Source organism: Anas acuta, chromosome 1 (assembly GCF_963932015.1).
Source record: "Anas acuta chromosome 1, bAnaAcu1.1, whole genome shotgun sequence".
NCBI classification, from domain to species: Eukaryota; Metazoa; Chordata; class Aves; order Anseriformes; family Anatidae; genus Anas; species Anas acuta.
In genome coordinates this window covers 173091082-173334772 of record NC_088979.1, presented here as the reverse complement: position 1 = coordinate 173334772, position 243691 = coordinate 173091082, and the positions used below count along the sequence as shown (strand labels likewise).

Below are 243691 nucleotides of genomic sequence, written 5' to 3'. Positions count from 1 at the left end.
GATACTGTATATTTCTGTATATGATGAGGAGTTTTAAGGACAGGTCACAAAGCTTGGTCTTCTCATTGCTTGTCCAGAGCTAAATATCTGATAGCTACGAAATCTCTCCTTAGGCGTAGCAATGTATATATGATTTTTTCTTATCTTCAGACTATAATTAGCTCTCTCATGTTTAATGTTGGCTTACTTGATTATTTTCAGTGAAATTATAGTTAGGATTCACTACGTGCTACCATTTAGACGATCACTGAAGTCATTAGCATGTGTAATTCAGTTGTATTGCTGAGGTTTGATGCATTGCTTGGACAAGTCATGCTTTGCACAAGACGCCTGTATCTGTCTGCTTCATCAGGGACAGATTTGCTCCTGAGTTATACTGGTGCAGCGTCAGGTTGCTATAACCTCCGTTGGAACACCCAGACCCAACAGCCAGCGCTTCATTAGTGCTCTCTGCCCTGCTCTGATTCTGTTTTCTCGCTCCAGTCAGGTGTACATGACAGCATGTTTTAATAGAAATGGGATCAAGACATGGGGAATTTATATGAAGGGACAGAGAGACAGGAAAGCCTTCAAACTTTTTTTTTTTTTTTACAGACACAATGAATTGTTATACTGTTTGTATATGAAGTGCAGTTGCTAATTGCATGTTGAAAGCATATCATGAGATGCAGTAGTTGATGTCTTCATAAAATGCTATCAGGTTGGTTAGGCATGACTTCCCCTTGGTGAAGACATGTTGATTGACCGTAATCACCCTCTTATCCTTGATATGCCTAGAGACAACGCCAAGGATAAGTTGTTCCATCACCTTTCCAGGGATGGAGGTGAGGCTGACCGGTCTATAGTTACCCAGGTCCTTCTTGCCCTTTCTGAAGACTGGAGCGGCATTTGGTTTCCTCCAGTCCTCAGGCACTTCTCCCTTTCCCCATGACTTCCCAAAGATGATGGAGAGTGGCCTATCAATGACTTCCACCAGGTCCCTCAGCACCCACAGGTATATCCCATCAGGACCCATGGATTTATGGATGTCCAGATTGCTTAATTGGTCTTTAACCCAGTCTTCATCAACTGAGGCAAACTTCTCCTTTATCCTGACATCCTCTGGGGCCTCAGGAGTACAGGGCTCCTCGGGACAGCTTCTGGCAGTATAGACAGTGACAAAGAAGGCATTCAGTAACTTCACCTTCTCTTTATCTTCTGTCACCAGGGCACCCACCTCATTTGGTAGTGGGCCTACATTGCCTCTAGTGTTAGTTTTATCTGCAATGTATTTGAAGAAGCCCTTTCTGTTGTCCTTGACCCCTCTCGCAAGGTTTAATTCTAAGGAGGCCTTAGCTTTCCCAGTTGCCTTCCTACATCCTCTGACAACAGCCTTATATTCTTCCCAAGTGGCCAGCCCTTCCTTCCATGATCTGTAGACTCTCTTCCACTCAAGTTTGCCCAGCAGTTCCCTGTTTAACCGTGCAGGTCTCCTGGCCCCCTTTCTTGACTTCCTGCCTGTTGGGATGCTCTGATCTTGAGCTTGGAAGAAGCAGTCCTTGAATGCTAACCAACTATCTTGGGCCCCTTTTTCTTCAAGTACCCTGTCCCATGGGATTTCCCCTAGCAATTGCTTTAAAAAGGCCAAAGTTGGCCCTACTGAAGTCCAGGGTTGCAATTCTGCATGGTATTCTGTTCCTGCCACATGAGATCCTGAACTCCACCATCTCATGGTCGCTGCAACCAAGGCTGCTCTCAACCTTCACTGCTTCAAGCAGCCCCTCCTTGTTCGTGAGGCCAAGATCCAGCAGCACTCCTCTCCTACTTGGCACATCCACCATTTGCACCAGGAAGTTATCATCAGTGCACTGGAGGAACCTCCTGGGCTGTGGATGTCTGGCTGAGCAGGCCTTCCAGCAAATGTCAGGGAAGTTGAAATCCACCACGATAACCAGGGCCTGTGTTTGTGAGGCTGCTACCAGCTGCCTGTAGAAGGCCTCATCAGCTTCCTCATCCTGATCTGGTGGCCTGTAATAGACACCCACAACAGTATCCTCCATGCCAGCTTGTCTCTTAATTCTCACCCACAGACTCTCAACTCACTCCTCATCCACCCTTAGACGGTACTCAACACGCTGTAAAGAGCAGTGCCACCACCTCACCTTGCTGTCCCGTCTTTTCTGAGGACATACCCATCCACGACCACATTCCAGCTATGTGTGCTCTCCCACCATGTCTCTGTAATTGATGAGGGCCAACTCTGCGTATTGGGCCCTCTGTTCCTCTCAGAAGGGAATCTCCTACTACATTTACCCTTCTTTCTTTCTTTCTTATCGGAGGCAGTCTTGGGGCATGGTGTTGACTGCCTCGTCCTGTGTGACCTCATTAGTGGGCCTTCCACCACACCCTCACCTACCTCTCCTTCAAGAACCAGGGCCTCAAACTTACAGAGGGGCACCTGGGGACGCGAGGGAGGTAGGCAGGGGGGGTTGCCCATGATGCCAAACTGGGACTTTCTTTGTCTTTTTGGTCCCCTCCCTCTGCCCCACAGCACCAGGGCAGGGGATCCACCACCCTCAGGGGGGCATCCCCTGGTGCCCTTCCCTCTGTCATGCCAGGGAGTTACTCCACCAGGCAATCTCCTGCTCACACGCCCCAATGCTCCTTAGCCTGTCCACCTCCTCCATGAGCTCAGCCACCATGGAGAGCAGCCCTTCCACCTGAGAACAGGCGGTCTCCCCACTGTCCTCCCCTGGCAGCATCAGGCTCAGGCTCTCAGCCAGAGGCCTGAACAGCCACATCTCTCCATCTATGTCACCACAGTCATTTTGGCATGAGCTCTCTGCTGAGTGGACTCCATGGTAGGTTTCTTGTCTCGCAGACTCAGGTGAGCTGGTCTCTTGAGTGAGTCGGTGCAGAGCTCCCGCACCCTGCCACGCAATCACATAAACACTTTGAGGAGTCTTGGTGCAACTGACCTAACCAAACAAATGGGATGTCTCCTGAAGTGACATCACAACAGCTTTTCAAAGAGTGTGTTCTGCCAGCTCTTTTTCTTGGTGGCTGTTCTTGCAGAAGAAGAGGTGCTAGTTAGGCCAAACTTGCTAAATCTGGTGAATACTCTGACTCACGCGGTGGGGGCGGGGGAACAGCCGGCACCACTGTCAAGCCTTTGGTTATTCCGGTTCTTCTCCCTTCCAGTCCTTTCTCTAATTGAGTCCTGAACTTGCCTTTCTCATATTTTTGCCCATGCTTGGCTGTCAGCCTGATGAGTCTGTAATTAAGTAGGTCATCCTATGGTCATCCTTTAAATATTGCTACAACATTAGCTTTCTTCTATTTCTTTGAAAACTCCTTAGCATTTCAGAAGTTGTTAGGAAACAATTTTAATGATTAACATTGCTGCCTATCACTACTTTCATTTATTTTTCTAATAACTCTTTGACTGTAATAACTCTGTCATTAAGAAAAAAAAAAAGGTTTAATTTAAATTGCTGCTCTTTTATATCCTTTTATATTATTGATTTAATAGAAAGTATTTCAATAATATGGAAACACAGCTTATGCTTACCAAATATGCAATAGAAATATTTATTGAATAATTCTACTTTTCTAATCTTTTAGGCAATTCTTTTTCTTTTTCTGTTCTTTTTTTTAATATCTAGTAATAAAGCACTAATAGATTTGAAGTGTCACTGTCTCTAACTTAACATTCTTTCAACGGGATGTATATTTTTGTCTTTTATTCTGAGTTCTTAAACCATTTAACTCCTTAGTTGTAAATTAACTGTTGTTTTATATTTTAATTTCTATTTTAGTCTCGTCTCCTCTCCAGTAAGCAGAAGCTGGGGAGGCAGATAATGCACAGTGGTATAGCTGAGACTGGTTGCCATAACCACATCTGTGAAATTTCAAAGGGTGAAGTCTTTTATTCCAAGCATGTTTTTCTGCAGGTGCACTGGGTCTGGCTGGGATGGAGTTAACTCTCCATCCCAGCGGAGTGTTTTGGGTTTGTGACTAAAACAGTGTTGATATCACACGCGTGTTTTGGCTGCTGCTGAGCAGTGCTCACAGGGTGTCAAGGCTTTCCCACTCTGCCCCCACTCCTACCCCAGCAAGGAGCTTGGGGGTGGGAAAGATGATGGGAGGGGACACAGCCAGGACAGCTGACCCAAACGGACCAAAGGGATGCCCCATACCCTATAACATCATGCTCAGCAATAAAGCCTGTGGTGGGAGGACAGGGGTTCTCTTCTAAGGGGGCTGTTGTGGAGGGGGTGCCTGGGCATCAGGCTACTTGTGGGACGTGGTGAGTGATTGCTTTTGCATCTTCATTTATTGTCTCCTTCACTTACCAAATTGTCTTTATCTTGATCCATGAATTTTCTTGCTTTTGCTCTTCCTATTCTCTCATCTATCCCTTGAGGGAGGAGGTGGGGTGAGCGAGCCAGCAGCTGTGTGGGTGCTGAGCTGCTGGCAGGGGCCAACCCACAACAGCAGGATGGAAGAAAAATACATTAGGAGCACAGTCCCTGACTAATGGGGTTTTGAGATTTGAGGGAATGAAGCACTTTTTCCAAGCAGCAAGTGAGGGAGGAGGCATTTGTGCTGCCACAGATGAAAGGAGTGGGAAGACAGGCTGAGAGAGCTTGGGCTGATTAACCTTGAGAAGGGGAGCCTAAATTGGGGGGCCGGGACACCTTAGTGAAGGGTCTAAAAACCTGGTAGGAGGAGTAAAAAGATGAAGCCAGACTCTTCTCAGTGCTATGCAAAGGCAGTGAACTCAAACAGAAACATGGGATGTTTCATTTAACATATGAAAACAATTTTTTTCCCATGAGGGTGGTCAAACACTGGGGCAGTTTGCCCAGGGAGGTGGTGGAGGCTCCAACCTGGTTAATGCTCAAAACACCGCGGGACACAACCCATGAAAACTTAGTTTGACCCTGCTCTGAACAGAGGGCTGGACTAGTGGATGGATCTCCGGATGTGCTTTCCAACCTCAGCTCTGCTGTGATCCTATGAAATTTTGTGGGTGGTCAGCAACCCCAGTTTTGCTGGTCTGGCAACTAAGCACATTTTCTTTATAGATGACATGGGATACCAGAGAGCTTTCTCAGATGAAACTGTAATATTTTTTCCATCTGTTGAGTTACCCTATAATCCTGGATACACAAGGAGAAACTATAGACTGTTTTATAACAAATTTCGTATTTTTATTTTTATTTTTATTTTATTTTTTTCTCTAACAGAATAATTACACCAATCTTTGTAGTTTGGTTGTGCAGCCTTTTCACTGACAAAGCTATCACTTTTGTTTTTGTGTAAAAAAAAGCAAAGAAACCTGTCTGTTATTACAGTGACGTTATTTTGGAAGGTAGAGCAGCTCAGTGCCCGTTCCTGTGCCAGATGGGGCTGTCTGAGGCAGCAGTCTGAGGAAAGAACTTTGCAGTTGCAGGCTTATGTGCAGAAGGCTGATTCCTCTTATTGGAGGGTAAAAATGACTTTACAAAAATTGAGACTGCAGTAAAATATTTGTATGGTTGTTCAATGGTTGCAGCTCTCTGCTGGAAACGGTGTAAATAGATAGCCTTTGAACAGGGGCTGTTTTATAGTAGGAGAGCTCGTAATGTAGTGTCATTCACAAATATAGAAACCAGCATTTCAGGATGCCTCATTGTCCTCATTCAACCTGCTTTTTAGGTTCAGCTACCTGCTTTTACTGCTGGCCTCCCGGTTACTGACACTTTCTTGGACAGAGCTGGTTTACATTCTTCATCTGTTGACAGTTCCTGGCTGTTAGTCACCGGGCCTGATTAGTCTTGTCTTCTTAGATCATGTTAATTGCTGCTATTTCTGTGACGAGGTGGCCGAGTGGTTAAGGCGATGGACTGCTAATCCATTGTGCTCTGCACGCGTGGGTTCGAATCCCACCCTCGTCGAGAAATGACTTTAGTGTTCAAGGCCAGGCTGGAGGGGGCCTTGGCCAGCCTGATGTAATGGGTGGCATCTCTGCCTATGGCAGGGGGTTGGAGTTAGGTGATCCTTAAGGTCCCTTCCAACCTGAGCCATTCTGTGATTGAGGAACATCTTCCATCAGGTTAATTTTGATGGCTTGATTAAGAAAAATGAAGTAGAAATGGTCCAGCTCTTTTTTTTCTTTTCTTTTTTTCTTCCATTTTTTTTTTTTTTAATTTAAATATATATATAAGTGAAATATTACACTTAAAAATAGAAATTAGCATTCCCTAGGGAAGCAATTGCAACAAGAAGTTTGGGGGAGCTATATGGTGCACTTATGTTTTTGGTTAATTTAGTAGAAAAGGACATGGTTTTCATGGGATTGACTTTTATAATGCCTTCAAAAACTTGCTCACTGATTTACTATCTTCAAAAATATGGATGAATGCTCTATAGTTGTAGCGTGTTTAGCGTTACCATCTGAGCAGCATTTTTTTTTTTTTTAGTGTGTAGGTGCATGAAGAGTGTGATCTCTTTTGTGGTGGGTGCTGCCTCCTTCTCTGTGGATTCCCATTTGTGGAACAGAAGGAGGCTGGTTTCTCCAAGCGTGGCAGCACACGCAGAGCTGCTGCATGAAGAGGCAGTGTTGTGTGCTGTATTTCGGTATTCTCTAGTTGCACATGATGATTTTTTTTTTTGCTTCTGAATATTTTAAATTTCTGTTTACTGTAAAGATAGCATGTTGCTGGTGGGGGTGGTGCTAAATATATTGCAAGTTCCATATTTCTACCTAAAACTGGGGGTGTCACAGGATATTCCACTGAGGCAGATCACAGAATCATAGGGTGGTTTGGGTTGGAAGGGGACTTGAAGATCACCCAGTTCCAACCCCCTGCTATGGGCAGGGATGCCACTCACTAGATCACGTTGCTTGGGGACCCATGAGACCCATCCAGCCTGGTCTTGAACACCTCCAGCTGTTCAAGATGATGTGATTGTGTCAGATACCTTCAATATGGTTATGTTTATTCAGAAAAATATGAAGCTACGCAGCTGTAAGTATGGAAGGGGCTCACAAGACTTCAGCAGGTGCTTGTTCTGGCTGTGCTGGCCTTTCCCAACGTGACCCACCTCAAGGCCCAGCCACATTCCTCAGTGGACCTCATCTGCATTCCTCCGTACCTTGGCCTGAAGCAACCCCATGTATATATATGTGTTAAGTTCAATGTTGTGCTACTGCTACCTGCCGCAAGGGATTTACATGGCTTCCCCCAACCTTAGGGCAATGCCGAGGCAGCAGCCAGCAGCTTGGAGCTGGGTTTACCCCTCAGCAGACTGAGCAGGTAGCACACCAAGCCCAGCGCCAAGAGCACCCTGTGCCATGCTGAGGGCATCCCGCAGCCCTTTCCCCGGGGTGTCAGCAACGCCAGCCGGGGACCGAAACCCTCAGGGACAGCCACCAGCCTGGAGCCCCAGGCCAGCAGCTCCCCGGGGCACGCGTTTGACCCCGGTGCGGTCTCCCCCAGCCTCATCCCTCCTCCCCGGAGCGGGCAGCCCCGGGCGGGGAGCCCCCGGCGGTCCCCGAGCACCGCCCCGCCGCCTCCTCTCCCCTCCTCCGGCCCTTCCCACCCCCGGGCCGGCGTTTTGCGGCGGGGCCGCGGCGGTGGCGGCTGGGCCCCGGCGGGGCTCCCCGAGGCCGCATCCCCCTATCCCCATCCCCATCCCCATCCCCTTGCCGCAGCGGCGCTGCCCACCGAGGCTGCGGCACGGCCGGCCCCGCCGCCCGGCAGAGGAGGGGCAGAGCCGCAGCCGTGCCTCCCTCCCTCCCTCCTTCCCTGCCTCCTTCCCTCCGAGCCTCCTCCTCCTCAGCCTTCCCCCGAGCCTCCCGCGGGCACCCAGCCGCGCCGAGCCGCAGCGCGGTGAGTATCGCATCATTGCCTCCCGGCCTGCCCGGGGGAGCAGGGAGAGCAGAGAGCCCTGCGGCAGCCCCGGCACCCAGCAGCGCAGCCGGAGCCCCCGAAACGGAGCCCCCGAAGCCGTTCCCTGAGCCCCGAAGCGCTCCCGAGGCAGCCGGGGGGCCACCGGAGGTGCCAGGGCACCCCGCGGGCGGTGGCAGGGCACACGCCGCTCTTTATCCCCAGCCCCTCGCAGGTTTGTCAAGGTAAAGCGTTTGGGGCCGCCCGCGGGTTCCCCGAGGTGGGCTCTCCCCCTTTACAGTGGGGTTTTGCTGAGGTGTGGGCCGGCGCCCCTGGCTTCGGGCAGAAAGTTTGCACGGGGCTGGCGCTTCCCTGCGCAGACTTCTTCAACTCTCTGCTGGGGTTTTGGCGTTTTCGAAGGTAATTCACGCGTGACGTGACGTTATTAATGTTGTGCCTTTACCGAATGCCCTGTCTGAACCTGCTGAGAGCTCTCCTTCCTTTGCTTTTAATGGACACAGGATTCCTCAAGGTTTAGAAAAAATAACTCTGATTATAGAGTTCAGGTGTTTGGAAGGGACTACCTACAGAGAGACGTCGTAATTCAAGCTGTTTGTGAGTTTGCAAAGTAATACTCAGTCCATAGTCCAAGAAGGGATGGGTAATGGATTGTTTTATTTAGGTCTTTTACTGGCATTCGGGTTTGGTTTTTTTCTTTCCGCAGGGCAGATGACATTTGCAAAAATCTGTACTGTTCAGTTGAGTACACTGTATCCTTCAAGGATCGCGCTGTGATAAACAAGCAATATTATTAGATACTGTTTTTTTCTTTCTTTTCCTTCCTACACTCCAAGTCCCTTGAATAATTGTGGTGTTCCACAACACAAAGGCCTTATATCTTTATGAAAACAGCATGGTTCAGCAGGATGAAACAACTGATTTGTTGTGAATAAAAGAAAAACCAAATGACAAGCAACGGAAACATTAGCCATACTCCGTTGCATTTTTCTATAGCTTTTCCACGTAAGTAGACAAGTTTCATTATATGGTTTTCATATTTGTACAAAACTGTGCTCAAGGCGCCCTTATTTTCTGGTTTTGAAAATACGTTTAATTATTAGAGCACTCCCTGAAGTCAATGAAGAGATCTCTGCAGACCTGCCTGAGCTGTAAGGATTAATTCTAGGAACTTTTCCATCATGTTATTCCTTCATATAAACACAAGTTTCCAATGTGGTTGAGGGACATGCTTCTAAGTGTCCTGGAGATGAGGCAGCAGAAGACTTCATTGCATTCATGGGCTTGTTCCATCTCCCTCCTATTAAGAGAAAGACACAATCTAGGTATAGCATCAAGGTTTTGAAATCTATGTTGTATTTCTTGAAGAGTGGGTGGAAGGGTACTCGGAGTTTCCTGTAGCCTGTTGTTTTCTTTCATGCTGCATTTTCATTCGCTACAGCAGAGCTGTGCCTTTAAAGAGATGATATAGAAATGCTGAGACTAAAAATATTGTGCCTTAATATACATGTGCTTGTTTGTCTTTTTTCATTTTATTTATTTATTTATTTATTTATTTATTTATTTATTTATTACATTGGAATAGGTAGAAATTTCAGATTTTCTTCACCTGAATCTAACAGTACCTTCTGACGGAAACTTTCATTGCAATTCAATCCCAAGTACTAGAAATGACTGATCACAAGGTTACGGCGATTTGTTTGTTTTAATGTGCAGGTATCTCCTAAGCTTCCAGAATTCTGTGTAAATGTAACAATGCACATTTGTATCTCTACATACAGGCAAAGAACAGCTCTGAACTATCTGAGGATGGATAAAGACTTCCGCTACTACTTTCAGCACCCGTGGTCTCGCTTAGTTGTGGCTTACTTAGTGATCTTCTTTAACTTCTTAATATTCGCTGAGGATCCGGTGTCTCACAGCCAGACAGAAGCCAATGTTATTGTAGTCGGTAACTGCTTCTCCTTTGTAACAAATAAGTACCCCGAAGGAGGAGGCTGGATATGTCTGAAGGTGCTTCTGTGGTTGCTTGCCATTCTCACAGGACTGATTGCTGGGAAATTCCTCTTCCATCAGCGTCTGTTTGGTAAGTTACAAGATGCACCTGTGGACTTTCTGATAATGGCTTTATGACTTTGCCTTTAAACTTCCTATTTATATACTATTTTGTGAGCTTTGCTATTAATCACCTCATTTTTAGAACTGTATAGAACTCAACACATCAAAGCTTACATCATTGTGGAAATTACTCCCATGTCTGCTTGTGTGAGCATAATTCACAACAAATTCAGTCAAAAAAGGCTAAAAGCAGTAAGAGCTGATGTGTTTGAAAGAACTGAGAGGTCAGTGATTTCCAATATTAAAAAAGTACTTTGTTTTCAAAGCAAATTTTAAATCTCATGTAATTTTCTCAGCAATCTGCAGAAAAAGTGTTGTTCCATTAGGCAGTGACACTAAATATCTTGTCAAAAGTCACATAAGTGGGAGGCAGGACTGTTGCTTGTATTAGTAGACATGCAATAAACAAGTCCCACACGAAAACGGGAGCTCTGTAGAAGCAAGATATGCCTGTCTCAGTTCAAGAACAAGTCAATGAAAGGAAAAGGTAGGAAATGGAAAAAATGTGACAGCAAGTGCTGAGTCAAAGGAATGGAATGACCCTGGACTGAAATCTGAGACTGAGAACTTAGGTGTAGACTTATAGAGATATGACGAGAGATATCTATCATTGTCTTAACTGAGTCATGTAGAAGATGTTTCATCTGAGGGCTCAAGGCTGTGTCAGGTTTTAGAGAGAAGTAAAAGTCATAGAAAAGATTACTTCTTCCTTGCCACCTGCAAGGTTTTGAAACCTGTGATTCTAGGTATAGAATCTGGACCTGATGGACCAGTGCTACCCTTTTGTGCTGGTAGGACTTCAGGGTGGATGGATTGTTGCTGGAACACCTCAAAGCACAAGAGTGATTGGCCTTTTCCTTAGGCTGCCTCATTTAAGATAAAAAGAGAGCCAGTATTATTTCAATAAATTGAAAGGAAAGCTGTTATGTCAAGGAACAAATAAGAAAAGCCACTCTAAGAGACTTCTCTTAAAACACTAATTCAGAAAAATAGCTGAGCATTTTGATGCCTGTTGAGTGGACATTTTAACATAAGGTAGTGGTAAATTGAAAATGTCCCTGTAGAGAGGATGTTTTACCTTAGTTCTTTGGTTCTGGAATGAGCTCTGTTGCAATTATGTTTTCAGTTCTGACTTTCACAACTGAGCAAAGACTTTGTTAATTTGGAGAAAGTTAGGAAAAAGTAATTAAACCAATGACAAAAGTGGGAAATAAGCCGTATAATGAGAGGATTTAAGGGATAAAGGAAAGGTTAGAGGGTGACTCGCTCAAATTTGACTTGAAGGACAGAACCTTCAGTCCAGCAAATACACTGCAAGGTCCAATGCTTGGAAGTGGCAAATTGCCAAAGGTGCACTTTTTTTTTTTTTTTCTCCCTGAAAAAGCTAGTTAATCAGTGGAACAAGTGATAGGGTGAAGCATCATCAAGTCCTCAGGACAAGTGAATTTTCTTTTTGGGATTATGTTCTGTTCTGGCTAGGTAGGTTATTATGATAATTCCTCCTGGATTTGTAAGTGTGTATCATAGAGAGGACATAGCTGAATGTGAATTTTAAAGCGGCTTGAATCAGCATTGCTGCCAAAAGAAGGTCTGCCCTACCTTCAATGTCTGCTGCTCGTTCGTGCTCTTGTGCAGCTGCTCAGTTAGGGAACTTAAGCGCGTTTGCAGTATCCACCTGTTATTTCAGTGAGGATCATATCTGATCATACAGATATTTGTGGCAGCAAAACTAAGGGATAAATCTTGGGAGAAAACAAGCAGGCAAGACATATCCTATCTCTGCTCCAGTCCTGGCTTAGGGATATTTCCAGTTCTGGTCTGAGGGAGCAGAATGTAGATAACAATCTGATCTGAGGCTAGTTGCTGCAAGCTCAGTTTCCTGGCAGTTCAAGCCAACATGAATCTATCACAGTCCCACCCATCCGTGCGGTTTTGGTTCCTCCCGGATGAGATGTGCCTGAGCTCAGGCAGCCGATCCCATGGAAAACCAGTTGCTTCTGCTGTCGTGCTCCTTGGACCGATGCGATCCCTTAGGTGCCAGCGCTGATGCGGTGGCCAAGGCCGGTGCAGCCAAGCTCGCCGGGGGCTGTGGCAGCCCTACCTCGTGTTATTGGCTCGAGGGCTGTGGGACTGTGCCCACACAGCATGTTGGTGGCAATGTGCTGAGAGTGGGTGGCAGTCCAGGTGACTGGCGATCTGCTGTCCTGCTGGCTGGTGTAGCCACACAAGCTGTAAACTAGCCAGGGTTGAGGGCAATAGCAGTGATGCCAGGATGATGAGGGCTTCAGAGGAGGCTTGCAGCCTGAGTGTACCTCTGGGTCTCCAGAAGATTTGTACAGCCCTTACTGAAATCTTTCCTGCTGGTTATTTCTCAATACTTCAAAAGCTTTACTGCTAAGAAATATGTATTTTATTGAGCTCCTCATTGAGCATGCCCTCTGGATCTTCTAGCATCAAGCACTTCATGAATTCAGCCTGTTATTAATTTCCCTATTTCAAAAGAGATATAGATAGTTATTTCAAAGTACCTCATTTTAAAAAGTTGTTTTTTTTTTTTCCTTTTTTTTTCTCTTTTTTTTTTTTTTTCATTTTCTTTTCTTTTTTTCCCAATCTAATCCTTTTTTTTTTTTTTCATGTAGAATTGTTTGGAAGCATTTCAGTTTTTCAGTCCTTCTGGTCCTTCTGTATTTGCTTATATTTCTCTGTTATATTCTGTTTGTAGAGGAAATGTGACTGGTCATTCCTTGTGGCCTGTGCATAATTTCCTGCTGTCAGGAAACCAAATAGCACCAGTCAATCTCCCTGTGTCAGATCTTGGCTCACAGCGTATGCTGCAAATTGAAATTGAGAAGGATTAGTCTGCACATCTCACTTTAGATGAAGAGGAGTGAAAAGGATTTTCTTTCCCTATGCCCTTCCTGCTCTTTTGTCCCTTGTCTTCTGTATTTCTTGCTGCTGAGTGTGCATATGAACTGGAAAAATAGTGCCTCTAGACCTGCATCGTAATGTAGTTTACCATCTGTGATGGACACCATCTGATATCCATGACTGTTGTGTACTATAAACGTAATAGAAATAAGTTCAGGCAAGTTATGTTCCTAAAAATAGAAGGAGAAGGGTGCTAGAAACATAATTTAGGCTTCATCTCTCTGAGACTACAGAGAGATAAGAGAGTAGGTAAACGATATTGTTGAAAAGTACAGATCTTGACTAGAGGGCATGGTGAAATGTTTCCAGTTGATAATGCTCATTGCAGCCTCTGATCAGTAACCTCTTCAGGCACCTTCCTCAAGACACTGCTCGTGACTTACAACAAGATGAGAAAAAAAGCCCTACAATTCTTGCTATTCAGTCAAGAAATAACTTACTTCATTTGATACACATCTCCGGTGATAAAGATTTCTGAGGAAAACAGTCTTTATCTAGTAGATTCCTTATATTTTTATGGCATATGGTCAGAACAAATGGAATTTTAGAAGTGCCTTTTGGCTGTTATCCACTACGTTCTTTTGATTCATCACCAAGCATATCTTGCATTTGGTTAGCTTTTGTGTTCTGCCGTGCTTTGTATTTTGCACTGGAAAATGAAAGGCCATAGATGAAGATTGGAAGTTTGGGGAAATAAAGATGTATACCCCAGTGAATTTTTATTCTGTATGAGAGAGTTACTTGAGGAGGGGAAATGTGGTATCTTCTTTGCTCTCACTTTGAGATTTCTTGGTTTATTTTCTGCTTTATTAAAAACAGAAAGAGCTTATAAACTGACCCCATTAGATGACAGCATGCATTCAGAAAATGCATTCAAATCTTACATACTGACTTGAAAGAAATTCATGAATAAGCTCTTGCAAATTTTTTTTTGTATCGCTCTGGGGCACTGTCTGGAAAATAACACAATCTTTAGTGTGTAGAAAGTGTATGTTTTAATCGGCACCTTCTCAGCAAATGTACAATTGCAGCTCTGTACTCAAGCCTCAGGCCCAAATTATGCGTTCAGTGGGGATTTTTTGGCCCTGAGTTCAGGCTGTGCACTTTGCATCAAAGTATATAAATGTATTCTATCACATAAATTTAAAATTATTTTTGATTCATATAGATTTTTAACATTAGAGATAAATGGGCAGTATACTTGGAAAAAAGTCTTATTTTTTTTCAGTACAACATCTTTGGTTTGATGTGTAATAAACCTTAGCTTATGCTGCATATTAAATGCATCAGTTTTTCAAAGCATACTTACTACATGATGTGCAAGTATCTACCTGCTCATTTCTCATTCTAAGTGATAATAAAGATCAAAACTGATTAAAAGCCTACTATTACAGAGGCTGGATTTTATTCAGTTGCTAAAGAGTATGTCCAAATTTATGTTTGTAAGTTCATTTCTAGATGCTGTGGATGGAAAGTAAATACTTAATGTGCTGTAACAAATTCTGCAAAACAAGATAAACAAAACGAAAGCCGTATTTCTTAAAACAGGTGGACCATCGTACTACTGTGAGCAAATCAGAGCAGTTGAATAAATGTTGAATTCGGTGGGTTGCTCCATTACAAATGTTCACAGTATGCAGTTTGTCTAGAATTAAATAATAATCTGAGCTTTGCAGACAGAGGAGTGAATAAATAAAGCAGTCATTACGAGAATTGCATTGGGCTGCAGGCACACACTAACGCTGCAAATTTTTTAATGGACAGTAGTGCCATGCTGGGAGCAATTTCATGACAGGCAGTTTCAAACAAAACACCCACCGAGGACCTGTTGTCTGAAAACATTACTCTTTTTGTCAAACGTTTTATCTGAAAGGCTCTGAAAGATATTGCAAACCTATTATGAACAGACTCTTCACGTCTGCTTATATGCTGAGAGGTAGAAGTATGTAACAAGTGAAGCAGTGAGTGTATGCAGATGGCAAGAGGAAATTAGGTGGAATGGGATTTAGTCAGGATGATAATACCCTGCACATGAGAAACATGAATCCGTTCAGCAGCTAGCAGACATCAGATAAATTTGCACAATACCACATATATGATTATTAAGTATCCTGAAATACCAGGGGTCATGTTGGGGTAAAATCTGGGCTGTGGTGTTGCTGCTAGTGTTGCTGTGGCATATCGCTTAGCAGGGCTTGCCCCTGCCTAATGGACCACAGGAAAAAAGAAGAGATGTGCTGGGATTTTGGCATGGTTGTTTTTCAGCTCAGTTGTTTCCCGTTCTGGTCGGATAGCAGTTATATGAACAGTTGTGCCACTGTCTGTAGGAGCAAACAATGGGTGTATGGCAATACTTGCCTCAAATGGTAACCTGATGGATAGAGCATATTCTTTTCTTTTGTCAGCTCTGTATCTTGCATTACAATAAGAGCTGTCACTTAATACCCAGCAGCTTTGTTCCTGCTCTTTCTTTTCCATTGATGACTTCAGCCTAATAGAATGCTACTGATGTAATACCTGGTTTAAAAAAAAATACTGTCTTCAGGAGCCTGTTCAATATGAATTTTAATAACAATGATGAAGTTTATGCTGTTGAAGACATTCAAAGTCTACTTGATTGCTTCGAAGTCAATTCACCTCTTTTGTATCCAGTAAGTGTTGAGGCAATACAATCAGATTATTTTGGTCCTACAAAATGTATGCCAAAGGGCCAATCTAACAGTTAGCTAATAATAACACACAAATGGCTGTGAGCAAGCATTTTTGAGAGCCAGAATCCTCAACAACAACAGCAAAAAAGCCCAGCATAAAAAGCAAGAAACTCAGAGCCAGACACTGAATGAGTGCGGGCTCATCAGATTCCAGCTCTGCAACGCTGCCAGTAATTAAGATGTCAGTTTAAAATAAATTTTACATCATTCACCAGGGAGACCACAAGTGACCTTTGAAATATAAATAAAAGGCATGCAAGTGACCTCCTAATTTCTTCTTTTACTCTTGTATTTTTAGAAGAGCTGTAACATCTTACTGCTTCCTCTCCTAGGGTTCAATGAGGATGCCGCTGTCTGCTCTTAGCATTAGTTATGGAATCTGTCTGACACCATGTTATCTATGGGTTGCAAACTACGGAGTTTAATTGGAGATATAGCAACAGTAGCTACTAAAAAGATTATTTTTGCAGTGAAGGCTTTGATTCTCCTGCAGGCACATGTTCCTTTCCCCAAGCAGCAGCCTGAGACTGCGGGAAGAGCTACATGTCAGATTATCCGTAATGGGAGGGCTCTAGAGAATATTTAGCATCCAGTGCCTGAAAACTAAAAATATTCTCATTGCTACTTAATATTGATGTGTCAACTCTGTGTTTTCATCTCTTTGATGTGACTTTCAGATTTTTCTTTCCATTCAAGACAGGGAGTGAGTTTGGAATGATGCCTGCCACTTGCAGGAATAATGTCTCAATTCCCTGATTTCTAGAAATAGAAGTGAGCTTATTCCTGGCAGTAGCAGCATGATGGGCATAGTGCAGGTGCAGCCTAGTGCAGGGGCATAGTTCTGCTCTCCTTATTCCATACAGCAAAGAGATGGAGGGGGGGGGTTAGTGTGGAACATCACCTTGCTGTGTGCCTGATGGGGAGCCCCGAGGAGAACATGATCTCAGTGGTCATGCTGTGCCTTTTTGAAGGTCCCCTTAGGCTGTCAGAGTGGCATGAAGGTCCTTCACGTACCAGACAGCATTTCTCTTTCTGTGATCCTGCTGGGACTCCAAATCAGCTAGCATGACTGACATATAAAATTATATGTTTTATATTTTTTTGAAAATTTCCAAAATAATGATAGCAGTAAAAACAATATTCCAGGATTTAAAAAAACAAAAACAACAACAACAAAAAAAACAACACTCGAATACATCCTCAGGATTTGAGAACTATTAAGCAAATTGTAAATGTGATTTATGCATTTTTTTTAATACATCTTCATACATTTTTCTTCTTCTGAGGAGGGATTGGCATTTGTGTTATGTGAGACAGGTAGGGAAGTAACCCACACACATACCTTTTAGGAATGCTTTGACATTTAATCCACAAATAGCCTTCATTTATTACTGCCCAGGCATCAGCAGGTTGTGGTTCCTTGGTGCCATTATGAAGGCCTCATTAGAGCTGACTTTACGTGGTTATGGGGCAGCCCAATCTCTGCAGCACAACATAGGAGCAGATCACTGTGTAAATATTTGAGAGCAGGACCCTTTTGAAATTTTCATGTGAAAATGAAGGTGGTTTAATAATAGTTACGATAGTTATTACCATACATAACAGCAAAGTTATGCATAGTTAGATACTTTAATGATGACAACAGTCACAGAATAGAAGTCAAATAGAAGAACAGTGGAAGTTTTTCTGCTTCATATAAATTATAGACTCAGAGAGTGGTTTGAGATGGAAGGGACCTTAAAGACAACCCAGTTCCAACCCCCTGCCATGGGCAGGAACACCTCCCATCAGACCAGGTTGCCCAAGGCCCCATCCAGCCTGGCCTTGAGCACCTCCAGGGATGAGGCATCCACAGCTTTTCTGGGCCCAAAATATCCAAATAAATATCCCAAAATGTTTAAAAGGTAGAAAGTGGTGTCTTCTCTTAAGCTCAGCAAAGTGGAAACTGAAGATTTCTGAGATTATATATCCAAACAAAAGGCAGAAAAGTCATTTATTAAGACATAAATTGAAAATTACAAACCACAAACATCTTTTCAGCTTTTGCACATTTCCTTGCTTCCCTGTTCTACTTCTACTATAGCAAATTCTGCCTTTTCCTTTGTCTCATGTATCTGTTAATTATTTACCTGGAATGATTAAAAATATATATGTATATTTGCCATAACTTATTATATGGCCAATTTGAATATGCAAAAGCAGATGATTTGGATGTGATTATCAGTTATTTCTTGTTATGAGTTATAAGACTTCAGAACATTACAAATTTATGGGTTAAACCAGTCATGCTGTCAGACAGTGGCCCACCATGGATGCCGAGGAAAGATGGTCCTGGTAACTCCCAGAATAGTTTCCCAGCCTCCAAGAGTTTGTTCAGGATTCAAACAAAAATGTGTCTATTTTTAGGTGCCTTTGACAGTAATTCTGAAGACAAATAATAAAGCTATAGTCAGCAGTAGTCTTTATTCCTGCCTACCTGTTGCTAAGAGGCAAGTCCTTCACAAATTTTCACATAAACCCCCAGATTTATCAAGTTCTTCTTCCTCCTACTTGCGGTAGAATATTGTGAAACTTGTTGGTTTTGGCCATTTGCCTGAAGGCCAGAAAAACTGAAGTTTTTAAAAACAAACTGGCAGTTAGAAAGAGACAGATTCTTCTGCCGAGGTCGTCTTGTCTTAAGTTACCTTGAATTCATCTTTAATCTGCAACCCTGGGATGTGATCTTTCAAAGAGGACAACTGCTTGAGGCTAGCTTATGCCCATGCTAAATAATGTTTTCTGTTTCTGACACACTTTTCTTTAATACGAAAGCAAAGAAGAAACTAAACCTGCGGAAGATTCAGTCAAAGTCAGGTATGCTAAACAAGTAGTGAAAGCGATATGTTATGGCAGAGGGGGCATCAGGAGATCAGGTGGGCTCAAGGAAAATGTTCCTAGAGAGTCACAGCAGCAATATTAAATTATAGTTTATGCAGGGGAAGGAGAGCAAGGCCTAAAATTTGATTAATCCTGGCTTTAATTAGCAATAAAACACAAACATCCTAACTGTCTTGCTAATCAATCTTCGTAGATGCAAGTGACAGAAAACATGGATCTCAATCGGCACTTGGCGGTGTCATGTGTTGGAGTTTTGTGAGGTGTAGAAAATGAAGAAGAAACCAGAAAGGAATATTTTAAGTGGAATTTCTGTGGAGTTCCTGCCCCAGGGAATTCAGCGCTTAGCACAGCATTCAATTTTGTATCACTTTCATATAAAAATTGAAAATGTAAAGGTTTTTCAATAATTTTCTCCATGCCTTCCACTTCGATGGATGTTCTTTCTGATACGTACCAGGGTAGATCACTTCAAAGTGGTTTGGGCTGTGCTTACACCCCAAGCACCCCCTCTCTGTGGCAGCAAAAGGTGAAGCAGATTTATTTAGATTAGGGGTCACTTCTATATGATCTATCTAAATTCAAAAAGTGAAACAGAAGTATTTCTCTCCTGGGGATATCTACAGATTTTGTTTTCTGAGGCTGCAGATGGAGAAAGCAAAAACTTCTAGAGACTGATTGCAGTGCTATTGACACATACCAAAACAAATGCAGGCATGAGTAATCTTTTCAGAGTCAATGGGACCACACTGCAACAGTGCTGTCTGCACAGGGTGGGCCCACAACTTACCTGAAAGAGTCTTACCCTCAGCACCCATGAACACTGGAGCTCTGAGATCCTTTCTGTGTCAGTGTTAAAGTCTCATCTGATATTGTGTTCTGTGGCGATATTTCAAACATTCTTAGTTCTCCTGCTTCCAGTAATGCTGTACAAGTTCCCCCTCATAGCTCAGCTTCTCCAGAGGAGACTTTCCCCCTGGAAAAGTTGTTCCATTTGCTGTGGAGCACAGGTTCTTCATTCACTCTGTATTGTAGGTAGTGCACTGGAAGTCAGACTGATGCCTTGAATTCCTTTAGCAGAACAAAACTCAGTCCAGAACTTCTCATGCTACCTACCCTAAGTTATATTTAATCTCTGTTTTTCATTTTTACAGTTACAAACCTTGTCCTTCCAGAGGTACGCCATAAAGCCATCTTGCATGATTTGGCTCATTGAGGGAAGCAAGTTAAGTGTCTTCTAGTTATTTACTGGCTGTGATTTATAATGGAAAGGTGAAGTCCTTCAAAGACTGTTTCTTCCAAGAAGAATGTGTGTATTCCGCAGCACATCACTGTGAAATGGGTGTTTCTGGCAGTATGAACGGCACTATTTATTTTGGCTGAATAATTCATGTTATATTTAATCCCTTTATAAACAGACCTCTTAAGGAGTCTCAGTGAATATTTTGTGACCATTGTAAATGTCTCAAGACAAAATTTGTGGTTGTTTTTCCTCACTACCGTACAAGATGTATTGAACGTAGTCTAAAAAGATATTCCTAAAATAAATACTACTTCAAAATGAGTGAAGGGATTTGATTCTATCAAAGAGGTTTACATGCCTTAGTCTGTAAGGGAAAGGATCTTCCTCTGAAAGGAAATGGAAACATTTAGCAGCAGGACTGAGAAGGTGCTCTGTAACCTCAAGAAAACAAGTGCCATTTACCATTTCTGTCTATTTCTTATTAAGACACTGGCATTGCAAGATGGAGAGCTCTTTTTTAGCTATTTGAAGGCAAAGATACTGTGCAGTATCATGCTGCACATAAAGCATACTGGATCTGAAAGCTGTATCATTTACATGTTTTATTGTTTCTTTTACATTTAAACTCTCAGATCTCGAACTGTATAAATTAATTTCCATGTGAAAATAGGACGGATACACCTTTAGGGGTGGAGTAATTTTCTGTAATAGTATCACATTTCCCAGGGAATAGGGTTGTGTTCCCTGGGAATGTTTGCCATATTAACATATAGAGGTGGAGGGAACAGGCTTTCTTCCTGAACAGCTTACCAGCATCTTTCTCCTCTAATTATTTCAGTTTTGGTCACTCAGACCTGTCTGGTGAACCAAACCCTATTTGTGTAGCTTCTAAGCTTAGTTTGCCTCTTGCAAGAGCCTCTGCAAAATGCTCCTGTTGAGGAACTCCAGTTGAGGAGCGCTGTGTTTGCTTCCCTTGTGATGCCAAAGCTTATGAAAGCCCAAGTACGTGTCCTCACCAGCAGCAATCTTCTCCCTGGGGCAGACGTTAAAGATGGTTTAAAGATTCACTCCTTGAATTCTATGGACACTTTTTTCCTTTGCCATCTTTCAGTGAAAATGGGCTTTCTAGTGGATATTGTCCAAGGTAAAAAAGCTGATGAAATACAGGCTCTCAAAGTACACCAAAATATTTGAATTCCATAATGGTCACTTGAAGATTTTTTCCAAATTTCACACCTGAAAGAGCCAGAATCTTGCTTTAGCCAGTCGGTACTTCCTTATTTCCCTTTTCTTTCCCTTTTCTCACCAAAGTCTTACCCAACAGCACATAACAGAAAATTTAACTCTTCAAATAGAATGAAGGCTGAAGCTTTTCATTAGAAGAACAGCAATTATTTCAGTTCTTTCTTGTATTTGTGAGGAGCTTGCAGAGACAGTCTGTATGCACTCGGGGTAGTCAGAATGCCTTTCTGGTTATCAGATCCCTAGCAAACTAAATCTTAACTCAGTTGAGGCTCACAGAGTTCTGCCTATGAAATATGACTTATTTCCAGGTACAGTATGGTGTCCTGAAGCTGTTGATGTGGAAGTGGTGCAGATTATATGCTTCTGTTTGTATGGTTGCCCTCTTTTAAAATGTTGGACCCTCCTGCCTTCAGCCACGTGTCTCTCCAGGGATGAATGCGTTCTGTTCTAAGGTACTCCAGGAATGAGTTTTTCCTAACCTCAGAGAAACTGCGGCTCTTCGTGAGGTGCCAGATCTACCACAGTTTCCCCACCTCACCTTCCAGCAAAACTCCCTGGAGTCCTACTCAGCCAGGATACTCACAGGTGAAGCAAATGGGTGACAGCAGATCTGCTGTTCCCATGCTGCGTTAATGGCTATGACACACGAGGTCCTGCTGTTGTAGAACAGGGGCGGTTGTTGCAATTACAGCCTGTGTAAACACCTGACCAGAACCGCAGCTATCAGAGGAAAATTGGCTGTGAGAAGCGATCCAGACAGAAGTAATTATCTTTCAACAGAGGAGCACCTTCTAGTGGTATTGGGTGAATATGACAGTCAGGTAAACAGTTTATTGAAATTAGGAAACTTAAATATGGTAGAAGAATAATAATAATGAGTGTTTCTGTATAATATATTAATGATTAAATTGGAAATCTATTTTAAAACAAACCTGAATAGGGAAAGCATATATTTGGAAAAAACATCACATTTTTCAATAACCACTCCTCTCTGGCCCAAACTGCTGACGTACAAGCTTTCTATGCGCATGCCATAAAATTGTATTTCCATGTGCTCTGCTGTGGAACCTACCCACTCTTTAGCTTTTTTTTGGTAATGAAAATTTGGGTTCATTAGCTCTGATTGAGCTCCAGATGAAATTTGCTACAAAGTTGTTATTTTGTTCAAAATTTCACTGATTGGTAACAGTTTCTCCATTCAATTTATTTCCAGGAAAGATATGTTTACTCAATAAATTTGTCAATACACTATTTGCCATGGTTGCTTAGTTTTGCAAATAACATAGTATCAAATTATTTAAAATTCAATTTTTCCAAAGATGCTGCTAGTTGAAATGTATCTGGTGGTTTCACTGATATTGCAGATTTCTACTCTTTCCGTTTCTATGCTGTTAATATTCCTTTTTGGACAGTATCACAGAGTGTTCCCACATAATACACACAAATGATGTGCTATATCTAGATCGGCAAACTGGAATTAATGAGCAATGCTTACAGTGATGTAATTGCAGAAGTTTTGTTAGGTGCATTAATGGAAGCTATCTGCATGGAGCACTTAAGTCTCTAATATTCATTGGGTTCCTTTGTCAAATACAGGAAGTCCAATTTGCAGGTAGTTAGAAGGTATAGTTACAGTTCCTCTTTTTACTTCTCTAAACATAATCCTGTTTTATTAAAGTAGAGAACTTGACCTTTTTCTGAAAAAAATAAATAAATCAACATCTGGAAACTTCATCCCACAGTTGAAATAGGTCTTGCAAATGCTTTAACCAGTGAAAACATACCCAATTCACTGGTTTTGTGTTTGCAGCACACACTAATATTGGGCTAGGACTTGACTAACTGGTGAAGTCCCTTTTGGTGTTCAGACGTGTGTCTCTCTGGACACGTATGCAGATGCTAGTTGAGAAATGTATAGCTTATGAAATAATAGTTTTCTCTGAATCTGAAAATGCTCAAATCTAAGTGAATTCCTGAGTCTTTCATGGTAAGCTAGACAGCCTTCTTGATTGTCGCTGGAATATACAACCTCTCAGTCCTACAACATCAATTCTCTGCTTGCCTTGTGCATCTGAAATGCAAACACACTGTATAACCTCTGGGGTGTCTGCTTGTGAACTGTGAGATTTATTCCCAGTGTCCAAAACAGACAGCATAATTGCAAATATTTATTGAAGATGAGAAACAAAGCAAAACACATGCTTAATCTGAACATATAGAGATTATATCAGAAAGCTGTCTCTGCTCACGGTTTCTTTTTTTTCTCTTCTGCATACTTTATGCCTCAGAGAGAGAGAACTTTGAGCAGGGAGCTCATCTTTCATGAGTCTGCTGTGGGGGTCTGGCCAAAAAATAATGTACTTTGTTCTCTCCTTGTTGTTGGCCAGGAGAGAGTCTAGCTTCTTTTGTTGTTGTTTTCTTTTTAATTAAAATGAGCATTGTTTCTCAACCTTCAAGACACAATTTCTTTTTATTAGGACGTGCCATCTCCTGTGTCTGACCGAACTTTTTGACTCAAGAAAATGTAAATCTCTTTTCTCTCTTGATATCTGCCACTCCTTGATAGCTGAGCATGCACGTTCATTCTGGACCTTACATTCCTGCCAGTGAGTCCCAGAGACAGCATGGTTTGCCTTAGTCCTGTAGAAAACTAGTGGCAAAGCTCGTTGTCAAACCTCTCTTGAGTTCCAGTTCAGAGTTAGTTGTGGGGTGGTTGCCTTCTGTCAACCTCAGCTTGGTGTGTTTGAAAGAAAGGGATGTTCCTTATTCATATCAGGCTAAATATTTATTGTGCATACTTGTTATTATGTAAACATATTAAGCTATATACATATAAGCATATTAAATTGTAACACCACAGTCAGGTTTGTAATTTGCTTTGACACAATACTGCAATTTGGACAATTTACCACAATGACTCTTTGTAAACCTATGGCTGCTCCTTGATGGGCAAGGACAAAATCTGCTTTGTTTTCTGACTAAGATGCTTTACAAATGTTTCTTTTTGAAAGGACTGCATGGTAGATAGGTTGTAAGCAAATCTATTTTTTGTTGTTTTTGTTAAAAATAAGCTTGTGAATCACTTTCAGTGCAGTGTCAGGAAAAAAGAACAAACAGTTTTTTAAAAAAATGAACAAATTATTTTGACAAGTCATTGCAGTGTCACTAAAGTGGTATTGAGAAACAGAGATTACAGTCCTGCCCTTCAAAGTTCAGCATCAGCATTATATAGGATATAAATACTGTAATGCTTCTGTTACTTATTGTGAAATTTGAGTTCCAGTAAATTCAGAGAAGACTCAGAGAATAACTGTAGTTTCTACTAGGTACTGCAAGTAAGTTGATGGAATTTATTGAAACTCTAGAATGAGAAAAAGGAGGAGGATAATGGAATTACTTTTATAGCTCTGGCAGTTAAAAAAGCAGCTGCTTAAAAATGCTAAAAAATCATAAAGAATAAGGAGTGTAATAACATAATTCATCCTTATATACCCTCTAACCAACTTTTTGTTATGCAGTACAAATATGCAGTATTTAGGACATCTAAATAGAGATTTTTTTCATGATCATTTTATAACCTGGGATACAGTCAAGTAAAGTCAGAAAATCTGCACTTCACAAGTGAAAATGTTAGCATTTTGTTTTGCCATGGCAGGATTTTCAGCTGCTTTCCTACTGAAAATTGTTCTAAAACATGATAGGAAATCAATATCTATTTTTTTTTTAGTTTTTCTTTTAACTGCATCAGCACAATTGTTTAAGGCTGATGTAATGATGACAGGAAGAGTTAAGTCTCTAATTAAAATTACATTTAAAATCTGTGTAATGGAAATTGACGGATGTAGAAAAATGCAGAATTAAGCCTGCCTGCACACTCATCTAGTCCAACCTCCCTGCGAAGCAGGATCACCCAGAGCACATTGCGCAGGATGGCATCCAGGTGGGATATCTCCAGAGGAGGAGACTCTACAACCTCTCTGGGCAACCTGTTCCAGTGCTCTGTCACCCTCACAGTACAGAAGTGTCCCCCCATATTCAGATGGAACTTCCTGGGCTTCAGTTTGTGCCTGTTGCCTCTTGTCCTGTCACTGGGCACAACTGAAAAGAGACTGGCTCTGTCCTCTTGACACCCTCCCCTCAGATATTTATACACATTGATGAGGTCTCCCCTCAGTTTTTCTCTTTTCCAGGCTAAGCAGGCCCAGCTCTCTCAGCCTGTCCTCGTATGACAGATGCTCCAGTTCTCTCATCATCTTTGTAGCCCTCCTCTGGACTCGCTCCAGTAGCCCCATGCCCCTCGTACTGGGGAGCCCAGAACTGGACACAATACTCCAGGTGTGGCCTCACCAGGGCTGAGCAGAGGGGAAGGATCACCTCCCTTGACCTGCTGGCAACGTTGCTCTGAATGCAGCCCAGGGTACTGTTGGCCTTCTTGGCCACAAGGGCACACTGCTGGCTCATGGTCAGCCTAATGTCCACCAGGACTCCCAGGTCCCTCTGTAGAGCTGCTGCTGCTGTCCAGCAGGTCAGCGCCCAGCCTGTAGTGGTGCTTGGGATTGTTCCTCCCTAGGTGCAGGACCCTGCACTTGCCCTTGTTGAATCTCATGAGGTTCCTCTAGGCCCAACCCCCCAGCCTGTGGAGGTCCCTTTGAATGGCAGCATGGCCCTTTGGGGTATCAGCCACCCTTCCCTGCTTTGCGTCATCACCAAAATTACTGACGACATGCTCTCTTTCATCATCCAGGTCGTGATGAGTAAGTTGAACAACACTGGACCCATTACAGAGCCTTGCAGGATGCTGCTAGGTACAGGCCTCCAACCAGACTGCACCACTGAGCACAGCCCTCTGAGCCCTGCCATCCAGCCAGTTATCAGTCCACCTCACTGTCCGCTCATCTAGGTGCCACCTCCTGAAAATGCATTTCACCAGCATCTGCTTCACCTGCAGTTTCTAGTTCACACCATGTCCCTGTGACCACCAAAATTTAAGACAGGCTCCGCCAGAAACCTGATGGAGATGTCTTGGCTAATAGTGCTGGTCTTCTGAGTGGGATTGGCTGGACTGGCAGGAAACCAGAGGTCCTGGGTTCCCATAGTACATGGAGTGCTGTGTGAAGGCATTGCTCTGCTGGCCAGGTCAGTAGCTGAGACCTTGACTGTGTATGTTTTGTGGCATCAGGCTGCTTTTACTTTAGAGTGTGAAAGGTGAGAACTGCAGTCCTCCCTGACTAAGGCTGACCTTCCTCAGCTGGAGAAAGCCCCGTCCACACTGAACCATGTGAAAAAGAAGGGAGAGAGCATATCCGAGCAGTAATTCTCTGCAGGCTGTTGGCACATGCCCTCACAGCTGGGCTTTGACTGCCTGTGTCAGGTGTAGGGGTGGCTGTGGGGGAGGTGGCGTGACCCATGCAGAGGTGTGGGGCACAGGCCCAGCCACAGGCGGGGGGGAAGCACGAGCCCAGTGTGTGGTTTGTGGACAGCATTGGGAGACATGGGAGACTGGGACATTTCCCTAGGACAGCGGAACCACCCCATTTCCCTCTGAGATGGTTGGATGGACTTGGTTGCACTACCTGCCTCTGCCTTGGTTTCTCCAGCAGTTGAATTGGTGTGGAGATATTTTTTTTCTTCTGTCTAAAGAGCATTGACTTCCACGTGTGAAAGCAGTGAACAAAGGTGAAGTATGTTATCGGCCTTGTTGTACTGTTTGCCATGGCCCTTTTCCAAGCACAATGCTTCTGAGGCGTAGAAAAGAAAAACTTTGGTATCAGAGTACATTGGTTTATGTATTCTGAAGTGAAACCCAAAAGCTTAGGAGCATTTTAACACTTTTATTTTAAAAAGGAAAGCTTGTATCTTAATATGTGAAAATTTCAGGTGGTTTGTGTGTGAGATGCAAGTATCGAATGGGCAAGTGCAGAATGGTGAATGCATAAAGATGGATTACCTTACAAAGCACCTTTGGGCCATCTGTAGGTCTATTTACATCTTCAGCTTAGAGCTCTCTGTTTTGACATTGTTTGCTTGCAAAACAATGGTGACTTTTACAGTAATATATAAGGAAGTTGTTTCTCTGACCTCAGTTGATCACATACATAAGTACTCAAACCTCTTGGGCCGTGGGTCATTTTGTATTCATCTAGTACCTTATAAAGATGTCCCTCACTGTAGCATCTCAGAATCTAGAAGTGGTACGTGAAAGCTGCCCATACCTGGCAGTCAGTTTTGTAGGCTAATAAATTATTACCACGTTAACTGGTGTGTTCAAACTCATTAGAACAGCTGGGCATTTAATTAGATACCATGGCATCAGATTTAATCCAAACAGTGGTCTGTGAGGAACCAGTACTGCAACATATTTGTCATCATAGAAGATGTTGACTTTGGCTCTTATCTGTTCAGTTTATTGTTCACTTATTGTAGGAAAATGGAATAATCTTATTTGATTTTATATGTGTATGTCAAACTATCTGCAGAATATTATAATAAAACATTTTAGGAGCTTTTATTTCCAAACAAAAATAAGACCAAGTAAATACGAACAGATGCTTTGTGCCTTTTAATTCTTACTTTGTAGAAAACCTTTGATTTCAGTCAGGAGAACATTAACATTAGTTCAGCCTGGTTGAACAAAAACACTTTTTAAAAGTGTGTTTAATTGATTATAGCATCTCTTATGAGCAGGCAAACAATGTCTAGAAGCCTTGTCAGCTACCAGGGAGTATTCACCGCTAATTATCATAAGGAACTGCTATCTGAACAGCAGAGGGAAAAGAGTGGATGATTTTTTGTAAGGAGTTTGTGTCCTAAAGATGATCTTTAAATACTAGATTGTGCCTATAGACTCAACCCAATACAAGGCATGTTGTAGAAGATGCTTGAGATGGGAGAACAGGCAACAGAGGCACTGTGACACAGATAGCTTATTTATTTATTTATTTATTTGGATGTCTTCATTTTTTTCCTCTTCTGTTCTTCATTATTTGGGGTTGTCTGGGAATAATCTTTTTGGGGTATAAGGTGGTTTGTTTGCTTTTCCTTCCCCACGTTCTCATGTGTCTGTGAGCATCTTGTTATTGATGGCTTTCTTGATAGAAAACTGGTGAGCTTTTATAGGTTTGTGGGCCATTCCATCCAGCTACAGAAACAGACATGGAGAGGAGTATTTATTTTTGTAATACAGTTTATCCCATAATCTTCTGTCTGTGGAATACAAAAAGGAGAAAAGCAGAAAGTGTTTTTTCAAAGCATTTCAGTGTCCAAACAGTGTGTCCCTTGTTCTGCAGATGAACCCAGAACTGTGGGCTGAGGACCTGGGCCACCTGCCTTATACAGTAAACTAGAGGAGTCTCCAGTTTTCTACTGCTTTTACCCAGCGAAGCATATGGAGCAGGGCTACCATCCATGCTGCCTGTATCTCTTGCTGAAATCCTTGGAAGTCAGGGAGGATCAAAAGATATGCAGCAGAAATCCATATCATCTTGATAGACGCTATTTCATGGCAATTTTTATCTTTTGAGTTGGCTGAGATCAGGATTCTTGCCTGGAAAAAGAGCTCCCTGCCTCTTTGCTTCCCCTGTCCTTTCCTGGTCATTGGGCACAGCACTTACAGCACTCCTTAATATTCCCCCAGGACCATGATGGCCATTTCTGGCATCGCTCCATCACGTGTGCCCTGGACCATGCAGTCCTTTGGTAGGGTGATGCTGACAGACAGCAGAAAGCAGCTCATTTTGCCTCCTTTTGCATCTTTTTATCTGTATTCTGCATAGTTCTGTCACACAGAGACTATAAAGGTCATTCTCCTTCAGTTAAACATATCTTATGTTCTGATTACCTGGCCAGAATGAAATTTCTCCTTATCTTACAGAAAACTTTTTGAGTCAGACTGTCACATAGACTTTAAAGCATTTCCTAAAACAAGTTTTTCATTTTTACACACTGAAACACAGGCAGTGAAAAACATGACTTTGCTTGAGAATCTGAGTGATCCATGTTAATGCTGCTTGCAAAAGGCATTGCATGTGAGTTGTGGAAGGGTCATCTGTGATGCTTTTCCATTGTTGAGCTTGCTGCAGGTTTTCAATCCAGTCTTTGATTGAAATTTTTGATTTTATTCTTGCTAACTTTGGGGACTTGTGACCACAGGTTGCAATCAAAGGTGTTATAAAGGCTGCAATTCTAAGAGGAAATATATATCTATATCTATATTTCCAAAATCAAGAAATGCCTTTGATCACGTTTTTCACAATTTCTTCTGAGTTGAATGCTTATTTCTTCTTTAACAACAGAAGACCTTTCTAATGGTAGTAGCTTAATAATGTAATAGTAACATTACCATCTACATAGTGAGCAATGAGAACTGCATTAAGCTTTTATGTTTGACTTTGTGTGCAGAAAAACATATTTTGATTTCACATTGAATTTTACGGACAAATTAACTTGATGAAAAGCAATACTGAAGTGAGAAAGAGACAGCATATCTGTAGCTTTAAAGATAGTTTAGAAGATAAAAATAGCAAGTGTTTGGTTTTGGAAATAGCTCACTGTTTACAAACTTGGTGGTGCAATCCAGTGGGAGCAATAAACTCATTTATTGCAGAGCTTCACACTTATCTCTCCTGTCCTATCCCTTCTCATGCTGAGAGCACCGCTGCCACTAAATGACAGTGACATTGTTTCTGTATCAGTTTGCGATGTGAGCATACACTAGAGCAGATAACTGCCGATGTGTGCCCATTCAGAGCTTAACAAACTCTCTTAAGGAAGCTAGTGCACTGCTAATAACCCTGCCATGTTTACAAAAGACAACTCATGCATAAAACAAAGTATTCTTCCTTTAAAATATGAGAAAATTAAGGATTAAGAAGACATCAAATGAATAAAAGCAGAATTTACAATGAGGTGAGTGTGTAACTCCACTGAACAGAATATAGACAGGCAATTTTGCTATGAGATCCTCATTTATATACATCCAAACCTATCTGAAGTGTTTCAGATTATCAGGACCTGATATCACAGATATTTCAATCACAGTTGAAAAAAATTAGAAAAAAACAATGTTCTAAGTATTTTATATATATATACATGTATACATGAATATATACTCAACACAATTGAAACATTCAACAAGTGAGATTTAATGCCAATGGAGAGTAGAATTATTTTTACATAGCAATGTGAGAACAAAATCATATTAAAACTCGGGGAATAAAAAAAATAGTATACTGGAAAAAGTATATTAAAACGTACTGTGTCATTAATTTCTGAAAATATAGTTAATGAGCTTAGTAATATATAGGCTTTTATAATTAAGGTATTTCTTGGCAAGAAAGCAGGTGGTTGATTACAAAGCATGACTTTGCCCATGTATGTTGGGAGAGCACATATTTAATGACTGCTGAAGACAGATGGATGTTCTTCAATGGCTATAAAGAAAAGTCCACTCTAGACTGATTACCTTAGGCTGCCCTGAAACTGATGCTAAGAGCCTAAATGAGCAAGACAAAAAATACTCTCTATAAGAGGGCAGTGTCTCTTATTCTTCTTGCAGCTCAGCCCCCTTTGTATTTCAGAACTTCTCCTTGGCATGCTTCTCCCTGTTGATGAGTTCAGAGTTCCCTGCCAAACAACCTGGTGTTTGTTTGCTTCAGGATAGACTCACTATGTGACTATCCTTAGGGATGTTACCTTATCATTTTGTTTGTTTGTTTTTGGAAATCTGCTGAATTTATCCAGGTTAATGAGGTTCCACTGGCAGTGCCAGAGGAACTCTAGTGCACTCTACTCTATAAGGACTTATAGAATTAAAATTAGATACTTACAGAAAGCCTCTCTACAAATGCTCAAGAAGTTCAGCTGTTAGCATCATGATTCTTATTAATTGCACAGTCCAACCACAACAGCACTTCTGAACATATGAAAAAATAATTAATAGAAGCTATAAGGAAATTCCCCAACACAATGTGCTTGACATTTTTCTGGCCAAGAACTAAGGTAGCTACTTAGAGCTTTTATTCATTGTTCATTCCATATCACATGTATGTACAGGGAAGAAGTGCTATGTCACAATAAATTAAGGTGTATTTATGACAATGATATTTAAAATGCCAGTTCTGGAAAGCCAGGAGTTGCTAATGTTTCTTTTCTAGTTGATTTGCATGTCAGGTTTTACCCTGCATTGCTGTCTTTTCTTGCTTACTCAGGAGATTGCTGTGCTATACAGGAGATGAAATTTTAAACTGCTCTAATGGTACAAAGCCAAATGGGTAGGAAGAGATGCGTGTCTTTGTAGATTGACATTTAAGTCACCGTTCTTGGGGACAGAATGATGTCCCTTACCTTACGTGTCAGACAACAGCAGCACTGGCGTTTGGGATGACAGTTTATATCTTTCATTCTTTGATAGAATGTCTTATTTGCTACTGTAAAAATGATTGGGTCGAGGCAGCTACTGATGCTGCAGATGATCTCTGTGATCTGATAAACAGCAAACAACATATTTGTGCTTCCACAGGGTGCTTGACAAGTTATTTTGTAAATTAGTGTCACCATCATCATGACATGATAAGGTGTGAAACAAACAGCAAATAAAATCATAGCAGCTGAAATCAATAAAAAAGGCCTAATGATTCTGTTCCTTCTCTGCTGGCGTTTACTGAGTTGTAGCAACGCTTTGAGAGTCAACATATAGCATGTAAAGATGACTGTGACTGGAATTAGGAATCTCAAGACAATCTTGGAGAGTACAAATGGCACGGCAAATTGTAAAGGTCCTCCAGTGCTATCCTCGTTATCTGGGATGTCATGTCTTCCCACTTCAATTGTGTAAAAGATCTCTGGCACCGATGCAGTGACTATGAAGATCCATACAGCAATAGTACAAGACGTGGCCTTTCCTTTGTCCCACCACGTTAATGAACTGATAGGATGGACAGCACCTACGTATCTGTCAAAACTGATGAATGTCAGGAAGCAGACACTTCCGTAGATATTAATACTAAAAAATAGTCTTATGATGTGATAAAACGTTTGACTGGAATAGTTCTCTGGCCTCTGGAGACTATAGTATACTGAAAAAGGTGCCATGAGAATCCAAGTGAAGTCACAAAGTGCCAAATTAAACAGAAATATGCTGTTAGTAGTCCATGTCTTCCTGCAGCACACATAATGTCGCAGGGCAAGTATGTTGCCTAGAAATCCCACCAACAGAATGAAAAAGCAAACCAGAATCAGCAAATAACAGTACCACTCCATCTTGGAATTAGTGTTGCAAATGAAAATGCATGTGCTGTTCATCGTCTTTCCATAGAGTGTGCCTGAAGGGGAAAAAGAGACCAACAGATTTTAAATAAAAATGTGCCAAGAACCTCGCTCCAAACAATGAAAGAGATGTTAATCTGTAAGGTTTGCCCAAGCTGGAGCTTGTTTGACAGTCATAAAAACAGCCATTTATAGCTCAGAATCCACAACAACGTTTGATAGGAAGACAGGTATTCCTTAACACAAAATGACTTCCACAGGTGTGTTCACAGGCATAGGTCAGAATATAACAAGAGCTGCAGTGATGACCTGCTAAATAGAAACTGCATTATTGAGCTTTGCACATTTACCCAACGAACTTACAAAAAGTTAGTTCAGACTGTACTGAATAAAGTGAAGATGAAAAGTGGTTTCTCTAGAAGCTCAGCAACTGACTTTCTGCAAATGACTTTGCAGAAAGATAGAAAGCCGTATGTTCACCTCCCAGTATATTTTACAGGTGGGAAATGTTTGCTCTCTAAATGTATTTTGTTAATTATCGAAACACTGTACTTTAACCTGCGATAACTGAACAGTTTCCCTATATGATTTTCCACAGTGTTTGTGAATATCAAACTTTGTATACATTTTTTTCTTCAACTAAAATTTATGAGATGACTTTGTAAATTCTTTAACATATAGTCACTGTAATAGGTACAATACAGTTAGGTAACATTTGCTTTACAATGTGTTCAGTTAAAAGGAATTTTAATATGTGTAGGGAAATTGTTTTTTCCTAAAATCATCTTGGCTAAGCACCATGTGTGCTTTGAATTACATTGTGAATTACACCTCTCTGCCTTCCTTTTGGATAGCTATGAATGAAGGCAGTGCGCAGTCCATTCCATTTGTGTTGTCAGTATAAATAAGCTCTGAACTGGCTATAAACAAGGACATAGCTGCATGAGGCAGTTGTAATGCCAGGGATTCCTGATCCCATCAGGTTCCTGGACAAGGACTGTAGGTAGGTCTGAATGGAAGGAGGCAGCCAGCTCTGCCACCTGCTCCACTTTGCTCTAAGTAGTCTGGATGAAGCCTGGATGTGTAGCCCTGTGACTGCTCTAAGGCAGTTACAGACTGGAACTAATAAATCCCCTGTCCCCTTTGTTACCTTCAGTTTACTAGACTGCACTCTGGGATGGGTTATATGGAGTTAGTTATGTATCTGGAGGTGCTGGAACTGCACAGCTTGGTAAGATGCATTTGGAGCTCAGAGTCACATTAGAAAATGTGTTTGCATTTGCCTATGTTCATTTCCCATATTCTTTGCATTTCCTGTGAAGCTCTGTAGGCGTTTTCCGTGAATCCAATGAATCTTGGGGTTTATATTTGGATTTTCTAAAAGGTTCTCACTGTCTCTTACTTATTCATCGTATTATAGCAGAGCTGAGAAGCCATAACCGATACTGGATTTTTGAACACCATGCATTGCAATTGGTGTGAATGCCTTACAACCTATCACAGAATCACAGAATCACAGAATTTCTAGGTTGGAAGAGACCTCAAGATCATCGAGTCCAACCTCTAACCTATCAAACGGGTTGGATACAATCAAAGAGGTTCAGAAAGAAATCAAACTTTTTCTGAGGTAACATAAATAGTAGGAGAAGAACAGGACAAGAACTAGTGGTTGTCCATCAGAATTTGAAGGCTTCTCTACAATCAAGACCCAGTTTCAGTGCACCTGAGTGGACACAGTCAGCATACCCTGCCATGTCCTGAGACTACTTGGAGCTACACTGATGTCCAGTAGATCAGCATATATGCTGTAATGATTTCAGCGGTGACTTTTTTTTTTTATCAGACTTTGATGAAAGTAGGATTGGGCTTTCAAAGCTAAAAATGCAGATTTTTGTGGTTAATTTTCCAGCTAAACAGTTTCAGCTGTTGGTGGAGATAGCCAGGAACACTAAATGGGCAGAAAGATCAATCGCATGATGGGTCATCCAAAATGAAAGGAGTATCTTTGATTTGATGAAGGGCTTGATATTAAAATATTAGTCATATGCCCAAGAAAGAGTTGAAGTTTATGAGCTCCAGCACCCCTAATTAAGACAAGGAAGTGTGCTAACGTCATGGGTAGGAATTGTATGTCGCTCCTGTAAGAAGCAATGTAATGAATCCAACAGTCTTATGGGCTATGGATATAAGGTTGCTAGAAAAGTTTTAATTTTAGAACAGTGACCTATAGACTCAGTTTTTCTATCTGTCTATAGGGTTATCTCATTTCCTGGACCTGAAAGAGATATGGCTTAGATCTGTGACTCTCTAACAATAACTATCTACAGGCTCCTCTGTCATTTTCCCTTAGCAGCATCTGCAAGCTGTAACAGAAAATCCAGAGAGTTTCTCTTTCTAGAAGAAGTCATATTTCTTAATGCTTTTGATTATAGAAGATGTAAGACCTGATCTGAATATAAGTTGACTTACTGTGGCTCACTATGCTGTCCGTGACTGATGAGCTGATTTCCTTTCTGGTTTGTTGCCGTGTCCTAAATCATGAAGTCTCTACTTCCCTCTGTTCTCCTTGTACCTGTGATACGGCCTCCAAAGTCTTGAAGTAGATAGATGAACACGTTTGATTAAAAAATAAAGTTTTGATGAAACTCCTTTTGGAGCTATGAAGCATTGTATCACTGAAGAGAATCTGATCTATGTATACAGCTAATTGCAGCTCACAGTTTATCACTATTAATCATTTATATGGCATTTAACTTGTACTTCCAAAGTTCCATTATGTTTAATGAGTTTGTTTATTAAAGTATTTACTTCAATATGAATAAATATATCCTAGGAACCATTCTTCCACATCATATCTGTTTATTTTTTTACTGACGTAAAGATTAAGCTGAATTAACAGCTTATTTTATGTAATTTTGTTCCTTATCCACTTTCTCTTTGTCCCTTGCTCCTTTTTGCTTACTAATCTTTACAGTAAATGTCCTTATTTTACAGGAGCTGTTTTGTTTGGATTATTCTAAGAATTTTATATGGTTCCCCTGTATAGGTTTTCCACACGTCTGCCTATTCACACACCAATCTGCTTCGGTTACGTATTTCTCAAAGTGTACCCTTTTAGCTCATTATATAAAAAGAATACACTGGGGACAATAAGTAATACAGAGCTGTATTTGTATGCAGTGGGATCAGTACATTGTACTGATAGCCAATTCCTTTCTTCCTAATGACTCAATCTATATTGCTATTAAGCTACTATTTCTTTCATTAAAAATGATGTTCATGTACTTACTTGGGGGTTAATGAAATCCTATATGGCAAACATTAACTACAGTAGAGTGTTAGATAATGTTTAAGAATTTTCCTATCAGAGGCAATATTTATGAAAAGATACTTTAAATAATATGAAATTTATGTATGTACATATTAATCAGTGTGCAGTAGCTAAGTAAAATAAATAAATATGTATTTCTGTAGAGAATACAGGTGTGATAAATATGTAATAAATCTTTCTCTTACCTGTTTTAGGACTGCTGTAATTATCTCTTTTACAGAAGTCTAGATTCCAGGCTCTGGCGTTTCTCTCCATTAATCAGGATCTTCTAAAATCACCACTCTGTTTTGCAAGTGCTGTTTTTAATCCAAGGTTTCAGTAGTATTCCATATGCAATGGCAGCTCTTCATGGAGAAAGTATCAAACTGTAAGAGAGAGATCATTTCATCATTATGCCCCTCCTCTCAATCAGTCGAGACAAATTGCTATTACCATAGCAGCCTCCACTTGCTTTTCAGGGAAAGGGGCTTACTGCAAATCCAGTCTGGTTTGGTCTGGGACTTTCATTGTTGCTAACATGACAGAGAAGAGTGGAGGGGCCTGGGTCATGTATGTGTGTATTTGCACCTTCCTTTTCTTGCCCCTCCTTCACTGCCAGAACTGCCGCCCTTCTCCTGAACTGGGCAGTGCACCTGTGCTGCTCTTGCCTGCTGCAGAGCTTGGTTAGATACCTTTATTTTATTTTAGGAAAGGGATGGATGAGACTGAGTGAGGTTTAGAAGAGGAAAGGAGCAGTAAGATCAGACGTAAAGATCTGGAAACTGTGCAAAATGAAATTGTTTGGACAGGTGAAAAGGCTAATGGGTGACAGGACAAAGAGGTGAGAAACTGATGTATTTAGGACAGTAAAGGACAGAGAAAAAAAAAGTAAGAGCACAAGATAGAAAAGGAAAAGTAGCCTAGGAAAAATACGTTCCTGAAGAAAACATGACAAAAGTTTCTCCTATTACCTATGATGAGAGTAAGCAGAGCTTTTTTTCCAAGTGACAAGACATACTAGTGTGCTTTGAAAAATGCATTCTCTGCAGAATGAAGAGAGAGGTATATCACATCACATGATTAAAGCACCTACATCTAACTATTTAAAACAGTACCAGATTCTAGACAGGCTTCGACTTTGCTGTCTTAATGAAATCAGGGAAGCACATAACATATGTCAGGGGACATGCTTTTACTTCAAATATTTCACAGAAGAAAGGCTTTTTTAAGCTGATGAAGAGAAAGATGATGTATGAGTCAGTAACATTTTTAATATTGGAATCGAATTGTAATCGTCTGTAATCTTTCTCAGCTTCTCTTAAATGCTGTTATTAGTAAACTGATGTTGCATTCTGTCTTTTTTCCTTTAGATTTCATATTCAGTGTGTAATTGCAAATAGATCACAGATCACAGAATTTCTAGGTTGAAAGAGACCTCTAGATCATTGAGTCCAACCTCTGACCTAACACAAACAGTCCCCACTAAACCATATCCCTAAGCTCTACATCTAAACATCTTTTAAAGACCTCCAGGGATGGTGACTCCACCACCTCCCTGGGCAGCCCGTTCCAGTGTCTAACAACCCTTTCGGTAAAGAAGTTCTTCCTAACATCCAACCTAAAACTCCTCTGGCGCAACTTTAGCCTGTTCCCCCTCGTCCTGTCACCAGACACGTTTGAGAATAGACCAACCCCCACCTTGCTACAGCCTCCTTTAAGGTACCTGTACAGAGAGCGATAAGGTCACCCCTGAGCCAGGCTGAACAATCCCAGCTCCCTCAGCCGCTCCTCATAAGATTTGTTCTCCAGACCCCTCACCAGCTTGGTTGCCCTTCTCTGGACTTCTCTGCCCTTCTCGCTCGAGCACCTCGATGTCCTTCTTGTAGCGAGGGGCCCAAAACTGAACACAGAACTCGAGGTGCGGCCTCACCAGAGCTGAGTACAGGGGGACGATCACCTCCCTAGCCCTGCTGGTCACAGTGTTTCTGATACAAGCCAGGATGCTGTTGGCCTTCTTGGCCACCTGAGCACACTGCTGGCTCATATTCAGCCAACTATCAACCATCACTCCCAGGTCCTTGTCTGCCAGGCAGAAATAGGATACAGAAAAAAATGTGCATAAGGAACTGAGATTTTTCTGTGTGTGTGAGTGATGGAAAAATGAGAACTCTAGGGTCTTATTTTGCAATATTGCAGTGAGGCATTATAACTGAGCACTTGGTAAATTTTAGTTTAAAAAACTGCTTGGTAGTTGATCGGCCTTTCTTATATTGCCTTATCAGTAACAATGATAGCAACTATATTGCTGCTAAACATGTTAAATAATATCTGTTGGTACAAAGTCCTTTTGAAATCCCTGCTGGGATGTTAGGTGTTGATCTTGCTGGGAGTCAAGCACTGAAAAAGTTGTTCTAGACCTTTCTTTCACTACTCCCTGACTTCTGTTTAGGTCATTAATTACTGAAAATACATAGCCCTTGCTCAGTAGGAACCATTAAAACCAAGTGTAAACTACAAAGACTGAGGAGAGTGTTGTACTGCATTACGATTTCTGTGGTAGGACAAGAAATCAGTCTTGCTCTGACAAATGTGTAACATTGCATTTGTGAAACGACGAAACATTACCATAAGAAACAATCAGCTCAGATACTCTAGGGAACATTTAATTCTCTGTGATGCAGTGACAACATTTGGTGAACATTTCTGGCTAGGAAATGAATAATAATTACATCGTAAGTATAGCTATAAGCTCTATTCTGATTTGCGACACTGTTTTGTTTGCTTGGTGGTTTAGTTGTTTATTTATTTATTTATGTTACCACGTATGGACTTAATCATTTTGCGGTCTTGTGGTATAATGTAGCAAAAGTCAACACCATCAAAAAAGAATATTACTATCTTCCATTTTGTGGATCAAGGACCTGAGTGCAGAGGGTAAATGATTTGTATGCAACATAACAAGATGTCGCTGGTAGAATTCAAATCTGACTCTAAATCTGATGGCATTTGCCTGGTGTATATCACTTGTGAGGTGACCACAGCTGAACACTTCAGCAGAACTGGCGTCTACGCCCCCTGATGTACTTCAAGAAGCTCAGACTTTTTCAGGGTTTCAGATGCTGCCATTAAATGGGTGGCAGATAAGAACACATGGCAGCTTTATAACCTCAGAAAAGCAGAGAGCAATGAGATTGCACAGTATTATCTCAGTTTTGTTGTGAGGAAGGGTGATTATTTACATACTTACTAACCATCTATTCACGTTTACTTTGGGCTGAAGCAAGAATCATCTTTGGTCCTGCAGTCACCTGCTCAGAGAAGCTCATCTCTTTTTCTCATTAGGCCCAATGTCCTGAATCCTCCACTTCTGTTCTATGTTCATGTTTTTCACAATGTAGACCAACACATAAGAGGAGATCTCTATCACCTCATATGATAGTTGATCTGACTCTGTCTATAGTCAGTGGAAAGAGACAGGCAACCATAAAGAGCTAATGACTGTTTTTACTGCTCAAGAGTCTGGCAGCAAATAATGGATTTGTACAGCCTGAGGTACTTCTGAATTTATAGACTTGTTTCTCTGAACACTGTGCAAATGCCACTAAATGTGGCTCTTGCCTCCAGGTCTAATTCTATGAGATTTTCCCTGCTGTGGTATTTGGTTTAGAATTTTTGGATGTAGCAGTTTCTAGAAAATGGGGTGGCTTATTCCCTCCCCGTCCTTCAGGTCCATCACTCCCTCCCAATTCTACACAGATGTGAAGCACTACTGTTCACTGAGTCTCAAAGTCAGCAGGTTGGTGGACCTAATAAATAGGACGAAAAATTGTAATTATTCTTTTTCTAGATGGGTTAGTTCACCACTCTTGTTCACTTGTGCATAGCTGCTCAGCTTGCTGTGCCAGCATTAGAGCACAGTGAGTACAGATGTTAAAAGCTGGAGCAGGGAAACAATAAAGGCTGCTTGATCAACGCGTAGAATTACGTGTGGTGTACGTGAAACCACAGGCACATTTTGCACACGCACCACAGGACCTGACGTGAACTCCTTCAGAGGATCAGTTTAATAATTTTGATTGCAGAATCAGAACCTCAATCAGTTTGTCACCAATTTGTGGGAAGCAACCTTGTAATTTTGTACGGACAATCTCTGTCCATGCTGAACTGCAAAAGACTGGTTTGGTTGCTTGATACCATATCTGTCCTCCCCACACGAAGTGAAATAATTGGACGTACCAAGACATACAGTTTAGGACTTTATTTTGTTTTTGTTATCATGTAAACATATATGCTTACTGACTGACTAAAATATGGTTTCTTGTAATATTCATACGACAGGTCAGTTGCTCCGTCTGAAGATGTTTCGAGAGGACCACGGGTCTTGGATGACAATGTTCTTCAGTACCATCCTCTTCCTCTTCATTTTTTCTCACATTTATAACCTATTCCTCATTATGGAAGGGAATATGAGGTAGGTTGCAGAGTTTTATTCTGTCTCTTTTTTGCTCTAGGATATATTCCATTGGAAACTTGTCATATTATGCTACTTTAGAATGATCAAGAGATTACCAAAATGTAAATATAGTAGTATTCACCATCTTTTTTATTATTTCTGTTTTCTGAATTTAGGTAGAATAATAATTCAGTTGGTTAATGAACCGAAACTTTAATCCTCTTGGCTACAAAAAGAGGGATCCTAGCCAAATGATAGCAACTATTACTTCAGGGTACTAACAAACATTATATCAAATTGTTTTGATTTGAAGTTACAGCTCAGCAAATTTGATTTGAAGTGAAGACTGAGTAGTTTAAAAGTATAAACATTACTATTGTCCATACTAAGGAAATTCAGAGGTAAAGCTAAAAGAAATTGAAACATCCACACCTGAGGAATCAGACACTCAAAACACAAACATTACATTTGCAGTACAGTGCTATTTTGGTTATGCAAAATAATACTTGCTGATCCAGTTTGTAAAAAAGATTCTTAAAAATCTGTATTTATTTAGATTTCTTCCCATAAAATGTTCCAACAGGGAGAAGTTACTGTTGGTTGAGGGATGAACAGCTATCTTCTTATTATGTCTGGACTTATTTTAAATTGAACTTTTAATCTGAAATTTATGGTTTAAGAAAACTTGCTTTCTCTTATTGTGCACAAAACCATTTTCACATGCTGATTTTTGTGAGAAAACCTACATTATTACTCGTCTAACTCATCTAATACAGGCAAAATGAGATCATTGGACAAAAAATACATTTTTTTTTTTTTTTTTTTATGAAAGGCAAGGTAGCATCTGAAGAGTTTTTAGCAAGAAATAAGAAACTCGATATATATTTCAGTTGAAGAAACATATCAAATAATAGAACGACTTGTTTTTAGCAAAATATCAAAGGCATATCAACAGAACCTGATGAAGTGTTATTAAATGGACCTTGGCGTGGCATGTTACAAATCTTTGGCTGTCAACAAAAATACGCAGCGTATAAAGTCATCTTAACAATGTGACATAAAACAAACCCTGAGTAGAGAATAGATTGAGTGTCACTGAATGAAACCAAGTGCAGAGCAGCTGAGCTAATCATATGTCATGAAGACTAAATTGATTCAGGCAAGGTGGGTAAAACAGCAGAATCACCCAATATTTTAGAAGAAATGACCGGGAAATGATCATGGTAATGATGTGGTAAATATGAATAGGTGCCTAATAATAGGCAGAATAATCCTCCCTGCAGTAGGGAGAGTGGGAGCATTGCAGCTTTCTGGCTTCCCTATTTACATAGTCATATGATTTATTGGTATTATGTTAAGATTTATATTTGGTATTTCTAAAGCTTCAGAAGCTATAACTGGCTATTAGGCAAACATTAACTGCTTTGAAAGCTGGCTCATGACTGGCAACCAGAGTTCATTTGTCCTTGTCAACATTCCTGTTGCCCCTATCTGTTACACACTTCCATTAGCAACACTGAGGAGATTGCGTGGCAAACAGTGTCCACGTTCATGGAAATAGATAGGCACAGCATATTTCTAAAATAGCTGGTGTTAGTCAACCTATCCTCTCACTTACTAGTCAGGTTCCTCCTTGCCTGGAACTGATGCTAGCCCTAGGTTTGTTACCATCATTTTGGGAAACTGATCATGGCGTGCTCCAGGAATCACCCTGACTTTCTGAAGTGTGTGGAGGCTTGGTAAGGCTGTTTGTGTGTGCATTGCAGCAAAAAGGCAGCAAGCAGATAACGAATAAAAAGTGTCAGTTTCAAACTGCACAACCTAAAACATCAACCTAACAAACAGAGCTATTGGATCAGCCCTTTCAAAGCCAAGATAGAACAATGTGTAATACTTGTGAAAAGAGGATTTCTACAACAATAGGCAAACATCATTAAAGCCAACTACTTCACATTGTCTTAATACAATGTTTTAAGGAGTAGATTACTTTCTCCCGAGTAAATATAATCTTTGTGAAAGCCATTTGTTTCATGTTTTGTACTTGTGTACAAAACAACACCTCTGTCCACGTATTTTGCCACAGAACCTTACTGAAATGACTGGCATCAGAGGAACTGGCTTCCAGGAGAAAGGTCAGAGTCCACCTGTATGATAGTTACAGTCTTTGTAGAGATAAGTAGACCTCACTCCCATGGGATCTTAGGAAACACAGGCACTCAGAATACATATCTTTCCAATACAAAGCTTGTGGAAGACTTACAGATACCGTCTACTAAGACTGAGTAGAAAAAAGCTATTTATTTTTGCATACGTTTGCTCCTTGTTCTGTCTTTGGTTCACCTTGCCATGTGTGCTGCCAAGAGTGATTCTGAAAAGTTCCCGTATGTCACATATTTGATGTCATCAATGAAAATTCCTCTGTGGCTCACCAATAGGAGAATCATATGTCTTGCATGTGCATGCCAGCCTGGGTGACCGCAGCAGAAGCAATATCCTGTTGAGAGGCTGATAAACTGATGCCAGGAGTGCTTTAAAGTCCTATCATGTTTCTATCTCTAAGAAGGTACATTTTGCCATTGCCAAGATATTTTTTTTTTATGAGTATTTTTGAAGACACTTCACATGTGTCTTAATGTGGCAAAGTTGAAGTCTGAATGTATCCCTTAAAGGATAATGGCACAGACTGTAAGTTGCTGGGAAAAAGTAAAAACAGAATGAGTTGCTGATATTTGAATATACATTATACAGCTGTTTTCTGGGTGAAAGTGCAACTATTTGAACTGAAATTTTTGTGAGGGATTATAATGCATCATTTTTAATTTAAGCCTCTTCTATTTTTCAGCAACATTTTTTTTTCACCATTTATTGCATTGACCCACTGTACTTTGTTATTGCTCTTTTAGTCAGAGCTTGACATCTGGTTGAGGAAACATATTTGAAAAGCTGTCCGACAATGATCTGTAGCTATTATTTCTTATTGCTTCTCATCCCTGAAAATAGTAAGCAGAAGCCTAGACGGGCACAGAACCCAAGAAAAACAAGGTCTTTAACAGAAAATTTCTCTGTCAGGATTGTGTTAAGCCTACTGTGATGCTTTGGAAGACCAGACTGTGGAGACAGAAAGGAGGAAAGGATGCCTGCTTTATGCATGATAATTTAACCCAGGGCTGAAGGAAGGGTTAAGATAACAGGATTTGCAGTCAGGCCTCATTTTACAAGGTCTGTGTCTCTTAGGTGCTATTTCAGGATAGGTAATTGTAGTTAAGGGATTTTTTTGTTAACTGTGTTTTTAATTACTTACCAAACCATTCCTAAATAGTCAAGAGGCATGAAATGCCAACAGCAAGACAAAATTACTGGCAAGTTTGTGTAACCATCCCGAAGGCCCAGCAGGGTTGAGGCACAGGAACAAGGTATTTGGTATTTGGTATTTGGTCTAACTGGTCCTTCTGAGCAAGAAAGATGTAGAAGAGAGAGGCTAAATATGAAAACAATCTGGAGGTAGGAAGGTTCAGCCATTATTCAAATGATTTAGAGATCTGGGGAACATACCAACACAATTCCCACGGAATAGTGTAGCAGGCCTTGTCAAAGCTGCCATAAGACTAAGGCAGAAAAAGTTGTTCTGTGTAAACCAAAGTAACCTTAAGGAGTGCTTTATGCTCAGATAAGGAGAAAAGATTTATTCTGGAATACTTTTAATACTAGAGGCACAGTAAAACCAATTGCAGAGGATCAGAAGAAATATTATCTTACATGATGCCAGAGGCTGCACTGTGCAGAGGGAATGAGGCCATTTCATTTCCTCTGTAAATTGGGATTTTAAGGCTTTGAAGTAGTGAGAAGGGCATTGCCGATTACATCTTCTCAATGGGTGTATGTCTACATTAGCCAGCAATATAGTGCACTGAGAGAGGGATGCTGGTATGCCATGACATGACGCGTGTTGGCCTGAGGATCTGGTCTTCACATTGTAAGTCTTGCAATGGTTTTGTGCAGATGAACAGAAGTGCAAGGTCAGAATACTGTAGTTCATCTGCACAACAGTCCTCTGCACAACATGTCCAGAAGGCATAGCAAACAGGCTATCGGATGTTTAAAGTTGATGTCAATTTGCTTGCTCAGCACTTGTCTTTGCCCTCACATGGCTGAAAATAATCCCTCCTTACTTCCTCCGTACTTTATTCATCTTACAACATCTGTGGGAGCCTGTTTAGAAACCTCAGTTCATACTCTGAATGTTATTTCCATTGACACAGGCCTGCATATACTGAACAGAAGTTGTTGTTGTTGTTGTTGTTTTTTCCCCTTAGTTATAGAAAATAAGGAGATAGGGACTGCTTTCTTATGGAACCCAGCATCTGCTTTGCAGTTTTCCCATCCTAAAAAGTATCTAACAGCTCCTGTCACTTAACCGTAATGTTTTCTTTACCCACTACTCTGAAAATGGGGGGCAGGGGTGAGTTCCAGTTTGCTTGGAAGCTGAACTGGAGCACTGCCAATGCTGCCGGGCAAGGCTGAAGAGTATGATGTGGTGGTAGCACACCGTGACCAGGTGAAGTGCCAATGAGGAGTGGGTATACAACTTTAATGTGGCATCACCATGGCTGCAGCATCAGAGGAAAAAAAAATTCTTAGGATCCAATACCCATTATGAAGAGGGCAGTCACAGCACCTGATCTGTACGGGCTGCTGGCTGAACACCTCGGTCTGCCATGGGGAGACCTCCTCTGTTGTGGAGGTGGCTGTTGTGTGAACACCATCCATGCTCAATTTCTTAGAATTGTCCTAATGATTTATTAAGGCCCATTAGGTGCCTGGCACAGAGCTCGTAGACTGTTGCCATGGGAGTAGGAGTGGAGGCACACTGGTGGCCATGCTGTGAGGAAGTGGCAGTAGAGGAGCCATTACTAACAACCAGCCCCTTGGGGTCCCACCTGGCCCTTCTGTCCCCAGTCCCCATGTGGGGCAGGAGCTGGGCATTTCCTCTACATAACCAGTGCCTCCTGGCCTGCCAGGGATGGTTTAGTGTCACTTTGTTGTGACAGGGTGAGTCGTTGTGACAGAGTTCATCCAACCTTCAGCAGGCCTCGGCACCCAGCCACTCACCTGGGGCAATGAATGCACCCAAGGTGGAGGCTCTGCGGGGCACTGAACTTGCAGTTGCATGGAAGCTGGATGTCTGTCTGTCAGGAGTGGTCACTTCACAGTCCCTCTGGGAACATGGTGTGCCAGCAGGCACATCTGGAGTCCTCCCACCCAGCCCTGAACAGGGTGACCCTGTCCATACAGCCCTCAGCTGGAGATTGATCTCCTAAATACCTTCATGGACTTCTGGGAGGTGATTTAGGTCCTTAAAGTGCTTATAATATCTTGTGCTGATGTTATTAATAACACCCAGCCAACGTTTCTGTTAGAAATAGTAAAACTGGAAAAGCAGGAATGCTGCTGAACATTTGCATCAAAACCAAAACTATTATGTGTAAAAGCAAAGAGCCCATTGTGCTAAAGTAAGACCCTTAGAGGATTAAACAATAAAATCATTTCACAGAGTGACATTCCAGAAAGTTCAGGTCGGCATGACCTAGCTTGAAGACTTTTTAAAAACTTTTTAAGTACATGCATTCACATAATAAATGGTAACAAGGACAATGTGAGAATAACAAGTACTTTAAAAAATGTTTTACTATATCACATACTTTAAAAAAAGGAGAAAAAAAAAAAAAAAGCACACAAAACCCCACCAACTGATAAGAGTCCAGCTCTGCCTGTTACTTGGGGAAACTGGAGCTGTGTTGGGCTATGGATTTCTTAATGCTTTCCCAGTGATTCCCAGCTCACAGCAAGCAGATCCAGTCAGCTGGCAAGCTCCAGAGTATCCTCCCCCAGTTGCCTGTTAAAGGGAGACTGTGCTACTTTGCCAGAGATCTGATTTCTGCACCTTGACTTTGGACTCAGTCAAGAAGCTAAAAGCAGTCAAAAGGAAGTAGCTCTTTTCTTGACCTTTTATTATCCCTTGTGTTGTACAGTGGCCAACCCTTTAGATGTTTACAGAATCCTCTTCTTGCCCACAGCCACTGCAAGAGGACTGATCCCATCACTGTGGTCTGTTCCGTGTTTCAGTACCGTAAGTCCCCAGTACCAGAGGCATATGGTGTGCTACAAGGCGTGCTGTTATGTACTTCCAGCTTGGTTTCACAGGAAGGGAGGCTTTTATCTGTAGAGTGAAGGTTAATATAAATGTGCTTGGTATAAATGTATTATGTGGTGTGTCAGGTGTGGATTCAAGGTGTCACAACAAGTGCCTATGTTGGGTGGCAGACCTCTGAATCCAAGGCCTGGAGTTGTGGCTCTTCTCAACACTTTTCAGTTCAACATCTTGTATTTAATTTTCAATGCTCATGTAATCTGCACAGCAAACTGAAGCCATCTTATAACAGAGCCCTATCTATTTTAATCATAAGAATTAGCCACTTACATGTGTTTCAGGCCGTAGGTACTCTAATTAGTTCTGTTATAACAGCTACCAAGTAACTTTGGCCACTGCTTGAAGTCCCATCTAGGCCCTAACCCTGTGCAGTGAGCTCATGGAACAATGATTAACTTAGTAGTGTCTGAACAGGTAGGATTAATCTGTTTGACGTGCAGGTGGGAAGGTGTGATATCTCTTTTATCAAAGTATCACTGAACGCTTTTTTGAAACATGAGGGTCTTGTGCATTTATTTATCTGTTAACCGGACTTGTAGTCTTTTGCAGTGATTTTAAGCAGCAAAATATCTAAGAGATGAAATAAATATTATTTATTTAGCTCTGTATCTGAAACTATTTTTTTTTTTAATCAAATGGGAAGGTCATCACGAACGTGATGACTTAGTGGAGGGGAGGAAAAAAAGAATATTGCTGGTGTTCTGTAAAACTACATTTTCAGTTTCCGAGTGTATCCCGAAAAGGTCCACGCGGTGGCAGCAAAAGGCATAGTTTAATGTTGGAAAAGTTAAATCCAGTGGAAGTATAAGGGATTCTTTCTGTCAAACTTTTTTTCCAATACTTCTGTGTGCCACAAACAAATTCATGGTCCCTAATTTATAGTGTTCTTCTTTGAAGGAATTATGGGCCTTGAACTGTGTAGGAACTGTTCCATATTTTTGTCTTTCATATGACTTTTGTATGCTTAACATACTAAAATAATTTAAATTGGTACCAAAACGTATTGATTTTTTTTTTCCAGTTGTATTGCTTTAAATGGAGAAAATATTGCCTAAAGGAAATCTGTCTTATTCTACATGAGCCTGTGTCAGTAAATAATGCCCCGAGGTTTAGAATTATAACCCAGTGATGTATTTTTCATGTAACATCCAAAAGTCAGAGTTGCAACTGCTTCTCTCACAAATGTCAGCTGTCTTAGATGAATCAATTTTCAATTGATCAGCAGATGTTGAGATGCATCATTATTCAACATTGTAAAGTGTCATTAAAATTTTAGACACATGCCATTTTCTCTTCTGTTGCTAATTGTGACATTACTATGGCTATAATACAGGTTGTCAGGGTTGTCTTCTTTGAGTGTGGAATGTGTCAGGAGGTGGTTTGGAATGAATTTATTATATGTGTTGTTAGTGTGTTTCAGTTAGTCTTATAAAGCAGTAGGAGAAAGTACATTTTTTGGTGTACTTGCATTTTACAGATTATTTCTTTTACAGAAAAAGTGTGAAATTGCAAAGTATATATTAATAGCAGAAATTACTTAGGAATTAAAATTATTCCTTTAATTAAGTTTAACAAAGGCTTATTTTGAAGAGGACTCTGTTTAAGTGATTAAGTGAATTGTGACCCCATTCCAAATATTCTGCAGTTGACAGTTGCGTATAAAGAGGGTTTGTGTTTTGTTTAACAACCTGAAACAATTAAGCAGCTATATACATTAAAACAAATAAACAAACAAACACACACACACACAATGAGAGCTTTCTATTAAATACTTTACCTTTGTCTGGAATAGATACACAGTTCCATTTTTTTCCCCTTGTTGCAACTACATAAAAATAATTGTGTCCCTGGAAACGTGTATTCACTGAAGTTTTTACACCAGATCTTATACAGGATTCTGTCTTTTAGTTTGCTTACTTGCTTTTCAGCAATTGTAGAGCTAGTCATCATTAGCCTAATTTTTAACAAGCATTAGGAACAAACAGGAATGTGTTTTATTGTTACGGTTTTGTAGAACTGCAAGGTCCACAATGGATCTGTATTAGCCTTCCAGACTGCCTTCATAGATGTATCTACTCAACCGTGTTTCATGATCTTTATGTTGATGTATCCTTTGTATATATCTGTTTTATAAGGCAAAGTGTAAATTGTTTTTTTGTTGGTTTTGTTATGCTCTCTTGTTAAAGCACTCAGCTAGAAAAAAGGTCTTAATATCTGTCCCTGCTCAGTTGGCAAGGATTGGAAATTCAGAAATTTCAAGTTCTTGTGAACTGCCAGAAGGAAAGATTTCAAATCCATAAGTCTTCTATGCCATTCCCAGAGACTAATCCTTTGTGGACATTATGAGTCTTTCCTAAAGAGCATGCAGAAAATGGGGATTCCTTCACAGGACATATGGGCTAACATAGGCTGTGACAGATGTTCACTGTGCAAATATACAGAGAGGACAGGAAGTTTAGTACAGTTTTAAGAATTGTAGATGTAAAATACTACTCCAAGAAAGCAGAAGACAGTAGTCTTGAAGTGGTCTTTGAGTGAGGCTTTTTATTGCAGGTTGTCATCCTATCTGGGATCCTAAGCCATCTAGGGAGATCACATCAGAAAAGAAACCATGTTTTCTAAGTAACTGTGATTGAAGGACCTCATATCCTGAGCCAACATTAGTACTTGAAAATCAAAGTTTAAAAAAAATTAAAATTTTTAATTTAAAAGATGGTGGTTGTGAAATCCCAAACCCTTAAAAAAATATAAAAACAATTCTCCAAACCATGCTCTCTGTGCAGATGGAGGACAAAGTAAGTCTTGCAGATCACAGAACAACCACAACAGAATAATCATAGAACCTAGGGTGGATGGATGTAAACAAGCTCCCAAAGAGCTCCATAATACATCTTAAGATCCTGCTGGTGGTCAGCATGATCACAGCCTGCCAAAAAACAAAAGGCACTGTTGGAGCTGTGCTGTCATGAAGTACCCATAAGTCAGGTTGATCAGTTTGAGAGCTGTGCTAACCATATTGATGGAATGACTGAAATTAGAAGGAGTTTGTAAAGAAAATCATAGTGGAAGGAAAAAAAAAAATCATCCAAGCTAAACCAGTTGAAGGTTATCCCTGATCATAGATTCCAGAGGGAAGAACTACAAGTGCTGAACATAGCCAGGCCTATGAGCTAAGAACTGCAACTACAAAGGATGCTGGCGGCTGCCATGGGAAAAGCATGTGAGAGCCAGTGGCACGTCCAGCACCCGAGGAGTCGCAGTCAAGCCCTGGGTTGGACAGAGGAGCAAGGAGCCTGTGGCAGTGACAGAGCTGTCCTGCGGTGTTGCTATGGTGACACTGATGTGACTTTGGGAATGTCTTAGGGCTGTGTAGACTGATTCCCCTTTCCTCCTTTGCAATAAACACCCTTTCCTGCGCTGGGTATGACCGACTAAATAAATTGACCATGTCACTATGTAGTTATACCTTATGCAAAAGTTTACTGTTTGTGTATTTTATTTTTATGTATTTTTTTACATATTTTATACCACTGTTATGTATTTTATTTTTTATTTTATTTATTTCTAAAGTCTTATGTTTAATGTAAAAAAATCCACAACTTAAAATATTCAAAACATCAGTTAATGTGTTTGTATTAATGTGAAGAGTATATGAACCAAACTTCATGTAAGCTTGTTCATTTCTTGATGATATAGTAAATTTGACCATTTTTGAAGTGTTCTTGTTCACAACACAAATACAATGACAGATTTTTCCTCTGCCCATCCTGTGGGCATTCAGTGACTTTTTTTTTTTGTATGTATTTCTTTTTTCCAATGTATGGGCCAGGGCTATAACATTGCTGTTTTATTTCATACCACTCTGAATTGAACTGACATGTAGACACAGGTAGTGCTTTTCCTTAATCACACACTGTGACTGTGGCATTGTCTGTTAAGATTTGGGGAAATATTCTGCTCTGTCAGACCTCTTGCCCGTTGAGGAACCACAGTGTTGCGTTTGCCCATGTGTCATTTTCTTTGCCAGTGACACACAAGCATCAAGTCTCCTGAAGACTGAAATGTTTGGCTCTAACCCAAAGTGTTGAGTTCCAAAGGAAAAAAATAACCTTGTTTAATGTTAGTGTGTTACATAGCAGCTCATGATGTGGAGCCATATGTCTACGGGTAATCGTAATGTAGGAGCCTGAAGGGCCTAAGACACCTTCTGAGGCCTATTAGGATATAGGCCTTTCAAGATGATCTGTGTGCCTTCTTGTATAGGAAATCAAATCCTCAGGTGATCTCTTCTCACCATAAACTAGGAAGCTTGTAAAGCTGTAATCTGTACTATTAGGAGGTTTTTCCTCTGTCTGGAAAGAAAAACTAGAACTGGGCCATAACTTCTGTGTGGAACTTCTGCCAGTTCCTGCTAACTGAGGAGCTGGTCCATTAATGTCTCTCTTTCCCATTTACTTTAATTCATACAAGATAAAAACAAATACAGTTTTAATAAATAGTAACTTATTAATGAGCACTTCCACTAAAAGCATATTTTTTAAGAAGGAAAATGCTGCTTGGCACTTTTCATCCCTCTTCACTTTGGTTGAACCTCCCCTAAGGCAAGAAGTACCTGGAATGGAAAAACACGTGGCACAGCTGCCACCCTAGCGAGCCATTTGCATGCTCTAGGTACTGCTGCTGTATTCTCTTTTTTTTTATTGTCCTGACAGAACTGGGGAATGGAGAGCAAACTGGTCCCCGTCATCTCTGCCAGTAACTAAGTAGGTGGTAGCAGCAGGTGGGTCGGCAGCCTTGTGGGGCTGCCAGAGTGGAGGGCACAGTTGTGGTTCAGCCTGCTGAACATGAAAGCCAGGACAGGGGAGAGAAAGAAACGGAAAATTCAGGAAGAAAATTTATAGGCGCTTGCTTTCCCCTGGCAGCAGCAGTAGCAGCAGCTGATGTGACTCACATATTTGGCCCATATCCTGCTTCCAGCTCCTACAGGGGAAGGCCTGGGACAACTGCCTCTGCTAGCAGCCTTCCCATGTCCTGTATGCATTTAGTAGCTCGCACTGGAATGAGAATACTTGTGTGAAAGAAACTGAGCACTTAAGGTAGTCCTTGCCAGGTTATAGCTCTAGTGTTATGGTTAAACTGCTTTTGCTAGAGAGGGCAATCCATCTGTTGTCTGCATCTTTCAGTAATGCGAGAGAAAATGGAAGAAAATAAAAGACCAGATTTATTCTCAGAGAAAATACTATTTGAGTTTATTCAAGCATTCGCGATTGCAGTACCCCCAAAAGTACATGCATTTGTAAAACACATTTTGTTGTCATCTTGAAAAGTCAGAGCACAGAATTTTTTACAGAAACACCTGAGTTTACCTAGTGATAGTACACGTCTCCCTGTGACTTTATCTGCTGTTATAACCATCCATCAACCTAAAACTACAATCGTAACAGCAATAATATGTCCTTTAAAAAAGTTATTTACCTGCATTTTCAGCAATTCCATATGTTCTGGGCCTGTTCAAAGAGAATCTATAACTGTGATGTAAATACAGCTGTGCTGTGATAAATCTGGTAAATCTGTAGGATTGCTGCAGTTATCTTAGAGTTTTAAAACATGGCACCCAACTCACAGGTAACACTTGTTCATTAATATATGTATACCTCTACAAATCAACAGATTAAGAGATGTACTCGTATATACATGAATTTCTAAATATTTCCTTTAATTTAATAGTAATTGCTTACTTTCGTCTAAACTAGATATTTTATATTTTTGTTCAAAAATTTCTGATTGTCACCCAAGCTAGAAAGTTTTCACATTTTGGCCGTCAACCAGAAGCTGTGAAAATTTTTAGAAAAATGACATATATTCCAGTAAAAGAAAAATGGTTGAAAATCTACTTTTTTTTTTTTTTTTTTTTTTTTTTTTTTTTTCCCAGTTCCTATTTTGGCTCACTGTGTGAGTCTTCATGCCAAATCTTGAGTTCTTTAGTCAGAATACCCATAAGATGATCCAGGATTTTTGCTTGGTAATAACTGCAAAACTCTGCTTGCTTTTACTGGTAAGCAACAAATAGCATCTTAGAATCTCTTCAGCCTTCTTTACAGACATTTTAAGCTTTCTTCCCAGTGCACTCATCTACAGATTTTGAAGTGAATGTTTTTATTTTCTGTGCCACACTAGTTTGCAAAGTTTAGAGACAGGACTCACTACCCTTTTTTATTTTTTGGTAGTTGTGCCCAAAATGTATATTGTGGAGTTTCAGCACCCAAAGCATCTTCACACTTGAGTAAGTTCCTGGAAGTTTTGTTACATAGTCTTATGGTGGTGGTCCTGTGTTTGCTTATGAGCTTTACTGATGTTTCCACCTGCCTGCTGATAAGAATGTAAATTCTTCTGTAATTCACAAAATTAGTTTTAGATCAGAACAGTGCTGTGCAATTAAAACTTTAAATTAAACTTTAGTGATTAACACATTCTTACTGCTAGGTAGCCAAACATTGGTTTCTGCAAATTGAGACAGTTATTATTTTGGATAAAACATTGACCACATGCTGTAAAAGTTAATAATCAGTCCAAAATTCTTCAGGAATTCAAAGACCGTTTTGAATAACGGGCAAACAACTACTTATGGCTATACCAGATGGCAGAAAAAATTGCTAAATTAATGAAAAGAACTTTTTATAATGCATGTTCCCACAGCTTTCTCTGTGTTAACATTGTTCAATTACATTTAGTGTTAAAGCATTATAATTAACATGACATTTTCAGCATTATTCAGACAAAATGCAGTTGCATTCACTGAGATTTTTATCTCGTCCATTCTGTAGGGATATTCTGTGAGAGGAAGAATGGACAGTGTATATAAGAATGTCATGTTTGTGTGTGTTTAGGAATGGGTGCTCATACATATGTAGAGACAGGAATATTAATGATATATGTATATTTCTAAAAAAAAAAAACAACTGAAATGTTTTTTTTTTTATAATGTAAAGATGCATGCTTTTGTCTTAAGGCATTACTGAGAGTCTCTTATTTCAAGATTTTTTCTCCCTCCCCTTTTAATATAAATATTTTCTTTACATGCAATTCACCTATCTAGGAATGAATGAATATAAAAACAGCTGAACACCAAAATCCGGAATTCCATGATTAAATGGTATTTATATATGCATGCAGTAAGCCTACATTTTCTAATGCAAATTTTTTTTCCATTAAATGATTTCTTACAGAAAATTCTTGAGTGCCATGCAGATAGATTAGAAATATTTTGCCTCTTACCTGTTCTCCCCTAGCAAAGTGTAGGTTAGGAATTTATTTTTAGAGACATTTTTACTGTAAAAGAATCAGCATGACTGTGATGGAGAACTCTGCTGGTTGTAAAAGTTATAATGAAATGTTGAAAATCACACGGTTAGAGCCTATCTAAATGGAATCAACCTGTAAAAAGATTTGTGATAAAATGGTTTTCAGTGACACAGGCTCTGAAAAGAAGGGTAAGGACACACAATAGGGTCTGCTGCTTTCATATGACCCATTGTAATATTTCCATTGTATCTAACACATAATGGTAACTGAGAACATAAGTTTATACTAGTTAACAGCAGTGTTTGACACCTACAATTAGTTCTACATTGATTAATAAATGATAATGGTATCAAAAGAACCTTTTCCTAGCCTTAAAATACGTGTAAAGCTGAGAGAGGGGATATTCCTTTAGCACTCAGCCATCTGAAATATCAGGAGGATCACACCCTGCACTGTGTAAGGCACAATGGGAGAATTTGCACAGGGTTTTTGTTCTTATCTTAGAACAGTGGAGGGCAAGACCTCACAGACTCCCTGATGCCTCCTCACGCAGCAGCTTCGCTCCTTAGCAATGTGTCAGCAGTGACAGAAACTCGCTGTTTTGATTCTGTGACACCAGCTATTAGTGACCTGTGGGTACTGTGCTTCTTGGGCTTGTACCAAGGCTTGCAAGATTGGCTCAGGGACTGAAAAAAATAAACCTCCCATTGTAAACTTCAGAAATATGCCACACACACAAAAAAAAAAAAAAAAAAAAAAAAAAGAAAAGGAAATTTTGAGGGCTAAAATATACCTTTCCTGTGTGCCTATGGTCATAAGTAGCAACATGCAGTACATGGATCCACAAAATAATTGTTTAGTCTGTTTTTCAGAGTTACGTTGCTGATAATTAAAATTTGCTTTCTTGCAAAGTTTATCCACCAGAAGCATTCCGTGCTGAAATGGAATTCATATCTACATGCAAGAAGACAACATAAGTTAGGATATAAAATAGTGCATGCAGCAAAAAAATTCCTACCAGTAAGCTGAAACCAATAAGCTGGAGTGTAACACTACAACCATCCATCTGTGATCAGTGCTTGTGACTCAGAAACATCCACTTTATAGTTATCTTCTGTTGTTTTCTTTTCCAAATAAACATTGCCTGCCTCCTCCAGGAAATGGGGAGTAAATGTTGAATCTCATACTGGTGGAGTTAAGGAGGAAAATCTTGGTTTTGTCTCCTTTTGCTGAAAGGTTCCTGTGTGACCCAGCATCTTTCCACATGGTGGATATTCAGAGCCAGGTTCTCCCTGTTGTGTTCTGCCTTAAGTTGTGGTTGCATAGTTGAAGTTAATCATAAGCAGGTTATAGGAAGAGTGCACGCGGTGTTAGAGTTATGGCTTGAATTTTGCAGTGATGAACATCGCATTGTGTATGATTGCATGCGACCATCTGGTTCCAGCTGCTTTTTCACTTGACAATGAGAAGAGAGTAAAAATGGCTATAAATAAACATATATTTTTTGTCTTGTTTTGTTTACCACAAACTTATGCTTAGGTTTTGCACAATAAAAACCACAGTGAGCTGGGTTAGGAAATTCAAAATGGTTCTAGGGCCTTTGTGATTCTTTCCCTATGTTTTTCTTGCTGACTCAGTATGACCTGTCCTTTCCATAAACGTATCACCAGAGGGCTGGAGTACCTCTCCTATGAGGACAGGCTGAAGGAGTTGGGGTTGTTCAGCCTGGAGAAGAGAATGCTCCAGGGACACCCCACAGCCTCCCAGTACCTAAAGGGGGCCTGCAGGAAAGCTGGGGAGGGACTCCCCAGGGAACCTGTAGAGGGGGACTCTGTAGGTCAGAGAGTGTAGTGACAGGACAAGGGTTAATGGCTTTAAACTAAAAAAGGGTAGGTTTAGATTAGATGTAAGCAAGAAGTTCTTCACTCTGAGGGTGGTGAGGCACTGGAAGAGGTTGCCCAGAGAAGCTGTGGATACCCCATCCCTGGATGTGTTAAATGGGGCTTAGGGCAACCTGGTCTAGTGGGAGGTGTCCTTGCCACAGGAAAGCCTGTGCAGTGAAGAGAGGCTGAAGACACTTGAGTAGTCTTGTCTGGAGAAGAGGCTCAGAGGCGACCTCGTTGCTCTACAACTTCCTGAGGAGGGGAAGCAAACAGGGAGGTGCCAGTCTCTCCTCCCAGATATCTGATAATGGGATGCACAGGAACAGCACAAAGCTGCACCTGGGGAGGTTCAGACAAGATATTAGGCAAATTTTCTTTACCATGGTGGTGGTCAAACTCTGGAACTCTGGCTTCCTAATGAAGTGGTTGATGCCTCATGTCTGTTCAAGAGACATCTGGGTAATGACCTCAGTAATATGCTTTAACTTCTGGTTAGCCATGATGTGCTTAGGCAGTTGGACTCAATGATCTTTGAAGGTCCCGTCCGACTGGACTATTCTATTATATTCTGTTTGGTCCATTGGATTGGACAAATGTTATTTTGGGAGACAACATTGGGTCATCAAGATAAAAAAAAAACAGGTAGATAGATCACCAGTAGTGATGCCTGTAGTCTCCTCGGTGGAGATGCAAATTCATTTTGTGTTGGCATAAAGCTGGTAGTTCAAGCATTTTTTTTCTTTTCTATGTGGAAAACTATATTAAAATTATGAAATTAAAATATAGGCAGCTAGAGGGCACTGTAGCTAAACATTTGTAATGTGCTTTTTAACTAAACCTGATTTACTTGCCAGACATAAGTTATAATTGAGAACTAACAATAGCTTTAAAGCTGCCTCTCATGTCTTTTGTCATTCCTAGAATATATCAAAATAATCTAAAAAAGCATCTGAAAGATACACTCTTTCCATCTTTGATGAGCTTTTGAGTGAAGAGACAAAAATATACAGAAGAAGGTATTATTGAATTCCCACAAAATACTATATTCACTATAAACCATATACATATTTACAGTGCCATCTGTACATTTCAGATGTTGAAGTCTTCTACCAATAATCACAGTTGTCTAACTTATACATAATTGATAAGGCTACCCTTATCAATGTTTTCCTTATGTTTTACCAGGATCTTTATGTATGTAAATAGGTGACAAATGAGGTATTCCTACATCTGTCAAAAATTGCTTTTTTGATCAGAGGTTCAGCGCAGTGTATAAAATATTACTGCATGAGTTTGCTTGGTCTTTACTCTGAATGTTTAGGAAACCGAGTAAAACTGAAAATATTTTCTGTAGGCTGATCCCTCCCTTCATATATACCTAGCAGTATTACATCTGTGAAATGAATGTCATGGAAATCTTACCAAAGAAAGATTCCAGATTTTGTTTTACTGAGAATAGCAGCTTCTGAACATGTAAGATTGGATTTAAAGTCAGGTTTTGTTACACAGATTTCCTCAAGGAACACGTTAGCGCTTGTATGACCTCATTTGCACCAGCAGAACAACCCATTGTGAGTTGGTATACATGTCAGTAAGGTACACCGAATCTGTCCATAAATAAACCGCTATGAGTTAGTATGGCAGGTGCCAGATACTCTCTCTAAATCACGAGGTAATCTTTGCTGGATATGTGATATGTATGTAGATAAAGGAAAAACAGGCTGTACAAAATCTGTCTGTAAATGTATACAGGAAAGTGTATTGATATTCTTACGGGCTCTGGTGCAATTTAAAATAACTGATTCAGAGTGCGAGTGTTTTGTTTCCTGCATAAAAATGGTGAGAATCGGATGAAGTGTTACATTATTTTTCATGATTCCAGAGTCCTTGATATTTCATCAGGACACAACAGGGCTATACATATGGTTCTTTAATGTGAGGTTTACATCTGACAGGTCTGAGTGCTTTTATCTACATAAATCACGTACCAATTAACTACTGTTACCTAATTAAACCATCCATTTGGTGGAATCATGTGTTTATCCCACCTAATTTGGTGTGTGCTGGTTAGCGGTCACAGTTGTGCGGTTCAGCTGGGATTAGCTTCATGCTGCGTGTTGCAGCTGCACCATGACTCAACCGCTCTCTCTTTTGTCTCCCTCTGATTCGGGAAGGTGACAAGGTAGGTAACAGCTGAGGCAGTTATCAGTCTTGGGTTTATTGGTGGATTGAGTGCATGCTCAAGGCAAAGATGAAATGATTCCAGTCCTCAGGAGGTGGGAATTTTCCTTTTCAGGCTGCTGATGATCGAGCCTATTGTTCCTGATTGTTGGCCTTGTTATTTTCCCGTGTCATTGAAAAATATGCCTGCACCTTTGCAGCAGCTCTAAGTATATCCTGGAGAACATCTGAGTTTGCAGTAGCCTCGCCAACAGTAAATACAGATATTGAATTTTTGTCACCCTCCCAATAGCTCTTCTGTTTCTGTGAATATTGCACAAAGTATACTTTTAAAAATGTTAATTAGAGCCAACTGTGTTGATTTAATGAATAGTTGCACTAAGTGTATTAAATTCGTGATTTACAAGATTTGTTACCAGATTAACCTTCAGTATTTTTAATTAAAGGCAACCGATTTTGTCAGTTCAGATGTTCTTTATGTTCACCAAGGGAAAAAACACTATGATAAACCACCAAATAGAGATGAAAGTTTATTGGGGTAGGTATGAGAAGAATCACATTGACCCAACAGAATCCTTAGATTAGAGAGAAGCAGGACAATTGATTCCTCTCATTGAGACTCAAAGTCTCGCTGTGAAAGTAAACTCTTTACATTAATGCTTTGCCAATTCTGAGGTATGTTTGAGGCAACCAAACATACAGCATACTGTTTTTATCTCTTTTCCCTTCCTCTCTCCAGCAGGAGACTTGTCTGAGTCCCTTCTGTCTGGTGGAACAGAGATCAAAGCTATAGGGAATCAGGGATTCAGCAGAGTGCAAGTTTAAAATAGAAGTCCTCCCAGCAGTTCATTCTACAAAACAACTGTTTATAAATGTAATTTTCGGTAATCCCAGAAGTCCACAGAGGATAGGTTTTCCTTCATTATTCAGGTAAATTAATGTAAACCAGTAGAAGCGTTGCTCTGCAGCATTATTTTGTGACTACTTAAACTGTGATTTCATGTGCATGTAATGAAACATGAACACTGCTTTTGTTTTGATCGTTTGATAATCCTTTAAGCCCCATGAGCACTTTTGGTCCCCATAATAATTCTTTGCAGTTGTTGACAATGTATTTTACATTTAGGCATTAAAGGACCAAGCATAGAGAAATATCTTCTCTTGCACCTGTTCTTTGTTTATGCATCAGAGTCAAATAGATGGTTAGAAAGGCAGGATGGATACAAGTCCAGTTTACACTGATAAAAGTATTTCCCAGATAAATGAAGACAGACACAGGCTGATTAAGTGTCAGGCAGCATTTTTACTAATAAATGTTGGAAGAGAATAGTGCACATCCAGTTCCCTGCTTCTTGTGTACCTGGCACTTGAGTGACTACAAGTGTGCAGTCACAGCCTTCTCACTATATTACAGCCTGTGATTCAGGAGAAACCCCTCCTTTAGCCTGCTCTTAGGAAAGAAATTACTTCTCAGTCCTCTCAGTTTCCCAGGCTTTGGCTGGGAAGATGTTATTTACCCCTTATCTATTCTGACTGTCTATGTATTGGGGGCCGCTAAATCTGGCTTTGAATGAACATTAATGAGTTTGACAGTGGTCAGATACCCTATCCCAGAGGCTCCTGTCCTCTGCTGGTAAATGCACCAGGATATATACAGTCTGCACCCTGCCATCTCACGGAGAAAAAACTGTAGATGTAAAATCTTTTTGATCTATGTCACTGGGCAGGGAAGCTGCTGCTGTTCTGAGAACTGTTGTGCTGCTTTTCTGCTATGAGTTTTCAGCTTCTGACTCCTGCTTGTTTTATACCTTTCTGTAATAGATTAAAGAATTTTTCTGTATCCAGTGATTTGTGTTTTTTTTTTTTTTTTCTTTCTTTTTTTTTTTTTTTTTTCCTGTAAAGATACATTTAGTCTGTGACCAGGTCACCTCTCAGTGCTATTTATAATCTGCTCTGCTAAACAGGCAAGTTTCAGAATTCACTGTACATTTTTTCTCCAGCCTTTTTTTTGACATGTTCTTCTTTTTTTTTTTTTTCAACATGCTTTGAACTCCAGAACTGTATGCAGCATTTTGGGATTAGTCTTACCAATGCTGTTTGCAAAAGTAAAATGATTCCTGTTCTGCATACTGCTTCTGCTATTGATGCAAGTTAACTTGACATTTCCCCAAATCTTTTGGCCTGCATCCCCCTCTAGTGAAGTCTGTCATTCACATCCACTCCTCAGTTGACTGACATCGCTGCTGGTAGAAGCAGTATATTAAGCCATTCTGATATAGGCTTAGATCTTCCTCTTGCAACCTGTGAGTATTTGGAAAAGCACTGAAAACGGCCCTGGTAAATACTGCTTTACACAAACTTTTTGAATGAAAACACCAATTGTTAGTCCTGGTCATGTTCCACTGTTGCATCTCTACACTGCTCACCCTACAGAGGCAATTGACCCTATGGCATCTAGCACCCGTTGCAGTTTATTCCTTTGGTCATTTGTGAGTACAGAATTGACCTTGGGAATACACACTAGAATCTGTCTGTTAGGGCATACACATTTCTATGTCTAGAGGGGCTTCTAGTTTAAACATACTCAGGCCTGTATAACAGAGGTGCTTGTGTTTTGAAGGGGAAGGGCTGAATACATCTGTGTGCTGCTACAGTACATGGTATGCCGTGACCTACTCCTGGAGCTTCAGGAACAAAGTGAGGGGAGTAGGGAGAAGGAAGAACCTAGCAGGCTGCATAGGTGAGTGCCACGTAGGCATGATAGAGAAAATACTAAAATTAGTTCACTGCAAGTCAAATGCCCTTGGTGCCCAGCAGCTGACTGTCTTGCTGGAACATCGTGCAGCATGGGCAGGAGATAGCAATGAGATTTGTGGAGGAGGAAAATCTTAGGAAAACTTCAGCCAGTAGCACAAAGCCCCAGAAGGATGTTTGAATCATGTATCCTGGTACTGCCCGTGCCAGTAAGCAACTGTAGAGGTAGCAGTCCCTTTTGGACTATTAAGTAATCCTGAGAGGATGATTTGTTTTACTTACAGTTCTGCTTCCTTCATTACTTGAATTTCTGTCCATCACGATGTTTACTTCAGGCCTTTTGAAGCTGTTTATGGTTATGGAAAATTACCTTGTTCCTTGCTGAGAGCATTTGTTGTTCAATTAAGTTGTTTTTTTTTTCTTTTTTCTTTTTTTTTTTTCATTGCTTATTTTGAACAGTATTTTTTTTCCTGTTTGCTGCATTACTAAATAGAAGTGGCTATTAGTAAACTCACTGAAAATTCTTTATCTATCAGATTCCAGAGAGTCCTAAAACATGTTTATGATCATTGGTTTTAACACCAAGTATTTAATGACATTCCTTCAAGTATCTTCAGAAGATGTGAGGTTGTCTTACTTTCTGGCCTGGAATCTCATAGGACAGTCTTGCCACTGTGAAACAAGGCAGACAGTTCAGAAAGGTGGTATTCAGGCACGAGTTGGTTTGCCATTAATAAGACTATGTTGGTGAGGTACTGACAAATAGATAATGGCTTTAAAAAGGTGTATCATTCATTTCTAGATGGTGTAGTAGAAACAGTGCAAAAGATACACCTTCAAAAGAATCATAATTTTATCTCTAACATCATGCTAGACAGACAGGCAAATTCACAGGTGGAGCACGCTTTGAAAGAACAGTAAATAGCATTAAAATACAGAGTAACGCTTTTCAAAACTTCCAAATGGGTTCTGGGAAATTGAGGCATATAGATCCTGGATTTTTTATGTGTTTTACAAGCATGCTTTGGAGAATACATAACTAACAGTTTCAATATAAGCACACTTTTGGCTGCTTTTGCAGTTACTCCTTAAAATGCACTTGGGGACAGCTGGAAAATCCCAGCTGCAGAAGTCTGGTATCCCTACTGGGCAAAGCGATGGGATCAATGAACTGTAAACAAATAGGCACTATTAAAGAAGGCTCTAAAAGTATCCTTCTGCAGGGGGATGTCATGTCTTACAAAAATGTTTTAGAGTCCTTAAGGCATCACTGAATACATGGACTAATAAATCTGATTGGTATAACTTACTTGAATTTCAAAGTCTTTCAACAAGTTTCTGATCTAAGGCTTTCAAGGTTCTCAGTCAGGATTGGAATGAAGATACATTGAAATTAACAAATTATTAAAAGATGGGAAAAAAAGGGTAGAAATATATGGTCAATTTTAAGAAAGAAGGGAATGTGTTAGTAATGTGTCTAAGGGATCTGTGCTTGTATCTGTACTGCTCGGTATTTGCAGAAGTGTACTGGTGAAGGGTAAGGAATGGAACAGCAAAGTTTTGATGGTACTACATTGTTCAGGGTTGCAAAAATGAAAGCTCACTGTGAAGAATTTCACAACACCATGTTACTAGATGACAGTGTTGCAGACAACAAGGTATTGCTTCTCAGCCAACAGGGCCTGGAGTTAATATAGGTGCCAGTATAGAAATGTCAGTTCAATGGTGAGCAGAGGGCAAAGGAGAGAATGTAAGGAATTATTAAGAAAAGAGCAGAAAAAAAGAACTGAGTTTAGAACAAGGAACAAATCCGTGTGCTGCTGTTCATACCTGAAGCACTTCTGCATCTTTAATAACATACATGAGTCTGTTTCCTCTTCAGAAAATAATATAAAGAACTTGAAAATACACAAGGAAGGGCAACAAAGATGATCAAAAGAACACCTTCAATATCAGAAAATATTAAGTAGACTAGGGCCTATAAAAAGGTCTATAAAATGTCGGGGACACACAAAATGAACTAAGAACAATTTTTTACTGTTTCTCATATAAAATGTAGGGATTATCAAATAATATCAAATGGTAGGATGAAAACAAATGGAGTTTTAAACATGATGATATCGCGTCTAATTGAGAAATCCCTTGGGCCTCAGGTGGCTAGGATCTGGGAGACTATAATGGGGAATTATCACCTATAGGGTTTCCCTATTCTAATCCTTTCTATGGGCATCTGTCAGAGGTAGAGTATTGGGACAGACTGATGTTTGGTCTGGCAAAGTACAACCATAATTATATTCCTATTGTTCTGATTGTGTATGTTTCTTAAGTGTTAGATCATAATAAAGGAGATATTTTAAACACTGTTATATTTGTATTAAGCCATATGAAATGCATACTGAAGTGCACTACAGGTTACATCCCCAACGTGCCCATTCTACTATTCTTTGAACAGAAAATGTATGGTTTTTGAAATTTCCTCTAAGAAATCTCATAAAAGATAAAAATTATCTGCCAGACAGATGAACTGATTATAACGTAATGAGTGACGACCTTAGAAATCTAGAGATGCTTTGGTGCTGAAAGGAAATTTAGCAAGAAAGTGAGGAAAAAGCAAAAAGTGAAAAAAAAAGTGAATTTCTTCTTAAGTGACTAATGTATATAGACTTTCAAAGGGGAAAATTGGTTGAAAGTACTGGCCCGTGTTTATTTATCCATCAGAAATTCTCCCATGTCTAATTCATAGTTTGCAAATCTTTCCAACGCGGGACTCAAAAGAATAATGTTTACTCCGATATACATTATTAAAGAGTTGCAGTAGGTACAGAGCCTTCGTATCAAACTTGTTAACTAAATATTCATTGGTGAATGAATATTTTCTTATTCTTACTATGTTGCTAAACCCATAGGAAAGAATATAATGCAAAATCTACCAATGTTACACAAAAAGGAAGCAAGATTATGAGTTAGTAAAGTGTTATGTGAGAAAGAGAGATGAAAGTTTGCAGAATGCTGCATAAACATACTGGAGTTCTACCAGAAAGTTTATGAGTGTATTTCTGTCTATTTACTAGCCTTTTATTGTAGTCTTGTCCTTCCTTTTAAAAGAGACAGCAAGTGAAAAAACATGAGAAACATGGACATGAGAAAATGAAAATGGAAAGGTATTTTGAAAGCACTTTGTAGTGCCACAGAGATAACACTGTAAATTCCTTGGGGTACACTGCGTGTGGTAGTTCTGTCCAAATTCTTCTATTTGTTAACAAATGTATACTAAAGAAAAACTGCCTCTTTCATTCATCCAGTCACCAGTTCATTCATGCACTTCACACAGCTCCTATCAGGCACCGGACTGAATGTTGTGCATCAAATGTTTGTCCCACAGTCCTAAAATATTAGCTAAATAAGCCATCGGTAACCTGACCCCAAGAGTGACATCTTGTTATAAATATCCAAAGAAGGAAACGTTTGAAAGCTTGACAGGATAAATCAGCTCCCCTCCGTCTCTCTGACACCCCCACATACACACGCGCATGTGTTATACAACATATTAAACATTCAAAACCTTGAATTAGTTTGGTATCTGTCCTCGCATTTCCAATTTACATACTGTTTATCACCACAAGTGTACACATATTATGGCTTCCTTTTTATAAATCTTGTCGATAACACATTTTTGCTGCATGTCACAGTATATGAAGTATCGTTTTGTTTTTGTCAGCAGGCTGCTAAATGACAGGGAAGCGTCTGCAGTGTGCATAAAGCAGCATCTTGTGCTACACCGCAGGTCCCATGTGAGAGCTTACAAGGAATACATTTAAAGTTACAGCAGCAGTATAGCTGGAAAAATTGCCAGCAATCATTTGATTGTGATGTGTATTTGTATTTCTTTCTGATGTGCCTGTGTACATGTCAGTGTCAATATTGCATGAAGATCGCTGACAATACCATGCACTCCAGTTAGTGGCCCAACCTGTAACTTAACTAACCAGTACTCATTCACAGAGAGGATGCTAATAGTTCTGCTTGTTCTGTAAAACATGTAGGAAACCTGATGCTCTTGAAAGGCAGTTTTCCAGTATCACTAGCAATGTGTGCCTCTGTATTCAGAAACACATTTCTGAGTTTCAAGGATTTTCTGCACAGGACTAGGCTACAGGACAATAGATTAAGTTTTAGCTACATGCATATAATAAAAACACAGAGGATTAACTAAAATATTACAGCAATAGAAATGAAATGAGCATGGTGCTGATTTTTGTTTGCTTATACCAAAAAGTCAGGAAGCTCTTTGCATAATACTTTTTTTTCATCATTATTAAATAAAAGTATAATTTAGAATAGAGGCGTATGGTAAACATCTCTCTTTACTGTCATAAATTCTACTGGTTTACGCTGTGTATAATTCATAGACTTTTAAAGTCAGGGCATTTCAAAGGTCAATTATTTTAATAGTTAGACATATGTACTTTGTTTCTACTTTGTGTTATTTAACTTAATCTTTCCACCATTTAATGTTGTTACTTGCTTTTTGGCTAGATTAAAGAGCTCTCTGCTATCAACAGCCTCCCATGTAGGTACTTGCCCAGTGTAATCAAGTCCCCTCTTAATCTTCACTTTGATCAGATGGACAGAGACTCCTAAGTCTCTCATTATGAGGCAGGATTTACTGTCCTCTGATTATCTAGTGGTTCCCATGTTTGTCCTTCTTTCTGGTGTTTTTCATCGGAGCATTCAGAAAATACGTGTAATATCCAAAAATGCTTCCATACCTAGGAGTAACTGTCCTCGCAGTCTGGATAGGTATTCCTCTGTATATTCACAGGGATGTTGTACTGCTGGTACTGCTTCGGGACCTTGGGTTTTCTTGGCTATAATGCTTGCATTATGCTTTCTCACATGGTATCCCTCTTCTGGTTTCACAGATGAGCACTATTTTACTGAATATTAAAATGTTATTTAAATGAAAACACTATAAGAAACAGTCCAGATTACATAATTGTGCCTGGGATTTGCTGTATAGCCTTGTGTCAGCTGCAGTTGTATTAGCAGTCAACTTCTGGTGGTTTCAGATCAGTGAGGGACAACTGGTTTTGTAATCCCAAGACAAATGTTCACATGAATACATTTTATAATCTGGAAGAACTCACTGGGTATTGGTTTAGATCTCAGCTTCAAAGAGTTTGTTTTAGCAAATCAGTGGAGCTGTGTAAAATTTTAGTAGTTGAGGATCTGGCCTACTTTATGTAACAAATTTTGAATTCACTGGGTTGACAATCAGATGTTTTGAAGTCAACCTTTTAAGTCAGAAAAAAAAAAAAGAAGTTGCTCTGGAAATATGTGTCTGTGCTTTATCCTTCTTCCTCCCACTGCCTCCAAAAATACCCTGTTTGCTCTCCGAGAGCAGATGAAGTTTCACAGAACATTTAAAGCAAACAGAGCCATCCTCTCCTAGACACCACGCTGATGGAGATACTCTTTTTCAGATTCTGGCAGTACGATCCCATTCTCTAACCACTCCTCTCCCAGTCTGTTTTTTCAAGCTCAGATACCCTTACTGCAAGGAATATTTTCTGCCCCAAAGAACTGCTAAACTTGTTTTCACACACATATTTTTACATCTTGGAGGCACCTGGCAGCCCAGGGATCAAGCTCTGCATGATGTTGGGTGACGATTACGTGGTGTTACTGCTACTGTGGCCCAGGAAAAACCGTAGTGAGGATTTTGCCTTTATTTCAGTGGAATGCCAGTGGCTGCTGAAGACTGCAGGCATAAAATACTTGTCTTATAGCAGTGTTTTCTTCTCACTACCATCTGTGAAAATGTGAAGCTTTAAACATTTGTCTCATGCATTTATGCGTGGGAGGTGTGATACATTCAGTTTAATAAATGAGTTTTAGCTTGTTTACAGTATATCAGAATTGACTATAATTTGGACACTATGCATCTGTTCTGGAAAATGTCTAGTGTACTTACTTTATAATGGAGTGTGATTATGTTTATACTTGATTTCTCCTGCACAATGAACCATAATTAAAATTTAATTTGTAATCCTTTGGTAATACAGTACGAAGCTGCTGTCAATTAATTGGAAGCAATTAATTCATTAGATAGGAACGAAAGTACCTCAGGAACAATGAGCATAGAGAGCAGGACAGTGAAAACATCTGTGGGAGGCAGACAAGTGCAGTTCAAGTCTCAGGCCATGGATTGTCTTCTCTAGGACTAGTAATCCTTTTGCTACAAAAAGATGTATTTGTAGCTGTGTTTTAAACCTGCTTTTTGCTTTGTGAGCCCCTCCTTGGAATCTAACTCCATTTGTGTATGAGTTGCATTTTGGCTTTAGAAATTTCTGTTTTACAGATTTTGTTTTTAGGCAAAAAACCATTGCCCTACCCTGCAGGGAAGTGGATAATTGAGGGAAGATTCAGAGAAGTAGCAGAGACAGGCAAGCCACTGGGTGTCTCTTGGTAACTTGCTTACTTCAGGAAACATTTTTCTCATTCCTGGATAGAGGTGAGTTTTCCAGCCTGGAAAATGGAAAAAGAGCCTCAGAGAGGGAAAGGAGCAGTCTGACTTCCACCAGCACCCCCTATCAGGTAGGCAGGGAAGCTGAGTGAAGGACTGCAGAGCTGCCTGTCTTAGGGCCAGGCAGTGCACAAAGTCTTCAAATAGATAAATTTACAATTACTCACTTGCAGATCACTCACAATTTGCTTACTGCCTCAAGAGGGAAGGGGATTTAAACTCTTTCTTATGTACTTCAGTAGTACAGGACTTCATATGAGTCACTTCACATGCATTAACTCTAGCTAATTTCTTAAATACAGAAATGATAGGCTTTCTTCTCATGGTCTGAGGTCTTTTCTGGGGCATCCTCTGGGCCACCAGTTAGATGCTCATCTCCTTGCTGTCAATGTTGCACCAAAAAAAAGAATTCACATCAGTTACCATCTATACAACTTCCACACGGATGTCCTAATAAATCGATGTGGTAAGCTTGGTGTGGCCCATGTAGGCTTCAGGGTGTGGCTTTAGTTGACACAGCCAAGTTCCCTGGTTGGTCTTGTTCCTTATGGGAGTACTTATTTCTTAGTCTTAGCCTCTCTTTCTCTCTCTTTCTCTTTCCCCCGTATCTATTTGCATCACCCAGAAGACTGGCTGCTAGGCTGATTCCCTGTTTTGCTGTGCTTATCATTTGCATCCTTTGCTCAAAGTAGCCTGGGTGAGCCCTGCTGCTCCTGAAGACGCTGCTGCTGCAGTGACATCCACTATGACAATTTACCTTTCCGATTTGATATATATTTTGCATGCTTGGATATCTATTTTTTTTTCTATTGAGAGCCTGCAGCTAGTCTAATACAGCTTTGCCCAGTGTATTTTCTGGGTCAAAATTTGCCCTTGCACAAAAAAAAAAAAAAAAAAAAAGAAAGAAAAAAAAAAAGAGGGAAAAGGCATGGAGTGTAATCCCCTTCACAGTTAAATGCAATATAAGAGACAAGAATAGGCTCTATACTATGCTAAAAGTAACTGCTAGCCTTCTCAAAAGGGCAAGATAAACGCAGACTGATCTTTCTTCAGCTGAGCAAGATGAACCCGTGTGGCCTACATCTATATTACCAAGTTGTGTGGCAGAGCAGAAGTAGGTCTCCAAAGCCATGCAGCTGGTGCAGAGGGCCAAGTGCCCTCCCTATATATATTTTGGGGTGTGTGAGGGATTTGCTCAGCTTGGCTTGGGTCTGGTCCTCATGTGGACACCAGTGCCACTGCAGGAGAGCATGACGTGGGAGCTGAGTGGGAAGCTGGCACCCCAGTAGTGTGCAGCCTTCCTCCAGGGTAAATCCATCTGTGTGTTGCTTTCTGTACTCTGCACCACTGGGAGGCAGCTTATGTCCAGGATCCCCAGCAACTCTGGTTCGTAAAGCAGCCCAGAAAATGTTTTGTGCTTTGGGCAAACAGATGCTCTGCAGAAGGACAGAGAGCAGCATTTGATCAGGTGAAATGAAAGCTCCAGTTTTGTTCTGTCTTAGCAAACAGAGAGAAACACATCGCTTCCAGGCCACTCAGTTCATTGTAATTTCTTTCATGTGATTTCTCTGAAGTTCTGGTCACCAATGAAATAGACATCAGGAAAACAGGGACTCTGTGGGTGACAAGCAGCAGAGCAGAAGTGTGGGCTAAACAGAGATAACTGACTTTTAATTCCCATATGCTTATTGTGTGGATTTTTTATCAAAATACCTTTGTTCACTAGATGCCCCAAATTATGATTTCCTAATGGGTAATGTATATCAAAAGCCATTACAGTATGAGAGGGACTGTTTTATACTGCTGAAATTTTGTGGGGAAAAAAAAAGTCTTTTAGAAGGGAGAGTAGATGGTGAAATTTGCTGTTAAAATACACACAGTGGTACAATGAAGCATTACATTTTCATTGGAGCTGCCCACAGACAAACAGTGGTTAGCTGCTCCATGAGGTTTTCTAAAGCCCCCTGGGACTAATTCATGTCACACCAGGAGAAAGGGAATGAATAAATTAGTTTTCAGTTTTCAGGGTTGTTGCCAGAATATAGATGTGTAAGAAAGGCCTTAATGTGGCAGGTTCTAACTCACAGAGGTATCCAGGCGTCCGGTGTCTGAGAAGGGAGCACAGGAGCATAGCAGGATGCTGTGGTGCTTCCACCAGGGCAGTGCTTAGGAGTTTTCTGAGCTAGCTGATGTATCTATACAGTAGTAGCACAGTGAATGTGCTTTTTTCAATGAATTTGTACGATCACTTTTTCACATTGCCTTAACTTTTAGCTGCTGCAGTGCTCCAGGCCTACATTGTACAGTCTGTGGAAAGTACTTGCTTCATTAAAACTGTGCTCATTTCATTGGCTGTTAACTAGGTTTAGCGTTAGGGGACAGAATGATAACACTCTATTTTCACGTTGTTTCTCCTTCTGTATTTGGGTCTTGTGTGTATCTTCTACCACTGTTTACTCTTTTTTCTTCCTCTGAAGTACCCCATTTAGGCTTCCAAAAAAAAAAAAAAAAAAAAAAAAAAAGGCACTATCTGTGGTGGTAGCCAACAGAGAGCAGTGGAAACTTCTTTGTGGAAAAAAAGAAAAAGACATAAGGGGAGGCAAAGGCCATCTTGAATTGATGACATTGTTCATCTGGGGTCATCACTAGGTGAAATTTCAGTTTACAGTGAAAGAAGAGGGGCATGAGAGCATGCAAATGAAATGGAATTTCTTTTCTGAGATGTACAAAAAAAAAATCCTTAAAGGAAAATTCATACAGTTAAGATAGATGAGTTCCCTAAAATATCACAGAAATCTCCTTTTGCCTGCCCTCTGTTATGTCTGCATGCAGGTGACTCCATTAGGATTTCTCATTGCTCCTTCAGTATCAGTGCAGCAGCATAGCTGGTGCCAGATACCTTGCAGAAGAAAGGTAACTTTGTGCTTGCTGCCACCAAAACGTTTTTTTTTTTTTTTTTTTTTTAATAACACCCAGAGAACAGTGAATTGGAGCAAAGAAAATGAATCTTTTTGTATTCAGCCACTGTTTCACCATAACTAAACTGGAATTATTCTATCTGCTGGACAGCAGTGCTGTTCTGGCTCAGGAAGGAATGTGCCTATTGAAAACAGTGCTTCAAAGAATATTTTGTCTGCTTTTTATTTACTGTAGTGCCAATTATAACTCATTATACAAAGCCAACCTTTACTTCAGATTGTTTCTTTATTTTTAAGCACTTTAAAAACCTTTTGTCAAACTGTGTTTGTCAATGGAAAGGATATTACTAAGGCTCTGAAACAAAAAATTGGCCCATTTTTAATGGTTTGCATGGTGGAGATACCTACACTAAAAGCTTTTTCTCCCCTTGCTCAAATCATCCCAGAGTATTCATTTTAAATAGTTTTATCTTGCTGTCCTCATGTAAAATGTTACAAGGCAACAAGGAAGAACCCTTGATGAATAAATGACTTGAGCCACAGTACAGTGCAGTGAAATACAGGGTTAGCTCTGTGCTGCTGTTACTGTTTTGAAACTCAAGTAAACTGAAACATTTCTGAGTGTGATGGAGTGAGTAAAAATACACAAATTATGTTTGGTTGGTGATGAGTTCTGCTGATAGCAGTTGGTGTCTGAGAGCACATCAGATGACCGGGTTTCATAACAAAGCATAAATTTCGCATGGCGTGTCCTCTCCTCAGGAGTTTTGCAGTGTGACTTGAACAGCCTTATTCTGCCAGCTCCGCGGTAATGAAGACTTTGAAAGGGAGAGCCTGATGGAAAATGCTGCCATTTTCACAGGGTGCCTTCCTGCCTGTGGACCACTGAGAAAGAAAAGAAACAGAGCAGTGAAGTTGTGGTAGGAGACAGTATCTGTCTCTGGGCCTTTAAATCCAGCAGAGAGCAGAAGAAGGGAAGGTGCATTTATTTTGATTTGTGAACGTTGTTGAGACTAGTACTAGTGCTTTATTTACACACAATTTTGGCATCAGCAGTTGAAAATCTCAAGTATACAGAGTGTCTTGAGAAGCCAATGCAGATACCGGGAAGTAAGGGAGCAATAGATTAGGAAGGCTGGGAGCAAAGAAAGATGAAATGGAAGTATCACATATAAATATTTCAAAATGGTGTTTCATGACATAGAACTTCCTCATGCTCCCATCTATATACACCTGGAAATCCATGTTAAAAATTCCTCATTTAATTACCCTTTAATTTCTTTCATTTCGATCGCACCATTGCAACAGAAATAAAAGAGTGAGGTTACTTCTGCTAATGGCTTCTTACCAACACTTTAATAATGAGGCTTCGCAGTGTCTTAAAATACTTCTAACCCCTCAATAAATAAACTGCCTTTGTTATAATAACAGTAATGCTCTTTAGCACTTATGTAATTTCTTTAATCTACAAAGAGATTTACATTCATTATGTAGTTATAGCTTCTGTCAGCCACCAAAGCTGGTAGAGAAAAAGGCAGTGAATTCAAATGACAAGTCTGTGTTTACAGAAGTTGGTATTTCCATGGCTGGCTTGAAACTCTTGAACTACTAGTTTTCAGCACTCCTGCAGTATTTCATTAAAAATACTTCCACACTGCCATTCTTTCCTCAGATTTGACCTGCATGTTTCTGATTGCCCTCCAGCACATTTTCCTTGACATCTGCTGTCATGCTAACTGTAGGTAGAAGAAGCTCTGGCTCTTTGGTTCTTCCAGTGTGCTGCTTGACCAAAGACTGGCACTACAGGGAGACCCAGCAGAGGAAAAACAAATAAAGGGCCCTCATAAATTTTTATTGCAACTGGATAAAACTTTTAAGTTTTTTTTTTTCTATTTTTTTTTTGAGATTTCTTTCTTTCTTTCTTTCTTTCTTTCTTTCTTTCTTTCTTTCTTTCTTTCTTTCTTTCTTTCTTTCAACAAGAAACTATTTACTGCACTTCTTTATTTATTTATCTGTTCACTTTTAAGGAAAGGTGGTATAAAAGGTCGGCTTTTAAAACATTTTTTCATTACTTTTTGCATATATCTAAATCATTGTGTTGATATATGGAATTGCAGGAAGCACAGTCTGGGTAACTCACGTCTTCATGTTGCCGGTACTCAACAGCCAGCCTGTACCTCTTATGACGTACTGTGCCTTCTCTGGAAGATGCACAGTCCACAGTGCAGCACAGGTGTTGTATCTGCCAAAAAATACATTTTGGAATTGCAGTTTTCAGAATTCATCTTCCTTCAGAAAGTTTTGCTGTATCAGCTTTCTGCCTCAATTTCAGAGAAAAATGAGTATCTGAAGATTGAAAGTCCTTTTTTCTTTTTTTTTTTGTCAATTAAATGCGCATAAAATTAATTATTTTCCACTAATTTAGTATCTTTTCAGCCACCTATTTGTTCTTAAAAGACAAAAAAAATGTCACTGGGAACCTTGAAACAAAGTACAGAGTATTTTACATATTTGGCCTGTATAGTGTGGACTGGGATTAGTACAGTAATGGGATATAGCAATTGTCTTTAACAATTTTGTTACAAAATGGATGCTTTGTGTGTTAAAAGTTGCAATGCAGTAAGTTTACCATGCACTTATATGGAGTTGAATAAGGAATAATTATACATGAATGAAAAATCTTTAACTCCTTACAGAATGTATTTCAAATTAATTAAGTATATGTATTCATAAATACAGTATGATGCTGTGATTGATACTGAGTCTTTTTAAAGTTTTCTCTTAGGTATTTTGGGTTTAACAGTTATAAACATGGGTGGATCTGCCATTAGGAATTTAGATTTTGTGAAATAATATTGAGGGTCCATACCCTTACATTAACTATTCATTTTGTAAGTATGAGAAATATGACTGTAGCAGTCAGACCTTTGAAATACTGAGTAAAAGCCTTTTGTAGGTGCAAATAACATCTGTTGTGGGAAGATCCAGCAAAGCATACTCATTAAAAGTAGACACAAGCAGGAAAATGAGGTCAGGTTCAGCCCCTTAAGCAATTCAGTGGGAAGACTAGTCTTCATTAAGCTGTAGACCAATTATAAAGTCAGGCTTTTAAAGTGCTGTCAGATCTGCCATGGAGGTGATATATATAATCTATCAGTGATCTCAAGCAGATACTTCTTACCTACTAACCATTAACTACAGTGTAGACCTCCCTACCATGAGACATGTTACAAGTACCTAGGGAGATAACAAATAGAAACTATCTGCTGTACTCAGCAGGAGCAAAGGCTTAATATTCTTAACCAGCTGCAAGCAATGCAAACTGTTCATTAACACAGTTGCTTATATAAGGCTTGTATGTATTTTGTTTTTTATTAAGCTTTTTACTGTCAGCAGCTCTAAAGCCAGACATTTATGCAAGTGAAAGCGTGGGAAAGCTCTCTGAAGTGTTCCCCAAATGCCCAGTTACGTCCGAGTTTTGGTTTAGTTTTGCTCTTTCTCTTTGGATGGAGAAATCCTGAGTGGTCATTTATGGGAACTTTAGAAATGCATTATGTATCTATGTAAGTAAAAATAATTTATTTTCCGTCATCACAGTGAGTTTAGAATTGATAGAAATGTAAGCAACAACCTGAATTGTGCTGAGATAAAAAGAGAATTTGTCACATTCTGATGTAGAAGTTGATTAGAAGTGCACCTTTGTGCTAATCTGCAGGGACCCAACTTCTTTCTTTTATTTTTTTTTTATTTTTTTTTCTGTAGCCTTAGGATTCATTTGAAATGCCATCTGTTAAATTGCTAAACTCTGCTCAGTGCTTTTGTGAGAGGAAATGTCTGTCTACCAGGAGTTAAAGTAAATTATTTCTATTTATGTTTGTAACCTTGAGATGTAAGTGGGAATGTCAGCCCTTCTGATTCTGGCATTCTCTTGAGCAAGGCAAGTGATTCTGGCAGCGTAATTTTATTTGTCTCTTGTCAGCTCCAGATTGTTTCCTTAGTCTATATCCGGGATATTTATTCTTACCAGAATTATTTCCTCCTCAGCCGGGCAGATCTGCAGTGTCAGCGTCTCCTAGTTCACACTCTAGTACTGTAATCGACAATCTGAACAGACAAGATGAATGTAGGCATAAGGAGAAATAATAGAATACCAAAAAACTGAGTTGACAGGACTCAGCAAGTAAGTAAAAAAATACAGGAAAAGATTCATGAATGGAATTGTGAGTAAGGCAGTCAGATAGTTTCCCCTCCACTTAAGTATTAATAGTGTCCAGAAATTTATACACCATGCCAGTTACTGTAAAATGCTATAAAAATGGGGGAAATAAAAATGCAGTAATGCATCTGCTCTTTTGAGTCTGAGTCAAATAATCTCAGAAATATATATGCCTAATTCTGAATTGTGAGGAATTACTGTAAATTATACAAACCTTTCAGTAATTTGCTGTTTCAAGGGAGCAAATTCAAACAAGCAATAGGCATAAATTTGTAGGTAATTCAATCTCCATTTTCCAGCAGTTTTCTTAAATATTGTTTGAGCTTTCTGTTATATGCTAATGCTAGTATTTGGTGAAATCAATCTCTATACAATTTAACAGCAAGGTAATATACACTGTTAATGACCATCATCTATCTCATCTCAAGATTCTTATTCTATTTCCTTTCAGGATAATCACTATCATTAATGTACCTTAATGAAATGAGATAAATGTAAAGGGTAGGGTCAGCTCATCTGTGGATGTAAATCAGTGCAATCCAATTGATTTCTATCAGCTTGCACCTATTTACAGCTCTTCATAACCTTGAGCAGAGCTTCAGAATTACAGTTAAATGCTTAATGTTCTTTTTGCTCTTAATTTTGACTCATACAGCTAATATGTAGCCATAGTTCAATTAATAAATGGAAAGTACATTTCTGCATCAATGAATAATGTGAAGTTTTATTTTGAAACAGGTAATTTCAAATGGAACTACATCCATACCTAACGATTCATTTAATATTTTATTTGACATCTACGTTTTAGTAATGAATCAATCAGGAACCAGGAACTGGTTCATACTGTTCACTTGCATTTACTTACTGGTCTACTTCATGATAACCTGACACTGATATTCTGAATTTTGCAATTTTTTATTTTACTTGTTGCTGAGATTAATATCTGATGGATGTGGTAAAAGCTTTTAGAATTGCATTTGTGAATTTAGATGCCCATGTTCAGACCTAGTTTTTTTTTTTGTTTGAATTGATTTTGCTGGTTAATTTGAGGCTACATGACCCTGAAAATGTAAAAAATCTACTTGAGGGAGGGCCAGCTGAAGTGAGACCATGACTTGTGTTAAACTGTGAATGAAAAGAATTATGCTGCTTTTGGTTGCTGAATATCTGTTCCAATGTTTGTAACTTTTAGTTAAATTTTGTCTTTTCTTCAAACAAGTCTCTACATGGAAATCCTAGCATGAATATGTGATGTTATATTCTGCTTTGTTATAATTAATTGTATCTAATAATAGATTACTTAATCTAATAGTAGATTATTTCAGTTACACTGTTTAGTTATATGTGTAAGGAGTTACTATCCAGTTTCCTGATTGTTTAGTCATCTATCAAAGCAAATACATACTATTTTCTTTAGTCACTTCCTATTCATTCTATAGAAAGTGCTGCATACATGACACAAAATAGTGGAGAACTAGGCCTACAATGCCTATAGTTTTATAACTTCCATTCTATCTTAAAATCTTTCTGATTGCCTCTATATTCCATTTTGATTTTATTCAGTTTTACTATGTGAGTGCTGAAAACACCCTGCAGACTGTACCACCTAAGCCAGTTTAGAAACAACTGCTATGTAATAACCGATAAAAGCTCACTCTTTCCTCCGAATTGTTATGTAGTTTCCCAATAACTTGATTTTTTCAGGATATCCTGCTTCAGCAAATTTAGCAACATGATTAATTTAAGTGCACACTGTCTGGCATCAGTAGCATCAATGTGCATGAAGCTAAGTGTCCTGATGTATGCAGGTTTCTGAAACATAAAGGTTAGAATACAACTAAAAAGATGGTTAGTTGAGAATTTCAAAATGTTATAAAACAGCTGAAATTTGGAGCTCCCTGTCTACAAACTTGAGATATTCTGCTAAGCGATCTGTGATTGTGGGAGACAGTGACACTTAATTCTTAAACTTGCATTTTGCTGGGAAGGGAAATGAATCTTAAGTATTACTGAATCCTGTAACCAGATAGTTCTAAAAAAGCATCTTAAACTTTGAACTTACATGTTTGGTTACATTGATTTGAAGCTGTTAAATTGAGCATCTGGAATTATTGACTATTACCACTTTGAAAGTAAATGATTCCCAATGGGACCTACTTCAGGGCTGGCGTGAATCCAAGATATCAGCCTTCTGACTGTGTGTACACATGAATCCCTAATCTCATCAAGCAGGTTATTTTAGGGAAGCCTTGTAGATTAGTAACATGATGCCTTGCAATTTCATTAATGAAATCCTGTCAGAATAAATTAATGAATAGCCTATTGATATTTCAGGCTTATTTTATGGCACTGTAATACAGTTGTTTAATAACTCATTGTGCTCACCATTTTCAGTGTTGTTGATGTTAAGTAATAACCAGTGCAGTTACTATGTTATTCAATCTTTCATTTTAACAGTAGTATTGATCTGGTGAAAAGCAGACTTAATACAAAACTCTTTCCGGGCAAACTTGGCTGTTGCAGCCCTGAGAGCACAGAAACATTGCAAGTCCTGCACAAGATTAAAACAAACATGTACTTAAATTTGAGGTTTTGAGAAATGTTCATTTTGTTTTATAATAGCCTTTCTGCGAAGAGTATTATGGCAAAATCACGTCTGGGTTATATTAACCAGGAATACATTTAACTGTCTTTGTGCAAAAGTGCATAATTTTCTACCTATATATATATATTTAATTTATTAATGTAATTTAATGTTTAGAATTGTAAAATGAATACAAGTGCAATATAGTCAACATCATTAAAGAAGATTGTTAAAATAAATCAGGAAGGGAGTGGGGGTAAAGGGGACCAATAGTATTAAACATGAGTGATTTACTCTTGTTTTCAGAGAGAGTTGAAATAAAATTAGTCTCAGAGTATCTCACACACTCTGAAGTTTGAACGTAGGTGTGAACAATATTCTGTAAAGATTTAAAAGTATCCTTGTCCAGTTTTTGGCTTAACTTTAACTTTACAAATCCAGCTTTAATGGGGACTTTCTTTAGGTTTTAGATGAGAGTCTTCTTTATATAACTAATGACTCTGAGAAAGTTAACTAAGAGAAAGAGTTAAGACCTTAGGAGATGCGATAATGAACAACAGATCTTAAGTATGTCTGTTTCTAGAACCTGCATACAAAGTAAAAAAAAAAAAAACATGCTCTGAAAACTAGTGATATCTTCTAGTATTTGCATTTGCTGTTTGCACTCTGGTGATTTATGTTACTTTAAATATTCTTTTCAATTCATTTCTTTTCTATCGTGTGAGTGTCTTGTCCAGCCTAAAGAACTGGGTTCTAGGAAGTTTCTCTCCAATCAAAGGTTGAATTCTCATCTGCATTAAGAAGAAGCAGCTGTGCCAAACCAGGGCAAGTTAACTTACACTACATGCGTTCTCAGCAGCATCTTCACTTTGCTACTTCACATGTTTGCTTTTAGGATCTTGGTTTTCAAATATTCTGAGATAGGGGCTGGAACTGTGGCAGATTGGTGATCTACTGGGGGAAAACCATTGTTCCCACCTGCAGAGCCATATTCCTTCTCTTGACTGAAATGGCAGTTTGATCTGAAAAATCAGTAGTCTGTAATGCAAACCTGGTTTGGTTTTAGTCTTTTATCCCAGCACCTTCAAGGAGTTCTGTCACCTTGTTCCCCACTATTACTATTTTCCAAGTTCTCCCCCTGCTCCCTGCATTTAATGTGTAATACTCCCTGACTGTAGTTGGCAGATTTTTTTTCCTGGTAAATCAGAATTGGGCTGAGTCAGGATATGTGGAGTTTCTGGCGGCAGAAAGGAAAGGAACATCTACATTGTGTTTCTCTTTAAAATGCCTCTAAAATAAAATAAAGCAAAAAGAGGATAAAATCTGTGATAACATTTTTTTTATGCATATGCATGTATTGAACTGGTAAATGTGTTAGGAAAAAAGTTGCCAGATCATCCTGTGACTTTGATCTGGCCTTGCTCCTTGTTTCCTTTGTAAGGTTTGATTTTGTTCAGGGACTAAGTTTGCAATGACTATATTTATTTATTTCCATAAAGCTTTTCACACCTTAGAAACAATTTTGATGGGATCAAGGCCAGCTTACATAATCTATTTTTCTTTTTTGACTTTGAAGAAGGGAGTAGACAAAATAGAAATAGGAAAGTACTTCACTTTCTACAGCTTTATAAAAGGTATACATAAAGTGTGAGAAGATGCAGTAGCTGAAAGCAGAGTCTGGACAAATTCAGAGTAGAAATAAAGTGCTCCTATGTCATGGTGAGATTAAGCAACTCTTGCAAAACCTTAATGTGTCCATTCTCCATATGTAGGCTAAGAGCATTAAAAATGAGACTTTGTAAAGGACTTGCTTAATCTCATCTGGAAAGAGTCTATTTCCATTAAGAATTACTCTGTAGAATTTTATGACCTGGATTATACAGATCAGAATGGATTATCATGTTTTACACTTCACAACCTTTAAATCTGTGAATTTACAAGTAATTACTATGCTAACTATCACCTACAGTATTCACTTGAAAATGAAATACTCTAGTATAAACATTGTAAACAAATAGCTGAAAAGTTGAAATGTGAAAGAAATTTGCTTCTGATGGACAGCGTGTAGAGATGGGCAAAACAGTGTAAGTAGCATCTACAGGGAGATAGGCAGTCAGAGCCACAAGATCCTACTGCAAACCCCAAGGGAAACAGCTGTTGCTTTTTCTCTGGTTACAACCTTACCTACTGTGGGTAGTTTCACTCCATTGAGGAAAGACCGATGAGTGAGACCAGAGGGCACACAAAGTCTGAAATTGCAATTATACAAGAATTGCTCTATTTCAGTATCACTTCTCTTGTTGGCACTTGCCATATAAGTATTTCATGGCTCTTGTTCCAGCAAGCAGCAGTCGCTTCCTCACTCAGCCTGCCTTAAAAATAAATTTCTTCCTGCAGTCGTGGGCATCAGCTTGTAGATGAAATACCTACTAATAATGAAGGCCGCTGTTGTAGTTAAAACCTTTTTTCTCTTAAAAGCTTACTGTAGTGCCTGCATTGCCCAGGCAAAGATAGGTGGATGACAAAGCTTTTCATTACCTTTCTTATTGCTGATGTCTTCTGTATTAGAGCAGATTCTTTTGCTTTACTGCAGCTCTGGTCAGAAGAACTTCAAGATGAAGTACATTGAATGTGGTCCTTACTTTTACTTTATACTTTGTATATATTTTATTCAAGCTGACTACAGTACTTCCAAATTATTTGAAAATATCTCAGGAAAAAAAAAAGAAAGTATTAATTCTTAATAAATGAATGAGTTTTGATCTTGCAGCAAGAAGAATGCAAAGCGTCAGCATTCCAAATCTGGCCTATCAAACATGTATCCTCATACATTATTCTTTTTGTCATCTTTTGGAAATGGATCCCCAGACTATCTCTGGGAACAAGTGCTCCTATTAACATAAGAGTAGTTCCGCTTTTTGGTCTCTCTGTGTCCTGGAAGTCATCTAAGAATGTCAAAAGCTAATATTTGTCCCAAACTGGCGCTGTTGGTGGCATCAAGCAAATTCTACCCTTGGTTACTTTTTCTCTTGAAGGACTTAAAACACTGTGAAGGGTTTAGAGAAAAAGGATCTACTTCATCTCATACCAATCTTTTCTGCCTTCATTATTTTGAAGTTAATTGTTTGCTTTTGTTTAATGAGGAGACGCTTTCACCACATTTTTTATTTTTTTATTTTTTTTTTCCTAAGGAAAGCATGGATTTTTAATGAAAATAAATGTCTGATAAGAGAGTTCATCTAATGTGTATCTGTTTTCTATCTTGTCTGTCTGGCTAAACCACTTTGGATTTCTTTACTTCCACTTTGTCTCAAAGAACAATCATCCATGTTGTGACAAGATGAAATCTTGCTCCTTACTCACCTAATTATGTCATCCCTGTTAACAGTAATTACTGAACCACTGATTTCAGTGGAAAAAGTTTTCCTTCTCATGTTAAGCTGATAAAGAAGACCTAAAAGTGTCAGCAATTAAAAAGAAATGGGGGGAAAAAAACCAACGATATAGCTGTATAGTTTAATGAACATCTATTTTGCAGAGAAAAAAAGCTCATTTTCTATAAATAAATTTTCATTTGGGCTTTCAGGTTTATCTAATGGTAGTCACATTTTGAGGCAGGTGGAGGTGCTGATAACCAAATCTTACCTGAGAGACATAGAGAAGCATGTAACAAGCCAACTGTTAGGACTGCAGTCCTAACAAAACAAAACAACAAAAAAAAGACAACAAGAAAGGGGGTGTAAAACCCCAAGAAAACTTATCTTCCTGAGGCTGTTTCTCTTGCAGAAGGCATGATACCAGCGTAGTTCACGTACTTACTTTCCAAATCCTAACTTATTCCTCTATCTGGAAAAAGCCATATGGTTAGTGCTGTCTTCCAACAGGTCCTTTTGCATAAGGCAGCAGTGTACATGCTGCAGCCTGCCATACTAGTTACAGTATGGATATGAGCCTGCACCAGAGCCTGTCAACTTGCAACTGGGTAGAGAGAATAGAGGGTGAAACTGTATGTTGGAAAAGGACTGAAGAACTATATCACAGCCACAGCACATTAAGAGCCCAACTGTCCTGTGGAGGAAGACCATTGTATCTCTTATCTGTGACATGGTTTCTTTCATTCCTGAGTAACAAGCTTGTAACAAGGAGGTGTCTTAGTCTTAGAAATGCTTCTTGACAATGTGATGAATTAATGCCTATGTCTTGTTTCCCTTTAAAGAAATGGCAAAAAGTCAGTTGCTAATTACTCTCCATTTCAGCAGTCCAGTTGAAGTCCAAGGAGAGTACAGTGAAGATAGCTTCTTATCTATCCAAATGTATAGCCCTTTCTTAGTCATTCTGTTACTAATTTCTTGTTTAACAAGAAATCTTTGTGAGCTTTTTAGTCTGAAGCCAAATAACACGTTTGTTTTTGCTTTGAGCTGTGTTTTTCTTTATGTAACAACATGATTGCTGTAAAGATGGCTGTAGCTCATCTGAAAATTTTAAAATTTGAGTGCACAACTCAGAATGCTCATCACAAATAAACTTAAATGGGAGATTTCTGGAAAAAAAAAAAAAAGCCGATATATTTTAAATCATCCAATACAGAAGTCTGTTTCAGACTCATTTTGTGGTTTAGCTTGAATCATATTCCTGGAGTTAATCCTGCTGGAAGGAACTCTGTGTTCAGCTTTCTTCAGTTACCTGAAACTCAAGAGAAATTTCAAAGCAGCCATTTTAGTCAGTCATCATGTGAATGTGCATGAGCACTCATTGGCCTTGATTTAATCCATGTGAAGGTTATACAAAATCTTTTAAATGACTTCAAAGCATTTGGATCAGGCATAGCGGAAAGCTGCATGTTGAATTTCAACAAATCCAGTGAAAACATTTCAAGATTTTGGCAGAGCTATTCTAAGTTCCATATTTATATGTATAAAGGCTATTTAAAATGTTCGTTCCACCCTAAAATGGAATTTTACATCACATCACATTTTTCGATTCATAATCTCTGTATATTTCTAGTATTTTATTTTATATATTTTTTAGATCAGACGGTAGAGCAAGAAGATATGGCATAGATACTGAAAGCTTCTGCAAAAAGCATAGATACCTATGAATGCACTGGAGACAACTTTTTAGCAGAGGTTCTAGTTGGACTGAAGTACTCTGCCGAACCCTCTGTGAATAAAGCAGGAGGGGTCAGGGACAGTTAATGGCAGTGTTGGCTTGACCATGAATTTAAGAGCTTAAACTTCTGAGAGAAGAGAAAAAGATGCTCCAGTTCCTCAATTCCCTTTGTGGCCATTCACTGGACTTACTCCAGTATGTCTCCCCATTTCTGGGGAGGCCAGCACTGGATATGGCCCTCTTCTCACAAGCGCAGAGGGAAACAGCCTGTTTCACAGTCCCTGTGAAGGGCAGCATAATTCCATCAGGTATATCAGCCTCCTCCTCATTTTGTATAGACAGCAAACTTTCCAAGTCTCAACCTTCTTTGCATTGATGTTTAGCAGTGAAATGTGCTTCCAGGTCTCTGTACCTAGCAGTGTTCAAGGATAAAGAGGTACAACCTTCCCCAGAGAAGGTTCAAGTCAGGGTCTATGTAAGCAACATCAAACAAGTAGTAACCAGTGATGTAGCAATGTCCTAAGTCCTGAGTGCATGGGACTACGTGTGAGGGTACCAAGACTGCTGACGGATATCATCGTGAGGCTGCTCTCTGTCATCCTGGAAAGGTCAGGGCAAGTAGGGAGAGCACTGATGACTTGTGAAAGGCAAACATTATGTCCATCTGCCAAAGGAGGAAGGAGGGCCCAGGAAGCTCCAGGCTGAGCGGTCTGTGGGAAGGCTGTGGAGCATGTCCTCCTGGAGGGTTGGGGCTCCTCATGCAAGAGAGATGCTGACTGACTGCAGTGCCACTGTGAGGAGAAGGGGGCAGGAGCATGGGAGATACAAGGAGAGGCTGAGGGAGTTTTGTTTTCTCTGAAGAGAAGGCTATAAAGTATCTGACCGTTTTTTAAAGTTACCTAAATGGAAGAGTATAGAGAAGATGGGGCCAGACTACTCTCGGAAGTAACAGTGACAGGATAGGGAGGAAAGAGTTTTTGGTTGAAGCAAGGAAAATTCAGACTAGATTTTGGAGGGGGGGAAAAAAAAAAAAAGAGGAAGTACTAGGTGCTTAGGCACTGAAACAGACAACCAGGAGAAGTTGTGCAATCTCCATGTTTGGAGGCTTTTGAAACTCAGCTGACCCTGAGCAACCTGATCACACTGAAGTTAGCCCTGCCTTGAGCAGGAGTTTGGATTAAGTCATCTCCAGAGGTTCCTTACAACCTAAATTATTGTACATTTTCAGGAGAAGTACAAAAATAAGAAAATAGTTAAAATTCATTCTTTCACATTATTGCTTGTGCTTTTTATTTAGAATAAAGATTCACTTGTAGAACAGCTGAATTCCAGTCAGTATAACAAGAAATTTGAAAACTGGTTTTGAAAAAGAGGAACTGGATTTCTGTGAGGGGCAGATCTCCTACCTGCTCTGAAATGTAACCTTTGGGGAAATTAAAGAGATGACTCAATGTAATGCACAGTGTGCCTGTACAACCAGTAAATCAAAAGGGACAGGGTCACAGTGCATTCTTTTGTCTCTTATCTGGCACAGGATTTCGTTTTCAGTTGCAGTACAGAACAAGAAATGGAATTTCAGTTCACAAATGTGGCAGACTACTGACTGAACAGCCTTCGAAAGAAGACAAAAAAAAAATCTTTAAATGTTACAGGAGATAAACACAAACATGTGGGTGTTTCTGTTTGTTTTTTTTTGTTGGTTTGTTTGCTTTGTTTTTTTTTTTTGTTTTGTTTTGTTTTGTTTTTTAGCAGATCACCTGCATTGTGTTGAGATAATGTTGAGATTTCTCATTAGGTTGCTACATGTATTATAAATATATGATTTTGTGGACGTTTCTGATTCATAGGTTTTGAAATGAAGTTCTAAATGTAGATGTCCCAGATAGCAACCAATAGTGAATGACATAAGGTTGATCTGTACATAGGAAAGCTATACTTCTATCTAGATTACAGCGAGTTGAACAAAATGTGAAAATTCAGTTTTACGAATCTGTCGGTATTGATTTTGTAAACAAGTGATGTTAACAGAAGGAGATCACTTATATTTTTGAAATCTCTAGGCATATTTATTTTAACAATATATCAGTGAAAGCCAAACATATATGAAGGTAACGTTCAAAAAGATGAATATAGGTGCTGGGTGTCTCTGAAAATCCCCCCGGTTTTGCTTTATGATTCATATAAAATATTATTTTAGTAATATTTAAAGCATTATTAAAATGAAATCAGAGTATGCTTTATCAGTTGTGAACTCTTTTTGCTACATTAGGTAGGCACTAGAAAGTCAGCATGATATTAATATATTGGGTTGGCCCACCAGGCACCCACCTAGTCACTCTCTCACTCCCCCTTCTCAACAGGGTGGGGGAGGAAAATAAAATGGACAAGCTCGTAGGTTGAGATAAAGGCGGTGTCATAAAAAAAGCAAAAGCCATGCATGAAAGCAAAGCAAAAGGAGGAAATTTATTCCTTGCCTCTTGCTCACTTCCAGCCTACTGGCCTTTTGAGAAGGATTTGGAGACACAGCCTTGATGCTGTGAGAGCAATACTCAGCAAAAGCCAGAAAATTGGTATGTTATCAACACAGTTATAGCTACAAATGCAAAGCACAGTCCTGTATGGCTGCTATGAGCAAAGTTACCTCCGTTCCAACCAGAACCAGTGCATATACCAAAAGGAGGTGTTCGGTATTATGTCTGATTTAATGATCATCTTTAGATATATTTTTCTGTTTGTATATGAGCATTTGGAAAAGATGTTTTAGAAAACACAAAGGGACATTTAATATTTGACATACAGCTAGTGAAATATTCATTTAGAAAAAATAATATATATATTTATTTAAATTTTGATTACAAATGGGATTTACAAGTCCTGAAATATGATAATGTATTCATACTCCACCTCTAGCCAGCAGTTTCTATTGATTAGTTCTCATAGCATTTTACTGCCTTCCACTTTCACAGTGGCATACGCCTTACTGCAAGAAGGGAGCTGTTTATTATCATCTTTTTTAAACAAACAAAACAAAAAACAAACACAAAATAGTCTTGTACAAGGCTTAAAAGATACATTTTTAGCAGAAGAATTACATTCAGCCTCATCTTTTTCAGAGCAGGCACTTCCAACCATTCTCACATCCTAAAAAACTGGTTTCAGACTGCAAAGAGAATTTTTGTGGTGGTTGTTTCTGAGCAGAGAGGCTTTTAATTACTCTGCAGAGCCTCCCAGCAGCCTTCTATTTCCTCAATTCATCATTGTAGAATATCAGTTTAATTAAAAAATCTCCCACATAATCAATAAGGAAATACTTGAAAAATAAATGTAAACATTACATTCCTGAATCCTTACAGGCATCTAATGTTAGGATCTCAAGGTATTTGTATTAATGACACTATTTGCTTCAGCCAGTAATATGTGGGTGATAACTTTCTCACACTATAAAATTATTTCTGGATGAGATTATCATTGAACAGTAGTTCTTTGATATGTTTTCCATCATAAGCATCAGACAAAGATAGAACATCTACTCTGTAGTTTATTTGATTCTGTGTATATCTGCCCCGATAGCCATCTGTTCAACTTTAGATTTAACTTTTTTTTTTTTTATGAAATCTTAATTGCAGTTTACTAATTCCTATAAAAATTTCTTACTGACAATGATTTATTCAGATATACATATTTTTCAACCTTACATCTAAACAAAATATATATTTTTTTCAGTTAGAATTATATAATATAATAGTCTCTATATTTTCCATAGTCTCACTGGTTTTAGTTGCAGTTTGGGAAGTATATAGACTTGCAAGGACAATTTATGGGCATTAGACTGGTTTAGTAATAATATATAATTCTAATAACTGAATTCAAACCTCCAGAAGATGATTTGTCTCATCCTGAGATGTTGTTGTGAGTTAACTCTGGAAGGCAGCATTAGTGTGTTATCGGCACTGTTTTGGTCACACATCTAAAAGACAGCACCATATGGGCTGCTATGAGGAAAATTAACTCCATCCCAGCCGACCTGGTACAGATGTCTAAGATAAGTCACATAAATTGCATCTATTGCATCTCTAAAGTGCTTATTTCTCCTCCATTGATGATGGAAAGAAATTAACTGTTACAGGGGATTCTAGAATTACTATCTGAAATTGAGACTTAAAAAAAAGTCTAAAGTTACATGATATGAATCCCAGCATTTGTAACTAACTGGCCCTAAAGATATAACTAAAAACTTAATGTCTGGGTATCAAATATGCACACATATATACCTAGCTCTCTCCATTGTTTGGTGGCATGGGAAAAAATAGAAGAATATTCTTTATGAGGATGAAGTTCACAACAAAATTTCTGTCTTTTCTCCATTTATGTGTCTTAAAGTTGTATTACAAGTGATAGTGCTTGAACATACACTTACAATGTGTGGTTCTGCCATATGCCCATCTTCTGATAATTCATTTTGAAGTTATTAAAAGAAGGCTGTATTGTAAAGTGGACAGGGGTGACCTTATTGCACTCTACAGGTACCTTAAAGGAGGCTGTAGCAAGGTGGGAGTTGGTCTATTCTCCCATGTGCCTGGCAACAGGATGAGGGGGAATGGGCTCAAGTAGGAAGAACTTTACTGAAAGGGTTGTGAGGCATTGGAATGGGCTGCCCAGGGAAGTGGTGGAGTCACCATCCCTGGAGGTCTTTAAAAGATGTTTAGATGTAGAGCTCAGTGATATGGTTTAGTGGAGGACTGGTTAGTGTTAGGTCAGAGGTTGGACTTGGTGATCTTGGAGGTCTCTTCCAACCTAGATGATCCTGTGATTCTGTGATAATATGCAATATGTTGAGCTATGTTGATTTTAGGATCAAATCCTTAATCTATTTCTGACAATTCGTCCTCTTTGTTTCAATGATAATTTTATGTACATGCTGAGTAGGGTAAGAACAAGAGAATATAGTAGTAAGCACAATGCAGAGCAAATCTGTAGCAGATCCAGTGTTGAACTCTTTGGGGCTGTATGTTCTGTATGGTACAGATGATGGTCAAGTAGTTGTAATCAAGGTGTTTGCTTTGGCAGACGAGTGAAAGAACAGGCTGTCTTCTTTCCTGCATTTTCCATCTGAAATCCTCTGCCATGATTATATGCCAGCTCTTGTCAACTGACTGGCCCTAGACCCAGTTGTTCTTTATATACCAATTTCAAGTAATATAGTAAAGAAGCAATCTCCTCAATTTGTATATTGCTTGAAGTCTAGTTCTTTTCCATCTGTTCTGCAATCTGCTGCCGTTGCTATATTATGAGACAAGTCAACCAAATCCTTAGACTGGCTTCTGAGTTTTCATGACACTATTTGCTCCATTTTTTCCTCAAAAGTACCTGTAAGCACGGTATATTTTTTATTCTGAACAATTACAACAGTTTCTATATCTCAAGTCTGATATTATGGGCTACAGCAGGACTGATACGCACCAGTCATCTTCCATAGATATGAAACCAATCATACATAACAGAAAAATATTTCCTGTTCTGTTGCACCTGTAAACAACTTTAAAGAATAACTTTTTCTTATCTGAGAGTTTCCTAATTCATTTTGATTTAGGCCAAGAGTATCGTCTATGTGTATACAGACTGTAGAACTTGGACAACATTTTTGAAAAAAATATTTACAGGTAAAATGTTTTAGAAGGTCATTATTTAGAGTTCCTTCTTTGGCTGTATCAAATTGCAATATCCATCTTCCATGTGAATAAAGTATCACTCTCTCTCTTTCTTTTAGGCTGAATTATTGTTTCTGCAGACACAGTTCTTTCAAAAGCATAGTAAGGGTGACATGCTAATACTATTTTTGTTTTTCATAAGACCCCGCATATTCATCTCTACTATTGCATAATGATGTTCCAAACTGTCATATTCCTTCAAGTCCATTAAAATATTCTTCCAATTCCTTGAACAAACTGTAGTTTCAGCCTCCTTTTATCTACATATGCAGCAAAGCATCTGTAAGCAGCTAGACACGCTAAAATAACATTATAGAAAGCATATATTCCTTTGTCTGAAATGAAGGTTTTAGTTGAATGCTTTTCAAGGAAGGATGCATCTCTCTTTTTCATTTTGTAGTGAAACTTATTCTGAAATGCTGAGATTCTGGACAATTGAATCTTTACAAGAGGAGTAGCAAAATACATCTGAATCTAAACACTTTTCTAAAACCAATAGAGGATTGTGACAATAGCAATTCCATTTTTGGCTCTCACCTTTCTTCCTATTCAAATATTTTGTATTTGAAATCTATTTATGAGTTTATGTATGCTTATCTTGTCATCTCCCTCCCATCAAATTAAGTCAGTCCAGTTTCCTCTTTTCTTTTCCTTCTTTTAAATATATATTTTTTGATATTCTTCTTCTCCTATTGCATTTCATTTTCACTGGTTTTGGCTGATTGATTATCACTCCATGGTCCTTGTCAAATTCAGTGTGTAACATCTTTGCATGTCAAGGGATCCCAACACCCACTGGAGGAATCCATGGCACAGATGTAAGAGCCATTAGTGTTCATGAAGGTATCATCTGAGCATCAGACACAAGCATCATCTGTTACTAGTAAGTTTCTCCAAGGGCCTCTGCTTCACTTTTTAGGCTTTGCCCATATACAACAAGATCCTATAACAACAAGATCCTGTAGGAGACTGATTAAGTTTTCAGTTAACTTTACTGTTATCATTTTGACTTGTTCTATCTCTCAATGTCAAAAAATAAATCAAAAAAACTCATATGCTGCATTAATAATATATGCCTATGTGCATGGTTAACTTTTGTATTATTTATGTTATTTTAAAACACTTACATTTGTCTTATTTTGTGGAGGATATTTAACAAATACTTAACTCTGTAGTGATGTGAAGAAAAAAAAATGAAGTGCTCTCTTCCTTCTCCAAACTGTTTGGGGTGATATATACTGGCATATACTTTATTTTATTGAACTCTAATAGAAGGATAAAGAGAGGAAAATCTTGGCTGTTTGAATAGAAGTAGTCTGTGCCAAATAGTTGGTCACATTAGGACTGTGTTATATGGATGAGGTTTTCCCACAACAGAAAGAGACCTGAACTAGAAGACCAGAGCAGTGAGCTATAAAGTGCACTCACTTTCTAGCACCCTTCTAAATTTTGTTTAGATATTTAAGTTGGGTAAGCTTTGTTTGTGAGATAAATATATAGTTTTAAATAAATGTTTTAATTTTATTTTAAATAAAATTAAATCTTTAAACAATTTATGCAAGGAAAGCCTTGAGCAATCTGATCTAATGTCAATTAGCCCTGTTGAGGGGGTGGACAAGATCATCTCTTGAATTTCATTCCGACCTTTTTTTTTTTTTTTCCTGTGATTTTATCTACTCTGTTTAATTACTACTAATTGCTTATCTGGTGGATCTTTCAATATTCTAATAGATACTTAAGAAATCTTCACCTTACCCTGAAACTTTCATATATTCCAATCTCCATTCTGCAAATACAGCCAACACCCCACAAGCTCCACTTCAGGTATTACTTACTCAGTGTTCCTTTTATAGAGCACTTCTGCAATGCAAAGTAGATGGATTCTGCCCATGCTATCCATCCATTCAGCTTCAGATGTTATCACCTACTGTCTTGTTCCTGACTCATTCATTTATAATATTAGTTATCTTTACAGAGAAAAAACAAAACAAAAAAAAAACACACAACTACTTCTAAAATATTGGCACAGAATCACCTGTTCTACAACCTTGACACAATTGAACTATTATTCACAATTTTAATGATCATGATACAAAATCCCAGATTGGTCCAGATAATTAAAAACAGTCATTAAAAGTCCTATACAATCTATGTTACACTCTCTCTGAGAACTTTGCTTACATGATCTGAGTTTGGTTCATAAGTTAACATGAGAAGTTTCTTGTGAAACAATAATTAAAAGGAAAATAGAAAACTGGTAAATTGATTTTGATACTTTACAGATATAATTAAGCCTCAAGTTCCCTTGACTTTTACCGTAGGATGAATGTTTTCCTATCTGTAGTTAAGCTTTGAATCTTCTAAAGGCATACCTGACCTTATTTTGTGTTGTAGTTTGAGGTAGAAATACATTTTTCTGAAAGAAAAATCTTGCAAAACAAATTCTATTCCAAAGTGATTTGGACAAGTTTTTTCAGTCTCACAAGATTTTTGTCAAATTAAAAGAATTTTCTGTCCTGAACCAGCAAAAGATATTAAAATCTTGAAAATGCTTATGATATAAAAGTTTAGAAAGAAAGACGGAATAATTATAGAAACAGATTTAAAAAAAAAAAAATCTAGCTAAATATTTCTAAAAATAAATAACGTAAATTTCAAACCCAACCCTGAGGTAATTTTAAATTTTGAGAAGTGGAAGGCTTTACGTTTTGAAAATATGCTTATATTTTAATTTTTTTCCCAGTCCAGTCCATTAAAAGCAATATTTTCCTTTAAGTGATTCCACACTATGTATGACCTGCCATTTGATAATAATAAATTTCTCTTGATTGTCTTTTTCTCATAACTTTGACTACTATTTTGACTACACAGACTATGTCTGTGCAGCTTCAGATACTCTGATGTCTCTGCAGCAAAATTCTGGAAACAAAAATGTCAAAACAAAAACTTACCACACTGTACTGATGTATTGGAAAAAAAAAAAAAGTACCCTATTTAGCAGCAGTTACACTCCTCCACCTCAAGTTAACATAAGTTCGATGCAAAGTGTAAGGTGAGTCATATGTCATATCTCCCTCGCTTTACAAATTGGCATCCATATGCAGATTGCATTCATCTGGATTTACAATTCTCAAATTAAAACCACATCCAGCGGGTTGCTTTTCAAAGTTAACGCTGATCCAGCCTCAAATGTAGTGAAGCACCTTGTCTCATTCCAGTCACAAAAGTCACAAGAAGTTCTTGCAGTGTCTTCCAGTGTTCAGTGAAACACTAGGAGTCCCCTAGTCCATGCAGAAAGGACAGTCCTTTGGTTACTTGTCATTCAGCTGCATGGTATTAGTACAGCTTCCTGAAAATGAAGTGTCCACGGAATTATTTAATCATAAAATCATATTGTGAGTTGGAAGGGACCCACAAGGATCATCACTGATCCAGCTCTTGGTTCCCAGGATCACCCAAAAAATCAGACCATGTGTCTGAGAGCATTGTCCAAATGCTTCTTGAACTCTGCCAGGTGCTGTGATGACTTTCTTGGGCAGCCTGTCCCAGTGCCTGAGCACCCTCTGGGTGCAGAACCTTTCCCTAACCCCCAGCCTGACCCTCCCCTGTCCCAGCTCCATGCCGTTCCCTCGGGTCTTGTCGCTGTCCCAAGAGAGCAGAGCTCAGCGCTTGCCCCTCCGCTCCCCTCGTGAGGGAGCTGCAGGCTGCCATGAGGCCTCCCTTCAGCCTGCTCTGCTCTGGGCTGAGCAAACCAAGGGACCTCAGCTTCTCCTCATAGGTCTTCCCCTCTTGAGCCTGCACCATCTTTGAGGCCCTCCTTTTGAAACTCTGATAGTTTTATGTCCTTCTTATATTGTGGTGGCCCAATACTGCACACAGTACTCGAGGTGAGGCTGTACCAGCATAGACCAGAGTGGAACAATAACCTTCCTCAACCATCTAAACTAACTTAAACTTCCCAAACGTTTGTTATATACCTTAGTTTCTGTTATTTCCAATTTCTAGTAACTAATTTTTTTAAGTATTGCTTGGCAAAAAATTATCTGAATTTTCAGATGAAGCAAAACTATAACATTCAAAAAAAGTTAGACATAAAAAAAAATCCACATATTTACATTTTTCTAAATTTTAGAAACTCAGTATACATTTTTCATCAATGTTTATGTGTGTAATCTAGCTTGCTGTTTAACAGCTTGTTGAAAATAGGCAATTGTCCTTCTCCATATGCATATAGGAAGGGCAAAGACTGCAAACTTGTATGTCTGTGGTGTGGTATAGAGTGGTGAGTCACGATTGGATTTAAACCCTCAAAATGGGTACACCCAAGGCCAGTTGTCCTGTTTGTGCTCCTGGGCATTTGGGATCTTTTTACTAAAAAACTATTTTGATATCATAATATAGAGGCAAATAGAGTGAATCAAATAAGACATATCAGGTACCAGTTCATACACAGACCCGTCGATTACTTACAGAAATTTTCTAGCCTATTCAAAGAGATACTAAAAAATGAAAAAATTCTTTTAACTTGTTTGATTAGCCACTAAAACAATTCTCACTAAACAAATCATTTAGCAGAATGTAAATCTCTTTATCCTCTCCCATAGTGTTAAACAGGCCTGTAAAAAAGGCAAGAGACAACCCTTCATGTCATTGATGTCATTTATGTCATTCAGGAAAATAATTTACACAATTGTTATAGAGTTTAAGTGGAAGTATAAGTGGCTACAAATAAACTGCTGCAGTGATTGTGCCTGTGCGAGTGTGGAGGGAAGTTCATAGGACTGCGATGTAAGTTAATGTGAGCCTTCATCTATTAGCACGGTAGCTGTAGAAGTGTTTCAGACAACCTGCCCTTGGCTGAGTAGTGTAACCATTACTTGCTGCTGACATGCTAAATGCTCCCTTCAGCCTTTTTTTTTTTGTTTTGTTTTGTCTGGCTAAACAGAATATACCTGTACTGATATACAATGCACAAGAACAGCAAAGAACTTGGAAAATATGAACAAAAATCCCATGGGTATAATACATTTGAGTAATCAAACAATTTGTCCAACTCTGTTGTCTGTCATCTTTTGTGTTTTTTTCTCAGACTATCTCATCTGTAGGAAGGGCTTTGTAGTGGAACCTCTAGGAGTAGTACAGCATTCTGCATTGAAGCACTTAGCACAGTGATGGGGAACGTTGCTCATCTATGAGATGAGAAACCTGGGTTCAGGTCCCAGTTCAGCCACTAATGCTCTCTGATTTTGTGTCATTTAAAGTTTGGCTTAAATAAAGTGATGTAGGTGTATCAGATTCTGACATCTAAACTCTCTGGGAGTATGTCAACACTCATGAAGATTACCTTCAGCCCAAGGAACTATATTAAGGACAATAATATGTTTTAAAGCCTGTGTTAACTGGTCTCAGGATGCTGATTTACTTGAGTAACTTACTCAAAGTAAAGTAACTTACTTTAAGCATCTTAATTACCCTATACTTTTGATCTAATCCAAACTCCTGTCCTGAGTCTCTCCCTGTAGCCTATACAGAGGCTCATATGATGGCTAGAAAAGACTGTTTTGGTTTAACCCAGCAGGCAGCTGAGCACCCCACAGCCATATTCACTCCTTCCCTCCTGTCTCTATGTGATGGGGGAGAGAATCAGAAAAAGGTAAAACTCACGAGTTGAGATAAAGGTGAATGAACAGAAAAGGAAGTGATAATAAGAATAAACAATAATAATAATAGAATATACACAACAAATGATGCACAGTGCAATTGCTTACTACCTGATGCCCAGCAAGTTGGCAAATAGTGGCAGCCCTCCTGTCTAACTCCCCCCAGTTTTATTGTTCATCATGACTCAGAATACCCCTTTGGCCAGTTTGAGTCAGCTGTGCTGCTTCTGTTCCCGAACAGCTTCTTGTGCTCCCCCAGCCTCCTCGCTGGTAGAGCTGTGTGAGAAGCTGAAAAGTCCTTGGCTTAGTGTGAGCACTGCTCTGCAACAGCTAACGCATCAATGTGTTACCAGCATTATTATCATCTTAAATCCAAAACACAGCACCATACCAGCTTCTATGAAAAAAATAAAAAATTAACTGCTCTAAAACTGGAAGAAAGCAAGTTCCTTTTTCATATGTGGAAGTCGTGAAGAGGTACCCCAGTCAAATCCAGCAATAGTAGTATGAGACATATATCTTCAGTTATCCTTCACCAGAATAGGCTGAAACGTGTATTTCTCATCCTCTTTTCTTATGGGTTCTGATAGTGAGATGCAGTTCTCTAACCTGGAAAGAGATTGAACCAGTATTCCCTGGATGAGTGATTGTATCTCATGTGTTTCCTACCATTTAAGTTAGGTACATACACCTCTCTACATTAACAGATAGAAATATGGTTGTCGTGTTTTTCAGTGTTTGCTGCATTTTCCAATGGGCCTTGTCTACTAGGCAGGCTTGCAAAACACTTCGCAGATGGAGCTCTGCAGGCAAACCAAGTGGAGGAATAACTGCTTCACTGATATCAATCAACACAGATGTGAGCCAGAAGCCAAAATGCTTATTCCTGTGGCTAGTGAGATGTTCCTGTACATGCCTAGCAGCAGAACTTTAAATGGCTTGGGAGGGCTTGGGAGCTTGAAAGACTAAGTCCCCAGAGTATGTTAAGCAGCCCTTGGGCCTGTAGGCTGATGAGCAGAAGTTTTCAGAATTACAGGTCTGGTGCCTGATTTCTGAAAACATGTATAAATAAGTTACTAACAAACAGTGTTCAGTTGCAGCCTCAGTTCATTAGTCTCAGGTGTTCTGCACTGTGCCGTGGATCTGTCCCAGGAAAGAGCCTGCTATGGTCTAGCCGTTACTGAATCCTGGTTTTATTGTGCCTTGTAGATTAGCCTGCTGAGCCTCTAGTAGCAGTTACCTCATTGATGCCTTGTCAAGCCAAATATGTGGTTCAGTGCCTCTTAATGTTCTCTGTTCTGGTGTCATTGAAAAAGTTTCATCTGTACCTCCAAAGTATTCACTGGGAATGGTTGGTGACTGTGTGACTAGGTGTTGTGCTGTCTGTACTGTTGGCAGGTAGCTATGTGTTAACACCACTTTCGTTATGGTGTGCCAGTTTATAGGTCAGCAGATCCAGTCTTTGCATCTTCCAGTTCCAGATGACTCCAGTTTCTGGCAGCAGAGGGGTAGTTTTTCAGCTGAGCAAAGTGCTACCATGTTTCTCATTTGCCATTCTGTCACTTTAGAGTGCAAAATATGGATCAGGAACTGTATCTACGGTCTTTTTTGTATGTTTTCAGTTATTCTGACACTCTTTGCCTCTGCTAAATCAAGAAGCTTGTGATGACATGTCAAAACACAAATCTTTTCAGACTGTGTGAACCCCCGTGCTGTCACTTGTTGGCCATCGTCAACACCTTCCACTTTGTCAGGTGCACCGAAGAAGATGAATTCAGTGAATTGACTATTTAGGGGGAATGCCAGATAATAAAACTGCCTCATAAGAGCATGTATCAGACTGCAGAACATGTAGACTTTTAATCACTTTTCATAAGATAGAAGACAGCTAGGCCTGCTCTCCTTTTGGAAGAGCCTCAAGCTACTACTTCATGGGTGCTGTTCCTGTAGACTCTGTACAGAACATGCTGTGTGCTGTGCCTTAGATACTCTGGAGTATGCAAAAAGCCATCTGAAGGATTGTTAAAATGCACCAGCACCCTGTAGGCATTAGATGTCTACAATGAGGCAACTACAACTTCCCATAAATGTCAACACTCTCTTTGCAGTCCATTTAGATCTAGGTTCAGATCAGATGTGTCTGGATTGTCAGATGTGTCATGGGATTTGCTGGAGTTCCAGATCCATCTGGATTATCAGCTGGAGACCAGGATACATCACAGCACCTGGAATGATGTAGTCACCTAGGTTTAACAATGGCTTTTGGTATATGAAAGTAGTGTTTTGACACAGTAGCCATCCTGCAGTAACAAAAGGTATACAACTCCTTCACCTAGCATATCTACAGTAGGATAAGGACAAATTGTGCTCTAATCTTCACTTGCTATCTTGTTGAAGGCTCCATTGAGAGTTTGGATCCCTGGTTTATGCTTAAATGTAAGTGCCTAAATTCATGTGATGGTCAGGAAGACACCACCTCAGCCTTGAGTTTTGGCTGTGGCTTTTCTTTCAGTGCCTGTAACAATGTTGATAGCATCACAGTGGTTCATACATCTGTATCCATCCTAAAAGTGCTCTGTGTGCTTTCAGACTGTTAGTCATTTTGGAGGCTGCTGAAGTGTCATCCTTCTTTAAAAAATAAAAATAAAAGTTGAAATCTCATTTTCTTTGAAAAATTGCTCTGGGGGTACTGCAATAGTTTCCCTCTTTGTCTGATCTGGGCGCATTCTGGTACAAACTCCAAAAAGTGATGAAATACATGGTGCTTCTACATCATTTTCTGATTGCCTATTATTAACTTACCTTTTGCAACAACATGGATGTAGACATCACAAGATGATGATGTTTTTGGGACTATTCTAGAACTATGTCTTTCTACTTAGTCTCTTCATCTCCCTCCCTCTAGCCCCCCCCCCCCCCCCCCCCCCTTTTTTTTTTTTTTTTTCTGTCTTTTGGTTCCTTTGCTTTATCATGTTGTATGAAAAAGGCGGTCTGCCTTCCACAGGCTTTGGGCTGGAAAGAGCAGTTTCCATTGCTTAGCAGCTTCCAGTTTTATTATCAAAGATTAATAGTAGGTTTGTCCCAAATCCCAGTTACAAGCTTGTCCTTTATCTATAGCTTTCACAAGCATGGGCTCCTCAGCCTTTAATTATTTAGTTATCTTCTCTGTTTCTGAAGAGCTTTTTGCTCAGTTATGAGCTTTAACTGCTGTGTTTTTCCAGTCAGTGTTTTCTTAGGTTGTGCTGCTCATGCAATATGAATGTACCTTGCTACAGAATTTGAGTATGGCAAAACAAACAGAATCCTTCTGACAAACTATATAAAACCCAGGTGGACCATGAAAGCTATATGGAACTCAACAGCCATTAACCCTCCTGGCAGACCTGGGTCTTAGCCATGAAACAGAGTAACTAGTTAAAGAAAACTCTGAGAAAGAAAAAAGAGAGAAAACTGCGGATTTTTTCAAAATAGAACTAATTTTACTTTGTAAAATATATATATTCTTACTGGTAAAATATATACCCGTGTTGCATCATGAGGCAAGCATGGCTTTTTAAAAAATGTCAGCTACTCTCATTTGCATGAAATTAAAACGTGAAAATTAAAAGTGATTTTTTTTTTCATTTTTAGCAGCCCCAAATCCATATTTTAAAAAACAAGTCATCTTCTCTTTGTGTTTTTAAATGAAAATAATACTGAAGAGACTGGGATGTAATGGTAATCATAGAATCATAGAATGGCTCAGGTTGGAAGGGACCTTACAGATCATCTGGTTAGAACCCCTCAGCCATAAGCAGGGATGCCACCCACTAGATAAAGGTTGGCCAAGGCCCTATCCAACCTGGCCTTGAACACCTCTAGGGATGGGGCATCTACAACCTCTTTGGGCAACCTGTGCCAGTGCCTCACCACTCTCTGAGCCTAACATCTAAATTCTAAATCTCCCCTCTTTTAGTTTAAAACCATTTCCCCTTGTCCTGTCATTAATCTGGTTGAGCAAAAAGTCACCTCCATCTTTTTTAAGTTCCCTTTAAGTACTGTAAAGCCACAATAAGGTCATCCTGGAGGCTTCTTTTCTGTAGGCTGAACAGCCCCAGCTCTCTCAGCCTTTCAGCGTAGGAGAGGTGCTCCAGCAGCCCTCTGATCATCTTAGTGGCACTCCTCTGGACCCGCTCTAACAGCCTCGCATCTTTCTTGTGCTGGGGGACCCAGACCTGGATGCAGTGCTCCAGGTGGGGCCTCACAAGGGCAGGGACACAATCCACTCCTTCACCATGCTGCCCACCCCTCTGTTGATGCAGCCCAGGCTGCAGTTGGCCTTCTGGGCTAAAGGTGCACACTGCTGGCTCCTGTCGAGCTTCTTGTCTACCAGAACACCCAAGTCCTCCTCTGCAGGGCTGCTCTCAGTGAGTTCTTCTCCCAGTCTGTGCTTGTGTCTGGGATTGCCCTGACCCAGGTGCAGAACATTGCACTTGGACATGTTGAACCTCATGAGGTTCACATGGGCCCACTTTTCCAGCTTGCCCAGATCCCTTGGATGGCATCCTTTCCTTCTGGTGTATCAATTGCACCACGCAGCTTGAAGTCATCTGCAAACCTGCTGAGGGTGTACTCGATCCCACTGGTTATGTTATTCTTAAAGATATGAACACTACCAGTCTCAGGACAGACCCCTGAGGGATACCGCTCATCACCGGTCTCCACTTGTTCATAGAGCCATTGACCACCACTCTTGGGGTGTGGCCTTCAAGCCAACTCCTTATCCACTGAATGATCTACCCATCAAATCCATATCTCTGGAATCTAGAGACTAGTATGTCATGTGGGACCATGTCAAAGGACTTACAGAAATACAGGAACATGACATTGATCATTCTTCCCCTGTCAGCTGATGTAGTCACTCCATTGTAGAAGGCCACCAGATTGGACAGGCAGGATTTGCCCCTGGTGAAGCCATGCTGGCTGTCTTGGATCACTTCTTTGTCTTGTATGTGCCTTGGCGTTGCTTCCAGAAGGACTTTTTCCATGATCTTCCCCAGCACAGAGGTGAAGCTCACCAGTCTGTAGTTCCCTGGGTCCTCCTTTCTACCCCTTTTAAAAATGGGAATGGTGTTTCCCTAATAGCTAACAAAATAGAAGTGTATTTCATTACTATTCCTAACAAGGCAGGGATAGTCCTGAAAATATTTCTCACAGTCCATAAAAGTTGTAATTTTATTTTAATCAGTAAATGCACTTAAAATATACATAGATGACATTCTTATGAGTTTCTTCATAATAATGTCATTTTAACTCTAACTGAAGCTCTGTCAATTTGCATATTTAATTGCGGCATTCATTATAGATTACAATGCACAATTTATACTAGGCTTCTTGGATGCTTTCATATTTCAAATGTTCATATTTCAAATTTCAGAAAGGACTGCTAGGATGATCTGATGCTTTCAAGGCCTTTCTATGTATTTGAGTATTGTATCCACCTTGTCGGACCTTACTGTAAGCCTTGAGATACTTTAACATAAATGAAAACAAGTGACTACATGGAGAATTTCAATTTCAATTTAAAAAAATGGTTTACTTCTAGTCTGATATCTCTTCTACATGCTAATACCTATATACAGTGAGAAGTTGCCTCTCAGCCTCTTTGTATAACCTGTCGTGTATACATCATCCTGCCATGGGTGGCTGTGGTTTGCTCACTATATGCAGTGGTCTATAGGAGTTACCTTAGTGGCCTGGTTTTCATCAGTACTGTGCAAGTGTTCAGCCAGTTTCTGTACACCTGTAATCATGTATAATGCATATGAGAATGTATAATGCATATGAGAAATGGGAATAAAAAAGGTGAAAACTATGTTTTTCTGCATGTGTTTCACACTGACAAAAATGATAAAGAAACCCAGGTTGCTTTTGGGGGTCACTTTTTACAGCTGATGTTCACATTGTGCCTTTTTTATTAATGAGACACTTCCTTAAGGAATGCAGACCTGATTATTTTTTAGCTTAACAAGTTGTTACAAGATTAACACAACGAAGGTGCAGGAAAAAAAAAGAATTCCAATTGTTTCCCAGTTACAGAGAGACTGGGGGAATGCATCTGGAAAGTGCATGCTTGTCTGCTCTTACAGTCTTCCCTAGGTATCTGCTGTTGCCCTCTCTTGGAGACAGGAGGTTGGAACAGAGAGACATTTAGACTGACCCAGTATAGCTGCTTTTGTGTTCTTAGATCTTTATTAGAAACATGATAAATTTAGAATATCAATGATCTTATTAGCTACATAGAACATAATTAAAAATATCTTGGAAAAAGTGGTGTTTTTTTTTTTCTTTTTTTCTTTTTTTCTTTTCCCCATTTTATTAGTATTTTAATTCCAGCAGAAATTCTAAGCCAACTGATTAGATGTTCAACTGATTAAAAAAAATGCATGGTATTTTTATTTAGTAACATATTAGCTAAAAGGTCACCAAATGTGTATAATCAAAAGAACCATTAGAGTATGCCATTTTACACATTTGTCATGAAACCATTCACTGACATTAACATTTATACTCTACAACTTACTAACTTATATCTAAGTAGTGATTCAGTGCTGTCCATGTATTTGTGTGAGCAAGACCTTGTATCCTGATCAAAAGTTTTGATTTTAATAAGACTGCTCTAGAAAGAGGGGTCATCTTGTGCTGATCCAGTTGCATAGATATCATCCCCTAGCTCCTAGAAATTAGAACATCAAGTATATAATAATGGTAAGGTTTGAATAATGCAATGTTCAAAGAAGTTGTTACATGCAACTGGGTTGGTTGTGCATATCCTTAAATAGGCACACCATTATATAAGCAGTGTTTCCAGATATCTTGAAAACACAGATATCACTTGGGAAGTTAAAATATAATGGCTATAATTATTCAATGCGTTAGCTCCTGAGGGGAGTTGTGTCTTCCTAAATACTATAAAAGCCTTTTAGCCAAGGATATGACTACATTAAAAGCTGTGCTTTCTCCTAAAGAATTTTTAATCCAGCACAATTAATTTTACCTCCTTAACTGTCCTTTTATCTTCCTGATGAATTTAAGAGTAGAGGTCAAATTACCATGTAAGGTTTTAAATCCTATCTATTGCACTACTTAAACAGAATGAAAGCACTTCTTTAGGATTTAAGTAAAATTTATGTATGGAAATACATTATTATATATATCAAGAAACAATGGCCTCTCACTGAAATTCTCTATTCCTTGCAATCTTGTATTTAGAAACATGTATTTGTGTACCTGGTAGAGTTAAAAGTCAAGTGACTCAATTAGTTTTTGAAGAGAAGTTAAAGATTTTCATTTTTCATCATGAAGATTTTGCAAAGTCAACAATACTGCAAATGTTGCAATTCCATTTGTACAGAGAAAGAGGTAAAAAGTGTAAAATAGTTTTTATTTCTGGAAGCTATTCATAACCCTAAAGCCTTTGCCTATAGTTATCTCAGCACCTTCAAAAGAAACGTGGGCTGTAAAATCAGATTCACATTTCCATTTCTAATTGGAATTGACCCATCCTAGTTCAGTACTATGTCAAGACTCAGATCTAGCAGAAAAAGTGATTATGCAGGAAATGGGAAATCTTTCACAGTTAATCATAAATTTTGTCACTAAAGCAAATTCTTTATAACTGCATTAAGCCAACGTGTTTAGCTTACAGACTGTGTTCTTGTTTCCACAGTGCATACATTATAACAGACTTCATGGGCATCAGGAATGAAAATTTTATGAAGGTAGCTGCAGTTGGGACTTGGATGGGAGATTTTGTCACAGCATGGATGGTAAGAAATACAATATTACGTTTTAAAAGAAAAAGAAGGAGTAAATTTTTTGTGTTTCAAGGAAAAGAGGAGAGGAGAAGAGAGAAATTCCATTTCTTGAAGTATTCAAGTATTTCAACTCAGGAAAAAAAAAAAAAAAGACAAATGGCAAAGTGGCAGAATGGCAGGGTATTTAATTAGCTGGGAATCCTAAAGAGTTTCAGTTGAAATGAATTGGAGCATCACTTTGTTCCTTCTGTTATGAGTAGGAACTTTGCTGTTGACTTATGTAAAGACAGCACAGTCAGTATCCCTTCTTTGCTCTGAAGTGACATCATGACTGGCAATCTGGTGAAACTGAGAGTAATAATTCAAGAAAAACAAATCTAATGAAAAAGATTTAAAAGAATTACAAGTAATTGAATGATGTGATTAAGAGAAATGGAGGTAAGGGAAAGAAAGTAAAACTGTTACTTCTCAGAATTTGAAGGTAGCCTATTTGAATTGAAACTATCAGATCAAATTTGTCTTTAATTTACTGCTTTAGAGGAATAAACTTTTGAAAAAGATTAGATGTGTTTATGAGGCTGCTTTTCACTTGGATTATAGTTGTTAAAAAAGTTATTTCCTGAAATGTTGGCTGTCCAATTACCTACTTAGCAAAAGAGAACCAGAAAATGACGGTTAGCTGGTAACAAGATGAAGCATATGCAAATGTGTTTTTATTGTTCGGGAAAAGTATTTCTTAAACACAAAGTAATAAAAAGTGAATTCTTTTTTTTTTTTTAAAGTAACATTAGATTTTATGATTAGTGTAGGTAAGAAATAACAACTGTGACTGTTACATTAGTAACTGAAGTCTTTATGACATTCATTTAAACTGGGGAAAGGAGTTCATTTTTAAGCTTTCAGGTTTGTTTTTAATTAATCTAAATCATTTTTTTCCCCTAGTGATTCATTGATACCTCAGTTTGTTTATTTAAAATGATCAACATAATTCTAAGGGGGTTCATTAAAACAGGGAACATTGCCTGATGATGAATGTATATCACTTATCATATAAACATGAAGGGAAAAAAAATCTGAGCACTGGGTGTAGCCAGTAACTGTAATAACCTATGATGTTAACAAAGAAACAAGCCAAGGTGTATGAATTTTAGGGCTCTGGTACGTGTTAGGAGAAAACGCTATAGGAATAGTTTCAAATAAGAATAATTGTGAGACTCTAAGACTATAGTCTATAAACCTATAAGAATAGTCTTAGAAGAGGAGTCTGAGTTTACAGCAATTTATCTTCTATCCTCCATATATTTGGAACATACTGTACAAGAGACAGATAAAAAAAAGGAAAAGAGAAAAACAGCATCAAGGATTTTTTTCAGTATATTGTTTAGTATGTGTCAGTGGTTTGTCCAAGACAAATTATGCTCTGTGAAATGGTGGCCATGAAAATCAAGTGCTGAGCAAACCATCTGCACATGCAAGCTTACAATAAGGACATTGCAGAGTTGGTGAGTTAACTGATATTGACCATCAATGCGGGTTTTTACTGAATCAGTAATAAAATTCAGGGCTACTTCTGGACGCCTTTAACTTGACCCTTTATTTTATGGGCTTCAACAGCGTCATACAACTGTCTAAGGAAAGTTGATGCATAAGCTAAGCTGAATTGAGAGGGTATGTTCATCAGACATACATGACTTAGAGTTCTGACAGCAGAGTCTGTGTAGGTCACACTACATTGGGTAATATTACACTTATTAAGTCCCCCTTTTTTCATTTCCTTCAAGGAAAAACAAAAACAAAAACAAAACACCACCAATCCAACAAATAAAAAACCCTGTTACATAAAGCACTTTATAAAGCATAGAAATGGCTTGATTCAAGAGTCACAAGACTTCTGACCCTCTCTTTCCTGTGTACTGAAAACCCTTTCAAGTCTTTTCAGCAGTGGAGGATAATTTGGATTGTGCCAAATCAGATTCCAGTTGTCACTAAAGAATGACGGAGAGACTGGAGGGGCAGTTTTTGCAAATCTCTAGACAAAGTGTGTGAATCAATCTATGGAAATGACAATGTTTAAAGGCAGCTAAGGAACATCAAAAAATATACAATGTCAGGTATTAGGAACAGTGGACAGCATGTGCATTGGTGAAAATCTGTCACACAGCCTAACTTTAGCAATTTTGTTCTATATGAGCAGAAATAGTCATGTGGTTTATACTTTATACTGTTTGAATTTGCTTGACTTTCTGCATGTCAAACCCAGAATGGGAACAATATCAAAGTAACATGAGTCTTCTGTGGGATTGCTACATATTATAAAATCATAGAATCATTTAGGTTGGAAAAGACCTTCAAGATCATCAAGTCCAACATGACCTACCAAGTCCTGTCACTAAATCTTTTCCTCTAGTGCCACATCCACAAGTCTCTTAAATACCTCCAGGGATGGGGACTCCACCACTTGCTTGGGCCATCTAGTGCTTGACCATCCCCATTATGAAGAAATTCTTCCTGATATCCAGTCTAAACTTCCCCTGATGCAACTTGAGGCCACTTGGCTCACATTCAGCTGGCTGTTGATCAGCAGCCACAGGCCCTCTTTTTGTTGTGCAGTTATGGAGTCTTCCAATCCTGTTTGGAAACAGAAAAAAGAAAGGCTGTTATGGAACCATCACACATTTTCACATCCGCAGCAGTAGTTCTGTTTCCTAATGTTTAAAAAGATTCTGCAAGGAAGCCACCCACTCTTTAGACTGCAAAACCGAAGATGAAAAAGCAGATGTTGCCTTCACTTCAGTGCCTTGGAATCATACTGGAATAAAAATCTTATTCCCTGCTTAATAGGAAAGTTTGTAAATAAAGCAAAACAGATGGTATTACATTTTCAAAATGAGGAATCAATAAACAATAATGTTGTCCTAGTACAGCTAGGGCAGGCTTGTTAAATCGGGAAAGTGATTGAAATGGGAAGATATGTTTTGGATTGCTGTTTGTTTTGGATTTAAAAGGCAGAAGTAAGCCTTTCGCCTCAACACTTCTTGTTCACTGACAGACTCTGACTCAATTTGTAATAAAATCAGAAACGTTTTTTCCACTGTGTAATGGGAATGGGGCCATGCTCCAGGTTCACAAGACCTTCTCCTTTGCACCTCTAGACAAGAACTTGTAATACTAATAATCATCTTTGCTGAAGTCTGTAGGAAGAGTTAGATGTTCAAAATAGGTCTGTGAAGAGACGAATGGATTCAATACACTAACTGCCTCTCTTTTTTTCCTCTTTGAAGCCAGGGAAGTGCCTTCTTTGACAGTCTCCTGCTCTCATAGAATGCATACTGTTCTCCTGGGGAGTGCTTTTGAGGCAGAAGCCACAGGATTTGGCACAGTAGGATAGCTTTAAAAAAAAGAAGAAGAAAAAAAAAAAAAAAGGTTGGATTTCACCCAGACAAGCCTATAAACTAACAGTTAAGGCTTTCAAGTGGGAGAGTGTGAGCAGCCTGGGGAAGGAACTCAGGCCAGGGCAGAACCTCTGATGATTAGAGTTGGGTGGCCTCCTGACCTTCTCTGTAAAAATGAGCAACTTGCTACAAAAACTTGTGGTTTTGTGAGGACCCAGTCCTGAGCATGTGTGGTAAAGCATACTGAAAATTTACCAAAAGGAGTGGATGGCACTGAATATTGACAGAGGGCCACTGAATATTGACAGAGAGGGCAGAGTACACTCAGAGCTTCCTCTGTTCCTTGCAACTTCCTAGTGGGGTGGAGGGAACACTGCTTCCCTGCTTCTTTCCAGGCAGTGTTGGCTTTTTGACTGTCAATACTTTGTCCTCCACTCTGGGTGATGGCTCTTTCGGCTCTCCAATGATCACATATCAGCATTGCATTATGAATGATGCTCATACAACATTGAGAGATTTGCTTACCACCTGTCATTGCTGCTTAGCTTAATGACATAGCCCTGCCTACAAGCCCTACATATGTGTGAAGGAGTGCAAACAAGGTCCTGATACCTTGACTGCTAGTATTATCAAAAGCTGAAGCTGGAGCAGTCAACTTCAGCCAGAGACTGACATTAAACTTCATCAGGTCCTGTTGACAGGGCATCCTATTCCCATTTACTTTCCTGCTGCAAAGTAATTTAATTGAAATTCTCTTTTTCCTCATTAACTGCTAGATGATACTCGAGAAGGTTTGAGAGATCACTGAGCCACAGAGACTCCTCTGACTCACATCACCAGGAGTAATGATAGATTCAAGGGATGGTTTAATTTATAATTTATAAAACTAGTATTTAATAAATCTGTACCACTGTGCTTTTATTTGTTTGTTTTTGAAAAAATGGAGAAACTAAGACTTCTCTCAACACTGCTTTAGTGCAGTACTTGTCATGGTGTCCCAGAGTGTAAGCTGAATCACTGTCACAACTCCTGACTGTTCTTTCTGATGAATTCACTTAATTTCAATTGGACTCTTCCCTCACTTGGGACCACGAATACTCCTAGCGCCATTTCTGTCTTTGACCATCTTAGCAGAAGAACTAGTAGAAAATAATACTTCCAGTGGTCTGGATGGAAGAATGATAGGTCACCACTTGTTCCACTGGCCCATTATCCAGGACTGACAGAGACACTCTTCCTATTCACTTGGATATGGAGGTCGAAACCTAAGACTTCTTGTGAGGACATAGTATTGGGATTTCAAAAGGTTGCTACCGAGTGATGAATCCACACCTACTTTTCGTTATTAGTGGAACAGGATATTGACCCCAAACACACAATTTCCCTGGGTGTGTGAAGTTTCTCGGGCCTCAGAGACACATCTTTAAGTTCCCCTGAAGGATCATGGCTATATATCATGACATGTAACTTGTAGTGGAATGCTGCTTGCCTTTGAAAAAGCTTATCTGTTCTTCTGTGAGTAAGACTTTCTGTTCCCTGAGATTTTCAGTGCTAAATGAAAAAGCTCCAGGAGATGTACTTTGCCGTTTTTTTTGGACGTACCAGGTTTTCTGTGTTTGTTATTCTAGAGGACAAATCTCACCCTGTTACATGTTCTGGCTCTGTTAGTGCTGAAAGAAAGGTATTTTTTCTGTTCTTTTCATTTTTCTTTATTGGACATTTTTTATCTTCACTCCGTGATGAAGGGGGCTCTTCTATTTTTCCATCTTATGAGATTAACATGTCCTACATGGCTGGTGATGGTGTAGCTAGTTAGGCCTGTAGCTGATTGTGATATTCCCTGATTGTCTATTTCTTTCCTATTAGCTCCTAATAGTGTGGGGAAGGATGGGGGAGGAGGATGCTATGGGACAGTATGGGACACTAAGATAATATTTTCATGGCGCTATCTATCATAACTTGAAGATCTTGCTCCTGGGCTATAATGGTCAGCTGAGGGCATTTGTTTCATATGGGAAGCTAGAATTGTTTTGCCCCTTGTGCATCACTTTTCATTCATCTACAAAGAATTTAATCTGCCGTTTTATTGCCTAGGGACTTACTTCCATAAGGACCTTTCTCAGTTCTTCACAGTCAGCAAGTCATCATCCTTATTACTGTGAATAACTTAATATCATTATAAAGCTTTCTCACCTCACTGCTCACCCATTTCACAAGGTTACTTAGGAATATGATGAACAACTGCATCCCCTGCACAAATCCCTGTGGAACTCCACTAATGACCTCCCTCCATTGCAAGAGCTGTCTGGCTAACCTACTTACCTCCTGTTTCCTGTCTTTTAACCAGTTATTTATCAACATAAAGACCTTCCCTAAAGCTCTGACTGTTGGGTTTCTATAGAAGCCTTTGATAAGGGATTTTTCAAAAGCCGTTTAAAAAATTCAGGTTAGGCTATTTCAACCACATCTCCTTTATCCACGTGCTTTGTTGACCTCATTCAGTAATCCTGTTCTGAAATATCCCCATTCCTGATATTTACAGAGCCAGCCACTTAGCACTCCTTTCACAGCCTCAGTGTTCCCTGCTGCCATTAAAGAAATACTCAGACAATGTTAAGTGGCCCTGAACGTGCTGTTTGTATGAAAGACATGGTCCCAGCTCAGGAACTATGAATGTGGAGAACAGTTTGGAGCCACCTTTGTGTGGCTTCTTGGTGAAAGACAGAGAGCTTATTTCCTAGCAGTTAAAAATTATATATACATTTTCCTTCATTTTCGTTCATTTCATCTTTCCTTGTCTTTCAAAAGTCTTTAATATTGTTGCCTGCACATGGTTTTGTAGGTGAACAAAAATTAATGTGAAAATACTTTGTATGAAACAAAGACAATATTTAAATATTCTGGCATATAACAGAAGGGGCAGCAGAGCCTGAACACGGCTGTTAATGTTATTCTGAAGACAGAAATGTCGTTGTCTGTGGTAAAACCTATATTCTGAATATGTGTGTGGGTTACATATTCAGAGAATATCAACCATTGATAAATTAACTCTCTTTTCTGTGTAATGTATAGCCTTTTGGATCCCTTAGGGCTGGACAGGGAGGATCTTACCAAGGTTTGGTTATTTCCATTGCTGGGTGGCTATTTTTTGAATTATCATTTTGGACACAGGAACCTGTGGATGTTTAAGTCTTTTAACTTGGGCCGCTCTTGGCCTTGTTGCTGATATATACTTTTTCTCTGCTTCCCTGCAATACAGGCAGTGGCTACAATATAACTGCCTTAGTTTAGGATAGAAGTATTTAACAGCAACAAATACATACTTGATTAACTCTTCATTTTGACCTTGTAAATGCTAGTGTGTCTTTCATAAACTTGCAGCATAATGCTTTACTGTAATATACAGTGCAGGGTGAAGTAATGTAGCCCACACATTATACTTTAGTAAACCTGTAATTTGATTTTATTTTCTGTTAGATATCCAGTACCTGTAGATTATGCACTCTCTGCTGTATTCTGTATTCATTTTTATAATAAGTGTTTACTTATTGCCATTAAATCATTCTTGCAAAACTATTAGCATGAATTTTAACAGTATTTGGAGATATTTACTTTTGACTGTTGCCTTTGCAATCCTCTAAAATATTTGTAGAATAGAAGAACAAGCTATTAAATGATTTCGAAGTGCTTCCCTTGTGTCCATTAAAACAGAAGATAATTCTTGTCCTCATTTGCTCTGAGACGTGACTACCTATTTTGACATCCTAGAGGAACAAGGGATTCATCGCTGCTATGCAGAAATTAGGTTGATTTGCCTCTTTGTTTTTATCTCATCTCATAATGTGTATGAGGTAACAGGGCATGCTCAAACAAAGTGAGCAACCTGGATGGTGCAAATACTATCATGTTGAAGAAAAGAACAGAAACACCAAACTATTACAGTGCCAGTAGATATAAAATAAAATACTAGTGTGACTAAAAAATGAAACTTCATTTAATATAGGCCAGGACACCACTTTAAAAAATGCTGAAAGAAATTGTAACACGATCATTAAAAATAATGAAGTTTCTGAGATTCTGTACATATCTCCCTTATAAAAGCATAGCCACAAGTGTTAGTTCTTAAAATAACTGAGTCTTAAAGAGTGAGCCTTCTCTCCAGAAAATACTGTTCTGCAAAGCGTAGTATTTTATTTTATTTTTTTATTTACAAGGAGAGAAAACTCCACCATCTCGGCACTTGTTCCGTGATAGTTTGGAGAGTCAAGAGTCTTGAATGACTGACACCTTTTCTAACTTATGCCTCTGTCAAGGATTGGGCATGACAATTCAGATTATGATCAGTGTCAATCTTCTTGATTGTTTCTATTCCACTGACATATCAAATGACAAAATAAAACTGTAATTGAATTTGCAGTGGCATCTGAAATACTGTATAGCTAACAATTCCACTGTACTTCAGTAGTGGAAATCATATTTAACTATGAAGCATGAAATGAAAGGACCAAGGTGGGTGACACGTTCCTAAAATCACTTGCCAGGGCTGCACGGGAATGTGACTAACAGCAACACTTGTGGCAACGTGCTACTTTTCATTCAAAGAAACAGGCACAATGCCATTTGCTCTTCTTGTTCTTTTACATTTCTGTTTTTTGCTTTTTTCATCCTTCTTGTAGGCCAGCTGTAGAGCCATTCTGTAGCTTGTTGTTCTATCTCCAGTAGAAAAACATACACGTAAAGTCATTAGCACAACTGATATTCATACACCCAGTCATACAAGACCACTAATTTTGTATTTTCAATTCTGTAGGACACAAATGTGCCACATCCTGCTTTTCTTCATGGCTGGGATATAGTTATATAAGGTGAAGTGTGCCTGGTGTCATCTGAGTTCATCCAATCATCCCATCAAGTCAGATTGCACTATTATTTATTCATTGATTGATGGTGTAGCCATCTGTTCGTGTGCTCTAGATTATAATTATCTGCCTTTTCAAGCTTGATCTTCTTTCGTATTCCCCTGTTACCTTGTCATTTGAATTCTGACCAGGCATTGCCAGAGGTGTTACTTCATCCCTGTCACTTTCCCAGCAAGTGACTTCTTTCAGCTCATCCTCACAGCAGGTGTCATTGTTGCATGAAGATAACCATTTTCTGTGTTTTAAAACATGTGCTTGGTATATCTATCAATAAAAGCCTCAGCATTTTCTACTGAAGAAGACTACCTCACCTCAGAATTCAAGAAGGCAGAGCATCCTCCCTTTTGAATGCCATGAGCAGCCTGACTCCAAGTGTGCTCCTAGTACACCGTGCACCAAGCAGAGATCTGCACCTTGGGTGTGCGTATGTGATTTTGTGGGATGCTCTTTCTCCAGTGTATAAATCAGCAGATTTTAGGGAATGATGGGCACACATAAAGCAGGAACATCCTAGTATGTGTATTTCATGTGTGTTGATTCGAGCTATTTGTTGATTTGGGGAATAGTCATAGAAGGGTCTCAAAAATGTTTGTTAACATTTGGTGTCAGGCATTGTGACTTATCAGTTATAGTGTTGGCACTGATCCCAAATATATAGCTCACTGATTGCTGATTAATTATGTATCATTAATAAGTCAATGAAACTCTTTGATTTATATTTTATTTAAACCACACGAATTGAGCAGTTTTTCCTCGTAGCACTTGAGGATTTTCAGTAATCTGAAAACTACCAGTCATTTTTGTCGATATATGAATACAACCAAAAGATCCTGTGAGAAGGCTGCAGCTGATGTTCTAGGCACTCTGATGTACTTTACTTTTGGCCTAGAACTGGAAAACATAGAGGAGTGGCCCGAGAATGGATTTTGCAAAATTAGGCTTAATTTTGCAAAATTAGGTAGTTCTCTTTGCCTTAGAAATCAAAAAGTAATATTGGATCTTCTGCTTCCAGGCCAAGCAGTGCAGCTGATGAATGGTTGTACCACAAGAATACAGCTGTTTCAACCTGGCTAAAGAGATTCTGTTAATTATCAGAAAAGCAGTCCAGATTCTCAGCCCAGTCCTATGTCAGGTTCTTCACTCCCTTTTCAGACCTGAATCCTGATAATTTTTCTATTGGGACCAAAAGTCTGCTGATGGTCAGTCAAGATTCACCTGGCAGCAATCAACCCAATAGTCCTCAGTGAGTGAGCACAGAGTTTCTGGCACCCTACTGTACTCAGTGGACCATATCTAGGTATTCTTCCTGGGTGTAATACCTCTACAATACAATCTTAAATTCTTTGTGCTTTCAAGTTTCCAATTTCTGTCACAGTCAGAAAAATTAACATACTTGTTATTCCCCCCTTCTCTCCATATCTGTGGGCTGAGGTGTCAAGATGGATGTCTCTTATTTAAATTGACAACAGCAGAAATTCCCACAATGTTTATGAAGAGTTGACAAATGCAAAAAGTTAGACCCTGCTTGCTGAGACTGACCATGGTGACAGCAAGCTGCCTCTTACAAGATTGCTGCGGAGTTTCTTCCCATCACTGGCGCACTTTCCAATTGCAGTTCACGCTACATTCCTTCTGGAAAGTGTCTCTGCTTCTAGCATTGCCAAAATGCACAAAGACTTCTTTCTGCTCTCCATAAAGCTGCCACATACAGGTGTCCTAGTCAATGTGGTAGGTAGTTGGGTGGGTCTCACTGTTTGTGTACGTCCTAGTTTACCACTCAGCCTCAGACACAGTCCGAGCAAAGAAATGCCTGAGGGTAAAAAGAGATTTGCTGATAACTGGAGCTCTCTGAGATGTGTGGGCCTTGTGTGCACTCATTTTCTACCCTTGTTCTTACTTTCTCCAGAACTGTTTCCTCTAACAATCACAGATTATTTAGATGATGTTAAACAATACCTGTTATTGCTATCCTGTAGGTGAAAAGAGAATAAATCAAGACATACTGAACAGCAGTGTGACCTTTCAGAAGTAGCTGCTCTTTTCTGCTTTCATGCTTTAGTTGCAATAATGTGAGTTCGTGTGTGAACTGTATGTTTTGAATAGTCCTCTTGTTGATTATTAATGTGCTTTTACTCTTTAGAAGCTGCAGGTGTTTATATGAAAACAAGACTTAATCCACTTGTTCTAAAGAGGACTTAACACAAGGCCAGAAATGATAGTAGATAGAGGCGATTGTAGTTACCCAGCCACATGGATAAGAATGTAGTTTTCCTGGGTTTTGGTACAAAGGAAGAAATAGGTTTTTAGCATTAGTTCTCTATTTAGCCTAGATCAAAGACGACATATACCTGTAATCAATATGCACACTGTTCTTATATAGTTCTGGTTGTAGGAGGCTCAGGAGGTGCAGCAAAGTGGAAAAGACGTTTACAGTTTAAAAGTTACAGATTTTTTATTGAATGCCTTGCCACACACTGCATTCCTCTGAAAATACGGAACTTCATCAAATTTAAAAAGTGAAGTCACATTTCTTTTTTTGATTACATCTATTGTGTGATTTTCTGATGTTATAATATCGAAACCAGTGCTTTTGTAAGGGCTGCTGGGATAACTCTTAGTGTAAGATAAAATTCTGTGTATATAAATGCATTGTAATTGATCTCACTGTTAAAGCACAGAAAGCCTATACCTGACTTAATTGTCTTAGTGCTCCCTTATATCTTCCAAAACCCCTTAAAAACTAACTCGTGCAACATGTGTATCCATCAGGCAAATGGGATTTCTGCAAAACTAGTCAAAAAGTCCATGACATGTTTCCCAGGGCTGCATGGGCATGTTTACTTCACTGGTTTCAGTGGTCATTGGAAGTTCAGTGACTGCTTTTTCCATGTTACATGTTCATCTGTAGGGGGTGAGGAACTCAAAGAGGAAAGCGAGGTAGTGAGCCAAGACTTGACAACCTAGGTATTGTGTAGTGGTGTGCTTAGAAGTTAAGGTGATTGTCTTCTGACTGCAGTGAATGTGAAACTGAGGCCTAACACTTGCTTCCTTTTAATCTCACTTATCTGTGCTTTTTTTTTTTTTTTTCTTTTTCTGATCATAAAGTTTCTTTTAATTCCAGAACAGGAATGATCTGTGTTCTGAAACCCTGAGTATTCTGAGATGCTTAAAAAATGAATGAAGGATCATGTCAAATATTAATGGGAACTATTCTGTTCTCCAAATGTTGGAGGTGAAAGATATGGCTAAGTCTTTTTCAAAATACAAGGTGTAAGGGAGACGATACATTTTCCCACAACTCAAATACTGTTCAATTGGTTTGTTTTGTAGCTTCAGGTAGCCATACAGCTATAAATCAGTGTGTTGTACATTCATTTTTCTTCTTTATTATACTATCCTTTGGTCTTTTTCATGTAGAACTGTACTTGCTTCTTGCTGGCATTTATGCAGCAGATCTTGACATATCCAGATTACATGTGTTTAGAAGCTGAAGTCAGAGTACCATATAAATTAAAGTAACTACACAACAATTTTGCATTCTGACATATGATGTACTCCTTAGAAAGGGTGTGAAAGAGTGGGTGTCAGAAGTACTGCAGAAGTGGGGCTCTAGAAATAACATGTTCTTACTGAAGATCGCTGAGTACATATGGCAAATGCGTAAACTGTCGGAGTCTCTAAGATGGACACTTCCTTTCTGGAACAGTTGTCTAGTTGTGTTTGAGTCTGCAAGCACAAACCTTTTTCACTGATTGGCAAAAAAAAAAAAAAAAAAAAAAAAGAATATTCAAAGCCATTACCTCAATAAATCTGAGAATATGTTTAATGAGAAGCTCTATAGTAGAATGGGAAGGGGTTGCTTGATAAGTATTATAAAAATAATATTGAATTGACTGTGCAAATTCAGCTGAAGATCTTTAATGGACTAAATATATGGTGAAATAAGGCCTTCTGTATCCACAGGGAGAGATTAGCAGCAGATGGCAGTGGTACACAGCAAAGCATTTTTTTAATTCTGAATTCCTTCAGGGTCTGTACGATGAACTTGGTAACTGTAAAGGGAAAAGTGGAAAGAAATCTGTTTTATTATGAAAAAACATCACAGTACTCTTGCCTAACAAAACGATGTATAAAATATGTGCTTCTTTACAAAGGAGAGCACAGCTGAAATTGATAAAGAAAGAAGAGACGATTTCTAGTCTTAAACGACACTATTCTGAGGGACAGATATTCAGCTGAGAAACTTTATTATGAAGTTGGAAGAAGCTGCAGTTGCTTCTGTTGTCCAGTTTCCTTCTGTGTAGACTTGCCTTCTCGTTTAACGCTTCGCATTTCACATTCCCTAGAGTGTAATCATCATAATTGAAATCAGTAACAAATTCCTATTGTGTGGATTTCATGCCTGGTGCTGTTTTATGGAAAAAATATGCTTAGAGTATGGTCGGAAAGAAAGTTTAAATGCCCAGGTTACCATTCATTTTGTATTGAGGCATGCCTAGAAGAAAAGGAAGGTTATTCTCACAACAGCTACAGTACCTTGAAAATGGTGTCTTGTGTTACAATAGGTCAATTCAACTCACACATTCTGAAGATCAATACATCAGGAGAGCAATTAAGAAAATGCCTGTGTAACCACAGCACAGAATTAATTTTCCTGTGTGGTATCGCATAATATATGAATTTGTACTAGTGTGAGAAGTCTTCTCTTCATTCAACCTGCTAAGAAATAATAGAATCCTGCTTCACTCCAAGTGAGGATTGTTAACCTGTGGGTAAAATCACTGGCTGCACCCTATATGTAAGGAAGTTGACAGTAAAGCTAAGCCTGAAATGGAGAAATCTTAGGACCTGTCAAAGTCAGAATTATGGTACTGTAGCCAGAAGGTCAGATTTTTGAAATCTATACTTGTGGTTGTGCTCAGGAAACACTACAAATTTGACATGCTCAAACACAGTTTCTGCAGAAAAACAAACAAACAAACAAAACCAGATAGATTGGCTTCTAAAAACTCTGTTGCCAAAACCGCAGTTTAACTTTGTTGCAGTCCTGCTGACTGCAACAGACTTAAAATATACAAATGCTTCTTAATAACTGAGATATTAAAATAAAAATATTCAATAGATTTGAATTAAAATTCATTATAAAACTTCATTTAATAAAAGGCTCTCAGTAAGATGGTTCTACTTTTTCCTTCGTTTCTTTTTATTGTTATTTTACATTACTTGAAATGGGATCTTCAAGTACTCTTTTAAATGGTTAGAAAGATTGTCGAGTTTCACTTAAACTTTTGTAAGTACCTTTAAAGCCTCCATTAAACAGCTATTTTTGTAATTTCGTACAGTACTACGCTTCTCCAAATCACAAAAGAAATCACTGCCTCCTACACTGGCAGTAATAAAAAAGGCTTTACATTTTGCAGACATTAGGGACTGATCTTTATAGCAACTCGTGGAGATGGGTATGCAAATATCCCCCCTTTTTTTTTTACAACAGAGAACTGAAGCAAAGATAAAGCTCACAGATAAAGCTTTTTTCAGGCCAAATTAATCAGGTGTTACCCACACCTGCCAATAAAGTTACGCTGACCTTTATATTAGTGTAAATGATGACAAAAGGATTTATATTGGGCAGCAGCTCATCAGTCCTTGTATCTTGCAGTTGAAAATGCTTTGTTGCTTGTCTGGCTCATCTGGGGAATTGGTGATGGAGCTGAGATGAGAACCCTGCTCTCAGCTCTGTATTTGTCCCATCACCGTTTTCCTCAAGTCTAAGTAAAATTATTTTCTGTTTCCACTGATGGCAGCATTCCAGTGTATCTAAATGGTATCTTTCTCTGCAGAAACACTGAATAACAACTTCTACAGAAAACTAAAATGGAACATAAGTGCCCAGGGGAATCATAAACAGGAGGAGCTGCTCTGGGTTTTTTATCTTAGCCAGCCATAAACGTGTATTATAAGGTTTCTCCTCACCTATAAGCAGGTGAGAAACAACTTAAGTAGAGTAATTTAACAACTTGATCTACTACAAAATTGATGGAGCACTGTCAGAAGGATTATCAGGGAGGACAGATCATGTAGGTGTGATTTCATCAGCATGTTGTTGGCAAAGGCCCAGCACTAAGGTGAGGCACAGCTCAAATTATGACATCTAAGTGTTGTCATAGACAGGCCCATACTTTTCACACTGGTTTCTTGGGACTTCTTTTTGTCGCTCATGGGCCTCACACATGTCCACAGCAGATTATGTTCAAGTCTTTATACCTGTATGGCTTTCCACCACCCAGCAGTACCGTACAAAGTTAGCCATTTGCCATCTGGTCTTCACTACAGGAGAAGTGGGAGGTGAGATATCTGCATCATAGGATTTGTGTGACCAAATGGTGGTTTGGTAATATAAAGGGTGTGGTTTATATTCCACTTTTTAATATGAGCTGAATGTTCTGGACTACGTTAATAGCCGGTGGAGAGAAAAAGGCATGCTGAGTGCATGGAGTGTAGTGGACATCTGAAATAATGCAAATGAACCACATTGTAAAACTATTTATTTCTCTCCAATAAATAGTGGAGAGAAATAATAGTATATAAATAATAGGCAATAAAGGTGCAGGGTAACAGATAAATAATAATTTGTAGGTTGGCGGATTTGGGTGTTTTTATTTTTGGTATTAAAGTTATGTATCTGGATGCAGGGATAGAGAAATGCCAGAAATTGTACCACACAAAAAAGCAGAGCTAAAGCATAGTGATGTTTACTGTCAAACATTCCTTTGGAAGTAAGAAAGGTAAAGGAAGACTTGCAGAATGGCAAGGCTTTCCTGGCAAGACATTAAAAGAACTTCACATAAAATCTGAAGCTCATGTAGCAGTGAATAAATTAAACCATAATGCAAATAAAACATAAAGAATTCACATACAACAGCAGCATGAAATCGAGGACTGTATGAACAGTAATGGGAACAAGTGTGACTGCATCCTCCAGAATCTGAAATTTTACCTTAAAGTTAGCAAAACTCTTAGGAAAAAAAGTTATTTAAGCTATTGAAATTTCAAGACTGATTGCAGAGAAGATTTGTTGGCATTTATAGATTAAAACCTGTGTGTGTGCACGGATTCAGTTCTGAGAGATGCCCTGTTTGTATTATTTCTCTACTAATGGAAAACAGCCTTCATCTATATGAGGCAACTGGATATTGTTAATCCTACAGTACCCTAATCTGTGTAAGGCAAACAAATGTAGTTCATTTGTTGCAAATCTGGCATGTGACCACAAAAAACCTCATTTCATTGATTTCTTCTGAATCTCTCATCCGGCAGTGATTTCCTGGCATCTTGTTCTCATTGGCATGACCAAAGACAGGCTGGGCGTATACCATCTGCAATGCTTATTCATGCTTTGCTAACCTACAATTTATATTGATTCAACCTATTTCCAAGGTTATCTTATTCCATTTAGTAGACCAACAGCTTTTAAATGAATTGAAGTAGCATGATAGGCCTGAATCAGTCACATGATGCTCCTAGCTAGATATTTGGGTATGACCTCAGAACAGATGCCAACACTGTCTGATTATTTCTCCATCAGGGTGTACTTCTTGTGTCTTGTCAGGTCAGCTTTGCATCTTATTTTGCCTTTGGAAAGGCGTAGAGATTTGGGAGCTGATGATCTGATGCAGCAAAAGCTGCATGCCACTCTAATGTTGAAGGTTAAGTGCTGCTACTCTGCTGGGTTATTGAAGGCTTGTTTAGTGCTCAGTGGAATGGAGCTTTTGTATTCCTGTAACGAAAACCTGAATTACTAACAAGTGTTATAAAATTCCAGTTATTTGACAAGAAGGTGTAACCAGAATGGTACTGAGAAGTTGGCTGTAATGTGGACTTTATATTAAAGGCTCTAAAATCTAGCTGTTGAATTTTGCTATCATAATCTGTTACCTCAGAAATTTGTTTTTTTCCTCTTACTTTGCTTTTTTTAGTATCTCATCCCCTGTCATTCATTTCAAACTGTTGCTGCACAAAAAATGACATTCTCTGCTCTTACGTCTGTGTGTTATATTCAGGGATATTCCTATTGTTTCTGAAATACCTCTTATTTCAAGTTCTACCTGTTTCCCCTCCTGCCATCCTCCTTTTTGTATACCACACACTGGCTGATATCTTAAACTCTTCAGATTTCCTTCTGCTCTTGTAATTTGTTCATTCCAAGTCTTTTGTCCAGTGCTGTTAGACGGAACAGCCTCACAGTACACATTGAACTTCAGTTCTTTCACGTGGAATTAAAAATCTGCCAACTTAACTTACGATGACTTTGCCTATTGTACTTCTGTCTTATGTGGTTTGTGTTCACTATGCTGTAAAAATTTAAGGCACTGACTGTTTCTTTTACTGACTTTATTTTTATATATTTATGTATATATATATATATATATATTTTTTTTTTTGCAAGTTGTACAATGCTGTCAGTATGGAGTAATAATAATTATAAACATTAGCTCAATTGCTTCACTCTCCTTTTCTGTCTTTGGCAGCTGAGTAAATTTTGCATCCATGTGCATGCTGTTGTCTCCATTGCAATGGTGCAGTTTGTTCTGATGCTCAGAGGGGACAGTGTGCACGCTTGCAGCTCTTGCTGGTGCTAAGGACTATACTTGCTGTGCCATCCTGATGCATATTCTCTGTTTTCTGTGTGTTCCTGTTCAGACCAGGAGAGACCTCTCTGTCAAAGACATCAATAAAATATAAACGGTTGAATGCCTTTTATTGAGGTTTTAATCAAAGCAGTCCACTAGACTGTTTCCAAGTAAGTGAAATTGGGAGATTGACAAGAGTGCAGCAGGGGCATGACCACAGCAATGCACTAATAGCTATAATTTCAAAACACTATTAAAGGAAATTACAGAAGACACAGTGGGCTAAATTAACCCTAGCTGCAACTGTTGTCTTTAACAGAGTTGCATGAGGTAGAATTTGGTGAATATAATCCTTTCTCTGCAATTAAACTACTTCTTTACATCTGCTATTCATAATGACGCACAGAAGCTGGCTGAAATAAACTGATTATAATACTCCAGTGTAGGGCAGACTTGTTAGAGAAAATTCAGATTGGCATTAGATATATTGATTCATGAAAAACAAATTAATTGCTAAAGATAAAATGCATTTCAGAATAAAGTATGCAATTGCTACAAATGATTAAATAATTTTGGAAGCAGAGCAGACTGAATCAGTTATATTCAAATAAAAGCAAACAAAAACAAAAACAAAAGCTTGTAAAGCATAGTAGTAGCACAGAAGAAATATACTCACTTCCCTGCATTAGCTTGTGTTCACAAATGACATTACCAGGCAGAGAAACAAAGTGGTTCCCTTACAGAAGCACTCCCTGTGCTGTCCATGTGGCTATAGCTTATAAAAATCTATACAAACTGTCTTAGCTATTAGCAATTAGTATTGATAAAATTTTTGTTTGTTTGTTTGTTTTTTAAAAACGACTTTTATTGTAGCTGCAGGTTATACGTACTAATGAAGTTAGAGCCAAGATACTTTTAAAAGGAAGGAATAAAAAGCTGAATCAACATATTGATGTACCTGCACCCTTATCAAAGTTTGACTGACTATGCTAGAATGATCATCCTCTAACTGATATGGTAGCATCGGTATAAAAGGCAGTGTATGGATCAAGCCTACACACCAGGGAGTGAGGAGCCTCCTACAAGTTTAAAGGCAGACCCCACTCCTTCAAGGCTGTAGCTCTGCTAGGTGCTGCTCCTGTTTCAGTTCACTTATAAACACTGAATCCAGCCCCCAGCATCATTTCACTGAGGTCACTTGAGGGAAAATTTGAATTATTCAGTATGTTTTTAAAAGTTTTTGAACTTCAAATGTTGAAGAGTTCAGTCTGTTCTATATAAAATACTGCATGACTTCAGAGAGCAATGTGGATTTTGCTCCTGGTCTCTGCCGCTGCCCATAAAGCATTCAGGCAAAGTTCTTGTAGTTTATGATGTCAGAAGTGTAATCCCTTGAGTGAATTATATATGTTTGTATTCATGCCAGGTCATCTGATTACCTGAGGGTTTACAGGCAGTCAGATTGCTTCCACCAGCTGACAGGTTTTTGAAGCCTGAGCAGTAGTTCGCCTCAGTAGCACCCATATCTCAGGTAAGGGTAACCGAGTGGCATCATACTGGCATGAGAAGAGTACAGAAAGTTCAGGTCTGTTCCATCTGATCTTAACAAATGTTTGTGGCAATCTGTGCCCTTTTTCTTTCAGATGCTAACTGACGCTAACCCTTGTTAAAGCAGGTACAATTTTTCTGAGACTGAATCTTCCTGTCCATTTTCAAAAATACTTAAGGAAATATTTCTCAAGCACTCTACTATGTAAATACAGCACTTTAGGCAGACTACTTGGAATTTCCTACCACTGTTGAGCTGTTCCCAATGTAAAAGGAAAAAGCACTTCATGGGATAAGGGGAAAGAAGTATGTTTGTTTGTGGTAAGGACCATTGTCTTTCTAGGGAAAGAACATAAATTGAAATTACCAATAATGCTAATTCAATATATAGGAAAATGGGAGAAATGTCTTGAATTTCACTTTTCAATGACTTTCATTAATTTCAACATAAAATAACTTTGTAATAGAGTAAATAGATAGTCTTCCAGACTTGTTTTCTAGTCTAGTAGTAGTACAATTGGAGAAATTATGAAAGGATATTGCTCATCTGACTATTTATGTCTATTTTGTATTTACATCTGGCAATTAGCATACATTGGGGTGGCTGGAATCCCATCTGTTCAAGGCACGCAACATTTCAGGTTCAATATTTACACTTTCTGCTAAACTGGAATATCTTTATCTCGTATGGTTCTTCTTATGTCAGTAAGAAAAAAGCTTACTAAATATATAGGTTTTTTATTTTGTTCTCATTTATGTTGTGGTTTTGCATGGCTTGGTTGAGTGAGGATGACACAGTTATTGGGGGAGACAGGCCAAAGGTCTGAGATTTGCAGTTGGTCAGATGTAGTCATTTCCCTGTCTTCTGAGTGGTAGTGCTCTCACAGAGATTTAACTTCTATAAAGTTAGGTCCTCTGCATTGCTGAGCCTCTTCCCTTGGCTGACAGTTTCATTGTTCCAGAGGAACATAGCTGTCAGAGAAGGTCGTTGCTGCAAAGGGGATGGCAGTCTCTCCAGTACCTAAGGCCATTCCCACAGAGAGTTTTGAAGACTGTGGCGATGACCTTCACCTGGACTCTGAAATCACGGGGGAGTTTGTGCAGAGCCCAGCATGCCAGGGCAATGTGTTCATAGGGGCTGGTGTTGCTAAGCAGACTGGCAGCTGCTTTTAGGAGCAGTGGGAGTTTTCTGCAATATATGTTTTTCATTCTTGGATACAATGAAATGCAGTAATCAAGCCTGGAGGTCATGCATGTGTTGATCATTGCTGCCAAATCTGTACTTGTAGATTCAGTATGTTGTTCAGTACTTTGTGCAACAAAATGTTGGTGTTTATCAGGGTGGCAGATTTTCTTCATTTCTGCTTTGTCTTTGTTGTGAGTGAAGAGGAAGCAGTAGTGGTTTGACAGGGTCAAGGAGTATTTCCTACACACTGTGCATCCTCTACATCCCTGGGATACACAGTCTGCATGGGGACTGAGCTTTGTGTGCTCCCCACTTTGCTCATATGGTGGCAGTTGCTGACCAGATGATTAAGAACGTCCTGTTAAGAACACCAATTCCAATCTAGCTCTTTTCATAGCTGTGTAACTAAGGAACAGCAATCCTTCTGTAGTCTGATTCCTTTCCCTGCTTTATACAGTGTTTTCTTTGGCCTTTAATTTGCTTGAAAATAGCAACAAAAAAGTATTTCCATTGAACTAATTGGTGCTTTGAACAAAAATGTGCCTATCCCTTTTCTAAATATAAAAAGAAGAGACTTGATGCTCACAAGCGTGTCTGACAGACTGACTATTCTGTACAAGCAGGTTTTGTGTCACACTCTTGAAATATTTTTACATAGAGCAGCTAACAAGACCTTGAAGGATTATTCAAAATCGTGTTTCTGTTGAGCATGTGTTGCTGCACACAGGCAGTGAGAAAAAGGAATGAAGCCCAGTATTACCTCCACTAGTGTTACTGTAGCATTTTGAGGATGTTGCTGTACTGGCTCATGTTGGGGGCAATAAAGCAAATCAGTTATTATTAATTGTTTGTGCACCTTAATGACATTTATAGGCAGCCTGATAACCCTTCCTTCATCATACATGTTAAAAATCAGAAGAAATAAGTTTTGGGTAAGATCTCTGGTCAGATAAAAGCTTGGAACTTAGAAGCAGGGAATTTGTTTCCTGCTGCCATACTCAGCAAACCACCTTGCTACCTTAAGCACTTAACAACAGCACTTATGTGCAAAGTGTCACAACCTTTGGGACTCTCTCTAGGCAATGGAGAGAGACTGCTACTAGTCTCTGTTCGGAGGGCAGTTTAGTCTTTCAAGGAGTTGAATCTCCTCTGAAAGTGTCTGCCTTCCCTCAGAAAAAAAAAAAAAAAGGAGTCAAACAGTTAAACTTATAAAGTTATGTGAGAGAAATCCAGGCTCCCACGTATATTATTGGTAAGAAAACATTCAACACATGCCAAAGTCTGTCATTTTCTTTCTGAAAGAAGAGAATGCTAAGCATACCCGAGAGAACAGGCATGCACATAAGCATGCACATACCCTCACACTGTATGCCAGGGGTACTGTGTATTGCAGGACAGGTCCAAACATAAAACAGAGGTAGGTGGTTTGCACCTCTTTCTTTTCTTCCAATATTAGTTTCAATCAATTTATTCTGCAATTCATCCATCAGAAGCAAAGCAATTGGAATGCGTAAGTATAGCAGAAAAAAAATATCATTTTTTCATCATATTTTTCTTGTGCTTATACCAGTTGCTATTAAATTATTCAATTTGAAGATCATGAATCCTCCTTGTGCTGTACAGAGCTTACAGTTTATAAGGACATCTTCATGCGTCAGTAGAAGAATTAAGGAATGCTCAGTTTTGTGTGTTGATTTTCTACACTAGCCAGTCCCGACTTAAAATCTATCATCATTGGTTCAAATAGATCCTTCATCTTTTCTAATAAGTGTAAACAATGTTATCATCCCCTCCAGAATAAAAATCTTTTTTTGGTATACCAGGGCAATTCTGGTTTAGTAATTTGCTTGAAGGAAAGCCATGATTGAATGAGAGTAGATACATGTCTATTACAGCAGTAGGAGCCTGCTTTACTCACTCTTTCCCTCCCTTTTTCCAGAGATAATACAAGGAATTGCATTGGCTACATTTCTCCTCACCTGTAGCAAGGTAGCTCTAAACAAGTCAGAGTCCCATAATGGCCCCATATTCTGCTGAGGACTGGAATGGGCAACCTACAAATGGAGGTAAAGGGAATTGCCCTGGTTCCATAGGGGCTGGTCAGACTGGCAGACTGTACCCATGATCAATCCTTTCCAAAAGGTGAAGGAAAGTCCATTATCCTGATGGGGCAGTGCAGTTGTCCAGAACAAGTCTTTCAACAGTGAAAGCAACTTCTCTTAGATCTCTGGTGCTACAGAGCCACATTGGCCATTTTTATTTCCCGTTTCTCTGTATTTGTTTATATGTTTTTTGTTTGTTTGTTTGTTTTGTTTTGTTTTGTTTTTATTTTAACATAAATGGAAACTCAGGAAGGAGTACAAGATTCAGCTCGTGTAGATAGGATGAACGTAACTGCTATACATATAATTTTACTGAATTTACAGATCTGTCAGATCCTCTTCTCACGAGACAGTATTTCTAAGTGAGGTCTAGCAGAGGTTGTCTATGATGATGTTAAAACAGACAAATGCACAGTATTTTGCTTGTAAACTAGTTAGTCTGACGGGGAAGCTTCTAGGGCTCCTCCCCGGTTTAATTCAATCCAAGAATGTGTTTGTGAAAACAAACTATTATAAAACCTAGATTAAAAAGTTTATATTTAATCTGCTACAATTTCTTAATACTATATATATATATAAACCAATGAGATGTATTATTTATCAGTATAGAAGAAATTGAACTGGAATAGGCAGCTGGTAGAGTCTTTTTCATTGTTAAATATCAACACATTAAAGAGAAATGAAGTCTGAGATACGAATCAAAACATAATTTTAATACTAATTATTGCCTGTACTATTAATTAAAAGGTGTTAAAAGTGTTGCAGGCAACATTTTTTCCTTCGATCTGGTAAGACACCATGAATATATTTTGGAAAACAGGACCATGGAACTAATAAAATTGAGCCAGAACACAGCTGTGTGTTATAGCAGTTATCAAAGTCACCTCATCACATTTGCTACCATATTATATTTCTACTGCATTCTCTTGGCTTCTCTTTACTTAGAAAAGTAAAGCTTGGAGACAATTAACTACAGCTACTGAGGAGTTCAACAGGAAACCCAGAAGAGTAATAAAACCGTTTTTAAGCCAATAGCTTAAAGGAAACAGCTGTGCAAGAACAATGACTTTTGAAACGCAGTGTATCTTGACAGAAGCTCCGATCCCGTATATTTCAGCCTTGTTCATTTGTCAACATAAAGGCAAGATAAAGTCTTGTGGGATTAAGTAAACTCCATAGCTAAAAATACAGTTTGACACTTCTTGTAGACATATGACAAGTCTACACAAAGAATATATTGGTATTCTTTTCAGCTGTAAAAGAGTATGTTTCTAAGAGAGGGTGAATACTGTTATTGAATTTAGATTGAAGCAGTGTACCATTAGTACCTTCAAATATTTTTAACCAGATGTTGTTATATTTTTCTTCTTCTGGAGCTTTGCAAATACAGATGGTAAGGAAGTCATGCATGAAATATTTTTAAATAGAACCTTTAATTAATATTTAGAAACTATTTTGCTGTTGATATAATTTCTAAAACTGTTTATTTAATTTCTTAAACTGTGTACCATAATTAGAATTGAGTAATTTTCCTAATTTTGTTCAGTATTGGGTGAATACAGGACTGGTATCTTTTTAAGAATTCTGTATTTCACGTGTACTTTCCAGCAATGTTGTAGCATAGCTGCTCCTAAATTGACCATACCTTCCATGCTGATGCTAACTGTGCTATACGCATAACATATTGTTCACAAGGAACAGGTGACAGACACCAGGAGTATGGGATCTGTAATTTACTTCAAACAGCTCTGGTGAGAGTGTAATAAACTGTGACAGGAAAGTCTGACTGTCTTGTGATGCACAAGAATTTAAAAAGAACAGCAAAGTTTTGGGATGAACTTTGTTCTTTTTTAGGCGGGTATAAAACAATGATCCTCCTTGCCATACATTCACATTGATGGGCTTGCCCGTAAGTGACCAGCTGTGTAATGGAGAGCAGAAGTTAGCCTTTTCATCCTTTTTCACAGTGACTTTCCACTGATTCTGGCAAGACAAAACTCCTGAGTCAGAGCTGCTGTTATCCTTCAGAAGCATGCAGAAGATATTTGGGGATCCCTTGTGAATCATAAAATCATAAAGGTGAACCACACCTTTGGTTTGGCGAACACATTTCTATTGCCATGTGTGAAACAGTTATTTCTTCCATGTCAAACATCACAAGGTTAACTTTGCAAAGGGCAGTTCAATAGAAATATATTCAACTTTTCATGTATGGGATTTCTGTGGGAAGCGTTCTCACAAAAGCTCAAAAAATCCAGTAGGTACCTTGATGGTTTCAGGCCATACTTCTGTTATGTGCCATATTTGTAGCATCTTGGCATTAGCATCCCAACCAATGGAATAAAAGAACTGTTTTTGGCAAGGCATAACTGCGCTTTACCAATCCAGATGTGTAAGCCCCACTGCTTCTAGAGGAATTAAGTATCTACAGTGAGAAGTAGATATTTATAGCTGGAGCTGCAGTTGTTGCAGGTCACACCCTTTGCCTGGCTGATCCATGACAATATCATTGATATTATAATCCAATATCATTGATATTATGAAGATGGCTTGAGGAGAAGGGGAAACAATATAATTTTTATATTAAATATATATGTTTTATTTATATTCTGAATCAGAACCTGAAAAGTTTTAGAAAGAGAAAGACTAACATGGTTTGAAGCTCTTACTATCTGCTTTTGACCAAGTCTCAGCCCAGGGATCTGGGCCAAGACGTACTGTTACCTTAGAAACTTATTTAAAATGCAAGCCACATTCGATTGTTTTTCACACGGAAAAGACACATCATCTGTCTGCAAAGACAACTCCAGAAAAAATAAAGCTTATCCAAAATTTGCCCATAACTTGACATTTACTGTGACAAAAATATGCTGAAATCTCCAGTATAGCAAACAGGCACAGCTGTCTGAGCAAGTTCGTTTGAACTTAGCTGGAGTTAAATGGGTTTTGTTCATTTGCTTTCCTTAACATTTCTGTATGGTTGGTCCCATTTGTCTAGTTATTTTTTGAATCCTTCAGCAGCCACAAAGCAGCATGTACTTATTGCCATGATGATGCTGGAGTCAAACAAAAGTGTGGAAATGAGCATGGCCATGGCCATGCAGAACTTTCTGAAGTGGCCTCTTCTTGCCTTTTTCTACCATCCTTCAGCTGGAGATTGCCAGAGTCATCAGAATGGCTCACATGAATCCTCTCCATCCTTTTTAGTGCAAAGTTGTCTGGCTTAAAATACTGCCAAAGGCTTCGCTATTTTGATCTGTCAAAGCTAACTACAGATTTTAAATTCCCTGCCTTTATTCATAAATTAAAAAGGTCACAAAACAATATAAGCCCTAGGAATCTACTGCTATTCATGTTCCAATGGACAGCTTAATCTATTCCTAATCATTGTGTCATAATATTTATTGGTGGATTTCTAATTTATAGTGCAATTAATGAGAATGGAGTGTAGTCAGAAGCCACAGGACTTATTTAGAAGCAGGAATTTTGTCATTATCATGCTACTAACAAGAAAGGAAAAATGTTTTGCAAATGACTTATCTATAAAACTTCTATTAAATTGCTAAAATAATTATCAGTAATGGATTTTCTCTGAAGTGAAACACATTTGTACAATACATACTAGGAAAAAATACTGCAAAAATTAGACAGAAACTTCTTTGATTAAAAAAAAAAAAAAAAAAGAAAGAATCCAAAATGTGAAAGAAGATAGAGGACCAAAAGAGGTGACGTGGAATTTCATTCATTTCTGTTCAGGATCTCTCACTCAAAATTTAGATTTAAAAAACTCACACTCAAATAGTTAAGCAACAGTTACAGACCTGAAAATGAGCAGAGGCAAAATGTATTTTAACAGTGTATCAATATTTTCCCACCGCAATAGGAGCACTTTTAAAGTATTTGGTAAGAGAAACTATATATAAGCTGTCTGTGCTTCTTGTGCATTCGGCTGTAAAATAGTATGGATGTATACCTACCATATATTTAGGATGTCATATAAGAATTTGGGCACATAAATGCCTTTCATAAATAGCACCTTTCATAATATCATTTTCAGTGCTCAAATAATAACTCTTGTGGTGTTATAACTTTAAAACACGTATGTAAGTATGCTGTACTTGTTTCTCTTTGATATGAACTGAAACCTGATGTTAATTCTTCCCTTTGAAATAGTTCATTCTTTGCTTTTGTAACACTTCTGTAGCAGCATAGTGTCTTCTGCCTCTGTTTCATTTTCCTTTCTAGAAGTGCTTTCTCACATCTTTATGTTTCCTAGTGTTAATTATTTTGTTAGTAATGATTACACTGGAACTGTGACAATGTGGAGGCAGTGCAGATTACCAGAAAGTTGGCATATTTTGTGTGTTCATGCTGACTCCCAAAGAACAGTCTTCTGGACCACTTTGTTCAACCAGAATGGTTAAAATGGATAAAATCCCTTTGGAGTGGTGGAGGACAAAATTAATCCCTGAGTTTATAAAAAGAAAAAAAAAATGTGGCCCTTGGGATCATTTCTTTGTCTATTAGATAATGTTATTTCACAATAGGAATGGGAAGGTAACCAACAAGACCAGCATGAAGAAGGCATGCTGTTGGGAGGCAGATGGCAAGCAGGGAGTGAAGGGTCATTGAGTAAGAGAGCAGTAGATAGTCCAGTATAAGAGACTTCCCGACCTTACAGACTGGGCCAAGAGCTTGAGGTAGCACTGTTGACTCTGCATTTGACTTTGCAAGCTGTATATCGCTACTTGTACAACAGACTTTGTGGAACTGGGAATTGAGTTCATTTTTCGGGCTGGTGATCTCTGCCAGTCTGAACTTAAGAGTGCTCTGTTCAGAGCAGAAAGGCGTATGCATATGGAGTATTTAGTCCTATGTTTATGCATAAGATGCGTGAATAGACAAAAATGCATGCAAAAATGGAAAACAAAAAATGCAAACGCACACTTCATTTAGGTATAAACTTATTTTCTTGTAGTAACAAAAGAATAGTGAATATCACTTTTTAGTGCACTGTTAAAATTTCTCTATTAAAAATAAACTACTGTTTAACGTGATTTTACAAATTCTAATCCCTCATTGTTTCTTGAAAAGCCTGCATCCCCCTTTTCTGCTTGCAAGAGGGCTTAATTAAAATATCTTCATGATACAGGAAATAAAACAGTCATTTGCTGTTAGTATGCTACATTGGTTTTTATACTGAAACACCTAGGAAATTATCATTTTGCTAATCATTTTTATCAATTCTATGCATTGCATCAAAAGTAACAGCTCCAAATATGCCTTGTTTATCATTTGTAGTTGTTTATTATGTCTTCAAAATTGGAAAAATAATTTTGCTATAAATGGCAGAAATATTATTTTCAAATATAGACTGTGAATGTTGTGCTGTGATTAAAGAGCTGAGACTGAAAAAAGTGATTCTGCAATCAGTCCTCCCCTTGCCTGATCACTGACTTGCTAGCAAATTCTGTGCAGCTGAGCTCCACCACAACCGCTCTTTCACTCCCCCTCCTCAAAGGGAAAGGGAGAGAAAATATGATGAAAAGGGCTCAACAGTTGAGGTAAGGACAGGGAGATCACTCAACAATTATTGTCATGGGTAAAACAGACAGCATAGGGAGATTAATAAAATGTTACTTAATAAAATGTTACTAACAAGCTAGAGAAGTGAGAAACAAAGAGAGTAAATTAAAACGCATTCCACCCTCTTCCATCTTTTTCCCCTGAGTGGCACAGGGGTACGAGGAGTGGTGGCTGCGGTCAGCCATAATACTTTATCTCTGTTGCTCCTTCACAGTCCCTCTCTGCCTCTACTCCCCATGGGGTCCCTCCCACGGGATGCCGTCCTTCCCGAACTGAGCCTGTGGGGGCTGCTCAAAGACAGTATGGATCCTTCAGTATGGCTCGGTACCACAGGGCCCATCCCCCAGGAGCAAACTACTCCAGCACAGGTCCCCCACGGGTGGGTGGCAGCTCCCCCCAGACCCCCTGCTCCTGCGTGGCCTCCTCTCCACGGGCTGCAGCTCCGGCCCGGGGCCTGCTCCTGTGGGGGCTCTCCATGGGCCGCAGCCTCCTCCAGGCCACAGCCACCTGCTCCACCAGGGGCTCCTCCACCCACGGGGGGGGTGCAGCGTGGAGATCTGCTCCATGTGGGACCCATGGGCTGCAGGGGGACAGCCTGCTCCACCAGGGGCCTTTCCACAGACTGCAGGGGAACTGCTGTTGTGTGCCTGGAGCACCTCCTGCCCTCCTTCTGCATTGACCTTGGGGGCTGCAGGGCTGGTTCTCTCACATTTTCTTACTCATGTTGCACAGCAGTTTTATTCCCTTGTCATCTGAAGCTGGCCCTTATCTACCATGGGGCAGCTGCTGGGCTCTGCTCACATAGGCCACCCCTGCAGCCCCCCACTACCAAACCCCTGCCATGTAAACCCAATATACGTGATTCAACTGTTGTTCAAATTTACATTGCACATTACTGGAACCCAGAAGTTTCATGGTTACTGTAAAGACACTATGTGGGAGGTATTTGGCTCACTGAACCTGTGGTCACCAGAGTTAATCACCTTCTCATTCATAGTCCTAATACAGAAGAAACCCCAGTGAGTCAACATTTGATAGATCATTAATCAGAGCAAAGCCAGAAAACTCGAGGTTCTTCTCATGTTAAGCTAAATTTAATTGCTATCTGCTGAATACAGGATTACAACAAAAATTAACTTTGTAGCCTATTATTGTACTGAAAAACTCATGAAAATTCACATCATTAATCAGTTTAAATTTATTAAATTTCATTTGTAAATGAAGATAGTCAGGGTACAGCCTAAATCTAAACCCATATGTGATAAAACCATCATAAGAATCACTAGGATGTGTGATGGATATATGTCAGGCCTGTGTCTTAAGAACAAAAACTGTGCCTTGTGGTACTACATCAAAATTAACATGCCTGCCTTTCAGGAAGCCAGGACATTTTAGATTAGCTGCCTGTGAATCAAAGCTATGTACATGCAGATAGCACCATGGTGCACTAAGAGGAGGACATGGTGGCTTGTATTGATGCCAGCTTGGAGATTGCTTTGCTGCATTCCTTTGTGTGGGATAAAGATGCTCAAAGATTCGCATAAAGTCTCTCTGTATATTTATAAAATGAGACTGTAAAGCTTATGAATTACTGAGCAATTATTCCATTGTTTCTCCAGCAGACATAGAAGAGGTTTACCTGACAGCTCTGGATTCTGTGTATTTTTAAGATATCTTCACTTATCCAGAAAGTGAGAAGTCTAGAGACTACTCTAATCAAGAGTGCTTGTATAATTAAGAACCTTAGATAGTACCTATTTTCTGCTGACTTCTCAAGCTCATGATAAAACTAGGGTCTTAGACTTGAACTTTCTGCTCCCAGAAGCTCTGTCTTCAGTCTGTCTTGACTTGATTCTTGCTTTGTGCATTAATCTCATGTATTATGTGAAGAGATGTTCAGATTGTCTTTTGAACGCTTGAGGAACTGATGGTGGGCCTGAGATGTCCTAGGTAGTATTCCAATATATCTTTTAAAGCAGTAGCTTCCTGTGATCTAGGGTTAATCTACCTGTCAGCTTCAACCTTCATTTCTATTGAAGGAAATGTAAGCACATACTTTTAAGCTCTGAACCAGTTCTCCATTCTTTTGCAACTATATGTAAGTGTGCCTTTTCAGAGAGCTTATTTCAACCTTGTGCAATCATTTTTATAGTATTATATCATTTCCACATTTCTCCGACTTCCATCGAGGTCATTCTTTTTTTTAGAACTTATTGTTTCAGTGATGTCTGAGTGGCTATTTTCTTGTTGCATTTTCCCATCAAAATCATCATATTTTTTCAAAGCTGATAAAGGTCTCTATTAAACCATGGTTTTCTTTGAATAGGATTCAGGAGGTACAATTACAAATTAAAAATTCACATATATGCTCTGTTTTTTCATGAGAAATGCTTCATGCTAGACCTAAGGTCATACCAATTTTGGCTGATTTATAATTGTAATCATACCATTCTTCTTCTGTTATAAAATATTTTTTCTGATATTCACAGAGGAGTTGCATTTTTAATAGAAAAATAGTATAGGTATTACTATTTTACAAGCATACATAGATTTATGTTTATGTGTTTATATAAATGAACCTAAAAAACTCTTCTAATTTTTCAGCCAACCAAAATGGACATTTTCTTGAGGTTCCTATTTATGTGTCAAGATAAATCAGGGAATACATATTCCAGCTATATGCATTAAATGCAGGCAGAGCACTGGCAGTTATATTTGTCATTTGCCCTTGAATATTTACCACATTAACTGCTAGATAGTAGTCAAGTCAGCAGTATGCCACCTAGGTTAATATGTACATAGGTTAAAGTGCAAGTACATCAGTACTTGCTTAGTTTTTCCATGAACTATCTTTCAAGCTGGAGGTGGAATGGAGTTGTCAAGTACAATGTCACAGTGCACTCATATAATCAGGATACTCAGTCCTGGGCTGAGTAATTTTATTATTTTTTTATTATTATTATTTTTTTTTTTTTCTGAGCAAGGACTTATGATCAACAATAGGAACTCCAAGGTGTTGAAACTGAAGTCTTTGAGGGACTGGTTTAAAGATGACCCATCTTTGGCAAGGCAGATACTTTACTTTAGTAAAGTATAAAGGTCTATATTTGAAGTAGAGATAATATAACTTAAATATGTAAATTATCTGTAAACATGTATTTACCTAGTATTACAGTAGTGGATGTTCCATAAATATAGAATCTTTATCTATTCCCAGATAAAGTGAGTTTGTTGTCTTATTCCCCTTGAAAAAATACAGTTATTTGAGAACCCTAATAATTTAAATAATTTTCTGCTTTCTGTTTGCAATTATAGGACATAGATTTTTATAAGTTCTTTTCTTTCTGCTTAGTGAGTGTAGATATTTTTATTTCCTTAATAAAGAGAAAAAATCTAGAATTTACTAAGACACTATGATTTGGGCTCCAGAGGGAAGTCTTAAATTTTCCCAAATTATAGTGCTTCACTCTGTGTGCTAAGAGAGCAGAGCAAAGAGCTGGAGTCCAGCCAAATGGTCTCTTCGGAAAAGCCAAAATGACAGTGCTACAGGGTTATGTTAATATCATAAGAGAAACATATATAAATATAGGTAGGATAAATGAAATAAAGGTGATTTTAAATTATACTTTACGGCTAATTCAAGCATGTAAATATAATCTACATTCAATTTCCTGAGAACTCTGAGGGAAAAAGTGGAATCACTTCATCCAGAAGAAATGACCACCTGATCTGGCTGAAGAAAAGGAGTGACTTAATGAAACAGTGAGAAGAGAAGGAATAAATATAATGCTTAGAACTAACATTTAATATTAGTTAGAAGCAAAAGGTCAAAGCTTATGGAAAGAGAAAGCAGTTCTGTTATTCTCCACGGCATTAAGCAAAATGTAAAAAAGCTTACGAGCATCATTGGAAACTGCTTACCAACATTGCTAGTACAGAATTTTGAAATGATTGGAAAACATTCATTATTATTTTGCAAAGAAAGAAGGACTTTGAGATACTTATTATAATAAACCTTTCAGAAGTTATGGAATGAGAAATGGACAAAGCCAAGAAAGATGTTGAGAAGTCAACTGGTTTTCAATTAAATACCAGCTAGGCAATTTCCAACAGAAGGTGCACAATCTTATGCAAAACACTGATTAAAATGCTTAATCAAGTAAGCTAAGATGACAAACAAGACCAGCTGTAGAGCAAAGATTGTACTATATCAGCTGTGCACACAGTATGGTTCAGGTTTGAGAACTATCCACATAAAAGTAATAATTGACCAAAAAAATTGTTGTTCAAAAGGAAATCCGATAAACAATATGCTTTACACCATGTTGATAAAGTAGCATTTTTTAATTTGTAACATCTGAACTAAAAAAGCAACTTTCCCTTTCATGTAAAGTTGATATCCTTGAGATTTTTCTCCTTTGTTCTTTTTTAAAGAATATGTTGGTTTGCTCTACAGTGTGTCTTATGAATATAAATAAGGAAAAAGTACATTTTAATGAGTGACCATTAGTTGAATTCATATGGGTTTGTGTGTAGAGAGGGGGTAAAGAATAAGCATGTCAAACAAATGGCAAGTAACTGTGCAACCATGATCTAATATTATTTGCTTTCTTCTAAATAATATCAATCCTGCTTCCCCATGGGATGAACATTTGCAGATGGATAGCTATGACTTTGATGTCATGAAAAAAAATCTTGATTCTTTTTTTATAAGAGAAATTCATTTTCAAATGTAAGTATAGCATGGACACAGACTTTATGATATAGAAGGCTGAGTAACAACCATATGTTGAGGGTTGTGCTCTCAAACGTGCTTAAGCAGTGGAACAAATTTCCTTCCCTTCTCTTTGAATATTCTGTTTGCTGAGAGGTTCTGACATTCTTTCACTCATTATCGAACTAAAACAACAGAAATACAAAGTTCTGCCTATGCTCAGGTGACAGCATTTTGGTTAAAGACTGCTATTTTCTATAGCCAAGGGGAAGCAAGAAAACAATGTTACTAACAATCATTTCTAGCCATCCTTGACTTCCCAGCCTGCAAAATCAGTTCTCTACTTACTGTCAAACTGGCTATGGAACATCTTTCAGTGCCAGTCCAGAAGGAAGTGTAAAATCCTGTTTCTAGGTTTGCCTGAAATTTCTCCCAGCTCTCATCTTGCTGTGCCTACTTTTCCAAAATAAACTCTAGCAACCCAACTAATATTTAAGAGTTATTCATAAACCATTTTTCTCATGTGTCTTCAGTATTCTTTCCCCTCACCAAAAAATAGGTATCTGAAACATTTTTGGTTCATGTTTGCCCACCATCTTTCCCTCTTTGCTGTTTATTGTACAAAAAGATATCAAGATTCACTATTGCCAAAAACGAATATTTTGTCTTGAATCCTCAATGGCAGGATTTGTATCTGGAAGCCTGAGCTTGAAATTTTGTGTAACTATTTTCTACTTAATTTCAATGTATCATATTGTCCTGGCAGAGAGAGGGTAATTTTCTTTGTAGTTACCTGGTATGGTGCCATGTTTTGGACTTGGGATGAGAATAATGCTGAGTACACCCTGATGGTTTAGTTGTAGCAGAGCAGTGCTCACACTAAGCCAAGGACTTTTCTACTTATACTACCCTGCCAGCAAGGAGACTGGGGGGGCACAGGAAACTGGGGGCACAGATACAGGACAGCTGATCCAAACTGGCCAAAGGGACATCCCATATCATGTGGCATCATGCTGAACAATAAAATGAGAGGAAGTCTTTGAAAACATGTCTGAATGCAAATAAAAGAAAATGAAATACATTATTTTTCTTAGTTTGGCATTTCTGAACTGTGTTTCAGTTTATGCCCATTGCTTCTCATCCTGTTGTTGGGCACCACGTGGAAGTGTCTGGCTCCATTGTCTTGACACCCTCCCCTGATTTTTTGTTTCTCTTTCAGCAGAACAATCCTGACAAACCTTAAACAATCTTGGTACAGTTTAAGAGTAAATGGTATTTCTCAGATTTCTGAAAATATACTACTCTTCTTTTGTGCCATTTTTACAATTATTTTTGGATTTTACTTATGATTTGAGCTTTCAAAAAATGACTTCTGAAATGTTCCTAAAGAACAAATTCTGACACAAAAGAGTTGGTTCACAAATCAGATTAAAGTAATTTTTTTTTAAGGGATTAGCCAAAACTATGACCATGTTGGCACCTGAAGTACAGAATTGCCCAGAAGATGTGAGACACCATTGCTTTATAGACACGCTAAATGGTTGATGGATTATTTTCTCAGTATGGTTGTAGCTCCAATATACAAGGGTAATTAAAAACAATAATGATGTTGCACAGAAATCTGGCAAAGAACCAGGATTCGAGCAGAAAATTCTTTTAGTTGTATAATAACCAATAGTAGTATGAAGAAAATATTCTAAAGAACAATGGGAAGATTTTTCAGAAGTGCTTCACAATTTTTTTTGCAGTTTGTTTCCTGTTAAATCTGTAATTTTTGAGTTACTGTTTCTAGAAACTGAGCAACCTGTTTTATGTAGAAGGTTTTTCAATCTCTGTTTAGAGTGAAAATGCAGGAAAATGCCAGTTACGTTTGATCAATGAGTGCAGAACAAGAAAGACCATGAAAAGGAAATCTCGTGTTCCCATTTACTTATTCTAAAGCTCCCACTTCTCTATGCCTGCCTCTGTACAGAAATGAAATGGATTGAAACCACTCTGAGCTGTCAGTACATCACAGCTCTGAAGCAACTGGAAAAGCAGCACAATGTCAGCAGCGTGGAGATGGATTTTCATTTAATTGGGCTCTCTGTTCTGGCAAGAGTAAGCAGGCAGATGTCTTAGTAAGGTGGCATTGTGCCTCCTGCATGTCACTGGGGACCTCCCTACGTGCAGACCATTCTCCTGTGGCTTTTGTGCCTGGGTGTGAGAGAATGGTGAAAGACAGAGGGTGAACATCAGAGCTTGAAATCAGATCTTGTGTTTTTCTTTGAACTGATTAATTCATGTATACCAAATTCTGCGCGATGTAGGTATCAATGAAGATCTTTGACAAATGTGCTTATGCTGCTTATTTTTGCTCTACTTAACACATACAATTGATCTGGAACACACTGTCTGATGTAAATATAATTTCCAAGAATCGAGTGGTTACATCTTACTTGTTACATCTTACATTCACTCAGCCCTCTCCACAAGAAAATACTCCCTTAGTAGTCACTATGTAGGAATTAAACAGAGAGGAAAACAACACTGCCCCCCAACTTTCCCATAAGTAATTTTCTATTATCATAAATGTTTTTTCTTTTACTCCCTCACCTACTATAGACTCACCCTAATGATATGTCCTGACTGCAAGTCCTGCCTATGAATTAGTTTGTCTCTTACCATTTAACTCATCAAATATAATTAAAAATTATAGTAGGAAAGGGAAAGGCAGGTGAAAAGACAAGGGGCATATTTGTTGTCATTTATATCCACTTTTATCTGCAGAGCAAGAACTTCAAAACTACAATTTGCACTCAAAGAGTTGTGGTCAGTGGCTCAATGTCCAAGTGGGGATCAGTAATGAGTGGTGTTACTCAGGGGTCAGTATCAGGACCAGTGCTGTTTAATTTCTTTGTCAGTGACAAGGACAGTGGGACTAAGTGCACCCTCAGCAAATTTGCCGATGCCACCAAGCTGTGTGGTGTGGTCGACACTCTGAAGGGAAGGGATGCCATCCAGGGGGACCTGGGCAGGCCTGAGAGGTTGGCATGTGCAAACCTTATAAGGTTCAACAAGAGTTGGAACTGGGTGGTCTTTAAGGTCCCTTCCAACTCAAACCGTTCTATGATTCTATGATTCTGTGATTACATTTAACAATTTCTCAGAAGAGTAAATGATAACTTCTGGCACATCGAAACACACACTATACAGGAAAAGTTGCACTGACGGTTTACAAGTCCAACAGTGAGCCTCTGTCTCTGAAGATTTCATGATAAGAATCCAAACGATGCCACTGCCCAAGAGTAGTAGTTAATGGCTCATCTGTTACAGCACGTGCAGGCATGCAAGTCTTACCAAGAAAGCTGTCAGATGGAGATGTTGAAAGAAGGTAAACCTCAAGTAAATTCAAGCAGTAAAACCCTTTTTGTTTTGAATATGTCTTGCAAAGGACTCCTTCATGTCTTAGGAACTGGGTGGTTTATTGTTTAAATACATGCCTAGACAGGGAGCATGCTCCACAGCTGGTCCTCCAGTAAGCATTCTGTTGGTAAAGTCTGGGAGAACTGACTTTGGAGACACAAGTACTCCTTGTGGCTATATCCTGAATGGTTGGCAACGTAGCCAGAACAGCTCAGCATCTATGTCATACCTAAGATAAGTCAAACCTGACTTTTTTCAATTTTACATTGCTGCCGACAGTGAGCTTTCTAAGCTCTGTGTCCTTTATGAGATGGGTCAATTAAACTTCTTGTCTATGACTTAAAGGCATATTCAGACATTAAAATTTTGCTATGGTTAAAATTTAGTCCCAGAGAATGGATCACACCTTAACTGTACCATCATTTCACGTATAGATTCACATATGCTAAAACACTCCAGTGTTTGGGTGATGTGACTATACAGTTGGGAGCCCCAAACATGTACATTACTGTAGTTTGGAAGTAAATAGGGTTATGCTTGCAATCCTGTTATATTCCAAAATATCATGGGTCCCACCCTAACTTAAAAAATACTACTTGTGTTTTTCATGAAAAGGCCCTCGCAGCATGAACACATTTTGAGCCCTTTGTTGGTGTTTTGCTCGTTGATGGCTTACACCTCCCACCAGACCAGGTTGCCTAAAGCCCCATCCAGCCTGGCCTTGAACACTTCCAGGGACGGGGCATTCACAGGTTCTCTAAGATAACCATTTTGTGCATCATCCTTCTGTGATATGACTTGTCCATTCTCCAGAATGCTTCAGCTGTGCTTATTTCTGTCCAAGACCTGTCCAAGGAACTTGGACTGAATCAGCCCACTGAGGGCAGAAGTCCACTTTTTAGGCATAAGATATGTGATTATGACCTTTCCATGTGAAAAAACCTCATCCCTTAGGAGCCATCACCTAATGAACTAATGAAACTTCAATGAGAAAAACTAAGAAATGTAGAAAACTTGGTTTTGATTCATGTTACCAACCTTCCAATGTCATCAGTGTGAATATCTGTGTTTGAGCAGATCCTTTTTTAGAGTGAAGAGAAATAAAACATAGTCTATTTTGAAATGAATTGCATCCCAGAAATGCCTTTTCGTTTTCTATGACTATAAAAATAATCTACATTGGTCTAGATGTGTATGACATACGTGTGCCAGACCTGTCATGACGTCTGCCTCTTGCCTTTAGCAAAGCTACCAAGCTCCCTAAATAAATAAAGCAAGTTTTCCTGCCATGTCAGCCTAAGATGGAATGGAATTGAATGCCATAAATAAAAATCATGGTGTGGCTTTCTGTATCACACTAGATCTGTAATATGTGGTATTACCCAGACCTTTGCTTATGCACTTGTAACCTGATAAGGAAGTAGTAAAGCAAGAAAAAATATCTCCTGAAAGATGGTGTCAATGTCTATTTAAATAGCAAGCACTTGCCACATGGCAGTTAGCATACTGTTTTGCAAATACTCCGTGATTTTTGTGTACAGTAGGGACTTGAAATGTGGTAGGAGATGGGCTAGTGTAGCTGAGATGTTTTTTGAAGAAGCCTACTTTATTTGTACAATTGGTCCTAAACAACAGTTATTTATATTTATGAAGTATCAAAAAAAGTTCCAGTTAAAGGAAATTGCTTTTTTTTTCTGTGTTTTAGATTATTATTTTTTGTTTGTTTCTTTTTTGTAATAACATTTAGTCAGGAATTATTTCTGTGGGTATTGAAATGCAGAGTATAATTTCCAGAATAATTTGAATATACATAAAACAATTGCAGGCCAGATTCCTCCCTGACTCACCTCTTGGTATCTAAGGGAAGCTTTTTGGTATAGTTCTATTCTGTTGTTTTGTTTTTAAAGTTGTTCTTGTCTTGCTGTTGATATCTCTGCATGAATTGCTACTATGCCAGAAGCTGCTGTGGTAATGTTAAAAAAAAAAAAAAAAAAACACAAATCAAAGATCTGCTGGCTAAAAAAGAGATTTTCTGCTTCCTCAATGTGAGAAGAAATAAATTTACATGGATCAGTAAAGACAGCAGTAATTAACATTCTCAATGTCTGTAGAAAAGAAGTATTTTAACTGTGTTTGGTGGAAATGCAGGTTTAAGGCAGTGCATGTGTGCAAAAGCTGTGGATCAAGAGTATAATTCTGATGTAGCATAGCTTGCAAGGGCAACACTGAAAACACTGATAGAAAATAATATTGGGGGCTGTTGTGGAAGCAACAAAAGTGAAACAAAGTAGTATTTATCTCATAGTGATCACTGAATTGTGATGGCAAATTTATGTTGGTTTTAGGGTTTACCTATTGTTGAAACAATGTGTTGCTAAGGCAAGAACAATGTGCTAGCTCTGATTAAACTGAGAAAACAATTAAAGAGTAGATTGAAGGGGCCATATTTTGTCTCTCTGATTGCTCTTGCTTTGCAAATGCAAATATAAAAAGAATTTCTTACAATTAAAATGAAGGAGAAAAAATTTAATGAGTGTGGTTGTTTTCAGGGTAGCAATGAAGCTGCATTAGGAGTGTTTAAAAATAGACAAGCAGACAAAACTGCTTTAAAATCTAGCAATGCATTTGCATCTGACTTAATATTTAGCTTGAAAAAAATCCTCTCTCCTATAGATCAGAAAACTGAGGATAAATATTTGTTGCATATTTTTCAAACAGTTCCACATTCTGTGTTTTCCAAATGCAGCAGAATGGATTAAAATAAATTAGCAGTTATTTCTGAGGTATGTGTATCTAAGTTTTTGACGCTTCTGCTCATCTGCTAAAAGAATTTCATAATTAACAAAGACGTTCCACATTATTGCTGTGTAAGCCACGGAAGTGTTGAGCTATGATCTGCAGAAGACAGTTTTTTTTTCCTTAGTGTCCAGCTGATAGAAGCATAAAAGCATCTTCCATATAGGTTACTTTTGTACTTCAAGTGAACAACTCTGCAATTTTTATCTCAAAGAGAATGAAGACAAAAATGATGGATGGAAGCTTTTAATGACTAAGTACTAAATGTATCCCTGGTTTTGTGTACACTTGCCATGATGTAGTATAGTACTTGAAGACCATGATGTGATAAAGAATTGATGTGTAGTTAGTGGACCACTTATGTATAGTTTTTACCTAAAAGCACATAGCTACAGAGTGAAGGAAGTGGAATGGGAGTGTAGTACATACTTCGTGGTACATATTGGCTCTCATTGACTTCATACTTTGGCTTCTATAAATGTTAATACTTTAACCTGATTTAGCCACACCATCTATGGAAAAACAAACAAACAAACCCTCTTGCTGTTACATAAACATTGATGAGTACTTACAGAAAGCACCAACAGGCTATTTTGATGAGAAACATTGTGCTGTATGAAACCAAGTGACGTGCACACACTTACCCTGGGAAATTGCTCGTGTCCCCTGGTTCCCACCAGTGCTCTGCCGTGACTGCTACATGGAACACCTCTGCCACTAGTGCTTTATGTCTTGTTCCTATCAGTTATGTTTCTCAATTGGAAGACTGAAAATAATCAATTTCTTTTTTAAATAGTTTGGGAAGAGTGGAAAAGCTCTAATCCTGAACTGTTTCAAGGCTGAGTTTCAAATTAAATTGATTTAGTGCTAGTTATGAGGAGGATTATGATTTAAATCAAGAGATTTTGAAATTTTGAAGCTGCTAAAAATATAAATAAATTAACACTTACAACATCTGTGTCATATATTTGATAGTGGTAGAAATATATGGTGAAGAGAAGGATATTTAATTCGCCAAAAATAAAACTTGCTCTTCTGAAACATTGCTTGGAACACAAAATTTGTCCCATCCAAGCAGGATGGTCATTCTGCCTGTTTTTTTACTAATTTTCTATTGATTTCACCAAATGCAGTTACTCAAGCTACTCCATTTTCCAGCAATAGCACCAAGAAATTTTGCCCTCTAATCTGAGTAGTTGCAGTAGTTGCGCTTCTTTACTGATACAAGATGTTGCAGTCCTGCTGGTTGTTATACCTTGTACTGCTCATTACTGAATCTAAATAAATAAATAAATAAATAAATAATCAGAGTTCACCATATGGTTTGTATTTTCAGGCTTTTCTTGCAGATCTTGGCTTCTTCCACATTTTGTTAAATTGGGTTAAATTCTGGAGGGTTGCTCTTATGCTGTTTTGATGATTTATCAAAGTGTGAATAAAGTGATGAAAATCCTCCACTGAAGGTGGTATCTACTTAATTAACGTTGTGCCATGAAACACATCACATCCTCAAGAGCTTGTCCAGCTTCCATTTCTCTTCCAAGATGCAGTTTCTACAGTTGCTTTTATAGAGAAGTGCTACTATGAAACTATTTGATGTACTTTTATATTTTTAAGTTTCTGAAATGCAATTCAGCAGATGAAAACAGCTTGGCCAGAAGCCCAAGCCACATCAGTTTTCCAGGAATTATCAGTTAGTGCTCTGAAGATCACAGTGTAGCTCCTACAAATGAGTAATTTGGAAGATGTTTTGAAAGCATGGCCATAGTATGAGGTCATTTTCTTCTTTTTTTTAAGAAAGTGTCACTTGCAATTAACTTATTAATAGAAAATAGGCTTTCATGAAACTCCCACTGCAGGCATTGCTGTGAAGGATTCTGTGGCTTCCACCACAGCATTTTTGGACATGGTTGTCTAGGGAGCAGAGATGCAAGGTATGTGCGGAGCATCCCAGGCAATATGCTCATAGACCAATGGCATGGAAAGAATATATATATTCTTAAGCTACCTTGCTGTTCCACCTAGGTACCTTATATATCCTACAATATCCTACTGTTGTTTTTTGTTTGTTTCTCTTTTTTTTTGGTTGGTTGATTGTATTTTCTTGTTTTAAATTTTTGCTTTCTGCTCTGGTTGTCTGTGTAAGTTACTTTTTTTTAACATGACTTTGAATCTTGGTTTCTTCCTTTTATATGACATAATATGATATGATATGATGATATCAAAAATAACAATGTAATTTTCTGTAGTAAAAACAGTGAATCATATCATTTTGCTACTAATTTAATGATAGTAATATTCCTTTAAAAACGTTGTTATTTTTATAGTTAATGTGAAATGAACTGTATAAGCACTTAATAAAGTACTATTTTTATTTGGCAAAGTGAAATTTAAGATCACATAATATATTGCAAGGCATACTTACATATTTTAATGAAAATATTTTGCTCTGGCATTTGTAACTGAAAAAGTCAGTAAATGTGCATTATGAAGCTTTGTGTACTCCCATTCAGCCTATCCGTTTCTCTCATTAGACACTAAATAAAATGAAAGAGTATACAGTCATAATAATAAGGGCCATTTCTTTTTGAATTGAGTCAGTGTAATTAATTGTTTAAAGTATGATATCACATCTCTTAGCTCTTCACGAAAAAAAAAAAATGCATTACTTAATTACTTTGTAAGTTGCTTTCTCTGGTTTATCTTGATTATGTAAGATGCAGGGATACATAGAATTACTGAAGCGATCAATTATTTTCTATTCCTGAATATCAGCAGTGTTTTCAAATACGGCAGAGTAAAAAAAAAAAAAAAAGATAGATGTTTACTAGTCAGTAATTGTGTAGTGAAATACAAAAAGAGAAAAAATATAAAACCCCCAAACCATGCACATCTCATATTATTAAGTTGTGCAAATTAAATTAAAGTTTATGTTTTTTGTTTCTTTTTCCAAAAGCATTCTACCAACAACAATGATTTTTGGTGTTTCTGTCCAAAAAGTTATTTGCACTATGACAGTGTTGAGTACTTTTCTCCCATAAGCCGTCCTTGACCAAACCAGAAAATGAATTTGATTTCTCTAATGCAAAAGGTAATTGGATTTCTCTTTATGGAATGCATCCCTTTAATGACTGTCTCTGCTTCAGCCAATTTAGCTGCAAGTGACCTGACATTGATCTGGTGATATGACTTTAAATAAATGCCACAGCTGGGAGATGAGGGACCAACTGTCTGATATCAGAAAGAACATTTCCTGCCTCCTCTTGCCATTTTCCTCAAAAAATATCTCCTTCTTGAATGTCATTCTCATGAAACATGCCACTAATAATTGGTCATAGAGCAGCAGATTGCATCCTTCTAACAAATAATAAGTATTTCCCAGAAAGCGTCTGGAGCAACTATTTTAAAAATGGAATAAAACCTCTCAGAATAACTGTTCTTCTTCACAAGTATTTATTACTGTGTAGATTTTTCCTAAGAGATTAAGTGTTACTAAAGTAGTAAATTAAATCTTTACAGAGGTCTTGTTCAACATTAAATATTCATTGAAATATTTGTTTAGCTAATGGGGGTCTTGTAAAAAAGTATCATAGCATGTTTATCCAAGAAAAGAATTACCTACAGAAAACAATTAATAAAGGTGTTATTGCACAATATAATCTGCTCTTTCTTCAGGCTAGGTTTAATGGAGTCATAAAACCCTAGAATGTGTATTTCCACTTATTTAACATATTCATTATCCTTCAGACCCAGTCCTTCAGGCTAATATACTAAGCAATTTTAACCCTCAGTGGACTAGGAGCCAAAATTTAGAAGCTGAATTTATTGTCCTTTTGATGTAATCACGGGCTATGTGTTCTCTTAACATTGTTAATGTCTTTGAAACTAGTGGCTCACACACCACATGGAAATGAGACCTTAAAAACTCTGTACCAAAATAAATGCAGTGGAAAATAAAACCAAGAAATCTTGACTTCAAGTTGAACGTGTTTCCTATTGAAATTCCATTTCATATTAATCACAACAATTAGTAATTTTCCACTTTGTACTGATACCAATGACAGACAGTAAGAATTTGTTTCACTTGTATTTAGTAGCATGTTCTCTCCCCTAATTCCTTTATCTATTCTTTATCAATTCTTTCTTAACCTTATGTATGGAGAGCTTTTCCACTCTTCTGGATCTTTTGCACAACAGAGGTGTTGAGTTTACTGTATGTAACTTTCACTAACTTGTAGTACAGTTATCTTGAAATAAATGAATATGAAAACACGAGCTTCCCAAAGGTGCAAGGGCCTGAGGGGTATTCACCTCCCTCATTTAGCTGAACGTCATTTTTAATTCTTTTGTGTACTACCCAGAAGTAGTGCATGCATATGAGTCTCTGGACAGAGAAACAGATGGTCTTTTCAGATAGGAATTATGAAAATGAGAATAAATATTTCATATTTTTAATTTTCATGCAAGTTTTAAGGGGTTTTCATGTCTCTAGTCCCAAGTGTGCTTTTGTTAGTGATACCAGGAAGCAAGAGGAGATTATAAATGGCATATAGTGCTTAATTCACAGGCTTACGCTCCCTGATACAACTCTGGCTTCAAGAGTGAAAATGCTGCCGATGCTGTTCTCATGGAAATGGGTCCCCATCCCAGGTTGGGCTTAAAAGCCACAAGTATGAAAGCTCTGTAGCCATAGGCGAAACCAACTTACATGCTATAGGTTGCCCTAACTTTTAGGTTAGTTCTTCTCTTCTTATTTTTGGATCTCCACAGGTTTCCTTCTTTTTCAAGGAATTGCTTGCACTTCTAGAGGCAGAATGTGTAGGACAGTATACTTTTATTTGATTAAAAATGATGCTGGAGATATTATTTTTCTATTGTCCATAATTAAAAACATCAGAACTGAAGCAGATTTGTCATACATAAAGTGTTAAGTCCTTCTTAGTGCTTTCTCTTCTGGCAGCAGTTTAACTATATGTTATCTCTGTTATCTCTGTAGGTCACTGACATGATGCTTCAGGACAAACCCTACCCAGACTGGGGAAAGTCTGCCAGAGCTTTCTGGAAGAAAGGAAATGTTAGGATCATTTTATTCTGGTATGAATGTAATAAAATCAAATTCTGGTAAATTAAGCTTTTATACATGTAGATCATCCAAAAGTCTATCTTCTAATTCTCTGTGGCAGGAAGAGATATAATGGAAATACAAGGTAAGAAAAGAAAAATGGAAAAAATGACACTCAATCTAACAAAAAAATAAGCATTACAAGCTGTATTTAAGTGAACACTTACTAAAAAATTGTTTATGTAAAAATATAATTTTAAAATCGATTTATACTGTTTCTTTTATTGTAACCTTGACACCATTTAAAATGGAGTTTACTCCAAAATTTTTACTGCATCTGAAAATATTTAGATGACCAATTGTGAGTCCTTTTAATTAAGGTAAGTAGATAAGTAGATGTCTTTTTGTGACCTTGAAATTAATAGGAGTAATTATTTGAATTTGCACTTGAATGGGATTGCAAATAGCAAGTCACCTTCAGATTATTAAGAAAAATTTATAAAAATCAATACAAAAAATTGTGAGTGTTAAGTGTTTCTTTGACCTTAACTGTAGCCTCTTCCAGGTAAATTCAGACCAAGTGGAACTGTTGAAATAGAACACATATTATGTCAGGAAAAAAATGGAAGATGGAAAATGTATAGTCTAAGAGGCAGACAGAGAAGCTTGTTGAAAGAAATTACAAAGATTTTTTTCAACTACCTCAGAAGCAGAAAATCTGATGAAAATATTGACATACCTGCTTTTTTTTTTTTTTTTTTTTTTTTTTTTTTTTTTTTTAAGAGCAAAGGGAAGAATTTAGAGGGAATTTTTACAGAGAAATTAAAAGATTTATTTATGTGGATTCTGCTATAGTACCTATACTTCTTAAGCAGTAAGGATGGGATTCTATATTAAATTGGGGCAATTAAGAGAAATGCTAAGAGAAATGTGAAGACTGAAAAGAGAGCAGAATCAGGTGGCTGATTGTCTGCAGCCAAGGCTTGTAAGGAACTGAAGGGGCTGAACTGATGCAAATTTTATTAGCATTTAATTGTCTATCGAAAAACTGAAGGTTAAAAACTGGCTTTTGTGTTGGTTTTGATGCTTTTTTTTTTCAACAAACAAGAACTATCCTAGTGGCCCGTAAGGCTTAGCTCAGTATTAGTTAAATGGATTGGATACATCATTAATAATAGAATTATGAACAGAACTCGAGATTAAATTCTGCTAAAAGAAACCAGGGTAGCTTTGCTGAAAGAAAACCTTCTCTGATCTGTTAGAAGTCTTTGAACATGTCATCAAAATAATGGATGAGGAAGAAATGCTTGATCTAATTTATTTGGACTTTCAAAAGGCTTTTGACAAAATTCTTCACTGAATGCAATTAAGAAAAATAGTAAGCCCCATGGAGTTCGCTGAAGTCATCTAGGAATCAGCTAAGAGCTGTGCAATGAAAGGTATAAATAAAGTAATATTTTTCTGCTATGCTCATTAGGGTGGGGACACCTGTTCCTTAATGTTACAAATAGTCTTCACAATTTGTATACATCATATACATTAGAAAGCTAGGTGAGAAGGTAATGTGATTGAAAAGACTGAATTCCGTAGAGAAGCTCAAACAGCTTCTTGGCATGAAGAGGAAGATTCTGTCTCAGTGTACTGGGGTGGTCAGAAATGTAAAGCAGATGAATCAAAAAATGCTTGGATATGTTACAAGTGGGCTAGCAATTATACGAGTGTCATATCATTAAGTCAGTAAAAAGCTAATCAAGTTTTGTTTACCTTTGTCTAAAGAATTGCCTTGTCTAAAAGACTAGAAAGGAGATTAATTAAGAGTCAAGTTAAAAAAAAAGTAATTTCACAGACTGGAAGAATGAAGAAAGGGTTAAAAGCAAGGTGTCACTATAGGGATTTTTCTTTTCAAATTTATACATCAGATAGGGAGAATAATAACGCACTATTAAAACTACATTTATATTGTTAAAAAAGATGTTATGACTTCTTTCAGGCATAAATCTTGCAGTTAAAAATCTGTATTTTCTTTCAAATAATATTCACATTAACAAATTTTACCAAAAGTTTAAAATGGAGATAAGTAATTTTTTTTTTTTTGTGAGTGATTTTCATGTTAAAGAGTATGCTTAATGGGGGCTTAGAAAACTAAAAGTTGGCATAAATGGTCTTATTTTTAGCTTTAAGCATTGAACTAAAATCACCCTGTACAGAAGTGTACATTCTGTAGAGATGTTATTTAGCTATTGCATATTAGATAACAGTATATATTAGACCCTTTTTTTCTAGTAAGTAGGAAAAATGGAGGAGGGAAGTTAAAATACTGATAGGGTTATGCAAATAATGAGAAGTCTTGGTATTTCATTTGTTATTGTTGAAGGCGGGTGATGTGAGCAGCCTTATTTCTGAAATGTTCCAAATGAAGCATCCTTGATAGTATGTGGTACACACAAGCAATGTAAATATTGGATACACACTGGACTTGTTTTTTTCTGGTAACTTCATTTTTGCTTTCAGGTTTTTCTTTGTAAAATTAGAAAATGTCTATAAACATACCAAAGACAGATGGATTGTCATGGGGATGAAGACACCATCCACTTGTTTGTAACAGCTGATCATGTGATGGCTTTGTGTTTCTCATCTGGAAACATTCTCAGCTCTCCAGTGCAACTAATTAGTAAAGGTTTTAATCTAGCTTATGCTCTCCTGTTTTAAATCATTCCTTGGAAGCATTGTCAACAACTGGTGCTTGGTTGCTCCTGAGGATTCTGGCTGCCTTTTGTATGTCTTCAGAAAATAATTCTTCCACAAACAGCTCAGCTAGCTCAAAAATGTCCATTTGCTATTTGCCTTTGCCTAGTCTCTCACTAAAGAGTTGATTGAAGTATATTCTATTTGTTAAAGCTTTTTTGTTGTTGCTTTATTGATAAAAAGATCTCCGTTGTGGTCTTCTCCAGCTCTGCTCATGGCTAATTCCACCATGCAGAGACACATTTGTATAATGCTGTTATGGTCTGTGTTACAAATCCCCTGTATAGGGATTTGGTGAGATAGCTTTCAGAGAATGCAATGAAGTATCTGGAACACTGGTGGAATCGCTAGGATAGGATGGGAATGTTTGTAGACTAAGGAAGGAAAATACCAGTGGGGTATTAAATATCCCTACACCATCTGTCAAATTATATATGATATGCGAAGATTGGCATTTGAAAGAAGCAACAAGAAAAAAAGGATTGTTAATTTAAGCCAGACAAAGATCTTGGACAAGACTAACTACAAGCCAGCAACAAGCCAGTAGCTACTGCTAGGTTAAATAAACAGCTTAAAACAGTAATTATTTTTAATGTTTGGATATTAGCGGAAGCAGAAATACAATGGGCGAAGACTGATTCTCTTGTGAATAGTTTTTTTATTCCTCTGGAATATTGAATAAATCCGACCTATGCTAAAGGACTCTTTTTTAAGGAAAGTACTTCTCAAGATAGGAAAAAAGATGACTAAACACATTAAAAAGTGAACTGCAAAAGGAAGAAAATATTGTTAATATGAAAAATTACCTATAACTAATTATGAAAAATTACCTATAATTAATTTAGTAAGGAGTTACGGAACCTTTGTTTTATATGAAGCAGGTGCTGATTCTTTTGAGATCTCAGCAAGAAAGGCATGGACACTCAAGGCGGCTAAACTGGTTTATTGTGTAAAGGCTGGAAATTATAGAAAATGTAATAGCCAATCTTATGTCCCTTCTGATGCTAGGTACCTCAGCTATTGTGGGATCAAGTGAGGCCACCTAGGCTGATGACGGCATACTGTGCAGAGGTCCCATCCATAAAAGATGTTCATCAGCTTCACTGCTCTTCATATCTTCAGAGTATTTTTCTAAGTGAACAAACTTGTACAATACTGAATTTTCTAGATGGTACACTGAGGTTTGCTGAAAGTGTTGCACTCTTATATATCTGTTTTGGAGTGAGCTCTTACATGTGGGTAGTGCTGTTGAAGGCAGAGCATGCTAATGCCATGGTATTTGCTGAGGTTACAATACTGTCACTGATGTCAACAAGGCCCATGGCTAAACTCTGCCTACTATGTGCCTGAAATCACAATCACAATGCAATGTCTTCCCTTGCCCCCCCTTAAGAACCTGTGAAATATCACCCATGGTAGTTACAGTAATATCACCAGGACATCTCTGGGCTGTGCACACAGTTTGGGTAATAGAGGAAAGACCCTTATACTCTTTCTATCTTGACAAACTGTCCCAATATTAATTATCCTCAAAACTTTCCTGACAAAGGACAAGGGGATTATAATGAGGGAAATGTAAAGAGTTCTGCACGTGAACTTTTAGCTGAACAGAAAAAAGGAACATGAACAAAAAGAAATGAGATTACTAGAAGAGAGTAGAAGTGCTGCTGAGGACTGTGTAACCAGGGAAGAGAAAAATGATATGCAAAGATAGATTATCAAAATGGTGGAGTGTCGAGATAACAGAGGATTGTGCAGCTGAATACTGATTGCAGACAGGGTGACAGAACAATATGCACCAGCTCAATGTTTAAATATGCAAGTAGCAGACTGGAATCCATTTCTGTGGTGTCCCTGGCTAGACGTTCATTGTATGTGTACATAATGATCAGTCTTCATTGGTGCAAATACGTGCCTGACAGAGGACTCTTGTCTGAAATAATAAAAACGAACATACCAACATGGAGAAGAAATAAAATAATATGGGGAACGGTAAATTTCCATTTCTCTGTATTTGACTTTGGAAACTGAATAATATTCTCTATTAGTGTGTGCTTCCATAAACTCTGTCTAGCTTTCTTTAGTGAAGAGCAGGACTGAACATGCTCAGAAATGGGTTAGTAATCATAGTACTTTGATGCAACGAGTTAGTGATATAGTTTTTAAAACTTTTATTCAAATTAATTGCTCAGAATTGCTACAGACTACTACATAATGTACACATGTTATATTTTTAGAAGATGATGTTAAACATGGGTTTATGTAGGTTTTTTAATTGGACAATATTTTGTGCCCTGCAAGTAGAGTAAGCTTCCTTACAGGATAGATAGCCATGTCTCCTACACAGAAATGAAATATAGCTTCTTTCAGTGATTTTCTGTTATGCACCTAATTGAGTGTTTGTTTTGATAACTTATATTTCTGTATTCTGTGCATTCACAGTCAAAATGATAAATGTGTACTGGACTATTACATTCTTTTCACTTATATGAATGTAGTTCATATATTTGTTTCAAAAGACAGCTTCTTGAAATATCCATTCTTTTCATTATAAGCTGCACTGAGAAAAGCTAATTAGACATAGCTTTACCAACCAAAATTACATACTAATCTAAACAAAACAAACCTTTCATTATGTTTGTGTAAAGGTTTCTTTTGTGATGCAGTCATACAAATACAACTGCACAAAACCACAAAATAATTATGTATATATACATACAGAGTAAAATATTCATACATATGCACACATACATTATTCACTCTGTATTTTGGAAATTTTTAAACTCACCCATTAATTCTTTCATACTTAAATAATTTATCTCGTAATATGATACTCACTACTGGACTGAAACCTGGAATTACACAGAATGGAAGGCAGGTTTCCCAGTAAACAGTGTAAATAGAAAAAGCATAACAATATTTTTCAGTGTAAGTGCTCCCAGTGAATCATTTATGCTCATGCTATAACCAAAGTAAGTAACTTCAGTTTGGCCTCAGTTTGGATAAGCAAGTCAACAAACAAGTTCCTCAGCATTTACTCTCTGTCTCAATACAGAATCTTCACTTTCACAAAGAATTTGTATTGAGCATTCTGACTACTAATCTGGGCAGACATTGTTAAATGGATTGTGAAAGGATAAAACTGTCCATGAATTGGTACATTTAGTCAGGCAATCAAGAATTAACACATGATCACCATTTGTAAAGAGATTACTAAAATGTTTTTGATAGCATTCATTTAATTTCTGTTCTGTGTATTATTAATAAACTCTGCTGTAAGATTAATATAATTAACATATGTTGAAAATAAATCCTAATAATCCAGACCAACCAACTTTCTTTCATACAAGCGATAATTGTTCAAGTTTATATATCTTCTTAATTTTCTTCACTTAACCATACTACCTGAAAGTGTATTACTTGAAATATTCAAACAGCTTTTTGTTCTAACCTAAGTTTGATCCAGTTCAGACTCTTTAGGTCAAGTCTTGAGGAATATTTTCTCATTTTGATAGCAAAGTACTTTTATGCTGTCTCATGTGGAAAAGTAAGAGTGGTCAGACCTCACTAGAACGTCTCAAGCGTGATAACCCCATGCACCAGACCCTGGTTGGGGACCTCATTCTCTCTCATACTCTCCCCCCACTCTTTGGTCAATGAAGTGTCAGTAATTCAGCATTTTCCCATCGATCTGCTCTACCCAAAGAGTTATTCAGTCCTCTTTAAACACTTCTGTCTCCCCACTGACTTCCAGTATAAGCAATAGCTCCAGGCTCAGAAGCAGGAAGAGAAAAGGACAAAAAAAAATGGGGCTCTAAGCCAGCTGTGGGGTGGTTGGCTTCTGAGATAGCGTTTGCTGCTTTGACATCATGACCTTTCCCTGGCTTTTGTCAGGAAAATCAAGGAGATAGGCACATCCTAGTCCACAGTCCACCTGTGTGTCCAGGTGGGGCATGTTACTCATGGGCTAGTAATGTGTGAGTGAAAGGAAAGGTAGGTAGCTCTGCATGGCATTGCATATGCATGAGCAGAGAGACTAGATCCATATGTGAGGGAGTGTACATGAGTCTCCCATCTGCCTGACCTGTCAAGAAAGAAGTTTGTACCTTGCCTATGCCTATGCCAGGCTCTATTTGGAAGGGCTGTATCCTGCATTTTGCCCCATTCTGTTTGCCATAGGAACAGTGAGATAAGTCATTCCTCACAGCAGTTTTCTCCGCAGAAGGAAAAGCATTTGAGACAAAAACAAGCTTAGGGAGCTCTGAGATCTCAAATTCAAAAATACTATCAGGTGAGATCACTTTAGCATGAGGATAAGTTTGTTAAATTCATCTTGTTAAAGTAAATAAAATAAAGTGGTCACATTTTTTTTTCTCTTTCTTTTTCTGATGGAGACTCCTACAAACCAAACAAAATGTATGTTCTTTCTTACTTGTATTTGTATGAATATAAGAAGTGTTGGCAGAGATGGAGAGTGGCTGTAGCATGGCAATTTATTCTCATACAATGTAGGACACACATATGCACATTAACATCCACACATACAGCCCCAATCTAAACGGCAACAGAGGTGAGCAAAGGAGCTCTTAACACCCACTGTACAAACACCATTACCCTGATAAGCTCCAGTGTTGAAATATTTCATGTACTGGCAAGGTAAAAACGATTCATGGTCCAATCTGACTGAAAGGTAGTTGTACTGAACAGAGAAAAAGTGCATCCATTAGCTACAGTGGGTTTAGGATTGGGACCATAAACTTCAGTTTCACCTTTGATTTGGCTTGAATTCTTTTGAACTGTGGTACCACGTTTGTATCTTATAGTGTGTCTTTTCAGTTGCTCAGCCTGTTTAAAAGTTTTTGAGTTATATTTGGTATGTACTTGCTGTCTTCAATAGCTGATAGCCTGTTAGAAAACGAGACTGTTTTTATTCCTACATGATTGCTAGATCTCTAAGTATAGCTCTCATAATTGGATGGATATGGCAACCCATCTTCACCTCTTAAAAAGTACATTTTATTCAATCCCTGTTAGTGAGCAAGAGGTATATCACGAACAGTTACTAAAAATATTTTATCCAATGTGTAGCTTTAATAAAACTTCTTAAAGTGCAGTGTCGACAATGCTTCAGTAATAATGGCACTTCTAAATGAAAATGCTTTCACAAAATCACATTCTATGCCAAAAAAAAATAAAAAATAATAAAAAAAAAATCTGTAATGCTTAGATGAATTTTTTTCTTAGCAGGTTACCAAAGTTTTTTCTTTGAGATAGTCAAATGCAATCCTCAGTTTAGGCACAGGGCCATTTTAGAAGGGATGTTGCAGCTAGTCCTCTTTCAGCATCATCTCTTCACTTCCCACAGAATTTTGCTGAGCTGGAGACACATCTGCCTCCTCTCAGGGCCCAAGGAAAATCTTCCAGGAGAAAAGCAGAATCACTGATGTGGTGGGTTGTTCTGTCAGTGTCCTCCTCCTGGCTGTTTTCCCTTCTTTCATCTTCTGCAATGTAAATTCATTTCTTATTAGAAAAAATATCTTCTTCCATATAGCTCTTACAACTAGCCTCCCTCTAGATCCACTGAAGAGTAGGGTGAGTGTCAGAAAATATGCATTATGTGATCATGCATGCAGAAGAAAATTCTGAAATTTAGATTATAACAATATATAATTGATTGATTGTGAAAGCTACCCCAGCACAGAAGTTCCAAGTACTGCAATTAGATCAGCATGCACACTGTGGGCAATTATTGATACAGCAAAAAAAATGCATCGAGTTAACAAGGTAGAAATTTATTGTCTTTCATCCTTGCTTAGCTGTACTAAGGCCTGGTAAAATCTTGGCCCAAACATGATCTGATTGACTGAAACTCAAGCCTCTTTGGAGAAGCTTTAAAAAATCCATGCTGCATGGAGAATATTCAGCCTCAGCCAGTGTTTTTGTGCAAGATGTACATCCTGAAAGGCCACAGAATTCAATGGAGATCAGAAAATGAGTGCTTCAGCTGCTGGTGCTCACAGCCATAGTTCACAGACTTTGTCGTGGCTGGATTCCAAAAATCAATTCAGTTTTGTAGAATAAATGTGGTGATTACAGCAATTAAATTATTTCCATTCCTGGAATCCAGAAGTAATTTTTTAATATAGCATTTCTCTGTAATGCATATCATGCCTTAGAATTTGCTGATATATTTAGCTCAACTCCTGACTCATCATCTTTCTCGTATCCTCTTATTTCCCATAAATACTGAATATTCAGACAATCTGGATTAGAAAGCACATGGGAGCCATTTCAATAAAAGCGTATGCTTGGTTAAAACGAGTATTTCAGGTTGTGCTTAACCATGAAGGTGAATGTACATACTATTAATTAGTCCTTGTATAAAACCTCCATTTAAAATGTAAGAAGCATTTCTTTTGTTTCTTACTTGCTTTTCTAATTTAGAAAAAATTTCAGTAGAGCTTTAAATTTAAAAGAATTTGCTGACAGCTATCTAAATCAAGACATGCAATTTTAATTTTTTATTTATTTTATTTTTTTAGCCTAGATGAGAATATTGTGGCCATATTTTTATTTCAAATAATTGCATGTTGTCCATCTGTAAGTGTGACAGTAGAAAAAACAATAGCTAAAACGAAGAATAGATGAATTTGTCAATAAAATCACAACAAAGGGTTGTTAACAAAAGGTGCCTGCAGGGCTCCTTGTTTCATAATGTATGTTTTGATGATTTAACTTTTTATAATATTTTTTTTTGACAACACTTAAAAAGTCTTGGTAGCCGTTAAATGCTAATTAAATTTCAAACCTGTATCTTAGGGGTACTTTGTCCAGCATGAAGTTATCCTGATGAACATAATGAATTTGTCATAATGACTACTCATGGCTTCAGTAAATGTTATGGAAACAAAAATAGCATTAACACACTACTAGACGTTTTCTGTCTTTTCAGGCTATTTACATACTGAAATGAACTATATTTTCCTTGGAAAAAAAAAAAAAAAAAAGACTGCAATTTACTGGTTTTTGCTTTCTACTGCTGATTGTGTCTGTACATTGGTGAGCATAGCACTGATCCTCATACAAAGAGTAAATCTTTCTGGATTTCAATGGGATGTTTCTTGTCCATTATGGCTGAAGGGGTAAGGCAAAGCCAAAGGACAACCATCTGAAAAAATATATTCAGCCTTGAGAGATGTCCATATTTTTGGAAGCTTTGTTTCTTATACTGCTTCCCTTCCTGTCACTGCTTCCCTGTTTGTTTTTTACACACCCTACTAGAATCCACTTGTTTTGTCACAGAGTAACTTGAATCTAATTTCACTAAGAAAAGGATATCTTATACTTGGGAAGGTAGAAGACAAAAGCCAAAAAATTGTCAAAAGATTACATTAAAAGAGCAGAGGAATTCATGTTAATTTCATGACTTGCTATAACAGCTTTAGTTTATTCAGATATGTTGAAAAAAAACAACATTTATTATTTTACAGATGATATATAAAGGTTTGTTCAGGTGCTGAATAAATGTTCTCTTTGAGAGCTCAAGACTGTGTTAGCTCCAGTGCAAGGTGTTGGACCTTTCTGCTTTTTCATACATCGGGGTATTGCATGGTGTGTAAAATGTGTGTAAAAAGTTTCTTTTTCTTTTCTTTCTCTTTATGCCTGTTTAATAACTTTCCATTCAGATGAATTCATTTTTATCTGAATTTATACATAACTGTTGGAACTGTAAATAATGCAGTGCCCTAAGGTGTCACTGTTATGAACTGAAACAAATAATAAATTTTAAACTTTCAGTAAATTAATTTCCTATAAGCATCCTCCCATAACCATTGTTTCAAAACAACAATTAAAAACACATTTATTTAAGCTCTCCATTGTGCTGGCATTGTGCAGTCCAAGAACAAGCGACCTCTTCACCCTGGGGAGGTTACAGTCTGGAATTCAGATTTTAAAAAGAAAAACAATGCAGAGATGCATTAAACCCTTCATCTACAAATGCAATTTGCTGTTCACAAAAGCAGTGCGTCGGTAAAAGATGACCCTTGACACATGCTCAGCCTCTAGTCATTTGCATGTTTTGACCTGGCATCATTGATTGAAATATTCCAGGCCCATTGGCATAGTGCAGCAAACATAGGTCTTGGCCAAGGAAATAAAGCAAAGCATGTTTTCAATGACAGTAAACAATCTGGAAAGATCTTATTTGACTTTTAAATAATATATTGAATTGTAAGATCTGTAATTCAGGTGGGAAACAATCATCCCTGAGTATATTTAATATGGTCAATCTGGAGTAAGACTGCACATGCAATGGCAATGTCATTCTTAGTGCACTGATATTCAGGATGAGACTTCTCTCAAAGGCAGGCCCAAGTTCCTTGTCTAAGCTTCTCTGCAATATTCTGTCACATGAAGTCTAACATACTCACGCTACTAAACTTTAAAGGTTAATATGAATTCAAATGTTTTCCAGGGTTTCCTCCAGTGTATGACACAAGCTTGACCAAGCTGCATGAACATCCATCTATTATAAGGAAGTATATTATGAATGTAGCATTTTTCATGTAGACAGTGTTACTACTGGTTTTAATTTAAATGCCTAAATACAGAGGATTTAAGGCTGCCCAAAATTTTCAGGCTAACCAGGAAGCCATGCAGTGCTTAGGGAGATCTTCAGGATTGTTTCCTCGGGGTGGTATACTTAAGATATGAACACAATTTAATCATACTTGTCTTTAATAACTTGAACAGGAAAAGTTTGGGTTTATAGTAGACTAATTTACACTTCACAACATTATGTCTGTTTGAACAAGACCTTTAAAACATTTAGCCTTTCCCCTTGTGTGCAGCTGAATTGATAAAATTATCTCAGCTTCTTTAGTTTTATTTTTATGCAATGTAAAAAATTTATACTTTCTCCCAAAGCAAATTAATTTACATGACCCAAGCACAGATGAAAGCATCTGGTATGTAATAATAGTATTTCAAAGAAAGATTATGTTATGTTTCAGAAAGATGGGGGGTTGTCTTTAGAATTAAACTTTGTTTTAAAGTTTTGGTTAGCAGAGTTTTTCAGCCCACTGTGTAATTTCCATCTGTTACTACCTGAAAGGTTTCCTTGAAGGGTTATTTTGGTGTCTTCAGCCAGAAGTGCCACTTGCTTTTTTTGCCACAAGATATTTCAGCATTTACAATCTGTTTTGGCTGGTCTCAAGAAGCGCACACTCTCTTCTAATCTATACACAACCTCAATTAGTGTTCAGGTCAGCAAGTGGGAAGACATTTATGGAATCAATCATTTTGGGTTAAGGAGTACACATCCTGCAAGTATACTAATGGAATAGAAATAATGCCTGGAACATCTCCAGAAGAGTCACAGTCTCAATGGAGCAATTAAATATGTATGAAGAATGTTTGCAGTGAAGTTCAAACACATCAGCCCGAGGCTTATATTTTTGGTTTAATTTATTCACAGCCTTTCTGTGTACCGCTGCTTGATGGTCCAAAAACACTTCTGCACGCATCTTCCTGCATTGTCTATGTACCCACAGACTGACAGATATAGTGGCACTTGCTATTTTTAATCACTATCTCAGGAGCAAGGAGGAGGCTCTGCTGAAGAACAGTGCTGTATTATTATTCAGGTTAGCAGTTTTTATTCATTAATATATTTGACATCATTCACAGTATGGAAAGCAGTCTTCAGAATTAATTCAGACTGTGTTCAGGTAGTTAACAAAACTTAGCCTGAACGTGCTGGCATTAGTAGGTCTTCAAAGTAGAGTGAGTATTGCGTGATATGGCCTGTATTGCATATCTTCATATCACTGCTTTTATCCTTCACAGAAGAGATGCTTATACTATAGCTAGAGGCTGTTTTTTTATTTATTTTTTTGCCTTTGTTTTTTTTTTTTTTGTTTTGTTTTTTTTTGTTTTGTTTTTGTTTTTTTTTTTTTTGGTATTGTCAGTGAATAAGGGGGCTCTTTTAAAAGTTAGTGGTAATATTTCTTGATAATTACGGTTCTTTGCAAAATGTATGAAAGAGCAAATGCTGTTTTCAGTAAACCATGAAAACAAAGTATTTGGAAATTTTAAAAGAGATTTTGCTTCTTTTGATAGCTCCTAGTTCCATGTTTTGTCACTGATCGGAGAGCACCAGCATATTGCTTGGTTCATCTGTTATCAATTCAGACGCTATGAATAAATGGGATTGTCATATAACTAAGCTTAGAGCTATTGGCAAAGCAACTGAGCAAAGACAGCCTCTTAAAAGGATTACTGGTAATGTAATTACTTGTGGAAGATGTATGTTTATCTCCCACATGAAAACAACACCATCTTAATATGTTATTTAAGCAATAACATTAGTAGAATGAGAGCTTGTGTTCCAATAATGGCATGCACTACTGAGGGATAATGGCATGGTGAAGCAAAGGCATTTGTGTAAAGTAAACACTGAGCTAAAGCCAGAAATGTGCTTTTGTTTCTTAGCTAGTTTCAAGGCTGTTACTGAAACAAAACTTACTATCTAGTGACACTATAATTATTTTAATAAATGTAATGGAGTTCTAAGGCCTCAAAGCTCCTAATTATACATAGGTGATAGCTTATACCCATTGATAACAACTATAAAACAGCTAATAATGATATTACTAACACTTACAAAAAATATGGTGCTAATATGACCCGTTACTGAAAATGCCAGGGATATGTCATGGGAGCGCCTCCAATCAAACTAGTTTGTAGTGGTGCAGAATCAATTTAGGATATTCAATTCATTAACAGGACGAATGATCTTGGTGATGTAAAGTTACGGAAACCTCTGTGCTTGTAAGAAGTTGTGGTCAGTGTCTTTTCATATCCATTTTAACAACCAAGATGATTGACTTTTCCTAGTGAGAAAGAACATCCCCATTAGTATATTAAAATCAGCACCTGACCTTCATATTTTTGAAATCAATAGTGAAAACCCAGTAGTCTTCAATGAAGCTGTAATATTCCTTCAGATATTGACAGCAATTTTTTTCAGTTAGTTCTAGGGGAGATTTCCCCTTGCAGTATTTAATAAGCACCATGGCATCCATACAACTAGATTTTTGAAACATACACTGACAGGTATGCTGTTTGGCTAGTTTAGTCTTAATCACTTCCTTTCCTCAACTTTGACAGTATTTCTCTTTCATAGCTTCAATATTTCTTTCTTTACTGTGTTCATTCATATTTCCCCCTTATTCAATAAGCAAAATTTTGATGTTTAGTATATGTTTCTCTCTTTGTTGTTGTTTTGTTTGTTTGTTTGTTTGTTTTCCACTTCATCAGTTTCCTTCTTCCATGCTTTTATTGAGTTTTGCTGTTGGCTTGTTTGTGTTTTTTTTTTTTTTGTTTGTCTTCCCTTAAATGGTAATTATCTGATTTTGAGTAATAATATTATTCCTAAGATTTATATTCTTGTGAATTTTATATCTGAAACCTGGCTGAGTTATTTCTTCTAATATATGGGTAAATGATCTGGTTTTCTGAGTGTAAGAAGTTGCATGCCCCCTGGTAGCATGGCATTCTGAACTGTAACGTGACAGCAGGTTATGCCTCACAATAACAAGATCAGATTAATAAGAAGACAGACAGTGAGATCTAGATACGTGTACTCAGAAAGTGATGTGTATGAAAAATGTTTTGCCCTTCCAGGAAAACAAGTAATAGCCAAAATACTCATTACTTGACTATCTAAATTTACATTTATATTTTAAGCATGTAAATATATTTAAAATGTCCCTTGAACTTGATCTACATGGTATTTTGGGGCTTGCAGTACTTCAGAAGATCAGGCCACCTGCATTGAATCGCCTGGCTTTAGATTTAGAATCCTAACTTTAGACACAAGATCAAGTAGTAGTTTATTAAAAACACCTTATAAGATCTTTCACTGGACCATGTGAAAGTTTCACATATTTTAACTATCTGCCCATCCTGTTAAACCCTCTTGGCATGTTCATTGCTGTGTTTTTCTTATCAGTTTGGAAGTAGACAAGTTAAAAATGTGAGGAGACACGAACCATTACTTTGTAACACCTTTATTCAATTTACCTCCTTAGTTTTCTCATTTTAACATCATTCTTGATATTTGGATATCTTCAAGAAGGTGACTTGTAATTGAGGTAATTCCTAGCAAAAGAGCAAAACCAGATCTCTTTGAACTCAGAGAGGCAGGATCCAACTTTAGTGTCTCTCACTAAATGACTAGAAAGACAAAGATATTATTATCCCATTTGCCAAGTCTGATTGCATGGACGTTGTGTAGATGATGCCATAGAAGGTCAGAGATTTGGATTATTTCAGGAACTTTATGTCTTGGTGTCATACCTGTGCTCACTAGGACATCCACTGCCCATTAGGACGCAGTTTTATCATTCTCTTTGCAACATGAGCAAACTGGGTGAGCATTAATAATACTTTACTTTGGCAGCAGGTGTTCCTATATTATAAAACAACACAAAAATTAAAGAAGAATTTTAATTTGCTATGTTTTATTAAATTTTTCAGTGATATATGAACTAAAACTAAAAAATCAGGCCACGGGTTACAAAAAGAACAGACTTAACAAATCATTACTCTGTAATGCAAACCGCAATAATATAAGTAAAAAGTTCTTGAAAATGTTTTTGAACATTACAGTTTTGAAGTGCTCCTAGGATAGAGCTATTTTGTATGAAATTGATGGCACAGTCCACAGTGGAAGAATCTGCCAACACAGCAGGCTTACATTGCCATCACAGTTATGTTAAGTAGGAGCTGATTTTTCAAACAGCTTTCACCTTTGATAAGTCAATAGTTCACTTAAGTCTTCTAGACATCATAAGCTGTTCTATTATCATCTTTATGAAAGAGAGTTGAGGACATTTGTCCACTTGGTAGGTCCAGCAAGCAAATAGTTGCGATGCTTCAAAATGAATAATGAAACATTGTTGTTGTTGTTGTTGTTGTTAAGAAACAGGTAATCTATACACAGTCTTTGAATTCTGCCTTGTCACCAAAACCATTTATGTGCTCAAATTTTCCCATGTGTGTAAATCAATAAAGCCTTTGTTCATGCTATTCATTACAAAGCCATGCATCCTGTCTCTTAAACAAATTTGATGCGAATGTAATTCCAGAACTAAACATGTTTTGTCCCGAAATTAGATTTATGCAAATTCAGGGAAGCTATCATTTAATTGATGGAAGAAGTGGTAACAGTATTAGTCAGTGGAAGGTTTGGGTAGATTTATTCTGTGATGCAGCATTTTCTCAGGAACTTATTGGCCATCGAAGATCCCACACTGAATGCAGCTATGGACTTTTTGCTTGGAGAGGTGCTTGCTATGGAGGAGATGCTATGGAATTTTGCAGTTATGGTTCATGGCGCAGCTGGTGGTTACCCTATTTCTGTGGAATCCATCTCTGAAATGTTAAATGACATACACGTATATAAGCAGTCATCTCTCATAGAGTTTGTGAACAGTATTCAACACAAATAGTAGCTGATATGGTAAAATATTTCATAATATTTGAAGGTCTTTAAGGGTAAACTCCATTCCTTCCTAAATCCAGCACTTTAACTTAGTGAAGGTAACCACTGTCTCAGACGAAATGTATCTCTCTCTCTCTTTCTCTCCCTTCTCTTTCTTGGCATTGTTGGGGTTATCAGCCCAGAAAACTCTGTGATAGATTGACAGCAATGTCTGGAAAGACCCAGGAATGACTGTAAATCACATTCATCTTTCAAGGCGCTCTAGCTAGAGATGACAGCTATCTTTAATGTTTCCAGGAAGAACATAAAGGCAAAAAATGGAGTGGAGAACTGGCCAAATTCTTTTAATATCATCTCTGTACCATGAATAAATGATCTAGGAAAAAAGTGAAGATGACACTAACAAAGTTAATCAAAAAGACTAAAAAAAAACTTTCTGAGAGACTATATCCAGTCCCCAAAGTTGCCCACTATTTTATAGCCTTTTTGAAATGGTTGTAGTTATTTGCACTGCAGAGGGCTAAAAATTTGACTGATCCTAGTCTATCCAGTTATGGCTGATCAAAGAAGCCATGTCTGTCCATCTGTTCCAAATGCTGATTTATTTCAGTCTCATCTCTCCCTGTTTTCAGTGAAAGGCACTGCAAAATATAGCCCTTCCAGGAGTTTTCCTCCATCTGCTCCCTGTAGGTGCTTGCTGGAAACTGAGCAATCATATAAGTGATGGGGAGGCAGTATGTAGGCTTTTATGCTTGTTAAATATATGTTGAAGTATTTTGCAGGAAGAAAAGAATTGTATAGCTGTAAAACTCAAGGGTACTCAATCATCTCTGAGTAAAGTATTTAACAGAATATTCTGTAAAACTCAGAATGCATATTTAGCAAAATTTAGGTCAGCAAAATATCTATTAAACTCAGGGTTTCTTTAGCACTGCCTACTCTATTTTGAGCTTGATAAGATCGTGGAGGCAAAGCAAAAGTTGGTGTGGTGTGTGAGTCTCTGGAAGGTAAGCTGGATGGATCCTGCTGGGTGGATCCTGGCTGGATAGGGTGGATCCTGATCCCAGGCTGACTGGGATCAGGACCTGAATGTGGTCCCTTGTTCTGGCAGCTCACCTGTTTCTTGGGCAAGGGAAAAGGGCTGTCCCCAGTTTGTAGCCTGACTCCAGTCAAAGAACTAGTTTGTTAGACTGGTGTGACAGGTAGGATATTGATTGTCTATCCCTTTCTTAATGCTTTAGTTATTATAAACCTAAAGGAGATACACACAAGCAGAAGTCTGTGGGAGAAGCAACAAATGCTGCAGATTATAGCCCAGAAGAAATTAAAATTCATGCCTTTTTCCATTTTTCCATTTGTGAATCCTCACTGCCTGAACTCTGCAGTGTCATCTGGCATTGGACCATGCCTCTGCTTTTGGTCCTACTAAGGCATCTGTTGCCATTTGCATGCATCTTAGATGACCAAGGTTCAAGGAGGACATCTAAACGGATTACAGACCACATTGAAATTCATGCAGGGTATCAGCTAATAGAAGATGGTAGGAGAGCTGCAGTAGTGGTGGTGGTACGTTGTTGTTTTTTAATCAGCAATTACATGGAACAAAGCTGGCAAATTCTGATTGTCAAATGTTTAAAAGACTGAGGCTGAAAAGCAAAGGGAGACAAATTACTTCAGGAGGAGAGGGACCTTTGCTTCTTTGCTTACATGGTGTTGGGAACCCTGTAACAAAAAAAAAAAAAAAAAAAAGAGAGAAAACTGAAACATTCAGAATTGCATCATCTTTTATTAAAATTTTGTTGAGAAAATATTCTCATCTGTGGGAGGGAACAAATCTAGTGAGAGATCCAGTCTCTTTACAATAGCCAATAGCACTGTAGTCAAATCCACAGAGATAAATGTTCACCTGAGCCCCTTCACTTTTCAGTGGCAGGGATACAGTGGGACGAGTAGCAGTTCTCAAGGCCCCACCTGGACTGCTGCGTCCAGGTTTGGGGTTCCCAGCACAAGAAGGATGTGGATCTAAAACAGGTCCAGAGGAGGGCCACGAGGATGATCAGAGGGCTGGAGAACCTCTCCTATGAAGAAAGGCTGAGAGAACTGGTGCTGTTCAGCCCGAAGAAGAGAAGGCTCAGGGGAGCTTTTCAGGTCTCCTCTTCTCTAGACTAAACAACCCCAGTTCCCTCAGCCACTCCTCACAAAACTTGTGCTCCAGGCCCTTCATCAGCTTTGTAGCCCTTCTCTGGACGCATTCCAGGGCCTCGATTTCTTTCTTGTAGTGAGGGGCCCAAAGTTGTAGGTGTGGCCTCACCAGAACAGAATACAGGGGGATGATCACCTCCCTGGTCCTGCTGGCTACACTGCTCCTGATATATGACAGGATGCCATTGGCCTTCTTGGCCACTTAGGCACACTGCTGGCTCATGTACATCAGTCAGCACCTCCAGGTCCTTTTATTCTGCAGAGCTTTCTAGCCACTGTGGCCCAAGCCTGTAGCATTGCATGGGTTCCTCATATGGAAAAGGGGAACATTCATATTGTACAGAATTGGGCATATAATCATCAGAGTAGCACTGACCTTCAGCATGTGTGCTGATGAGTCGCATTAGCTTCTTTTTGCTCATGCTTCTTTCTAACCTGTTTTGTTCTTAGAAAGGTTAGCTCTCCAGGAGATCAAAATTACAGTAATCTGGATGTGATTTTTCTTTGTTTTCTAAGAAGACACATGTCAGCCGTACACTGGAATTGGTTCAAATAGTGGAAAAACAAGCGTATCAATGTTTATTTCCTTGAGTTACTTTTGAGTTGGTATCAATTCTTGAATCATCTGGAAAAAGATTTATTACAATTACTGTAAATGTCAAGTGAAGTTTTGAGCTATTTGTAAAGTCTAAGTTGGAAGAACAGTGCTAGCAAACAAAAATTATATTACTTCTGTCTTGTTGCATAAATTTTTTTCAGGAGAAATTGTAACACTTTTTTGGTTTAAGGCTAGTGTCGTTGCTGTTCATTCTTTTCCCATAGGCAAATAGGATTACTTGTTGGATGGTAGGTAGATCATGTTTCCTTCATAAATGTAAATGATGTATAACTTAAATACTTGGCTACTAAGATTCTTTTATCGGAGGAAAAATATAATAAAATCATAGGATAATTCAAGCTGGAATCCAGGATCTCAGGATGTCTCTAGTCTCCTTTTCAGAACATAGTTAAAGATGAAACCAGATGACTCAGAGATTTATCTTTTTGGGTCTCAAAAAACTCCAGGTCTAGAGATTGCACAGTCTCTCCGGTCAGCCTCTTTCACTGCCTGATGGTCCTCATCAGAAACAATTTCTCCTATATCCAGTCTTAATCTCTCATTTTAATATGTGCCCATTGTCTCCTGTCCTGTCATTCGCTGCTGTGAAGAACTTGGCTCTGTCTTCTTGCTAACCTCCCTACAGGTACTGCAGCATCACCGTTAGGTACCTCCAAAACCACCCTTTCTCCAGGGTCCAGGTCCCTCAGCCCTCCCTCACGGGACAAGTGCTCCAGTTCCCAGCCAGCCTGGAGCCCTCTGCTTCAGTTACACAGAATCACAGAATGGTTGAGGTTTAAAGGGCCTTCTAGAGCCCATCTGATCTAACCCCCTGCTCAAGCAAGGCCACCCAAAGCAGGTTGCCCAGGATCATGTGCAGGTGGCTTTTAAAGATCTTCATAGAAAGAAGACAAAGCCTTCCTTCTATGTATCTCTGAGTAACTTGTGTCTCTGAGTAACTTGTGCCACTGCTCAGTCACCTGCAAGGTAAAGAAGTGCTTCCTGATGTTCAGATGGAACCTCCCGTGTTCCAGTTTGTGCCCATTGCCTCTTCCTGGCACTTGGTATCATTGAAAAGAGCCTGGCTCCTTCTTCTTTGCACCCTCCCTTCAGGTATTTATATACATTAAAGAGATCCTCCCTGAGCCTTCTATTCTCCAAATTGAACAGCCCCAGCTCTCACAAACTCTCTGCACAGGAGAGGTGCTCCAGTCCTTTGATCACCTTGGTGGTCCTACATTGGACCCTCTCCAGGAAGTCCATGTCTCTCTTGTGCTGGGACACCCAGAACTGGCTAGAGAACTCCAGGTGCAGCATCACCAATGCTGAGTAGACTTGCTGGTGATACTTTGCCTAATGCAGTGAAGAATATCATTAGCCTTGTTGATAGCAAAGGCATATTGCTGTCCAACTTGGTGTTCACCAGGAATCCTTGTTTTTTGTTTGTTTGTTTGGTTGTTTTGTTTTGTTTTGTTTTCTGTTTATCAATGCCTTTCTTCTACTGTATGCAATATTCTCAAGGTGGTCTGACAAGTGCTGAGTAAAAGGACACAGCTATTTCCTTTGATCTACTGGCCTTACTCCTGTTCGTAAAGTCTCAGATGCTGCTGGGACCTCTGCTACTGGTGCACATGGCCAGCTCTTGCTCAGCTTGCTGTCTACTAAGACTGTTTTTCTACTGAATAAGGTGTATACTCTTTGGAAGATTTTTTACTTAAAAATACATTGCTTTGGAGGCAAGATTAAAGCATTTTGTTGTGTTTTGTTGTTTTTTGTTTAGTTGTTTTGGAAATAAGTTTAATCATAATGTAATCAACTCATTAGATGAAAGAGCTTGCATTTATTCAAAATGCTTTGAGAAAAAAACATTAAAGAGGGGTTTAAAACAATTGTAATTATATTTTACTTTGATAAGTTTTGCACAAATGTAATTGTAAAAGACACAACATATTCATGAATAAGAAGTTACACCTCATAGATATATTATGGTATATGAAACCTAAAATAATGAGAGATTTCTTATTCTGTCAAACTACTGTATAGGTAAAATATACAGCAAATCTAATCCAGAACGTAGAAAGCTATTAAACCATTATAATTGGCTTATTCTAAATTTGAACTGTTTGTTTGTTTTAATCTTGGGTGTGGATATAACATGTTGCATGAAAAGTAGTGAGAATACGATTTTATATTATAAGCTCTCCCACCAACGGTTTCATTTAAGAGCAGCAACATAACACCAGGAGAAAGACAACATGTTCCTTATGTTCTGCATAGATAAAATCTGACTCAATTTTTATCCTTAATGTTTTGCAACTCAAGATCTCAAATAAAGTGGGAATTTTTGTGAGGATTTTTGTTTGTTTGTTTAAAAAACCTGCAGGGATAATTTTAAGACTCTGCAGCATCAAAATGTTTTGCAAAGTCATTTCAGTTTTCTAAAATGTGCTTTTAAAAAGCCAGAAAGCCCTCAAAAATACCTTTTACCGGCATTTTTCATTTGACAGTTTCTAAACAGATTTTCTTCAAAGATACATTTTGACAATGCTTAAAATTCTATTTGTTTTTCAGTTCAAGCAAATTTTTCACTATTTTCTTGAAAGTAATAAAAACATTGAAAACTGACTTCAGTTTTGAGATTTGGGGTTGACCATCTTGATAATGGCTGTCAGCATGTCAACTTCCACTACAGCCTATGGAGCTCTGACCAGTGCAGGTGAGGGGCATTCAGCTCTCCCCAAGTAAAAACTCGTTTTTAGTCACCTGAATCATTTTCTTGGCTCCAATGACTGAATAACAGCGGGATTCAGGTACACAAACATAGGCATGGGCTATAATTTGAAATGCTTTAGGGTTTTTAAAAAGGTGCAGAGGCCTGGAAGACATGGCACAGGACTCAGAGGAGACCTTGTACTGCAAGGTCAAACAAGGTACTCTACAGTACCCCAAATCACACTAAACATGTATGTGTAGGCAACCAAATCGCACATCACATCTCTGTCAACTATAATGACAGATCAGATACGTTAGCTCATGTGTAGATTTCTACAAACACTGCAAATTGGTAAGTTTCTGTATCTGAATTACTTATAAAATGTCTTATTGTACCGAACTAAACTGTATGTGGAAATATATTTTAAAAAAACAATAATCATTTTCTCGCGTAGCACTAGCTGAATTGTAACAGACTTCACTGGAGAGTTGGGGAAAAAACTGAGGGATTTAAATGCAGGAAGGTAATATGAGTTTATAATATCCCAGATCATATGTAGAAGACAGATTCAGAGTGTTTTCTATGTAGTAAAACTCTGATAAAGGCTAAATTTTTGTTAATTATCTAATAAATTGCAAACAAAACAATTCCATAAATTCAGTAATTACAAAGTAATCATAGAATGGTTTGGGTTGGAAGGGAGCTTTAAAGATCATCTACTTAAATCCCGCCTGCCATGAGCAGGAACATCTTTCTCTAGACCAGGTTGCTCAAACCCCTTCTACTCAACTTTGATTGCTTTCAGGGATGGGGCATCCACAGCTTCTCTGGCAATCTGTCCCAGTGCCTCACCACCCTCATGAAAAATTTCTTCCTTATATCTAATCTAAATCTACCCTCTTTCAGTTTAAAACCATTACCCCTTTTTCTGTCATTAGGGACTCTGGTAAAAAGTCTTCCTCCATCTTTCCTAAGGACCCACTCTATGTATTGAAAGACCACAATAAGGTCTCCCTGGAACCTTGTCTTCTCCAGGCTGAATGATCCCAACTTTCTCAGCCTTTCTTCCCAGGAAAGGTCTTCCAGCTCTCACATCACTTTTGTGGCCCTCCTCTAGAGCCTCTTGAACAGGCCTACATCTTTCTTATACTAAGGACCCCAGAATTGGATGAATAATAAATTTAATGTATAAACTTATTTATACATTAAATAATGTGTCTACTAACTCATTGATTTTTATCACTTTTCTTACTTGCATGGTGTCAGTTAGGTCTTTAGCACCATTTGAAAGTCAATCAGGTTTTCATAAATCACCTATCTGGAAGTCCAAATACTCCAGTGCACTGATGGGATTAAAAATGTGGTTTTAAATCCAAACTTATGCTTGTGCTTGTTTATAAAACTCAAATTGAATAACGTTTGAACACTGGAAAGCCATGGAGTTGTTGGGGTGTATAGATCAGAAGAACCTAATTTTAGGCTTTTAGATTAGCATTTGACTTACTATCTTCATTCATCGGAAATAGAAATTGTCTTCTAACTGTAAAAAAAAACAAACTGTTGTGTTTTGGTGTTTTTTTGTTTGTTTATTTGTTTGTTTGTTTTGTTTTGTTTTGTTTTGTTTTGTTTTGTTTTGTTTTGTTTTCAAAAGCTTTTTGCCATTTTACATTGCAATGAAATGAAGACTTTACTAAGCATTTCATGGTAATGGAGAAAAGGTCACCAAGAATGTTATTACTCATGATCTATGACATTTGCTGAGAATTCTGGAAACAGCCAAAATTCCTGTTCCACAGGTTTTGGAACATGATCCTATGCCTTCCCTTTAATGAACATTAAGTCTTTACCTCACTCATATAAGGAGCTGAAAATAACATAAAGGAAAGCTGTAATAATACATCCTTAAGACACTAAATTAGACTGTGGGAAATTGTGTCCAGACAGTTGTACTGTTTAGTTGCTTATACGAAGTTAAGAAGCTCTGGCTGGAGAGACTGGACAAATAATACCATGTAGCATCCAAAAGCCCAATTAGTATGGAATTCAGCTGGCTTTTTAATACTGACATTCAAATGCTTGGTTTGAATCTCACAGAACAGGTATTTGCCTCTGGCCAGCTTGCCTCACCTCTTGGAACTGAGATGGTGCCTACCTCCTGTCTCCATGAGAGCAGTCCTGTGCAGGAGTCGTGTTCCTTTCTGACAGAACTTTCCTCATGTTACAGAAGTCAGCTCTTTCGCAGGAAAATTTCCTGTATTGATGAACTGCCCTTGTCTGAGAAAATGTTCCAGATGACTCTTTCCTACGGCACATTTGATACTCTGAGAATATTTGACTCATTGAAAAAAAATTCTGTTGTTCCTTGAGCGAGTTTTCCAACTCCAATCTGTTGATAGATTGTGATGTATCCATCTGAAAATTAACCCGAAAAATGGCTTCCTCTTACCGTATGTAGAATAGTTTTGTGGTTTTGTTTATTTGTTTGTTTGCCTGTTTTCAAAATGCGTCCTACTGGAATTAGGCAATTAACTTCTAATTTGGGAAGTTGAGCATGGCACAGAGTTCCCTGGAAAAAACTCCCATGAATCCCATACTACCTTGCATACGATAGGTGTTGATTGAAAATGTTTTTTAGAAGCAAGACCATGAACCTTCTTAAACTGTTTTTCCTTTTTTTTTGTGTCACAGATAGGAAATGGCATTTGAAACCTAAAGCTTATGGCTGATGAGTTTAATTTAAATGAGCTGGTGTTTGAAATAGATAACACTTTCATTTTAGTAAATTAATGGTGTGGCAAAAGGAAACTCAAAGATGCTTCTACCTATAATAAAAAATGATGCTGTCTAGAATTCTAATATTTCACCATGTGATTACATTACCTAATCTTATTCACTTTATTACATGAAACATAGCAAAATGCTTCCTCTGTGCATTAACATAAATGTAATTTCAGACTTTATACAAATCTTTGTACAAACATCCCAAATAGCTCTGGAATCACATTGATACACTGTAATAAATTTGCAACTGTCACAGTCTAAGGATAGAAGCAGAGCAAGGTGTTCAGGAGAGGAATATCCTTTCTTTGACAAACAGATATAATTGGAAAAAATGAACTAGCACTGCTTGTGTTCACCAAAATCTTTTTCATTTTTCTAAGTATAATGAATGTATAAAAATGCAGAATAAACAATTCCAGTATGTATATTTGGCATAGACAAAGTGTCCCATATACTCTGTGCTTTCCAGTTTCTTCGGCTTACCAGGCAGAACAACAGCAAACATAGACTAGCAGACTTTATTGGAAATGTAAGGCTCTCAAAATACAGTGTCCACTATTAATAAGCATTTATGAGCTAGTCCTAACATAGACTTCCCTTTGTTATTCCCTATCCAAAATGAAAAGTACTTCAGCATTGACAACCTCAGAACTGATCATTTAGAACTGCCAGTTACTGGCAAGTGCTTGTACTCATCCATTAAACCCTGCTGTAGGATGGAAGCTAGCACTTCCAGGCACTACTACGGATTTTTTAAAAAAAGATAATGCAATTCAGAATTTGAATTAACCACTGTTTTATTCTAATTGGTATTTAACTTTAGGTAATTATATCTTTTTGATAATCAACTTTAATACCCTTCGTCCCTCTTATGCCTGTGAATGACACCATGAAGTATGGGGAGCTCTGAACTCTGGCAGCATTATCTTTCCACATCTCTACCACATGTTTGTCCCCTGGAGTGGCAATTGCTCTCTGAGACCTCACCCAGTGGGCTGCAGCAGTGGGTAGGTGGGTGCTCAGTTCAGCTCACAAGACATGTGCACTGTGACTATCAGACCCTCAGCACCACCTGTTTCACTCCGAGCACTGCATCGCTGCACTGCAAGAGTTGCTGGTCCAGGCAGAGCTCTCAAGTCCCTGCTCTCCTTTCCGAACATTGTTGTGTCCAGGGCAGGAGAGTAGTAGCCAGCTGGAGTTTCAAATCCATGCTGCTCCAGAGAACCCAGACGCTTTTCACCAGCAGAGCATCTGTCCCTTCTACTTGCTTATTTGTAGAAGTGGTGCTGACACCAAGTAACAGGCAGACTAAATATTTTATTTTAAATGAGTTTAGAGTTGCTATTTTTGACAGATTTAATAACAGAACCCTTCCTAATTAAAACAAGTGAAATAAAAAGTGTTGGCATTTGCATATGAACATCTGCAGTAGCATTGTTCTTTATAGTTATTGTACACTGTGGGACAGTATGTTTGGCCAGCGCTGATTCTCAGATTAAAAATTATGGAAAGTATTTAGCTTGATGGATGTTCTTTCTTTCCTGAGGACTGGAAAGCACTTTTAAATATCAAGAGCAGTAAAATTTGTTCTTCCCTTCATATATCCATTTTCAGAGGGTGTTTTAAACTATTTTGGCAGATTCATGAAAAAATTGACATTATAAACCACCACAACTGAAAACGTAAATAGCAATTTATAAAACATTGATTAGAATTGCTTTTCTGTTTCCTACACACCAGCTGAAGCTGGTAAATTTTGGTAAATGCTGACTAAATGCTAGGTGGTTTTATTTAGTGTTTTAAATATACCCAGGATGTATGCTGTCTAATTTCCTTTATTCAGTAAGTTCACATATATATTATATATTTTATTAATTATGTATTCTCATTTCCTTAATGAAAAATAATAGAAATATAGATTTTAAGATCTATTTTTTTGTTGTTATTTATGTATCTTTCTGTTGCAAATATGCATAGTACTAAGCAATATCTGGAATTCCTATTAACAATGTTTAGCAACTTCTAAATAACCCAGCTTAGTGGAAATCATGGGACAAAATATCATGAAAACTTTTCACAGTACCATGTTGTATAAATCTAAGAGCTACTTTTGACTCAGTACACGGTTCTTTTTTTTTTTTTTTCTGGAAAAGATATGGTCAAAGGCCAAGATACTGCTTTTTGCCTCTTGGAAAAGACAAAATAAAGATGAGGGAAATAGTCAAAGTTTTCCTTTCATCTCTTCAGTCGATCTTAGCAGAACTCTTGCTATCTGATCATCAAAGCTGCAGCTTCTTAAAAGATTTGGCAGAGGGTCATGCAAGACAGAAGAAAATTCTAAATAGGTCTGACAAAGAGCAGCTCAAAGTTGCTGGTAAATTGAAGGTAGCATTATCTTTCCCTTATGTATGGTTGGGCAAAGAATTGTATTTGATACCTGAGCACTGAAAAGCTTTGCTTTCACTATGTGACAGTCTGAGAAATGAGGTCCCATCATAGACCAGAATTTGTTTTCAGTGGTACCTTTTGTCCTGCTGATTTTGACGTGAAGGATCTGGAGGCTCGGATTGGAAGCAGTTCTTGTTTCCAGCATTCATTGTTTTATGAGCTTATATATATATATCTTAGCTTGTCTTCATTTTCCCATGCACAAATTCTGTTTTGTTCAGTATTCAGCTCAGTACAGACAAATAATGGAGACAAAAAGCTTGCTGTGTTTCCTGAAGATGTGGCTGCATAGAGTCAGTGGCACTTCTGACATAGCTCTGGAGGGAGTTCCTGGTGTAGTGGGTAGGATATGCAAAACAATGGAAGAGTGTCCCCAAGCAGCCAGGCCTAAGATCACCACAGCATTTTGTGTCCTCCCTCAGCCAAGACTTCTGAGAACATCAGCATCTTCATGTTTTGCATACGGAGCTAATGAAGCATCACAGGCAAGCCAGTCTTCCAGTCTGAATTGCATTTGTCATGGCCCATAGTGTTACTGAATAAACAGAAAATGTGCACTTGCATGGGCAGTTTACAGATATTGTCAGGGAGTCCTTTTACCAGTAATGCTGGTGGCAGCACTGCTATTTTGGAATTAAAATAAAACTAAGTGATGTGCCCCTTCCTCCCCCTGAAATAAAGCCAGAAAGTCTTAGGTTTGCATCAGCACTGAACATCAGCTATAGTACATTGCCAAGCATGTGTGTTCCTTTCCTCCCCCATTCTGGCTGTCTCCCACAGCTCTTCCTCCAGAGCCCACCTTTGTGTTTCTGAGTCCATCTGCTGCTCTGGCACGTGGTGCTCTTTCAAGGACTGCTAAGTAATGGGGTGGCTCCAGTGGCATTTCAGGGGGCAGCAGGGAGAGTTCTCTTTGGGTGACCAGACTGCAACCCCCAGTATGACAGACATTCAGCACCTCAAACCGCATGGTCTAAGTTATGATGTTTCCCAACACTTTCTTTTAAGTGGAGTTCCCAAATTTCTTGATTCTGATAGGAGAATGTCTTCATTTCTTGCTAGTTTAGGATTTAGAGAATCACTGATGTATCTGAATGCAGTAATGAATTTGGAGACCAATGACTGCATTGCAGATCCCAGGAATAGAAGGCTATTTGTTTTCCCCACAAACACATCTGAGCTCATCCCATTCACAAAGAACTTGCAGTTCATAAGCTCAGGACAGTGTTGGTGGAAGGCAAAGGGAGAAGAGCTACGGACCGGTCTACCACAGCAAGGACAATATCTGCAGAGAGCTGAGTACAAAAAGACATTGTAAGGAAGTCTGCAGAGTCCTGAGTATCTTCAGTGCCAGGCTGAGCTTACAAAAACTCCTTCGGGAGGTATCTTGTTAACACAGTTACACCCAGTGTGCAACATGATGGCTCCTGCTCCTGATATCCCACAAAGCTACATATCACAGGTTGTCCCCACCACTTGTTTCCCAAGTGGAAACAAGCCAAGTCTGCCTGGAGGCAACAGGAAAAGCCATTTGTTTTGTCACTCTTGGGTGATGCCACCCATGAAGTAGCCCAAAGAGTAGGAATGGAAATATCTACTGGGGAAAGATTCTGGCAGCAGATCCCACAAGAGAATTTAGGTCCTACTGCACTGTGGATGGATTACTCACTACACTGGGGTTTGAGTGTTTTGCTTTCCTTAACTGAACATTTTGGATTTATCTTGGACTCCTAGAAGAGATGTTTAGGAAATCTTACACTATCCTCAATATTTTGGAGCATGGATGAAGGTGGCCCTGGCGTTTTAACTTTAGGTTATTATCTGCACAGCTCTGCTCACCTACATACGCACACCTCTGATTTTATTTTCTAGGGAAAGCATGCTGGCCTCAACTCGCCTTATTTTGGACAATGTAGGTGTGGATGGATGTACACAGTGAAGCAAAGCACTCTGCTTCCTGTGATTATCCTGTTAGCAGTTCCTTCTTTAGCAGCAGCTGTGCAGTGCACTGCACGCCAGCTTAATGTGCACAGGGACTGGGAAGCTTTTATCTAGGTAAACACGTGAAGTCTATCATCTCATAGCAAAGAAGCCCAGTGAATGCTCCGTGAGCATGCTGTGAAATTCACGGGCATATCAGAGAAAATTCTGGACTGATATGTCCCAGAGACAGCAGAGAATATGTAGGACTGCCTTCAGTGCAGGTCAGGACATGCCTGTTGGACTGTCCAAAGTCAAAGATGCCCCATTTTCTACTGCAGAGGAAAATGCAGCATCATAGCCCTTCTCAACCAGAAACGGCATTCTTGCATGACAGAGTTGGAGGTTGACCTGTGTGCTGTGAGGGACTGTCTGCAGCCGGTGACAAAAACCTGCTCAAGCTTCTGTCTTCAGGTTTTCCTTCAGTAAAGTCCAGAACCAGGGACTTTAGATCATCACTAGTGGTGGTAACCATAGTACTGACTTTTCTGGATCTACCTAATAATTTTTACTTCTTGGTATGCAGTTGGCATGGACAGTATTTTTTTGCAGACATTGTTTATATTTATTCTTCAGAGTAAGCTTTCATCCTGAAGAGTATGTCCTAGGCTGCAAAATAGGTGTTAACATAACTGAATAGGTGCCCAGGGCACACAGTCGTTCAGTGCATCAAACTAGACTTAGAAGTGAAATATGAGGGCATTTCCTCTGAAAAGTGGAGAAAGACGTTGCATTTCTTAATGTCTGGCAGTAAGAAGAGTCAATCCTTTCTTGGCTTTCTCCTTACAGCCCTTTAGTAAGCAGGACGCAGAGATGTCCTGCCAGCAGTGCCATGAGTGATGTGATGATGCGGCTCTCAGTGACGTGCACTGCAAAGTAAAGGACAAACTGCACTGGCCTAAATATTGCAAAGTACTTCACATCGGTGTCATCTGATACAAGTCAAGTTAAACTAAAACCTCAGCTTCTTCTCTGAATCCCCAAGACACTGGGGAAGTGCTAGAAATGGAGTGAACTCTAACCCAGAGAAACTCGGTTTATAATAACTCCAAAAACATTTATTGAATATTTTGCTCTGTTCCAGTAACATAGGTCAAAAATACATCTGAGTGCTAATTATGCTGCTTAATGCAACCATTTCAAATATCTATTTCTGTCCATTTTTATTGGTCTCACATTTTTTTATTCTATTAGCAGCCCATTTTCTGCTTCCTTCCCTCCTATTTGACATTTCAGAACGAATAACGAAGCAGTTTTTTAAGTGCATCTGCATTTCCTCAAGGAAATCAGGGCTTGAGCACACACGCTGATCTTTGCATGCATGCTGATGAAGCATGCATAAAAATCTGCCTGCTTTTGCTTGCATACATGCCAAAGCCTGACCTTATACGCTTTGAACTCTGGCTCCAAAACGTAGATGCATAATTCAAGAGGACTGAAACAGAATAGTGTTGAGCATAACTTCTGGGTATGTGGTTCCCATGGCAAACTATGCAGCTTTCAATTACATTTCTAAACTACCTGTGCACTGGGAGACTTGAGCTCTGCAGAATGAGGACAAGGAAAATCATTGCACCCAGCAGCCAGAGCAGCATCCACTGGTCAGCAGGGAAGCACTGAGGGCTGTGCTCTTTCTGGAAAACAGTCCCTTCTTCTCGTTTCACACGAGACCATTAACCTCCACATGTGTCAAAGAAAAGCCTGCAGAAAAGTCTGTCAGCTTCAGGTACTGACAGGTGAGGTGGTAGCAAGGCATATATTTTGGGAATAAGCAGGCTTGAATATTGCTTAGGTCTAATTAAGTCTAATACGCCTCATTCATTTTTGTTTCTGGCTTGGGTGCTGCTAATGCACTCAAGGGATACTGTTATGGTGCCAACCACAGTGTTGAATATAACTGAACTGATTTATTAAGAATAAAAACAAATGTGCAAAGGTAAAGGTGGCAACACTCAGGTCCTTTTGTGTCTCATATTGTAAAGAAAGACAGCCCATCACACCACAGAAGAAAAATATTTACAAGTCCAAATGTGTACCTTACTGCTTACGTGCTTATTAGTTTTTGTTTGTGTGTTTTGTGTTTTTTGTTTTGTTTTGTTTTGCTTTTTCTTTCTACACAGACAGAGCCAAGACTGAATGCCTGCAATCAGGTAGTCTGTGACTACTGGTGTGCAGATTTTTCTTTTACTCTGCTGAGTATTTGTCCTGTTTAAAAGTGTCATAGGAAATATTCTTCACATTGGTTTACAGCCTTCAGTAGCTGAAGAAAATGAGACTTTATTGCTGTAGAACAAACTCCACACTGCCACAATTACTTAGCTCTGTGTATGCACTCAGATGTTGATATGCCTCTGTTATAGCATGGAACTGCTGGCAGCTCCGGCTACTGGGAGAAGCCTTGCTCCCCTTCAAATTACCAGCTAAATATGCCTGCTTCCGTGGAGCCAGGAATTCAATCAGTTATCACTGCTGGCTGAAAGATACCACCAAAGTGCTGCTGGAAATGGTGCAGAACTATTTTGGGAGGATAGTTCAGAAAGATTTTTATGTAAATACCCTATCACAGAATTGCATGAAGTAGTCAAATGTGTCTTTTGGAATTCTCGTATCATTCATATGCAGGCATTATTGCTTTTGTAATTCACTCTTCACTGACTCCTCAGAAATGCTGTAAGATGTGTTGAAAACTTGTGCAAAGGACATCCTAGGAGATACAAAGTGCAATCTGTCTACAATCTACAGAACATACTAAAGATTAATTCAGTGCAATGAAAATTTCTTTCATGCAGATGTGTCCTACAGTTCCTACTGCTGAGAAAAAAAAAATCATAGGTGCTAACATCCTTAGTGCCTCGGGAAATGTTCCCTCAAATTGTTCATTTGGATTTGGCATAGATTATATGGTCTTTGGTACATTATTATAGCTTAATTGTATTTTATTTTACTTACTTGGTTTGCATCATAAATGAAAAGTGTGGAACAAAGAACAAGAGTGATATATTCCACCCTAATTTTACAACATGTTTAGTGCTAGCTACTAAATTGCTTTTTACTAAGGGAAGAGCTGACTGCTTTCCTATTTTGAATTATATGATTTGTTTGTACACTTAGCTTTCTTCAATCTCTTTTCATCCGTGCAAAAGTACTGATAAAGCACTAGCTGACCGCTAGAAGATAGATAAAATAGAATGATGTATCTTCATTACTATCCTATTCTCTCTGAACTATTTTTTTTTTCCCTTGCAGGACGGTTCTATTTACCCTGACCTCTGTAGTTGTGCTTGTCATCACTACTGACTGGATCAGCTGGGACAAGCTGAATCGTGGATTTCTGCCAAGTGATGAGGTCTCAAGAGCATTCTTGGCTTCTTTCATCTTGGTGTTTGACCTTCTTATTGTCATGCAGGTACGCTCTTCTAATGTTCCATTCAAGCTGCTGAGGCTGCCTGCTCCTCTATTTCCACTAGAGCAAAAGGTGTCTTGCTAATACTACAGGAAGGTAAATAAATGTTTTGTTTGCAATCACTGTTAGTGGAGGCATTTTACAGCATCATTCTTAGTGACTTTCACAAAACCCGATGGCCTTTTATTATGAAAACACTGTTGATTTTCTTTTCTTTACCAAAATAGAACTTTCCATATTAGATGCTTTCTGAAAAAAAAAAAAAAAAAAAAAGACATCAGAAGAAGAAACTGAAGTTAATTGTGTAAATTGTGTTTATTGTTTAAAAAAAGCTTTGAGGTTTTTTTTTGTTTTTTTTTTTAGGAAGAGATAATAAAAGAAATACTTCCATATTTCAAGTATTTACACTATTGGGTATACATACATTATAGCATTTTAATGGATAAAAATTAATATTGGTTCTTAAGATTCGACTTTCCACTTTCACATGAGCATTACTTTCTTTGATGGCAGATACTTGTACTGTAGCATCTTCTGACAGTGCAGGTAGCGAGGACGATAATTCCCTGTAGTCTACACAATGTCTGCTCCTTTGAATCTAGCTGTTAAGAAAGGAATCTGGGTCACAATTCTGTGGCCGAAAACTTCCTTCATACAATGCTGTGCCCTACCCCTTGCATTTGCCTGTGGTCTGAACCTTGTGTAACTCACCTGGTGCCTTGTGAGGAATTGGGTCATTTGGGCTGCAGCAAGGAAAAGGAATGTCAAGGGCCTGAGTGACTTTTGCTATTAGTCCTGGGCATGTTAGACTGTTAAACTGAAGTTTAGCAAAGAATCTGAGAACTGATGGGTCCTTTCTCTCCAGTGTATTATTACTTAACCCTGCCAGGAAAGACCGTTTCTGAGACGCTTAGTTCTCTCTAATGAGATATCTATTGCTTGAGTAATTATCATAGAGGTGACACTGTGGTGGCACTCAGAATTTATCACCACTGTGCTAGGACATTACAGCTATAGAAAGTTCTACAGTTCAGTTTTATTTCCCAGTGTCCACCATCATTCTGCGCTTGCTGCTGTTCATGGTTAGGGTAGGAAGGGTGGGAAATGGAATTAAGTTTTAGTTTCTATCTTTCTGCTGCTTTCTTTTCTCTGTATTTTACATTTTGTTTGCTCTTTCAAAAAGATTCAAGGGAATGTATAATAAATGATTGTACTTCATAGTGCTGTAATGAAAGCATGAATGAAAATGCATGATGTATCAAGCTGTAGTGAATTTGATATTGTATGCCATGTAGAGAACAGACTTGTCTTGATACCAAATAATTATTAAGTCATCCTTCCGACTTTGAAAAATGAAGTTCCACTACTTCGACCTTGGAGTTGCTGAATATAGGGAATTTTATTTGATACAGCCTGTCCTGAGTACTATTTCATATTTTTACAACAACAAAGCGAGAGGTTCTTTTTAATTGCATTTTTTGACTGATGATTGTGGGATGGACTTATTTCTTTATTTAAAGTTATTTATTTGGAACACGCAACCAAGTTGGCATGTTTATTTACAGCGTAGTTCTGCAATAAAGTCAGGTTGAGACAGCAGAGTATTAAATCACAAGTGAAAATGATCAGGATCGTGATCCTTTGACAGAAGCATGCTTTAGAATTAAACATTTCCAGAAATTCTTTTTTATAGTGTTGTCTGTTTTCAGATTTTTTTCAGACTTACCAAGCTTTAACAGCAAACCAGGAAATTAGCTCCTCTCCCTGCACACCCCCCAAAAACATATTCTTGGCATTAAGTGGTACAATTTCTGTTTGAGGCTATGTTAACTAAAATCACAAATGAATTTTCATCTAGTTTTTGAGTGCAAACATTTTCTGTCAATTTGAATGGTAGCATTCATACTGTAAATGTGACAGTTTAGCAGCAATAGAAAACCAATGGAATTTGGAAATCCATTCTCAATGCTGTGAAAAATAATCACATAACTCTAGAGGGGACAGCTTTGCCTGCTTAGTATCGTTAGCATTTAATATTTATCTAAGCCACCTGTACAGCATAAACAAACAAACAAACAAAAATAAAAATAAAGGACCAGGTTGTCCCTGCCCTGAAGGGCTACCTTTTTTTTTTTTCAATTAGACATAAGCTGGGCAGACAAGTGAAGAGAACACAGACAGATGAACCTTGTACAGACAGTTATACATGAGTGATGCTTAAGGGTAAGTGCACTTTTTACCTTTGGTTTCCATCCTGCAACAAACTCTGGCTGCTTCCCAGCCTCACTCTCCTTTTAATGTGGAAAGGCTCCTTCAGTCTGAGTGATAAATGGGATGTTCAGGGGACAAGTCAGGGAGACGAGCACAGATGAGATACAGAGAAGGCAGAGACTTGTGACTGAAATGTAAATGTGAAAGTTATGACCATAAAAATATTAAAGCAACCTTAGAAAATGAATCATAGAGAAGGCTGCAGGACTACAGCAGGACCTCATGGACAACATGGCTAGCTTTTGACTCAGGCTGTGTTCCCATTTCTTCTGCCAGTCTCGCTGTGACACATCACTTCATATCCACTCTCCTTGGAATAAAGAAAAGGGACCTGGAGTATCTGTTTTAGCTGTCTGCTGTGTGTACATCTCCACTTTATTTTAATCCTTACAATCAATGGATAGATTGAAGTATAGCTGAAGTGCTTGTAAACATCTACAGTAGCCTGAGATGCCACAGGCCCTAGAAGTGCAAGCTTCCCTCCACCAAAGATGAGAGGACCCAATGTAACAAGCTCAGAGGAACCATCCCTTAAGCCAGAAGCAGAAGAAATGTGAGGGTGGCATGGCTTGAGTCCAGAGCTGCAGATCTGCAAGGCTCCTTCTCAGCTATTTTCACACCTGGTCAGAGGGAACGTTTTTACCTTTTTTTTTCCTTTCCTTTCCTTTCCTTTCCTTTCCTTTCCTTTCCTTTCCTTTCCTTTCCTTTCCTTTCCTTTCCTTTCCTTTCCTTTCCTTTCCTTTCCTTTCCTTTCCTTTCCTTTCCTTTCCTTTCCTTTCCTTTCCTTTCCTTTCCTTTCCTTTCCTTTCCTTTCCTTTCCTTTCCTTTCCTTTCCTTTCCTTTCCTTTCCTTTCCTTTCCTTTCCTTTCCTTTCCTTTCCTTTCCTTTCCTTTCCTTTCCTTTCCTTTCCTTTCCTTTCCTTTCCTTTCCTTTCCTTTGTTTTATCCAGGAGACCTTCAGACTGTCCTGACTCACACAGGTAGGGTGCTCACCACTTCTTCCACTGCTGGCTGGCTGCAGTGTGAAAGTTTTGCAGTGTGAAAGTTTCACAGGGTTTAGGACAGTGTATCAGAGATAATACACATTCTAGGGTGTTTGAGAAGCAGTGCTGTGGTCTCCATTCCAGTCCTGATCACCAGGATGTTTTATCCAATGAAAAGACAAAGACTGCTTTTTTTAAATAGATTGCATATCTTCCCTCAGAGAAACAACAGATCTAATTCAGTCCAGTGCCTGAGAGCATCGGTTTTAAGGGATGTGTTTGCTTGTAGGAAGACAGAAATAGCCTTACAAGTTGTTGTTGTGTGTTGTTTTGTTTTGTTTTGTTTTTTTTTTAATTATTTTTTTCCCACAGTATAAAAGTGATAAAGGTAGTCATATTCACATGCTGAATTGTGCCTGCCCTGATCATTGAGATGCTGAGACACCAATGTCTGTATATTTCTGGCATGTATAGCATTCATTGCTGTACAGGGGCATCATTATATTTTCAATCTTAGTTTCAGACCAAATGCAAGACCATGCATATTAAAGCTGGATATGTAATAATGCTATTATCTTGTATTGGAACTTTTACTATTTTAAGGGGAAAAAAATCACATTTTTTGCATCCATATGTAATGGAAAAGCTGTTAACTAACGGAGTGAGTATGAAAAATGAATCTATAATCCTACATTCCACATCTCAGCAAGTAGACAGCAGATCCTGCAATAGCCTATGTACTATCTTGTGGTGGTGGTTGTTGTTGTTGTTGTTTTGTTTTGTTTTCTAGGGCCATTTTTCTTAGTGAGTTTGCTAATGGGTAGAAGCCTGTGCTGGCTGGATTATTAAATCTCGTGGGTCCGGGGGTGATGGATTGTTTCATCCCCATAGTGTCTTTTGTGAGCATTTACATTTTTTTTTCAGACTTCTGAACAATCATAGAGTTTTTCAGCATCTCTGTGGAGCTGCACATTGTAGCTGTATCACTTTGAAATCCTGTAGTGTAAATTCTTGCCAATCTTATGATTTACAGCAACTTTTTATCTGACAGTACAGTCAAATGCAATGTCTAAGTGATCTAAAATCTACCCGAGAATAAGCGAGGCACTGCTTATGGCTATGATTCTTCGAGAAATCTCTTACTTCTGTATCCAAAACCAAACTAGCAACATAATCCCATTAATACTGAATGGGAATAAAGTTGTGAATAGGGAGAATAGAATTTTTGTCCTTCTGGACAACTTTAAAGAAAGTAAGATCAAAGACAGTTAGATAATTAACATTTCTTATCATTGGTGCTGGATCGCTCCTTATGTGGTGTTAGCATATCAGCAGATGGAAAAAAATAATAATAACCAATTTCCAAATGCATTTTTCATAATATTTTTGTATGTAAATTACTGTAACATGTAGCTGTAGACCACTGCTAGCTACTGCACTTGAAAGCAACATATTTCATGGGTAGCCATTCAGTTTTGTTGTGTTTTGTTTTCCTGCAAAACATCTGCTCTTCTATCTTTGGTAGAGTATTAATAAGAGAATTAGAAGGTTAACAGAAGAAAAACAGTCCTTAAACTCTTCTTTGTTTTTGTTGTTGTTGTTGTTTTCTTTTCTCCTCTTTCTTTATTTCCATAAAAAAGAAGTAGTTAATTTATCTACTTTGTAATGTTAATTATGTATTGTATATGTTTGTTTAACACAGAAACTTTACCAGCAAAATGGAACAGACTCTGTTCTTGTTAACAGATGTATAAAGCAGGGACAGATCCATTTATTTCAAGTTATCCTATTTTTACACTTGTGGACAAGATGTTTTGATTAAAATCTAGTGCAATGTGAATACATTAAAAAACACAAACAACATCAAGTGCATACAGAGTATGCACTTCCTCAAATAAAGCAGAAGTAGTCTTGTCTACACAAAGTGGGTAAAACTTGACTTTTTAGAGTTTTTTTTTTGTTGTTGTTTTGTTTTTGTTTTTAGAAAATCTATTTAACTTTGCAAACCTAATTTGTTTGTAACTTTTAACTGGCTTTACACTCAGAAATTTGACAGAATTAATTAACATTTTTGCAAATGAGAGGAGAATACTGATTTACACTTTAAACAGAATACACAGGTATAGTAGGTTTTCTTTGAAGCAGCTAAGCAATGTATGATTTTGTGTTCATAGACAAAGCAAGATGCACAAAATAATTTGTCATTCTTGTCAGAATAGATTCTCCCAGCTGTACATTTGATTCAAGAGTGCTATATATATTTCCTTGTTTCCTAACAAGCAACAACAACTACCAACCATTACTTTGTTCACACAGAAGTTGACAAACTTTGAATGAACAGCTCAGAAAAAGAAAAAAAAAAAAAAAAAAAAAAGATTAACCCTTTTGTCAGCCTGCCTTCAGTATGTTTCTTTCTCGATTTACATGCTGTTTGGTTGGAGCTTGTTTCTGCAGGAGTCCTCTAAAAGCCTCCCGTTCATTATCAAAACTTTTGAAGTGAATACTCAGATATCTGAGTAGTTTCCTTCATACATGTGCTGGCATTTGTAACATTCGCAAACACAGAAATAAAATAAAAATCAAAACCCTTAAGAAAACTTCCATGTTAGAGAAGTTACCAAACAATTTGTACATCGTATGCTTTCTATTATTTCCTACTTGCCCTTTCAAGATAGCAGTCAAGACAGAAGGGCAGGTGACCAGTGGCGGGTGTTTCAAAGGAGCCAGAATAAATGGAAATTCGTATTTGATAAAACTGACAGTAGATCCAGTTCCTTTAATGCTATCTCTAGGCATTGCTGGGTAGCAGGATTTCACAGTGAAGAGCCATATAGCCATATTCCTTGAACTATTTTTTTCCGATATTACGTGGAGTGTTTCATTCCACTCAGTGTACACTGCTTTTCACTAGCCAGTTTTAGACACACCTGTCAAACAGCATTACAAAAATGGATGAGTGTTTTGAACAGTTTACATTGAGCTAATCGGGCAATCTTTGCTGAAGACCCCTGTGGTGAGGGCTGGGTCTACAGTGCTCTACCTCTCATGGCCTGTGGGGTCTCTGATAGAAAAGGGGACAAGTTGATGTGAGGTAATTTTGAGAGCATCCTTTCTGCAGAAAGTCATAGAGTTTCCTTCCTGCAAAGTCTCCTGCATAGGAAAGACTTGCCCCTCTTCTTATGTCCTTTCTACATCCTCATCATTCTTTGGATTGTGCAAATGTTCCTTATTAACAGTGATGTAAAATATTCAAAAATAGCCATGAAAAAATAAAAGTGAATTAGGACTAGAAGGGAACAACTCTTGATATACAGATTTACTTTGTTTACACTTAATACAAGATCAAGTAACAGATCCGAGTACATTCCTAAATACTATTCAACAGAAATTATAACATTTCTCATAGCGTTATTGGCACCATGACATTTCTTTCTGCTGGTTCAGACAAAGGCCTTTCCTATCCTAGAAATGATGCTGTTCTCGAATATGCCTCCACAGTTGCTAGTCTTACATTTATATCTGCATTGAATTTCTTGGTCCCAAAGTGCTTTGTTTTATTTCGCTGAGAGTCAGGGCTTTTTGGTGTGGTCATGTATTGCTTCTCTTTGTTTTGGACACAGAAGCTCTCCTGAGCTTCTCTTTCTCCCCATCAGACTTCTGTTTCCTCTTAGCTTTCCTGTATCTTCTGTCTGTAGCTGGTATCAAGGGAGTGGGTTATCCTGGCTATCCTGTACTGACAGGGACAAGTTCCTGTGGCCCCAGAAATGGTCTCTTTGAACAAGCTAGTAAAAATGGAGTCCCAGAGAGTGAAGCTGCCCCTTTCTTGGCAGGCACGTTCATACGTACCAGTGCAGTCTCAGAGTTACCTCTCCACGAAATCTCCATACTTTCTTCCCAGCCACTTCTTGATGTTATCATTTTCTGTGGACAAAGCAAAAATGGAAATGTACTGCATTTGTAGACTGAAGAATAAATAGATTGCCTTTTAAATACACTACTTTTATTTTGAAGAGGAAACACCTTTGAGTTTGATGTAAGTGTATGCAGTGCTTATGTAAAAGGATGATGAGGAGATGGAGAAAGTGCTGCACTGTTTTGTATAATTATAACCCAGAAGTTTCCAATGAAATATTTTCAAGAACCTGGCGGGTGTGTAAATTCTCTTTGAACATCCCTGAAACATTCCTTTGACCCCTTCCCAGACCTCATTATAAAGTCCAATCTATTTCTTCAGATCTTTCAGTTACTCTGGGACTAAGAAAATGATAAGTAAAATCATTCCCCTTTGAGAGAAGGTGGGCGTCTATTTGTCCATTATTGCACAGTACATACCCTGCCTTTTTAATGAGCTGTCTGGTTTATGCTGCAGTGTTTTCATTCTGTGCTTGTCTAGTTTGATAACTGGCACCATCATTTTATGCTGTGGATTTTGTCAAGCAAGACATGCAAAGTACAATATTTTTAAGTACATTTCTTCCTTTGGGCTGCTTGAGGATGGTTAAATCTTACTTGGACATATTATATTTGTCTCAGAAATTACAGATGCAATTAGAGAGTTTGCTTCAACTGCTGTAACTTGTATTCGTGCTGCCCTGAATCTGATCGTGCCAATCTACAGCAGCTGAGGGCTGGGCCCTTTTTTTAGCTCTGTGATTCAGTTCCTCATTTGCTGGAAAGGAACAACTGTAGTTCTTTTCTTTCACTAGTTGACTGATTGTCTGCTTAGCCCCTAAGGTGCTCAGAGAAAGATGCTGTCTGCCTTGGTACAGCTTCTAGCATAATCAGGCACCAGTCCCAGCTGGAGCTTCTTGGCTCTGAGATGACTACACAGAAAATGAATTAGCTCAAAAAGCTTCTCATTTGTCACAGTCGCTCCCTTTTACCCTGACAATGGGTATGTGCCATACATGTGACACTGAGGCCTTTCTTTCACAGTTCAGGTATTTGCCTGACATAATGAAGCAGTTCTCCAAAAGCAGACATAGCATCTTCACACACTGCCCCCTGAAAATGCCATATCCAGCCCAAATGTACGAAAAAGAAAAAAAAAAAAAAAAAAAAAAAGATGAATTCTAGGAACAAGAAAAGCTGGAGATTGTTTGCAATTCTTTCACAGCAGTATTCCCATCTTTGGTTGTGAAGACTCTTGTCTCAGATTCTACTGTAATGAGTGTGTGATAGGCTTTGTTGTTGTAGCAGGGTGTATGTCCCATGTGCGTTGCATTGCTTAATATTATGTTGCAGCAGTATATGTTGACATAACAGTAATGATGACATTCAGATAAATTTAAATGCTCCACAGCAATGCTCACGAATGGCCAGAATTCTGCTTTGTACTGAGCCTTGTTACAAAAGTTTTTATCTCAGAGTGAAAAATCTGAGATGAGATTGAACTGGTTCAGCTGTTCTTTAAGTAATAGAACTGCATGCAATTTGTAAATGCAACCATGTGAGTCAAAGAAAAAAAAAAGACAAATCTCAGAAAATCATCACTAGAGAGTTACCTTAAGCCAACTTTTATGCCTATCAATAATTCACATTTAGTGACATGGTGTACTGAATTCACAGGACTCAGTGACAGGTGGTAGCTGGGCATGCAGGTCCACTTAGCAACAGCACTGAGTTCAAGTAAAGTGAAGAAGGAAAAATCAGCTTGGTTGCTCTTAATCAAATCTTAGAGGGGAGCAGTGACAAGAATATGCCTGATCTTGGCTTAAATGCGTTATTTCTGCAGAGTTGATCAAATACCATTTGTTTATACTTCCTTAGAAAGTCTGAAGGCTGTTATATGAAACATTAACAAAAGGATATGCTTATTTTTATTGCCTTTGAGTTCTTCTAATGCACAATACAGCTGCTGCTTTTTTTTTCTATAACAAAGGGGACATATATAGTTAATCACCGAGTGTCTTGAGATAATGAGTACATTAGATATTTTTGCATCTGTTTGAATCAGGCTTTATTGTACTCATCAATAGGTAATTTCACTCTCACATGTATAGAGGAGAGGAAGTTTTCCCTAGTCCCTTCTAATGATTTGAAGTTATAGTTGCCGTGGTTTCTGACTTTGAACTAACATTTAATTACTCAGCTGTATTGTGTTTGGACCCATGTCCCTGTGGGTCATAGGTATTGTACAAGCGTGGCCTTAATTTAATAAAGTTTCTAGTCTCCTTCAGGCCAGAAACTAAAAAGTTGTTATTTTCTGGAATATGACAATGTTTGTCTGGCTGTCCTGTGCTGCTCATTAGGGAGGGGAGATTCCCCAACACAACACTGTGTGCTGTAGGTGTCTTAACACATTGCCACTATTGTTGAAGTGGTACAAACACAGATTAAAAAAAAAAAAAAAGATGTTAAACAAGCTGGGAAAGAGCTATATTTTTCACTTCTCTTCCCCAACACTTGTTCAACTGCTGCAATAACAGATAATGCTGACCTTGTCTTGATAGTAGACACTATCCATCCTTAACCAACACAGTGTGGTTGTCAGAGCATTGGCACTCACTTACACTAAGGACTGAAACCATTTGTCCCTGGTCAAAGAGTCACTCTCAGGAAGGTAATCCATGTCCTAAGGCAACAGGTTGCCAGTTTGAAGTGCCCATCAGGTCTGGAGGAGCTCATCAGTCAGCTGCAGCTCCGTGCCCAGCCAACTCCAGCCTGAGCCAGCAGTTTGCAAACAGTTCCCTGTCCTGAGGAAAGACAGTGGTGATAGCTCTGCTTGATCCTTTGAAATGTTCTCATTATCCTGAGGTTAATGCATCATGCCATTCCCACATGTCCTATTGCTGGTCACCAGAAAGAAGAGATCAGTGTTTGCCTCTCAGTACCCCCTCTTCAGCTGCTTCTCATACATCTCGACCTCTAGGCCCTTCACCATCTTTGTAACCCTCCTTTGGACACTCTCTGATAGTTTTATGTCAATAGAAAACAGACCTGAGGGAATAGTATGGAGCTGGGACAGGGAAGAGTCAGGCTGAGTGTTAGGGAAAGGTTCTGCACCCGGAGGTGGTTGGACAGGCTCCCCAGGGCAGTGGTCATGGCACTGAGCCTGATGGTGTTCAAGAAGTATTGGGACAACACTCACAGACATAGGGTCTGATTTTGAGGTGGGCCTGTTTGGAGCCAGGAGTTGGACTCAGTGATTCTTGTGGGTCCCTTTGAACTCAGGACATACTGTGATTCTGTGATTCTATGAAAATTGCCTAATAGCAAATAAAAAGCAGCTCTGCTGGGTTTGGGACACCAAAACCAAGTGAGCACCTCAGCCGAGGAATGGGCTCCACCAGTAGTATCTGTGCCACTCAGTGCTGTCAGCTGGAGGAAGCAATTGTGGATGGCATCTTCAAGAAGGTGCCTTCTTAAATCCTTTGAACTCTTTGAATCCTTCTAGAATCCAGTGACCTTTTGAATCCTGCCCTGGCCAGTTATGTTTCCATTTTTTCCTCAACAACCTTAGAAACTTATGGAGCATTGTGCTTGTCAGTACATTTATGGCCTGCACACCTCCCAGCATTGGTTACATGATACAGTACCCCAGAACACAGCACTGTAGATGTTCTGCCTGGTACCGGTCATTTTGGAAAGTGGTTTTATTTCATCTTTTAGGAGAGACCTTCCAGCTCTTCCTTTCATACAAAATCATCTTCGATTTCACTCTCCCTCAGCTCTCAGTGAGTGCTGCTATCATGTGGTTTCCCACATCAGTAATACACGAGGAATTAAATGAGGGAAATGTGTGGCTAGGTAATCCATTTTATCGCCTGTAGATGAAAATAAGAAAATGGTGTAAATCTCTTTCTAATGCATCATGGTGTGGATTTAAGAATATAATCTCATAATCCTTCCTGGATGGCTCTTTGCTTTTAGTTTCTCTCAGGTGGTCTTTGGGTTTACCTATATACAATACACAGCAGACATTAGGGTTATGATTAAATTTCATTCCACTTCAGAACTGTATGCCCAAAGCAGAGAAACAAACAATCCCCCACAACATCAGTGCTACCATGTACAACATATCATTCACTTAGGGGTGGGTGGTGGAAGTGACCTGCTTTATCAGGCAGGCGATGTTAGAGGAAGCAAAAGGGACTGCTTTTGGTTCTGTCTGAAGCCCAAAAGAGAACTTTTTGATGACTTTGCTTCATCCTGTTTTATGTGGAGTGTTGGGAAAGGCTGCTCTGGCCATCCAGACTGTCCCACAGCATTTCTGATGGCCGGCGGCTTTGTGCTGCACCAGTCACTGGTGGCTGCTGCCTCCGAGCGTGTTCCCTTGGCTGCAGGCTGGTACTTTTGTCCCGACCTTAAGCTGTGAAGCAACAGCTACATCTTCTGAATGAATGTTAAATACCCTTGGGGATGTTTCTGGCATCCGGGCCAAACAATTACTGCACTAATCTAAATTATACAAACTTCTACTATTCCTCAAGGTCAGGCTGCAAAGATTTGCATATCTAGACAAAGTGTTCCGTATACAGGGCATGAGACAAAGGAAAGCATCACACAAACAAGCCTAACATCAGAACTAAGCAGATGATAATTTAAGCAAACACAAATACAGTTGTACCTAAAAAATGACGTTAAAAATGAGACAGCACTACTGAGGCTGCTGAGTCATGCATTGAGAAGTTATGAGATGCCAGGATTAAGGTCGCTGGCATAAACTTCTCACCTCCATTGTACCTGTTCTCTATGATACAATCTTTAATTATCTGTTTGCACCCATTTCTCCGCAGGACCTCTGTCTCACAGGCTGCACTGGATGAATAGTGTTCACTTAACAAGAAGCTATTCAGTGTTTTGTTTTATCCTTTTTGTTCAGTGTGTGGCCCCAGGCCTTACTTGCTGCACACTATTGAAACCTTCATAAGAAGATGGAATCATTCATTTCCTCATGGGCTTTTTTTTTTTTGTGGCACTCATCGTTGCAGTTCCTAAGGGCTTTTCAAGCATTAACGTATTTATCTTCACAATAGCCTTCACAACAGGAGCATTATTGTCCGTTATTGTCCACATTTCATACTAAGGCACAAAGACATTAAAGTCAAAGGGTCCCTAATTTGAGATGTCTGAGGACATTATTATGAAAATTTATATTATTACCCATCTTTTAGCTGAACAGTTAGCTAATTGGGGAGAAGAGTCTAGTATATTATTTCATTAGAAGTAGACAGAGCCACATATTTATTTGGTGTAATCTTATTTATTATTATACTGACAGCCCTATTTCCCTCATAGAAATCAAATGGTTGTAGAAGCAGTTTCTTTTCTTGTTCTGAGTGATGGCTATGACTCTGTCGTATATTTTGTCTCCATAAAAAAAAAAAAAGGTTATTTTTTTACACTGAAAGAAGAACAGGCAGCCCTGTACTAGGCACTACAGGACTCTTACTATCCCTACAGGTATTTTGTCGACCCTTCCTCATCTCCCCAGTGGCAATATATTCAAGTCCAGCTCTGACTTATGTCAATAACAGCCTTGGCACTTGTCACTTAAAGAAATCTAAGCTCTGGGTGGGTTCTGGAGCCTATCACACTAGGAAAAAATAATAATAACTGCTTGGGAATAGTTTGGTTTTAGAAATTCACTTAGTATTTCACAGAAAAAATCAGTTCTTTCTAGCAGTGGTGACTCCCATAATAACTGGTGAAGGTTTCGCATCCACTGTTGTCTCTTGTATTTGCCCTCTGCCTTCCCAGCTTCTGTACCAGATGCAGAGTGCAGAACTACTGGGGCCTATTCCACAATATCTATTCCTACCTTGTAATCACAACAGTTAGATCTTCTTTAGTGAAAAAGGGTTATGTCCCCTGGAGCAAACAGTGTGACCATGTACCTAAGTAAGGATCATGTTGTGCACACACACAGTACAGATAACCTCAGCTTGACATTTCTTAGTTCACGAGTCTTTACCACTGAAATGTCCAGACAGCTCCTATAATGCAGGCCTTTCTGTGCACATAATTCCTTCAGGTTTCACAAAAAGATAGGATCCTCAAAGTGAAAAGTCTGCCATACAAATGCAACATGTCTTATCTTTGTACTGGAATGGCTAGCTCCTCTGCACAGATATTTGCTGTGTGAGCTACCTGCTAATGGCAGCATGTCTTTTTTTCCTTCCTATAAGCCTCCTTCAAAGAAAGAAGAGACACGTTGTCTCTGGGCTTCACATCAGTTTGTTGGAAGCAAAGGCTGGTGATAACTGTGGTGATGGTGACCATACCAATCTCCAGGGCCAAAGAAGCAAGAACTCTTTCTGCCCATTTCCCTAAACATGGCTTTTTCCTTCCTGGCAATTCCAAGCCTTCTCGCCCAGTGTCCCTGTCAACCCCCAACCTGGATCTTCCCCGTCCCTGGTTCTGTGACTTCTCCCACTACCTTTATCCATTTCCAGTTTTCAGTCTGTGAACCTCTCATTTCTAGTCTTCCTATTCAATAAATCCTAGTTATTCACCCTGAGGTGGTTGTCCGAATCAAAACCTCTCCCGTTCTCCCTCTGCTCTCTCCCCGGGTCAGCCAGTCTCTACATCCTGCTCCCCTCCTCACAATCCTTTCTAACATGCCACCCTCTGCCCTGATTCAAGCCATTCCCCTCCTCATGGTCTCTTTGTGCAGAAAATTCCAATTTTCTGACCAAATCTCTCTCTTTGCTCTCACTTCCCTTCACAGAATGTCTCTGGGGAGCATAGCCCTCTGTCACACAGAGGTACCAGGCCTGGTGCTTGGTCTCTCTTGGAGTGCTGGTGGGGCTTGGGGTCACTGCGGCCCTGCTTGGCTCAGACCCCTCCTGTCCCCATCCTCCCTTGTGCACACAGCTCCAGTTCCCTGGCTTCATCTACATTCGGCGTGTTTGGGATTGGTAATTACAAGAAAGCTGGCTCCCAGCTTTCAGCTGATATAGTAGGGGTGGCTCAGTGCCTCTTTGAGAGCAGCTCCATGTCCTGCCACAGGCAGCAGTGGTGGGGTGGGAGGCAAAGGGGAGATGTAGGATGCTCTGTCTCTCTTATAAGATTGGCAGTTCCATAGCTTGATAAGCTCTGGAAGCTGACAGGCACTTAGCCACATGTGCTGTTTGAACAGATACTTGTTTCTGAACCTTTCCCTAAACTCTCACAAGTGTGAAAGTTTAGACTTTGAAGAGGCACCTCAAACTCTTCCAATTTGGGGCACATATTCACAGGGAAGCGGAAGGTACATCTCTGACACAAAATTACTCCCCTGCTAAACTCTACACCTCTGCTTCAAAGTATAAGGCTTTTCTACAGTTAGGCAAAGAAGTTTATTTTCTCTTGGTCTGGCTCTCAGGAATGTTTAAATGATGTTAGTTGAAAATGTCAAAACCCTAAAACAGAAACACAGACAAAAACAGAGAGAAGAAAAAAAACAGCCTGAGGCAGACACCTGGCATGGAGTATGTTCAACCCAAGCAGTTAAATTTAGAAAAGATATAAGAAAATGAAATTGGTATTTTGTACGCAGACAGCCTTGAACATAAGAAGCAGAGTTGTGATTTCTGTCTGCTCTGTATGGCACCTGTCCCATGGTACAGCACTTGGTAACTGGGTGCTGTTATATAAATTGTATGAATTCCTTTACTGCCACGTCAATAGTAAAATATAAACCCAAAAGGCTCTCTTGTTGTACTGCACTTTGTTGTGTTTCTTCTTTTTGCACTTATAAATTGTCCCTAAGGGTGGGGAAGGGAGAAAGTGGTCAGGGTATGCCGCAACAAAGCTTTCTTGCTTTCTCCCTGTGCTTGGGAGGGACTGGGAGGAAAAGCAGCCTGCATGTGTGGAGCACTCTCCACCCTTGTCACGTGCTGAATTTCAGGAGATCAGCATAGGCAAGGCTCTTCCCAGCTTTCTAGAGCTGCGCTCCAGCACCTTGGCACTGTTTTTAGCCTTTGTGCTCAGGCTGTGGCTCCAACTTGACAGAGCTATATTAGTTTGGAAGCAAGATGCCTGGTTCATCCTGGTGACCCTCAGAGTTACAGCTGAGGTGTTAGGTAGCCTCCGCTACATCATAATTTCTCCACCACATTTTCATTTTTATAGCAATAATGCAGTTCTTTACCTAGGCATAGCACTTTTAAGTATAAGTGACTTTGAACACTGAAATTATCTGAAAAAGAAAATATATGTTTTCATTCCGATTTTGTACAGAGTGTCCCATTATGAATAGACACAATTTTGATCTTTGTTCCATAAGGAACACCTCGTGAGTATTGCTAAAACAGCTACCTGCCAGTACAATATTATCTATAAAATGTAATTATTTGCTCTATCAGTTACCAGTATTCTTAGTTTATAAGACACAAATTGCCATTGGAAATGCGGAACAGTAGTGAGAGTCTTAAATGATAACAGTTACACAACCGATTCCCTTGAGGAATGGATAACTGTGTATGTATATTCATGCTGAACCACACCAGCGTACAGGCTACATTCGCCTCCAAATTCTATGTCAAAAACAAATAAAATTATTAATGCATTTTAAAGGGAAATTATTATTTGTATAACATTCAACTCAGGATGAGAACATGAACTCAGTTTTCCTTAGTTATCTATTTCAAAAGGTAAAAATAGAGATTCAGACATCAGATGTGTGATTGGTAATTGAGTTTACATCACATAAATCAATTTTGTGTTATTTTCAGGTGCCTAGAATTTTGTCATTATTGCCAATTCAGTAGTGAACCCTTGAAAAACTGTTTTATTTCAAGCAAAAAAAAAAAGTATCTTTGGTTAGTTTTACTAACTAAAAGAAGAAAAAAATAGATTTCCATATATCTAGTAAGGATTCATAAAAAACATTTAGTTCTTTAGAATTAGACATAAGACTGTATGTACTGTATATACTTAGCTAACAAGAAATAATGCAGCTGGTTTCTTAAATGGTTGCTACAAAATATACCAGAGTGGCACAAGTGCTATTATCTTTGTATTTTGACTCTGCAGTTAAAGCAAAAAGTTTGGCAGCCAACTGCAGGTGAACTCAGAGGGGAGACAGGGAAATGCAGATAAAACGAGCGGGGAAAAGTCATTAACAGTTCAGGAAGGAACGGTTAATTCCTACCCATTTCATGGAATTTGTCATTTTGAATTTCTTAGATGAGGCGTGATCATTCAAAGTTGAGAAGTAGTTTATACTTTGTTCAACATTTATATTGATAAAGATTACAAAAAGCTAGGAAAATGTTACAGTGAGCTTTGTGTCTTCAAGCCTCTCGGATCCCCCACACTTTGTTACCATAGGAGCTTCTAATCTTCCACAGCTCTCGTGTGAGCCATGATTAAAAAAATCTGTTCTGGTCAGTGTTTTTTGTAGCCCACATCAGGGGATCCTGTCTTTTGTGGATATCTGTGGTTTGCAATGGAAAGATTATCAGATGGAGCTCTCAGATCCTCTCAGCATCTGCAAGGACTGTTAGCAAGGTCTTTGCCAAAGCACATCAGCATATGTTATTTTAATACCTTAGCTTTTGAATTTTTGCTTGTAGAAGCCAATAAAATTGCTTTTAGGCCAGGCCAGAACGTTTGGCCAACCTCTGTTGTCAGGCATGCTGCTGCAGACCAAGAGCCCAGTAGTCTTCAATTCCTAAATAGCACTTTGCTGTAATAATAACCTGCAACGTGGTTCTAAATTGCTTTCCTGCATTATACCTCTCCACCTCTGATTACAGATTCTTTGAAGTTGCACTAATACTTGTCATACTCAGGTTTGCTCATATTTCTCATATTTCTTTCCTACTTGCATGCTTTGTAGCCATACTTTGTGCATGCAAACTGGATAAACCTCAGTAAAAGTATTATGAGCCTGAGGAAACATTAAAAAAAAAAAAAAAAAGGAGTTTTCTTTTAAAAACATGACAGCAAGAATATCGCTTTTTGGACTCTAAGTGTGTTTACATATCTAACAACACAGAAGTTCCTGGCCAATAGTCACCAAATGGTAGTAAGCAATGCTGTAGACGAATACCCCTAACTCTCCAAATATATTTTGTAATGCATTTCTCATACCTAAGCTGCTACATTTAAGTGTGCTTTTTTAATTTATTCATTATTTTGGCAAATGTAGATTGCCCAGGACCCTCCAATGTATAATTATATGTTTGAATGAGCACAGCAACTTCAGTAGCAGACATTTGTTCTGTAGACGTGTTAGGAGAATTATAATTGATGCCTTTTTTATCACCGAATGAAAAAAAAGATAGGAGTACTGCTATAAACTGTAAGTTGAAATAAATTATGTAAAATACATAATTCGCATAATGATTGTCCCTTTATAAATGTTCATATAAAGTAACCATATCATTTGGGATAATTCCTCCTTGAGGAATGCTGTGAAAGAACAGCTCATTCATTATCTTGACTTGGTGAATTGCTCTAAAACAGCTACTCTGATGAGAAAATTGATTTAGCATTTCCTTAAACAATTGAAAGTAATGCTTGAATTTTATATTTGCCTGTCCACAAAGCCTCAGTAACTACCTATATTATACAGCTTTGATTAGTTAAACTGGCACTCCCCAAAATACACAGCCATCCACCTCTCCTCTACATATGTACACACGCGCAGAAACTTGCTTTAAAACCCCATCTGGTCTATTAATCACACCAAGAGAGTAATCACTCATCTGCTGTTCTGTAGCTCCCATGATTCCTTGGTGCCAGTAATTAAAAGTTTTGTAGTCATGCTTGGAAGTTGGAAGCCATGCATGTATATATATGTACGTAGTGTACTGCAGCTGGTTCTGCCCTAGCAACAGCATCTCTAAGAGCAGACAACGTGTAGTTTTCAAAACTTTTGTCAAGAAACTTCTCAAAATTAAAAATGACAAGTACTGAATTAAGTCTACCACTTGTAGATGTTAAGGAGAAACTTACGGAAGAAAATACATTAAAGGGAAAAGCACATAAATATAATTGTTAATGACAAAGATTACAGAGATGTAAGGTCGTGTGGTAGGTGCAAGATAGAGGCAAATTTCTGAAACAACAGATAATGGAAGAGACCACCTTCTCCTCCAAAAAGAGGGCTCATGGGACACTTACTCATGGGACCCCAGAGAAATTTTACTGTGAAAGGAAATAGGCAAGTTTTCTTCCAAAATTAGCATAGGCAGTGAGATGGAAAAGAGATTTCCTGCAGATCAGAAGTATATTGACTAGGAGGGTCACAGGAGGGCATCCTTCAGAAAGGTCTGTTGGTTTGGATAAGCTTCTGCCAAGTACTGTAAATATGTTTTCTTATCTACACTGAAGTTCCAAATCTTTTGGGGTTGTCCACCCTGTCTCTTTTTTTCTTTTTTTTTTTTTTTTTTTCTTAATTATAATTCAGCCTTTCCTCATGATCAACAAACTTACTATATTGAAATCTCACTAAGAGAACACTTTAATTCATTCAAGGCACACAACCAACCAACCGCTGTTTTTGTCTTCAAGGTTCAAAAAGAGACCTTTAAGTATTCTCTCTGCTCCCAAGGATTTTGATGGGAATAGTTTTGAAATTCAAACCAAACTGTTGTGTTTGTCAAGACTAGGGTGAGTTTGTGCAATTAGAACTTGGTTCACTGTGTTTTTGACAAGCTCTCCCAGGAGATTTCTAAACATTGAAAACCTTTTAGGATGAAGTTCATGTTTTCTGCATGCAGTTGGCAGAGGTAGATATATTGCTTTGGTCTAAAAAGCTGAAATTGCATTTTTCCTCTCTCACACTCAGAAGTGAGCTTTTGCATTGGGGTCAGAGAGGAGACTATAGAGAAGAGTTATCTTCCCTAATTTTTATTCACATTTGAGTCTATAGTTTTGGGTTTATGATTTTGTTCATTCTTTAAGGCATCTAATTTATGTATGCATGGCATACAAAGTAGTAGAAGCATTTCCCCAAGGGATAAGAAAATGAATGGATTCTTTTTTGGAGAGGGGAGGGTAGATTGAAAGGGGAGAGCTTAAGTAAATAATTTTTGCAAGTATTAAGTCGCATACACTCTCTGTAATAAGAGGATATTTCATGTCACTGAACTGCAGTGAATGACTAATGTAATACTGTGGTCTGTATGGGAGATACAGTATAATAATCCAAGCAGCACACTAGTTTTATGTAGCCTCTTATTATTATTGAAAATAATAGAGCTAGTAGCCTGTACTTATTTAGGACAACTATTGTTGTCTTACTTTTTTCTCAAAGGCTCTTTAGTCAATGATGTACAATGAAATGAAATAAGGGCATTTTGCAACAAGGATCTTATGGTGGTTCTTAGCAAATGGATTTTCCTTGAATTTTTCTTCTGCATACTGATTAAGAGTATAATTTGTGTCTGATTCAGTAAATTGTTTTGAAATTAATGAATGTATCTCATAAAATAGGAAACTAAAATAATAGAATAACAGAATTTATAAAAACATATTGCACATCAGTTTGAGGTCCTGATCCAATGCTGAGTTCTATATTCATGAGAAGTTGTCTGAGATGGGATCACTACGAGTCTGAGAACCTCCTATTTTATCTTTCACATTCTCTAGTGTTAGACTGGGAACACTTTAGTGTTGGACATCTCTTTCTCCTTACCTAGGAGATTGATTAGTAAGACCCAGCTATTGCTTAGCATCTCAGTCTCTGAGAGGACACCATAGGGTAGGAAACCCTCTCACACCCTAAACTGCTGAGCACTCTGAGCTGGCTCTCAGTTCATCAGACTTACACATGGATAGAGTCCAATCTGAATTTAGTTTAATTCTGTAATTAGCCTCCTGGCAAAACATTCTGGGAAAACAGTATACATCCCTTTTGTATTACATTGCCCTTCTATTTATGTGGTTCCTCAAGCTGAATTTCACCAATGGGATACATTGACATTTCTTCAAAACACCAGGAAGAAGATAGATAGGCAGTCACCATTGCTCAGGTCTAAGAGCAATGGGGCCAGGACATGTCCACAAGGCAATACCTCTTTGCTTCACCCATTCCTCCCCAAGTAATATCATTAAAAATGTCTGTTATTGGCAGGGAATCTGCATGGCTGCACTGCTCATGCAGGAGCAATGGGTGAGGGAAACAGGAGGATGCACAGGGGACAGTTTTAGTTCTGTGGTCAGACATAGTTTGCTAAGACTGTTGTTAAAGAATTTGGCATTCTGCATTTCACATCAGCGCTGTTAAGAAAGCTCTTTCCTTTGCTTTTCATGGATTCATACTTTCCATTAAATTTTCCAGTCCATTTGTATCAGAAGGCTGGGCCATTACATTTACATCCTGCTGAAATTGTGTCTTGTACTGAGTTTTATTTTCAGGTGGCTAAGACAGATGTTCCCATTCGATGAGGGTGCGTGTCACCAGAGCAGCTCCATGAGCATTCTGAGTTTGTCTTTACAATTTGGTGAGGGAGACAGGAGAAGCTGTCTCATATGATTATTAAAGTCATTATGATGCATGAAAAAAAGTGGCTATATAACTACAAACTCAGAAAAGGTATCCAGAGGTCATTAGACCAGCTATCATTGACAATTAGGGCTTCTGTATTCCGAAAAGAAACTTCAGTGTGAGAAAGGACGTCTGCTTTGCTGCATGTATGGACAAGCCCAGAGTGACCCATCAGTCTTCTGGAGTGGGTCTCAGCTGAAACACCCAAAAGGTGATCCAGCTGGAAGATCAGGACTGCTAAATTCAGGTGACTATGAGAGCTAGCTGTCTGCTGGTTCCCATCATAGTGAATGGAAATCTAATACACGCAGTCAGTAGAAGTTAGAGACAGATCTGGCTGCACATATAATGCAAATAAGAATGGACAAAATAAACATCCATATAGCATATATTCATTTTCACTTGTATTGTAGACTGTTGATGATAGTTTGAAGACATGTTCCAGAAATACTGATATGCGAATCATGCTGATTTTATTTTTATATGCATGCCTGCTAAGGTTTTATATGTTTCCTCATATCCTCTTTTGCTACCCAGATGTGTTTACATAATGTCTATGCAAACATAATGTATGCATTTTGTACTGCCACCCCAACTGATATTGAGCAAGTAATAACTTCTAGAACAGATGTGCTTAATGGCCACACCACAGCTTTGGAAGATAATATGGAAGGGTGTGGGGGAGAAGTTCAGGAATGCCAAGTGTTGTCTTCAGCAAATGAAGGCAGCACATTAGCAAGTACAGCACGCTGCTGCTAATCGTACTAGCAGGCTATAACAGGGCACAGAAAATTATTTTAGCTTTAAGTAAAAGAAAAAAAAAAAAAGAAGCTGAGAAAACCAAATTTATTCCATATTACTGTTGTTCCTGAAACAAAAACTTCAGTGCAGATAACCAGGTTTTGCAAAGTAAGCCCTTCTTTCAATACCTGTGCACTTTTCTTTTTCTTTCTCTATCCATTAAAACTGCTATTTTTAATTATCAAAAGTTATGAGAAAAAAAAATAATTTTGGAAGAGACTTGTTTGTTTGTTTGTTTAAAGGAAAGGGAATTTGCACTCTTTTATAAAACCCACATGTAAATACATTTCTCTGTGCATTCTGTATTCATCTGGTCTTCTTGCTTTGCCATATTTTAGGCTCTATTAATTTTCTCAGTATCAGCCAAATGCAGCAAATAATCCTGTTTCTTTTCTTCAACAGAAAATAAACATTGCTGTTTCAGTACCTTAATCACTGCAAATTGAACCCTGTACAAGCACACGTGTTATTTACAGTTACAGATGCAACAAAGCAAGTTGAGTGATGGTTTTCAAACTGAGACCATCGGTCTAAACATGCCACTTCAGACTTGATCCTAGATTGTGCTTAATACCATAACGGCAAGTTTATAGTGTTGTTTGTAAGCAGCCCCAAATTTTCTCAGAACACATGATGGTAAAACTCTTCAGAGCATGTATTGTCTGAAGGAATTTTGTCCAGGACAAAACAGCTGCTCAGTTATCTATCCCTACTGTTGAGACAGCTTATTTACTTTCCATCTACAGTGAGCAACATACAGTAATCCCCTTGCTCCAGTTTTCTATAACACCATTTTTATTATGTTGCAAAGCTTATAGTGAGGAAAATATCTTCTCAGATATGTTACTGCAAATCTATCTTCCTGGGTTTAGGCAATATTAAAAAACACCATTAAGATTTGGATATTAGACAACAAGGCAATTCATGTATGTGGGTATTTGGAAAGAAACAGGGTTAATATATTTTTTAATGCAGCTGAAATTAACTGGAGACAGTAGCCTTAATGCAAAATTACTTTAGAGCCCTAAATAGAGCTTGCTGTTCTCAGATAGGTACAAATGACATTAGCAGTCTTTACAAATCCTGAAATGCTCCAGATTTCATATCAATGTTCAGCTGAGATGTGGGTATATATTCCACAATGCAAGGGTATGTGTATGAGTGCGTATGTACTCATATTGATGAAGATGATTACACAGCAATATATTTAAAAATTATCTTTATTCTCCAAACCATAATTATTCTTCTAGGGTACCAGAAAGATTAACTGCTTTGTCATAAGTGATTGCCCTTGACAGCACACTGTAGACTCAGGAAATCTGTAAGTATATACCAGTGAATGTTCATTTCTCCTATTCACACAGCAATGGCTTTCATAAAGTGTGTCGCTGAGGTAGTTAGAAACCATTATGGCTAACATGCTGGTGGTTTAGGAAAGTTTCATGTAGGGAACAAAACACAGGTGCTTTGCAGGAGCTGGTTTCTTTGTTTCTTAGCTGCACACAATATTGTAACATTACTATTTTATTTATCAGCTTATCCAACTCAAAAATTAACTGGAAAACCTCACACTGGTGTTTGTCATCCAAATGATTACCTGAAAGAGATTTAACTTAACCAAGGTCAGATGTGAGTGAGACAGTAAAGCAATAGTAAAGGCTTAAAAAAATTGGAGAAACTCAGAGACAAAATAGAAGAACATTTACTTTTGAGCAAGTTTTTTAAATCAGCATTTTCAGCACTTGTGAATAGATAATCAACAGGTGAGTGTGAATTAAAAAGGAGAACCTCGCTGTCACTGAGATATACGAGACTTCACATTTGCCTAATGGAAAAGTTGGTGGGCATCTTCCTAGGACATCCTGGGTGTGCACAAAGGTTGTGCATAGTGATGTCTGCTGCACTCTAGCAAGGATAAAATTGCTTCGCCTTGCTCTTCTTTGACTCATGAGTAGCTAAAATTTGAAGGGAAGCTGTAAGAACAGTCTTTGCCTTCAGAAGGAAACAGTGATTACTCTTATCCCTGGTCAATACAGGGAATGTATTAATATGTAAGACCTTCTGGTATCCATCCTTCCTTGTGCACTGGCTTGTTATCAAGCATGATTTGTTCCTAATATAGTAGAAATGATTGATAGACATTAATACTCCACACTACTAGCACTATTTGTCCTATCAAGGAGCTAGCAATGATCATTAAGGACTGGGGCAGTATTGTGCTAGATGATGTTTGAAGACAACCAAACACAAGTGCCCTGATTCTAGGGCACTTGATTGTCAAAGAAAAGTCAAGAGTTAGGTCTGGTTAGACAGGCAGGTGTAAGCAATACTGATGTCATTGGTGAGGGTGACAGGTAATCCAGGTTACTTAATGCATGACATCCTCACATTTTCTCTTAGCAAAGAAAAGTTGTAGAGGAGAAATCTCTGCATCTAATCAAGAACTGCACAGGGGAAAATGGCTTTAAATAACTAAAAGAATCATAGCCTGAATTTATAGGCAGATAGAAGGAACAGCTGCCATACAGAGAGTCTGTACCTAGGGTGGTGAAAGATCAGAAAGGATTTGAATATGAAAAGAAGTGCCCTATATTTTATTTGATCAAAGAAAAGAGTGACATGGTCAGAGAAACAGACTAGAATGGTCTTTGCAGCAGCATTTCTCTGTTGGTGGAAAACTGCGCTCATGAAGACCAGAGGGAAAGATGCTGATGTAACTGAACAGCAAATGATGAGAGCCTCGATAAGGATTTTAGCTGTGGGGTTTGATAGGAATTGTTGTATCTGTGATATGTTATGCAGAAAAAATGTGCAGTATCAAGGCATTACCAGGTTGTGAGGAATGAATAGAAGAAGATACCCAAGTTAAAGTCACAGGAGAAAGAGAGAGGGAGTGCTGTCTCTCACAAAACAGGCATCTGCCAGTGCATATACGCATGGATATGGGTCTTTCAGCAAAGTGCACGTTTCTTATTTTGGGTAGTGTACTGGGTTTATGTGGCAAGGATTAGGTAGCAGGGAGCTGCATAGGTGGCCTCTGTGAGCAGAGCCCAGCAGCTGCCCCATGTCAGATCAGAGCCAGCTCCAAAGGGACCCACTGCTGGACATGGCCGAGTCACTAGGTGATGTTGTTTTCACCTTGGTGAGAGCAGGTTTAAGAAAGGAAAAAACAAACAAACAAACAAACAGAACTGCTGCACAACACCAGCTGGAAGAGAGAAGAGTGAGAACAATCCCTGCAGCCTCCAAGGTCAGTGCAGCAGGAGGACAGGAGGTGCTCCAGGCACGGAGCAGCAGCTCTCCTGCAGCCCGTGGAGGAGCCCCCAGTGGAGCAGGTGGATGTGGCCTGGAGGAGGCTGCGGCCCGTGGAGAGCCCCCGCAGGAGCAGGCCCCGGGCTGGAGCTGCAGCCCGTGGAGTGGAGCCCACGCAGGACCAGGGGGTGTGGGGGGAGCTGCTGCCCACCCATTGGGGATCCATGCTGGAGCAGTTTGCTCCTGGGGGATGGGCCCTGTGGTACAGAGCCATATTGAAGGATCCCTATTGTCTTCAGGCAGTCCCCGCAGGCTCAGTTCGGGAAGGACGGCATCCCATGGGAGGGACCCCATGGGGAGCAGGGGCAGAGAGGGACCGTGAAGGAACGGTGGAAGGAGCAGTGGAGAAGAAGCTTCAGGGATAGATCACAGCCCCCATTCCCTGTTTCTGTGCGCTCCTCAGGGGAGGAGGTGGAAGAGGGTGAATGGGGGGAAGGTGGTTTTAGTTTGCTTTTAGTTTCTCAAATCTCTAGCTTGTTAGTAATAGGTAATAAATCACATTAATCTCCCTATGGTCAGTCTATTTTGCCCATGATAATAATTGTTGAGTGATCTCCCTGTCCTTATCTCAATCCTTGAGTCCTTTCCAATCGTATTTTCTCCCCTTTACCCTTTGAGGAGGTGGAGTGAGTGAGTGGCTGAGGTGGAGCTCAGCTGCTCAGCTGGGTACAACCACCACAAGCAGTCTGAAATTTTGAGATTGCTTTGAGCTTGCTGTGGAGAGGTGAAACACCAATTCTGACATTTTAACAACAAAGGTCACTGTTTTGAGAACATGTGCATACATGGCTTTGTCTGGGCTCAAAATGCATTAACATGCAAATTCAAAGTGCACAGACCCAGAGTTTGTTTGGGATCTGTGTGGTGTGGAAATTGTTTCCTTTAAATTAGTGGAAATGAATGGTAGACTAAAGGACTCTAATGATCTTTTAATGGAAAAGATTATTCAAGGCGAAGCAAAAATAAATAAATAAGCAAATAAATAAATAAATAAAGAGAGGCTCTTTTGCTACTTTGATTGGCAAGGAGAGAGTTGTTGCTATCTCACCATTTTCTCAAATAAATGAGAAATAAGCAAGGCTTGCAGTGGTGGTTCTAGAGAAAGGCCAGGAGCTTGGAGAAGCTAGGCAAAGCCTGAGGAGGACAGGAGCATAAAGATGATGGTGAGCAACAACAAGGTTGCAGATAAATCCATGCCTTACATTGCTGTACAGTGCAGAAATAGCCTTTGTATTGGTGCCTGGTCCTGGAAGCTGTCTTCAGTCTCCTGTCTCAGCAGCTTGAAGCTCAGCAGCTCAGTAGTGACTGGTGCACAGGCCAGTGCTGACACACCCGTGGTGTTCCTGGTATCTTGTGTAGCTTGGCTACCAGGGGCTGGCTTTGCCCATTTCTACCCTGTTTTACAGTGTGGTCTGAACAGGAGGAAAGCAAAAAATGACTAGTTTTGATACGCAGACCACCCAGGAAAGCATTCTCATTGTAGCAGCATAACAGAATGCATTGGTTGGGAGCAGAAATTCAGGGCAGGAGTAAAAAGTACTTCTCCAATACATTTTCTGCATATTTCAACACTGAAGCAGTCATCCAAGCATTACAGTGGATTTTCTGTATTTTGAATTCTTCAGGACTAAGCGATAAAAGCTGTAGCTCTGTCTGCAATTAGGGACTTTGTGCCACAGTTCCTGATTGGTTTTTATGATTGTTATTGCTAATAACAGCCCAAATAGGTGAAGGTGTGTGTTGTTACTGTATATTTGGGTTGTTACCATTTATTACCATAAACAGGTAATCAGATCAAATAACACCTTCTGGCCTTGACAACTATGACTAGAGTAGCACTGGTAGTACCAATATGAAGTAGGAGGTCTTGTGAAGACTAATTTGTCACCTTTCACTCTGGGAGATGGGTAGCCTTACTGAAGCCATGCAGATTTACAGGTGAGCTAGGTTAAGGTATTGGTGGTACAGATGGGTATTTCTGGTTTAGTGAGGGTATAAAATCCGTAATGTCTTTCAAACTTTCTTCCTAGTAAAATGAAGCATTTGCAAAGAGCAGAAGGCCAGAAACTGAGCTGTAGATTTGATGCCACAGTGAGTTCTGGTCATGGCTGATGACTTCCCTTGTTATGTATATTTCAATATGCAAAATTAATATTCTGTTTGTGTGCTAGCAGCTCACAGTTGCAGGGATCTTGACCACAGAGATCATTGCAAGTTGCAGTACTGCAATGAAGTTAGAGATAAACACAAAGGATTCGGGCCTTTGTCTCGGAATTCCGGCTGCTCGTTTCTTATTTCAAATGCTTGCAAAAATGTATAGGCATTGATTCTCATTAGATTTCCTCTGCCTGTCTGCCATGCTCTGAGAGCTGAAACAACACTATCTAAGAGATGCAAAGACACCTGAAAATATAAAGCCGTCTACCTGATAAGTTAAAAGGATTTTTATAAATTAAATAAAAAATGCTATTGTCAGTTTCTGGAACAAACACACGTATGTACATTCATATATGCATTTGCAGAGTTCTTTCCCTCTATTTTTCATGTATTTATTCAGTTGGGTTTAAAGTGCAAGTGTGTTCCTAGTATTAAATACAGCACATATCATCAATACTTAAAGCAGAAATATTCAGTGTGCATTTTTCCTCTTTCATGGTTGTGTCTGAACAGTGTTTATATTATTTTTAGTGTTATTTCATATTCACTGTGTACAAAACATCCTATGAGCTACCCAGAGGCAGGAGGAGATCTGAAAGTGTGGCACATTTGGTTGCCATTAATCATTACCAGCTTTTAATCCCAGCCCCACCTTCTCTGTGGCATTTTTCCCTGGGTGGAGAGGGGCTGGTGGCTGAGGGATGTGGGGTCATGTGTATATGAAGCGTGGGATGCTAGGGCCAGATGGAGCTTCCCCAGGCAATGCTGTTTCATTTTCCCAGATGATAGTAGAGAAGGGCCAGATCATATAAGGAAGTGTGGCTTTGATGCTCATTTACTGTTACTAAAATAACTTTACTTAAAGAGATACCAAATCAGTGCCTCCAGCTGCACGGTAGGGTCTTAAAACAGTACCTCACTACCTGGTGTTGTGGCAGAGAGTGTGTTCGTTTGTTTGACTAAAGGAAGAAAATCAAAATATCATGATTTTATTTATTTATTTATTTTTAACTGTGCTTTCTGGTTTAATGAGGTAGCCGGTGAAAATCAGAGGTGCTCTCTTTGCCCCCACTGAAACACTAGGACGAACCCCTCAGTGATCTAAAATTTATCCCCTGGCTGCCCTTTCTTCATGACTGCAGAGCGAAATGAGGTAATAACCTCATTTGATTTGTACAACCCACACAACTTGCCAGTGAGGTTTGAGACCTCTGTACAGGTTATTTAAGTCTCCTGATGCTGGGTTGGTTTCTCCTCCACAGACTGCATAGAGGTATTCTGCAGAGCCCCAGGTTAGAAAATGCAGAAGTAGATGAACATGAGACATTTGATGCTGATTAATTTAAAGAAGAAACATGTAGGTCATGCAGTATGAGAGACAAATATTTGTTAACAGTATGACAGCATGAATTTATTTTTCAGATGGTGCAAGTGCAGATGTGGTCTAAATACTGTATTTGGGACACAATTTCTAATAAGATCCTAGAAATGGCAGGGTACAAGCACCTCATTAGTGAGGACTAAAGCTGATCAAGTGACTCCACGTAATTATGAGCTGAGAACTGAAAGAACATGGCACGTCTCATTCATGTCCCAGAGGTGAGCACAGGCTGGTATCAGAGACCATGGATACAAAATACCTTGTGAATTTTAATAAAACAAAACATTTTTTTTGTAAAATAAAAATATGAGCTCTGCATGATGCAGAGCTGAGATATGTTTCGAAGAGGGAAGCACTTAGATTTATGGTTTGCACATTCAAGCTATTTGTGTACATATTAACAAATGATGCTGTGATGTGGATTAGTTCCTATGAAGCACCTTGAAATCCTTAGATTTGATTTTATTTTTTTTTTTTGGGGGGGAGGGTATTATAGACATTAAGTTTTCTGTTGTTGTTCAGTGAAGAAAAAAAAAATTAATAGAGTCAAAAGATGTTGGACAACATTTTCTTAGACTCTAAATCGCAGCCACTCTGCTGGGTTTGGATTTGACAACCTGATACTGGCATTAGCTTGGAAAATAAAAAGCCATCTGCTTTTCTCCTTGACAGTAATAACAAAGCTATATGTTTGCAGGTAAAGTATATGCATTCACACTTATCAATGCTGTGAGCCAAGTGAAGATCCAAAGGCAATTTGATTAAATAAATTGAAGCTTCATTTTCCTAAGTGCTGTGGCTATAGTGACTTTTGTGGAAATCAGTAGGCTTAACTCATTCTTTTATTCCCCTGTTTTATTTTTGTTTTGACATTTGTTTGTTTTAATATTGTTTTCAAATACATCTTTCATTTTATTTTAGTTATTTTATTTTTAAATTTTATTTCTCTATTTCCACTGGGTCTACTCTTAGCAGATAATATGATCAGACTGTTAGAGGTATTACAATCAAAACATTATTTATGATCAAAGAAGAAACAGACCTTATAGATAAAGCCAAGTTTTTGTTAGTAATATCATTTAAATTTTAACAATATAATCCAAGAATCATTATTAGTTGACTGGTAATTCTTACAGAAAATATTTCTACACAGAAAATGTTTCAGCAGTAGTAATAATGTTAAAATTGTTGTACACTCACTTCTTAGTTCCTGCCACTGGTGTTCTGTTCACTCTCCACTGCTCTGCGAGCCCTGAGATCTGTGGTTTCAGTCTGGTGGGGCCCGAGGGGTCATTATGGCAATTCCTTGGCATCTTTAGTCCTTCACTGGGAGGGATATAAGTTCGTGCTGATGTTTTCTGTATAAGTAATCTTTATGCTTGCTAACACACTTTTAGACCTTGCTTTTTCTTCACTGATCTGAAGCTCCACATTACAGCTGAATTTACTATACACTGTTGCCTTTCACTTATGTTAGATGCTATTTCTTTGTTCTCCTTCTTACATTTAAAAGCAGTTTTGCCCAGCTGCAGGTCTGCATTTCTTTAGCAGACCAAGGGTGAGCTGTTTATGGCCGCAGAGTGTCCAGTACCAGTCTGTGCATATCTTTATCGCCCCACACCTGTATTGCTCTGCACTGCAGCCTGTCTCCACTTCTCAACAACTCTACTATCCTACCAACCCATATTCCTCTATACTACATAATAATAAAATATTAAAATTATAAAACCACAGTGATACCATACAAAGGACAACAAAATATAACAAATTTGCCATAGCCACCTCATCAGTTAGAAAAATTGCTGTTATAGCTGACCTGGGTAAAATGAGCTTCAGGCACGTCAACATGTTCAGGCAGGGCAAGCCTCAGTCCTGAGGCCTTGTAAGCTCACTACAAAGCCTGTAGGCTGTCACTACCAATGGAAATAACGTGTTATAGAACTACAGGGTAACAGATGTTACAATACAGTTCAGACGTGCTTCATACAGTATGGAGTATGTATGTAGAAAATGTGAAATAATGTACTGTGTGAAAGGAAGCTGTACCTGGGAATATCAAATATGAAGTTTTCTAATGGGTTCTCCACTCACCTGCCTTCTATAATGCAAGCATTAACACGCTGCTGGGGTTGGCTCTCTGTTTTGTTTTGTTTTATGAACTATTTTTCAGTCTTAGTAATTATTTGCTGAGACAAATAATACAGTAAATTCTACGTTTAGCAGGGTTGCCATTCGAGTTACTCATTATTAATCTGATCAGAAAAATGCTGAACTTTTTTATAAAATGTGGATGCAAAAATACAGTCCAACACAAAATTCTGCCCAATGAAACTTTGTCTGTAAATCAGCAAAAAGCAGTTAAAATAGTAGGAACACTGGGACAAGGCAAGAGCAGGATGCTAGATTTATGATCCTATCTTTGCTTATTTCTAGTGTGAGTATGCAGAGACTGCAACTCCCTGTTCGCTTTTTTTTTTTTTTTTTTTTTTTTTTCCTTCAGGAATATGTAATGTTTTTCTTCCTATTTATTCCCATTTCTTCCTGGGTGAGAGTCTGTCTGAGTTATCTTGAGACACAAGTCCAGAGATGTATATTAGCTACAGTGAACTGAGAGTGCACACTCATAAAATATTTATCTTTGGGCACTTTTTGAATGTCTACCAAACCTAAGGGAATGTTTGCAGATGCAGTGTAAGGGATTGTGCAGCTGGGCAGTTATTACCATACCTCATGACCAGGAGAGCATGTGTTGTGTTGGTGATAAGGGAAAAGGAGAGCATCCTTATTCCTCTTATCTTCTGCATCTCTAAATCGGCACTTTCTGTATCTCTGTGGACACTGAGAACCAGGTGCAGAGGGTCAGGGCTTCTCCTTACTTATACTCCCGTTAATCCATTTAACTCAGTATCAGAATGTGTTAGCACAAATCAGTTGCTGTTAGTGTTTGTGCCGTGCTAAATTCCCTGCTGTTAAAACTCGGTCTTCTATTTCCCTTCCATTGCAGAGAGTGCTGGAGCTGCTTAGCAATTTCTGCATGTTAAGTCATATGCAAAGCAAGCCTAAGTTATTTACAGAGCTCCTCACATTTTGGATTCCTTTTTCTTATTTTCAGTAAATTCAAGTGCCTGGCTCATGGGATACAAGTCCAGGTATATGCATAGGGACAGGGACAGTATGTTTTTAACTGTCTGTAGCACACTATGTAACCGCTCTGGCAGTAATTACACCAATTCCAGCAATGTTGCTGGACTTTAAGTTTTGGTTGTAATGAGCTGTGCCATGATCAGTGGTGGGTGCAGATGACTAAATGAAAAATTCCTCTAAATGCAGCTCCTTCTCAGCTGAGTTATCCCATTCTACCAAAATATGCATGACAATAGGTAGGAGCTTCCATATTTCCAGCATTACTTTGTCAGCTGAAATACATCAGTGGAGAAAACTGTGCTCAGATTGATTCAGGCAGATTATGTTGAAGGGCCTTCACTTGCAGGGAATGTTTATTTAGTTGTATTACGAGCAAATGCTGAAAACACCCTCTAAGTGGAACAAGGTGAATACAAATTTGTGAAAGACTTGAAGTGTCAGGCCTTCTTTGCCAATTCCTTACCTGTAAATTCTTTGCCAAATTAGTCACAGAAGTTGTAACTTGTATTAAAAGGTTGCTCTAATTAGTTACATCATGAACCAATGCTCATTTTTACACAATGCAACACATAGGTATTCATACACAATTTTGTAATATCAGCTGGTACACTGGGTTCATTTTTGTCATTCTGAAGTGAACTTTTAAATGCATAATTATATGGAGCTGAAGTAAAAATCATACAGTGATAGCTAATATAAACAAGATATTCTATTTCAAACGGTTCAGTAAAACTTAAAGTGGGAAAATCCAATCATGGGAGGCTTAAAAATAGAACTTTGCCCTTTTGATAATTTAAGCATTTTAAAGGGCAAAATATACTGTGAAAGCTTATATTTAGGCTATTACTTTTATTTTTTTTAACAGGACTGGGAGTTTCCACATTTTATGGGTGATGTTGAAGTGAATCTTCCAGGCTTGCCATCTGCACACATGCAATTAAAAGTACCATATTTCCAAAAGATCTTCAAAGAGGAGTATCATATACATATAACAGGTATGTAACCTTGCAGATTGTGATACAGGCACACACTGAGCCGTGTCTGTGTAGGAAATGTGTGCTAACATGCTCTTAATCACTTATTTTCTTTGTTCTCCCCCAAGATGATTTCTGTTTTGCTATCTGTTTAACTGTCCTTATCATCAATATATAAACCTCTCTCAGAAATAGGGAATCTCTGTGTTATGAATCAGAGACCTGCTGTTTGTCATGGATTTCAGCAGCTTCTTGTGACACTAAGTAATATCCAGTGTAGCTTCAGAGATCTTTTATCTAAAATTACTCTCCAGGGGAATTAGCAGCTTATTTCATTTTAAAATCTCTTATGCTTTCAGATGCCTTTGCTGTGATTTATGCTAATATCTTTTCATAACTTCGGTCATTCTCATCTGGCAAAGGCCACTCATAACCATACTTCCATCAGTCATCTAACCAGAAACAGACAGTTAAATAACTTCAAATAAAATAGAATTGTGGTTATTTGAATGGATGGCACATATAGATAAAAGTACCCAATCCTTCTATACTATGAGACAGTATTTGAATAACAACAGAGAATGAAAAAGAGAGGAAGGTTAAATAGGGATAAATATTTTTATTTTACCTTCAAGCTATGTTGAAGAATCCATTGGCAAGAGAGAGATGAATAGTATTGGATAGCAAAAGAATGCAAATGCAAATTGGCAGGGGTCTTTAACTTCTCATACAAACAACCAGAACACACAACAGTGTATAAGAATAAGATACATGGGAGCATCCAATGACTCACCCATACAAAATTTCTGTAGAGCAGGGACAAAAGGAGCATTCAGAGATCATACAAAGATACAACCAAGAACTAGCAGGTGAGCCTGAAGCTTAACAGGCACCAAAAGCCAAAGGAAGAAAACATGCAGAAGAAGAAAGAATGAGGAATCAGGACTCATTTGAGATGGGCTGAATGAAGCCTCAGAGAAGTCATTTTCAGCAGAGAAGATGGAAATCTGAGTGATCAGACTGGAAAACAGAAAAGAAGAGAAAATGAATGCAAAAGTTACCTGTTTGCTATTGAGTGATAGGAGGCAGATGGGCCAGTAGGAAGTACAGATGGAGAGATGGAAGGTTTTTCCAAGTTGGATGTAGGTGTCCTGTTGGAGTCCTGATAAGAAAGACAGTCCACAACAAGAAAGAAGAGCTGGGGATACATCTGAGTGAGACAGTTTGAGCTCAGGAACCAGGATGAAGTGAAATAGGTAAATGATGTCAGTGACAGAAGGTGTAGGGTAAGAGAAGATGGGTTGTGTACACGATGAACACATTTTTCTCTCTGAAAGGAAAAAAGTCTTGGGTAAAAAGGGAAAGGAAAAAAGAGTATAAGCATCAAATATCTGACATGAACTCTGGGAATGGAATTCAAGGATAGTGGAAAAGATCATTTTTTTCTTCTTCTGAAGACTAGAGCATGAATTTGGAGGGGCTTAACCACAAGGCTCCCAAATGCCATTCATTTATTCCATTGTATAAGGAGCAGTAGTGGAATGGGTGCACACAGTAGCACAAACAAGGACTGAAGCATGATGGGATGGGCTGTGCTATCAGATATAGGAAATTGGGATATAATTAAAGAAAATAAAAAACAATGGATGGTAGAAGAGGGACTGAGGAGCACAGAACAGTTTTGCATTGCAGAAGAGCCAGGGATTTTGATGATAATCAGAGAAAAACTAGGAATAAGCAACAGCAGAGAACATTATTTAGGTATCAGAAATACAACTGCTAGTGGTGCTGCTGTTTGAAAACAGATCAACTGAGAGAAACCAATATTTATGCATTGTAGAGTCTTCTGCAGAGAGGACTGGAGGTCTTCCTGCTTTTCTGGCAAGAAGGCATTCTTTTAATGAGGATGAGCTAATGAATAGGGGCTGAGGAATATTTTTCCCTGCTCAGCATTAACAAGATCCATTTATTAGATTCACTAGACAAATCAATCCATTTGACTGCACATCACGTACTCTGACTACTGAGTGCCTGTTTTATCTCAGTGCTACACCACCCTTTAGGAGATCTAATAAACAGCCATAACACATGGCACAAGAACCTCCCTTTGGGTAAGTTTTGCTTGAACCATCTGTTCTTGCCGTCAGTTCTTGTCTTAGGTTAGGGTATCATCTTGGATCACTTTCAAAGCCTAGTTATTTTGTGGATGTGTAGATTCTTATAATTTTCTACTCAAATCAAGGAACTAATAAAAGAAAGAAGGAACTGGTTATATATATATATATAAATAAAGATTCATGTAAACCAATCTAAAATGAGGGTAGAGAGTAAATGCTCACAAATGGAACTGCAGCAGATGATGTGGGGGTAAGATACTGATAAAGGCAGGAAGGTAAAGCTCGATTAAAACCTTCTGTATTTAAGCCATGTTTAATACAAGGCATACAGAATATTAAACAATGATTTTTTTATTTTTTTTTTGTAATAAGCAGGAAAAAAATACAAAAGCATGAGTATTATTTATTTCTATTGGAATAAGTTGTTAAGCATTCTGTGAAAATATGATCTATGCCCCAATGTCCAGAAACAGGAAACCCTTTTCTCCCAAATAGTGAGGAGAAAGAAAGCATGACTGAAATGCCATTTACTATATTGTTCCTTGCAAATTTTATTCTTTATAAATTTCATTCTTTCACAGTCTGTCTTAGTCACTGTTGATTGATATAAATAAGAGGAGCCCCAGGACTCCCGTGAGCAGTCCTATTCAGCGCTGGGTTGCTCTAATGAGCAATGGTCCCACAAAGAATCTGCTCTTACTGTAGGCACATGCAGAGGAGTAAAGGACTTTAAATCACCTTTCCATTGGTGTGTGCTTAATGGCTTCGTAAATGTTCTGTACAGATGAAGGATTTCACAGTTACTTGATCAGTGTTGCCAGCTCCCCTGATTTCATCACGTCTTAAGACAGTTGCTTTTTTTTTTTTTTTTGGTCTTAAAGTCTTATCGCCTGGATTCAGATACCATGTGAGAATGTCTGCTTTCATATTTTTTGAAAAGTATCTCATGATTGCAGAGGAAAAAAAACGTTACTTCTGCATAGCTCCATGTCTAAAAAAGCAGATAAGTTAAGCACTACCAAATGTATTATTTTTAACCCATCTTGCTACTTTGAACTAAAAAGCATGTTTTCTTAGGCCTGACTTATGATTTCTGAATGTTGTAAGTTAGCAATAATGTTGAATTAACATCTGCAGCCAGTAGTTTATATGCTTCAGTGTAATTTTGAATTTACTATCAAAACCCATCTTATTTTTGCTGGCAACTGAGCACCTCAGTTTGTTTAAATTTCTTTTTATCTAGGAACTCCTAGCAAGCATCTACTCAGTATTAAATATTTTTGTCATGTTTTGATAGCTGCTTTTATCTATAAACATCAAAAATATCTTGAATTCCGGCATCTGCCTAACTCATCTGGATTTCCCTTGACAGATGGTTCACTACAATGAGTATGTATGGGTTTTCGTTCTTGGGCTGCTGTTTACGAAAATATGTAGTCTACTTTAGTTTCTATAATACCCAGGGAAATTTGTAATACTTAAAAGTATTTTTTTTACTTCAAATTCTTTCATTTTTAAAAGGCACTCAGAGGCCTGGCTGGTACCATCTAATAGCAGCACTGGAGATCCAAGAGCATCTGCTATCGAGTTTCCGATAAGTTCCAAATGGGAAATGTTAAGGTTTAGGTATCAAAACAGATGGGAGATTTTTCTCGCCATTTATAGACATGTTTCTGAGTTCTGGTCTATCCAGAGTGCCCTTCTTTCCAAAGGAGAAATTGTCACCTTTGTGTCTGGCAAGTGCCTGGTATGGCTGGCTTGTACACTTAAGCCAAAAGAGTGCCAAGAAATCCAGGCCAAGCATCACCTACACAGAGATGCCTGGGGGAGCCTGTGGGCAAAAATAGAAAGGTTAGAGGTAAAAACAAAGCTGTCTATACACACAGACATAAAAAGATCTCAGAGGATTTGCTGCTTAGTTCAGCTGTGAGTGGTCTGCATGGATGTATCTATATAGCTAATAACACTAACGTGACAGAAGAGATGAGGAATTTTTCAAAGATACTTGAATGTTTTACAGAGGTGTCTGAATGTTTTAGACACAAATTGCAATTGAGATAAGAGTCTAAAGACAACGTGTCCTACACTAGCCTCTGGCTGTGGTTGCACAGCATGAGGCCACTTGAGTCTAGCCTTAATAAGAGGGATTTTCACAGGATTTTCACATGTCCCCTTGGCCTCCAGAGAGTTGCTGAGGACTGGTTTCTACACAAGTGTTGTTGTTTTTTTTTTGTGTGTTTGTTTGTTTGTTGTTGTTTTTGTTTGTTTGTTTGTTTGTAGGACATTAGTACCCTGTTACAGAGAGGACATACACAAATAAAAATACTTCAGAATCAGAAGCCATTTGGGAACATTTAGACCTGTAGGATCTGCTTCAGTTGCCCAGTAAATCAGCTGCATGCGGGGTTGTGGACTGGTTGCATTACCCTTTGTAGAGTTTTTCAGCCCCTTTAAAAATGAGCACTGCCCAAATATCTTCAGCTGGTAGAAATAGGTGACTCTACAAATGTCATGTGTAACACATAAGGACTTCAACACTGTGAATGGCAGTTACAAACCAGGTGTATTTTAGGTCATACATGGCTGAATGACATAGCCTGTTTTACCACCTGACTTTCTTCATTGTAACTCCATCAAGGAGCCTGGGTGTAATTCTTCTCGGTTTGCTGAAATACTTGACTGGCCTTCCAGTCCTGGGAGCTTCTTCCTTTCCTCTCAGATTGTTTATGGAAAATCTACATGTTTCAAGAAAAGCCATTTTCTTGCCATTTGTATGCAAATATTCTTGACCTCCATAGAGCAATAGTGGTACTGATCCTACAGAAATTAGTCAGGAGACAAATAGAATGGCTTCGTAGTGTGAGACTACTTTTTTGTTTCCCATTTTTCATCTGTAATTAAATCTGAAGCACTGTAAATTAAATTATATCTTTTTTTGTCCCTTTGTTTTGTTTGTTTGTTTTTTTAGAAGATGAATACCTATACCTTTATAATATATTTATCCTGACTCTCTGCAAAACTATAGGCTTGCGCTCATATTTGCACAAGATGAGAGATTGAGTGACTCCTACCTTACAAAGTTCATTTCCTGTATGAGCATGAAAATGACTTTAAGTTTGTTATAAAAAAAAAAAACAAAAGACACAATGCTAAAATTAAGTTGCAGTAGACAATCATTTTATACACATACATATATATGTATATGTATTATTTATAATATATACATATTATAAGTGTGTATATGTATTATATATGTATATGTATTATATATGTTCATTAGTATAATAAGTTTCAAACATGAATTATCATCGGACAGATGTTTGTAAGTGGAGACTGTTAGACCTCTTGGGTCAGATCGCTTCAATACATGTATCACCAGTCCAGAAGGATTGCTGGGTAAACTGAGCTTATTTGGCTATTGTGCTGCTAATACAACAGAGCAAGTATGTGCCTTGGAAGAGGGATAAACAGCAGAGGACACTGTGTTCTAGAAAGAGGCAAATACCTTCTGTAAGCAACCAAGACAGTGCAAACTCCCAGTCATCTTGTGTCTCTAGAGATTAACAGCCCTTGGCTACAGGGAATACCGAGTAGGAGTAGGAAGATGTCATGGTGTTCATATATAGTTATAATGATAACCATTATAAATTATCATATATGTTGCTCATATTTAGTGTTTAGTTCTTTTCACAACAATTTTCAAAAGAAAAGGAAAAAGTCATAGAGCTTATAGAGCACACCAGTGATGCAGAAAATGTAAAAATTGTCTAGAAATGGGAAATATAAGGAGTTTTAAGCACATCCAACAGAAAATCGGCAGCTGTCAGGCAACTAGCTGACACTTAGATGTACAGGACATGACTCATCTTAGTTAACTGGAGCATCTGCATCTAAGCTGTTTGTCCAAGCACCATTTATAGTCCACGCCAACACAACTGATAGAATCAGGAGAGCTTCAGGCTGTGCTCCTGTCTGCCTAAACCTATCTGGAAGCTAAGTGAGGAAGTTTCAAGTTCATGCTTTTAATGTAACAGGAGGAATTGAAATGTACATCTCTTTTATATCATGTGAGTATTCTAATTTATTATACAAAGGGGTCTGAGCCTTTTTTAAACAGTACTAGCATCGAAGAGATTCACGATTACAAAAACAGAATATAGGACAGATACTACATGAAGCCCGAGATCACACACCTAACTACGTCTGTTCAGTATTTTCAGTATTTTCTGCTAGCTTCTTAGCTAGCAGAACACAACTCCTTCACCATCAGCAGGCTGGCATCTCAAGACTTACTGCTCGGGTGGCTTGTCTATATGTTGCACATAGGACACCGATGATTACCGTGAAATTCAGCTGGGTGCCATCATGCCAAAAGACAAGGTGGATCATAGCTCAGCATTAGAATAGCCAAGTTCCCTTTGTCAGTCATACCTGAAGCTAGCAATCAAGATTATATCAGTGTCTTTATAAAGGTCATCTTGATAATTTCCCTATTTAATTTTACTTTGAATTTTGATCTTTCAGTCATCTGTGTTTTCCTACACATACTTTATTCTTGCCATAACTATTTGAAGGGAAAGAGTAATACTGGTCCTACATGAGTCTCCTGCCACCCCCAGGGTCTAGCAGTCTCACTGGAAAGGCACCTGTCATAGCTTTGCAGAAACACAGAGTACCAAATACAAGGTTGTTTTTTTTTTTTGATGGAGCCGGTAACAAAGTGGAATTTTCAGACAGTCTTATGATGCATTTTCCTGGGAAAAGAACATGGTTTAAGGAATTAACTCCGGGTCAGTGCAGCAGGGATTGTTGCTTTCTGGTTGAATCACAGAGCAATATTTGATGACAAATTACTGTTCCAAAAAATGTCCAGGTGAACAACCATAACAGAGGAAGGAAGTTTTGAATACGGTAAATTAAATTTTCTTTCAAACTGTAGGTAAACAGATAACAGTTCTAATGTTTGTATTTCATTGCCGTTTGTGTTTAGCCTATTTTCCTAAGGAAATGAGAATTATATGATCATGTTCTCTGTGTGAATTGGTCTCACTGTCTCTATCCAACAGCATCAAATAACTTTTCAACCCACAGCCAGTTTCAAGAATGTTTTTGGAGGGTGGGAATCTAAACAATACTTACATTCCCATTGTGTCCTGAGAAACAGGGATTTAGGTAGGGGAGAATCATCCAAGTCAGTGCCCAACTAAGGAAAAAGCAAGTAGAAGTCATCTATTATGTATTCTGTTTGTCAGCAGCCAACTTATCAGTGAATGTGTTCCCAGTCAGCCCAGCAACACACACTATGCAAGATATAGTCTGGCTCTGTTTTCTGAAACATTGTACTTGATGAGGAAGCTAGGGTTATTCTGATGGAGAGAAAAATACAGGGCACAAATCCATAGGAGACTGCATCAAGCTAAATCAAAGAATCATGGAATCATCCAGGTTGGAAAAGACCTCTAAGATCATCTAGTGCAACCTTTAACCTAATACTGACAAGTCCACCACTAAACCATGCTACTATGTTCTACATATACATCTATGTTCAAATCATATTGTTTCTTACCATATTTCATATTTTAGCACCATTTTTAGTGTCTCAGTGTTCACCTAAGGGATTTAAGTAATATAAAATGTGGTGACAATCTTCTAAAACCATGATTTTTATAAACCCACCTCTTTAACAAGTTGATTACAATATTGCTGAAAACCCAGAAAAAAAGCCAAAGGAGTTATTCAGGAATTATGTGAACAGGATTCACTGCAAGGTCTTTTCAGTGCAGTTTGATTTCTGAATAGTGACAATAACACAATAGAAAGAGCATTCTCATCCATTTCCAGTCCAAGTATAATGTAGGTTGATTGAAGAGGACCATTACACACAATTGCTAAAATACAAGGAGTTACCCTACTGAAGCATTTTGGTCCATGGTACAATTTGAAAATACAGACCTTGAGGAACTGGAATCCACTTATTCTTCACCAAATCAAAGACATAAGTCATTTGGTAGATTATCTGTTACATTTATTTTCTTTTTTTCCTTGAGGCCTACTTAAATATGGTTCTAGCATAGACCAATATCATTCATCATCAGCAGGAACATTCCTCAGTGAATGTCCTTTCACATCATGCTGTGGCGTTGGTCACAAATTCTCCATCCTGATGCAATTTTGATGACATGTAGATTTGCTGGGTTCTTGATTGGTACCAGTAATTACCTCACAGGTAAGATTTTGACACATGTTCAGCTAACATATAAGGGATTCTTTAAGTATGAAAACAGTGTAATTTTGTTTTATGCCTGTGTATATTCATTGATTAATTTAGCTTGGAAAGGAATACCTGAAGGTCATCTGTTCCGATACCTTGCTCAAAGCAGGGCCAACTTTGCAATTGCATAATATTACCTTTTATCTATTTTGGATGCCTGGAGGAGACATGCAAAGAGCAATTTTAAATAATAAAAGGAGAAAAGGTTCCTCCTCCACTATTGCAGGAGCTTAATGTTAGACTATGAATCACTCCTTGGAGGAGTTTCTCACCACACAGAGTATAGGAAAGCTAAATTAACTAGTCTCCCAAGACTAAAATCAGCCCTTGCTATTTCTTAAGGGCATAATACCTCTAAATCAATTTATGCAATTGCCCCTCCTGCATGTATCTGGGCACCATGGTTAGTGTACTAAACAATATATGTATGTACTTTTAAAATGTACATACTTACAAAACCCCCAAAGAGCCTCACTTCATTCATTACTGGCATATAAATAATTCTATTAAATATGGCCTTTTCAAGGAGAATTTCCATGTGAGTATTTCTGGAGCTCTGAAATTAATGCTTTTTAGGTTTATTGATTTGTACCACATCACCTAATGGTCTAATCAACAGGTCACCTACAAACTGCAATGTGAATTCAATTGATATACTGCTGTGCTTACATTACAAAATTATTTATTATGTACCCAGACCTAACTGCAAAATACTAAGGGATATTCAGCATAAATCTGACTGTGGTAGAAATCTTATTACAACTTTGCTTTACAGATTAATAAAAAAAGGATTTTTCTGTCAGTAGTTTTTACATATGAACATATTTGTACTGCTTCTGATATATCCATTTTAGATGACTCAACAGTTTTTTTTTTCTTTTCCTTTTTTTTTTCTTTTTCTCATTTTCCTTTTTTGCTCTCTCTCTCTTTCCAAACAGGCAAATGGTTTAACTATGGAATTATCTTTCTTGTTTTAATCTTGGATCTAAATATGTGGAAGAACCAAATATTTTACAAGCCTCATGAATATGGCCAATATATCGGTCCTGGACAGAAGATCTACACAGTGAAGGACTCAGAAAGCTTGAAAGACCTTAACAGAACTAAGTTATCTTGGGAGTGGAGATCCAATAACACTAACCCTCTGACCAACCGGACCTATGCCGAAGGAGACATGTTCTTACACAGCAGATACATAGGCTCTAGCCTTGATGTCAAATGCCTGGCTTTTATTCCAAGTTTGTTGGCTTTTGCTCTGTTTGGTTTCTTCATCTGGTTCTTTGGGCGATTTCAGAAAACTGACCAAGGCATGGAGAATTTAGACAAATCATACACAAGAATGAAACGAAAGTCACCATCGGATATGGGAATGACACGAGAAAATACACAGGTGTTAGTAGAAGAACCATTAAGTTTTCAAGAACCTCATCTTGTATCCATAAAATCAGACTTAAGTGAAATAGTTTTCAATTCTTCTCTCCTCACTTCTGAAAACTTGAACGCACAATTGAATGAACAAGAAAGCCCTTTACAGCCAGTACCAGAGTCCTCTGTCCCTCAGAGTAATCCTCCAGCATAGAGGCAAATACCCAGGAAAAATAAATAAGCAGTTGCTGTAAGAGTTCAGTTTTACCTTTTGTAAGTTAAGATTTACATAGTGTTTAGACTAAGAAATTCAACCTATACCCAAAGGTGCTCAGCATGCTTTTTCTAGGATTTTTTTTTTATTTGTATTATAGTACGTGCCTACTGTATATCTAACATTCCTTTATAGATTGCTTCCCAAAATTGCACAAGCTATTTATTAATACATTACCTTAACTGTACAATAGTGTATTAGATGATTACTTGCAGGTATAAAATTCTACCGTGGTGGTGCCTTGAGACATTAAACTGTTTTTTAACTCAACACCAGATGTATAGCACAGTTCTTCTAATCTATTTTGCAAAGCTTTTTGTATATGGTTATTTTCAAGTATTGTTTGATGTCTTAACAGAGGAGATAAATGCAGTTATTCCTTAAGAAGAGTTTCTGTTAGGACATCACAACTTGACTTTGTTATTTACTCATCTGTGGAGCCAGTGACTTTGATGACCAGACTGCAGAGAAGCATGTTGATTACCTTTTAATTTTTGCTGGCTAGCTGCCAAACACAAATACAGATTCATTATGCAGTAAACACTAGAGTGATAATACAGCATGGGTCACTACTTACAAAAATGTGACTTTCTCCATCAGTAATAGCAATTATGTGATAATGCCTAATTATATTTTTCATAATTAAAGATAAACTGCTCCTTGATTAAAAATTCTGCCCTTCACCTTTTAGAAACAGAGGTGAAAATACACCCTTAAAGCAACTTTTTCCATCATCCCACCAAACCTATGTAACATCAAAGAGCCAGTGGATTGCTTACAGTAAAGGACGCAGAGCCTGTTAAATCCAGTATTAATTGGTATGCTTTGGTGCAGATGTTGTCTGGGTATACAGGAAACATACATATGAAACACACCACACATGGACAGTCTGAACATGCTGAAGAAATGTTTTGGGGTATTAATTAAAATGGATTTATACTTGAAATGTCTTGTAACCTTTTCTTTCTTCATTCATTATCCACAAGTAAAAGTAACCTGGAAGCAGAAACGTGGCAAAAGTGTTTATTTTGCTTTTCTGAAGGGGACTTTGGAATGTGAATTCTTTTGCTGTGTGATCAAACTATATGCACTAGAGAAACTGCATATCTAAAACATCAGAAAGACTCTGATATGCCTCTAATTTAGTTCTATAAATTGTTGTTACAAGTTACTAAATAATAAGTCATTTTTAAGCCTGAATTATTTCCCTGTCGTTTACTGGTGTTGCTGTATTTTGTCTTTGTGACTTTTTTATCTCCACTGTTTTGATCTATCTGCTTTTAAGTTTTTGGAATGCTGAATTTAGCATGCATAATAGAACTACGCATTTATTAACTGTCAGTTGAGAGTCAATTTTAATAAACATCATTCGACAATTGTTTATTATGAGGCAGGAACATATTCTATTAGTTTTGAAGTTTGTTTAAAAGAAATACACATGCATTGTCCTATATAAAATCAAAAATATTTCTGGCACTAGAAAAGATAGACAGTATCACAGTAAAGTCAAAATCAAATATTTTGTTTATGGACCATTTAGTATTTCATCAGGCAAAAGTTAACTTTGTAATCAGACTAAATATTTATCCATTAAAAACATGGCTAAAAATAAACCTATTAGCTTTTGCCTATTGCAACCTATAAATTTGTTTAGTTGACAATATATAACTAAAGGCAAACCATTAGTTACTAACGGTAAAACACTGTGAGAGCCCACCTGTATTATGTAAAAGGTGATTATACTGATGCCTGACTTTCAAGCAGAATTTGATTTAAAAGTGAGAGCATTTGTTAAGTCGTTACAGAAATAGCTGGTTGATTTTGCAGATACATGCTTCTCTGTATGTTTTGGGCACCATAAACCCAAGTACTGAAACTCTCCCATGAGCCTATTTCTCTTTTTATGCATGGGAGTTGTTAAATCCATTAATACGTAGGCAGAAAATGAAAGACTTACTTGAGCCTTACAGCATGCACGATGACATGACTCTGAGAAAGCTGCTATTAAGCAACTGATCCACAGCTAAAATAATTCTGTGACCTCACATTGAGTTAATGCTTTTAAGCCTGCATGAAAGTGAGAAAAACATAAAATAATCTAGATTTTGCAGGAGTATTTAAATTAATGGTCAAGCAGAGAGACTACTTACAACATGAATTCTTAAGAAGTGAAAAGACAATGTAGCCACTCACCACAGTCAACTCGTCAATTTAATTAGAGGAGGAAGGAATTCTCCATTGTGTGGGAGCCTCATCTGTAAACATAGACACAGATGAGAGAGGAGTGTTTCTTTCAGTATCTGGTCTGAGAAGCCTGAGATAGGTAACTAGACTTACCCTGAGACTCTTTACTTCAGTTTAGCTCATCTGCTCTTGTAAACTGACTGCCAGTAGTGGCTGGAGTATGTTTCAACCAAATCTCATTCATGTTCAGAGACCTCACAATTTGAAGCAGGGGAGAGTATATGGTTGCAATCTAAACTGCACTCCCGTGCTGAGCTACTAATGCAGATTCATTCTTGATATTCTCCTGAAGCAATTTGTCTTCTGCTCTTTTGCTATGGGCTGTAGAAGGGCTCATGAGAGATTGGATGGGTAAGAGGCCTAAAATTGGTTACCTGAAATGGAAATATTCTTCCCACAATTACACTCATTGTTTTCAGCTGTTGTTCATTATTAATGTTTTGAAATGTTTCTTTAACTCAAAAAACTCTGAAATCTTCTCCTATCTTTTGCCCACAACTATGACTTTGATATGATTTGTTGACCTTTTCCTGAAAGTTTAACAAAAAAGTTTTTAGTCTTTTTTTCTTTACCTGAAGAAGTTGAGCAACCCACGTAAGGAAAGAAGCTTGAGGAGATGTCAAGTTTTTACACATTGCACGAATCTCCATTCTGCCCTCTATAAGAAGCCATCCAGCAGTCAGCAGTTACCATCAATGTAAGGCTTTGTATGCTTTGTCAGAGACAGGATTTGGCACAATAGCTTTTTTTTTTTTTTTTCCTTTTTTTCCTTTTTTTTTTTTCTTTGTTTTCCCCACAGATACTCTGTACAGTGATGCATATGTAGAAGAGACATCTCTGGACTAAGCACATAAGATCTGTGAGCACATGAGTGCCTATAAATTACTTCAGCATCCTCAACAATTACCTTTGATGAGATGGAAATGACATGGGGCAAATAGAGTATTTGTAGAATATACCTTAAATACAATCTTCACGTGTATGAGAAAATTTATGTTTAAAAATCTAATTTTATAGGGTGTGTATATTTGGAGTCTAGGGATTAATTGATTGTCTTGTTGAAACTGCTGAAAGCAGACAATTCAGTGCTGCCCTCTTTATTCTGCATTGCTCCTTGAGTGTTACTTACTACAGGTTGTTTCATCTCCTCTGCCTCCTTTTGTATTGCCTAGAAAATACAAAACCAAACAGGAACATTTAATTGCACTAGTGGCTTCCCCAAATTACACTTTTGTTGAATCTATGCGAAAAGTAGATTTATTCTGTTTTAAAGATTTCTGTCCTCTCCAGCTAGTACCATCTTAGGCTAGGCTACTACACAGTATTACAGTATGTGTCAAGTAATTGCTTTTCCTGCAGTGAATAGCTTCCATCATGACAAGCACCTGAAAACAAAGAACAGACACCTCTCAAAGACTGGAAAGACAGCAGTACAGATACCTACTAGACTGGCAAGCTCATTTTCCCACAAGTGCACAGGTTATGACTCACTAATAAAAGATGTAACAGATTTTTAATACACTGCCCTTAATTTTAATGACCTACTAGGAGGGGCTCAGTGGGAGAGAACTTTTTATCTTAGCCCATAAAGTTGAAGTGGTTATGGTCCTGCAAGCAGAGTGTTTCAGCTTTTTAGGCTGCATTTAAAAGTAACCAGCTTAAGCTTTGAGCAGATTGCCAGACCCATAAAAATTAGACATACCAAACTGTGAATAAGACCATAAAGCTGCTTCACTTGTAGCGGCCTACTACAGGATATAGACACAGCGCATGTTTATGAGATGTTAGAGTGACCCTGTGCTCGAGACCATGGATAGTGACATGCAGAGCTTCAAACTGCATTTATTAACAAACACTTCCAGTTGCTTTATTGACCAAGTTCCTGCTGCACGCACCAGACATGCCAGCTCTTCTACCATACAGCCCATCTGTTCTAAGCCTCAGGTGACAAAGGGGTTGTTCGTCCTCATTCCTCATTTGCATTCAAAATTGCCCTGACCACGATGTGGCAAGTCATCGTGGTACCAGTTACACAACCAAGGACAACCAAAAGGCAGAAGTTTAGTCTGTGAGCTGTGCAGCCTTGAGGTGAGGACGAATGCATTATGTGACCGTTTCAAAAGCAGATCAATATATGTAAAATCCCTGTTTCATAGGAAAACTGGGGAACAAATGGAGAGACAATAACTATCCATCCAGAACAGAAGAGCAAGTCCTTCTTCCCTAATACTCACAGTTCTCAGCTTCCAGATGACTTCTGGGTGAGCAGCTCTTCTGGGTGACTAGGTTTTAACACCATCTTATCACCCTTCTATCAATTCCTCTGCATGGGGAATGCCAGCAGCTTTTCAGTGTTTGGGGGAAAGGGTGGCTTCCTGAAAGAGAAGCAGGAACAAAACTTATGAAGGAGAAACTCCATGAAGCTTGCAGTTTCCACAGCAAACTCCTTGCTGGAGAGAGGAAAAATATGAACCCAGCTGCTTTGCTAAGAGCAATCTAGTAGCATCAAATCCTTTCAGAAATGTATGTTACAGCCGCAGCACAGTCACAAGGATACCTCTAATCTCTGCTTTTCCTTTGATGTCTGGCAATTGGGGTCTGCAGAAGGGCAGCTTATCTGATTCCTGCAGGCAGGTTATAGACCCAGGTCTCATGCTGCTTTGTGACATCTGGAGCACTTCCCTGCATATTGAATTCCTTCGATTCCTTCCCCTCTTCATTTTTTTTTCTTTCACTGAAGCCCCATTCTTCTGCTTTTATTTCAAGCAATTTTTATTGTTGGTGACCTAAACTGCAAATAACCCTCCAAAGGCCCGTAATTGCTGTTATTGATACAGTACCATCTGCACACAGGCTCTGCCCAGCCAAGGAAAATCTGCCAAAGAAGCTACAGGTACCTGTTCCAGCCTAGGGACAGAACTAGCAGGAAAATGCTTCACCGCAATACTGCATGCTACAAACAGAAAGGTATTTGGTCAATCTAACCAGGTCCCTCTATGGATCATTACCAAGGAATGCTTACAGACTTAAAGCTTTACAACTGGATGTATTCATTTAGGAAGACACAACCGTGTAGCTTTAAAACAACCAGGGCCCCCTCTCTTCTGTTGCAAGTTGCTGTGCTCTCACCTACATTTGAAGGAGATGGGCCACATGAATATACAGGTGTTGTCCTCAGGTTTGCCTTCATTATAGCTCTTCAGTTCCCAGGGAAAAAGGGCTCCCAGCCTGCTCATTAACAAAGCCCCCTTGTGTGCCCTGCCTGACATAACTTCAGTGATGGGCATTCTAAGGAAGCGGGGGCTCCTTTCTTCTTTTCAGACAGACAAGTACTGTTGCTGTGGCTGGCTGCCATGGCTCCTACCTATTATAAGGGAAATGAGAAAGGCAAGCAGAAAGGAGTCATAATAGTCAAAATGCATTTTTTTTTTCCAAAAAGTCATTATTAGCTGCTTCTTTGCTCTCTCTTTTTTACAACCTTTCAAAGAAAGTTTGTAAAGGATCTGAATATTCTTATTTCTTCAGTTGTCTACTTACTTTTTTTATTGTTTCTTTTTCCAATAGGATTCTTTCCCTGCATTTTCCTCTATTTAAATCTCTTTGATTTTCAGTATCCTCAAAATTACCTGCAGTTTCAACTCAGGGTCCTCCTTTCCTCTCTACTTACCTTCCCTTCACTTTTGTAAGTTCACAAGATAATTCAGGTCAGCAGGTTTCTCCAGGCAAGCTCTTGCACAAAGCAGGGTCAGCTCTGAGCTGAATCAAGGCTGTTCAGGGCTTTTATCTTTGCAAGTCTTGAAACTATCCAAGGATGGAGACTGCATGACCTCCCTGGACAGCCACTACCAAACCCTTTCCAGTATTTCTGCCTAAATTTTGCCACTGGTAGAAAGAAGGGATTCCCAGTAATAGCAAGCAAGAATGAGAAAACTATGTATAAAGCATGACAAGTGACATTGTGCAAAGCCTATCAAATCTATTAAGATTTGAGCAAGTTTACGATCAGGTACCCTCTGCTCTGTGGGAGTGAGTCCACACCAGCTCTCCCTAGGGACTACACAGGAATAACTGAGAGTAGAAAATGCATGCAAGCACTGAAAAAAAAAAAAGAAAAAAAAAAAAAAAAAAAAGAAAATCAAGCCACTTTCCTTGTGATGCTGAAGTTAATTGTATTTCATGCAATTCATAACTGGTATCTGTTTATTGCCTGGTACTGTATTTGCATACTGAAAAAGTCAATCATCTCTTCAGTTTACAACCTTTGGCTGTAAATTACCCCAACTGAATGTTTAAAATTGCTCATGAAAGAGTCACACTTTATTATATTTTGTCTACAAAACCCAAGATCACCTATTAACGGAAAGGGCTATTACATTTTTGGAAAACCAGTTTGGAGTGGTCAGTAGGAAACAGCTGAATTGGACAGCTGAGCATTTGCATTGCCTAGGTCATGATTCTATACAGCCAGACTATAATCAGTATTAACTGAAGAATCATATGGATTAACTGAAGAAAAAGACTCCTTTCTTTTCAGACCTCCACTCATATTGACTTTCCATTACTAGCCTTGTGTATGTCTGCACACACACGAGTTTTAGACATGGTCTCTAAAAGGAAAAACAGATTAGAAACCAATACTTACATGTGAGGTGGGTGAAGCCTAGGCAGGTCAGAGGGTTAGTTTGTTTTAATTAAGATCTGTCTAGTGAGACTAAGGAGCCCTTCACTCTCAGGAAGTCTGGCAGAGGCAATCAGAAGAAAGCTGTCCCCATTCAAGTTCTTGTCTGGGAAGGTGGCAGGTTACTTACAGGAATCTGAAAGGGAGACAGACAACTTGGTATCTCTGTCCTCTCCTTTACTGCTTAAAACTTCTGTTATTCTACAAAGATCAAACAAATCAGTACAATTTAATCTACATTTGTGTCTTGCAGCAGTAGCTTAAAGCAGGCAAGAGACAGTGTGATTTTAAATGATAGAAAGACAAAGGCAAAGGAGCTGAGTAATGAGAGACTCTTATACAAAAAGAGGTTTTAAAAAGATATTGATGTGCTCTTCTTCCCTTTAGAGATAAATGTTGATGGTGGCTGTTTCTGAGACATTGCATTTCTCGCTGGCCTTTCTTTGGGAGGATGTGAGGACATGAAAGGAGTCAACAGGCTGGTGGCCACTGTCTTTTGGACAACAAAATCTTTTGGTCAGTGTAACACGTACTCAAACATGGTTACAGTTTCACTATTTAATTACCCATAAAATCATTTGCTGAAAACAGGAATAGCAAATAGCAGCTAGAGTTAATATATTCCATAACAGCCGGGGCTCCAGCTGCTCCAGCTGCCTGAAGACTTTTATGAGGTTCATTCCCTCTTGGCTATGGCAGCCTTGCCAGGTAACACTGCTGAGGACATGGATGTGGCTTGATTTTTGCATCATCCAGCAATAACATAAACCTGTTCCTGCAAGGACAGAGAAAGTGTAACAATTTCCAGTACCATTGTTTCTGTGTTTCTATGGTTACTGGAAAGATAAATTTTTCTGGTTTTGCTTCATGAAACTATGCAAAAATGTAGCATTCTCCAAAATCTGCGCAAGGTTAAAATTAAAATACAAACAGATAAAATAGACATTCAGGTACCTCATTTTTTAATTCTCTTTCCACTCTTTCCATCACTTCTGACCTGCACAAATCCTGCCAGCTTCACAGCAAGGCTAATCCTCAGATATAAACCCAAAAGGTGCAGAGATCAAACTCTTCCCTATGGAGTTCTGGAGAGACTCCTGGCATATTCCTTTCAAAAGAAAAAATAGTATTGATTCGAAAGACTAAAGAGCTCACTATTTATATAAATGCAGCTAGAGCATATGAGGTAGAAGTCAACAGTAACCTCCCAGTCCATTTTCATGGTAAGTTTTATGAAGACCAATGTTTGCTGAACCTACCAACTACAGGTAGTCTTAGTGTGCAGTGTTTATTGAAATCTCCATTGAAATGTGTGGTATCGCACCTAAAAAAGTGCTTTGTTTTTTTGAGTTTTCAAGGCCAAGTAAAGCCTTTGTCATATAAGAGAGGATGATGATGGGTCTTTAGTAAGCTGTCTGTGCTAACAGGTTCTTGAAATTCTTGCAGGGTCACCATAAGGTACGATGTTCCCGTGAGATATAGAGCTATTTTTGGTCACTGCACCTGAGCTGTTACCCCTGCTGTTCTAAAGAGTCTTAGCAAAGACTCAGCATGGTGCTGGTCTGACAAGACCTCAAAGGCATTTAGTTTATTTGGGTGTATTTTAGTGCCTTGCAAAAGGCACATGAAAGAATAAACACAGATAGCCCAAATGTGCTTTTACAGCTGCAACATTACTACACAAATATCACTGTCAACTCTTTGCAGAAGTGAACTAGGCATTTGAAGAGACCTTTCCTAGAGACCTCTCTACTCCATCTTCTGCAGTGTGCTGGAAAAATGTACTTTACTGAAACTACCCACTCATTGCATTGCTCTTGTTACTATTTATAACGGAGTAGCACGAAAGTGCCTTAGAGAAATGAAACTATAAAGACAGGAAGGGAACTGCTTGAAGAATTTGCAATACAGAAGACGTAAGAGATAGCAAAGAAAACTAAAATTAGGAGTTGTGAAGTCACTTGCTAATTTCCAGAAATCAAGTATCCCACATGTATGCTTCTCTGCAATATCATGCCTGTATTTTTAAGACTTCGGCCTCTCTGCGTTGTTAATGCTAACCATTTCATTTGCCTCATGAGTTTCATGTGCACGCACACACACACACACACACACACACATAAACTGCACAAAGCATCTCAGGAACAGGACTAAACATATTTCACCCAGGTATATACTTCATCTGCAGAATTCAGTATTTGAAACCAGAAGAGAGTTTTGCTAGCATCAGATGCCTATTGCCTCCTGCCATCAGAATGCCTGTAGGGTGGCTGTAATGAGGAGTGAAAATACCTCACTTCTTCCTCCACTGCCTTCTTGAGCTTGCTGATCTCAGTCTGTCTTCAGACGTTGTTAGCCAGGGAAGTAGACTTCCACGGAGCTTCAAATCTCAGCAAGTAGCATGCAAAGAAGTTACAAAGCTGTTCTTTTATCCTCCCAAACGTTGACATTCTAATGTTTCTTTGTGACTGATATTTTGCAAAAAGGAAGTAGTTAAATTCTTTTTCATTGTACATGCAAGGGCTGCCAGTGTTTATTTGATGGCATCTTCAGGTTGTGGTTTTTCCTCAGCTGTATCAAGTGTCACTGAGAAGCAATGCTGGAAGTTCAAAAGACAAATAGTAAAAATCATTCTTCTAACATATTGTTGTATGTTGTGAGCGCATTAATTTTTGCTTGAACAATGAAACAGGGAGACCTGCAAAACAACAATATATCAGTAATGGGATTCTGCACATAGCATCCTGGTGTATGGTCTTGTCTGAGACATGGAAGGGCCCTGCCAGTGTCATTGTGATAAACACTATTTTTAGGGAGAAGATGAGGGGAAACATTAGCCTGATGTTAACCCTCACTGCAGGACTTAGGTTGCGTCAAGGGTCAAAGGAGCCCTGGAGCCCAGCTTGTGCCCCCCAGGGAGCCTGGGTTTGTGCTAGAAACCCACAGGGGGCACGGGCAGCACAGCCCTCCCAGAATGGCACCCACTGGGGCAAGGCACAGCAGCAGTCTGTCCCAGGGAAGCACCACTCATCTTACATTGTTGAACATACATCAGGATTGGAGTGATTTCTTCAATTACCAGCACCTAATTAACGAGCAATCAGTGAATTATATATTCAGGCTCAATATCAGCAATACAGTAGATAAACCACAGTACTAGACACTAGAAACAAATGCTAACAAACACCAGCAAATGCCTAAGCACGCTCCCAATCCCCAAACCCACTCCTTACCCACACAGACACATACACATGTACGTGGTTGCAGTGTGGGCTACATACACATCATGTCCCTGGAAAAGCAGGTTCCTCCAGCCTGTTCAGGTCCACCTCCATGGCAGTGTGATCACTGGTCCCTGGTGTCACCTACATGTACAGCCGATGGAGGGGCAGAGTGGCAGGTGATCTTTGGTTCTCAATGCTGGGTAAGTTGTTGAAATAGTTGCAGTCATAACGCCAACTCCCTTGACTTTCCTCTCTCTCTCCAGCATCTTTCTATCAGCATCCATGCCCAGGGCCACACACTGAATGGTCACTGGGTGGGTGTGTGCTGGTCTGGCCAGCGTAGGTGATGGGTCCCAGAGCAGACCAAGGCAGAAGTAGCAGTACATCATGCAGATATTTGCCAGGTCTGGTCCTTCCCAATATGCTTGTTAGCTTCCTTCACCGTTCACTACATGGAGGAAGCCCTAAGGCAATGACCTTCAAAGAGCTACATCCTTCCTTTAATGATTCTCCAGTCATACATGTACATCAAGAGCTTCAGCACAGTTCTTCCTTCCTGACCAGCTCCATTGCATCACAAAATCTTGGAAGTGGCTCCCTAACAGTGTGTGCTGCCCTCAGCAGCCTCAGGTCTTGCATGTCCCTTGCTGCCTGGCTGCCCCCACACCCCAAGGATCTTGCAGCCCCCCCAGCTGCCCACCCTCTCATGCAGCAGCTGAGAGCAGCTCCCACAAGCATCTCCTGCATGGAGCCCCCAGGCGGGGCCTTGAGAACTACTCTGCCCCATCCTAACACAAGGTCAGCCAACCTGCCACTCCTGAAAATATGTTTAGGATCACCACTTATCAAAATAGACTGCCATGGACTTTTAACTGCAAATGAGCACTAAGAGGATTTTAGGGAGTTAAATAGTGTCACAACTCATTTTTCTTTTGTCATTGCCTACAATAACTGTGCATATAATCTGAACCCTTTGTTTCACCTGTGCTAAAGGCCCCATTAACAATAAAAGTAATATTTGGCACCTTTCCTGCACAGCTGTGAAATAGGAAAAATCCATTCATTCCAATGTCTTTGCTTCCGTGCCTCTTAATCATTCAGCTTTGTGTGGGTGGTGCCCCACTGACTGTAGAGAAGACTGTCCCACATAGGCAAGTATCAGTTTGGCTTCTCTTGGTCAGATAAGAGTAGCTCTTGACTGTTTTCATTATCCAAGACTTATTTTTTAAAAACACATGTATCTGCTGGCAATTTGATTGTCTGGACTTACACTTTTGTTCCTCCTAACAGCTTGTGCCAAAACTTCTCTTTGAACAATAGTGTCAGGGGATGTAAGACTACTAGAATTTTGTCCTGCTGACTACCTCCTTTTGCAGATAAATTCAACAATGCCTCAAGTTTTAATAACCTCAACTGGATTTTCTTGCTGGCAGAAGAGCCTGGATATTGTTTCCTCACAGCATGGAGGTTCTACCAGATGGCGTAACAGCATTTTCAATCAATCAGAGTTATAACTCCAAAGAAAAAAAATGCCTAAAACAATCTGAAATGGAGAAAACAAAAATTCATCAGTCTGTTAGATAACTGAAATATAAGAAAGTCTTGTTCTCTATTCTGACAGTTTGTAGAAACCTGATATTCCCAGGGCCTTATCTCACTTATACCATGTTCTCTCGAAGTTATTTTAGCTATGTTCTTTTTTGGTAGAAGGAGGGACTTCGGAGTGGGAGCAAACCTGCAATTTAACCTTGAAAGAAATCTGTGTTCCCCTCCTGGAATGATCTGCAGTCAGGCCCTGTTGTGAGTAGTCTGCTCTGCAGCCCCAGCACAGCGCGTGGATTGATTGAAGGAGTTCACATTTCTCAGTTCCTGCTGCAGGTATGGACTGAGAGCCTGGCCTTGTGTGCAGGGCTGAACTCTCTGCACAGACCCTCAGACTCAAAAGGATGGTGGCCTTAAGCAATGTCCCTGAATTCATCTTGGAAATGAAGATGAACTCACCTGCCCTAGCTCCCCATGTCTGGTAGACATGAACCCCATTGCAAAGGAGCACCTGCCATCTCTGTGGACTCTAAAAAAAGCTCCCGAAATCTTGTGACAATTAATTCCACTGTAAAAACTTTCCCGACAGCGGCAAAGGTGAGATGCATCTTGGTGTTCAGCAAAACCTGAGGTCACACTGGGCAGTGCAGGGCAATTCCAGTTAATTTATCGTGTTACCTAATTCAAAAAGGGCTCCATCTTGTGTTCACTGGCCAGAAGGATGGTTGTGGCTGTGGGGAAAGCGTGAACATGCTACTCCTAGGAGTGACTTGGGGGGTGACCTTTCTGTGAAAGAGGGGAGAAATTTCCTGGGGTAAGGCTGACCATGCACAACACTATTTAAAGAGCTTTAAAACATCTGTAGCATTGCTAAGCTCCAGCTTTTGTTTGCTCTGACTTGGGGGTTCTGTTGGTGGTGAGGGTGGTTATCCCCAGCAGCACTGAAACATCTTTTTCTTTTCTAGATCTAATTATCCTAGAACTGCTACGGCTCATATCCAACAGTTGCCAGGAGTCAGCTCCTTAAGCAGTCTATAGCTGACATGGACACAATACTGAGTTACTGGAGCAGCGGCAGGGTTTACCAGGGTTAAAAAGAAATATGTCAGCAGGCACCTGGAGCCATGTACATACGCTTCGTACACAGACATCAGCTGCAACCCAAGTTGGGTATGTGGTAAGATCAAATACCAGGTGGTAACATGCTATCAAGAGCATATTAGCAGCTGAGAGTCAAAAGCTGACAGAGGCAGCAATCTGTTCAAACATGCATTCCTCATATGCCAACATCAGTAGGGGGCACAGAGTACTCAGAGTAAGAAGGGTCGGGTCTGTATCTTCTTTCATGTTTTAAAAATGCCTTTCTTGGACTTGTTAGAGCACTTCTGTAGAGATGCAATCGATGCTGGGAAAAGGAGCAAAAAGGATGAGCTACAGTGGTAAAAAATCTGCTATTAAACTGTATTGCCTTGGCAAGTCTTGATGAACATGGATGCTCAGCTCTTTTGAAAACAGGAACACACTTAACAGGTGTCACAATATGGATTCAAGAGTATATTTAAGCAACACCAAATTGAACTTTAGCTGAGAAGATCCAAAACTGAGATTCTTTGTAGGTACTTGTTCTTATAACAGCAAAAATGATTTTTCCAACACTTAGCCTTTCTCCTTCCTGCCAGGATTGTAACATCTGGTAGCCCATAGGAAGAGTCAGCATGCTGCAGTAGGTCAAGGCTGAGTCAAATGAATGTGTAAGGGCAAAATGACCTTTAGGTCTGAGAGGAAACGAAGCCTGACTGCTGCAGGCCATAGTTCAAATGCACAGTTTCAGTGTATTGGCACAGTCTAACTTCAGTACTAAGCTATCCTAAGGAAGGGAAATTCAGCCAAAGATCTGCAGACCAAATCTTCAGGATTCCCAACAGACCCAAAGGACAGGGGGCTGGGAATGGGGAGTGCACCTCCTAGGAGGCTTCCATGTCTTTTATGTGCTCCCTGGAATAGTGCATTGGTCTGCCAGGAGAAATGGTTTTGGTGGCCATTACATCCTGCTGATTTTACTTATTTTAAATAAACAAGTTTCATAATTAGCTCTGCATTTATATGTGTGTGTGTTGGGGTCTATGATATGTGATGTTAAGATGCAAAAAAAGGTGGAGCCACGCTCTTTTCAGTGGTGTCCAGTGCCAGGACAAGAGGTAGTAGGCACAAACTGACACATGAGGTTCTTTCTAAACACCAGGAAACATTTTATTGTGCATGTGATGGAGCACTGGAACAGGTTGCCAAGTGAGGTTATGGAGTCTTAATTCCTGAAGATCTTCAAAAGTTTAGGTCCTAGGCAACCTGCTCTTACTGCTCGAGGTGTCTAGGTGTCCTTGCTTGAGCAGGAGGGTTGGACAAGAGGACCTCCAGAAGCTACTTTCAGCTTCAGCTATTTTGCAATTCAGTGAAATAATCACACTTTCGCACGTGTTTTCAGTTGTGTTTTTTGTTTGTTTGTTTATTTGTTTGTTTCTTCCTCTCAGCAAAGATAGAGCAGTAACTAAAAAAAACCTTCACTGTAGCTGAAAATATAACAGAGTTCTATACCCAGTAGGTACTTTCTGGCACAGAAGTCAACAAGAACACTGAAAGTAAGCATTCTAGATGAGCAAAGAGTGCTTCAGTGATGTGCTTGTGACTAGAGATTTCCTACCTGCTACTAGGCAGGGTGCGATGGCTCTCTGGGCAACAAATGTTCACTTCACAAATACAGCCATCAACAGAGGGGGGGGAGACTTCTGTTACTCTGACACTCTCAAATGCTATTTCCAACACCAGAATGCTCCTGTTCATTGTGCGGCCCCAGCTGCCATATGACATAGTGATAGTGAAAAGCAATCCGTCTTCCCTAGCACAATGCTAGGTTGCTGTTAAACGACAACTTATTCCAGCATCTTACCCGCTATGTGGAAATGCTTTGTTTAGGAGATGTACAAAGTGGCGAAGGCTGTGCTCTTGTCATAGCCACTTCTGGATTCTCATGACAGCTCAGTCACCATCCCCACAAGCTTCACCCTCACAACAGGCCCATAGGAATACTGCTGAGGTTCAGGACCAGTTGGCCACTTCTGCCGCAGCCAGCCACAAACACCTCAGTCTCAGGCAGCACCTGGCTAATTGTTTTCACTGGTGACAAAAAGGAAGAGAAGGAGTTGGGTGCTGCCAGGGCCTCAAGGTGGGAGCAGAAGGTCGTTTTACCCAAATCCCCTTCTGATGTTGTGGTTGTTTGTTTTTTTTTGAGGTCCTGAGAACAGGTACTGTGTTCATTGCAGCAGAGGGCTCATCTCCCTGGGCTGTGCCAGCCTGAATGGGGTTGGAGGCACTTACCCATTTATTAGCAGCATCTCACCAACTGGCAGGCAGTCACCTACACATTTTGGATCATTATTTGCGATATGGCAGATAAACTCTAATTCAAGACTCTTTGCCAGCATTAATAAATGCCCAGAAATTTCTAAGTGATCTTCCATGACAAATCCCCAAAGCTTCTACTCACACACACATAGCCACTTGAATGGTTATGTGCAACCCTCCCCCCCCCGAGAAGTGCTGGTTCCCCAACTCACATGTCCCTCCACCCACCACGGGTGAGAGCTTGTCCCACGAGCCCACTACCACATCAGCTGCTGTTATCCAGGCATGCTACCAAGAGGAAGCCATGCAAACTCCTCCACAGCAAAATGCTAGCGGTGAGTAATAGAAGTGGCTGATATTGCCAACATAAGTGGTGGCCAGAGGACTACAGAAATTGGCAGTGATAAGCCGCCATGGTGTCATTTTGCCAGTTAGTGAGGTCCTCCAGGTATGGCTGAGGCCAGCAAGCTCTTATCACATTAGAGAAACTCCAGACAGATGAAACTTGAAAAAATAAAACAAAACTACTGCCAAAAACAGCAACAACAAAAAACATGATGACCAACAGCAACAAGAGCAACAACAAAATGGTAAGGCTTGCTTGAGACAGCCCTCAGATGTTGATGAATACTTGGAACAAATGGGTGCACCATGCTCTGGCCAGCATCGATGTGTGGGAAAGGAAGAAGAAGGATGAAACACGAGAGATCAGAGAGAGCTCTTCAGCCAGAGGAGCAGGGAATAAGACAGTCACAGCCAGGGCTGCAGTGGGGATCACATCCACTGCTGATGCCAGCAGATATCTGTGAGCCACCAACAAACTATGAGCCCAGAGTGAAATGCACTGTCACCTGCTCTGCAGAACCTGATTCCAGAGGCAATGTTCTCAGCTGCAGGTTGAGGATATGGGCACACACTCAGAAATGCTGAAAATTAGCTGATGAAGACAGCCAACAGATTAGGAAACAAGCCACAGCAGCACTTTGAACTTTAAGCTTTTCCTCCTACATACCAATTAGTCACTTGCTCCAACACTGTCACTGGCCCTAAACCTCATCCTTTCTTCCAGTATTTTCTTTGTTGTTGTTGTTGCTGTTGTTATTTTTTTTTCTTTTTCTTTTTAAAGGAAAAAAAAAAAAAACAACATTGAATTTACGTGCTGACTGCGGACCATCAGTCTCAATTCTTGGCTGCTGCATCTCATTCTGTGAGCTTCTGCTCATCTTGCCTAGCTAAAAAAATAAACTCCTCAGGAAAGGAACTGTTCGATGCCCTGGGTTGTAGTGAGATGGAACAGTTTCTCAATGGGGCACAGAACTACCAATAACAAAAATATTCTTTTTATTATTTACACTTGGCAGTTTTCAGCAGTCATCACCTTGTGTATAAGTTGCATGGTTACGGGTAGAAAAAATAGCTTAGAGCTACTTACATGAGTGATGATATATTGTCAAGTAAAAAATTATAATCAGTGATAATATATGAATTGAATGCTAAACTTCCATGGTTTGGTGCTCAGGCACTGATTTATGCTTTACAAATATAGCTTATAGCTATGATCTCCATGCTACCATCACACCAAACCAATATTTCATCTCAGTCTGTGCATCCCTTGAGAATTTTAAGTGCAATCTGAGCCTGCAATCAGTCAGAAAAGGAGGAAGCACTGCTTTTAGGTCATGGTTTGTTCTCCTTCCTTAACTTCAATTTCTGTTTTGAGGTAAGATTGGCTAAAAGTGAGTTGTGCAAATGTTGTTTCTTCACACCTTGTGACCTCTCTGACAAAATGATTTTTAAATTCATTTTCCAGAAGAAGGGCATAGTACACTTTCAACAAAAGCAAACTTCAAAAGGTACAATAGGGAACATTATATTCTGTCTTTGCCTATGTTGATGTGTGTTGCCATTGATTTTGAGCTTTCAATTGATATCAGCCAAAATAGAATGTTTTGTCTGAATCTGCTGCACTTCAAAAGTCACAAATGAAAGGAAAATGGATCCATGCCTTGATACATTTAATTTTGCAAACTGAAACCAGGCTTCCATAGCTTCCTCTCATTGAATTTGGAAGCCTTATAAAGTTCCATCACATTTCTTAGGTTTGTACAGGCTTCAGGGAGGATTGTGTCATTGTTTGCTCCTGGTTTTGGTTCTCACTTGGTAGACATTGCCTAAGGTTTGAACTTCCCTCCTGGTTCTGAAAGACCAAGCCCTGGAGTACTGTGATAAAACACATCACTGTAGGATTGTAGCAACAAGGCCCCAGAGTAACTGTACTCAGTCCTGGGTGGCCTGTTGTAACCCTGGGTCCCCAGAGACCTCAAAATCTGAAGGAGATGGATTTAACAAAGCAGAAGGAAGACCCAGGTTGAGATTTGTGGTTCATCACAGAATTTGAACTGCTTTGCACTTTAAGAGGATTTAATACAAAAGTGTCACGCAGATCTCGTTAGTATTCTGCTGCTTTCTACCTGCATATGAAGGGGCTTGCATTTGCACACAAATTCCCTTTGTGAGTTGAGCTGCCTCTGTAGCTCTCCCAATGGTGACATGTGGAAAATGGAGTACCTGCATTTGAATTTTAAATTTCTTGTATTACTGGGAAATTAGGCCCTACTGATAGCCAAGTGCATTGGATGCACTAAATGTTAGCACTAGAATTCTTGAAGCCAACTTCACAAACACCTTATAGGCAGTGACATTGCTATGAAGACATCTTTTCATATGTTCAGCCCCTGCTAATACAGAGGTTGTACTAGAAAGCATGATTCAGACAAATTAATTCAGCTTCTTTTTGCCAAGCAGACTCTCTGTGGGAAAAATAATGTGTAATAAACACTGTGAGTGGGCTGGCCAACCAGAGATAAATGGATAATTCTTATTTGGCATTCCTATACAATGAGTGACTTGCTTGGCAATCACAAGGTTTAATTATCTTTTAATACTTTTTTTTTGGATGTGATTATGATATATTGTGCATATAAGTACACAATTAATGCTTTCATTAGTAATGTTTTTTTAAACAGTAAAATTTTTGTTTAAATTTTTTTCAGCTCTCTTGTAACTTTGAAGATATTTTATCTATATTGATATTAGTTTTCTCTCCAGTTCTTGCATTAAAAGATATGTGTTATTTTATTGTGTTCCATGACATCCACAGAGCTGAAAAACATACCATTTCTATTGCCAGTTGATTTTCCACCATCTTGTTGTGCAACAGATACACAGAGCTGTGCCATATAGCCGTATAGGAAAACTAATTTCATGAAAAGTTATGAAAGTGTAGTTACCAGATTTCTGTAAATTAAATTCTCATAACTTTTTTTTTTTTTTTTTTTTTTTTCTCTTGGTGAGGATCAGCATAAGTCAGACTGACTGTAAATTCAGAACATCTCCTTTATTCCTTGGCTATTTTCAATATTTAGTGAGCACAACCTAAAGTAAGAACTGCTTTAAGAATTTATAACTGTACTTGGCAAGTTGGGGTATGTGGGGGAGTGGAATACAGCAGAGCCAGCAAGAGTTTAAAGCTCTACTGTGATAGATCTTACCTGGAGAAAGTACTGCAAAGCTGTCAATAGCTGCTTGTAAACAGTAGAGCTTGAAATAGGGAAAACATGTTTTTTCCCTGTCAGAATGGCACAAAGCCTTGGCTGAAGTCCTTGCCTGGCCTATCCATCTGGCTGATGTGAGAAATGAGATATCGATTTTTCTTATAGCATACGATCAGAAACTTAGAGGAGCCACAAAGCTAGCAAGCAACACAGTTTATTATACTCTAAGTGAGATGTTGGAAAACTTCTGCTATCACACATCTTCCTATTTACGAAATACAACTTAATTCTGTTATTAACCAAAGAAATATAGAACACTTACTGCTAGATTTGCTTCTGGTGAGAACAAATACAGCTAGGAAATAGATTACATGCTGAATCTTTCCATGTTACAGATGATTTGTTCACTAAAGAGAAATAATTCCTGTTTTTAAAATAAGCTGTAAATCTGCTAATTTTAAGGATCACTCAATTAAACTGGAAACATGGTTGCTATTCCTTTCAAGGAAATGCATGCATCTAAATCCATCCAATATTATTGAAATTATCAATCTAAGCACCCGGAATGATCCCTTATCTAGAAAATTGTACACAAGAGAATATCTTGGTGGAAAATTTGTAGTTGTGATTGAGAAAGTACAAGGTAAAGTCAAGTGTATGGGTAAGTACATGTGAGAAATGAAGATCACAGAATACAATACAAGATCTTTAATTTTTTCAGCTCAAAGTCACATATCTACAAGAGTTAAAATAAAGAAGTCTGAAGATTCAGGAACATCAATAGGAATGAGAAAGTTACGCTGCTGGCTACAATATTTGGCACCGCTAGCAAGTTTGCATTATTTTATCCCTGCTAGAGAGAAACAGTTAGTTCAAAACTTTCTTAGTAAGTCAAAGAGCCCCAGAGGGCAGCAGTATCCCATAGGAGGTCTTTTAATGATGGACCAGCATTCACAGTGCAAACATCTGTTCTGCTGACGGACACTACTTGAAAAGCCTCTCAGTGCATCCGCATTTAAATAACCCAGTGGATAAACAGGTCTGTTTCGATTTTGGATGGTGTTACTGGTGAGATGTCCAAAAAACAGTGGAATGGCCTCAGGGAAGGGTGCAAGCACAGGTGGAGCTGCCCACCACAGCCCTGCAGACCCTGTTTATCACAAGTGCTGCAGGCTGTGAACAGTTTTGTTAGGAACAGAGGAAAACGTGGTGGTGTTACTGACAAGCAGTCCCTGGGTCTTGTTTCAAAGCAAGCCTGTTCAGACATGGGAACAGCCCCTTTGGCACCCTCATAGATCAGTCTCGTCCTCAGACAAGCTGAGGTCCGTGTGTTGAGGTGTCTTTCACAGGAAGGGTCTCTGTCTCAACCTTTGGGACAACTGCAAGCATTAATGGTAGTTAAAAAGACTGAAGGCTTGGCAGACCGATTCTCAAATTGAAGGCCATATTGGTCAATATTCCCCCAAAAAGTGAACAGAAACATAGTGAAACTGACTCCTTCTCCTGTGGGACAGGACAGGAACACCACAGCTAGGAGAAACCTAAAATCTGTGTGGTCATGCCAATGCCTGATGAGCACCGCCTGCCTCAGCTTCCCACTGAACTCCATTTCTTGCAATGTCCCTGGGTACAGGGCACTCTGGGCTGTGTGACAGGGTTGGGGCTGAATGAGGGGGATGAGGGTGTGCTGTCAGTGTGTGACACTGGCCTGCACTGAGCCAGACCAGTCAGAGAGTGGGGCAGGAGCTTGGTGGTCGCCATGGTGGGTGTTCCTGGGACTGGGGCACATGGAGGCCTGGTCTAAGGGCATGGAGGTGCAGCAGGCCACCCCCTCATGGTCTGCCAGATTCAGCAGCTCCCTAACAGGGAGGACTGACTCCAGCCTTTACTCTTGAGAGCTGGGCAAAGACATTTTCTGAGACCACAAATCAAGTCAGACATGGCTGACAAGATGTTTGTTTTTGCGCCCATCAAAGCTTGAGTAGGAGCTAGGTGCTGAGCTGTCTAGCATGCGTAATCTAAAACAAGTCATATCTGTTATTCTGGAATGTGTGCACACATCTGTGTGTGTCTCAGCTGTATGTCCAAGCAGCATATTAAAAAACATATCAGGACTGTGCAGTTTCAAATGAACACTTCAAACTGTGCAAAGAAAGCCTAATGCCTTGCAGCCCCCATGACTTGTGGCCCAATAAAGGCATGCCAGGAAGATTTCTCACTATTCAGGGAGCCTGTATTCCCCAGTCTGGTGTTGCTCATTTCTACTGATTTGTGATGCTGACTATTTCTCTTCTTTTAGCTTTTAGATTCTGGCCTAGAATGATATTTGTTCAACTAGGTTTGGGGTCATAAATAATTGAAATGCACTAAGAAGTGGTAGTTTTGGTTGGCTGATTTATGTAGTGAGGAGAGTAAAGTGGTTGTGACCTTCTGGCTCTATCTCTGAGAAGCATATAATTGGGAGACAAGAAAGATGCTCAAAAGCATGCCACTACATGTAAAACAAGCCGATTTTGCTTATGAAGACATGATGTTGTTCTAAATTGCTTCTCATTCATGCAATGCATAATCTATATATTCATCTTTTAATAACCATATTCGCTTTTCCACATATGCTGGATATTCCTCAGTGTCTTGTTTGATTTGGTTTGGTTTTAGTGGTCAGAAAATATGAAAGCAATGCAAGCCTAATGAGTGAAATCATTGTGCATATGGTGCCAGGAACCTCAGTAGATAAATCCCAGGAATACAGAAAAGTAGGAGCAAGGAAAGGAAAAGAGAAAAATAAAGTGCCCAGGCTGAACTTTTGGTTCATTTTCTGTCCCATTAGTGACTCCCAAAGAAAGAAGATGTGTCTTTTGCACAGTTTGATCAGCACTGTTGAAGAGGAATGAGTAAGTTCCTTTGATTTAGATGTGGTGCAGAAACAGCTCCCTTCTCATTCACTTGGGCTGCCTATGTGAATTCATGCCCTCTGCAGGGTTTTCTGGCTTTAATTCTTCCACACAGGTTCTTATCAGTTGCGGTCAGAGTCAGGTTCCTTACCTGTCTGCTATCACCTAAGCCTGGGAAGAAATCTGCTGTACCATAGTGCAAGCCACTGGTTCTGCTCATCTGCACAGATCTAATACTTTCAAATGCTTTATTATTTCTGGAGACAATTTTAGCTCTGGTGTAAAATACATCGTTCTTTTTGAAAATTCAGACATAATGTATTAAGCATGAATTGTATGGAATTTTGTATATTTTTACATCTTGATGCATACTAGGAAATGCACTTTGTATTGGTCCTTACAGCCCTTACAGTCAATTTTTTATTAATACTTCCCTTGTAATTCTATATTTGCTTGTATTATAGATGGGGAATAAAATGGGAGCTCTCCGGTGACTAATTTGACATTTTTGAGTTCTTATGGATGTTAACAAAAGGCTGTGTAGTCCAGTGAATAAAAGCTGTTTAGTTAAAAATGACACTGAGTTTGCATCCCATGTGGATCCTGTTGTTTTATTATTATTATTATTAAAATCATTCATTAAATGCTAGTCATTTTCTGCAAAACAATATTTTCAAAAAGATTAAGCAGTCCATAAATGAAATGGATAAGTTCATGATCAACTGTCACTCTACAGCTCGATTAACTCTAAATCTTTGTGGGCTGAGTGTGCTGACAGCCTTTTATCATGGGGCCCTTCATCTGTAGTGCTCAGCTTTCTGTCTAGTAAGAGGCCCTGACCAAGGGACATATGAAATTCCAAACAGTGGGACTAGAAGGGCACTTCCTTCCACACATCCCATGCCTTGATGCAACTGGATGTCCAGGAAAGCATGCATTCTGGGGAGAAAGAAAAAAAAAAAAAAAAAAGAGAGAAAGAGATACCAAAAGACAACAGAGCTAGGTGTTCAAAGCTACAGCACTCAGACAGGAGGACCGCGTATTTGGTGATGGGGCAGAGGTGGTGGCCAGAAAGGGAAAGAGCTGCCCTAAGGTCTGCCAGACACTTCTGAATGTGCACAGCAATTGCCATTGCTGCTGTTGCAGTGGGACGGAGATGACAGCTATGGTACTGTAGTGAGGAGAAAGCACCGGTCCTGAACCCTGGGGAAGCAGAGAAGGGATTTGCACTCCAGGCTCACCTAGAAGGACACTAAAAGGTGCCGCTGTGATGCAGGTCACCTGACAATGGCTTTTATTTAGGTAAGTAATTCTAGCTTGTCCCAAGGAGCCCTTGAATTAAAGCATCCACCTGATTCATTCCTGCTCTCTGGAAATTTACAGTGCTGAATCAAATATTTCAGGAAAAAAAAAAAAATCTCAACTTCTGTTCATTTTTTTAGGCTAAATATTTTAAGATATCTACATTGTGGATTCAGAACATGATAAATAACGTTATTTAAGGACAGTCTTTGGTTTGACTTATTATGTCATCATCCCACAAGAAAAGACATTGCCAGTTCTAACAATACACATTATCTGGTGATCTTGTATGTGTTTTTACTAAGCCCATTGAAAAAAATGTTTGTTGGTTTAATGGGGTTCATATATGAAGCTATCACATAGGCCAATTATGAAAGAAATACAGATCTGAGGAACTGCTACTGTGCAAAAATAAAGGTGAAAGTGATTACAGAAAAAAAAAAAAATCTATATATTCAGAGTTAAAAGGTAGTTTTGTCCCAAAATAAATACAAATGAGCTTTCCACTGCTTCAGGGTTGAATTATTTTTTCCCCTGGGTTTTAAGCTATTATTGTGACCAGAAAGAAGGGAGGGAAATTATACACAATCATACAAATAAGATCAAAATTTGTTCCATTTGAACTTTAGCCTCTGAACTAAATAGGATGCGGATTAGCTCAGGCTGCATATCTGAGCAGAGTTAAGAAATGTCAGCTATGTTAATAAGCAAGCAGACATTTATTGGGGATCTGCTGTGAAAGTAATCTTCTTGCTAAGCCATTGAAGATAGGTTACTAGATAGCACATGTAATTGGGGGCACCACACGCACAATAAGATATAGCAGACCCCTCTTTTTGCAGACGTGATGTTTCAGTCACACATCTGCAAGTCATTCTGTTTCTTTGTGTATGCAATTTTTTGCATCGCTGCCCCTAATCATGCAGTCTTCGAGAAGCTGCCCTGTATCAAATGGATCCTTTCATTTGCAACACCTAAAGGGACACAGCCAGGGCCTTCTTGACATTACCAACACCACGCTCCTTTGCAGAAGCCAAAATAGCTTCAAAACAGATTTGACTTTTTTCTTTGTGCCTTATACTAACAAAATAGACCAACTTTATTACTTTATCCCTAGTCAGTGTCATTTTCAGTTTATATATATTTATAGCTTCTTTGAACATCATCCCTGAGGAGAAAGGGCTGGGAGGAAGAACACATCTGAACCATGCCAGACACAATGTGTATGATGTGTAAGTGCTCAAAGGTCCTACAAAAGAAAAAATAAGAGGAAGGAAGGAAGGAAGGAAGGAAGGAAGGAAGGAAGGAAGGAAGGAAGGAAGGAAGGAAGGAAGGAAGGAAGGAAGGAAGGAAGGAAGGAAGGAAGGAAGGAAGGAAGGAAGGAAGGAAGGAAAAGCCAAAAAAAAAAAAAAGGGTGAGGGGGGACACAACTAAGGTTTATAACAATATTTCATTTAGCACATGCAGAAATATTTCAGGACCTGGGTCCTAAGAGGAGGGAAAAGCTCTGCTGACTTTCCTGGGATTTATTTTCACCACAGCTGAGAGGAGGTGACAGCATCCCTCAACTGCTCCTCCGTCACCAGCTGGCCCTGTGTTCAGGTATGCTTCAGCAGTCATGCAATGTGTTTAAAGCTCAGCAGCAGAAGTTTCTCAGTCCAGAACACTTCATCCCGAAGCTTTTCCCTAACAGATGATCCATGTCTGCTCTATTCAGCTGGTGCCTTCTCAGTATTTTCTGGGTTAGAGCAGTCCAGTACTCAGCAAATATACTTTAAATTCACATCTAAGTTTGCCTGT

General features: G+C 38.8%; 2 protein-coding genes, 1 long non-coding RNA gene and 1 other non-coding gene across 11 annotated transcripts; 2 read left to right on the top strand and 2 right to left on the bottom strand.

The window, feature by feature from the left end:
- Positions 1 to 4155: 4155 nt before the first annotated feature.
- Positions 4156 to 220338, top strand: TMEM117 (transmembrane protein 117). 6 transcript variants are annotated; one of them, XM_068669372.1, is made up of 8 exons: positions 4156 to 4288; positions 9656 to 9960; positions 39904 to 40036; positions 100776 to 100875; positions 144138 to 144235; positions 176424 to 176583; positions 208919 to 209048; positions 218354 to 220338. In XM_068669372.1, exons 2-8 carry the CDS (start codon positions 9684 to 9686, stop codon positions 218992 to 218994), a joined length of 1539 nt encoding a protein of 512 aa, XP_068525473.1. In that variant the 5' UTR covers positions 4156 to 4288; positions 9656 to 9683; the 3' UTR covers positions 218995 to 220338. The 6 variants fall into 6 exon arrangements, with proteins under 6 accessions (XP_068525473.1, XP_068525476.1, XP_068525477.1 ...); XM_068669375.1 differs by lacking the exon at positions 4156 to 4288 and adding an exon at positions 7568 to 7859; XM_068669376.1 differs by lacking the exon at positions 4156 to 4288 and adding an exon at positions 7867 to 8101.
- TRNAS-GCU (transfer RNA serine (anticodon GCU)) lies at positions 5840 to 5921 on the top strand. Its single transcript has one exon. It is a non-coding gene; the product is annotated as a tRNA-Ser (tRNA).
- LOC137849613 (P2Y purinoceptor 1-like) lies at positions 27653 to 35905 on the bottom strand. 3 transcript variants are annotated; one of them, XM_068669367.1, is made up of 3 exons: positions 35772 to 35905; positions 34725 to 34848; positions 27653 to 32311 (listed from the first exon to the last, which is right to left on the bottom strand). In XM_068669367.1, the coding sequence occupies exon 3, from the start codon at positions 32289 to 32291 to the stop codon at positions 31296 to 31298; it is 996 nt and encodes a 331-aa protein (XP_068525468.1). In that variant the 5' UTR covers positions 32292 to 32311; positions 34725 to 34848; positions 35772 to 35905; the 3' UTR covers positions 27653 to 31295. The 3 variants fall into 3 exon arrangements, with proteins under 3 accessions (XP_068525468.1, XP_068525471.1, XP_068525470.1); XM_068669370.1 differs by lacking the exon at positions 34725 to 34848 and having other exon boundaries at positions 35772 to 35841; XM_068669369.1 differs by lacking the exon at positions 35772 to 35905 and having other exon boundaries at positions 34725 to 35033.
- On the bottom strand, positions 219121 to 221826 carry LOC137849615 (uncharacterized). The gene is made up of 4 exons (XR_011091993.1): positions 221392 to 221826; positions 221248 to 221309; positions 221012 to 221121; positions 219121 to 220050 (listed from the first exon to the last, which is right to left on the bottom strand). It is a non-coding gene; the product is annotated as an uncharacterized lncRNA (long non-coding RNA).
- Positions 221827 to 243691: the final 21865 nt, after the last annotated feature.

Coding starts and splice junctions, on each gene's coding strand:
- TMEM117 (XM_068669371.1), top strand. CDS start 9,153: ATGGGCTTGTTCCATCTCCCTCCTATTAAGAGAAAGACACAATCTAG. Junction 9,961..39,903: donor CTTCCATCAGCGTCTGTTTG/GTAAGTTACAAG, acceptor TTCATACGACAG/GTCAGTTGCTCCGTCTGAAG. Junction 144,236..176,423: donor GTTAGGATCATTTTATTCTG/GTATGAATGTAA, acceptor TTTCCCTTGCAG/GACGGTTCTATTTACCCTGA.
- LOC137849613 (XM_068669370.1), bottom strand. CDS start 35,841: ATGGAGAGAAACGCCAGAGCCTGGAATCTAGACTTCTGTAAAAGAGAT. Junction 32,312..35,771: donor TTACAGCAGTCCTAAAACAG/GTAAGAGAAAGA, acceptor TTTCCCCTTCAG/GCACACTCTATGGAAAGACG.